A 243,793-nucleotide genomic window follows, 5' to 3' on the forward strand; every position below is an offset into this window, starting at 1 on the left:
TTAAAAATCACATCAGCAGGAGAGAGAACAAATTTCTTTAGCTGTCTTACAAACAATAACTTAGTTTACTAACACTGAAAGAACGTTTTACAAATCTATTTTACTTATTACCCATTAGCACTTTTGTTTACTGCTTACATCTTTTTAGAGAGTCCTTCACTCACTTTAAAGCAATGGAAGATGCTGAGTACCCATCAGTAGGGACAGAAGGCTGCAATCCTGCAATCTGATCTAAGTAGGTGGACCCCTGCACCTGCCTGAAGTCCCATTGACTGTAGTGTGATTCTGCACAGATGTAAGGAAATGGCTCTGCTCATTAGTTTGTAGGATAAGGCCTTCAGCTTGGACAATGAAAATAGACAACTTGGTTTTATTTTTATTTATAGTCCATTTCAGATCCTGGTTTTTATATACTAGTGCTGTGCTGCAGTATTTGGGCTGCAAATATGGCAGAGGAATTTAATATTTAAAAAAATATTGTTTAAAAATTCATGAAACCCCTCTGTCTGAATATTAAGTTTTGTAAAAATTCTTTCCCTGAATAACTATATTTTGAGTTTGCACTGGCAGTACCCTTTTAAATCTTGTCATTTAATAGATCCCTGTAAGCTTACAATTCAAAATATACAGTATGTCAGGGTTTGTTTTGGTCAGCCATTCATCTAAGATTAGTATAAATGTACATTTTCCCCTACATTTTCAGTTTACTTTGTGCATTTGATAGCATTTTGTACATAATCAGTTCCATTATGATCAGTGTCTCTTGTTGGAGGGCATACAAGCTTGCTTTCATACAACTTCGTTGAAATAAAAACATTTAAAAATGTGAAATGTGGTTAGAACACCCCCAGAAATTGTCAGGGGGACTTAAGAGGATGAATAGTATTTGAAAGTGTTTTTACGTTATTTTTTTTAAATGTCTCAATTTTAAGTACAGCGTTCCCCTTTAAAAACATTTTGTTGAGATGCTCCAATGACTAAATTTGTCAAAAGTTTAAATTATTGTAAATAAATTCATATCTAGATTTTAATACAAAATAATATGAAATAATTTGTTCTTAATGTGTTAGAGATTATCTCCATGATGTAAAATATAAATACAGAATTTACTTTATCTCCATAACCCTTAGCACCCATTTTTATTCCTTTTCCCTGAACACACATCCAAATCAAAGTGACATTGCAGGGCTATGCAGAAGTTAGGAAATCTAGAATCCAAAGCCCCAACATCTCAGGATCAAGCTTCAGAGCTGCAGTGTAGTACCTCCTATGGTACTTGATCACTACAACCTGTGCACTATAGTAGTGGCCACTGCCGTCAGTTTGGTGGCTCCAAACCACTGAATCCACATATGCATGGATCCAGCATCTCTTCCCAGTGCCCATCCTCCATATTCCCTTCCTGCCAACCTGTTTACAGGTAGGTGATGGGTGGGGATGTAAGAATATAGACAAAATGGAATGGAACCCACCTCATCAATAACTTGAGTCTTATGCATGGCCTCTGCCAGGGGGTGAATTTCACCTTACGTTAACAAAGTAGCAGCTCTGGTATTTATTAAGTATCCTATTTAACACTTCATACACAGGCCAAACTCCTATGAGGAAGGAGTGTTTCTGAAAGCGTTTTCCCTGTGTGAAAACTCCTACTTTGTATTTCTGTTCCCAAGGCCAGAAAATCTGTACATCCACTGGAAAACTAGAATTGAAATTAAAGCTGGTGTAGAATTGGCTGCTTTCCCATAGCACTCCCTTCTGTGCTATGGGTAGCTATATAACATTTATTGAGGATTTTAATCTACTATTTACTGTAGATTTCAATAAAAGCAATTGCTCTGGAAACCCTTGTGCTGGTTGATAAGTGTGTTACCAATACAATATGTACTGTAGTGCTTCTTTTAAAAAAAAAGGCCACACCAGACAGTGATGTGATGAAATATTGTATCAACAACTATTTTCGTATAATTATGCATTTTATTTAGCAAGCGAAAACCTAGTGGATCAAATTCTGCTCACAGTTACAATGGTGCAATCCTACAGACCTCCTTGGGATTGTGTAGATGTAAATCAGAGCAGAATTTGGCACAGTATCCTGTGGGGGGAGGGGAATCTCAATATTTATTGAAGAAGAAAGGAAATGATCCATGTTGTCATTCCATCACTTACCCATCAAGCAAAACACATTCTTCAAATACTAGTGATGACAACATCTTTCATAGTTAGTCCCCAGGGTCAGGAAGCACTTCAGACACCTGCTTCCTTCCCTCCTTTGTGCTGATGCCTCAAACACAGTGATCTCTCTTCTCAGTTTTTAGGAGGCTTGATAATTCTCAAGAAGAAAATTACACACCATAAACATCTCAGTGTTTGGTAATTATCTTAAGTGCCAGGCTGGGAACATGGGGAATCACCATGAAACATTAGATCAGCACTGGGAATCTAGTCCAGATGAGAGATGAAATTGCATGTCGTATATGTAAAATTATTTACCTCAGGCAGAATAGCAAACAATGCAGGAGCTAAGTGGAGAATGACTGATCTTGAAAGCAGCAAATCTGATAGCAAATATGAGCACTTTGTGTTACACTGTTGCTAAATAAATCGAAACCATTGCCAATTCGCAGATGTGTATGTTGTACATAGAGGAAAATCATACGTGTAAAAGTAGGGAGGTTCTAGGACTAGCATATTTTATTGCATCCCTTAGACTTGGTTATCGAGACTTCCCTGGAATTATTCTAGGTTCAAATTCTAGCAGGTTTGGTTCTGTCCTTCATCTTCCAAGGTAAATAACTCAAGTACCACGTAGTTTACCATGTGGGAGACAGTTTGGGAATGATTTCTCAAAAATCAAAGTGCTGTCTGTGCTACATGGACATTAGAGGTTTCCTAGCATTTCTCTTAAGAATATGGCTTCTTCTTTGAGTGGTGTCCTTGTGGATGCTCCACTCTAGTGTCAGTGCATCTCTGCACCAGAGATTGGAGATTTTTCACAGCAGTACTCGGTCAGGGGAAAGGCACACACAGGAGTCGTCTTGTGCAGCTGTTGGTGTCTCCTGTAGCGCGCACCCCCAACCACCCCCTCAGTTCCTTCTCAACCGTCCTCGGCTGCAGATGGAGCTCCACGGCAGTGCTCTCCTTGATAGTTTTCAGGGGGAGGGGGAGTTACAAGTTACATAGGAATTTCTTATTAGTCTATACATAGTTACATAGTTTCATTAGTTCCTCTTAGAGGTTTTTCTTCAACAAAAACAAAAACAAAAAAAACTTTTTTCTTTACTTAGTTCTCCATTTAGGAATAGCTCTATGGTTTACCACTTCAATTAACTCCCACTCTCATCTATTGGGGGTGGGGGGAGGCTTAACTGAAGTCATGCTGGGCTCAACAGGATTTAAAAAGTGTGACTCCTGCCGTGAACCAATGCCGCTCTCTGACGACCACATATCCTGCATCCGCTGTCTGGAAGAAATCCATATCTCCCAGAAATGCATACACCGCAGCAACTTGAAGTCAAAGTTTGAAAATGCTTCTGATGGAGAAATTCCTCCAACCTCCGCAAGAGACATCCTCTGAGGAGTCTCATAAACCAAGATCCCTAAGTGGTGATAAGGCTCTGACTTCCAAAACTGTCAGGAAGCGAGCCTCGACCTCTCCAGCAAGGGACTCTCAAAAAAAGAGAGCTTTCCCAGCGAGGTCTTTATCCTCACTGCTTCACTCATCTAGAGAGAGCATTTATGAGGCACAGGGATCCTCCGGCACCATCCCTGAGAGGACCTCTGGCGAGCCCCAATGAGTGGCACCGGAGTCGAGATGTCAAGTCTCCTCCATGGCACCGACTATCCCGGTGCAGAGCAGAACACAGGCAGCGGCACCATGATCAATGCTGCCGCCATCGGCACCAACTCCAGACTTGATGCCGGCTAACAAGCCGAATCTGGCACTGGTCAGTGCTCCAACGGACAACTGCAACCCCAAGGTGGGACTAGCACAACTCCTACATCATAGTGACATAGCAGTTTCCTCTGCACCACAGTCACCACTGCTCGGCACCGAACACTCTCCGAGCTACGTAGCATGGTACTATCCTTCATCTCCTGCACCGATCTCCATGCATTGTGGCAAGGAAGGAGACATGCAGAACAATCACTTCTCCTTCCAACGTTCATCCCCATCACAGATGAGACCTACATGGAACACTATCAAGCCTAAGCCTCATCCCTCCAAGTATTCACAGTGCTGGTATGCACAGCACTGGCCTTACACATTACCACCTTACCCCATGCAATGGCCACAATGGGGTCCTTGGGCCACATACCAGAACCCATATTCTGGCCCCACTTCCCCAGCCACAAGAGGATTCAGAGAACATCCATCCTTACCACTCAGAGAAACCTCTGACCCCCTGATACAGAGATAGAAGAGGAAGAGATACTATCACAGGCAGACCTGGATAATTCACCACCTGCCCCATACCCATCTTCTGCACCAGAGGAAGCTGTGACACCGTCTACCCTAACGGCACCGATGACCTGAAACAGTTCCAAGAACTCTTCAAAAGAGTAGCAAACAGCCAAGAAATTGCCTTACATGCGGTGCAGGAGAAACCACATAAGTTGAAAAAAATCTTACAGTTGGCATCATTGGCCAAGATTGCCCTCCGCCTGGACGAGGCTATAATGGAGCCTGTGGAGGCCATATGGCGAACACCAGCATCGGCACCACCCACCAACAAACGGGCTGACAGGAAATACTTTGTTCCAGCCAAAGGCATGGCATTTTTGTTTTCACACCCTCAAGCCTGTTCTCTAGTAGTAGAGGCTGCTAATCAGCACAGTAAACAGCCTCATTTCTGCTCCACACCACAAGATAAAGAACACAAGAGATTGGACCTCTTTGGGTGTAAAGTTTACTCATAAGCCACCCTTCTGCTTAGAGTTGCCAACTATTCTGCTCTACTAGCAAATTACAACTACTCTAACTATAGTAAAATACAAGAGCTTGTGGAAGACCTCCCCGAGCACAAACGTCCTCAACTCAATGCCATTATTAATGAGGGTCAGATAATAGCCCGCACAGTGCTGCAAGCCTCAATGGATGTAGCGGACACAGCTTCCTGAACAACTGCAACAGCTGTGGTTATGAGAAGAGCATCATGGTTGCAAGCTTTGGGGATTCCACAGCTAAAAGTGGAGAACCTTCCCTTCGATAGGGATAAACTATTCTCATCTCAAACAGACGACGTGCTCCATACCATGAAGAACTCCCGAGCAACGCTGCGTACATTAGGCATACACCCACCACCTGACAAATGTCCACGCTTTACACCATACCAGAGGTCATGACACACCTCATTTAACTGTCACCAACCATGATACCTCTCTCAGAATAGACCCAAACAATGGGCTCAGAGACGACGAGCTCCACAGTACCAGGCCTCATCCCACCATCCATCTACATGTAAGCCACAATTTTTGAAGTATAGGTCAAGGGTATGCACGACCTCCCCACACCTCTAGCGCCAACAGATACCCCATCCCACAACTTTGGTCATCACCTATGTTCATTTTACCTTGACCGGGCTGCGATAACCACAGATCAATGGGTATTAGAGATCATACAGTCTGACTACACCATCCCTTTCACAACCATCCCGCCTACCCCCCCACTTCCCCATCCCTCTTCAGGGGCCCCTCTCACGAGCACCTTCAGCAACAGGAAGTAGACCACCTCCTACTGCTGGGTTCTGTAGAACCAGTACCACACCTATACCAAGGGAAGGGTTTTTACTCCAAATATTTCCTGGCAGAGAAGAAAGGAGGGGGATGGACACCAATCTTAGATCTCCAAAACCACAACAGGTTTGTACACCAACCACACGTTCAAAATGGTCACTTTGGCCATAGTAATCCCAGCGCTAGACAAGGGGGACTGGTTTGCAGCCCTCGACCTCCAAGATGCATACTTCCATATTACAATACATCCTGCCCACAGACAGTTCCTGTGGTTCACAGTAGGATTCAACCACTACCAATACAGGGTTCTTCCTTTCTGACTCTCCACTGCTCCCCGAGTATTCTCAGAAACACTCATGGTAGTCACAGCACATTTACGATGCAAAGGAGTCATAATCTTCCCCTATTTAGACGATTGCCTACTCAAGGGTGCCAACTGACAAGAAATGGAAGGCATGCTGAAGACCAAAATAGACCTGTTTCACCAGTTAGGTCTACAGATAAATGAAAAGAAATCCACCCTGGAACCAACTCAGCACTTGGAGTTTATCAGAGCCGACCTAGACTCCATACAAGCCAAAGCAATATTACCAAACCACAGATTCACTACATTGACCAATCTTATTTCCACACTGACCGTCAGCCCAGAAACTTCAGTGAGAATATGCCTTCAGATTCTGGGACATATGGCAGCTATGACTTTCGTAGTAAGGTATGCCAGACTCCATATATGCTGTTTGCAGCATTGGTTGAGCATGCTCAATGCACCCAGCAAACACTTTCTCAACAGATGCGTGACGCTACCACCAAGGGTTATTCTCTCCCTACAATGGTGGGGACAACCAGGGAATGTATGCTCTGGGATTCCCTTTCAACAAGACCCCCTGTCAGTGACTATTACAACAGATGCCTCCCTGACAGGTTGGGGCACCCACTTGGGTCACCACAATGTACAAGGCAGTGGTCTGTGATGTAAACCCGACTACATATCAATCTCCTGGAACTCTGCGTGGTACACAATGCATGCCGCCACTTCCTCCCACTCATATGGCAGACCTCAATCTCTATTCTCACCGACAATGTGGCGTGCATGTTTTACATCAATTGCCAAGGGGGAGCTGTGCATAGAAGCCATGAACTTATGGAACTTGTGCATCTGCAACAATATAAACATCACAGTGTCATACCTACTGGGATGCCAAAACACTACAGCCAACAGCCTCAGCAGGCCCTTCTCACAGGAACACGAGTGGGAAATCCATGACAGTGTTCTCAGCACGCTATTCCAAAAATGGAGTCACCCAGTAATCGACCTGTTCGCCTCAGCAACAAACCATAAATGTCTAGTCTTTTGCTCCAGGGCAGGCCTGGCACTGGGATCATTAGGGGATGCCTTCCTTGTCCCGTGGAAAGTGTCACTCATGTACGCCTTCCCGCTGATACAACTGATCCCATGGGTCATCCGCAAGATACGACTCAACAGAGCATACATCATTCTCATTGTCCCCACATGGCCCAGACAGACTTGGTTTCTGTATTTGTCGTGCCTAGCAGCCTGTGCCTCACAGCTGCTGCCCTTACGGACGGACCTCCTGTCCCAGAGCAAAGGTCTGATGCTCCATCCAGACCCAGCGAAGCTCCATCTCAAAGCGTGGCTCCTGTGTGGTTCCAACATGGAGAATTGAACTGCTCGGAGAAAGTAAAACAGGTATTACTAAATAGCCATCACCTCACCACTAGAAATACTTACCGCCACAAGTGGAGAAGATTCTCCCTTTGGTGCCAGCAAAAACAGCTGGACGCGACCAAGGCTCCTCTATCTATGATCCTAGACAACGTACTAGAACTGAAGGAAATGGGGTGAGCCATAAGTTCTATTAAAGTACACTGGCTGCCATCACGGCCCTCCACAAGCAGATAGAAGGGGCTTAAATATTCGCTCACCCGATTACAGGGCACTTTCTCACAGGTATACAGAACGTGTACCCAGAAGTATGGCAACCTACACCACTATGGGATCTCAATCTTGTGCTCAAATGTCTTATAAGACCACCTTTCGAACCTCTAGCAATCTGCTCACTCTTACAGTATGTCAATGAAGGTCGCATTCCTAGTGGCAATCATGTCTGCAAGCGAAATAGGAGCATGGATGGCTGAACCACTGTACATGGTATTTACCAAAGACAAAATCATGTTAGGTCCTCACTCAAAATTCTTGCTCAAAGTGACTACACATTTTCATATTAGCCAAACCATACACTTACCTGCCTTCTATCCCAAGCCACATAAGGATTCTCAAGAAGCAACATTAAACATGCTAGATGTCAGACGGGCTGTTGCCTTCTACTTGGACAGAACTAAACCATTTCGCAAGTCACCAAGACTGTTCGTCTCTACAGCAGAGCACTCCAAAGGCTCTACAGTATCGACCCAGAGACTCTCCAAATGGGTCTCTTTCTGTATTCAAACTTGCTACCACCTCCATAACAAAGAACCCCCTGTGGACATCAGATCCTACTCAACACGGGCCATGGCGACATCGATTACATTCTTAAACAATGTCCCCTTAATAGACATTTGTAGAGCTGCAACCTGGACATCAGAGCACACTTTTGCAAAGCATTAGCTATCACCCAAGACCTTATCTCAGATTCTATCATTGGCCTCACAGTGCTCTCATCACACATGTATACATAACTCCAAAACCCTGCCACGCTTGGTGGGGCACTGCTCTACAAGCACCTAGAGTGGAGAACCCACAAGGACACCACTTGAAGAAGTAGTTACTCACCTTGTGCAGTAACAATGGTTCTTCGAGATGTGTGTCCCTGTGGGTGCTCCACTACCCATCCTCCTCCCCTCTACTTCAAAGTTCACACAGCGAGCTCTGCAGTGGAGAAGGAACAGAGGGGACAGTCGGGAGTGCGCACACTACAGGAGATGCAAATGGCTGCACGAGACAGCTTGGGTGCACACCCTTTCCCCGACTGAGTACTGCTGCGAAAAATCTCCGGTGCAGGGACGCACCAACACCCAGAGTGGAGCACCCACAGGGACACACATCTTGAAGAACCATCATTACTGCACAAAGTGAGTAACGTCTTCTTTACCATGGTGTCCTAGGCCAAAATTCTTTCTTCTCTAGTGTCACAAAATGTAGTGTTCACTGTTACTACTGCCACTTCCAGAGTGGAAGTATTGTGTGGAAATAGTTTGTGAAGCACTTTGGTTGAAACACACCATATTAGTACAGAGTATTAATATTACAGGAAAATAATCTTGCTCATCCTGACAGGTTTGACACAAAATGTCTGTAGTATTCTGATACCATCAGGCCTTGAACAACAGTAAAATTAATGCGCTGCAGTAATAACATTTTCAGATGCCTCTGTAATGAATATAGCAACATAATTAGAATGATAGAAGTGAAAATCCTCTTAATGTTTACTGAAATATTGTTTCATGTTTCCAAATATTTAGAAAATTAAGTGTTTTATACTGTAAATTATTCTTCTTCATGCTGTCATTTTTCTGAATTGTATACTCTCAGGGGAAATCTGCATTTGTATAAGGCTTGGTTTTCAACCAATGAACTCTGTTCTCAGTAGGGGATATACAGTACAACTGCATTTATCCAAAATATTTTGGGGACATCAAACCTATTTGGATAACAAGATACTGTATATGATTGAGAGATGTAATATTACTTGGCACTTTACCGTTTCAAGGTGATGTACAAACATTTAATTAATATATAAATTTTCTAACTGGGGCTATAACTTAGATTTGAATAGGAGAAAGTTTTGAATTAAAGGGGTTTTGCTTAAACAGGCTTATTTTGTGCATATTATGCTTTCTTAAAAAGACTTCCCTACAGAACAGAAAGGTGAACCTCTTATCAAGATTGTTCATTTCCAGAATTGGTGCATATGGTGTTTCTGGTTTTTAGCATAAGAAGCATTTCCTTCTTAGTATGAGCTGTCTGCGTGTTTAGTGCTAATGTGAACTGATTGGAACCATAGCTATTTTAAACCAACATTATCACAACATATTTACAGGAACTACAAATGCTAAAAACAACTGGCCGGTAAGATACATTGACAAATAGTTATTGACAGGCCTTATCCAGGCATGAATTTCTAAAAACTGTCAGTCCACTTTTACAACAAGCATTCTTGGGCAGGGGGAGGAGGAGGAGAGAAAAAAAACATGTAATTATGATTCATATACAGTCTAAGGAAATTATGGATCCTAAATTTGCAAAGTCTGTAGGAATTTTCACAGATAACCTTTGGAAAATGAACTCTCTCTCTCTCTCTCTATATATATATAGTTTTTTGTTAAAATGTAGAATAAAAAAATTCAAGCAAATGTATTGCACTGGTGGCTATAGTAGCTTTACAGCATTTTAAACAATTGCCCTTCTCATCTCTCACCCCATCTCCCAAACACACATGGAGAGCAGGGACCACCTGCAGATCTGTGTTCAGTAGCATGCAAAGGATGGAGTCCCCCTGAATAGTCTCTCTGAATGTTGCACCCATGTTACAATGGAACTGCATTGATTCCATTGCACTTAGGTCTGTCTGCGCAATTGGGGATGAAAAAGGGTAGGATTTGTCCTTAGAAGTTTTAGATTCTGAAAGGATCAGTTGAAGCTGAAAGGAATCAGTCGTATAAAAATTAAAAAGCTTTTTGTAAGGTTTGGATTTACATAGCACTCTGTAGAGAAAAAATGGGTCGCTAAAATCACTTATGGCCTCATACCGTGTCTATTTAAGTCAAGTGAAAGACTCAGTGGAAAGATTGCTGTTGACTGCAATGGGCATTGGATTGGGCCCTTACTTGCTGTATTGCAGAATCACTGAACATACAATTAAAATACATGAAAAAGTACAGTTGTGCTCTACACATGAAAAGGCTAAATGCTGCCTCAAATGCTTGCAGTCAAAAGCTCTATTACCTACACAAGTTCTGGTTTTTTTTTAACCTGAAGCCACACCAAAAAGAGGATTCAGACACTTGGTGCTTTTCATCAACCTAGAGACAACTTTTGAGAACAAAATGTGGTGTCATTAGTGTTTACAAAGTACTCCCATGTGTTTGTCTTTTGAATATAAAGGGATCAGATCCTCAGGTGTTGTAAATTGATGGAACTATGCTGGCTTACACCAGCTGAGGACTAGGCCCAAACTTTTTGTTGTTTAAGTTATAATCTTGTCTCAATACATAAGCATAGGCATAGTTTGACTTCTGCATTTGAGGGGGCATCTCTGGCCCTGCACGGGGGGAAGGGGGAAGAGAGGGGAGGCAAATTCCGTGTCTGCCCAAGGTTTGCAATTTGGGGGGCAATGCCCCCCCTCCCTGCCTGCCCACCCCAAACTATACCCATGTGCATAAGTATAAAGCTTTAACACTTAGCAGTAACATATATTTGTGGAACCTATGCATGCATATCTGGAGTAGAATATGTTATATACAACACACAGTTTACATTGCAGTGATATATATTAAATACACCTCTTCCTTGATATAAGGCTGTCCTCGGGAGCCAAAAAATCTTACCGTGTTATAGGTGAAACCGCATTATATCGAACTTGCTTTGATCCACTGGAGTGCGCAGTCCCGCCCCCTCCCCCACCAGAGCACTGCTTTACCACGTTATATCCGAATTTGTGTTATATCAGGTCGCATTATATCGGGGTAGAGGTGTACCTGATCACAAATCCATTCCTTACTTGGTCTTACTTGGGTGAAATTGATAGTGGCCAGTTTCCCAGGCTTTCTTCATGGAATTTCTATTCCATTTGACAAATGGTTACTTGCCACAACTTTATTGGGCAGCAGACTTCTCTACTAATGATTCCTGGTGTTGCTAAAGCTAAATATTCATCTCCAATCCAAGTACAGAATTAGGGGAAGAGCTTCTCAAGGAATATTCCTAGGGTACTTTAACACATTTTGCAATTGTTGAACATAATATTCAGAAAATACTTTTTTCCAAAGTATCCGACGAAGTGGGTATTCACCCACGAAATCTCATGCTCCAAAACGTCTGTTAGTCTATAAGGTGCCACAGGACTCTTTGCTGCTTTTACAGATCCAGACTAACATGGTTACCCCTCTGATACTTTTTTCCAATGTTTATCCATCGATAGCTGAAATTGATGGGATGTGGAATATGTCATTCAGTAAGAATAGGGACAGTGGGATCTTTGCAATCGAGCACAGATTAAAGTCATCCTGGGGTAATGTGCAGCTCTTCATAGGAGCAAAAGTTCAGTTGGAGGACTTCAGTTCAGAGCCAGATTCTGTTGTGGGAGGCTGCCTGAGATCTCTGCCTATAGCCTGTTATGGCCATTGTTCAAGAAAGTAACCACAGTAGAATGGTAACTGGAACAGGCATTTAAAACATAAAAAAATTAATGAAGTTGCAGCCATCCAGAGAAAGGCTGATTCAGAGCTCATTGAAGTTGATGAAGGGATTGTCCTCAATTTGAATGAGCTTTGGAGAAGGAGTTTAAACTGTAACCAGGTGTGGAGCTTTTATTCACTGATGGCAACACCAATGAGCTTGTACATCTGAGTGGTGGGATTTTAAAAACACCCAGCATTGGCCCAATTCTGCTCCCATTGACGTCAATAGTAAAACATCCATTGATTTCAATGAGGGCAAGCTTTGGCCCAGGGGATGAGCACTTTTGAAAATGCCCCCTGTCTTTTGTGTCATTCTGTGATGTCTCCCTTCACTCTATAACATAACGAGCTAACAATGAAGCAGTAGCCTCTTCAGTATTACTGGCTTCATTTGGTGTTTGTTAATTACATTCAATGGGCGTTGGGCAGCTATCATCCCTTTTTGCCTTTGAAAATCTTCCCGATTAGAAATGTTTAATCATATTGGACCAAATCCATCCATGGTGTCGACCTGTTGTCTCCAAAGTGCTCAGCTGTGATAGTGATGGGCACAATATAAGAACCTGGATTGAGAAGTAAGATAAAAGGGATGCATTTTGGCCCTGTCTTGTTTTTGTATTTAATAAATGTATTTTGCCCAGACTCTTAAGTGGCTATGACTAGAACAAAGTAAATCCTGAAATCATCTGTCCTTTGTGAGTTTATATTCTGACAATGTAAGAAAGAGTGTGAAACTTTCATCTGAAAAAGGAGTATCTCTACATTTTATTCTCTCATAGGCATATAGTAATTGAACCTTTATAACAACAATACAATTGGGAAATAAAGATAATTAAGAAACATAAAATATGTCACTTTTCTTGAACCCAGTTGGAATCTAAGTTGTGTGTGTATGTCTCCTAGTGAAAACATGAGCTTTAGTTTTGTCTGTATTCTCATAATTTTATGTAATTGACCATTTGCAATTCCCCCATAATCTAAAATGTCTAATAACTATGCTCAGAGAGTGAGCCCTTTCCATAATATTTATAAATATTTCATATGAGCTGGAGTTAATACAATTTATTTATCATGCACGAGAGCCTGCAATGGGTTTATAAAAAATAATGGGTGCTAACATGCAGTAGTGATTTAATAATCACAGTGATTTCAGAAAATTAATTAATAAATAATGGAGATTAGCTGGCTCAGGTGACTGATAATAGGACATAGAGGTTTGGTTCTGGAGAGATGGCTGAGGTGTACTTGGCACAGCTTAGTGGGAGGTGCAGCAGTGGCTTAAAGTCACAAATGCACATCCCCAACATCCTGCGGTCATCTGAGTGTTAGCCCAGTACTCAATGAAAATTAGAGTAACCACCACAAAAGCCATTCTGTTGACCAGGTATCACCAGGGTACAGGGTCACCCATGTATGCTTCCCTTTTCCTGACCATATTCCCTCTTCCAGAATCTGGGAGGGGAGGATGATGGCATAGGATTTGCTATGGTGCTGCTGTACCACCTGAAGGTTCCCCCTGTGCTGGGCCAAGTTCCTTCTGTCATGGAACTACTAAAGAGCTATCCTGCTATGTGTGGTTTTATATCTCTGTTGACTAATTCACAAATATGAGGGAAAGTTCTCCTTTCCAATCCATGTGTGGATCTTTCTCATGCTCCCCACTGCAGGTGGGAGAGGAGAATCTGGCCTGCAAAATCCTACAGATGGGGATATCAGATGGATTATGACTTAAGATTTGGGATCCATAAATCAATAAATGGATTCCAGTACTGCATAAATTATGACTATTTGTATTGTTATAACACAATGGGGACCCAGTTGCTAGGCACTATATAAACACACAACACAGACAGTCCTTGCCTCAAAGATCTTACTTATTATCTTCATCAGTTAGAGGCATCTTGACCCCCCTATAATATTAAGTTCAAGACCTTGTGTACATGAGAATACAAAATAGAAATGGCTTATACTGTGCAGGTATTCATTCTGGCACTATTGTTTTGGATATTAACAGTCATAATTACCATATGAGATCACACTTTCTGGTCATATATATGCTTAGATCATGCAGTTTCAGCTACATATTCTTTATTATACATTACCAGACTCTAATCACAATTTCTAAGATGGTCCAGTGATGAAATGACACTTGCATTTTCTCACAATTTCTGCACTGCTCAGCACGAATAAGCTGTGAAATGTATTGGGAAACAATGTTTTTAATGACTTTATTTTAAAACACATTTCAGGTTATTCATGCTGAGAAATGCTTATCTTCTGAACTCTCAGACTGCTGGGCAGAGCAAAATGAGGCCAGTTTTCTTTTAACTGTTTCAGATCCCAAAGCTTCAATGAGAATTTCTTATACAAAATGGGAGATGGGTAGGCAGCCATTTCATAGTATGTGGGTCAAGTTTCTCAGAAGTAAAAGGAACCTCAGATGTTGACTTGTGATATGACCTGACTCAAAAAGCTGCAATTCCCATTGCCAAAGGTCCAATTTTAAGTATCTTGTGTGTTCAATTACATTTAAATATGATTATAAAAACCACTAACATTAATTTACTGTAATAAGTTACCCACAAGCATAAGTGCTTTCAGGATCATGGCTATGATATATACTGTGCCACCCAAACAATCCCATAAGCCTATTCTGGTTATTCTTTCTCCTGCCCTCTGTTTTCTCCCCCACCCCACACACACACACTAACCTGTTATTTCCCATAGTGTCTTGACTTGGTGTGATCCCTTTAGATTCTAAACAGGTCAGGAACTGCGTATCTACTGGATGTGTAAAGCATCATTCACATCCGTGGTGCTAAATAGATACAAATGTTTAATAAAAAAATATATTTATGGTGCTATATAAATAATGCATAGAATAATGTTGTAATATATATAAGTCAACCACATGGTATTACTGTTCTGGATGCAATTTGTGGTTTGAATAATAAGGTACAGACTGTGAAAAATGGGGAACAAAATTTTAGTTAACGTTTCCACATATGTTGGCTAAGCTCTTTGGGCTCTGCAGTTTCAGCGAGCACCTGTTTGTTCCTCACATAATTTAATCACTGTTGTTATTTTTGGGGGGAGGAGGAGGAAATAACTAAGACGATCATTATGGACGGGACAACCAGAAAGATACACATGATCAACACTAAAAATTTACTGCAAACACTCGTGTGTGGAATCTGGTATGAATTGACCATTTTTGTAACGAGGGAGATATGGAAAGTAAGGGCCATATTCTCACTTGGTGTAAATGGCATTAATGTCAATGGAGTTTACACCAGGTGAAGATCTGACCCCAGATCTGCAAACAAAGCTTCAGATATCAAATAAAATGTGATAGTAGATCCACTGAAATGTGGAAGTTGAGTCTCTGTATCTTCAAAAGAGACTAATACGGGGTCTGCATGTACTGAAATTATTGGTAGTTCTGGCATTGACTGCAATGAATGCTGGATGTAGCCCTGCCCTTGGCATTTAGTTCTTTTTCTTATTTTCCAAAATTCCTGTTTCAAAACCTTTCTCTTTAAAAGTTTATGTATGATGCATGATTCTAAGTAAAATTAAATTCTGATCAGTCATTTCTCTTCTACAGGTCCTTTCACTTTTCTCTTTTATTAATTATGGCTAACCCATAAACCTCTACAGTTAATGATGCCTTTGTTATAACCTGGCCCAATATCCCACTGTACAATCAGCTGTCTGCTGCAGGTGGACCCAGTCACTGGGCCCCATATGCTTCCATTACAATTATGCCTAGATGGAACTGAGTCACATTTCTAGTTCTGGGTTTACATGGCACACTCTAGGGCTCAGCCATCCTAGACCTTGAAATCAGTATTTGAGGCCTACGAAGCCCCGTGGTTGCTTACACACACTTCCTCAGAGCTGTGGGCAATCTGAGCTTCAAGTTTAACCCTTGTGGGGACTTTGTGGCAGGAAAGCAAAGAACTCAGGCTTGGCAAAGTAATTCCTCAACCAAAGAAACTACTCTTGAAAGCACTTGAGAGTTTCTAGTCTGTCACAGTCCTAGAAAAGAAGGTAGCAATTTTAAATTGTTGTCTCTTGGGACCCAATCCAACACTCATGGTCAGTGGAAGTGAAACCAAGCCCTTAGAAAACAGAAAGTTCCCTTGGGTAATGGGAGATCAAACTGCCTTTTCAGCTATGCATTCAGGTAGTGTACCACACTGTTAATGTAATGGAAATAAATAATAATGACGTAACATAATAATAATAGATCTCTGCATCTATTAATATCTTTCCTGTGAGAGTATAAATATGAAACGTAAATACCAATCTGGACCTTCAGTTCAGTTCTATTTGTTGTATGTGTTGGTTTACTCTTTCTAGAATTTTTGACATGGTCTCTCTGTCTTGGGAATCTGAAAATATTCCCTTCACGGACCATAATCTGTCCATCAGTCGGTCAAAAAATGTTACCATTTTAATTCAATACAAGAAGTCTTGGGGAAATTCTATAGGGTCTTCTTTTAAACATTCCAAAGAACCACTATTCTCCCCCACCCCCGGATGAGTTTCATGATCTAATATGAGTTAAGAACTGAACTGTAGCTTGGAATGTAAATGAAGTTTGAACACATGATTAAAGTCAAATGATTTGTTGCAAGAGCAGCATTTACCATGGTTCACATTCAAAACTGAGCACTTTGCATTCTCTGTAACTGACTGTGGCACTAGCATGGAACTGACACCATCACTTGAAGGCCCTTCACACCATTAAAATTATGTAGTACCCTACCATTAGATGAGAGAGACTGGCAAAGAAACAACATGGAGGTCCTTCCAAGCCATCTATACCCTCTTACGAGGGTGATCACACTTACACTAAGACAGTGGTCAGGGATTCCTGTGGAGGCGTTATGTAGGGGAAACTCCTAGGCTGGAACAGAACGCAATGTGAGGCTGGATTGAAATCCCATAGTTTATCCATGCTTTTGGGGAGTTGATGCTTCCCCATTTTAATCCTCACTAAATTTACCTTTTTAATATGGCTTTATATGGAGAGGGATACATTTCACCCTTTAAAGCAAACTTCTCCTCTTCTCCATTCTGCACGGCAGATTTCTGTTGTAAATTTTGCTGGTATTCTATATAGAGAAGATGCCTGCAGACTTGAGAGGAAAGTTTCACATGAGCCACTTAGGAAAGAATTTGTTTTATACTGTGATCTGAAAATGTCTAGCATCATTCAAATGAGTGAATACTGTAATGAGGCAGTCTGCTGGTTGCACCATTTCTGCTTGAGAAAATCTAACCTCTGTCAGTGTCATTCCAGGTGTCTATCCATTTATTGCTCCACTATTGACAGATTATACATAACTCATTAAATATTTTTATTACAACATCATCTTAGCTTCTTTTTTAATAACTTTTATTCCCAGCAGTCTGTTATATTGAATTTACAAACTAAAGCAAGCTAGAAATCCTGATGTTTTTGGCTAGTAAATGCATGGCCCTGTCTATTAACAAAAAGGAAAAGGAAAAAAATAATAAAAGGCCAGTTCAACCATTCCCATGGGAAAACCCAAATCAGCACCATTCCTCTCAGTTTGTCCCATAATATTCTTCTGGGGTGCGGGGTTGGCTTCCCATATAAATTAAGGGGAGGAGGGGCCTGCCCACAGCCCTTGTGGATCTTCCCTCCCTCCCTCCCACCCCCCATGGCTTCTGGAAACCAGGGATCTGTGTAGCGTTCATGTGCCTGAGTCACTGTTTGGGACTCTTCTCATACTCCAAGACTGAGAAATGCAACTCCATTAGACCCATACTGCCAGGCATACTCCACTGGCAGCTGCCCCTACAGCCTCATGTTAAGGGTATATAACTTTAATATGGATTTTCCAGGGACTCTGATGGATTAATGTATTTCCCTCTGACCTCTGCTCCCTGGATCCGCAATTTCTTCCTGGAAATCCAGGTGCCCTTTACCTACCTGGCCAGTGGCAGATCTGTTTGTGGAGGGTCACCTTAGCTGCAGATTCAGGGGTTAAGATCTGGTTTTAGGTCTTCTTAGAAGGAAATGCCAATAAAGAATCAGAAAAAATTGCTACAGAAATACCACTGAAAATACTAAATTGGGCAAATCAGTTGAGAATTATTGCTTCAAAAAGTTGTAAGTACAAATTTACTGCATGATGTGAACTCACTTTTAATGTAAATGTTTTAGACATAAAAATAATAAAAAGCAGCTTTTATTCACCAAGTAGCAAAAATTTCTACTGACTTCAGTGGGAGAGTGGGTATGCAGTGAATGTTGCATTCCTTGTGTTCACAACAGACATAATAATAATTACTCATATATCTGTTATATGCCAGAAATTCTGAGGTTAAAGTAGAACCTTTTGGATTAATAGGCAATGGCTTGACTTGTGGTTGGGCTTTACACTAATCTTTATCATGTGTCTAAAATGCTAATCTGTGGCATGCCATCCAAAGGCTCAGTAGAAATTATTTGAGTCAGAACTGGCGGTGGGGTTGTGAGGTGCTGTATCTTTTACTCTCCATATTTGGGGACAATGCTGACTCTATGTGGTTCTACCTCAGAATGGTTGGGTTTCTTAAAGCTACAAAGGACAACATGAAAAGAGAAAGTAAGAATGAAAGTATGTGAGTGCTTAGTATACATGAACTGAACCACAACAACTTTTTGTTTTTCAGCTCTAATAACGTTTTTTTCCAGCGATAGAATAAAATATTGTTGGTTGTTAAAGAAACTGTGCTACAATGTAATATTACTGAAAGCAGTTTGAAAGTAGATAGTGGCCATAGACTTTATCACTTCTTCTTGGCCTTTTTTTCTGCCAAGTGTAATACAGTATCAATCTAATATCTGATGCATGTTTATATATGGGGACTATCCCATGTATGCACTTAGGGCTCTAACAGGACTTTTATATCTCTACATTTTACACTCATAACAAATCTTTCAAATGATATGCTTTTTATTTTTAGAATGGTGCATATTTATTATTTTTACAATTAAATAGGTGCAGCTAATTATGAAGAACCTAAAATTACAAACAAAACAAAACAAAACAGCTCTCCTTGTGTTAGAACCAAGGGCCTCTTTTCATATATTCCTGTATTAAAAGAATTTATAAAATTCACATTGAAGAAGAGCCACTTTTTGTCTCCCAAAATATATTCTTATCACAATTCTATATATTTAATTCATTATTCCCTCTCAAACACCAGGATAAAGAAAATAGCATTTTAAAAAGTTCACACCAATTCATTTAATAATTTACAACATGAATAAAATATGCAAGGTCTGATGACAATTATTTACAATGTAATTCATGTTCAAGAGTGCATGTATGTATTCTACAGAATATGCCATGTCTAGTTTGTTCAAGTCATGTTATTTCTTAAAAAAAAAAAGCTATTTGAACTTAGACTCAAAGACAATTGCACTAATCTAATTTACCAGTTTATTTCCAAATAAAGATTACCAGCAACATTTCAAACACATTTAGTCTTCAGATGTTTGAGATTATGAGTTACTGTCCTATCTAAACCATTGTACGATTTTGCTATGTAGATTTTATGGCATAATCTAATAAAGCAATTAAAGTGACCACTCTGTCATAATAAGAGAGCTTCAACTCCTCAGTAACTGAAATGCCCTTAACAAAAGTTCATTATAACTAAACTGCTCATTTGTAGCCTTAGTTTTTCTGTGTAAAGATTATAGAAGACTCTTAAAATCGATATTCAGCACTAAAATGGAAAGACACTAAATTAATTGTAAATCCAGTCAAACCATAGATGTATACGTTATTTAAAACTTGAAAACAATAATTAGTTGGTTTTTTTAGTTACTTAAAACAGTTGGTTAGTGCTGCCCTTTACTGGTTTGTAATGGTATATCACAAATCAAAAATAATGGTTAATTGACAAAATATTATGCAGACCTACAAAAGCTAAATGAGTATTATGTATTTCTGTCTAGTGCAATTCCATAACCCCTCACAGAAATTAACAAAACCTCTCTTCTTAATCTAGCCTCTCCACTACTAAATTATTTATTTATTTATTGGTTAAAACTTTTTCAAATAGTGGCTTCCACTGATTCATCTGATGTTCTTATCCCACCCCACCATTGTGTTATAACCCACTTGTGAGATTAAATTGTTTTTCTTTCATTACAGAAACTCATCACTAATAGAACAATGAAAAACATTCCCAAAGTATTTTTTTAATTCTGTGTTAAAATAAAAATCTGTTACTATCAAGTTATGTCCATGTCCTGTGCATGTGTAACATTACTAGGTCCACTTCTGCTTTTAATTCTTTCCATACGTAACATAAACGTTTTTAAAGAATTCTTAAAAAGAAATGGAAAATGCAAACCTTATTATATTCCAATATTACTGAGCTTGATTTGGTAGTTAAATTCTTGGTTTTTAGCTAGTTATCAGTATGATAAAATAAGTTTGGGACATTTTAATTGAAAAGTGCTATTTAGAATAAGGAAAGATGCTGTGCATGCCATTTACACTCAAGTGACACCAGGTGACAGAGGGACCTGTTCAATTACTATTACTTATTATGTATATTATAGTAGCACTTAGATGCTCCAAATTAGATCAGAATCTCATTGTACTAGGCAGTGTACAAACACATAATAAGAGACAATCCCCACCCTAAAGAACTTGCAGTTAGAGCTGGTTGAAAAACAATTTCACAAAATATTTCAAAAGATTGAAACTTTCTTTTGCAGGGTTCGAAATTGATCCATTTTCTGGTTCTTGAAAAAAAATCACAATATTTTTAGTCAAAATATTTATCAAAATGTTATTGAATTTTTATTAAAATCATGATTGAAAACTTGGTTAGAAAAACACATTTTCTTTCTGAAAACTGTTTTTTCAGTAAATGAAAAATTTAAATAATGGTAAAAAAAGATTTTGGTTATGTTGATAAAATGTTGAATAGGAAAGTCCATGGAAAATGTCACAAAAACAGAATTTCACTAAAGATGACAATTTTTCACAAAAAATTTTTTTATAAAGGCCATTTAAAAAAACAATTTCTGTGTGAAAAATGTGGATCATCTCTATGTACAATGTGAGGTCCCAATTTTGTACTGAACTGCCTTTGGAGTCCCATTAACTTCAGTGAGGCACCACACTGCTACAGAGGTCTGATACCGTGAAGCTCAGTGCAAAATCAGTGCCTAAATAGATAAGACAGACACAAGATTAGAGAACAGAAATACTGTCCTCTCCATTTTACAACTGGTGAACTGGGGCACAAGGAGACTAATGAGGAGTTTTTCAAAAGAGGCACTTAAGGTCTCACAATCTTCCCCCATGTGATTTGGCTGAGGTCAGACAGCAAGCCTACAACTGTAAGCAACGACTGAATCAAGATTTCTTGATGTCCAGTCCAGTGCCTTAACAACAAGACAATCCTTGCTGTCAAACCATGTTTTCTCTCAATTAACAGGGTTTGGTCCATGTGTATCCCTTAAATATAGCACGCAAAATTGGGCTGGTGCACTTTTATGATGCATAAAAAAGGCCTGGAAAGGTTTTGTTTTTAGTGGGGTTTTATCTTAGGAATGTCAAGTCTGAGCTTTCCTAGTTTTGTTGGGGAATTGTATGGGGTTCTCAGAATATTTGTTTGCACTTGTATCTTAATTGAAAGGGATAAGGAAGTTGAATCTTTAACAAAGACATCCTTTATCCAAAACATTCATTTCAGTTAAATAGATAGTAATTAAAACTGGTTTTTGCTTGATTTTTTTTAACAGTCAAAAATCCCTTCCTCTTTCAGTAGTTCAGGTTTCATGTCTCCTGTAATGTCACTATTTCACTAGTTTTCCAGTAGTCATAGGCTTGGTCTACACTAGAAAGATGATCCATTGGCAACAACAGATTTCCGTGATGTGTGCAGCTGAACATAGTTTAGCTGCAGATGTAGACAGAAAATAATTGCAGTCAGCTCTGTTTCAGAAACTGAGGTTAAACCATGGTCCAGCCATGGTTGGTAAGGAAAAGGGACATCCCAGATGCTAGGGCAAACACCGGGCCAAATGTCAAAGCATGCTCTTAAAGCATGGAAGTGCTAGAGGTTCTCAACAGTACAGTTGTAAGAATTTTTTAACTTGGGAAAACAATGTATTTCCCCCTAACCTTGTTCTAAGAAATGGCTGAACCATTTTTGCTAAAAGTAAAAAAATTATGCTGAGATGAGTGCTTCTATCAGTTTAGCTAATGTAGTTTGGGGAAGTGGTGCTACTGCACCAACAGAAAAATGCCTTCTGTTGGCATAAACTGTATCTATATTGGTGGGCACTGCTAGTATAGGTATACCAAAATAACTATACCAGTAACATATTTTTAGTGTAGATGAGGCCATAGAGTGTTTCTGTCCCATCGTGCACAAGCATGCTGAAATGGAGTTAAATCATTGGATATCTTTAGCAGGGTTTTTTTCCTTTATTTTTGTGTTGCCTTTCATATTAGGGTTAAAAATAATGTGTGTACATGTATATAATTATATAAATATTTACTAAAATAGAGCAATAAATAGTATTAGAAATGTAGACTCAGAGTAAAGCCACCTGGGTGAAAGATCAAAGTTTCACCAGCTAAGAACTTTTTTCTCTTTCAGAATAATAAGGTAGACTGTGGTTTGGCGCAAGCCCTGTATGTGAGGCAGCACAGAATTGCATTTACCTATCAGCAGACTGGGAAGCAGATTGTGTTTCAATCTGCTTCCCGATTTCTCCTAATTCCAGAGAAGGGAAGGGCAAGCCCTGAACATAGCACAATATCATTAATCCCTGGTACAGTTGGGCCTGCACATGGGAAGGATGGAGCCCCTACCTCTCCACTTCCAACCAACCTGTCCAGGAGGTGAAGTGTGGCTCTGTGGAGGCTGTTTCTTCACCACCTAGCAGATATTTGGTCCAGTAGACAAAGGATTGTCTTATATCTCTTTACTCCTCTATGCAGGTGCACAGTATGGGCTATAATCCCTAGATTTATATCCTGTTTTTCGTTACAAAGATTGTGTTCCGAGCATGTTATTTTTTAAAAATGATGGTTGACTGGTTTTTTTTTTAAAAAGATGAATTGAAGGGTAAATTCACTCTTTTAAAAGAAATACAGACATATTAATGGAATATTTGTTGAGACACCTTCTTAGTATATGTGCAACATATGTCAGGTGGCACGTGACCAGGATTCATCATCGAATTTGTTTCCACTGGTTGGATCATTAGCTTCCCCCAGCTTTGGTCGGGTACTGATGGGGAGTGTGATATGAACACTGATCCATGCTCCCCACTGAAAGTGGCATTGCTGTACTACACATGAGTTAAGCAAAGTGTTTTCTATCTGTGGTGAGATGAGACACCAAACCACCACAGACAGAAAATAGAATACATGCTACCCCTTTGCTTAAGTCAAGTATAGTACAGGAATGCCACTTTAGAAGACACATGTATGTATATCTGGGATTTGATTTTGCAATTATAGGCATGTGAGATTTTATTAATTGTTGCAATACATACAGAAATGTTAACATTCACTGGAAAACAAATTGCTAAAGCAAAATCTGAAAAATTGTCAAGTCTTTGTACATAGTGTCATGTGTTTGTTATTGGACACTTCAGGGATCCAGTGTTTATTATTAGAATAAGACACTTTTTCATTGATATTTTGGGAGTAGAAATCAAATCTTTATATGTATTTTTTGTAAAAAAAATGATACTTAATTTTAACCCTTTGTACACTGAGCTTGATTTCTCCATTTCTCTAAAAGTTTAATTTATGGAATTCCTTGGGCCTTATACTCCAGTGAACTGCATAAGAATAAAAAAACCATTCATTCCAATAGGTCTGAAATGGTTCATTTTCTATCCAAACCCTAGAAATGAATAATAATGTCCCATGCTGTCCCAATGAGAAACAATGGACTGGAATGAAAAATAAGGTTTATTAGACAGTCTTTCTTGGGGTTTCTACATGCCCAATGTAGAGATCTCACACCAAGATGTCCAGCACACAGAAACTCTCATCCCTGAAACAAGATTGGGAAAGATCTCCTTTCCCTCTCAGGGGAAAAAGTCATTATCAAACTGCATGAAAATATAGGAAGGAGTAAAATGTCAGACTCACGTACCTCTTTATGTATTGTGTGCATCAGTGCAATATCATACTCCCAGCTGGCCAGACAGATTAAGTTACACATTGGCTAGAAGGCTTTCAATAGCACTCTGCCTTTTCCATTAAAATTTCCCAGCATTGTTAACACTGGTCATCTCTGGCAATGGTAGCAAAGATGGGAGCCCTATTCTACAGAAGGTACTTGTGGCCACCAGCATTTGTCATTGTCATCTATCCCTTCTCAGAGCAAACTTTTTACAAAGCATACCTGTGTTATGGAGGTTTCCACAGGCAGATATGAGGTATATCTTTCCGTCCCCTGCCCCTGTGGTGGCATTGGGGTGATAAATGTCTTTTTGAGTGTTGTCTGTTCTGCTGTTTCACTGAACAGTTTTAGGGGGTTGTGCCCTTCTTACTGAATGCAGTAACCTCTTGATTTTGCTCACGTATCTCCAGTGCAATTTTTCAAACATTCCTCTTCCACTGGGAGCTAAAAATGAAGCAGCTGGAGGTAGTAAAGGTGCAAGGCCAGATCAACATTCAAATCATCACTGATCCATTGACTGTATTGGTGGTTAAACTACTATGGGCAAAGCAATGAGAAAGCAGACAGGCCAGCTCTGCTCTTGGGAAAATCTGCTGCTGTTTGGAGATTTGCACCCTTTGCCTCAACTATAGCTGGGTGGTTGTGGAGGGGGAGCAGGTTAGCAACCCTCCTCCTGCTCTCTCGCACACAGTCTGCCTGCTACTTTGTTCAAAAAAGTCTATTTCAGCTGCCAGTTGGAGAGTTAGCAACGTGTGCTCAATGCATTGGAATAGCATGTACTCCTTGCATAGCAGGGTGTGGAGTAGAAAAAGTTGCACTGCTCAAAGGTCTCTAGGACCTGAGCCATTCTTCCAAAACAGGGCTTGCCCCTCTAAGCTGCTCACACCTCCTATAAAGTGCTGAGTGCTCTCAGTTCTCATTGACTTCAGTGGATGTTGAGTTTGCACAGCGTGGGGGAGGGGGGAAATCAATCCCAAAATGTATACAGCAGTTGCCACTGTGCAGTGGGTCAGTCGGCATCCACCCTTCTCCAGTGTGAAGGAGGACAGCACCCAGGATACAGGTACCCTGTCACACCATGTCTAATTCTTTCATGGAGTTTTGGGCTTCAAATACTGATAGCTTTAAATGCTATTTTTCAGACAACAGAATTCCCCATGTCCCTAAATACTTATAGGCACAGTACCTGGACATGGGGAATACACAAATACCTTTACAGTTTCCTTAGAGACAAAGACACAGGATAGCTTAGGTAATGGAAGATTCATAATGGCCCATGGGATGATATTTAGAGATGTGTGCAATGGCCACAACACAGCCTGAAATCATGCAAAACTTGATTAGGGTTTTGTTACAAATTCCAAACTCAGCCTAGTTTCACTGAAAGGTTTGCAAACAAGGATAGTGCTTCTATACTCGAGGTGTGTGTTGTTGCAGTTAGGTCATTGCCGTGGATAAATACCCTAATTAAAAGTGCCATACTAGGTCAAACCAGTGTTCTAATTAGTTTAGTACAGTAGAACCTAAGAGCTATGAACACCTCGGGAATGGAAGTTGCAGCTTTGGAATGTTCGTAACTCTGAACAAAACATTATGGTTGTTCTTTCAAAAGTTTACAACTGAACAACTGAAAAGTTTAATACAGCTTTGAAACTTGACTATGCAGAAGAAAAAAATTGCTTTCTCTTTATTTTTTAGTAGTTGAGGTTAACACAGTGCTGTATTTGCTTTTTGGGGGGGGGGTGTCTCTGCTGCAGCCTGATTGTGTACTTCCAGTTCCAAATGAGGTGTGTGATTGACTGGTCAGTTTGTAACTCTGGTGTTTGTAACTCTGAGGTTCTACTGTATTCTGTCTGACAGTGGCCAGTACCAAAGGCTTCAGAGCAAGATGTAAGAAACCCTGCTGTAGGCAATTATGAGATAACTTAATCTGTAGGGAAGTTTCATCCTATCCCCCAATGATTAGAGGTCGGCTTAAGCCCTAAAGTTTGCACATTTATATAGTTCCAAAAATCTTAGGGGGTTGTTAAAACTCCAGATATTTTCTTGTTATCCATATATAAATGTCTCATCTTTTGAATCCTGCTAAACTCTGGTGTTGATGTCTTGTGGCAATGAGTTCCACAGTCTCAGTAGCTATGGTTATTGTTAGGCACTATTCACAATGGAGCTGTGTGAAACTCAGCAGTTTTGTTTCACTGATGTTTATGCAAACATTTTCTTTTTGATTGTGGGTCTTCAATCACGTATAGTTTGAGCTTCTAGTTCTAACAAATATTTTCCCTTTGAGTTTTTATGAGTCCAAAGCACTGGATTTCACCTGCTGTCCTATCACAATCACAACTTGCATGCAGTTTTGACAAAGATCTATACTTTATGCAGCCTCAGGTTTACCATCAGACGATGCTTTAAATAAGGAAAAATTCAATCATTCTAGCTGCAGTAGGGCTCTTCCTGACTCCTTCACAACAAATCTTGAAGTCCTGCTGGGTCCTTGCCAAAATAGAGAATGTTTAGCTGCTCCAGAAAAAGTCCAGTTCTTGAGACTTCCATGTTCAACAGAGCTCAAATCCAGCCAGATTCAGTTGCCAGATACCGGGAGGTCAGGATGGATGTTGATTGCAATCTGGATTATTTTGACAGATTAGGAGAAACTGTATATGACCTAAATTTAGATGGTAAAACTGGGGAGGTATGCAGACCCAGTAAAAGGTGATGGGTGCCAAATTATAGTTTTTGATTCTTTCTTGTACCAGAATGTTTTGTGGTCCTTCTATGTCTTGTTTTATGACCAAATTTTGCCAGGATCCAGATGCTGAACCTGAGTTTTGTGGTACTGTTGTACTGGGGAAGCTTCCGGGTCTGTGTTTTTAAGGTGCACTAATAAAAGCTAAACATGTTTTCTGTTCAGGCATGAAACATAGGTAGATGGGGCTAAAAACTGCCAGGATACAGCAGGACCCACTTGATGGATCCAGGGTTTGGCAATGCAACTGAGGTGGGATGTATCAGGGTATCTGGTGCAATTGGAACAGTTAGGCTCGTTCTTCATTCAGGGGGTGGAATTTGGAAGGCTGGGCTAAAAATTGGCAAGATCCAACTTGTATCCTGACCCTTTAGTACATTTCTGATTGAAGGCTGAGGCTTTAGTGTCTTTTAAGCCCAAGATCTTAAAGGCTTTTCCTAAGGAACAAAAAGGAGGTGCGAGGGGGGAATGCAGCAGGAGATATAATCGGTGTCATGAGTTAATAAAGGACTTGTGCGAGTGGCAGGCGCGGAAATGCGGGAGAGAGAGAGAGATGGAGATCTAAACGGCGTTAGGACCGCTCGGCGCGCTCAGGTCTGGAGGTGGTATAAGGTTTGCAATCCCTCTACTTGCTGGCAGTTGCAGGAGAAGATTGCTTTTAAGTGAAACGTCCCTGCTACCTCTCTGAGGTTTCATCCCCCTTAATAGTGTCCTGCCCTTAAGTTTGAGAGCTCCTTTTGCGATGCAGGGTTCGCGCGAGCGCTGAGGAGGGGGCACGGGAGATTTCCAATCCAGAAGAATCGCTGGCATGTATATTTCATCCGACGGACTTTCCATGTGTCTCATCTCCCTGCCATCAACGCTATATGCAGTGACACTTCTGACTTGAGCAGAGGAATGCGCGCAGGAAGCTCCAGCGAAACTGGTAGGAGAGGATCTCCTCGGCGCCAGTGCTAATTGTCGTGATTTATGTCCCCTCCGAGTACCTTCCACGGCTTCATCTAAAATAAAACGAAAGCTGGGGCCAGCCAGGAGCGCAGCCTTCGCAGAGTGTCTCGTCGCGGAGAGCCAGGGAACGTCCTGCAGCTTCCCGGAGCCCCAGTAAAAGTTTAATGCAAAGAAGTGGCTCGAACAGACGGGAGACCCGGCGGTGCAGCGGGGCTGGCAGGAAACCCTGAGCGGCTGCTGCTGACTTGTTCCAGGGGGAGCGTGGGTCCTGGCTCCCCTTCTCTGATCCGCCGGTCGCCGAGCTTTGCGGTGGAGCCGGAGGAGTTCCTCCCCCTTCGCCCCGGGGCGAGCTCCGCGGGGCAGCTCCAGGGCAGTCGGCAGTTCCCGGGGCAGGGGCGGAGAGCGGGGCTCCAACCCGCCGGCTGGCGGGGGCTGCTCTTCTCCAGCCCTTGAACTCTTCGGCGTTACCAGGAACTTTTGCTGGGCGTGCGGCACACGCCTGCCAGGCTCCCCGCGGCTGGGGGACGGGGCACGGCGGGCGGAGCAGCTTCCCACCCCTGCGCCGCCGGCTCCCATGCTCCCGCTGCCGGAGGGGGATGAGGCTGGCAAGGTCCCAGGCAGCGCGGTGTCCGCTCTCCTCCCCGCTCTAACGAGAGCGATCGCTCCGCATGGTGAGTACGGATCCTTCCCGGCCTCGCTAGCGAACCCCTGCTGCCTGCCCCCGCCGTGCAGCCTCTGCCGCGGGCGGGAGCGGAGCTCTGCCCAGCCCCTCGGGCGCGCCGGCTGGGGCTGGCCTGGGGCAAGAGCTGGGGCTGGCCTTTGCTGTGAGAAACTTGGCTGCCCGCAGCCCCCGGGTGCTGGCGCGGTGGCTGCACAGGCTGGGCTGTGGGGATCCCGCGCGCTGCGCCGCGCTGGGGCAGAGGGCTGGTACCGGGGAGCGGTATGTGTCCCGGGGTTTGCTCCTAGCGGAGGGGCGGTGGGAGGGTTAGGGGGAACTGCAGACAGACTCAGTGGTAATTCTGCCTCGCTGTGGGTTTAGTCTGAATACCGCTATAGGTCTCTCCCTCGGAACAGATCTACATGGCTCAGGTGGAGCTATTGCCATTTTATTGGACCCCACGTATCCAATTAAGAGATTTAGCAGGAGGGTGGGGTGGAATTTAGATACAAATAGAAACTGCGCCCTCTGCTGTTGCTGTGGGCTCCTCGCTGGGGAGCATATTTCTGTGCCTGGTTTCTAGTACATTGCCCTTGTGCTTTGCAAAGGGAGGAAAATTACTAGCGCGTATTTCAAAGGCGCTTTCGTTAAAAGAGCAGGCGATTGCTCGGTTTGTTTTTGCATCCTGAATGGGCACCTGTAGACAGAGTTATTGCTCCCGTCCCTTCCCCCACCTACAAGTCGATAATCTATTTCTGATACATTGTCATGCCATTGAAACTCCTCTGTGGATTGTTTTCCAAATGAGCTACCTTCCTACCTCAAACATCGAATTATATTTTGGTTCACATACAAACCTTCAGTCTGTTCTCATCAGTTTCCTGGCATGGAAATCAGCTGTGCACTTAAAAAAAAAGATGGAGGGCATTAACTTCAAACAGGGACCTAAAAAAAAACAACTGAAACACATCAGGATTTTACAGAACTCTGGAAATGATTGGTTATAACTTCCGATTTTTTAAAACTAAAAGAGTGTTAAATAAGCCAACAAACTGGCAAAGGAAGAAATGAAAGTTTTTTTGAATGAATTCAGAAGGATTCTGCCAAAAGGGGGTCATTTGCTACAAACAGTTTGCAGGCTATGAATAAAGATTTTTCTGCAGAAAAATATTATCAGAAATCTAATAAAAAGGGTGGAATTGATGGTGTGTAGAATAACTCCAATCTCCATGGAACTGACAGTTCACTTATTCAGCTAGGAATAATTCCCTGCTTCATATCAGAAATTACAAGCAGTTTACATAATCATTCAAAAAATAAATGAAAAATCATTCATCAAAAAACAAACAAAAAACAAATGATTTGCTACATGCTGAATAGCTAAGGCCAATAAAATGAATGGTCCTGTATTCTCTCCTAAAGTTTGTATGTTTGTTGGCTTTAATGAACACATTTATATTGCTGTGCATTAGGCTTTTAAATATTTGGTATTTTGTGCACTAAGATTCAGCCTAATTTTTGCAAAGATCTGAAAAGAGGAAGTGAATTAAATAAGTGGTACAGATGCTTTTAAAGAGGCAGCACTTTACAGTTTTGCCTCAAGCATAATGCAACTCAACATTTAGACACTGTGGCCTAGGTAAGACTTCACATTTTTTTTAATTTACATGGAAAAAAATCAAAGGTGACTGTTGGTGCTTTAAAGGATGTTTCCCAGACATTTTTCACCAATTAATGGCAGTAGCCTGATCTTTCCTGTTCCTTGTCATCTGCCTTGCAGCACGGTGGCATTGATAAGGAGTTGAACCAACTTTCTGATTAGAGGTACAGAATTTGGCAACAGCACAAAACAAAATAGTGGTCCTTTTAGGGTTTTTTTCCCCCAATGGTAAGTTCTTAACATAACTTTCTAAAGCTGCTAAATTATATTGAGTTTACACCACAATCTGAAGACTTTAATATCACTACACAATAGATGATCTATGAGTAGATTTTGACAAGAGCCTGTTACTTTTTTTGTTAGGAATCTTGTATCTGTAAACCGTTTTGATTGTTCATCGTAAGTGCATAACACTTGCAATAGAATGTAATTAGTGCTACAGAGTTGACTTAACCAATAAGAGAGAGTTAAAAAATTACAAGGTTTTATATTAAGAACTTACAGCAGTTAAAAATGAAGCCTTTTAAATGAAAGTTTCTGAAGTATTTTCATTCCACGCTGAATGTTGATGATACAGTGTAAGTGGTAATGTTCATGTGCTATTTTACAGGACAAAGAAAGATTTAGGGCAACCTAAATTTTTTGTAGGGTATTTCGAAATCCCTAGTGTTTTATTTGTAGAACTTCATATTCTGTTGTCTTCTGTTAATAGATCTTAGAAGTCTTATTACTCCTTTCTCCTAAAATAGAGAAGAAAATCTTTCCATTTTCATCAAATTTATTTAACTACTTAATAGAAAAAGAATGTGAAGTTCTTCTAGTAAAAGTACTGATTTTGAAATATCCTAAGAATTTTTCAGGTGCTACATTTAATCAAAGATAGGTAATATAATTAAACACATGAACATATTTAATTTGCATGGATGAATAACTGCATTTATGAAATACTGTTATATATTAAATCTGAGCATGTCAGTATACCACTATATGCCAAGTTTCATAAGTGGTAACAGTGAAAATATATATCAGATGCTAGCTGTATCTTGTAGTATACACCATATTTTATTCATCTTGGAAAAAAGTGATTTAGAAATTATAACCAAAGCAACCAAAAATCACCTTTACTTGTATTTTATAGGAAATATTAATGTACTCTGATTGTAGATGCAAAATTGCAATAGATTTCACTTTAAAATATTTTATATAGTCCTACTATTATCATACACAACTGCCATTGACTGAGTTTTTTATACATCTAAATGTTATTTCTTACACCAGCAGATACTGGAATATGTTATCATATAACTGACTTTTCACCTTTCCTTCTAATTCATGTGCTGCAAAAAATGTGTATTTTTATCAAATTCATGGTCTGTACAAGAAATGATCACTAGTTGCCATTTTATGAAATCTACTGCATAACTGAGTTTTTGGGAAAAAATCTATAATGTAAGTACAGCAAGTTCTCACCAAGAGACTTCTGCAACACAGCGAATGCTAAGCTGCTAGGTGACAATTTTTATAATGAGAAAATTATCATAGTGTGTGTGGGAGGAGGGAAATATTCACAGTGACCAAAACAGAAACAAGGAGCGGTGTTTACTAGCATATCCTAATAAGAATTGACAGCTTCTTTTACCATAATTAATTACTGCAGGAATATACTTTTTGGCTGGGGGGGGAGAGGGTAACTGAGCAGTCTACATAATTAAAATGCTGTGTGATGTTGGCCTGACTCAAGTTAGCCACCTGGAAACAGATTCATGTGCGTAAGGCCACTTTTACAAACGATTTTAGTCTTGGTCAACTATTGCCCTTCATGTAGAATTGCTGATACAGAGGTATACATGAATTTATATGATGTGGTATATATCCACTACTTTACATACAGAGAAATGGCTTGGAAGAAAGCAGAGACAACAGGGACTTCAGCATTGTTGCTCCACAGTTGCCCAGGGAATGCCTGCTGTTTTTCAGACGGCAGGAGTTAAGGCACATATGAAAATTCAAAAACCTAAATGTTCTACAATTAATACAGAAAGGTTAGCTCCAGTATAGCATGTGCCACAATTTTATTGAATACTGCTAGTATAATCAATTTTTCCAGTAGTTTGCAGTCGCCTTTCCTTCAGTCAGTGAAGATGTCAGTCTCTGTATGTCAGACCTTATGGATCGTTTCAGTTTAACACAGCAGAACGCATGGTCAGTTGCTGAAGAGAGGACTACAGGGTACAGATGATCTGGGCACAAGAAATGCGTCTGTTATTATGTTTGGTGCATTTTACTCCATAGGGCCAAATGTAAGTGTATTCATGAAAACAAATCTTGGTTTATATTACCCACAGTTTCCCGTGCAGTTTAGAGCTACAATTGGTATTGTTTTAAAGTTCAGAAATGTAATTTTAAAAATTTTGCAAGATAATTTTTTTTTAATTAGCTATGTTTGGGAATAGACAACCAGGAACTAGAATGCACATAATGAATGACACTGCAGGCATAAATATAATAAAGACAAATTGTGTAGCTCTATTATAAAAGCCTCAGTGACCCATAGCATATGATATTTAATGTGCTTTGGTCAATATCTTTCTCTATGTCAATGGGAGCTCATTAAAAGAAGATACTGCAGAGTAACTGAACCATGCCATATTAGTTCTTGCCAAAGCCTGACATTTTTAATACATTAATAATATATCTGTAATATAATGGAAGACTATTAATCACAACTGGTTATGTGCCAGAAATTTAAGCTATAATTGGCTGCTTCTTGTCAGGATTGTCCGTCACTCAGTCCTATATCTTTCCAATACTCAAATATCTTGCACTCCTCTGCACTTTTTCCTTGTCAGTGCACTAAATTTGATCAATGTTATAGTCTGTAATTCTGTGTAATGACCATCATTATGACGCTGACTTTCTTTAATGAGAATTGGTTATATAGTGAGAGTTGTAGCACAGTGGGTGTTGAGATAACGGCTAGCTTCACATTCATTCTCAATAGCTATATTCTCAATTCCAGTTAATACATCTGTTTACAGCCCTATCTAGTCCCACTTATTTGTAGATTGGCAGTGACAGCAGGTTATAGAGGAAAAGAAAAGAAAAACTAGCAAAGAAAACATTAAAAAAGAGTATATTTCTGACTAAATGAAAAAGGCTAAATTGAAAGGCTGTTTAAACATAGTAACTTGTTGTTTCTATACAGTAACATAACATTCACTTACTAGTTTTACCAGCTTTGCCCAAGCTCAAAATAGTTTTTCTCATCCTTCAATACTGAATATGCACTGATTTGTCATGATCGTTTAAGACACTTTGTAAGTTTTTATTTAGAAACCAAAACATTTTTTTTCTAGGTCAATTCCTTACTTATAGATGTTGACCTTTGTATTTGAGCTGTGTTTTTCCTCTCCAAAACAATAAAATAGACTGGAAAAAGTGGGGATAGAAACAGTGTAATTTGCATGCCTTTAAAAAGTTACTTTAATTAATTAATTCAAAAATAACAAGTTAAATGTTGCCAATGAAAACAGGAAGAATTGAAGGTGGTTAAAAAAGCCATGATACTTAATGGTCTGATTTAAAATGTATTTAATTTGTGTAAAGTATCTGAAGTTTCTGGTTTTGTAGCAAATTCAGATTTGTAAGTTTACATGTATTTAGACCAATAGCTAATTATTGCTACATGAAAATTCAGATATTCAACACACTTTCCAATAGAATACATCACAAATCACAGCTGTATGATAACATTTTATGAAATGAATATAATGGAAAATTGCACTTGCGTCCATAAGGCAATTATTGTAAATTACTTTGCTATGGAAACACACTTCAGCCATCTGTTGGCATTTCATAGTGTGTGTGGCTTATTTCAGTTTAAGATGGTGCAGTATTTAAATATAGTCAACCCGTTTGTGAAATTGCTTTGAAGACAACTTTTGCTCTTTCTTGAAAATGTGTATTATAAAACAAGGTGTATGTGATGGAGTGCCTTTCATATTTTTATGGCATAGGAAGATTCATCATACTAACTAGAATATTAGACTGCAGACATTAATTGAGCTATGCAACATTATGATTTATAGTTGTCTGTAAACATGAAATTTAAGAGGTTGTTTAGATTGTAAGAGTCAGCTAAAGGGTTGAAAAGTACAGTAGTAGCTGAATGCATCCTTCTTTTCATAAAGGGGCTGATCCTATTCCCATTGAAGTCAGTGGTCAAACTTCCAATATCTTCAGTTAGAACAGGATTGATTGCAAAATTAGAGAAAACTACATTGACTTATATAAATAAGTCAATGTAGTTTTGTAACATGTTGTTTTTAAGGTTTATGATTTTATGTCCTGGTATTTTACATCTTACAACAATATACAGAACTGTTTGGGGGGTATTTCTGTTACAGAAATAAACAAGAGGTAGATATGTAAAAATAATTAAAACATGGGACCCATGTTAAAAGGGAAATTGTTACTATAATAAGCTACAGGTGAGCCAGTTGTTATCTTTATCATTAAATGCAATTTAAAAAAAGAAGCAAAGCTTTTTCAATACTAATGAGAAAATCCAACCAGACAAATGTGTGCTCCTAATAACTCTCTTATTAAGCTAACAAAAGCATAGAGGCATACGAGGCATTTTGAGGTCTCCGAGGTCCTCATTCCAAGAGAAAGAAAGCACACCGGTAGTTGTCATCTTTGTCACTGTAATAAAAGATCCGCTCTGCTGTTCTCCTTGATGGTTTAGGTTTCCCCTGCCTCATTGGTTATAAAATACGAGAAATGTTTAAGTTCTGTTGTTTGCCTTTCAGGTTTTGCCAAGATGGAAATGTCATTTTTGAAGCAAAAACCTGTAGCTCACCTGAAATGTTATAAATCTGTCTTTGTTAGAGAAGAGTTAAATCTTTCATGTTGAAATACTTTTCACTGTGAATGATTTTGGTAGTTTGTTCATTCTAGCAAAGCACCCATAGTAAAGGTTATCTATATTACACCAATTTGCTTTATATTGCATCAGACCTCCAAAATGTCAACATATCATATATTTTATAATGCATTGATTCTTGGACAATAACTCTTACTTTTATTGTTTCTAAAAGGGTGTTGGTGCCAGAAGAAAAGAATGATTGATGGGAAACAGACACCAGGCTGTAGACACTCATCCTTTTGCTTCAGATGCTGATTTATCAGTGCGTCTAGGTATCCCTTGTGAGCTTTGAACACGGAGGATCACTCGGGGTTATCGACAGTACAAGTGAAGACCTACAACTTTGCTAAATTAGTATCTGCTTTCGGATATCTTTTACAGAAAGCCCTGATAGACACATGATAAGACAAAGGACAAGCTTCAGATTTCTGTGAAAAGCTGTCCTTTGAATATGTTAGGCTTCCACCAAAGTCTTCAACTTAGTAAAGCAAGTACCGTATTCTAACGCTTCACGTTCAGTTGTGGAACCTGTTTTATAAGATACCTACATAAATATACGTGTACATATATTTATAATCTATAGACTGTCCTTAAATCAATACTGGTTATAATTATCAAGGCAATTTCAAAGGATTTAGAGATGTATTTGTCAAGATTCCTGTCACTTCATGCCCTTTGGGTTACTGTATCTTCAGTGATGCAGCATTATCCTTCAGTGTGGGGACATTATGACGTGTGTAAGACTCAGATTTACACAGAAGAAGGAAAAATTTGGGATTACATGGCCTGTCAGCCGGAAGCCAGAGACATGATCAAATATGTGAAAGTGACCCTGGATCCCCCTGATATAACATGTGGCGATCCTCCCGAGACCTTCTGTGCAATGGTAAGGCAAACTTTTCAATGCTCCTTTCCTAGATAGTTTCAGGATGTGTTTCTGTAATAGGCAGAGGCAAAGCGGAAATCCCCAGTTCAGTTACGATCCAGGCAAAACTACATAATATTATGAGCTTGTAAATGTTAAAGGCTTCTGAGAAACAAAGCAATAAGAAATAAGCAATCTTCATTAAAACACATTAGGCTGTAGGATAAATGGTTCATTTAGTTAGAACCCAATGCTGTTTCACTTGAAATCAATGGCAATGCTTGCAGTGGACTTAAATGAAAGCAGCATCAAGCTTCTAGTGCACTAACCTTTCACCTGGGTGTCTTTGCATGGGTTATTTGTGAAAAAGAGTTTGGTGGCTTGATTTTAGTGTGTTCACATCATGAAACCACCATAATGTGGTGTAATTAGGCGTCCTTGCCCAATAGAAGCCTACAATTAGAATACTTAAACTTTATTGCAGGTTTAAGGGGGAGGGTGCATTGACAGCATTTTCAGGGAAGTATGCACAGCTCTAACCATTGTTACTTAATGCTTCATTATCATGAGCCATAAATGTTCACAGTTGTATTTATGGGCAGCATTAAAAGAAACACCATTAGCTAGGGTCTGATTTTTCAGAGGTGTTGAGTACCTGTATTTTCCTGCGACCTTAATTAGATTTGCGGGTGCCCAGCACTTCTAAAAATCATGCCCAAGGGTCTTAAGCCAGGCTTTCTGCATTTGGGGTCCCTAAAATTAGCAGCCAATTGTGAAAATGTTGCCCTTGGTAAATAGTTGTGCCAGCTGTGAAGAACAAGGCACTATGTATGCGTCAAAACATTACACCTGAGTAAAGCTGGATGCATAAATGTTTGCCAGGTCAGATCCTAGGAGATTTTTAATGTTGGAAGAAATTTTCAGCTTGTAGAGGACTTCTTTTTCCTTATGTTATATAGAAAATTAATATTCTTTCAGTAGAATGTTAATTTCTGTTGAAATCTATTATTCCTTGATAGGAAAATGTAGTTTTGAAGTATAAATCATATATATGATGTTATACGTGGTTCATTTTATTATGAGATTAGTAAAGCAATAGAAATGTGTACAATTTTAGCTAATTTAGCTCTGGGAAACTAATGAGTTATTTATCTTATAAATAAGTTTACTGTAAATTGAAATAACCTACTAAATATATTTGTTTGCCTGTATATTATCCGTATGGAGATCATTATTACTCTGTGACAAACAGGTCTATTCTGGGGAAAATAAACTTCTGAATAGCTTATGGCATCAGTTTCAACTCCTAGAACTCTTAAAGGTGTTCAGGTCCAATCACACGCATATTTAGGATGTTGTATGCATGCAACATGGACTCACCACATACACTGCACTGATATCGTACATGAAGCAATTACATTGGTTTTGTACTTTTTGATTGTACCACTTGCACTCTGCCTGCTAATCTATCCCAACTAACACTGTATCAAACAGACACCATTTTTAAACATAACTTGCCAGTGTAATATTTTCTTGTCTCTTCCTACTCAGGCTATCAGGTTGGGCAGCACAGCTACATACCACTGCTTCCTGAGAGGGGATTGATTTGCTAAAATCTAAACCTTATTAATATCACTTTTAATTCCATTACTAATCCCTGGTTCATAATGAAACCCCTCTCAGACTCTTACCTAAGAAACCCCTAGTGGCTGCTGCTGTAGTTTGCATACAGAACTGAGATTGTTATGAACATGCGTATAAAGCTGAAATGACAACATAAAAATATGATTTGCTCTTTGTGTTTAGACAAATTTGGCTGTCATAGCCCTATTCAACACCCCAGTGGCTTAAAAATGGTAAAATTATCTGCAATTATCTGCAGCCTGCAGCTAATTTTCTGGATAGGTTAAACAGAAGCTTTGAAAAGAAGCCTGCAGACGGAAGAGTCATCCGCGTTTGTACAATTTATGGAGCAGAAGTGCTGATGACAGTAGAAATTCAAGCCCTAGAGTGCTCCTCTGGATTTCATAGTCAATCAAAACTAAATTAAGAAACAAAGATTATTAAAAAGTCTTCTGTGCATGTAATTCTGGCATAATATTATGAGGTGGACATTAAATGTTTCCCTCTGAGACTTTCAGCATCATTAATGCAGCATGTCTTTAATTACAAGTAGGCTCATATTACTAAAAAATAGGGAAAATAAAGTACTCTGTGGTGTAGTTAGCAATGCCATTATTATGTTTACTGAAATAATTAAAAGAAGGGATATCATTCTTCTAAGTAACTTATAAGTCAAAACGTGCAATGAAAATGGAAACACTCTTATGTAGGCAGCATAACTGAGTATAACAATTTAATGCAGTGGTATAGAAGCATTATTAAGTATAATTCCACCTAGCAGAATTCCTAGCAGATATGTTATTGTGAAAAGGCATTTTCTTCTTTTTTTTTTTATGGATTGTAAATATTAAGGTACAAATTCTACTCTGTTACATCTGTGCTATTCTGTTAATAAGCATGAGATTGTATGGGTTTATTTGGCTAAAGTTGAGGCTGCAGTGGATTGCTTAATGTGAATCTTCATACATGTACATTTGAAGAGACTATATGAACGTGAAAGGTATTGCAGTCTTTTACCTACATTACCTGAATTAATCCATCTATTTTCCATACCTTTTTAATGCTTAGGTTTAATTAACAGTAATTAAAGTTAGCAGTGTTTGTAAGGGTATCTTAAGTTCAGATAAGAATGTTTTTTTGCCTTGGAATTTCCTATTATTTTAAGAAATATTTTATTATATAGCATAATAAAATTGGGAAATACACTTTGTGCACCATGCGATTGTAGAGAGCCTTTGCCAACCCCTGTCCCATCTTTCAGCCCCATGTGGAAACCAATCAAAATATCACTTCTTGCATTCACTAGAGCATGAGGACTGTGCCAGGGTGAGTCGCTAGCCATTTTGGAGTGGATGAGAAGAAGGTGACCTTACACTTGTCCAACAGGTCCTGAGTTGGCCAGCCAGTACAGGGACTACACATTGCAGCTTCATCAGGGGTGACACAGCATTGACACTCCCTCACATGCAAAGGAACTCCAAGTGGTGGTGTGCCTCTCTCTCAGCTCCCAATGTGAAAGTGAAACTTTAGTCTTATGAAAGAGAAAAAAGTAAATGTATGTAATGACAGTAGAAACAAAAGATGGCTTGGTGGAACCTACAGGATGCTTGTTTCCTTTGCAATATAAAGGCAGCTAAAAAAATATCCTCATAAGTCAAAATTTAAGACTCAGGTTATGGGGAAATCTGATTTATTTATTTCATTTATTAACTCATTTCAAGGCTTACTTGTGAATTACTGAGAAGAATCTGTCAATTTGAATTTTTAGCTCCAAATTTACATTTTGTAAAAACAAGTTTTTACAAAACCTAAGCTAAGCAGAAATGTGCCAATGAAATTTTTAATGTGTTAAACTGTCTTTCAGTGGAAACAGAATTTTCTGAATCAAACCTACCCTTGCAGTGTTTGCACTTCCCTGCAATGTTTGCAATGCAGCCACTGCAACAATGTGCCAAGTGCATAAACAAGTACTGGACAGTATCTTTTAATGTTTGTTTATGCCTATGTTTTTTGTTTTTCTTCAGTAAGTCAAATTAACTTTGAATATTAGATTGTAGCTAACAACTCCCTTCAGTGTCAGTAGATGGTTACTGCAATAACTGTAGATGTGAACAAGATAAGGAATTGTAGTGTCACCATGTAAACATTCAGAAGTAATAAGAAAAAATTAGCAGAAAATTATATTTGTGCTCTTACCACCTGGAAACAACTGTATAATGTAACAAGTTTACTAGAGAGATAGCGGTAGACACATAGATTTTCTTTGGTAGACTTATTCAGACAAGCAACTTAATTCTTACACAGATTGTCTTAAATACCCATAGGGAACTAGTTTCTATAACTAGAGTTTGGCTCTGTCCACAAACAAGCTTTCAACCATCTTTGTAACTGCTTATGAGCGTGGTTGGTTCCAAACATAGGGTACATCTACACTGAAGTCGGATGTTTGAGTGTAGCCCATGTAGACATAGCTGAGCTAGCTTTAATCGAGTTAGCATGAGTACCAATAGCCAGGAAACCATGGCAGCAGAGGCTTCAGTGTGGGCTACGGAGACCAGATAGCAAGTGTGAAAAATCGGGACAGGGTGGGGGGTAATAGGTGCCTATGTAAGAAAAAGCCCCCAAATTCAGGACTGTCCCTATAAAATCGGGACATTTAGTCACCCTAACGTGGGCTAGCTGCCCAGATAAGTACCTAGGGTCCTGGATGGGCTTGTACAACCCATGCTGCCACAGCTTCACTGCTGTTGGTACTCACACTAGCTACATTAAATCTATCTTGCATATGTCTACACATGCTGCAGTCACACCTCCAAATGCAGTGTAAACATACCCATAGTTTGCATCCACATACAATGTGGTTAGAACTCAGTTCTTAGGTGTGGCAGCTAACAGCATTTCAACCTTGTCATGTGGCACAGAGTTGTCTTCCTGTAAACAGCATACTATTTTATTTGCTGTGTGGACAGGACCCTCCCACTCCCAATATGTTGGCTGGTTTTCATTATTCCCAGTTTTCTGCACACAGGACATTCCAGAATGCATGGTCCCACATGTTGCTGGTGCAGCTCTGAATGCACTCTCTTACCTTCTGGGGCATGATATATCATGGTGACTATGGATTTGCAAACACAACATCAGTTTTAAAATAAATAAAATGTATTCCCAGTAAAATAATATTTATTTAAAAAAAACATTCCTGACAGATTCAGTTCCATTCACAGTTGAATTATAGTGGCTCACTGTCAATATAACTGTGTCAGGAATGTCCCCTGAAATCTTAAAATCACCTGTAATAAAAAAAATTGATATATAAATAAACCCATTTCTAGTAATACTCTGCAACCTGCACTGCTACTGCTAAGGTACAGTTGATCATGAGGCGATGGCTCATGGATTTCAAGCTTTAGGAAGTCCCTAAGAACAGGATTTGCTGTAATAGAGTAGTATAATCTATATAGTAGTGTCCCAAAAACGCTCACTGTCTGAGGTTATGTTGTTATGGCGTAACATCACTATATGGCGACACTGTGTCAGGATGATGCATCATTAATTTACTGTGTGTAGGTGCGCTAGAACACAGCAAACGATAGACTCTATTTTTGCAAAGGGTAGGTGAACCCGAACTGCATCCCAATACAGTACTTGCTTTATGACATTATTCCATTGCCATGCCAGCCAAGAAACGCTTGTGCTATAAAAGCCCAGACCTGGATTACAATACCTACGGAACTCATCTGGCATCTGGGGGTTCTTCAAGTCCTGTACAAAGTCAAAAGAACCGTTATTGTTACACTGTACCATAGTAGGATGTTCATATGGGTTCACTTTTAAGATGACATAAGACAGTTTCCAAATATTAACATTTATTAACACGTTGGTTTTTGATTTTTTTTTCTTTTTAGTCATAAAGTGACCAGTCCAATGCATAGACTAAGGTTCCATGCACTCACTCCTGAAAACACGTAACTGTGTACATATCTTTATTCACATGAATATCCCCATAGTGTTAAATGGGGCTATTCACATGAGAAGTTATATATGTGCATAAGTATTTCTAGGATCAGAGCCTAAGAGCCATCTCATTCCCTTTGCTTCATGGAACGGAGCCAAGAGGATGAAATGCATTGAAGCACTAGCATCCCCTGCTGGCAGTTACAGGTTGTTTGAAACCATTTAAGCAAGTTACCCTTTACTCCAGGGGTCAGCAACCTTTCAGAAGTGGTGTGCCGAGTCTTCATTTATTCACTCTAATTTAAGGTCTCGTGTGCCAGTAATACATTTTAATGTTTTTAGGAGGTCTCTTTCTAGAAGTCTATAATATATAACTAAACTCTTGTTGTATGTAAAGTAAATAAGGTTTTTTAAATGTTTAAGAAGCTACATTTAAAATTAAATTAAAATGCAGAGCCTCCCGGACTGGTGGCCAGGACCTGGGTAGTGTGAGTGCCACCGAAAATCAGCTCACGTGCCGCCTTCGGCACGCATGCCATAGGTTGCCTTCCCCTGCTTTACTCCATGTGGAGAAAAAAATTCATTACATGGCCTTGCTTAAGGGGACTAGGAAATGGTGACTGTAGGTGCTGTTAAATTTTCCTCTGAGTTAGTGCCACTCACCTTCATTGTTTCTATTGTGATTCAAGGTAGAAACTGTTTTATGGAGACTGAAATTTCCTGTATGTGAAAATAAGTGCATGTATTTCCAGATGTATTGCAAGTAGCCAAAAGCAGGCCCCAGATACTGGAATTATTAAGCCAGATGTTTCCTCTATCAGTTAAGAGGCCATAATATTCTTCTCTGAAAAATTGATAATAGCCCTTGAGGCTGTTATGTTCTTCGACTGATGAGGCAAAGGGGCCTTTGCACTTAAAAATTTAGTCTCGCTAGACTGAGAAGTGCAAACACAATCCTCTGAACTAATTTACCTGAAGATACAATGTCCACAGATCTATATTTATACACAGTTTGATTTTTGTATACATTTTTCCTTTGCAGTTTAATATATCCACAACAGTCACACGCAGTGACACCATTTGGATATGTAGGTGTGAGTATGGCTATGGATAGTAGTCTATGAGGGTATTTTAATAATATTTTTGTCCTATGAAGCCAATGATTTCATGCTTTTTGTTTATTTTTATATTGCTCCTCTCCCTCATCCAGTCCAGTTTCTTCACAGTAAACACTCTATTGTATGGATATTGGAAAGGCCTTGCATTCTACATCAATGCCGTGGTGTTTTCCATGTTCTGTTTTCCATAGAATGTTTCTGTTTCTCATTATTTAATTCTGTAGACAGTTTTTTCTGGAATTTATAAATAAAATGAGAAAGGAGCTGAAGTGAATAATAATTGTTTACTCCATGTAAAAAACAGTTCCCTAGTTGAGACATTTTGTCAAGTTCCAGACCAGAGAGAATTTTTACTGCCAAGTAGTTGTAAGGCCTTTAAAGGGGGACAGCATTATGATAAGAAGAGCATTTTCTTACGTGTAAATACAGTGTCGTTCCTGTGCTTGTTGCATTTTTATCTGTAAAACTGTCAAGAGCCATCACTGTAACTCATCAATTTGATTTTTGCCATCTATACCTGCTCATAAGGCACTTTCCTCCAGTGAAAACTAGAAACAGAGCCGATTATGGATGACATTTACAAATGACTGCAAAAAAAACCAACTAAATAGCAAACAACATTTTTTTTAAAAAAGACATCTTTTAAAAAGCACCCTATGTATAACCAAAAAGTACAGAATGTGATTCTTGTAACTACTAAAACAGTTCTTACTATATGTTCCATTTTCTACTTCTATTTTTATCTGAGCCCTCCAAAGTCTGGCAGGCCCCTCAGCTTCATTGCCCAGATGGATCTAGCAAGCAGAAACAATACTGTAGGGATAGCCTGCAGAAATATCCTGAAGAAACTCTAACAAGATGCCTCATATACAGGAGTATGTTCAAATTTCCAGTGCCATTACACAACATTTAAATTGTGCACTCCCCTTTCCCTGTCTAAAAATCTGGGAAGCTCATTATTCAGTAGAAAGCCAAGTTTTTCCTCATTTAGATGATGATGAAATAAAAGTAGCTCTTGAAAATAATAGGGGCTATGTACAAGTTTTGTGTTCACACCCATTCATTCTTCAGTTTGGACATCTCAAATTTTATATTTTCAAGCAACCAAGATGAAAATGTTGTGCTTCTGTTGATATCTATATTTGCTACCATCAGCAAGAAAACTTGTCATTTGAAGCTTGAAGAAAAGCTTGGGTTTGGGGGAAGATGATTTAGAAGCAACCATGTAAAGTGAACTTTATTGGTGATGCATTGGTTTTGATTTTTAAAAAAATGCTCTGTCTCATTTTTTCCTATGGAAAAAGATGTTTAAGGGTAAAGCATGATCTATACTTTACCTTTAAAAGTAAGTGATTGAGATTTTTTATGTGGTCCGTAGAGGACTCTGGCACACACTAGCTTAGTCTCCTAAGGGCTGTAATACTCTAGTTTAATTCATGTTACTTGGGTCAATACAGAGGTAATTAGGTTTTTAGTGGCCTGTGATGAGCAGGTCAGACTGGAAACTGGAGGTTCCCTCTGTCTTTAAACTCTATGACGCTATAATTCTAGAGGGAGATTTTCAAAACCACAAATAGCCGTTAGCATTGAAAATCTCCTCCTTTGAAACATATCCTTCATTAAAGTTAATTTGCACCATTTAAGGACTTGAACCAACATTGGTTGAAGTAAATAGAAAGACTCTCGTTGATGGCCTGATCCAAAAATCTACTTACATATGTCAGTTGTGTAATGAAGATATGTGTCTAAATCCCCTAGATTGCTTTGGAAATCTCAGTCAATCTAATCTATTTTAGGTAAAAGCACAATTAGGAATATGCTTTCTATGTATTTACATTCCATGTCATGAGTACTTTCACTAAAAAGCTCTTTTTCAGTATATTAAACCTGTTTGTTTATTGTGTAAATGTTTGTTTTCGGATATCCTCACCTACAGAACTGTTGAAAGCAAGGGTCAAAGTCTCCAGTGGCTGGACAAGATTTGATTACTGGGATACATTTTGTTCTTTGATACATTTACTGCACTTCTAGGGCAAGTAAGAATGCTCAGATAGCATATTTTAACAATTTTTAACTGGAAAGTGCCATGTCACACATCCAAGAAAGACAAGGTGGCTTAGGCCCAGACCAGAAGAAATGCTCTGTGAAGCTCAAAAGCTGGTCTCTTCCACCATTGGTCCAGTAAAAGATATAACCTCACCCACCATGTCTCTCTTTCTTATCCTGGTATCAATACCACTACAACAATACTGCAAACAAAAATGTCACACATATCACAGTCTGGATATTAAAATATATTGTTTTACTTTTATGAGTCCCACAGCTTGTTTATAAATAACTAACAAGAACAGAAGAACCTATTAATGAATAATCTCCCAATTTTTCTCCATAATTATGCCATCATTAATTGTGGCACTGTATAGTAGGTAAGTGTCTCTGAGCTCATCCTTTATAAGCCCCAATTTTCATGGGTTTAGAAATAGGTCTCAGAACAGAAGTAAATCAAAATACTTTTTTAAAATTAAAAAACAGTTGCATTTTAGCATAATTAGTTGACTATTAATAATGTAAACTGTGTCCTTTTTTACAGTAAAATAATGGCCAAGTTACTATGTGTGAAAATGCTCGGTATTTTTCATACCCAATTTTTTTTAACCATCCACACATTTCCTTTTCTCTCTTGCACTGTTGCAGGGAACTGAACAAAGTCCCCCTTTGGCAAAAGGCAGAGAATGAAAACTTCTAAGTTTGGAGTGAGATCATTCCCATATGCTTTGGTTTTGGTGCCAACAAAGGACTCAGACCTTGCTGTCTGAACTGGTACCAGTTTTGCTGAGCTGCAGCATAGGAATAGAGCCAGCTATCTCTCACATATATGCTACCTTTGGGTTGTTCTCTGTGTAGTGTTCTCAGACACTGTGGGCCAGATTCTCAGCTGGGGTAAATTGGCATAGCTCCATTGACTTGAATGGAGCTATGCTAACTTACATCAGCAGAGGGTCTGTCCCTGTACATCTGCTGCTTCTGTTGAGATTCAGGCCTGATACAATCTGTCTCTGCATTCTTCCCTGGGTACCAGCCCTTCACAAGTTCTTCCTTTGGCCTCACTAAAATAGTATCCTCTTCAAAGTGATGAAAATTGAAAAAAACTGTCCTTGCAGAGAATACAGAAGACAGAAAGCTGGAGATGCTTCAAAGAATTACCTGTGCCCCCTTGACTGTACATGGTGGATTCTGGATCTGAGAATTTTTCCTACCACACACTAGTTTGAGAAGTAGCCACAACCAAAGAATTTCTCCCTTTTTATCCTCTTCCCTCTTTCTATTGAACAACATAATCTTCCACCAGATGGAAAGGCTTCCATCTATACCAGGGGTCTCAAACTCAAATGACCCCGAGGGCCGCATGAGGACTAGTGCATTGGCCCGAGGGCCGCATCACTGACACGCCCCCTTGCTGCCCCTGGCCCCACCCCCAATCCACCCCTTCCATGAGGCCCCGCCCCTGCCCTGTCTCTTCTCCACCTCCTCCCCTAAGCGCGCGCAGTTTTAATAAATATATACACTCAGTAATGCACCTCACTCAAAGGACAAAACACGCACTTAGATTTACTGCCTAAGGCTCTGGGAGGGAGTTTGGGTGGGGGAGGGGGTCTGGATGCAGGCTCTGTGCTCGATGCAGGCTCCAGGCTGCGGCAGGGGGTGGGGGTGCAGGCTTTGGGACGGAGTTTGGGGATAGGAGGGAGTGCAGGGGTGAGGGCTGTGGGGCTGAGGATGAGGGGTACATGATGCAGGAGGGGGCTCAGGGCTAGGGAAGAGGGTTGGGCTGTGGGGTGAGGGCTGTGGATGAGGGGTTCATGATGCGAGGGGGCTCAGGGCTAGGGAAGAGGGTTGGGCTGTGGGGTGAGGGCTGTGGATGAGGGGTTCATGATGCGAGGGGGCTCAGGGCTAGGGAAGAGGGTTGGGCTGTGGGGTGAGGGCTGTGGATGAGGGGTTCATGATGCGAGGGGGCTCAGGGCTAGGGAAGAGGTTTGGAGTGTGGGGTGAGGGCTGTGGATGAGGGGTTCATGATGTGGGGGCGCTCAGGGCTGGGGCAGAGGATTAGGGTGCGGGGGGATGAGGGGTTCATGATGTGGGGGCGCTCAGGGCTGGGGCAGAGGATTAGGGTGCGGGGGGATGAGGGCTTAAGGAGGTGGGGGCGCTCAGGGCTGGGGGAGAGGCTTGGGGTGTGTTGGGGGATGTGGCCTCTGGCTGGGGCTGAGGATTAGGGTGCAGGGGGATGAGGGGTTCATGATGTGGGGGTGCTCAGGGCTGGGGCTGAGGATCCGGGGGCCGGGGGATGAGGGCTCTGGCTGGGGCTGAGGGTTTGGGGTTGGAGAGGCTCAGGGTAAGGGAAGCCTGCCTTGCCAGTACTGGCGGAGGGCAGGCACTAGGACCCTGCACCCTAATCCTCAGCCCCAGCCAGAGCCCTCATCCCCCCACACCCTAATCCTCTGCCCCAGCCCTGAGCGCCCCCACATCATGAACCCCTCATCCCCCCGCACCCTAATCCTCTGCCCCAGCCCTGAGCGCTTCCCCCCAGCCCGGCCCCGGCGGGTCCCGCTTCCCTTCCCCCGGCCCGGCCCCGGCGGATCCCGCTTCCCCCCCCCCTCCCTTACCCGAGCGCGTCTCCGGCGGTCCCGCTCAGAGCCGCGTGGGGAGGGGGCGGGGCTGTGAGCTCCCCGCCGAGCGCAGCGCTCAGCCCAGAGCTCCCAGCCCCGCCCCCTCCCCACGCGGCTCGGATCGGGGCGGGGCTCAGGCGCTCGGACGGAGACTCGGCGCTCTATGCGCCGAGGCTCCAGGAGAGGGGCGGAGGCGGGAGCCTCCGCTTTTCTCTTGGGGGCCCCTGCGGAGCTCCCCTGGGGAGCTCCGCGGGCCGCAGGGAAGAGCTCCGCGGGCCGCATGTTTGAGACCCCTGATCTATACCCTCAGAAGTCAATGTCCCTCCAGACCCAGGTTGTCAACCAGTGGCAGGTACTTAAATCTTAAGGTCAAACACTTCAGTGGCAATATGATAGAAGTGTGCACTGAAATGTGATTTGTATTATGAGGTCTCTCTCAGAATGCCATCTGTGAAGCAGCCACCTTCCCCGTACGCACACTCAGAGGAAGTAAACATGCTGTGCAGCAAAAGTACACGGAAAGGCCCTGAAAGTTTAGGGTTTTTAATAGGCAATATTTGACTCTTCTAATCAGCACTAATCTGACAAAGAATTTGGAGCAAATATCATTCTGGTAGTTTTATATTGTCAAGTGCCAAGTAATGCTAAAAGGCGAATTTGGAATGATAAAATTAGTGCATAATATCAGACATACATCAGTGAACAGCAAGACAGCACTGAGTCCAACCTCTGACATTTTTGTCCCTTTTTCTCAATCCCACTTTCAGAGTAATACAAGGTAGGTAGAGTATGCAAATACAATTTTCCAGAGTCTTGTTCTTTCCCTAGGGCACTTCCCTCTGAAACCTCATTTAAAGCAGAGGTTCTCAACCGCCATCACAGTTGTCACTAATTGGTGCCCTTGCTGGCCATCTTAGCAGAAGCCCCAAAAATTGAATGCATGTGAGGGAGTCTTCACCCCATAGGGGTTTCCCCCACAGGTTAGAATTGAAATACTGCCTGGGAAGCATTGGGAAAACTGTTGGTATTACTAATTTTACTTTGGATCAGCTCTGGGCTTAGGTTATCAATGCCATACGTATGAAACCTTTCATAAGCACTAAAACATATTTTTAGAAAAAGATAAAATAACAACCTAGGTGTTTAGCAGCATCTTATAAATCTGCAAAATACTTTGCTGTGAAGATGTTCAGGTACACAGTAAATTGCCGAGAAAGTTTAGTTGCCAGTTTTTTGCTTTGGGAGTTGAGTACTAGATAGCCTTAGAGGTCTTTGGTCTCCGTCTCCTGTCAGGAGTGGTAAAGCATTGATACAGGGGAGCTTGGTGATAAGTTAGCCTTCATGCTCAAACCTTATGATAGCAGTGCACAGATTAATGTTGATCCTTCTGCCATAGCCAGTTCCCTGCATTCTATTCCCACAGCAGGGATACAGGGCGCAAGTACAGGTAGGGGATCCAATGAGAACACAGCTCCTAAGCAAGCTGTACTGCTGGAGGGTAGGTGCCGTCAGTGTGTATGTTATAGCCTTCAGGACAGTGGGACTGAGATCTACACTTTTCACTACAGATCTCAAAGAGTTTGTAGGTGTGCTCTCTCATCTCCATGGGAAGTCAAATCCCCACTTGTCTTATGTGCAGGATACCTCAGAACTTCTGGCAGTTCTGTCTCATGGAAACTCTGTTGGAGGACACGATCCAGCTCATAAATACTTAAAAGCAAAGAAATTCCTAGTTAAGCCTGAAATACCTTCTTGCCTTATAGTATTCCCCGATGCCTAAATATCATAGTTCGTGGGTCTCCAAACAGTGGTCTTATACTGTTGTTGCTATTATTTATTCCTTTATAGAGTCTTCTGCCTGCGGTTCAGAATGCTTTTCACAGGAAAAGTAGTGCTGTAAATAAAGACACATAACACAACCCAGAATATCAGAAACCACTTTACAAATAATGTGCAGGGATTGTAAGTGAACAAAAAATTAGAGTCCTTTCCTACAGTGTGTCCTGGCTCTGGAACTTCTATGAAATCCCCTGGGTTGTGAACATGCAGCTGCAGCCATACAACAGAGCCCTTTGTCAGAATAGGGGTTTTTTTTAAATTCTCGTTAAGAAATCATTTTAAAATTTACTCTTCTAGGTTTGAGTCAGACTGCAATATTTTTTTTATAAATGTTGTGTATCCGTGTGCATGTTTGGGTGTGTATGAATGTGATATAACATGACACAACTGAAATTGTAAGGAAATCTAATTTTAACTTGCAGTTGATTTATGAAATGATGCTGAATTCTTTGAGTTTGTGAAAATAACATATGATACTAATAATCCTTTAGAACTGATTTAGCACCAAATCCTATTGGAGTGCCAGTAGGAAGCCAAGGATTTGTAACAAATCAATCACTTGTAGTGACATTTTTATTACTCTTTCAGAAATGCCATGCTTTAATTGTCTCCCCACTTCAAATCAACTGCTTAGTCTGGTTAAGCGAAAGCTTTCTTCCCAGATAGCCTGCTAGTTGTGACTGTCCTAGCTTTTGGAAACGTAAGCTCTATATACCTGCTGGCAGGAGCAGAACCAAGTACCTGTGAGGCAAGTCTCAGTGTGCATACAATTTAAGAGAGTGACAATGCCATATTGATTACTAGTCACATTTTCACTGATTTTTTTAAATTACTGGGCCAAATTCTGTGACTTATAGCCCATGGGATTGAAATAGATGTAAGTCAGCTCAGAATTTGACCTTTTTATTTTAAACTATGTGAAATTTTCTCCTGTGGTGTACAATTAAAAATGGCTTTGTTTTTATAACAACGGGAAAAATACTTCAGATGCTTTTACATCCTTTCTAGCCCAAATCCAAAAGATGAACTGTAGTGCAACTATAAATAGAAAATAAGCTTTAAGACACTGTTTCAGCAATGATGTCTTTGCCAGCTTGTAATAAAGGGGGTTCTTTTTTCCACAGACCGATTAAAGGACTCCTGATAAAATCTTTCTAGTCTCATTTTTTGTTCCTTACATAGATTAACCTTTTTATGGTTTACTGAAGCCAAAATACTGATTTGTCTCCAATTGGTTTGCAAACTTGTGAGCTGAACAAAAGTAACATGGCACCAAGGTCATGTCATGTAAGTGATAAACCTCATCAACTCTGGCACTCCGGAGGTCAGTGGTTTTGTTAACTCTGAGTTCTTGGCCTTGTGATTCTGACTTACTGGTATTATTATCTTTTCAAATGAGCAGATGGATTTTTTTTCTGTGTGTTTTTGCAGCCATTGAAATGCTGGCAATTAGCAATACTGAAAGAAAACCATTTCCTGTGTCTTCTGCCTGTGATAATATTGAAAGTCCACACAAAACCAGTACAGTAATGGTAGGTCAGGGGCATACACAGTTTGACACCAAAAACCACATCAGCAATTTGTCAGGAGCTGCATATTAAATAAAATGGGGCACATTGCAACCAACCTCATATTTAATATATCAGTGCAGACACAAAGAATCTGTGCATGCAATGTTCCATCTCTACACAAGCAGAAAGCTATTCAAATGAATATGGACCATAGCATGCAGGATCCTGTAGACTCTGCATATCCCATTTCTCTCTTTAAGATGAGGACAGCGAGCAACTGCACTGTAGACCTCCAAGGCATACATTCCACATTTGGGCTGCACTTTTTCCATCATGTACTAGATGGCTGGGTAATTATTTTGGAAGTGAATGACTCCATTATGTCAAATCTACCTTTATTGTACTTTGGTAGGACCTTCAGTTTATGCCACCTTAGAGGACACACTCAGACTAAAGTAAGATGTGCAGATTCCCAATCTTGGCATCTGATTAAAGGACAAAAAGCTGGGAAGCAAAATAATATGTGTGCCATGAAAGATGTGAATACTCCATGTAAGAAATTCTGTGTCAGGTCCAGGACTGCTTTCTGATGAGAGTAATGAAGTTTGTGCTGGATACTTCATTCAGGGAAAATAACTTATGATTGTATAAAGAGTGAGTTAGTTTTTTAGGGACTGTATGGCTGTAGGGTTGTTGACGCAAGTTTATTTTTGGAAGTTAATATTAAATGCTAAGACTAAGTTATGGCAAAGCTTGTGATAAATGGATATATAAAATGTGCTGTATGGCACTGCTGAAAAAAATGATGATGCAGTTGACTTGAATTAGAGAGGTAAAATAGCACTAGTGGATTTTTGAGAGAGGGGAGAAGAGGTTTTATAAAGTTTTTCAGTTCCATCTTGGAAGTGTTGTGGAGGAGCTAAGTAATAGCTGCACAGATAATCGCAGATTACAGTGTCATACAACTCCATTAACTAGGTGAAGAAAAAATAGCAACATTTTCATTTTAATGAGATGTCAGGTCTCTCCCTCGCTGTACCATGCATCTTAATGTACCTTGCTGTCTGTACTGACTTGAGGCTCCAAGGCTTTGTCATTACTTGGCAATTCCTTTCTCTAATTTCTTGTGACACATGGTGCTTAAATCCACAAGAAATGTGAGGTAAGGCAGGATTCCTGCAGACTGGCTCGCCTTAAGAAGAGGCTTCATTTACATTATTCATTAGATAAAGGCACTGATTTGCATCTCATTCTGGTTGTCTCAATTTCCAGGCAGAGGATGTAGGAGAATTCTCAAGATTGCTAATTTTTTATTATATTAACAGCATTCATATGGGAATAAGTCTCCATTGTTTGCTGCTCTGTATTTTGTTTTACACTTATCTTAAATGCCTCCAAAAATGATGTGCCATTGGTCCGGGGTGGGCAGACCTTTTGGGCCAAGGGCCACATCTGGGTGGGGAAATTGTATGCAGGGCCGGAGCATGGGGCTGGGTTGCAGGAAGGAGTGTGAGGTCGAGGAGGGGGGTGTGGTGTGCAGGAAGGGGCTCAGGGCAAGGGATTGGGGCAGAGGAGGGGTGTGGAGTATATGAGGGGGCTCAGGGAAAGGGGGTTGGGGTGCAGAAGGTGTGCGGACTGCAGGAAGGGGCTCAGGGCAGGAGGTTGGGGTGCACAGAGGTGCAGGGTGCAGCAGGGAGCTCAGGGGAGGGGGTTGGGGTGCAGGGTGTATGAGGGGGCTCAGGGCAGGGAATTGGGGTGTGAGGTGCAGGTAGGGGGCTTAGGGCAGGGAGTTGGGGGGCAGGGTGCAGGAGGGGTTCAAGCTCCGGCCTGGCACCGCTTACTTAAAGCAGCTCCGGGGTGGCAGCGGCGCGCACAGGGGCCAGGGCAAGCTCCCTGCATGCCTGCCCTGTCCCTGTCCCTGTCCCTGCGTCGCTCCAGGAAGCGCTGCGGCCCCTGGGGGAGAGGGAGCAGAGGGCTCTGCATGCGCCGCCCTTGCCGTACCTCCAGGTACCTCCCCCGAAGCTCCCATTGGACACGGTTCCCCATTCCCGGCCAATGGGCGCTGTGGGGGAGGTACTTGGTGCCAAGGGCAACACACGAAGCCCTCTGCCGCCCCGCCCAAGGGCCGCTTCTGAGAGCAGCACCGGACCCGCAGCACCACGGGGGGCAATCCCGCGGGCCGGATCCAAAACCCCGAAGGCCTGGATCTGTCCCTTGGGCTGTAGTTTGCCCACCCCTGCATCGGTCCTTTAATAGTAAAATATAGATCTCTACTCTTCACTGAAAGGTATTAAATTGCTATCATTACAATTTTAAACGTTTATTTATTTGAAGCATAATTCCATATGTAGTCAATACTTGTAATTAGATTGTAATTATTGTCTGGTTTCTGTTTTTATAAGGTTATAAAGTTCAGATGCAGAGGCTTGTATATGGTTGTGTATAATTTGATAGTATCTGCAGGGTTTTTTGCCATTCAGTAGTCTGAAGCAGTAGCATGTTAAGAATGTTACTCATTCTATTAAATAACACAGCTGTTAAGAAACACAGTAACCCAGATAACTTTCATCAGTGCTTTCTTCCCTCCTAAATCTAGCTAACTAATTTGCCTTATACTTAGCTTGCTCTCTCAACGTTTCATTCGGAAAGCTGGATTTCAAAAAGGAGGAGCTAACAGGTTTCACTGTTCTGTCTGCAGTATGTTGTGTGTTTTCATTAGCAGCAGCATTATATGAGCTCTGTCATCCTAAGGTCTTAAATGCAGAAAACGGTCTTTTGTTATGAATGATATGTCTCTAGTGAACCGAAGCAGGTTTAGTTATTTGGTATATATTCTTTAAAAAAAGTACAAAAAATACAATTAACCAGGAAAGGCTCTGAATATCCCTTTCCATTCCTTTTTACACTCCATCAGGAGCTAATGATTTCATCATGCATAGGTCTACCCAAGCTAGCTTTAATCAAGTGTACTAAAAGTAGCAGTGAAGCTGCTACAGCCACACATGCAATGGCACAGGCTAGTCATCTGAGTATGTACCCAGGGTCCCGGGTGGGATTGTACTCCGGTAGCTACCCTGTGCTGCCACACATGCTGCTGAAATGATGTCACTGCTATTTTAATGAGCTAGCTAGACCAAAGCTAGCCCAGGTATGTCTATGCTTGCTGCAATCACACCTCCCAATTACAGTGTAGACCAGGAGTTCTCAAACTTCACTGCACCACGACCCCCTTCTGACAACAAAAATTACTACAGGATCCCAGGAGGCCTCCCGAGCCCTGCCACCCAGGGTGGGGGAGGGGAACAAAGCCTGAAGACTTCAGCCCCAGGCAGTGGGGGGCTATAAGCTGAGCCCTATCACCCAGGGTGAAGCCCTTGGGCTTGGGTTTCAGCCCTGGGCTGTGGGGTCAGGCTTCAGCCCCAGACCCCAGCAAGTCTAACTCCAGCCCCGGTGACCCCATTAAAATGGTGTCATGACCCACTTTGGGGTCTCGACCCACATTTTAAGAACCATTGGTGTAGACATACCTTTAATAACCTACATTCATCTCCTCGGATAGTGGCTCACATGATTAAAACAAATTATTTATTAGTAGTAGTTTTAGTATTACCAACAAAGACCTCGGTTGGGTTGGGACTCCATTGTGTTAGGCTCTGTACAAAAACACAGGAAGGACAGTATCTTTGCCTCAAAGAGTTTACAGTCTAATTTGAAATGAGCTGCAGCACGAATGTAACAAGCAAAAGGAGGGAAGGGGCAGCAGGATGAGGGCAAGACTCATAAGATCTTGCAGTTACATAGACTATTTATGTGCACGATATGAGAGTTCCACATTATTTACAAGATTTTAAAAGTAAATAATATGTATTCATGACTGTCACTCAACCTCTCTATCATCAGATGGTTGATTTCTTGGAGGTGTCACTGCAGAAGTGAATCTGGAGGAAGAATTTGAAAGAGGAGAGGGTAGTACCTTTGCACATGAATTCAAGAAGGGCATTTCAAGCGTAAGAGACAGTGTCGTAGAAAGCACAGAGTGCAGATACATTGCAGTGATACAATCCCAAAAAGAGACAGGGCCTTGTCTACATTGTATCTTTTAATTGAATTTTCCTCTAGTTAGTAACTTGGCTGAATCTAAACATAGTTTATATCCACACACAGCATAGTTAATACATGGTTAGTAACCACATCAGTTCTTGTCAATGACCAAAGCTGGCACATGAGACTCTTTCTGTAACCAGGGCAAAACAGTACTCCTGTTCTTTTTGCAGATACAGACTAACATGGCTGCTACTCTGAAACAGGGCAAAACAGTTATTTTGCTGTGTAGAAGGAACTCCTATCTATCCAGGCTGGCCAGTCTGTCTTTCTCACAATTCTCTGTGCTATAGGAAATCCCTCTGTGTACTGGTGTGTGTCCTTCAGTCCATGCTTATGTCCTCTGGGCGTGCTGAGTATACTGGGGCACTATGGGACAGTTCTCCAGTTTTGTCCAGAATGTACAGATACAAACAGGGTTAGGCCTTGTGGTAGGTGTGGATATACAAATACAGTTGGCACACAGTTGCATTATATAGACCTAACTGAACAATGTTTTTGTTGTGAGTGGGTAGGATTACCAGATGTCTGGTTTTTACTGGAATGCCCAGTCGAAAAGGGACCCTGGTGGCTCCAGTCAGCACTGCTGACCGGGCCGTTAAAAGTCCGGTCAGTGGCGTAATGAGGGCCCAGGGCTAAGGCAGGCTCCCTGCGGGTCTCAGAAGTGGAGGCTAGGTCCCTACGGCCCTTAGGCGCATGGGCGGTGAGGGAGGCTCCGAGCGCTGCCCCCATCCCCAGAGCCGGATCTGCAGCTCCCATTGGTCAGGAACCGCAACCAGTGGGAGCTGCGGGGGCAGTGCCTGCGGGCACGAGGGCAGCATGTGGAGCCTCCCTGACTGCCTATGCGCCTAGGGGCCGCAGGGACCTAGTGGCCACATCCTGGGAGCCACAGTAAGTGCCGCTGCAACCCTGCACCTCAAACCCTCCCAATCCCTGCCCCAGCCCAGAGTCCCCTCCCACACCCAAACTCCCTCCCAGGTCCTGCATCCCACTCCCCCACACACCCCAAGCCCAGCCATAAGCCCCCTCCTGCACCCCAAACCCCTCATTCCCAGCCCCACCCAGACCCCACATTCCCAGCCAGAGCTCTCACCTCCCCCAACAACCCCAACCTCCTGCCGCAGCCTGGTGAAAGTGAGTGAGGGTGGGGAAGAGCAAGCAACAGGGGCTGGGGGGGGTGGAGTGAGCGGGGGGGCATCAGGAAAGGGGCAGGGGTGTTCCGTTTTGTGTGGTTAGAAAGTTGGCAACCTTATGAGTGGGTCTTCTGATGTGGGTTGTACTGGGCCTGAGAAAGAAAAAGGATGGTATAACAGGACTTCTGAATTCTAGGCTAGGGCAGTATGCTATGAGGCAGCAAATAGGTTTGATTTTGGGCCCAGTTAAGTCAATGGCAAAGTTCTCATTGATGTCATTGTTGCAAGATCAGGTCCATAGAGCACATGGCTGAGCTTGTTGAAGCCAACCAGGGAAAAGGGCGAGGGAATACCATTAATTGCAATGAGAGTGTGTTGTGAAATCTCCTAGTTTGTTTGAAAATCTCAATAGCAGTGTATGGGCTTTATTTTTTATACTGACTCTGGTAACATAGAATACCAGGTTTGGCCAAGAAGTGATCTAAACCATTTTATTATTCACTTGTGTTAACATTCTCAGAATGTTCTTCCCTAACTGCTGTTTGTACTGTCTGGATTCTGTGATTAATACTGTAATGCAAAGTAGATACTTCTCTTCTTTATAGCAGAGTCTGGCACCAGTGCTATATTTAAGGGTCTTCTGACATTTCCATTATAAACTCTGTGTTTGAGGCTGTCCTAGTTTGTATCAGGCTGAAGGTTGGCAAACAAATCCTGGAGGAGATTGGATTGTATTTTTGTAAGTAATAGCAGATTAAGCCAGGTCATCGAAAATATAGGGTTTTATCAGTTCAAGATTCTTATTTTTGTCATGTTTTTTTTTTCTTAGAAAAGTCTAAGTTTTAAATAATTAAATGTTTCAGGTACTTAGGGCTAAATGCTGCCCTTCACAAGGAAAAAAGTGCTTAAACTGAAGTTGTGGTGACCTACGTGCTACACAAAAAATAACATTTCTTCCACAATTAGAATAAACCTTTTCTTGAACACAGATCTTCCTGATCAGGCTGCCAGATAGTGCTTGCAGAGCTACACTTGTGAAGCACATAGTCAGTGTTCAGCCAATAGCTAGCTCCATGTCCATAACTAACAACTTTATAGCAGGTCCTAGTTCGGGTTTCAAAATGTAGAATGGGGTTCCAAGCAGTTTTTTTTAACTGACAGGACTCTGTAAAGACTATTTCTAACTAAGAATAGTTTTCTGAAGCATATTTTGAAATCAACATATTCTCCAAAGGCTTTTCCACAATGAATTATTCCAAATAATATTTATCAAAAACAAAATGTCCTATCACAGCTTGGCCAGTGCAGAGTGAGCAGAGCAGCTGTTCAATATTTATTTTTATCTTTGCTCTTCAATGAATGTTGGATCTCTGCCTCATCTAATGCCCATTCCTTGACCTTTACTGCATTTACTGAATAGCCCTGCCTCATTTGCTACAAACCTGTCCACTGATGGCTTATCTGTGTTCTCAGCTACACCTGTGTAAACTGGAAGTAAGTCCACTGAAGTGACTAGGTTCAGTCCATGGCCCCTGATCTGGCTGCCCTGTGCTGCCTTAGCAGCATGAAGTAGCTGGAAACAGCCTTAAAGAGGCAGCAAAGGATTTTTCCTTTTCACAGGTAGATTCCTGAGGTGGCATAGAGCTGGCAATGCCATTTCTCTACCATCTGTTCGTCTGGTTTCTCTCCACCTAGGAAGCTTGTCAGGGTAGGGGTGATGCCAGAGTGGGAAGATGTGGGGCAGAGCACATGGCATCCTGCCAGATCTGTAGTCAATGCGGCAATCCACAGGGTTGCTCCAAGTTATGCCAGAGGCTGTTTCACACCCCCTAGTCAGTCTTATCCAACCTGTACACTGAATGAGGCAGAGAGAGTTGTATGTAATCATGCAGTTAATGACTGTATTGTAAAGGTTACTGTGATGGGGTGTCTACCCCTGCTGGAGTAGCAAAGGGGCTAACATGAGTCAGAGATCTCAGCCCATCTGGTTGCACCTGGAGGGTTAGCATAATTAATGATGAAACCCAGCTGGGGAGGGGCTGGGTGTTGTTAACAGAGGAAGCTTGGAGCAGAAGGGATCTGCAGGGAGAAACTCTGCAATCATTCTCCCTATAGTAGGGCAAAGGGATCTGTTAGGAATAGGAATAGGAAGGCTCTGGCAGGGCAAGGAGAAAGCCCAGAGAAAATCTTGGCAGGAAGAAGTTCAGGAAGATGGCAGCAAGCAATCAAATTAAGCGCATCTTGACTGCCTGTACTAGAGTCCTTGGACTGGAACCCAGTGTAGGCGGTGGGCCTGGATTCCTCTACCAGCCACTTGTAAGGTGGTATGAATCCCCTCAGAAGGGGATGTGGACTATAGGAAGCCCTGAGAAAAAAGTACAAACCTCTAAGACCAGAATTGTAGGTGGAAGTGCAAGTGAAGGGGTTGGACATTCCATGGGTAGGGTTTGGAGTTGTTGTTGTTGTTTTTTGTCTAGTTAGTTTGTTGCTGTTTTTTTGTGGGGTTGCTTTTTTGTTTGTTACTAAGGAAGGGATGGGGACTAAAATGTGACCTGACTGGAGAGCTGAGTCATGCAAAGAGGCAGACCACAGCAGGACTGGGCTCAGAAGGGGGTCCTACATGGGGGAGAACTGCTATGCCACACCCAGCCACAAGAGGGTACTGTAGTGGTGAATCCTCTTCTACACACACAGAGGGGCACAGTTCAAGCTGCATAGGCAGCCTTAACTTTGCTTTTCCCTGATTCTGAAGAGTGTATATCCCTTCACTCCAGGATGAAAAATAGTCCAAGGACAGGGAAAAAAAGATACTATCCAAAATTTTCAAAAATGACTAGTGATTTTGAGTGTCTTCATTTTTTGGGTTCACAACCAAAGACACATTACAGAGGCCGTATTTTTGATAAAATAGATAGATAGATAGATAGATATGCTGAATATAATGAACCATGAAATTGTACTTTATACTAGAGTTAAAGAAAATGAGGATTGGAATAAAGGCACCATACTCTAGTAGCAGTAAGCCATTCCAGAGCATACATAGGGCACTTGTTGGCTGTCTGAAGGCACCTGACCTTCAGCCTTGTGTTCATTGAATACCCAATAGCACACCTGCCCTCTAGCGCACTTCCTCTTGTGCCTTACTAGTACAGTACATCCTTGTTATAACAAGCCCCTTGGGATCCAAGTCATTTGTTCGTTTATAGCTGTCAGCCCCTGCTGCAGCCACAGGTCTCGAGGTGGGATCCAAGGGATGGGTTCATTGTATCTGGAGGTTCATTATTATGAAGGGTGTTATAGCAAGGATGTACTGTATTATAGAAAACTGTCCCCAATGTGTTCACCCTAAAAGCTAATTCCAAATTTAATTTTCAGATATATTTTTCAGTTTATTCTGAGAGGAACTTATCTATAGAAAATTCAGAGAACTCATCTGAGAGAAACCATACGAGCAACATTGCAGGGAGAGCATATCTGTTACAGTGTTTTGGAAATCCACATAATGTACCTGAGTGCATTTGGAGCTCTGATAGGGAGAAGGAGGGAAAGAAAATTCACGTAGCCAGAGAGCTCCCTATTGTTTACACATCTAAGAAGGATCAAAAGCACAAGTCTTTCAGGCTAAGACAGGATTATCTTAAATGCAAAATATACACTCCATATGTTCCCTGTTTCAGTTTAGAGCATATAAATAAGTGTTGCGTTTGGCTCATTTCACCCACTTTACATCAAACTAAACTACTTGGGATGGCAAAACCCCTGTATATGTGGAAGACATGAGCATTTGGATGTGCACACCTTTTTGGGCCAATTGATATTTGTGTAACTGATAAATGCATATATAAAGCCAAAGGACAAAGGCAGGGAATGTGGATCTAAACGTGGCAGCTGATCACACTGTAAGTCCTTACTGTGAGCCAGAGCCTCTCATGTTTTTAAAAAAGCATAAAGCTGCTACTTTCGAAGAGCAGCTACAGTGTGCACACAATTTCTCTGTTTCCTAATGACTTTTATTACCCTTACAATTCATGTAATGGATTGTATGTGTGGTATAAAACTCCATCGCTTTCATGGGACTTTTTATAATGTGATTTACATTGTCGTAATTCCATTCACATCATATTTGTCTGATGTAAACAGACATATCTTGCAAATTCACAGTATTCGCAGTATGCAGCATATTGTGACTGAAAGGCCAATTCCTACATCCTTTCTCATGCAAAGTACCATTGAAATCACTGGCATCTTTGCCTTATTAAAGAGTTCAGAAACAGGCCTACAATATGCAAAATGCTAGTGAATGCTGTGATTAGGGTCTCCATGAAGGAAAATTAATATAAAAGGAAGATGGCAGACTGTAATTCAGCTCCCCTGCTGACTCATTGTTCACTTCCAATTCCTTTTCAAAACTAAATATATGTTAAAAAAATTAAGGAATATTCTTTAAATTCTGAAGCAACTATTGCATAGAAGCCCCTGACTCATTATGTGATTCTTCTAGCTCCCAACCCCTTCAGCAATTCTCAGAGAGTACCTTTATTTAATTGCCATATAAGGAATCAAAATTAAAATAATATTTACCACAAAAACCAGGCAATGCTCAAGCTACAGTTAAAAGGATTGATTTACAAGCTATTTATTTTTAATACCTCTTTCTTATCACTTCTTATATGTCTTCTCTGTAAACTAAACAGTCCTAGTCTTTTCATCTAGAGTCTTTCAATGCCTCTAGTGATTTTTGTCACCCATCTTTAGAAAGGAATCTGAGTTTCAGAGCAATCAGAGTAGTATTAGGAGGACTGACTACAGCGGGATGTGAAGGGTTGTGGGAGTTTGCAGGGTAGGGTAAGGGCTGAATGAAGAGTGTAAATGGCATTAAAGAGGCACCAATAGAGTGAGCTTAATGGAGGCTAGTGGTAGTCAATGCTAAACTGCTGTGCCTGACTGCGTATTCAGTGAGCAGTTCCCATGGTAGCATGGAATCCGTAAATCATCTGGCAGTTAAGATGATGCATTGCTTTCCAAATCCATCCACCTAATGTGCATAAGGATCATGGGATTCTGCTTGTTTTAATTCATTCTGTGCACCACACATTTCCTGTTCCTTTGATTGTCTTCTTCATCTGCAGCACCACCCTTTTTTCCTCAAGCTCCAACTGTAGTCTCAGTCTCTCATTCACCTTTTGCAGTCTCTGTGGTTGCTGCCTCTGTAGCCACATTCTCTGCTTTTCCAGGATCAGACAGAGCTTTCTCTACATTTTAAATGGAGGATCAAAGAAGCTCTCATCCTTCAACATTCAAGTTGTGTTTCCCTTATCCATTGGTTACATCTCTGGAGGAACAGATAGGCCACTCAGATGACATCTTCAAGACCATGTGTACTCAAGGAACCCAGTTGTGACTGCACAGACTACCAAAGAAAAGCAAAATTAATATTATATTAAGGTTTAGTACAGCAGAAAGTTGCAAATTTGTACTGCAGCTGTGCTAGTCAGAGAGAGGGCTTTCCAGAGGCCACTGCTTGGTGTGGCCCCAGAAGGATCACCAAGAAAACTCAATGTACATTTACCTGAATTCTTCCACAGTTTTAAGGCAAGACGTAATTACTGTATTTCCAAAGCTCTTATCACCATAGAACTATACTCTAATAAGATAGTATGGGGCCTTTAATCAAGTAAATCATATTTTGTTTTACTTTTGGGGGTGATGTGAGCCTTACAAAGGGGTCTGACCAACTCTTCTTTAGATAGCAGCCAAGGAAACTGAATGGAAGATAACAGGCCCTTCCCACAAACTTCAGTGAGAATTATTCCTCTGACACTCCTGTCACAGAGTTACTTTTTACAATGGTCAAAATAAATTTGGACTCAAACATATCAAATAATAGATGATCATGGCTGATTCCCTAGCACAGTGGAATGAATATGGCAATTCAACGGTGACTTAGAGAAAAGTGGCATGAGTTGGAAGTTGGCTTAGTGAATGGCTGAGAGAATCACCACTCTGACTGACAGTGGGATATTGAAGAAATCATAAATCCAGGATCACTTTTATCCATGCCAATCATCTGTCCCGATGTTGCCCATAAGCAGTAATGGGTTTATTGCACAGATTAGTAATTTGTTGCCTGTGCCATTGATGCCCCCTGTAGGCTTTACTGGAATACATAGATTTGGCTGTTTGATTGGCTTTAATACTCTTTTTGTCCATTTGATAATACTGTTTATCAAATTAGGCAGAGTTTGGTCACCGTTTGAAGACCAGTGGGAGTGGGGTATCCATGGCGTATCTGCCCCCATGGGCCACCGGTTCCTTCAGAACAGTAACAGCAGCCAGGATTCAGGTTCACAGCAGAGGTGGAAAAATAACTGCCAGCAATAGGAGCATTATGTCTAGCTGGATTAATACAGCATTTTAAGGCAAGGGGGAAAGCAGCCAGGGAGTAATTGATGTTCTCGTTGCCCATGTTTGAGAGCCAGAGAACTTAAGTTCTTACTAGCAGTAGTATCCACCATTTCAGTATGAATAATAGTGATGATCAGTGGTTCTAGCCCCAGTGACCTGATTTCACCTACCCTCATCCCTCAGATACCCACAGTAAAACACTGAGAAATAAATTGAATAACTCTTTTATACTGTGTCATGAGGGCCCCATATCTCTCAATAGCTTGGCTCTGTCTTCATTGGGTTTCTCTGCTCACCAGGTTGCAGTCTCTGACAACCCCTTCCTGTGACTTGCTCTATCCCTTGTTCCTCTTTGTCAGGCGCCTCCTATCTTGTGTTCACGTAGACAGTCACCTCACTGGATGGCCTGCCTGTGAGGATCAAGTCCAGCTCCTCATAGAAGTGGATGACCCCTTTCAGCCTCTTTAATTTATATCTGCACAGGAGGGCACTGCATTCAGTGCTACCACCTCAGTGAGTCACTGAAACAGTTGGATGTAGATCTGTGTGTTGTAGATACAAACTCTTCTTGGATCAGATCACCTCATCACTCCAGATTCCAAGCAAGGCCAGCAGGCAACCTGGTCAAAGGCATTCAGTGAAATTTGGCATTACTAGAAGCAGAGCAGTTAGCACAGGAGTTAATGACTTCACAGAAGTGGGTGCTGGTGACTAGGCACATGGCCAGGGCCGGCTCTAGGTTTTTTTGCCACCCCAAGCAAAAAAAATTTTGGCTGCCACCCCCCCCCAGTCCTAGGCCCTCCCCCATCCACACCCCCTACCGCCCCAGCCGTGGGCTCTCTCTTCCCCCCATCACCCGCACCCCCTGCCACCCCAGTGCTGGGCTCTCCCCCCCACCCCAACCCACCTGCACCCCCTGCCGCCCCAGCCCTGGGCTCCCCCCACCAGTGTTGACTCCGCCCGCTCCCCTCATGCCTCCAGCCGGTCTGGCACTGGCAGGGTTGGGGTAAGCAGCAGGGCTCCCAGGCCGCGCCTCAGTCCAGGGTCCCACCAGCCAGGGCTCCCGCCTCCAGGACCGTCCAGGAGCCGGGAGGGCAGAGCCGGGAGACCGCCCCGGCAGGGGGCTGAGGAGCCGGGAGACCGCCCCGGCAGGGGGCTGAGGAGCCGGGGCAGGGTAGTCCCAGAGGGAGCAGAGCCCTGGAGAGCGGGAACCGGGCCCCGCATGGCAGTGTCCCGCCCTGTATTGCCCCGCTGCTGCTCCTTCTGGCCACCCTACCGCAGTCCCTGGGCAGCTCGGGTCGCTTCGCTCACCCCTGGCTGCAGTGCTGGGGGGTGGTTGCCCTGTGGCACCTTCAGGCAGCTCTGTGTGCCCTGCGGGGTGGCCCTCAGCCCGAGTGTCCCCAGCTCGGAGCCTGCCCAGCCCAGCCACAAGGTGTGGGTGCTGCTCCCCCACAGCGCGAACTTCAGCGGCCCCAGGGTGCCCCCCGCGCACGACTGCTGCTGCTGCCAGAGCCAGCTCTAGGCATTTGCCGCCCAAAGCAAAAAAAATAAAAGAAAGAAAAAGATGGCCAGAATGCCGCCCCAGAAAATGTGCCGCCCCAAGCACGTGCTTGGTTTGCTGGTGCCTAGAGCTGGCCCTGCGCATGGCATAGGTAATTGCAGTGAGTGCTGAGCATTACATACAAATAAGGGGCTTCCTGAACAATTGCTCTATGAGATGTCTGGGGTATGGGGCACAGGATGTTATCTCTCCCTTGTATAGAGCAGTTGCTGAAAGGTAAGATGTTTCTTTAAGAAGTAGGGGGGGGGCTGACTAAACAGCAGTAGCTGTCATAGCTGAGCTTTCTTGCTCCCATTATTGGAAAGTGGTGTAGACTGCACAGCTTCAGCTGCACTGAAGCTAAAGACTGGCTTCCAGGTGGTACAGTGAGTTGTTGGTGGCAACACTACCTAAGATGCAGGGGTGGCTCCTGGCCCCAGCACTCCAAGCGCGGGAGGTCCACCGGAGCCGCGGGACCGGCAACTGGCAGAGAGCCCCCTGCGGCATGCCACCATGCTTGGGGCGGCGAAATGTCTAGAGCCGCCCCTGCTAAGATGGCATTTTTGTGTGGTCACAATCTCTGTTGGTACAAACAATTTCTTTTGCTAGGGTAGAAAGACCCCAGCAACCAAATCTGTTCACTGTAAATAATCTTACTGTATTTGAATGCTTGAGCCTTACCTTGATACCAGTTGATATATTTAGGACTAAGGTAAAATGGAGAAGCAATCTAAACAAAACCACCCTGAAAATGATGAAATCTTGCTGATTTTACCAAAATTCTTTGGTTTTCTGTGCCTCAGGCTATCACCAGAACGTATGAATTCCGGTAAATTGCCAAGTTACAGTATTTTCTTTCAAATATTTCGTGTGGTTACTTGTGTGGAATGTTCAGTATCTCCAGATGTTAAATCTTTGAAGCAAAAAATTGAAACAAGTGTAATGTGCTCGATTGTGCAAAATAAGACCAATTCAAATGAGTATATAAACTTGCTAAACATTAACAATCAATGAGTTTACAAGAGATTGAAGCTACGTTCAGTGCAAAATATGAGAAATGTAATGGCTGAAATGAAAGTAAAATCCTCCCTGCCTGTGAAAAGGCTTCCAGCCTGGAAGAGTTCAAATGACCTTACAAACTATGGCCATGTCCATCAACCCAAGTAGCTAAACTAACAGAAGGGAGCTCTGCAGAGGCTGATGGGGAAGCCACCACTGCCCCTACATACCCACTCTGCCCTGAGCAGGGGCAGCTCCAGGCATCAGCACGCCAAGCGCATGCTTGGGGCGGCAAGCTGCGGGGGGCGCTCTGCTGGCGCCGCAAGGGCAGCAGGCAGGCTGCCTTCGGCGGCTTGCCTGCGGAGGGTCCGCTGGTCCCCCGGCTTTGGAGGACCCTCCGCAGGCAAGCCGCCGAAGGCAGCCTGCCTGCCGTGCTTGGGGCGGCAAAATGCCTAGAGCCGCCCCTGGCCCTGAGCAGTGCCTGGGGGATACTTTGGGGGATGCGGGGAGATAGTGGTAAACCTATCAGCTTCACTTCTTCCTTGGTCTGTCTGAGCTCTGCCTCCACACTTCCTTTCTTGAAGAAACAGAGGAGGCTCTAGCGGACTTTGGCCCTGCATCATGCTGTGGGTGTGGAACCTTGTTTGGACTCCTCAAATACTTCCTCTTCTCTGCAGAGCAAAATTGTACCAGGTCTTCTGCATCTGAGGACTCTGCAGCTGAACAGGGGGCAAAATTTGGCCCTTTATGAGCAGTGTGAGTATGTATATCTACCTCGTCCTCCCACTCTTTTTCTTTCTTCACAATACCCAGTATCCAGTTCTTTCTTCTTGCCCTCCATTGCATTGTCATATATCACCTCCTGAGCACCTCCCCCTCCTTTCTCTTTGACTTTTGCACTCTCTCTCTCTCTCTCTCTCTCTCCCCCTCCCCCTAATCTTCATCCTTGGGGATTTCAGCCTCCATAGTGATGACCCCACTGCCTCCTGCTTTCTCTCATTAACTTCCTCATTATGTTTGCTTTCTGCTCCTTGCAAGGGGTAACTTCCTTCAACCTCATCTTTACCAATAAAACATGTACACAGATAAACAATCCCTGCATCTTAATTGTAGGTCTTGTCCTCCCTTCCCTCTTTTGTCTGTTGTAATGTAGTATCTAAACTCTGAATGTTCGCAGTTTTGTCTGTATTCTGTAATATAATAGTCACTTCACCAGGCACTACTGAAATGCAGCCAGTGCTGGGGTAAAATAGGACAGCTGTTTAAAAGTATACAGCAACATTGTACAGTAGTTTAGGACAGTGAAGAGCATAAATTGTAGAAAGGTCAAATGCAATGTACATTTAGTAAATGGACCCTATCCAGGTCTCCATTTTTACTTGCTTTGGGCCAGATTGTGCCTGACTCTTGCATGGGTCCACACAGGGCCGCCCAGAGGTGGGGGGCAAGTGGGGCAATTTGCCCCAGGCCCCGGGCTCCGCAGGGGCCCCCACAAGAATAGCTGAGGCTCCTGCCCTGGCCCCAGCCCGACCCACCTCCGCCCCTCTCCCGGAGCCTCAGCGCATCCAGGAGCTCCCCTGAGCTCCGCCCCACTCAGAGCCGCGTGGTAAGGGGGCGGGCCTGCAAGCTCCAGTGGGGCCTGAGTTCCCTCCGCTCAGCCTGGAGCTCGCAGCCCCGCCCCCTGTCACGTGGCTCTGAGCGGGGCAGAGCTCAGGCCCCGCCGGAGCCACGCTGCAGCTGTGGAGCGAAGCTCCTGGATGCGCTGAGGTTCCGGGTGAGGGGGGAGCCGGGGGTAAGGGGCCGGGGGTTGGCGAAGGGGCAGGGAGTCCTGGGGATAGGGAGGGAATAGAGAGGGGACAGAGGTTGGGGGGGCAGTCAGGGGACAGGGAACGGGGAAGGGTTGGATCGTGGGCGTTCCGGGGGTCTGTCAGGACTCGGCGGGGGGGTAGATGGGGTGGGAGTAGTCAGGGGACAGGGAGCAGGGGTGGGGTCTGGGGTGGTGGTGGTGGGGTCTCTGGGGGACGTTGAGGGGACAAGGAGCAGGATAGGTCGGGGATTCTGAGGGGGGCGGGCAGTCAGGGGGCAGGAAGTGGGTGGGGGGTCAGATAGGGGGCAGGGCCAGGCTGTGTGGGAGGCACAGCCTTCCCTACCCTAAAGTTCATTCAGCAGTTTGAGGCTTGCAGAAGAGCCAAGCTGTTAGCTTTTCCATTAGGGCTACCATCCCTTTCACTTCTCAAATGCCAAGTTATAGTCTATATTTAATTTCAGTCCCATAGGGAGATTTGTGTCAGGGGAGGGTAGCATCATTTAAAATTAGCCACTGGGGGAGGGATCACATGAGAAGAGCAATATCCTTCCCAACCCTGCCAAGGGAGAACCCCTCCCCTGCATTCCCTGAGACTTCAGAGGGGTTAATTCAGTGGTTCTCAAACTTTTATACTGGTGACCCCTTTCACATAGCAAACCTCTGAGTGTGCCCCCCCCTTATAAATTAAAAACACTTTTTTATATATTTAACACTATTATAAATGCTGGAGGCAAAGCGGGGTTTGAGGTGGAGGCTGACAGCTCACGACCCCCAGTAATAACCTCGTGACTCCCTGAGGGGTCCTGACCCCCAGTTTGAGAACCCCTGGGTTATTTAATTTTAGCACCCTGTGTCCATTCACATGCACGTGCTATTTTGAGCATTTCAGTTTTTACAACATAGGCTCATCCCAGATTCTGGAACAAGCTCAAATGCTCAGTTCATGGAGTATGTACATAAGCTTTACAAAAGACAAACCCACAGTAACCGTGTCCAGTTTGTGAGGGACCCCATGAAGCCAGTCTCTAGGAAACAGATAAATGCATGGAGGTTAAGTCCATTAATGGCTGTTAGCCAGGATGGGTAAGGAATGGTGTCCCTAGCCTCTGTTTGTCAGAGGGTGGAGATGCATGGCAGGCGAGAGATCATTTGATCATTACCTGTTAGGTTTACTCCCTCTGAGGGCACTTGGCATTGGCCATTATCAGTAGACAGGATACTGGGCTGGATGGACCTTTGGTTTGACCCAGCATAGCTGTTCTTATGTTCTAACCTAAACGAACGCTAAGTTATGGAGACAGATATGAGTCAAGGAAGCCAGCAGAGTATGAGAAACCTGGAAAAATCTCTAACTGGATGGGCTCAGGCGTTTGGTCACAAGCTGAGTTGGTTCAAAAGTTTTGGATTTTTTTTAAGCAGAATTTTTTATTGTTTCTTTAAACAATCAAACACAGCAAGCAGCAAATATTTGGACACACACTTCTGAAACCCCGAACCATATTCAGGTTTTGGCAGACTAATTTCAGCTTTTCAATTAAAAAAAACACAACAAATTTTGAAGGAAAGCAGACATTGTCCGTGATTTATTTCTGCTTTTTAGAAACCCCTAGTTTTCGATCCAGAAAAAGGTTTGATGGAAAATATTTGTCCAACCCTTTTAATGAGCTTTAGTGCCTTTTAGCACTAGCTGGTGCTGAGAATCAGTGATACCTTGTAAAGAAGTTTTCTCAAAACTGGGTTTGTGCTGAGATGCAGAAGGTTTATTTTTCCCAGGGCCGCCCGTGGGGGTGGGGGGAGCAAGTGGGGCAATTTGCGCTGGGCCCCACAGGGACCCCCACGAGAATATAGTATTGTATAGTATTGCACTTTTTTTATGTGCATAAGTGAGCCTGCGCATTGCACTTTTTTTATGGAAGGGGCCCCCGAAATTGCTTTGCCCCAGGCCCCCTGAATCCTCAGGGCGGCCCTGGGTCCACACAGAAATGGGAGTGGAGGGTACATGGAACCTTTTTTCACATTCCACATGATCACAGAAACTAGGCACAAGCTCAGGCCCTGCACTTAGGCAGTGCAGAAACTACTCTTTTGGACACAAGTCACCCTAGAAGAGGCAAGGATGAAAGAGGATTATGATCTCTGCCTCCTTCTTCAATGCCCAGCAGAGCTGTCCTGGGGTGATATGGAGAGCGTGCTGCACAATTATAATGGACAGTGCAGCATGCCTATCCACCCAGGTGCTCCAGGAATTATTCCTTGAGGCACACTTCTTCCAGGAGCTTCTCTGGGATGGGACGGCTCTGTATCACCCTTTACTTTGGGCAGTGTCTTAATAGCACGCTTGAGAGACCAGTTTTTGCAATCAAATTTTTGGCAGGTTTTTTTTCAATGTGATAATTTGAAGGAGCTGAGTCTCCAATTCTAGATGAGTCATGGGACTAAATGGTCAAGATATTAGTTTATGCTGTTAGTTTTAGAAAATACAAGAAAGTGATTTTTACTACAAATCTACTTGGTGTGCCTGGGAAACAAAACTGTTTTGTTAATCTTTTTAAATTGAAAACAAATGCTATGAAAAGGCAGTGTTGTGTGACTTGAGATGAGGGAGTTTGCATCATGGCTTGAGTTATAATAATTACAATTACAAGGCTGTATTTTCCCAAATACACCCTTTTTCTCTAATTAAACCCATGGAAATGCTTCATTTTCTGGTTATTGCCAAAATGAATTTGAGTCCTATAGAAGGGCTTGATTGTACTTCCATTAGGATTCGGTTTCTTCAGGCCATACAGGTGCAATGAAAGAAATAAAATTAATTAAAACTGTCGACATGTTTATCCCCTCCAGGTGTCATAAAATGTACTGGCTGAGACATTTTTCAAGTAATTAAGTAGACAGTTCTGTGTTTTCTAATGAGGTATTGCCCTTCCTTCTTCAATCTGTATAACAGATTTCATCATCTAGCTATTGTCAGATGATGGAATAATTCCTATTATTCTTTAGATCAGCCTTCCACTCTCACCGCAGTGTGTTAATTGAAATCAGAGCATTGCTGCAAAGAGGCAGTGACATGCAGGTGGCACATTTCCAAACCCAGGTTTCATATGCCAAGAATTTTCCATAATGCAGGCTAAAAAGTGGATAACACCATTTCACTTTAACCATATGTGGTTTAAATAGATTGAGCTTTTATTCAAGGCACCGTAGAGCTTCTGCATATGCAGCTCCCTCCCCTGCAATGAAAGCAGCGGATCAGCAGAATTTTACATATTGCTCTGTTTACAGGTTTTTCTATATTGTTTTTATATTAGTATTTATGCTTTCTTATTTAGTCAGAATAATCACACATTTACCGGGGACATTTTGGGTCAGATTGTGTCACATTCGTATCATGAGGGACAGTTCAAGTTACGTGTACAACCTTAATAGTGGCATTTTCTGGCTGTTGAATGTTGTGAGGGTCAGCTTGTGGCCCATTCTGTGTGTCCACCCTGGGGTTTGACCCTAAACTCCCTGGTGCCTGCTCCCCTTGCAGTAGGAGGCTGTGCAGAGTGGTGGAGAGCGTAGCTTCCATGGGAATGCTATTCTCACATCCCCAGCCCAGCAGGAGCATGGAATGAGAGGAGCCTTGGCTCAATTTTCCCCACATACCTACCTGCATACCACGAGATGTATACTGCACCAGGTATGTGGCTAATGCAGGTTAAGTCTGTATGTAGTGGGGGGTGGGGGCGGGAGGGGATGGTAAGGCAGCTTTGTGACTCTTGAGTAACAGCCTGCTTCCTATTCTGTTCCTGGGGCAGAGCAATGACACACTGCCCCTTACACAGGGCTTGTGATGAACCCACATTAAGCCCTTAATCTTCTCTTACCGTAAATTCTGATTTTCAGAGGTGCTGAACACCCTCAAGTCTGAAGTTATTGGGACATGAGGTTGTTTTGCACTTCTGAAGATCAGGCCATTTTTAGTTCGGTGGCTATACATGGCTTTAGGTAGGTGACCAGATAGCAAGTGTGAAAAATCAGGATGCTTTTTGGGGAGGGCGGGGGTATAATTGCCTATATAAGACAAAGCCCTTAATATCGGGATGTCTAGTCACCCTAGCTTTAGGTGCTCCAACGTAGGCACCTCTTTTGTATGGAATTTATTTTCCCTTTTTGCAGTTTATCTTAAAAATACTGGGCTGGATTCTCAACTGCGTTTCACCTTATATAGTGATTTACACCTGTGCAAAGTGGGTGTAAATGGTGCTGTTCTGATCTGGGAGAGTTTATACTCCTTGTGCACTCAGGTTGTATAGAAGTATGACAACTCCTGGTGCGGGGCAATGGAGAATCATTATATTTGAATAGTTAGAAGAAGTAATTAATCAAGTTTAATTTTCTTTCTCCCCTGGATACTTTGATTTTTGTAATCACTATTGATTGCATGCTTCCTAGTCGAAATCAATATGAGTAAATATAAAATTGCTCAGTCTTATATTTTATACACTATACAAAATGCAGCACTCTAATTATATTCAGCTACATAGACATGATCTGATCATGCAAAAAAATGTAGAAAGTTCATGTCTGAAACAAAATAGTTAAGGAAGTAGTTCCATTTCGAATTAGTATTCTGCTCAAATCACTTAAGAACATGTGTTTTTGCTGGTTGATATTTAATGTTCTAATTTTATTAACTTGGTATCATTTTAATTATAATATAGTAATATTCTCCTACTCTGTACAAAGTTATCTCTTGCAAGGTCATCTCTGATATGACTAAAGACTAAAATGCACAAATATAATATTATAGTCATATTAAAGCACATGGGAATGTACTGAGAGTAACAACTCTGTTTGAACTAAAATCAGTAAAACCTTGGAGATAAAAGATACACATAAACTTTCAGAGCCATATTCAACCTTGGTGTAAGTTGCACTTGCTACTCCAGGTATGATTTTGGCCCTCAGAGACTTTGTACATTGTTTTTAAAGACAGTTAGCTATTTTAAAGGGATTTTTAAAAACTATTCTAAAACTATTTTATGTTCTTAGTGCCAAATTCTACTTTCCTTTAAACTAGTGCAAATCCAGAGTACCGTCTTAAATGGAGTTACTCTCTCCTTCCTGCTACTGATTGGTTTCTGCCCAGAGCATTTTAGTAAGTTCTTGACCTCTATGAGATATTGTAGCAATGAGTTCACAGGTGGATTGTGCAGTGAGTAAAAGGTATTTCCTTTTATAATTTTTAAATTTGTTGCCTTTGAGTGAATGGGGCCTCGTTGTATTATGAAAAAGGGTAATCGGAGCACTCTATTTACCCTCTTTGTACCATTCCATCAATTTACCTTCGCCATATTCACTCTTATTTATCTCCTCTCTTAACAGAACCAGTCTTTTCAATTACTCTTCATATGGAAATCTATCCATGCCTTTAATAATTGCCATTGCCTGTCTCTGAACTTCCTTTACTTCTGTTATGTCCTTTCTTTGAGATAAAATAAGCATAAGTGTACACAGCATTCCATGGGAGGGCATTTGAGTGATTTATATAGTGGCATTACAATATTTTCAATATTATTTTCTATCCCATCTCTCTGGCATCCTAACATTGCATTTGCTTTTTTGACTTCTGCTGCACATTAAGTAAAGGTTTTCATTGTGCCTGATATTGTTCTACGTGGGGGTTTTATTAATGTCTCTGCACTTGAGTTTACCCTGGAAAGTGTTCCCAAAACTGTTTAATAATATCTAAAGTTTTAGGAGTTTAAGGGTATTTGTTAATATGTATTAAATGAAATAGTGTTCCTCCAAGCAGGCTAATTATTCTAGAAGAAAATCACTTTTATTCTAGAAAAAAATGTGCACATGGTGAGCTATTCCAAAGTAGCTGTTGTAGAATAGCCTGTCTGTTTCTCTGTATAAACTAAGAACTTTCAAAATAATTAGTAATTAGAGGTGGTAGGGAATAAAAATGTCCTGGGGAAAATTAAACTTTTTGGTGAAAAATCAAAACTGAAATATTTTGACTGTAAACAAAAATATTTAGCTTTGGAAATGCCACTTCAGTGCCTTATGTAGTTTAGGTTCCTCATGTTCCCATTCTTCTCTATAGCCCAGGCTTCCTGTTCAGACCACAGTTTTCATTGTGTCCTATGATCTTCCCTCTTGATGAGGGGAGGCGGTGCATCATGGGAGTCCCTAGCTCTGGTGTATCATGGGAGATGTTGTCTGTCCACAGAGCCCTACCCATAAAGGAGAATGTGGATATGAGGCAACCAAAGTACAACTCCTGTGATGCACCCTGACAGCATACCAAAATGGAATATTTCAAGTTTGGGGTTCTTGTTTTTTCAATGAATAATCAATATTTCCTTCAAAAAGCAGACAATTTTCACAAAAATTTTAGTTTTGTCAAAAAGCCAATTTTCAATTAAATCTGTTTTGATAGAAAAATTTTGACCAGCCCTATTAACATAATAGGAGTTGTAATTTTTCTTCAATTTTTTATGTGCATAAGTGAGCCTGCGCATTCTGTTGCAGTTCATGAGACCATTTGCACTGTGGGATATACCCACCTCCACACTGCCCCTTTTCATTATGCAATGTTAACACTACCATTTCAGGGACAGTATCACGGTACTATGCATCACAGGAGACATTCTGGGAATCACCTTGCACGCTTCTGGAACTGTACATTGCCTTCACGCATTTGGCAATGGCAGCTCCCACTCACTTCTGCCTTCTGCCAAAATGTGTGGACGACGTGGAGCAAGTCCATGAAGATGTGGTTCTGCTGCTCGTGGGACAAACATTGATGCAGTGCATTTCCAGATGCTGGGGGGAATTGGTCCAGAAATATTTGAGATGCTGAAAACAGCTGGCCAAGAGGGTGAATGAAAATCCAGTGGGGTCTCATGGAACAGATGTCTTCAATGCCAGGACTGCAATGCTATACCCGTGGATGGACTGCTGCTTCTGGTTCTGGAAAAGCAGCATGATGTGGTGGGACCACATCATCTTGGAAACTTGGAATGATGACCAGTGGCTGCGGAACTTCAGAATGAGGAAGCATACCTTCATATAGTTGCGTGAGCAGCTTGCACCAACCTTTCCAGTGCCTCACCGCTCATTTTCGGAAGCCCATACCGGTGCAGAAGCTGGTGGCTATTGTCCTTTGGAAGCTGGTAAACCTGACAGCTGCCAGTCAGTTACAAACCAGTACAGGATTGGGAAGTCTCAGTCAAGATTGTACCATGGGGGGAAGAAGGAACTTGATTGTCCAAAAACAACATGATTTTGTATCCACAGTTATTTTGGGGGACCCCACATAGCCATTCTTAACTTGCTCACAAAGTCTTATCCTGACATTACCAACTCAAGAAAAATGGAGTTCTCCAGCTGAGTAGTTGCAAATGGTGGTTGAGTGAGCTTTTGGGCAGCTGAAAGCACATTGCTGATGCCTGTGGACCCATCTCGGTGCCAGCACGGTTTGCATAATCGTGGCTTGTTGTGCCTTGCACAACATATGTGAAACAAAAGTGAACCTGGAACTTGCATTTTAAGGAATACAACAAAAAAGACTTGATATGGTAATTATACCGACCTAGGCATATGATTATCTCCCTATTGCCTGGCCCCATGCTACTGTCTCTCAGCTGATGGAATTACTTATTTACCATAAGTGGTAGGGGCTTGTGCTTCTGCTGCTGAAAACCCTGGGTTCAATCCCTGTTATGATTTTAGGATGCATATGTGCATGTAGGTACAGTTCACTATGCTAGTCTTAAATTGTGCATTTTTCTAATTGGATTGTACAACACAAACACTTTCTTCCCTCATTTCACTAGTTTTATCCACAATGGCATTTTGTAGTAAAGCTTTTCTGCTGTACAGCATTGTTGATCAAGCTATTTTATCATTGCCTTTTCACATACTTCAGAAATTATGATTTTCATTTGGGAGCATTTGTTGAAGTTTGATAGTCACTGGGCTGGGAGCCTGACCTCAGAGTTTTATATTTTCAAGTTTTCGAAAGCCATCAGCATTTGGGCAACCAAGGATTACTGTGACTGACAGTTCAAAAATACAATAATCTGTTGTGTCTAGCCTATGTCATTCTGGGGAATATTTAAATCAATAATAATGCTATCGGAACTGGAAATCAAATGCAAAATAATTCCCCTGGCTTCCTGTGTATAATGACATTTGCTCTTTTGATGAATTGCTAATGTGTTCTTGGACAGAAGAACTGGCAGAACAGCCAAGTCTAGGATATAAATGGTAGGGCTAGGATAGTGGTGCTGTTATTGCATTTACCACTATTTACTCCTCGTAAACAATAGGGCATTCTACACATGCTGCGTCTCTCTATTATGAATAATTCCACTTCTAAAAAGTCTAAATAAAATGTAAAGCTACTCCTTTAATCTTACAGAAATTGTTTTGTTAAAGTAAACATTAGCCTTTTTTTGGTTTAAATCAACTTGAAATCTAATTAATTAAAAATTAGAAAGTAGTTTGTTACATTTGTCCTCCTGACAATTTTTGTGATTTTACAATCACATTCCCCTATTTTATTACATTTGTTTCTCTTCCCTGTTGATATGTGAGGGAACCACACTAACAACAAGGGAAAACTGCCTGACTGTAGGTTGGAAACAATGAAACCTACTGTATTCAAAGCATTATCAAATGTGCTACATAACAAACTTGGGGAAAAAAATACTAATCTCTTTCATTTAGAATCATAGACTATTTGGGTTTGAAGAGACCTCAGGGGGTTATCTAGTCCAATCCCCTGGGGGGTATTTGGTAAATTGTATCATTGCTAATAATTGTGTTGTAAAACATAAATCATAGGTGTTAGCTATACTACAAAACCACAATAAGTGATGTCAGCATTTGAAACAGTAGTTCTGAGATTTTTCTAAAAGGAATACTGTAGTATGATTTCTTTTTAAACTGGAAACAATTTTAAAAAGCATAAATGATTTGTGGCTCCCCAGTGATTCCAGGTTTGCTAAACATGTTGTTAGAAGATTGTAGTGAGGGTGGTTTTTTCCCCCACAGTGTGGCATTCTAATAAATATTTGGCAGAGTGCATTCTTTGATCTTGCGGTAGGAAAGTCTTGTCATGCTGGATTCATTCTTTATACCTAATTGATTATGCATAGTTCCTTAATTAAACCAGGAAAATGGTTTACATCATATTTTATAGATTTGTTAGGACTATAATGTAGCCACATCTAATAGGTTTGGTTTAGAAGAATCGAAAACCCTCTTAACCTTTTTCCAGAGCAAATTTTACTTGATTGCAATGTTTTCTACTGTGTATATAAAGTTTTCAGTAGTGGGAAATAAATTACACTTTCCTCTTTACACACGTTTACTTCTTCATTTTCCTTGACTTTCAATTTAGACATCATTAAGTTTTTGCTATGTATTAGCGTGATGGTCACACTGCAACATCTCAGATAGAAAATTTAAAATAGATTCATTTCAAAATTAAAATAGAAGATCAGCAATATTTTGTTTTGTTTTAGTTCATTTTCAAATGAATATGTGAGAGGGAACACTTTTTCACGCTTAAGGGTTAAATGCATCTGGGATATAAATGAGTAGAAACCTTATGTGAGGGGAAATAACCTCTTACAGTGAGAGGTGATTATACATTATATACAGGCATAGCAAGATTTTGATTACCTAGAGTTAAGGTTGCCAGAGGGCTTCTGATTTAAATTTCTAAAGCTTGATCACAGCATCATGGGGATTGTTGGAAATTCCATTTCCCCTTACTCCTGCTATCTTGCAATCTCTAGTTCTGTGCTTTAGAAAAATTACACAGTATTTTCCCCCTTTCCACTTATCCATGCATGTAGGTGGATTTCTCACTGTGGCTTTACAGCTGTTTTTGCAATGCCGGCCCTTTTTAGAATATCATTTTCACTGAGTGGAGTTGTACAGTGGGGCCCTACTCAGTGGGGGGGCAGCTATGCCAATAATTAATAATAATAATTACATGAATGGAAGCCTCATCCATTTGGGAAAAAGAATTTATGATGAAATTCTGGCTCCAGTGAAGTTGATAGCAAAACTCCCCTGGACTTCATGAGCTCATGATTTCTCCCTTAGTGTGATGCTGAAAATTTAAGAATTCCCATTTACATTCAGGTCCCGATGAAAGCAATTCCTGGTGCCCGAGACATAGCACAAAGGGCGTCCTGTAACTCCACCCCTGCACCATGGCTCTGCCCCACCATTTGGAGGATGGCTTCCATCTCAAGGAGCTAGAGGTAGTGGTATGACAGGTATAGCAGCAGGGGCTTGTAGTGCTTTATCAGATGTGTGGGCTCTGGCCCCTGTGCACTTTTCTACTTTGCTAGAATGGTGTTGGTGTGAGGAGGGTGTAGAGCAATGAGTTTTGGAGCTAGCGCCGCACTGAGATGCATGGGACAGTGCACAGTTCTCAGAGCTGTTGTTTCATGCACTCTGCAGAGTTAGGCAGATACTCTGTCCCTGTGTTGGTTTCACTTGTCTGTCTTCACTAGCGCTTTAATGTGACTGTGTAGTTATGGCACCATGAGGGGAGTAGCTGTCTACACTGCCTACACTGCCACTTTGCAGCGCTGAAACTCGCAGCGCTCAGGGATGTGTTTTTTCGCACCCCTGAACGAGAAAGTTGCAGCGCTGTAAAGTGTCAGTGTAGACAAGGCCTAGTCTCAAGCTTTTCTTTGCATCTGTCAGGGCTAACAATTTAATTTTTTGTAAAGGAAAGTTGAGATTCTGATGTAATCACAGAACTTCAGCAGCTAGGGCCCTAAGCACTGCAGTGCCTATGCCATAATCCAGTCCTTATTACAGCCATTTAACTGTAGAAGTTTCCGTTAACACCTACTTAATTCCCTAAACTTGTGCCGAAACACCAACTCTTATGTACAAGACCACAAACAGCTCTGACCTACAAATTGTGGGGTCAGAACATATCAGAGAAACAAGGTTTTCTTTAATGATTGTCAGAATTGCTAACTTGACCCACAAATGTGAAAGCAACATCGTAGTCAGGGCCGGCTCCAGGCCCCAGCACACCAAGTGCGTGCTTGGGGCGGCATGCTGCGGGGAGCGCTCCGCCGGTCGCCGGGAGGGCGGCAGGCGGCTCCGGTGGACCTCCCGCAGGCATGCCTGCGGATGCTCCACCGGAGCCGTGGGACCAGCGGACCCTCCGCAGGCACGTCTGCAGGAGGTCCACCGGAGCCGCGGGACCGGCGACCGCCAGAGCACCCCCCGCGGCGTGCCGCCGTGCTTGGGGCGGCGAAATTGCTAGAGCCGCCCCTCATCGTAGTGACTCTAATATGCTCATATCAGGGATGAATTCCAGTCTGTGTGCAATAATGGTCTGATCCTGAGAGGTAGTGTCCTATGAATCCCAGCACCTCAGAATCAATCCCCAAATTCTTACATTAGAAGGCCTAGAAAACTCCATTTTTAATTCAAAGGAACCATCCTGGTGTGGGGGGGGGAGCGGGGGGGCTATTACATATATTTCACTGCAATAAAGATCTACTGGATATACCCGTCCACTAGAGGCAGCATGTACATTCCTGAAGTAGGTGTAGTTTGCATATTTGGAGAGACAGAGACATCAGTAGATGAGCAGTCAGGCAAAGCGTGAACTTGCATTCTGTACCTCTGTGCTGTTAAAGTGCTAACACTGAGCAATTAGTAAACAAGAAAAATGTTTAAGCGTAGTGCATTCATTTTACCCCCATTAATTTGTAATATAGTAGTTCCATCATTTTCTCTTTCATTTGGCAAAACAAAGGGAGTGGTGGCGGCTTGATTTATTTCTTTGCTTACATTTTTTCAATGATCTTGAATTTCTTCACACGAAGGACCAGATCCTCAGCTGGCGTAAGTTGGCATAGCTCAAAATGTCTTGAATTTTGTATCTACATCAGAGACTACAATACAAACTGGTGTTGCTTTCTTACCACAGAGAGACACCCTGTTTGTCTCCTAATACAAATGAAGACTTTACCAGTGTGATAGATTATGTAAGAGGATTTTCACTTAAAAATTCTTTTTCAGTTTTCTCCACTGATTCATTGTTTTGAAGGATCCATTCTCTAATTTTCTGTGCCATCCCACAAAAGGTCATATTATTGTTTTTTGGAACGTTTTGAGGAAGAAATCTGTGGCTTTTTTTTTTTCCAGCATCAAAAAAATATTTCCACAGCTGTTGCAGGAAAGGTTAAGCTTGTACCAGCATCTAAAACAGTTAGTACAGGATACTTTGTGTGATGGTTCCTAGAGAGCTAGTATGCAGTACTGAGATTTTAAAGGTTTCATTTTGGATTCTGGCAAAAATTATTCATACTGTGCCTAAGAAAAAGTGCTTGCTATCAAAGCAGTTTTACTAATAAAGTCCTACCTTCTTTCCCCCCCACCACCACTCCACTGATATTGATAGAGCTTTATCAAGACAAATAGAAAATAAAAGATTTATTGTGTATTGACTACATTATCTGCCATTACATATACAACGAAATACCCATCACCTCCTTGTATTTTTAATAATCAACTATTGGCCACAAGGAATTTCTTTAATTGATAAGCTTTGTAAATCTTCATTTTAGAAACATTTTGTGATCAATTTATTAGATTTAAATATATTGCTGCACATTTGAGGGTTTTAATTATCAGCTGTACCTGTAATATGCACCTGCATCTAATGCATCAAGAACCTTAAGAAAACTGTGTGCTATAGTTTGTCTAGATTAATTAAGCATACATAATTTACCATTTCAATTCACACAAAAAGCATATTTTCCTCATTCAAGCAAATATACAGCCCATCTTTGTTGGGGAAAATAAGTGATTTTTACTTTAAAATTCAGGGGATACTGTCAATGTCATATTAATATATTTTTAAAATTCTTTATGTGTCATCATAGATGATTAATGAAAGAATTGTTTTAAATCTAATTTACTTTACACTATGATTTATGTTTCCATTTTGCTTTTTATTCAATGTGGGTAATAAAAATAGACTGCTCAATTTCAAATACATTTCAGGTTAGTTTCATTTTCTAATTCTAAAGCAGTAGTAAAATGTTGATGTCCTTGTAAAATAAATCAATGCAACAATGTTAGATTCACAGAATCACACAGAAATCTTGAAATTAAACTTTTATTTTCATTGAAAGAGTTTTTTCTTCAATTTATTAAAATATATTTACTCATACTGTAATAGATTTTTAAAAGTTGGAGACCTGGCAAACATAGGGCATGGTTCTGGCTGGACTCTTGGAGGAGCTGCCCCATCCTAATAATGGTGCCTTAAAAGTGCCTACGTTCCTATGGGACTTTGGTCTGGTCTACATTACAGAGTTTGGAAAGAGCAAATAGTTAAGGACATAGAGGTGAACGGTAATTGAGATAAAATACAAGATGGTTTTATAAAGGTAGATTGTGCCAGACCAACCTGATCTTCTTTGATTGTTAGACAAAGGAAATGCAGTAGATCTAATCTGCCCAGATTTCAGTAAAACATTTGATACAGTTCCACATGGGAAATTATTAGTTACATTGGAGAAGATTGAGATTAATATGAGAATTAAAAAGTGGATAAGGAACTGGTTAAATGGGTGACTGCAGGAGGTTGTTCTGTCAGGCTGGAGAGAGGTTACTAGTGGAGTTCCTCAGGGACTGGTTTTGGCACCAATTTTATTTAACATTTTTTTATTGATCTTGGCACAAAAAGTGAGAGTGTGCTAATAAAATTCGCAAATGACACAAAGTTGAGGGGTATAGCCAATGCGGAGGAGGACCGGAATATCATACAAGAAGATCTGGATACCTTGTACACTGGAGTAATAGAAATGGAATGAAAAGGGCAAGGTCATGCATTTAGCGACTAACAACAAGATTTTTTGCTGTTAGCTGGCAATTTATCAGTTGGAAGCAACAGAGGAAGAGAAAGGCCTGGGTCACAGGATGACTATGAGCTGTCAGTGTGATGCAGCCATGAAAAAAGGCTAAAGCAGCCCTAGGATGGATCAGGCAAGGTATTATACAAGGCACTGGTGAGACCTCATCTGGAATACTCTATGCAGTTCTGATCTCCCATGTTTATGAAAGATGAATTCAAACTGGAATAAGTGCAGAGAAAGGCAACAAGGATGATTAGAGGAATGGAAAACCTATTTTATGAGAGGAGACTCAAAGAGCTTAGCTTGTTTAGCCTAACTAAAAGAAGGCTGAGGGGAGATATTATTGCTCTCTATAAATACATCAGAGGGACAAATATCCTGGCGGGAAAGGAGTTATTTAAGTTCAGCAGCAGTGTATACACAAGAATAAATGGCTATAAACTGGCCATCAATAAGCTTAGGATTGAAATTAGACAAAGGTTTCTAACCAGCAGAGGAATGAAGTTCTGGAACAGCCTTTCAAGGAGTGCAGTGGGATCAAAAAACATATCAAACTCAATCTTGAAGTCAGTTACGTTTATGGAGAGGATGGTATAACACGACTGCCTACAATGGCATGTGGCCTATCAGCAACTGCCAGTAGCAGAAATCCCCAACTGCTGGAGATGGGACATTAGATGGGCAGGGCTCAGAGTTACTACAAAGAATTATTTCCCAGGTACCTGCCTGGCAGATCTTGACCCCATGCTCAGTGTCTAACTGATCACCATATTTCGTGACAGGAAGAAATTTATCATGGGTCAAATTGGCCGAGACCCTGGGGTTTTTTTCCTCCATCCTCTACAGCATGGGCCTAGGTCACTTGCAGGTTTACACTAGTACGAATGGTGATTTCTCTGTAGTTGAAGTCTTTGATTTGAGGACTTCGGTAACTCAGCCAGAGGTTAGGGGTCTATTACAGGAGTGAGTGGGTGAGGTTCTGTGGCCTACAATGTGTAGGAGGTCAGACTAGATCGGGGTAGGCAACCTATGGCACGTGAGCTGATTTTCAGTGGCACTCACACTGCCCAGGTCCTGGCCACCGGTCTGGGGGGCTCTGCATTTTAATTTAATTTTAAAAGAAGCTTCTTAAATGTTTTTAAAACCTTATTTACTTTACATACAACAATAGTTTAGTTATATATTATAGACTTCTAGAAAGAGACCTTCTAAAAACATTAAAATGTATTACTGGCACATGAAACCTTAAATCAGAGTGAATAAATGAAGACTCGGCAGACCACTTCTGAAAGGTTGCTGACCCCTGGACTAGATGATCACAATGGTCCCTTCTGACCTCAAAGTATATGAGGTCTGCCAGTACTTTCCTCATCTCAGGAACCATGGCCCTGCCCAACTACAACCCCATTGGGGCCACTGAAACAGGTGGCACAGTCCCCAGCTCATTCAATGCTAGGCTGGACTCTTAGCCAAATTATGCAGCATTGGCATTAAACTCCCTGTGCCTTCTCTTCTCCCCTCCATTAGGTTAGCTTTAATTTGGCCCATAATGTGTAAGCAAATGAAGCAATCATCATGCACTCCTGAATAGCTCACACACAGCTCCACCCTCTAGAGCCTGCTTCAATGAGGGGGAGGGATGTTGGCCAGGATACAAGGGTTGTTGCATACTCTTCTTCATATTGTCATAGGAGCTTTTTTTCTCCTGAGCTGTCCCTTGAGTTGGACATGAGACCTCCCTGTCACATCTCAGCTGAAGGAAAGTACCTCATTTCAGCACCTCCTCCCTGACCTGTAGTGCCATTCTCCATAGCGGTGTTCTCACTGGGTGCAAACCTAAGATGATCTGGGCCAGAGATGAAGGAGCTTCCACCTATTCCATTTCAAGAGCTGTAGACATCAAGCAGGCGTATGCAGCCTCTCCAGATACATAAGCATGTGCTTATAAAATCTAAACAACCCTATTATAAACATAAATTATAGTTTCAACTTTTGTTCATACATGTTGTTAGTTGATACCTGAAATCTTTACAACACATACTTCATTAGTTCCTCACAATTGTAACTATGTTTGAAATATAGATGTTCCTTGGAACTAGAGAAATGGATTAAGGATCTGTTACAATTCTTAGTTTTATCCCTTATGACGTGAAACTGCCTTTTGGATCAGTAAGTATTATTTTCTAGTTATTCAGGTTCACATTCTGTTCTCATTTGCTCTCATAATATAAATTTAGAACACCACTAAGTAAAGCTACTCCAGATTTACACTTGTTACCATTATTATTATTATTTTTATTTACTATTTCAGTAATAATACAAGTAAAAAAACTAAGGGCCCCAGTCAAGGATCCAGGTCCCACTGTGCTAAGTTTGTGTAAACACTTAATTACAAAGATAGTCCTTGCCCCAAAGAGCTTACAGTCTGGGTCACAACAGAATTTAACAGGTGGATGAGACTAACACAAAGGGAGTGTGGGAGGGACTCTTGCTATGGCTGAGAGGTAGGAGGGAAGGAAATTAGTTTGTCATGCCATGTGGAGAAGAGGAAAACAGAATTTTTTTTGAGGCTGAGTGAAAGAGAAGGAAGGGGAGTGCTCTGAAGCTGTGGAGAAGAGTGGAGGGGGATTTGAGAGTGAGGAAAGAGAATATGAGTGTAGAAAGAAAAGAAAGAGGCTCTGAGATAGAAGAAAAAATAATTGTAATGAAAAATATCTAAGGTGATGTGTGAGCTTTATTATTTTGTTTGTGCTGGAGTGCTGTCCTCTGATCCTCCTTCAGTCTCCAGATGCTCTCTCCTCTAGTCACCATACAATTTCTGCTTTTTCTTTCTTTGTGAGTGATTGAGGTGTTATTAATAATTGATTTTCCATTGAAATGTGACTCCTCAAGGTGTACCCATCAGATTTCTTGGCCCTTGGGCCAGGTCTGCCCTATCATGTACAGTATCAAACTGGTATAATATGCTTCAGGTGAACTTGGATTTAAAACCATGGTTATAATGGACCACATGACACAAATTTTCATTGTAAGTTGAGAATACTGTCACGAAGAACATTTATCCAGATTCCTCTCGGGAGTGTTTGCCCACTGCCAACTATTACCAGCTTTCAGGAAGGAAAAGGCAAGGGATTCTTTTTTTCGTCACCTTCAAATATAGAGGCAAGCTAAAGAAACAAACGCAGTGAAGTAAATCCCATTCTTGAATGCATCCAGCATTGGAAGGCAGTGAGAGTTGCGTAAACTCATGGAAGGAGAAACTTTGCTCTGCAACATGTTGTTTGTTTTGTGTTGTTTTAAAGGTCGCTGTCAGGTTGATTTCATGGCAGTATTTAGATTTTCTGAAAACAAAAGTTTTATAAAAGTTAAGATCAATAGAAGCAACATGTTTCCATGGGTTATTGTTCCTATTTTTAATACTCATGGAAACTGTATTTTTGTTCATATTTAAGGAACCCTCTGCGTTTCAGGCAATACAAACACTCCTGTGCCTGCTAATGCAGGAGAACAAAAAAAGAAACTTGCTTTTATTGTCCAATCGTAGTGAAAAGTAAGCTAGACTTTTGAAATTGCTCACTTTTAAAAATCCAAGGTATTACTATATCATTCAGAACAGGACATTTGCAGTCTCTTTTTCAAAATCTATGCAGCTGATCCTCAGCTGGTATAAGTCCATTGAAATGAACAGAGCTAGGCAGATTTATGTCCGCTGAAGAGCTGACCTATGATTCTTAAAATGACAGGGTCCCTTTAATTAAAAAAGGAAAAAAATGTGCATCTGCCTGTGTTGAGGCTGTGGCTAAGCAAAAGCTTTCCCCACCATTAATCTCTCATTTTATGTTCACAGACCACAATGGCTTGTCTGCTGTTTTGTGGTTAGAAGTCTAGTTTCAGAGCACTTGTCCTTTTTGTTCTGCTTTGACATTGACATTGTGTTTTGCTTTAGTCTGAACACAAAGGAACAAACAACCTGCTCTGCATAAACATTTGTGTCACCTTTTCCTCCTAAAATTAGTATTCTTCAAAACGGGCCAACATATTTATGCTGCATATGACATCCTAACTATGACAACTAAGAAACAAAGTAATGTACAGTAAGCATGCCAGTTGAAGCTGATTATATTAATTGCTATTCAGGTCAGCGCTTAGATTAATTATTTTGTTTATGTAGTATGTTCGTTAAGTGGTTGCCTGATTGCTGTTCAGTAGATTGATTACTTGTTACATTTACCTTGTGGTTTCTGTGGGAAAAACATCATTTAGATTTCATCATTTCCAAACATACTGGGGGCAAAAAGGGAAAAGGGAGATGCGGGTATTCATTTCCTAACATAACCACATTAATATCAAGCAGGAAAATGGAAAACGGGCCTCATGAAGCAAACATTTTTAAACGTGCCCAAGCTTAGAGATAATAATGTACCCTATAGACTCTGCAGTACCTAGAGCAATTATTGGGAAAGAAGAGAAATTAAAAACCATGCTTAAAATACACACAACAGTGAACGGGCAGAGTCAACATTCTGTCAACTGAGGATGGGCAAAGTGGTTTGGTTCATATACGAACCACTGCCATGTCCTTTGCACAGACCAAACCCAAACCTCTGAGTAGGGGAAGTCCCAGGATATGGTGAACTTGGGTAGCAGAGGATCTGCATGGATGCCCTTTTTTGCCTTTGGAGACTCTGAAATCTGTGGCTGAAGGGGACAGAACCCACAGCAACCCCATCTCCTTGACATATTTTTTCATTTTTTCATATAACAGATATTTGATCATGACAAACCACTTACCACAGTGGAAATATGAAGAGCTCAATGGAAGGCAGGAAGGAGAAAAGGAAACAATAAATAAATACAGAAAAGGAGATTTAGACCCTACATGGTCTAAATGTCCTTGGGAACATGTTTTTTTCAAGGACTGTCTGTTGTCATTTCAGGATATAAGACTAATTTGTAAGAAACCAGGGATAACCATGAACTTTCATTTTGTATTTATGTGTTTATTTATTCCCCTTCCTGCTTTTCATTCACCTTTCTTTGTTTCCAGTGCAATTAGTGTTTGATCAAACCTCTTATAATTGAAAGAATAAAATAAATTAATTTTAAAAATGTATCCAATTGAAAGCTCTTAGCAAACAATTAGCACCCCAGAGACCCTGACATAAGCCTTGATCCTACAGACCCATCCCAGTGGAGTGAGTAGACGTTCCAGTCACAAAGCGTTTATAGAATCAGGCCCTAGTATATTATGCCACTGTTCTTATTAACAGCTTGATGAGCTGGATTGTTACATTTTATTCCTTCATAAATTAAAGATAGCAGCCTTATTTGATAGATGTCACCAGGGCCGGCTCTAGACCCCAGCGCGCCAAGCGCGTGCTTGGGGCGGCATGCCGCGGGGGGCACTCTGCCTGTCGCCGGGAGGGCGGCAGATGGCTCCAGTGGACCTCCCGCAGGCGTGCCTGCGGAGGGTCCGCTGGTCCCGCGGCTCCGGTGGACCTCCTGCAGGCATGCCTGCGGATGCTCCACCGGAGCCGCAGGACCAGCGGACCCTCCGCAGGCACATCTGCAGGAGGTCCACCGGAGCCGCGGGACCAGCGACCGCCAGAGCGCCCCCCGCAGCGTGCCGCCGTGCTTGGGGGGGCGAAATTGCTAGAGCCGCCCCTGGATGTCACCAGATTGGAGATATCCAGATGCTGTGGTGATGGGCATGCTATTGCTGCCTAAAATAGATAGATAACATTGACTCGTTTTGACCATAGATATTCAATCCCTATATACTGCAAATCAATCTCATGGAGTGACAGCCCAGCTGTTCTGAAAGTTGTAGATGCCTAGTGTTTCCCCACTGACACTTGTCCGTCTGAATGAATTGGGATTAAATGTTGATGCCTTTTTCTCTGCTGAAAATTTTATTTAACAGGAGCTCAGTTTTGCCAGTTTGTCAGACTCCTTAAGAACAGCCCTGCTGTACCCTGGAGTTGTCTCAGACGGGAAGAACATTGTGTCAGTGACTGTAACTGCCAGGCCACTGGTTCTTGTTTCAGTGGAAACACATAAATCTTCTTAACCATGTTTACTGTAGCTCTCACTCTTCTTTTTCCATGCTGTTAGTTTTGGGCATATTGTGGGGATCTTACTCTACAATGCAAGACTTCAGAAAATAATATGTGCTCAGGTTCCCTTAGGATCCTTTCCCATAGATGCTTCAGACATGCACACTACACTATATAAAGGCATATTTAGTCTTTTGAGGGCAGGGGGATGAGTGGAAGAAAGAGCGTTTGGATAAGGGCTGTGCTCGTGGCACCTGTGAGAGAAATCCTCTTCCTTACTGCTTGCTACATCCACTTAGCACAATGTCTTACAGGATGAGGAAAAGAGAAGATATTGGTGAAGGGCGTGGGAGTGAGTAACTTAATGGTAATTCTCTCGAGTAGTCTTCTTTTCCCATCCTAGTTCATCCAACCACTCCTCTAAGGTGTTTTTTTAGGTTGCGAGCCCTTTATTTTCTTAATACTTTTTTTTTTACTAGAAATTTCTTGTTTGAAGTAGAAGTGGGAAGGCTGGTGTTTTTGCTGGACTTGACTGGCAGCTCTTTTGCATCATAGTGTTATGGTGGAGGTTGGCTAAAACCTCACTGAAGCTGGTGGGCCTAACAGCTGCCCTTCATTCAGGATGAATGTAACAAATAGTTAAGCTCCTTTTTGGAGTAAGATAGCTTAAACAATAGGAATCACCATCCAAAAGACAAGTCACATGCTAGACAGGTCAGAAACTGAGCTATACAGAAGGAAGAGTTTTTTGGGATATTGTTTGATGGACATGTTTGTGTCTGAAAGCAGAAGCAGCTAGACAACAAGCAGAGAGAAAAAGCCAATCAGACAGCTAGTGGAAATGTGACCTTGAGAGAAAGTGAAGAGAGAGAGAGCTTTTTGAGCAGAGTGCTAGCTGGAAAGACGCTTCGAACTGTGAGCAAAGAAACTGCCTGCAGTTGTTTGTTTAATGCTGTCTTCTGGGGAACAGACTTTACGTACATTCTTTGTAAGTAAACCAGATTGCCACAAAGAAATACCTGACTCTGTCATCAATTTCTCCTCCTCACGGAAACATCAGACAAGATATAGAATACTTGGCTCAGGTCAAAAGGGATAACAATAGCTTCCTAGTAGATAAAACCATAATGTTGAAAGTAATGGCTTGTAAGTGTTATAGGACGAAGGAGGAAAACAAAGACAAGCAGAATTGCCATGAAGTCATTTTCCCTGTTTTTAAAACTTCTGTCCTTTTTTGCCCTTTTCTCACCCCCTCAATTCTTCACACCTTCCCTTTTCAGCGTCATACCATTATCACCTCTCTAGTTTAGTCTTAGCCAAAGTTGCCTACAATTATCACTATTATGTTCCGGAACCTCATTCTACTCTTTCTCAATAACTTTCTTTTCAGGCTAAACCTTCAAAAAAGGGCATGAGTGCAACTGTAAATATCCATGAGCACAGGTTGTTCTGGCTAAAGCCTGCATTGCAATGAGCAAATGTGAATATCAAGCTTAGACAACTGAGCCCGTACTAGATTTGTGAATACTGTCATCCCCTGTTCACGCTGGTTGCTCACAGGAGTAGCTCCATTGATTTCAATGAGGCTACTCCTGTGAGTTAATGCTCACTGTTGTGAACAGGGAACTCACAGTTTGGGCCATAGTTTTTTGGGGGTACAGGAGTTGCTTCAGCATTTTTCAATATGCACCTCCTATTTACTGTAATTGAAAATGACTCCTTTTGAGTTCTGATCCACTGCCCATGAAGTTTTACACATTGAGGAACCTATTCTATAGTCCTTCCACAAACAGAAATCCAAATGATGTTAGTAGTGTTGATGTTAGTTCACTGGTATCAGTAGAAGTTCTGAGTGCTAAAGGACAGTGTAGACCAGGGGTTCTCAAACTGGGAGTCGGGACCCCTCAGGGGGTTGTGAGGTTATTACATGGGGGGTTGTGAGCTGTCAACCTCCACCCCAACCTCCGCTTTGCCTCCAGCATTTATAATGGTGTTAAATATATAAAAAAGTGTTTTTAATTTATAAGGGGGGTGGCACTTAGAGACTTTCTATGTGAAAGGGGTCACCAGTAAAAAAGTTTGAGAGCCACCAGTGTAGACTATAGACCAAATTGTGTTCTTGTTTGCACCTGTGTCAGTGAGAAGTAGAGATGGTTGAAATTTTCTGAATTTTGAATTTTTGACTAATTTTTTCATAGGAAAAGTTATTTTTCAATGAAACCTCCCCCCAGAAATCTTCAATTATGAACATTCCTGTGAATTTTTAACTATTTTTACCAGCTCTAATGTGGAACCCATTCAGTGAAGTAAAAAAAATTGTCAGATTTACATCAATGTATCCAATAGCATTTAACTAAAAATGAATACAAGCAAAACTGTCCACTTTTAGATCTAATCTTCCCCAACACTTGGGGATGTTCAAATCCAGAGGTTTCATTCAGGTATTATATAGAGAGAAGCCAGCTGTAAACTTTCAGTCCAGATTTGGATTCAGAGCTGAACTTCCCCACAGTTTGGAGATAGTAATATTTGGTGTTTTGGTTCAGACCCATTTCTACATATAATTTCTGCTATATTCTGTCATGTGACAATGGTAGAGCATCACTTTCATTTAAAACTGAACAAGGAACTTTATCAGTATAAGGAAAACAGTATTATCCCTAAAGCTACTCAGCCTTGCTGCTTCATTTCAGAGCTGCTGTATGTAATCTTCCCCAGCCTCCTTCCCTGTATGGCCTCCTGCTTCAGTTTAAAAAAAAAAAACAGAACACATACCCTCATACATTCCTCTCCGCATTTTCTTGACTTTTACGTTTTCTCCTGTACTGGGTCCACACTCTTATTTTAAAAAGTTCTGAGCTTCAAAACAGTAGATATGAGGAAGCATTTGAAGCTATTATTAGAATACTATAAAATTTTTACAAGGACACTTTTTTCATGTTGAATGATTATTTTTCACTATTTCACAAGGTCAGAAAGTTTAATATCCAAAATATGGCTTAGATTCATCATTAGCATCTATTTTACTAACATTTGCATCCAGCAGACTAACAGAGTACTAGTTATATTTACAGAACATTTTGTCTGTTCATATTTTAATTAAACACACTTTGCTGAATTATTTTAAATTTCATCCATCATCATTTGTGGATTTTTTAAAAATGCAAATAGAACAATAAGGAATACTTAATTTTACATAAAGTCAAGTAAATTCCAAGCTATAAAAGGCAGTGGAATAGATGTCTTCATTTACAATGAATTAAGGGACACATCACTTTTTATCAGTATATCATTCTTTTAACCTTTAGGGTTATGTACCACTAAAGGATTGATATTCAGTAGATCTCTGTTCTCCTCCCACATGCACTGTATCTTCCCTCCTAGCACTAGTTACCTCCCTTATCCAAAAGATTTCCCACCTACCGAGAATCCTACCATTATGTATGCACCTTGCAGCACTGAGGCCCAATTCAACTTCATTTCAGTCAGTGTAAAGTGTCCCACTGACTTCAGTAGAAGTTGGGTAAGACCTTAAATTAGAACAAGGTTTCTCTACTACTGACTGTCCAGTAGCAGAGAAACCATACCAAATGTGTACAGGCTCAGACTCCCTCCTCCTCCTCTCTGTGCGTATGCTTTCTTGTTGCTTCTGCTGCTTGAATTTTAATTTCAGTTCCAACTCTGTTGCTGGGTCACTGCTAAACACCCTTTTGCAAGGCATGGGAAAGTGCATGCTCATGGACTCTTCAAAGAGCAGCACATGAGAGTGATGCCATCATGGTAATGTATGAGACAAGAAGACTGCTTTCTATGTAGACAGTGAAACTCTGTCTGCCTGAGTTGACAGGATAACACAGGCATTGGCAGGATAACACAGGTGAACATTCAGTATGATAATCCACTTCATATTTGACCCATGGTTTGACCAAGGCTTAAATTTCTAGGGCTTTTCCTGGATAATTTTTTTAATGAACTAAAAGATATCAATAACAGAGATTAAACAGTCTGAAAATAATTTTATTTTTTGTTTCTTTTGAGCTGAGTGTACTGTGAAAGAGAGTGTGGGGAAGAAGGTGTTTAGCATATTTCCCCAGTTAAAGATTATGGTAATCCCAAACTTCCTGTGAGTAATTATAAAGTAATAAATCATACTGAGTCAAGACCAGGGTGCACTAGGCATCTTTGTACTCTGCTTTTCTGAGGCACTCTGTGATAGGCCAGTCCCCCAGGTTCATGCTGCTCTAACTTGTGTTAGCTGCCACTGACCCCAAAGGGCCATTAAAGCAGTTGGGGATAATTAGGGCACAGGAGAGTCCTGTTTAGGACTCGTTTCTCACAACCAACCCTCCTGTACCGACTGTAGGAATGGGAACTGGCATGGGAGATGCAACAGTGACAGTGTGGCACTTGAGAATCTCTCTATGCTGGGGACACCCGCTGCTGGCAAATTCGGCAAGTCACCCTTAGGCACTAGAAGATATGGGCCCTCATAAATGATGGGACAACTCCTTAGTAGTTCAATTCTTCGTCAGTCAGAATGACCATTGATATCAATGGATTTTTGGATAAGAATGGTGTCCCTAGCCTCTGTTCGTCAGAGGATGGAGATGGATGGCAGGAGAGAGATCACTTGATCATTGCCTGTTAGGTTCACTCCCTCTGGGGCACCTGGCATTGGCCACTGTCGGTAGACAGATACTGGGCTAGATGGACCTTTGGTCTGACCCAATACGGCCGTTCTTCAGGATTTCACTCATTGTAAGAACCTTCAGATTGCTGAAATAACAAGAACATACAGACCTAATAAAAGTATTTTCTAGCATGCTACCATTTTACAATATGATAAATATTTGAATATCTCATCATATATTCACCATGGCTGCTGATTAACAATAGCTTTCTTTTGGTATGCTGGCAATGTTACAAGAAAAAGTCAACTGTTTCTTATTTTGAAGAAACCAAAATTTGGATATTGGGTCGGTTTCTAGTCCTCTCTGAACACATAGTCTTGCTGGGATTCCTAATGAATAGGGAGAAGATGGTAGTTAATACAAGAGCAGAGATGAAGCTTAATTCTGAATTTCCTGGCTTTCAAATGTTTGTCTCCAAAATACCATGCCTGATTAATCTCAGTATTTGGGATGGGAGGGGTGTGGTCTCTAGAGAACCTGCATGAGAAAGTTCAGGTAGAAAGTTGAGGGAGTGGAAGAATTGGTTTAATTATAGAACGCTAATTAACCTCAACATCTATATCTCTACAGTATATATAAATAAGAATAGATATATGTTGATGGAGACACAAATGTTTGTTTTTGAGAAGGAGGTAGGAATGAAACAGCAGATTTTTTTAAAATAGCTTTTATAACAGACACTTTTTTCAGCTTTGATTGTAAAGTTACATCGCTGAGTTATTTAAAATCATCTTAATAAGCTGATATCAGTTATAACAGTTGCAGATAATTAAAAACTTTATATCTTTTTATGTAAGTTTTTACAGTTCACAATGTTCCCATAGAGTGACTATTTATTACTTATTATTATTTATTGAAATATCACGTTTTCAGATGATAGAATAAAATTCACAGAAGGAATTTTAAATTTGTTTGAGATGACTTGGGGTTTGTGCTGATTTCAGCCATCAACTAGATTTAATGTTATATTTTTACATTGATTTCTGTGAGGCATATATAGTAGATGCCCTATCAAAAATTAGCAGCAATTAAAACCATAAATCTTTTAAAGTTTGCTGCATTAACAGATCACAGATGGCCACATTCATTAGGATTATTTTGTATGCTATGTAAAGATTCTGAGTTGTTATAAACATAAAGTAAATCTACACATCTTCTTACTTTTAAAACAGATTATTAGGGTTGCAATGTATTAGTTCTTAGAGGTTAAATACAAGTATCTCTGTATAAAGATAACTTATAAACCTTTAATGCGGCATATCTTCCAAGAAAGACACACAAGGTTTTGGTTTACAGTATAGAATAGGACTAATTTATGGGTCCAAAGACAGGCTTGCTGTCTTTCCCTACTTCTTTTATTTTTGCTCCCTTATAAATAAAACAACCCCTTTTCCAGGCAGCCAGCTTTCACTCTAATAAATACAGTGCAATACAAATTTATTTGGTGTAGCACCTTTCATGCAAACTAAAACGCTTTACAGAGATAGATGTTATATAACAGTATATTGGTTTAAATTACTGAGCAGTGGTAGAAAGACATTGGCCCAGAACTTCCAGTGTGTTATAGCAATTTCGTACCATTTTGGCATCAGAAAGCTGCCTTATCCAGCCAGAAGGGGACATTGTCCATTGACATAGCTGCCGCCTCTTGGGAAGGTGGAGTACAGATGTTGACGGGAGAACGCTCTACCATCGACTTAGTATGTCTTCACCAGACCCGCCAAATCAACACTGTTGTATCGATCGCAGCAGTGCCGATTTAGCCAGTAATGTAGACATTACTAAGGGGCATAACCATCATTGGAGGCAGCATGGAACTGACTACATGTAGTGCCCTGTTTGTCTGGTCACATCCACATCTCCTCCTGCTACTCCTACCTTATCCTTCTAGGGTGGCTAGTGCCCTAAAGCAGTGGTTCTCAAAGCCGGTCTGCCACTTGTTCAGGGAAAGCCCCTGGCAGGCTGGGCCAGTTTGTTTACCTGCCGCGTCCGCAGGTTTGGCCTATTGCGTCTCTCACTGGCCGCTGTTCACCGCTCCAGGCCAATGGGGGCTGTGGGAAGGGCGGCCAGCACATCCCTCGGCCCACGCTGCTTCCAGCAGCCCCCATTGGCCTGGAGCGGTGAATCGCGGCCAGTGGGAGCCACGATTGGCCGAACCTGCGGACGTAGCAGGCAAACAAACCGGCCTAGCCCACCAGGGGCTTTCCCTGAACAAGCGGTGGACCGGCTTTGAGAACCACTGCCCTAGAGTACAAGTAGGGACTTAGAAACACCTGGACTGCAGATATACCTGGTTTTTGCATGGAAGCATAAGAAGGGAGGTTCTTTCTCATTCTTTCTGATTCTGAAAGAGCTGAGCACCCATTCTGGCCCATGGGATTTTTCACAATTGCATGTGTTTTAAATGTTAGCCAATTATTCATAAGCATAATGGATAATATACACCAAAAAAACCAGCAACCCAGTAATATAAAATTCTATACCAGTATTCCAAAATACAACCATATCACTAGTGCAAGCTGTTTTGTTTTAGGTCCTTACTATATTATAATATAGTAACTTTTCAAGGGTGTGCAATTATTATCTTTATTACACTTCTATGTGAATGTACATGTAACTATGCCTCTCAAAGGCTCTTGGAAAGTTACTAGTGTGTTCCTGGGTGTCACAAAGTTTGGTTATCCTTGCTCCAAGGATATTGAATTGCTTTTCTTTCACTAAAATTAGTCACTTTTCTGCAGTAATCTAATATGGATTTGATGAGTGCCTTTGTTCCTTTTGAAAACTGTGTGTTCTATAATCCAAACATGTAGAGATGGCAAACTATGCTTTGTGCATGTTAATAAGAGATCATTTGTCTGGGTGATGGGATACAATTTTTAAATTTGTTTTTATGGAAATCCCAGATTATATAGGTGTTCATTGTGATTCATTAAAACAATATTTATTTTATCCTCAAGACAAACACAAATGGAGGCAAAATACTCTACCTCACCTTTTAAGAGAAGTGAAAAGGAAATTGGATTTCATTTACAGTTGTCAGTTTTATTTATGTTACCTTTCCTTTTCCCTTTAAATGGTTCATATACACCCAAGGATCCTCTGAGTATGGAAATTTTGCAACAAAAATGATCAAATACAACAGAAACAAGTGCTGAATTCTGTGGCACTAAGAAGACAGAGTTTTTTATATTAAAAAAAAAGTGTTTCTGCATAACATCAGCAATTCTAATTGTGGTGCTTGACATTCAGTGCTAATCCACTGGCTCTAAAGTTTATTAAAAATGTCAGTAGACACATTGGTAGCATAGGAGCAGGTCAGAAATTGGCAAGAACAATACTAACGTTAAGAATCCGAGATAAAATAATGGATGCTGTAGAAATATGATTTTACATATAATCCACAGGCATAGAATCAATAATACACCGGAGTAGAATGAATAGTGCCCACAGATGCAGACAGCCCCAGCAGCACAGCTGAGCGATCCCCAACAAGAAAAGAACTTCTTTTGTCTTTTTAGCATCTTTCATTTCTTGGCTGGTTCTGCAGTTTCTCTTCTCTGTGGAATTAGCAATAGAATTAACAACAAAGAATAAATACCAATTTTTGCTCGTAAAAGAAACAGCCCCATAGGGCCTTGGAATGGGAGTCTGGAGATCTGGATTCCATTCACGGCTCAGCCACTGATTATCTCTGTGCAAACTATATCACCATTCCATGCCTCAGTTTCCCCATCTCTACATCTAGGGTAATGATATTTACCTCCTTGTAAAACATTTTGAGAGCTACAGATTAAAAGTTATAGAGTGAATGTTTTAATATTCTTTCTAAAATGAATGGACTGGAAAGGGTTTCCAGTGACTTATAATGACCCAATGTTACCGCTCTTATTCACCCATACTACACAAGCAGGAGTCCTCTTGAAATCAATAGGACTCTGTGTGTACTAGGTACTACTCAGTGTGAGGAAGGGTGGCCCAATTTGGCCCAGTATATGGTCATGAGTAATCCACCTTCAATAATCCCAAAGAAAAGGAACCTTATGATTTGGGGAACTGTTTGTTTTCTTATCTTGAGTATTCAGGAATGTCTTTGTGCAGTTTAGTAAAGTGTTCATTCATTATTAATTCAGTAGTGCTCTTATGAACTGGATGTCCTCTATTGAGTACAGTCTGCTGAGGGTATTAGATTGGGTCATTTATTTTGAAGTGACACTTTTCTTTTAATATAAATAATTGAAGTAGAAGGACACTTCTAGGATTTTTTAAGTCTCTCTGTCAGTTTTGCATCAGATTTGACAAATAAGTCATCTCACTCTCTCACCACTCATGAGTCCTCCCTAGCAATCTTAAAAACCTCCCACTGAGTAAGCAGGAACCATCCCAAGAAAAATTAGTAAATTAAGGCTGACACTGGCTTGTCACAAGCAGCCATTAATGAATACCATGGAGGATTGCATGCCTTTCTGTTCGTTGTCTTTCTGTAATTTATATCTAGTATCCCACGGATTATGCAGAGTAGATGTATAATACTTGTAGCTGCACATTTAAGCAAGCAAATAGGATTTTATGAATTGGTGGAAGTAAGAAGTGAAAAATAAATTCTAGAGTCTGCTTCCTGAGGGTGAATATTTAAACAAAGTATGTATCTTTGAAAAGGCTCAGGGTTTTATCAGTGTTGGTATTGTTTGGTTTCATTGCATGCAAAGGGTTCAAGATAAACATTTAGTGCAGTATAGGTTGGTATGATGCATTATGACGCATAATTTTGGTCATGATAATTCACAAATATTTCACTAAGCAAAATATAAAACCCAGAATTACATTTATGTAAAATAACATAATGTAACTACCAGCAAAAGAAATGTACTTTCAAGCTACAGTGCATTCTGCATCTCTAGATTTCTTTCATTTTAAGAAAGAGAAAAAATTTCATAGGTAGCAAAAAGAAAAAAGCTGAACACACAATACAGAGGGAGAAAATTAGGGTATTCAGAGAAGAAAATTAGGATTCTTTACAGCTGAATTCAGTTTGCATGGATATTACTGGATTTCTTCCCCTAGCAGTGCACATATAAATTTTGTTGGTGCTTATAGGAGTTATGTTTGCATATTTAAGGAAGAATAGACCCCAATGCTGTAGAGTCAAATCCTACAGTCCTTAGTAAGGTCAAAATCCTAGTGATGCATCCAAGGGACGTTTGCGGTGAAAATGATTGTTTTGGGAGCACAGATCCATGGTTTATGGCCACAATCATTATGTCTGTCTTTGAAAATATGACGGTTTTCTAACCTATGAACTCAAATCCTGCAGATCTCACTCGGCCCTTACAAAAACACTCTTCCCATTGATGTCTGTGAGTCCATTATATAATGCATTTGTGCCCCCCAAAACAGTCTTTTACACAATAAATGGCACTTGAGCGCACAGTAACCATTTTTATGTGCAGATGTTCATATTGCAGGGAAAAAAGGATATGCCGTACACATATTTTGCATGTGTAGCCACTTTAAATATGTGCCCTCAAAATCTATTTTCAATATACATACAATTAATCATAACTTAATAGGAATATGGTAAACTCTGTGCTACTGTTCTGTATAGATATTTTGGGCTTCATTAAATATGTAAAATAATTACATTATATAAAATACTAATTGCACAGAATATTAGCTGCTGCACTGTCATGTACCTGATCTGTAAGCCAAAACAATGCACATCCAGTGCTGACACCTGTGCCAGGTACTGTAAATCAGTTTTAAAGGGGTGTCATTTAACGGGTCATTAGCACTTCAGAGGAACATTACTACATTCCAAAGCGGCACAGAAGCCAGCGGCATAAAGGTTAAATGGGTATCTTTTGAAAACCATTTTTTTCTACTTCATATTATTTGCATCTGTTAACATGGGCTTGTCTTTAGTGGGAGCAATTAAAAGTGTGTGTTTGTTTGTGTCATTCCAACTCGCCCCCACCAGCAGTGGTTGGGTCTCTTGTCAGTCTCGTACTCTGCCTCCTGTGGTCCCTCATTCCTGTGGTCTTGTTCTGCTTGTCCTGTAGCACCCTGTAACTTCCAAACTGCTGCTGAAACAGCTCGTGTTGTAACAGCACACATAACGTCAATTAATTCCTGTCCTGCCTCCCCAGTCCTTAATGCTCATTGCGCTGCACAGGGCAGGTTTGTCCCCTGAGACCCCCTGCTACTCACATGTGGAAAGGGGTCTCCTGTCTCCAGATGGGTTCATCTCCCCATCATTCCCCATGCTGCCCACAGTCCCCACCCTCAATCAACCCCACATACTTGTGGGGGGACCACTTCTTCCCTTCTCGATCAGGCCCCACCTGCTGGGAGAGGGGGATTGCTTTCCCCCCTTTCTGATCTCACCACTCGGTTACAAACAGCAAGCGTCTGGCATTGCTGGCAGGCTGCTTACACATGTAGATGCTGCTAACGCTGGAAGCCTGCAATCCATGCTACTGCTGGTACTCCGGGGCTGCACAGGCTATAAATACCTCCCCCATACACACTCTTCCAGTCAGCAGGAAGGGCAATGCAGTGACCTTGCCCTGACCTGCTCTAATTGCTTCTTGTTGATCCCGGTAAACTTTCTCCCGTTGTCCCCATCTACTAAAAGGGAGCCCTTTAAGGGGCAATCACTCTTTTCTTCCAGTTAGTTTCACAATGACCTACTCAAATAAAGGTTGTAGTGGGCACATTATATCTCTCAAGGCAGCCATACCTTTCAAATGGAAACAAATGTTTAAAGTGCCCTCGCAGATCAGAGGTAAAATATAGGCCCTGGCCACTTTCATAAAAGTTTGGCTGTTAACCATAGTGTGCCAGCCCAGTTGCTATATACATATTGCTATACATATTTATATATATTCCTCTACTTTGTATCTCTTCAGAAATACAGGTTACTCTGACCACATCAAACCTGTCCTCTGCTCATTGCACAGGCTTCCCATAGATAATGAGTGAATTTCAAGATCTAGATCCTTATTTTCAAGGTGCTCAATGGCCTGAACCCAGGACATCTAAATGACCACGTAAACCTCTGGGAGGCATGGTCCACTCTGCTCCCATGGCACAATGGAACTTTGTATCATAAGGGTAGAGCTCGTTTATTTGGAAGACAACTTTCTCAGGAGCTGGTCCAAGATTGTGGAATGAACTCTTCCAGGAACTAAGGACCATCACAAACCTAGCATGCTCTGCTCAGAAAACAAGGGGCATTTATTCAACCTGTCTTCTCCTTCTACAATAACATATAGCAGCACGTACATTAAAATAATAATAATAAACTCTACCAAACCAAAACACTCCATTCTGCATACATTTTTCCCCTAAGGAGCGGATAAGCAAAAGAATCAACCATATGACAGATATTAGTCACATTGCTAAATGCACCACTGTGAACTGCATTGGTAAAAATCTATTGGTAAAAATCTATATAAAATAGAATAGAACAGAATTGAATAATCTACACTAAGGCCATCCCTTTTTCAAGAATGATTGCTGGCAAACTAGCTCATTCATTCTCTACTCTCTATTTATGTTCTCTTCCTACTTTTTTTCTTCATTGACTATGCTATGAAGTACATTACTATTCTGAACCCTTCTGCTGTCTCCTAAGTCTAGTTATTAACTCTTCCATTTCTGTTACTTCCATCTCCTATTCATTCCCCATTCCCCAAAAGATTTCCGTTTTTTTTCTCATCCTTAGACCTTTATTGTTTATCAAATAATCTGAATCCAGTACACAGAGAACACTGTCTTTTTAGGGAAAAAAAATTGGTTTTTTTTCAGTACTTCCTCCAATGTTCCAGTTCCCTCTTCCAATACTGAGATCATCTCTCAGTAATATTGCTGCCTGCATCAGCTCTGCTTCCTGATCTCTCTGTTGCTGCTCCTGCTATGTGCTCACATTGATTCCTGCCAATTGTTCTAGATCAGGGGTGGGCAAACTTTTTGGCCCGAGGGCCACATCGGGGAATAGAAATTGTATGGCGGGCCATACATGCTCACAAAATTGGGGTTGGGGTGTGGGAGGGGGTGAGGGCTCTGTTTGGGGGTATGGGTTCTGGGGTGAGGCTGGGGATGAGGAGTTTGGGGTGTAGGAGGTGCTCTGGGCTGTTTCCTGTTAATTATCATTCTAAATCATGGATATTTGTAAAATTAACAAGACATAAGTACTGTGATTATTTGTATCCAATCAAAAAATGTAAAGCAAGGAATACCAGACATTCTTATTAGTGACAAAGGAACCAGTTTTCCACTGCAGAATTTTAAGAATTCACCAAGACCTCCTTCATCTCCTTTCCAAAATTCCCACAGAATAACAGAATGGCTGAGAAAGTTATTCAGACAAAAATATGTTAAAGAAAACTGCATAACAATAGAGATCAATATCCACTGCTCTTTGGTTTAATAAATGCACCAGTAGAAGGATTGGCTTCCCCATCACAGATGCTAATGTACAGACAAACAATAATGTTGTGTCCCGTATAAGCAAAAATAGGGATAATCTGCTCAACATCTTAGATGTCTATACACAAATGCAAGGAGTATGGAGAATAAACAGGAAGAACTGGAAGTATTAGTACATAAGATAAATTATGACTTAATTGGCATCACAGAGAGTTGGTGGGATAAGTCTCATGACAAGAATATTGGTATAGAGGGGTATAACTTATTCAGGAAGAGTAGACAGGGTAAAAAGGGAGGTGTTGCATTATATATCAAGAATATATAGACTTGTTCTGAAGTTCAGATGGAAGAGGAAGGCAGACCAATTGAGAGTCTCTGGGTAAAGATAAAAGGGGTAAAAATAGAGGTGATGTCTTGGGAGGGATCTACTATAGACCACCAAACCAGGAAGAGGAGGTGGATGAGGCATTTCTAGAATAAATATTAGAAATATTCCAAAAACAAGTTCTTGTAGTAGTGGGGGACTTTAACTATCCAGACATCTGTTGGAAAAATAACATGGCAAACCACAAAATTTCCAGTAGGTTCTTAGAACATATTGGAAACAATATTTTGATCCAAAAAGTGGAAGAAGTAATCAGGGTGACAGCCATTTTAGATTTGATTCTGCCCAATGGGGAGAAATTGGCAGAAAATCTGAAGGTGGAAGGCAATTTGGGTGAAAGTCATCATGAAATGATAGATTTCATTATTCTAAGGAAACAAAGGAGTGAGAGCAACAGAATAGGACAATGGACTTCAAAAAAGCAGACTTTAAACAAACTCAGAAAACTGGTAGGTACAGTCCCATGGAAAGAAAATCTAAGGGAAAAAGAAGTTCAGGACAGCTGGCAGTTTCTCAAGGAGACAGTATTAAAGGAACGGCAAACTATACCAATGCAAAGGGAAGATAAGAAGAATAGTAAGAGGCCAATATGGCTCCATCCTTAATGACCTGAAAATCAAAATGAAATCCTACAAAAATTGGAAACATGGACAAATTGCTACGTAGGAGTACAAAAGAATAGTACAAGCATGTAGGAACAAAATCAGAAAGGCTAAGGCAGAAAATGAGTTACACTGAGCAAGGTACATAAAAGGCAATAAGAAGAGGTTCTTTTAATACATCAAGAGCAAGAGAAAGATGAAGGAAAGTGCAGGTCCTCTACTTAGTGTGGATTCAGAGTGAGAGCTAATAACAGGTGACATGAAGAAAGCTGAAGTGTTTAATGCATATTTTACTTCAGGCTTTACTAGAAAGGTCAACACAATATCAACAACAAGGGAGAAGGAATGCAAGCCAAAATAGGGAAGGAACAGGTTAGAGAATATTTAGATGTATTTAAATCAGCGGGGCCTGATGAAATTCTTTCTAGGGTACTTAAGAAATGAGCTGAAGCAATCTTGGAACCATTAGCAATTATCTTTGAGAACTCCTGGAGGATAGGTGAGATCTCAGAAGAATGGAGAAGGGCAAACATAATACCTATCTTTATCTGGCTAGGTAGTACCACTGAAAAGAATCCGGGGGCAGGGTACAGTGGATCACAAATTGAGTATGAATCAACAATCTGATGCAGTTGAGAAAAAGCTAATATCATTGATATATATTAACAGGCTTGTCTTATGTGAGACATGAGAGGTAACTGTCCTGCTATGCTTGGCACTGGTGAGGCTTTAGCTGGAGTATTGTCCATTTTGGGGCACTACACTTTAAGAAAGATGAGGATAAATTGGAGAGAGTCCAGAGGTGATCAACAAAAATGAGGAAGGGTTAAAAAAAAACTGGGCATATTTAGGCTATGGCTACATTAGCGCTTCAAAGCGCTGCCACGGCAGCGCTCCCGCGGCAGCGCTTTGAAGCGCTAAGTGTAGTCAAAGCCCCGCTGTCCGTACTCCAGCTCCCTGTGGGGAATAATGGACAGCGCTGGGAGCCGCGCTCCCAGCGCTGGGGCTTTGACTACACTGGCGCTTTGCAGCGCCGCAATTTGCAGCGCTGCAGAGGGTGTTTTTTCACACCCTGCTGCAGCGCTGCAAATTTGCAAGTGTAGCCATACCCTCAGTCTTGAGAAAAGAAGACTGAGAGGGTACCTGATAAGTATTCAAATATGCTAAGGGCTGCTATAAATAGGACTGTGATCAATTGTTCTCTGTGTCCACTGAAGGTAGGCCAAGAAGATATGGGCTTAATCTGCATCAAGGAAGATTTGGGTTAGATATTAGGAAAAGCTTTCTGGCTATAAGGGTAATTAAGCTCTGAAATAGGCTGCTAAGGGAGCTGATGGAATCCTCATCATTGGAGGTTTTTAAAAACAGCTTGGACAAACACTTGTCAGGAATGATCCAGGTTTACTTAGTCCTGCCATAGTGCAGGAGTCGGGACTTTATTGCTTCTCATTTCCTCTTTAGCCCTACATTTCTATGATTCTGTTACTTTGGTTACTCAAACTTAAACACTAGAGCAGGAGTTGGCAACCTTTCAGAAGTGGTGTTGCCAAGTCTTCATTTATTCACTCTAATTTAAGGTTTCTCATGCCAGTAATACATTTTAACGTTTTTAGAAGGTCTCTTTATCTAACTCTATAATGTATAACTAAACTATTGTATGTAAAATAAATAAGGTTTTTAAAATGTTTAAGAAGCTTCATTTAAAATTAAATTTAAATGTGGAGCCCCTCCAGACCGGTGGTCAGGACCTGAGCAGTGTGAGTGCCACTGAAAATCAGTTTGCGTGCTGCCTTCAGCACGCGTGCCATAGGTTGCCTACCCCTGCACTAGACAGAGGTACCAGAGAAATCATAGAAGATTTTCTTGACACGGTTGAGACATATGTTTGGCAGCACCTACCAACAGGATCCCAGTCTTATTGCCCTCTAGGCATTGCCCCAATATAAACGTTAATAATAATTATCTCAGATACTTGCTGATACAAAAGGAAAAGGCAAATAATTCATTCTTCAAGGAACAGAAAAGAGCATAACAGAATCTGTATCAGTCCCAGTAGATTTGTTAAAAGGCACCGATAATTCCAAAATCACCAAGTGACAAATCATGGCTGGAATAGCATGAGCAAGGTTGCCAAGTAAAAGTTAGCACTGCTACACGCAGTACAATCCACTCGGAATGAGTAGGCTGTGTCTGAGAAAGCAGCTAGAGTTCTGGGAGTGAAATAGTCTCTTTGTCTAATCAAGTGACTTGAAAAGTGTGTCAAAATCTATTATCCATGGGTTTTTTAAAGATAGAAGTGCAATTAAAGTAGCTAAAACCAGAGAATGTACAGACAGGCATAAAGTGGCTATGCTAGTGTGATGATGTATATTAATGTGGGAGTAACACTACTAATCTGTATTAACTTTCTGAGTATGCCTGATGTGAACTAGAAATTTTCAGAAGTCTAAGCAGACTCAGACTGAGCAAGATACTCACTCAATTAACATTTGCTCTGTCTTTTCTCCTGACAAACTAGAACCCTTAGGCCTGGTCTACACTACGCGTTTAAACCGGTTTTAGGAGCGTTAAACCGATTTAACGCCACACCCGTCCACACTAAGAGGCCCTTTATATCGATATAAAGGGCTCTTTAAACCGGTTTCTGTACTCCTCCCTAACGAGAGGAGTAGCGCTAATATCGGTATTACCATATCGGTTTAGGGTTAGTGTGGTCACAAATCGATGGTATTGGCCTCCAGGCAGTATCCCACAGTGCACCACTGACCGCTCTGGACAGCAATCTGAACTCGGATGCAGTGGCCAGATAGACAGTAAAAGCCCCGCGAACTTTTGAATATCATTTCCTGTTTGCCCAGCGTGGAGCTCCGATCAGCACGGGTGGCGATGCAGTCCGAAATCAAAATCCAAAAAGAGCTCCAGCATGGACCATATGGATGTGATCGCTGTATGGGCAGGCAAATCTGTTCTATCAGAGCTCCATTACAGAAGATGAAATTCCAAAGCATTTTTAAAAAATCTCCAGACAGACGCCATAGCAGGGACTCAGTGCACTGCTGCGTGACAAGCATAACGGAAAGCCAAAGAATCAAATGGACGCTCATGGAGGGAGGGAGGGGGGACTGAGCACTCAAGCTATCCCACAGTTCCTGCAGTCTCCGAAAAGCATTTGCATTCTTGGCTGAGCTCCAAATGCCTGTAGGGTCAAACACATTGTCCGCGGTGGTTCAGGGCATAGCTCGTCAATTTACACCCCCCACCCACCCCCAGAAGTAAAAGGGAAAAAAATTGTCTCTTGACTCTTCTAAATTTCACCCTATGTCTACTGAATGCTGCTGGTACACGCGATGCTGCGGCACTCAATTGCAGTATCCTCTTTTCCCCTCACTAGTGGTAGATGGTGCAATATGACTGGTAACCGTCCTCATCATCAGCCTTGTGGCAGATGGTGCTGCACAATAGGACTGGTACCCATTCTCATCATCAGCCCGTGAGTGCTCCTGGCTGGCCTCAGGTGAGGTTGGTCGGGGGCGCCTGGGTAAAAAACTCCTTGTCATTCCCAGTAGATGGTACAGAACGGCTGGTAACCATCTTCATCGTAGCAATAGGGGGCTGAGCTCCATCAGCCCCCGCCCTTCATGTGTAAAGAAAAGATTCTGTTCTGCCTGGACTATCATAGCAGCGGGATGCTGGGCTCCTCTCCCCCACACTGCTTAATGTCCTGTCTGGACTATCATAGCAGCTGGAGGCTGCCTTCCCCTCATTTTATCTCACTAACAAGTCACTGTTTCTTCCTGCATTCTTTATTACTTCATCACACAAATGGGGGGACATTGCCACGGTAGCCCAGGAAGGCTGGGGGAGGAAGGAAGCAACAGGTGGGGTTGTTGCAGGGGCACCCCCCTGTGAATGGCATACAGTTCATCATTTCTGCGGGATCTGACACGGAGCGGCTGTGCTCTCTGGTTCTCTGATACACTGCTTCTCTAATACACTAGCCCCATATTCTAGGCAGGACTGATTCTGTTTTTAGATACCATAAAGGAGGGATTGACTCGGGAAGTCATTCCCATTTTTGTCTTTTGCGCCCCTGGCCGACCTCATCCAGGGGCACCCATGATAGCAGCAGATGGTGCAATATGACTGGTAACCGTCTCTGCTTGTCTTTTGCGCCCCCAGCCGATCTCAGCCAGGGGCACCTATGACAGCAGCAGAGGATACAGCACAAAAGGACTGGTAACCGTCATCTCATAGCCAATTTACAAGGGTATGGTAGATGGTACAGAATGGCTGATAACCATCTCTGCTATCATGCAAAAGCAAATGAATGCTGCTGTGTAGCGCTGCTGAATTGCCTCTGTCAGCGGCATCTATTACACATATGGTGACAGTGACAAGAGGCAAAACAGGCTCCATGGCTCCCATGCTATGATGTCTGCCAAGGCAATCCAGGGAAAAAGGGCGCGAAATGATTGTCTGCCGTTGCTTTCCCGGAGGAAGGAATGATTGACGACATTTACCGAGAACCACCCGCGACAATGATTTTTGCCCCATCAGGCACTGGGATCTCAACCAAGAATTCCAAGGGGCGGGGGAGACTGCGGGAACTATGGGATAGCTACAGAATAGCTACCCAAAGTGCAACGCTCCAGAAATCAACGCTAGCCTCGGACCGTGGACGCACACCACCGATTTAATGTGCTTAGTGTGGCCGCGTGCATTCGATTTTATACAATCTGTTTTACTAAACCGGTTTATGTAAATTCGGAATAATCCCGTAGTGTAGACGTACCCTTAGTTACTATTTAGCATCGCAGAATAGACACAATGAGAGGGAAATATATTTAATCTTCTTAAATGGAAACACAAACATTAAAAGGTTGTTGCTATATCTGTGGCCCATAATATTCAAAAGAGGCATGGTCTAGTGGCCAGTGGAGCCAGGAATGCTTCCAACTGAATGGCATTGGGCAAATCATTAAGATCTAATCTGGAAAGATGCAGACTTCAACCTGCAAGATGATGCGTGGTCCTTAGTTTCCATTGATTTTAATCTCTTTCTCCTTCCTATGTAAATTTGGCATAAGATGTATTTGCTTGTATCACACAATAACATTTACCTCACAGAGGTCAGGGGTGTTATGAGGATTAATTAGTTAAATATTGCAGGATGTAGGGCCCAAGGGCCAGATCTTTAGGCACCTAAATATGTTTAATATCTGCCCTCCTCCCGGACCTACCCACATGGATTCCACTGTAAGATTAGAGCCTTAGTTTGTAATACAGTTTGAAGATAAAAAGTGCATGGAGGTGATAAGTATTACTATTAATATTTAGCAAACCAGTCTTCTCTAGTTTAATCTTTTAAAATCTCTGTAGAAGCTATTGATGTAGAAACTTTCTTTTCCCCTGGTTTTGAAGAATTCATGTGACTCAGCTTGTGGCTCAAAGTTCAAAGTGTTTGTCTGACCCTCCAAATACTTCTCACTTGGGAGCTCTGTGGAACAGCATCAATCCTCCATTGAGATTCTAATACTTAAATCACTTTAACTTAAAATGCTGACAACCAGTGCAGTGTTTAAAAGGTTATTGATGCTGAAGTGTTCTTATCTATAACCATCCCTGTTCTCATAATATCAATAATAATTCTTAGCACTTAAATAGCGCTTTTCCTCGTGAAAGCTCATGACACACATTCACTAGTGTACTATCATCTAGCTAATGTTTGCAAGGTGCTTTGAAAATGTACCATGCAGCCTGAGTGAAGGTATCATAATATAGCTCTATAAAACTGAAAATATTATCTATGTTTATAGTCACTTTGAAGATGTAAAGTGCTGCATAAGTGCAATTGTTGCTATTAATTAAGTAATTAATCATCCACTAGGTACAGCGTGGTACTTAATGTCTTTCTCTTGTGATGACCTTTCGGGAAAGTAATAAATAATGACTGTCCTATTATTTATTTTAATGCAATATTTTACTACAGGATCTGACTTTAAGTCTTGCTTGATTCAGTCTATATTTATTCCTTGTCTAGTATATCCGAGCTAACTACTTGGAGACAGCAGTATAAAAACCAGCTTCTGTGACTGGCTTCTTGAGAATTTATTTTGCTCTTTCCTAAAATCTTGGCCTGCTTGACCTCTGCGGCCTTCACCAGTTTGAAAATCCAAGCCATAATCCTCTGTAGGGATTTAGCCAGGTGTCTATTATAGCATGTAATCTGTGATACAGCTTCCAATATTCACGCTGCAGAAAGGTTAAGCCCCCCGTCTTTGTTCCTGAGTAAAAAAGTCCACAAGGTGTTAGTGTGTACAGGGAGCAGATTGAAACAAGCAACAGCTTCAATCAAGTCCTAAGCCTGTGTATATGCCACAGAAGAATCTTTGTGATGAGAGGAGGGAGGCCCCTCATCTGAGAAGGAGCAATCAGATTTTAACCCTTGAGAAGCAACTGCAAAACCCCTTTTCACTGGTACCTCCATTATAGCTCAACTACTGAATTGCTGTAGATCTTTGCCTTTAGCATGAATACTTATTTCAAGGTCATTTTCCCATTTGTTGCCACATTCTCTAGTGTTACCAATGGCAAGCCGTGGAAATTTTCTAATGAGAAGAATAAAATGTCAGCTGTAGTTCAGCTCTCAATGCTTCTGTCTGTGAACTACAGTCTGTGCAGCCAAGCAGAGCAACCTGAGGGTTTTTTTTCAGCCTTGTCTACTTCACAAAATGTTATTGTGTTCAAACACCATTGTGAAGATTCAAGTTCTCTGACACAATACAGACCAAAACTAACCAGTCAGTGTAGACCAGAACAAATTGTATTCAGCTAATCATGATGAAACCCTGCTGGGACCAGTCAGACCTGGACAGCATTGTGTCAGCTAATCCAGCTCTTCTCAATCATGTGTGAACATGATCATATTTTGTAAGAGAGAAGCCTCATAGAGTGCTGCTGCAGTATAGAACAAGTCCAGTGCTCTTTTAAAACTTTTCTAATGTGTCAGAATGTTTTGGTAATATCCTGACTTCCCAAAGTGTCAGGAGGCAAAATAATAACAGCATTGCGTGACTGGCTTTCAGGTGCTAATTAATAACAACCTCAGAGAGGTACTGTAAAATAATACACTTCCTTTAGAAGGTGATAATGTAGGGAAAACCTTCATCATCCTTCTATTCTTATTATCAGGAAGTATTTAGAGGCATTATCTGTTTAATTATTTAGAAAATTCGAATAGTTTAAATATTGCTTTAAAAAGTTGTAAGTATTTTCCACCTTGTCCAGCTGAAGAGCTGTTGCATGGAGCACGTACATTACAATGTACTTAATGCTGCTTTTTGGTCACAAAATAATTACTCAATGCCATAGTGTGTTAGATGTTGGTAACAAAGAATTTTCTTAGCTTTGACAAATAAGAGAAAGTTCCTCTTTGATGTATCCATTTTATTGTTAGCGGTGTTAAGGAGGATTATCACCAAGATGAAGATATTAAACTTTGTAATTCATCTTTTTAATGGTGATTGTCTTCATACTAACTTCTTCTAAGGACCTGATTCTCATTTACACTAGGACCCCTTTATTCCATTCTAGCAGCATAAAGGGGGCTTAGAGTGAGGGAGTAGAATGGTCCCACCCCCAGTCTGACAGCCTCTGTGCTGTTGAGGAGGATGACAATCTCGGGGAAGGAGAACATTGAAGTGGAGCAGAGGGAAACAATCCCATACTTGGGACCCTCCTTCCAGATGATGATGATGTATTCTCCCTGTCCAGGGGAGGGAACTCCAGATATTAGGAAGAGACAGGTAATAGTTATGGGGGATTTGATCATTAGAAACTTAGATAGCTAGATTTGTGATGACCAGGAGAACCACATGGTGACTTGCCTGCCTGGTGCGAAGGTTGCAGATCTCTTGAGACATCTAGATAGGTTTATGCGTAGTGCTGGGCAGGAGCTGGTGGTCGTGGTACATGTACGTACCAGTGACATAGGGAAGGGTAGAAGAGAGGTCCTGGAGGCCAAATTTAGACGGCTAGATAAGAGATTGAAGTCCGTGATCTCCATGGTAGCATTCTCTGAAATGCTTCCAGTTCCATGTACAGGGCTAGTTAGACAGGAAGAACTGCAGGGTCTCAATGCATGGATGAGATAACGGTGTAGGGAGGAGGAGTTTAGATTTATTAGGAACGGGGGAAACTTTTGGGAAAGGAGGAGCCTATACAGGAAGGATGGGCTCCACCTAAACCAAAATGGAACCAGATTGCTGGCACTTAAAATTAAAAAGGTCATAGAGCAGTTTTTAAACTACGGGCCAGGGAAAAGCTGACAGGTGCAGAGTACGTGGTTCAGACAGAGATATCCCTTAGGAGAGGATCTATTAAAGGAGATTCTCTGTGTTCTAGTAAGGAGGAGAGGATGGAAGATGATAAAATATGGGTAGAATCTGATGAAAAACAGTCAAATGAAAGAGAGTCCCATTCAATTACATCATGTAATGGCAGACAGCCATTGACAGGGGGGATATGACAAGTTTTTAAAGTGCTTATATACAAATGCTACAAGTCTAAATAATAAAATGGGTGAACTAGAGTGCCTTGTATTAAATGAGGATATTGATATAATAGGCATCACAGAAACTTGGTGGAATGAGGATAATCAATGGGACACAGTAATACCAGGGTACAAAATATATCGGAAGGACAGAACAGGTTGTGCTGATGGAGGAGTGGCACTATATGTGAAAGAAAGCATAACCAAACTGTTCCATAGAATCTCTATGGATAGGAATTCCATGCTCTCATAATAGGAATATAGCAGTAGGGATATATTACTGACCACCAGGATGGTGATAGTGACTGCTCAGGGAGATTAGTGAGGCTATAAAAATAAAAACCCAATAATAATGGGGGCTTTCAACTATCCCCATATTAACTGGGTACATGTCATCTCAGGCCTGGATCCAGAGATGAAGTTTCTTGACACATCAAATGATTGCTTCTTGGAGCAGCTGGTCCTGGAACCCACAGGAGGGAGAGGCAATTCTTGATTTAGTCCTAAATGGAGCACACAATCTGGTCCAAGAGATGAACTGGACCGCTTGGTAATAGTCACCATAATATAATTAAATTTAACATCCCGGTGGTGAGGAAAACACCAGAGCGGCCCAACACTGTAGCATTTAATTTCAGAAAGGGGAACTACACAAAAATGAGGAAGTTAGTTAAACAGAAATTAAAAGGTACTGTGCCAAAAGTGAAATCCCTGCAAGCTTCATGTAAACTTTTTAAAGAAACCCTAATAGATGCTCAACTTAAATGTATACCCCAAATTAAAAAACATAGTAAGAGAACCAAAAAAGTGCCACCGTGGCCAATCAACAAAGTAAAAGAAGCAGTGAGAGACAAAAAGGCATCCTTTAAAAAGTGGAAGTTAAATACTAATGAGGAAAATAGAAAGGAGCATAAACTCTGACAAATGAAGTGAAAAAATGTAATTAAGAAGGCCAAAAAGAATTTGAAGAACAGCTAGCCAAAGACTCAAAAAGTAATAGCAAAAAAAAATTTAATTACATCATAAGCAGGAATCTTGCGAAACAACCAGTGGGGCCACTGGACAGTTGAGATGATAAAGGAGCACTCAAGGACGATAAAGCCATTGCGGAGAAACTAAATGAATTATTTGCATTAGTCTTCATGACTGAGCATGTGAGGGAGATTCCAAAACCTGAGCCATTCTTTTTAGGTGACAAATCTGAGTAACTGTCCCAGATTGAGGTGTCATTAGAGGAGGTTTTGGAACAAACTGATAAACTAAACAATAATAAGTCACCAGGACCAGATGGTGTTCACCCAAGAGTTTTGCAATCCGTAACCTATCATTTAAATGAGCTTCTGTAGCAAATGACTGGAGGATAGCTAATGTGATGCCAATTTTTAAAAAAGGCCTCCAGGGGTTATCCTAGCAATTACAGCCGGTAAGTCTGATTACAATACCAGGCAAACTGGTTGAAACTATAGTAAAGAACAAAATTGTCATACACATAGATGAACATAATTTGTTGGGGAGGAGTCAACATGGTTTTTGTAAAGGGAAATAATGCCTCACTAATCTACTAGAATTCTTTCAGGGGGTCAACAAGTATGTGAACAAGGGGAATCCAGTGGATATAGTGTACTTAGATTTTCAGAAAACCTTTGACAAGGTCCCTCACCAAAGGCTCTTATGCAAAGTAAGCTGTCATGGGATAAGAGGGAAGGTCCTCTCATGGTTTGGTAACTGGCTGAAAGATAGGAAACAAAAGGTAGGAATAAACGGTCAGTTTTCAGAATGGAGAGAGGTAAATACTGGTGTCCCACAGGGAACTGTACTGGGACCAGACCTATACAACATATTTATAAATGATCTGGAAAAAGAGAGTAAGGTGGTAAAATTTGCAGGTGGTACAAAACTACTCAAGATAGTTAAGTCCCAGGCAGACTGTGAAGAGCTACAAAAGGATCTCACAAAACTGGGTGACTGGGCAACAAAATGGCAGATGAAATTCAATGTTGATAAATGCAAAGTAATGCACATTGGAAAACATAATTCCAACTACACATATAAAATGATGGGGTCTAAATTAGCTGTTACCACTCAAGAAAAAAGATCTTGGAGTCATTGTGGATAGTTCTCTAAAAACATCCACTCAATGTGTAGCAGCAGTCAAAAAAGCGAACAGAATCTTGTGAATCCTTAAGAAAGGGATAGCTATTATGACAGAAAATATCATATTGCCTCTATATAAATCCACGGTACACCCACATCTTGAATACAGTGTGCAGATGTGGTTGCCCCGTCTCAAAAAAGATATGTTGGAATTGGAAAAGGGTTAGAAAAGGGCAACAAAAATTATTAGGGGTATGGAACTGAGGAGAGATTGATAAGACTGGGACTTTTCAGCTTGGAAAAGAAACAACTAAGGGGGGATATGATAGAGGTCTATAAAATCATGACTGGTTTGGATAAAGTAAATAAGGAAGTGTTATTTACTCCTCATAACACAAGAACTAAGGGTCACCAAATTAAATTAATAGGCAGCAGGTTTAAAACAAACAAAAGGAAGTATTCTTCACACAATGCACAGTTACCTGTGGAACTCCTTGCCAGAGGATGTTGTGAAGGCCAAGATTATAACAGCACTGAGAGTAAATTAGAAAAAGATCTATTTTATTGTAATATAATCAGACACCCTGAATTTTAACATTATCTTAAAAACATAGGGACAGGAATACAAATCACAAACAGAGGCAAGTTCCCCATTGTCTGAACAGAAGTGAGGGAAATAGGATAGTCATATTTCATGAAACTATAGCTATCCAGTCTGATTCTCATTTACACTAGTGCCCATTTAAACCGCTGCTCTGGCTGTGTAAAGGGGCCTAAAATGGGCATCAATATAACTATGGCCTACCAAATTCACTGTCCATTTTGATCAATTTCACGGTCATAGGATTTAAAAAATCATAAATTTCATGATTGCAGCTATTTAAATACATAAGAACAGCCATACTGGGTCAGACCAAAGGTCCATCTAGCCCAGTATAGTCAATGGCTATTAGCCAGGATGGGCAGTGATGGTGTCCCTAGCCTCTGTTTGCCAGAAGCTGGGAATGGGGGACAGGGGATGGATCACTTGATGATTACCTGTTCTGTTCATTCCCTCTGGGGCACCTGGCATTGGTCACTGTCGGAAGACAGGATACTGGACTAGATGGATCTTTGGTCTGACCCAGTATGGCCGTTCTTATCTTCTTAAATAGCTGCAATTATGTAGTAATTTTTGTTGTCAGAAGGGGGTCGCAGTGCAATGAAGTTTGAGAATTGCTGACCTAGATATTTTATTGTTGCTAGCTTTATGATTTTATTCCAAGTCCTATGGTATTTAGTGTTTCCTCCAAGTCCCAACTCCTGGAGTCTTGTGAAAATATGAGGCTCTTGGCCTTCATTTAAAAAAAAGTAAGCTCCTAGTCCTGATAGTTGTTGAGAAAAACTTGAAAATGTGAGCCAAGTGCACCCTAAAAATTCAAAAACCAAAATTCAAATAAAAAGAAGCCAACGGATGGATGGATGGATGGAGATTTTAAGTCAATCTTATGTTTTCTTCAGGCCATGATTTTTGAACACTTGGAGTTGGCAGTTCTGACAGTGGTAATGATTACTCTTTGTTTTCAGTGAAAAAACTCAGAGGTGGTGAAATCTGGTCCATTGGACCAGGCTTTCCTGAAAATAGGTTTTAATGAATATGAAGTAGTCCATAGGATTTGTACTGACCCTCAGCTCAGGATGAATTTCATCCCCAATGAATTGAGATCTCATTTGGACTCTTCATAGAATCAATATCTGTTTGGTATAAACCCAAAGGATCCAATATTTAATATCTAGTGGATTTTTATAAGGTCAGTAATAACTTGAATTTATACAACATCTTCTATCCCAAAGCACAATATAAACAGATAGGAATTAAAATGCAGCTCTCTCTCGTGAAGAATAGCAGCACTGGCGACACATAGAGTTCCATTAATTATGGACTATTTCATTTGCATTGTGCATGGAAGCCTGGAGAGAGCAATAATACAACAATCAGAGATCTCACAAACAGGATTAGGGTGGCTTGGCAGCAATCAGACTACGTCTACACTAGGAGCACTTTACTGATATGGAAATACCAATATACTGTACTGGCAAAGTGTTCCTAATACGCATGCAGCAATACCAGAAGCTGCACTTTGTACTAGTATAGTAAAGTACAGTTTTGCTGGTATTACTGCATCTATACTACTGGCTTCTGCCAACACAGCTGTGTTGGTTAGAGAACCACACCTCTTCACATCCCTGACAGATATAGCTCTGCTGGCAAAAGTCTGTAGCATAAACCTGGTCTCAGCAGCACATTACAGTATTTGCCAACAAACAAGATCAGCCTTAAATCTTTTGGTGGCCCAACCACATTAGACCATGCTGATCTCTAAAATGTAGAGATGGTAGAGTTTGTTCCAGTAAAGTTTGTCTGACTACCTTGAAGTTACCTGTTTTGATTGTCCCTAAGGCAAGCCCTGTCGCTGGAAGGGCATTGCATTCACTGACTACATCTGCTACATACATCATTAGCAATCATACAGTTTTGTGAAGCCTCTTCACCTGCCCAAAGATTGATCTGAAAACAACAAGCAAAGTTCAATCTTTTCCCACCCAATCATCTAGTTAATTTCATTGTACAGTTACTGTCTGCTCCAGTTACTGTAAGGTAAATAGCCTTCCTTTATCCATTCTGGTTCATGAAACATAGTCTCTGCTGGTATCCTGGGACCAGTGGATAGTTTATAACATAAAAATGACAACAGACCCACATGTGTGCTTTCCGGCTGTGCTGTAGAAGACCAAAGCCATCTTTCTGTTCTGCTTAATATAAATGTCTGTAACTTGCTATCCAGTAGCTTTGATTTTCTCTGTTTTGATAGTCCTGAACTCTAGATGAAGTAGCTTTTGCCAGAAAGGAGATTGTAGCATGCATGTTCATGGCTATACTGATAGCTTCATGTGGACAGACTGAAGTGACTATATTGTTCGAGTAAATTTCCAGTGATAATGCTGACCTCTTTCTGTAAAGTGCACATTTACATATATTTAAAATATATAAATCCTGACAGATTCCACAGTATTTATAGGCTTCCTGAAAAAAGCCCGAGCAAGGTTGCAGATCTTTGCATTTGTGTCTCTGAGTATGTTTTTAAACTACGTTTAAATAATAAAAAACTTAGTGGCTTATCCATCCTGCGTAGAATATATTGTTATTTTCCCCTCTGCTTTATTTCGTCCCTTCTAACCCTATGATTCTATGATGGAAATAGTGATCCTGAGCTTGAAAGCAGGAAAACTGTAACAAGGATCTTCTCAGTTACAGCTGCACGTTTAGAGTCTGTCAATTTAATAAGCAGTGTTCTGTTTTTCAAATAACCCATTTTCTTCTCTTGCATTATATTTGAGTCTCAATGAATTGTTGTTGGTTTTGGGATTCAGCTACATTAATGGGAAAGAATGAGAGAGAGTATTTCTCTGAGTAGGAAGGAGAAAGTTGCCTCTAGGGAGGTCAGAGTAAGTGCTTAAGACCTTTTTCTTGCATTTGACTTGAGTATGTCAGGGACTGTGGCAGTGACCAAGGTGAAACTCATTATTTGAGACCCAGCTCATTCAGTGGGTGTGATTGCAAAGCTTCAGATCCCTGTGGTCTTGAGATGGAAAGAAACATAATTGCAATGATAAGAAAAAAAAAGAAAATTAGTTACATAAGGGTCTATTCTCCCATCAATATGTGAGTCGAACTTCTGTTAATGTGAGGAAGAGGAACTTTTATGCATAGATGGAACAGTATAGACGCCCAGCCGCTGCAATTTAACTCTAAAAAATACAGAGCAGTAATTGTTTTCTGAAACAAATAATGAATGATTAAGTAGCCAGATATTAATGTATTGATGAAAGCCTCTAGATTAGGTAGACATGATCCAGGACAGCTTAAAGTAGCCAATAGCTTGCAATGGTTTATCAAGTTATCCCCAGCCTCCAGATGAAGTAGCTTTTGTGAGGAGGAGGAAGATTGTAGTGTGCAAGTTAATGCATCAAAAGGCCCAGAGAAGAATAATTCACTTTCACCTTGCTATAGAAGACAAGTACTAGTAAAAGCTACACATTATTGGTAAGTTTATGTGGTGGTGGTGTTTTTTTAAACTTGACACACAGTTCAAATCTCCAGCCACCTCAGCAGCCTTCCAGCTGGACCTGCTGACATCTCCCACCTAATCAAGTGGTGGATTATCTTGTCCTGATAAATTGGAGCCCATGTCTGGTAAAAAGTCTTTCCTGAAGTACTTTGCTAGCTAATAGGGTGGTAGGTGTCTGGATCAAACTCCAGAGCTTGTAGTGCACTGTGTTTCTAATGATGTGTAGTGAACAGTGTAAACATTTTAAGGGAAGACATTACTAAACAGGAACACAGTTAAGCATGATAAATTTGAGGCCAGGGGAAAAGGAAGCATGAAAGCTGTAGTGGGTATTGTTTCATATTGCACACATAGAGAATGTATTGCTGATTCTAAAGCACTTCTCCTAAAAGTGACTTTTTTATGAACTGTGCTCTTGAGGAATGTGCTTGTGTTAAAAAGAAATTCTCCTTGCTTCGCTGCTACATCTTTCTAAGAAGAATCAGAGTTATTGAGCCTTTAGACATTTGCTCATTGTTCTTGTGCTTTTGTGACTAGATTACTGGCCCAACAAATTCAAGATAAATAAACTGTTTTCTTTCTCTAAAACCCACTGAGAAAGCCACATAAATTACAAAGGCAAAGAATCTGTGTGGGGTGAGTGGGAGGGGGAGTAATTTAATAAATAAAGCAAACAGGAGAAATCTAGTTAAGATAAACAAAGATATTCCCTACAAACATTTATTTTCTTTCTTAGCTTTGCTCATAAACAATAGAAAGGCAATTCTAATTTGTCAAACAAAGAATGCCTTTATGTACTGTAGTCATTCATATAATGCTGCTTGTAAAACTATTTTGTTCTTCTTTCATAGGGGAATCCCTACATGTGCAATAATGAATGTGATGCAACTACCAATGAACTGGCACATCCACCTGAGCTGATGTTTGATCTTGAAGGAAGACATCCCTCCACATTTTGGCAGTCTACAACTTGGAAAGATTATCCCAACCCTCTCCAGGTTAACATTACCCTTTCTTGGAACAAAACCATTGAACTAACAGATAACATAGTTATCACCTTTGAATCTGGCCGTCCAGACCAAATGATCCTGGAGAAATCACTTGACTATGGGCGAACATGGCAACCATACCAGTATTATGCCACAGACTGCTTAGATGCTTTCCATATGGATCCCAAATCAGTGAAGGATTTATCACAGCACACAGTCCTAGAAATCATTTGCACAGAAGAATACTCCACTGGGTACATGACAAATAGTAAAATCATCCACTTCGAGATCAAAGATCGATTTGCATTTTTTGCTGGACCTCGGCTTCATAATATGGCTTCCCTGTATGGCCAGCTTGACACAACCAAGAAGCTGAGAGATTTCTTTACCATCACAGACCTGAGGCTAAGATTGCTCAGACCAGCAACTGGGGAAATATATGTAGATGAGCAACACTTGGCACGCTACTTTTATGCAATCTCAGACATAAGGGTATATGGAAGGTAAGAGAATATGAGTCTTTAAGAATGGGTAAATATGTCTGTCCTTAAAGGATGTCAACAATTTTCTATCCTCCCTCAAAATGTCAGCAATTCCTACTGAAATGTTTTCCCAGAAATGTAGCTCAGTAAAAACCAGTTTCTGAAAGCATTAGACACTTTTGATTCAGCAATTCTGTCATCAGAGTTCTACTGTCACTAAACTTGACAAATCTCTGTACATCTTAATAGTGGAATACTTTTAACAGCTTCTTACACTAGGTCAGGGATGTCCAACCTTTTATGTCTGAGGCCTGGTTTACACTAAGAAGGGGGGTCGAACTAGGGTACACAAATTCAGCTACGTGAATAGCGTAGCTGAATTTGAAGTACCCTAGTTCGACCTACTCACCCGTCCAGACGCGGCGGGGTCGAACTCCGCGGCTCCCCCATCGACTCCGCCACCGCCGTTTGCAGTGGTGGAGTACCGGAGTCGACCGCAGCGCTTCCGGAGTTCGAACTATCGCGTCTAGATCAGACGCGATAGTTCGAACTCCGAGAAGTCGAACTCACCGCGTCGACCCGGAAGGTAAGTGTAAACCTACCCTGAGGGTGAAATTCATCCCAGTTTAACAACAAGGAGTCCGGTGGCACCTTAAAGACTAACAGATCTTTTGTTTTTGTGGATACAGAGTAACATGGCTATCTCCTGATATTTAATCCCAGTTTAAGGGACACTCCACAGGGCTCTCCAGGCCAGGATACTTTTATGCCTTTATGGCCTAAAGCCATTGAAATCACTGGGCTTTAATTCAGATGTAATTGGTCTGAAGGGCCTTGGATGAGACCTCTGCAGTGGGGTGAATTTCACCTTTTCTGCAGGGTATAGTTCTGTTTGAGAGAATGAACACCATGCAGGTTAGTGTCCCTTACAGATGCTTTAGACTGTTCTAGAATGTAGTGAAGATTAAGTGTAAAAAATAAACCAATGGTTTGAATAACACAAGGCTAATTTGGATAGGGACATAGGCATTGCCACATTGCTTTAGACCAGGGGTTCTCTAACTGTGGGTCGGGACCCCAAAGTGGGCCACGACCCCGTTTTAATGGGGTTGCCAAGGCTGGTGTTAGACTTGCTGGGGTCCAGGGCCCAAGCCCAAGCCCCATTGCCCGAGGCTAAGGTTATATGCCCTCCGCTCAGAACAGAAGCTCTAGGGCTTCAGCTTTGGCCCCTCCCCCACCCACCTGGGGTGGTAGGGCTTGGGCCTTGGTCCTCTTCCACACACACACCCTCACCCCCCAGGGTGGGTCATATAGTAATTTTTGTTGTCAGAAGGGGGTCATAGTGCAATGAAGTTTGAGAACTGCTGCTTTAGACAGATGGCCATCCTGTGTCCAGCAATGGCTAGTACCAGGTATAAATGTCTCATAATAGACATTTGTACAAAAAGTGCCTATGCAGAAAGTGTCTTCCTAATACCAGGAAGTTAGATGTTAGTTTATTATCTGAAGCATGAGGACTGATATCCTCTGAAAACGTTAATCATTGCTACAGTACTGTAGTTGTTAGAGATGCTTTTTTTCCCCCATGACTGTCTAAACCCTTTTTTGAATCCCACTAAGCTCTTGACCTTATTATATTTTGTGGTAGCGAGTTTCACAGATTTATTTCCCATTGTGTAAAAAAAGTATTTCTTTTTAGCAATTTTGTGTGTGTTATCTTTAAATATGTTAGGTGTCCCCTTGTACTTGTATTATCAGATGAGATAAACCGGACCTCTTCCATATATTTTATTATTTTACTTACCTCTTTCATGCACTTTGTGCCTCTTATCCATATACTCTTTAAACTAAAGAGTCCAAAATGTCTTGTTTAAACAACTTTATTTTCAGAGTTTATTGAGGACTGATGCAATATCAATAATCTTTGATTGCATACAAACAAAAATCCACTTAACTTACTGGAAGGATAAAGAATATCATGTACATTCTGTAGTAAGCAAAAGATAATTGACATTAATGCAGTAGACAAGGAGATTATATAGCACGCTATTGACTGTGTGTTTGTTACTGCTGTTTAGTGGATTACTTAAGTGGGTATTTTTAGTCTCTTTTATATGGAAGACATTGCATGTCTCTAAGCATTTTCATACATTCAAGGAAATCAATTTTATATGTTGCCAAAAATTCCTGGCAGAATTAAATGAATACAAGTTAGTATCAATTTTTGCTTATATTTTTAATATTCAGCTAAAATATATAAGGCAGAAAATCTGTGCTATTTACATGGCTCTGGATTTATCAGTGCATTTTCTCAATGAAAATATATTTTTAATGAGCAAGAACTCTGCAAATCTAAATCAGTTTCATTGCACAGTTGATTTGCTACAGTTACAATTATTTGTGCCCCGTGTGAAATACATAGATACAAGATGACTAATTAAAAATACAAAAATATTGTATCATTGGATCATCGCTTTTGCATTAAGAATTTTAATGTAATACATGTATGTAATATTGCTCATGAATCTTGTAATAAGCTTAGTGGAACATGGGAAGCTTGTAATAGTGGTTTGGATATCTACTATAGTAATCAGAATTACAGCATATAGTTCAGTTCTCCTTTATCCTTTCTTCTGTCATTTCCTCACTCTCAAGTAGACTAGATGTAGAGATGGACCAGAATAAAACCCGGGGTTAAAAAAACACCATACTTTGAGAAGGTGCAGGTCCACATTGGAAAACCCCTGAACTTCGACAAGCAGTCTGTCTCTAATTAGACTATCAGTGTCTCATTGCATAAATAATCTGAAGGAGAAAGTGTTGTAAGAAAATCACAAACAGAAGCCTTCCAAAACACAGCTAAAGGAAACAGTCATCCCATAGCAAATTGGCTATAAAAATTAAGCGTGACTGTACAGAGAATTTATCTGATGGTGATGCTTGTTGGCTAAACTACAGTAATCAGACACCAGCTACCAGGGGTTATCAGCTATATAATCTTATCCTAGTAGATTAAATTTGTGTGAGGACCTTTATCACTTTGTTGCTGATGAAAAAAAACACCTCTTGCTGGGCAGTTTTCCCCCCAAAGTATGCTGACAAATAAATCAATACATTAAAAAATTAGGGCTTGATCCATCCCCAGGCACATGTCAGGGTGCTCTCAGCACCCTGTGAACCTCTGGCCACTCCAAGGAAGAGCAGGCTGTAGTATAGGTTTGCCAACTTTGCATGGATGTATTCCTGAAGGTTTCATCACGACATAATCTTTAATTAAAGACTCCAGGACGGCAGTGGGCAACCTGTGGCCCGCATGCGGGTAATCCGCTGGCGGGCCACAAGACAGTTTGTTTACATTGGCCGGCTGCAGGTATGGCCGCCCGCAGCTCCCAGTGGCCACAGTTAGCTGTTCCCAGCCAATGGGAGCTGTGGGCTGGCTGCCGTTTCCCACAGCTCCCATTGGCCAGGAACGGCAAACCACGGCCTGCAGACGGTCAATGTAAACAAACAGTCTCGCGGCCCGGCAGCAGATTACCTTGACGGGCCGCAGGTTGCCCACCACTGCTCCAGGACTATCTTGGAGGGTTGGCAACCCTACTGTAGTACCACTGCCATCCTCCATCAGGGAAAGACAGCTTTAAACACCAGTGCTCTGCAGAAGACCACTGACAGAGGCTGGCCTGAAGATTCTGTGAATCAGCAGTACTCCCAGTTGCTTTGTCTCTTACCTGACCGCTGGCCTCACTGGGCAACTCAGAACCCCGAGTGTTACTCCACTATATATCCAATCCAGGTGGATTTTCAACTAGTAGTACCTGAAGCCAATAAGTTAATTGGGCCTTAAAGTTTAGCCATGATGTTTGATATTCTGGGTTTAGAAATTTTTCTGGATATTGAAGAGCTAGTCTGGGCTATTCCATAAGGATAACATGCAAAGAGAGGTTACTGAGTAACTTGACATGCCGTGGATGAGTGATGCTAATAGACTCTTTTTAATGCTGTAGCTTATGCTGTAACATTCATCTGTAGGTTGAGGATGGTTAAAATAACCAATCATCTTAACAGCATATTTTTAAAGGAAGCTAAGTTTCTATGTAAGTTGTTTCCTGTTGAATTTTAGGGCTCAACGCCTGTGAAAAGTATTTGTCTTAAAGCTGCCGTGTTAAATATGCAGCTTTTTAATACCTCACAATATATTCAAGCTAGGAAATTTGCCCATTTAATATATAATTTGTTTTCTCATTCCGTTGCATTTTGTTGTGAAATGAGCTTGATGTTTATTGTATTAGAGATGAAAACCTCTTGATAAACCCTTCAGTTTTTCTATTACCAGTTGTTTATTCAGCTTTCATTGTGTGTTTGTTAAGATAATGAAAAAAGAGGAAACATGGCTGTTAGCAATTTCAGCAAACCCATTGCATGCACATTATTCAAGAAACCTAATAATCCTCATGAACTAATTCTGACTTATGGATGGTCTGCTTCACTAAATCAGGGTGATTTTCTCTGGTGAATAATGGACAAGTGTAATGTGCCAGTACCTTAATTAAAGAAAGCCTCTCTTAGTCTTGATCTCATTTTAATTTACAGGGTAATACTACAATAATATCACTAATGGAAGGTACATTAAAGGGCATCAAGTAGCATTAACTGTATTAAATTATGGCACTTGTGTTAATTAACTGCTGAAGCAAGATGGTCCTACTGGCTAGAAAGGTCGACTAATGAATAAATAAAGCCTGTCAGGATGGGAAAGTAAGAGAGGGTAGACATTTGCTCTGTTCATCTCTTTTTGAGCAGAAAGAATCAAAGGCTGGTCCATGAGACTAAACTCTAAATTTTTTCTTATTACACTGCTTGAAGAGGAGGATTTTATGGCTCTGAATATCTTTGATTAATTGAAAAGTTATGTCCTGACAGTCACTTGTGAGTGACAGTCACTTGTGCTTTCTGTAGGAAATGTTCATTAAGAGTCTAATACCAAGTCTTTAAAGCCCAGGAAAAGGCGCCTATTGACTGAAAGGGGCTTTGGATCAGGATCCAGAAGGGTAACCATATTAACAGGGCCGGCTCCAGGCACCAGCATTCGAAGCTGGTGCTTGGGGCGGCAGTCTTCAAGGGGCAGCAGTCCCTGTTGTTTTGCCCCAGCAGTGCGCCAAATTGACGTTGGAGGCAGTCCCTGTGCCCTTAGGGAGGCATGTGCGTTTCCGCGATGGCGGCAATTCGGCAGCAACTTCTATATTTAGCTGTCCGCGGCGGCTTTCAGCTAAACGTAGAAGCTGCCGCCGAATTGCCGCCGCTGCGGAAACGCGCCTGCCGCCCTAAGGGCACACAGACTGCCCCCGCCGTCCGCGGCGGCAATTCGGCAGGCTGCTTGGGGCAGCGAAAACTGTAGAGCCGGTCCTGCATGTTAATTCTTAGAGTAAAGAATAAATAACTTCAGTTTTACTGTTATACTTTTAATGGTATGTATGTTATATGCTGTATATTGACTAAAGTTCAGGTTAATAATAGTGAGAAATTATTGCCCCCATGGTTTGAAAAATGATTGGCAGGTTAAGGTGAAGGACACTTTTGCTCATTGGTGGTTAGTTTTTCAATCTAAGAGCCAATACTTTCCTCTAAAAGCTAAAATATCCAGACTCTGTACAATATGTATTGTTACGCCCTTTGAAATTTATTTTTAGACTCTTCCTCTGCTTGAGGCTTCTGTATTTGAGCTCCAGGTTATCTGACCCTGTCTCAGCTCTAGTTTCAGCAGTAATAGCAACCTCTGTCTTACATTACGTAAGTGAAAATTATCCTCACTTTAACAATTTCTGTCCCTCACATTGTCTGTGCTAAATGTAATCCACCCAAGAGTCTGAATAAATTACTCTTGGGGAAAGCATAGTTCCTGTTCTCTTTTGTTTCTTCAGTCAGTATGCCCCAAAATCTGCTATGGCTCTAAAGTGTCCATTGTTTATGAGACCTCACTGTTTTGGAAGTGGGTGACAGGGCTTAAACAGCAGCTTGAAAAGAGCAGATTCTACTATCCATGGTCTGGGACCTGATGTGCAAATTGCAGTGGATGTTCACAAGAAATGGCTCAGGTTATAATGCTTGTATTTTCTGGCTTATGCATAAGTGCGCTATGCTTCAGAATCTGTCCCCAAGTGGGTTAAATCCTCCTCTCAGTTACGTTGTAAATCTGGAAAACACTGTTTACTTTAATGGCATTACTCTGTATTTTACCCAAAAACAGACTTTGGGCTCCACAGAACTTTAAAATTTTAGAAGTACTTTAGTTAAACAGGAAATTTTCTCATTAAGCTTCAATTCAAGCCTCAAACCCTCAGAATAAAGATATGCTAACAGCAAGATTTTAAGAGGAGAATTGAATGCCATTCTTTTTTGGAGTACTGTATGTATTTACTGTACTTGAGGATTTCTTGATTTACAAAGAGAATATTTATATGAGCAACTTGTTTTCCTTTGAGGTTTTCACAAGTGATTGGAGTGAATATATCAAATAATTCCTGCAATTAAATTATGAACTTCATTAGAGGACAGGAAAAACAGCTTATGTACTTAAGAGCTTTTCAGTTTATCCTTAACTCCCAAGTGCCAATAGAAAATGATTTTTGTATATCTACTGTAAAATATATTAAAAGGAGCCTTCATTTTCTGTAAACACTGAGGTTTTTTTAAGCAAAACATCATGAATTGAAGTAATTCAATGATTTCAGTATTCATTCACCCAGATAAACAGTCTTTCCAAAGGTACATCAATTTATTGTATCCTACCACTCATGTTCTCAAATAGTTTTTGTTCTCAACTTCCATGGTGGTATTTAAGTATTATCAGTTAACTCAAAGGTTAATCAGACAGGGCCCAATCTTCCAGTGACTGCAAAGGGAACCTATGAAACTGAGGGTACAATTGGGTCCTTAATTTCTAGTGTATGGTTTAAGTGCAGGTGTATTTAAAAGTCAATCTACACTAACCACCTTTGTTATTTGATCATCTTCTTTGGCCCAATTTTGTGAGTAGTCAAGAGTTTCCATAAAAACTACTGACCTCCCTCAGCTCCCTTTTCAGGGCGCTCAGCATCCTATAGGATCAATGTTTTTGTGAGGAGTGGAACCAGTCACTTTTGTTGTATAATTCACTTTGTCATTCAACGTTAAAGAGACATAGGGGAAAATCCTAATGAAATTAAATAGAAGTATCCCTACTCTGTTACTTTGGGTAGTCAAATTCATGGTCCAAAACATTCAAAGAGCCTTTGTGAATAACTTCAGGGATTCCAACACAAATCATTTCAGGCAGGAACTTTCTTTTCTTCAAGCTTTTTATTTCAAAGAGTTTAGGCAAACACAAACAGTTAAATAACCTTACAAATCTATTGGCCCATGTGTCTGAAAGGTTAGTGTTCTTCAAAGTTGAGGTTATAGCTACAGTGGTATAGTTTATTACTGTGTTCAAAGTTTAAAATCTTTCAACTATTTTATAGGTAGCAACAGCAGTGATATCTTCTGTACTGAAGCAAAGCATAGTGTTTTTCATTCTCACACCATTATCTTTTTTCAGCACTTTAAATGCCATGGTAACCAATTCTAAACTTAACACACTGATCCAGAAATAAAGGGACTGATTCTCTGTTCCACTAAGGCCCCTTTAGACCATGCTAGTGGCACAGAGGGATCTTAAATGAGACAGGAATGGTCCCTGGAAACATACCCTGCACTGGTGTAAAGCTGCCAGAGTAGCTCTTTAACTGCTCTGCTCCCAGGCTCTGTCATAGTTGGCTTGTAAAGGGTGTGCATTGTTGGGGTACAGTGCTTCAGCTATTCCCTGCTGCCCATGGCCCATAGGAGGCCATGAGAAACAGAGTGTAAGTTAGATGAGCCAAAGTCAACCTTGTCCCTCTATTCCTACCCTTTGTTCATACATGGAGCACAGGGACAGATTATCTGAGAATCTCAGTCAAAGAGACCCACAATGAAAATCACACACAGTATTTGAGTATGTGTGTTGTCATTATACCATCACCCCTTGAGGGAGGGGCTGTCTGATAATTAGCACCCTGGTTCTCTTCCCAGCTGCTAATCTGTGATCCCAGTCACCGCTGATAGTGTGCATGCAGTTATTTTTATGCACTTCATTAGGGAGAGAATTACACATGCTCAGGAGTCAATTTTTCCAGATACCGATCAGTGCAGGAAGTGCATCAGTGGTTGAGCCCAGAATGTTCACTTGTTTTTCTTGACGCAGATGATTATTATCTCTCTTTGTTAATCTCTTTGTTACTTGTAACAAATGAGGTATCATTCTGCCACTGTGATTTATGGAAATATTTAAGGGACTTCAAAAAAAATCAATATAATGAAAAAAGTCTAATTTATCTGAGTTCATCTTCAATTGTAATCTATGTTGTTCAAATGGTTAAAAGAAAAAGTTACTCCAGTTGTTAATATTCTGGAAAAGTTAACTTTTCTTCATTTCCTGATGCCACTTTTCTTCATCTGTTACTGTGCTGTGGTAAAATGAAGTATTGAAATAAGAGAGTATGATCTCAGTTAATCTCCATGTAAATCAGAGTTAACTGCACTGAAGTTGATGCACAGCCATAAAACTATCAGAATTACGCAGGAAATTTTTAGTCAAAATGTTATAAAAATAATCCAAATGGAGCAAGCTAATGCTGTTTCTGTTTCAAATAAACAAAAACAAAGCTTCTAACCTTCCTATACTTTATGATCCCCAGATGATAGCCCAGATCCTAAGATGCTGTAAATTGGTGTCATTCCATTGATTTAAGTGGAGCTGTGCTGACTTACACTAGCTGAGGATATAATCATATAGGAGCGAATTAGAGTCATGCACTTCAGAAGGCAGTAAAATTAATCAAAAAGGGCCAAATTCTGTTTGCCTCACTCAGCAGAGTCATCACATTTGTGGCTCGTGGTAGCTCTTCCTAGCCGTCACTCCTTCTGTGTCCAGTCCAGGGATTTATGAGCCTGATCGCGGCATCACCCAACAATAATGCAGTCAAAGGGGAACTTTGAGTCAGACTCTTAATTCAACACAGTTAGCCTGGTTCAGAGGCCTGAGTGCAACAGAAGTGTCTCAGTAAGGCTTTCCTCATCTTGTTTAACTAGGCTGAATGAACAGGCTCAGTTTTCAACACAAAGTTGATCCTGCTTTCATTAACTATAAATAATGTTTATAGAAAACAAGAGCTGCAGAGGTAAAAAGACCTCTGTCAGTGCTGTGAATGTAGGTTAGATTCTGTTTTTTGCAAGTAGAGACATGCTAGGCGAATGGGGAAAGAAGGGCTACACTTCAGCCCGATTTCTTCCCCTGGTACTTCATTTAGATTTTTAGCAAACAAGAATGGTATATTGTAGAAAAGTAAAACTCCCAATGGCATTATTTGAATCTAGAAATATTGGCACACAGAAAATCACATAGGAATTGCATTACAGATGTATCTCATTGACTTATTTGCAGATGTTTTTGTGACAATCCTTACCACTGCAACACAACCCTAAAACCAAGAACATTCAAACATGAGGCTGATAATCAATAATTGCCGTCATGGGGCCTGCTGCAGATAATCCAAAACATATGGTATATAGTTACGATATGTTTGAAATAATAATGGTCAACCTTCCAAAGTTTGCTTCTGTATCTGACTCCATTCTGACTGATGCTGATTCAGTTACCCACAGCTGACTGTTCCTTCCCTGCACACTTCTAGTAAGACCTTGGTTCCCCTCTCAAAGTGTCCCACTCCTCCCGTCCACATCTCTAGACTCATTTCAGCCTTCCAAGAGGTATCCTGGACCATAGTCCCTCTCTGCTAGCCACCCCTACGCTACTCTCCAGCAGCCGCGCAGCCCATAACTTGAGCTAGGCTCTGAGATACCAGTGCTTACAACGTACTTTGAGATCCTCTGAAGCAAGGTCCTATATAAAAGTAAAACGCATTGTTATAACCTCCCCTCCCCACCCATCCCCCAAATTAGAGGCTTTTAATGGGAATGCTGGTACAGATGTAATTATAGTAGCACTATCATAGTGAGAGAGGGATGTCATGGTTCAGGTTTAATTGCTGTCAGTATTTCTGTTACACTGCACATTAAACCTGTAAACTATCAAAAAATTAAAATTTGGTTACAACAAGGATATGTACATTGAGATATGTGTCTTCACACTCAACTAATTAGTTGCCACTGACTGTTTTTTCTTTGCTCAGTGACATGTGGTACATAAATCATTACAATATGTTAAATGCAAATGGTTGGTAATAGGGTAACCATCTGCTCAGTGCTGGAAAGTTTGCAGAAGAATGTAGTAAGCCTTAATTCTAATAATGATGCAAAACTCATGTACCCAAAATACCAAATATCTAAAAACAGCTGCCTGTGGTAATGGCAACATTACTAATACATCTCTTACCCTTTTCATTTTCACAAGCAAACTATGTATTGTAAAAGATAATTTTGTACTTCAGCTTGAACTTGACTTCAAGGCCAGCTCCTTTGTTACAGCAATCTGAACCACCATCTCTCAGAGCCTGATTTTTTTCCTCAAGTTGTGTTGCGCGCTTTTAAACAGCCAATATATTATACACTCTCCTCAGGACATCATTTCTTCTACAAATATAATTGAACCCTCTTTCTCCCCTACCCCTGCTGCTTGGCCCTTTTCCACTGATGACATTATTTTGTAAGTGACAGATCATCAGTATGTTGCTGACTGATAATGTATTACACTAGACACAATCTAAGTGCACCTTCCATCTAATAATCTACCACACAGTAGTAGTATTAAACAGCACCACTGCAAGAGAGGATTGATTATTTTAAGATAGGCATATATTATTGGAGGCTGTCACTTGCCTTCCTAATGAACACCTCTGGGGACACAAGTGACAAGGTAATGCATGGGGAAATTAGTAGTGGGACAAAAGTGAGGGACTCACAAGTGCCTAGGCTAATGTTGCACCTTCAAGCTAAAGGCAAAGCTCCTTTATCCTTGCCTTTCCAATCATTTCCTGGTCAGGGTCACTGTCATGATGCTTAAGTGCAAGCTGCCACATTAGTGATCCATTGCATTAATACCTTATCAGGGGGATAGATCTGTTCAAATGATTAATACTGTACTCAAAGCATGGCCTTGACCATAAAAGAAGAAGCTCGGAAATTAATTCAATTCACATTGACGGAATAAAATCAGCAGGCACATGACTTCACTGAACTCAGATGCTAGCACTACTGCGCCTTTCTTGACCCTGGTTGTTGTTGGTTTCCGTTTGGAAGGCTGTATGTGTGTGTTACAGTATTTGAGTTAAGATTGTGCTTCTAGGGAATCACCTGCAGAAGAAGAAGCTGCAGGAGAGCTCATTAGCCCAGCAGATTCTGTGTCCCTGGATGAATTGCACAGTACAAAGCTTGCTCCTCAGGATCCCCGAGAACCTGGAGCTTTGTGTAGGTGTGAAGTCCTGCAAAGCAATACAAGCTTTTTAAAAATAACTATGTTTGCTAATAGGAGAGATTTTTGTACTAAACACGTTTTCCTTTGTTGGCTCACATGAAAAGAAAAGCTGTCTGAAGGCTGCACGCATCTGGCAACTCCATTTTGACTCAAAACGAATACTTGGTTTCAAAATGGGGTTGCTGCACTTTAAAGTTACATAGAAACATTCAGAGATAGAGCTCCTGCAATAAGTAGCACTTCAATACCTTAAAGGCATAATGCCACAGTCAGGAATTTGATAAGCTGGGGTATTGAATTGGATTCCAACAATGGTCACATGTCTTAGGAAGTTCTCATTTTAAACTGAAAGCAAGGGAAAAACCAGGCTTCCTACCCTTTTAATTACATTAGTTTTATTGAACTGTAGCACTGCTTCAGTTTCTAGAACACTGTATATATATTTTAATGCAAGTTACCAGGGATAGATCAGCAGCAGGAATATTATTTCTGACTCTTATTTTTGATAATGCTGATTTTATTTATTGCCCCTTCTAACTGTCTTGTGCATTAGGAATCTGTAGGCTTTCTGAAGTTAATACAGGCATATTAATTTAACCTCCTTGATCTAGTATTACTGCTGTAGTGTTTTCGCTTAGGCCAATCCAGAAAAGGCAGAGAGAACTGGAAACCAAACAAACAGGAATTGCAGAGAGTTGGAATAATCCATCAACATGTGTTGAGTCTTTTGTACAGCAGAGTGCATTAAAGTCCTTGCCTCTGAAAAGGATTTGTGAGAGAGTCTGCTGGTGTTCACTGACACATGCATCCTGGCAGTGTGGGCAATCAGATGCTTTCCAACTATTGTTTTCGGGGGTTACTTTTTTAACTTCTATCTGTCGTGGCTTTATTTCTGTAGCCTTGTCATGCTGTAATGGGTTCTAGATTCTCTCACTGTGTTTATGAAACTGTGGGCCAGTCCATCTCTCTTACTTAGCATCTATGATGCCTAGACGCCCCCTCCAGACCGTAGCATGCCCCTGGAACACCCCTTCTAATAGGAGGAGACTGGAGCTAGACAGCATAAAGCTGGCTATGAAAACTTTAAAACATCTTGGGATGCCCTTATGCAACTGGAACGGCCAGTTTCCCTGTGAGGACAACTCTTTCCCCTTTGCACCACAGGAAGAGAGCTCCAGGTCTAAGCTGGGGCCAGAGCTCTCTTCCTGGAACTGTTTGTTAAAATGAATAGGTAGACAAGGGAGCGTATAAGAATGTCATTTAACTTCCAACATTCTACAAGTTAAAAAGCTTGTCCTGCATCTGACCCACTCCACACCATGATTGTCAAAGCTGTGTTATTTTTCTCCCCTCTTTTGATTTTGCCTGATTGCTGTAGTGGTGAATGGTGACTAGAGGAATATAGTAAAAGAGAAACAGCTGCATGGGATGGAGAGGCAAAAATAAGATGTACTTTCTATTATAAAAGTGTTTTGTCTGAATGGAGGCACCTAAGGCTATTTAATAACCCTGTGAGGGGACGTGGAGCCATAAAGTGAAGAAATCCTCATCTAACCAATTCGAAAGTGTTCGTTATGGCAGTGTACTCCCCTTCCCTGAAAGAGAACATTGCAGATGTGAAGGTTTGTTTGCACAGGGTTAACTTCACCTCAGTTAGTAAATGAACTGCCTACAGCATTTATACTCAAGTATAGTATAAAGTCTTTCTCAGAGATTCTTTTTTCAATTAATCCCCCTATGTAAACCACATTGGATGTCCTAGTTCTCTAAATTTATAAACATTTCACGCTCTAGATTTGGTCTCCTAAAATATTTGTCTGGGTGTTTCAGTTCTCCTCTTGTTCTTTCAATTTTTACAAACCTGGGAGCCAGTAGTTTTGGAGATGGAATGGGTATTATCCATTAACTTCAGCGGCTACTATTAGAGAATACCTTATACTTAAGCCGCTGTGGACTACGTTGTTGTTTTGTTTTGTTTTTTGTTTGGTTGTTTTTTGGTTTTTTTTGTTATTGCTGTATAAAACACTCTTTAGGATTTGTATACTAGAGATGGCTTTTCTAACTAACTAAAATGTCCATGGGTTTTCAATTAACTTCTTGACCCCTCAAAAGTAGATCAGGTGTTCCAGGCCCTAAACCTAGTTTGGTATCTGGTGCAATGTGTTTGCTTTCCCCGTGTTTGGCCATGACTGGGACTTGGCTGGGAGTTGGCTGAAGCATAATCTGGGTAAGACTGAGGTGCTGCTAGTGAGCTGGGAGAAGAGCTAGAACAGCGTCTGGAGCCTTGCTGTGGTTACAGGTTGTATATAGGTCATGAAGTACTTAGAGGCTTTTTTGTTTGTTATATGCTTGTCTAAGCTTGTGTTTTGTTACAGCAATGTTTTGGGGACATCCCTTCCAGATTCCAGACCAGGTCCTTAGAACATCCAAAGAAGAGACTGTTCCCCAGTAGTCCATTCCAGGGTGTACACTGACACCAATGCATTCTTTTTTCAGTGCTGAGTGAATGAATATTCATGTAGTGTAAACTTGATCGCTAGTTAAATCCCAGTGCTTTGCATTAAGGAGCTTTCCAGTAGCCTGGGGCATAACACGTAGAAATATGTATTTTCTTTATATATTTAAAAGCAAATGGATTTCAGAGATACAACAGATATACTTATAACACATCAAGAGGACAGAGAAAGAATGGCCCTAAGAGAAATAGGTGAGGCTTGAAGCACAGAGACTTGAAGACAGCAGCCAAGGGCACTTGTCGGCCCGACAAGCCCCTTGAGCAGGTGACAGTGTCACAGTGAGAGGCATGATGACTGTTTTGTCAAGAGTGTTATCACAGTTCTCTATCCAGAGTAAGTTTTTTTCCTGGGGAATCTGTGCATCTGCTATATATTGAAAATACTTCTTTTAAAACAAGCTCTTGATCTTTAGAGATACAGTGGAACCTCAAAGTTACAAACACCAAAGTTATAAACTGACCAGTCAACCACACACCTCATTTGGAACCAGAAGTATGCAATCAGGCAGCAGCAGAGACACTCCTCCCCCCGCCCCCAAAAAGGCATATAGAGTATAGTGTTAAATGTAAACTACTAAAAAACTGAGGGGAAAGCAGCTTTTTTTTCTCCATAGTAAAGTTTCAAAGCTGTATTAAATCAATTTTCAGTTGTAGACTTTTGAAAGAACAACCATAACGTTTTGTTCAGAGTTATGAACATTTCAGAGTTATGGACAACCTCCATTCCCGAGGTATTCGTAACTCTGAGGTTCTACTGTAGTTGGGCAGGTGAAAACACAGAGACAACCATGGGGTAAAATTGGCCTGAGGCTTTGATGTAATGGGGCAAAAATAGACTAAAAGCCATGAGTATGCAGAGAAAGATGAAGAGACACAGTCAGAGTCTTCTGCTAACTGGTTGGCCAAACCATAGCACAGGGGTAGGCAACCTATGGCACGCGTGCCGAAGGCGGCACACGAGCTGATTTTCAGTGGCACTCACACTGCCCGGGTCCTGGCCACCGGTCCAGGGGGCTCTGCATTTTAATTTAATTTTAAATGAAGTTTCTTAAACATTTAAAAAACCTTATTTACTTTACATACAACAATCATTTAGTTATATGTTATAGACTTATAGAAAGAGACCTTCTAAAAACATTAAAATGTATGACTGGCACGCGAAACCTTAAATTAGAGTGAATAAATGAAGACTCGGCACACCACTTCTGAAAGGTTGCTGACCCCTGCCATAGCAGCTCATTCCCCATGTGTGATGGGATTATGTGGCCACACAAATCATCCCAACTTTCTTTTGGTCAATTTGCTTCACATAATGATAAATCTTTGTACATAGCTGCCACATGGAGCTCCTAAATCCTGTCAGAGCTGCTTGCCTGCTGTTCCATCATTCCCCTAGCCTTTGCAAGACAGAAAACTGTCTCTAAAATGTATCAGTAGCAAATGCCAACTCCCTCATCCCCTAAAATTAAGTTTATCGGAATATTTCCTAATCAATTAACGTTACTGCCTAATGTCCAGTGTGCTGCACAACTCAGATGATTTCTGGTGCATAAACATGGTCTCATAATTTAGAGCTGATGTGCTGCCTTCCTTGTATAAAGGGGCTTCACTACGGAAAATTTGCTGTAAGCCTCCCCAATCACCTCGTTTGCTCTCCATTATAAGGCAGATCTGTGACAGTCTTCAGGACAACATATCCTCTCTTCTTTTCTCTGGCTGCAGAGCTCAGCCCAAGAGTGCTTGCTTTGGGCTGCAGTCTCCTTAAATTTTGTCCCTGGCTGAAAGAATGCCATGACATAGGGACACAAGGTGGGTGAGGTAATATCTTTTACTGGACCAACTTCTGTGGGTGAGAGAGACAAGCTTTTGAGTCACATGGAGCTCTTCTTCTTGTCTCTATGACCAAAAGAAGTTGGTCCAATAAAAGTTATTACCTCGCCCACTTTGTCCTTCTATTATCCTTGAACCGACACAGCTACAATTACGCTACATATGGCATAGGGAAGTGTTTATTTCCTCCTTGACTGTGCACAGCCTCAGGGCAGTGAGTTCAGTAACAGTGGGGGTAAATCAGTTATAGGGTTCATTTTATGTTTATACCATGCATCATATTTTGAATGGTTGGAGTTTTTGGCTTTTTTCCCCTTCAGGTTAGCTCAAATGTTCTTTAAGAACAGACACAGCCTTTACATTTTTCATTGGACAGTATGATTGTGGGAAGCCTGAATGACATTTAAAAAGGGGAAAGAGGCTAAAGGATTTTAAAAGCTAAGTTAGGCAAGATGGAGATAGAAAGGTTTATTCCTTAATATAAACATATATACATTGTTTCTGTCAGCAGTATTTTACAATTTGTTTTCCCTTATGATTGGAATAAATTATTCATAACAGGCAATCTATTCCTAAAATTTTCAGTTAGCTATAGTTATGCTGGTAGGGCAATACAAAATGAAGGGAGATATTGATTTGAAACTTTTTAAATATAAATGAAGTTGTTTGATTCTTCTAGTAGTGGAATATTAAAGCAACTGGATCAGATTCAACCTCCCAGCATGTCTGTTTTCAGAGACAAGAAGAACATGCTTATAACACCTTAGTGGACAGTGCAGTTCAGCTCTAGTTGTATTCTGCTTCCAAACATTCTTTGATTTACTCATGGCTTATTAAAAATGAAACATGACCATCACTGTAACGAAATAATAAATAACAAATGTGTTTCTGGATTTTAAGACCAAAAGGGATCATTATAATCCTCTAGTCTCACCTCAGAACAGAACCCTGAACCTTCAACTCCAAATTATAGGCCTCTGTCACTTGAGCTAAAGGAATAATAGCATCCCCATTTTACAGAGAGGGTGCTGAGGCACAGAGACACTTATATGATATTGCACAGGAAGTCTGTGGCAGAAGGAGGAATTCTGTAGCCACAAAACTGTGCTTCCTCAAATGCAGAGACCACAGACCATCTATTAGCTATCATGTACAAAGCCAGATATATCCATAGTGTAATGCCATTAAATTTGACCCATAACAACTTAGGCACTAATCTTGCTAACACTCAATATTTGTAACTTTACTCCATTGACTTCAACAGGATTATTCTGATGAAAAAGATTGCATATGGGCGTAAGTGTTTGCAGGTTCAAGGCTTCCATACCTTACCGTAGGGAGCAACAAAATTATGTCTAAAATTAAGCAATAATCACATATATTTTTGGAAAAAGAAACAAAATGGGCTTTCAGCTATGGGGACAAAACTGGTCATGGAAAAAGAGTGACTGAAAGAAGGATTGGTTCCCCAAATTACAGAAAAAGACATAGTGGAAGCCTCACTTCCTGTATGCTTTAAAAGTAGACCAAACAAATAACGTGAATGTGCTGTATTTCTGCGGGGCTAGGAAACAAAACAACCTGATAAGTCTTTTCAGTATCTAACATCTATGATCCTAGGTTGATTTTAATGTACTGTGCATAGTCCAGCAAGTAAAGCCATTTTGGTTTTGTCTAATTCTAAATTTGTCAGTGGCAAATAATTCTTATCACAGTTATTGCAGAAGGAATTATACTGTGAAAAGATGCTTCAGCGCTTTGGAGTTTACAAATTAAAAAAATGCAGATGGCTACTTTAGCATGATAGGCAGTCAGAAATGTTCTTTCAATTTCTTTTTATGTTTTTGTTTGTTTATTTATTTATTTGTTTTGATTTAAAAATAAAGATGTTAAGGCCCAAATATTCAAAAGTGCCTGGATTATCAGAGGAAAGAGCACCGAGAGCTCCCATTAATTTTAAATAGAGTTAAAGGTTCTCAGCATTTCTGAAAACCAGGCCCAAGGTAACTCAAGGTAGGCACTACAAATGAGAACCCACTTTGAAATGTATCTAAACCCTCATACTGGCAACACATATATAAGGCTCTGTTGTGCCCTTTTGTTCTCGAGCATCTTCCCATTAACTATTTGAATTGATGCTAATTTGAAGAGTATTTCATTAGTCATATAAATTGTGTAACATTGATGAGAGGACTGCCCCTTACTATGTATGTTTACCATGTTTAGCACAAGTTTTATTTATGTATTTATTTATTTTAAGATTAAAAATGACATCAAGGATGCCAGTCCAAGTCTGTGGGCACCTTATGACACCATTAACCATAACATTAAAACAGTAAAATCCCAGCAGCACTAAAGTAATAATTTCAACAGGAATTCAGGTGGCTACAGTGACACTCTTCCATCCTTACAGGGTTATGGAAAGAAAATCCTCAGCCCTGTCTGACAACCTAGTCCAGGGGTCGGCAACGTCTGGCATGTGGCTCGCCAGGGTAAGCACCTTGTCGGGCTGGGCCTGTTTGTTTATCTGCCACGTCAGCAGGTTTGGCTGACCGCAGCTCCCACTGGCCGCGGTTCGCCATCCCAGGCCAATGGGGGCTGCGAGAAGCTATGCGGGCCAAGGGATGTGCTGGCCACGGCTTCCCGCCACCCCCATTGGCCTGGGACGGCGACCCGCGGCCAGTGGGAGCCGCGGTCGGCCGAACCTGCTGACGTGGCAGGTAAACAAACTGGCTCAGCCCACCAGGGTGCTTACCTTGGCGAGCCGCATGCCAGAGGTTGCCGACCCCTGACCTAGTCAAACAGGTGTCTTTTGAAAAGTGTCCAGAAAGTCACCAAATTTGGGCTATTTCAGACTGGGGGTCAGGAGGTGGAGCAAGTCTTGGAGCCCTCAGAGAATGCCCTATCAGCCACCCCCTCATTTTTGTAACTGCAACTGTGGCATTATGGCATGAGGGAGAGAAGCAAAGACGTCCCTGATCTCAGGGCCTTTTGGTGCTACTGTAACACAAATAGTGATTCCTGGAATAAAAAAACATTGGGGTGAGCAGGAAGAGGATATTTACTATTACTATTAATAATTATTACTTGTATTACTGTAGCAACTAGGAACCCTAGTCATAAACCAGTACCGCATTATGAGAGGTGCTGTACAAACACAGCTGAAACAAATGGGGGGAGGGATAGCTCAGTGGTTTGAGCATTGGCCTACTAAACTCAGGGTTGTGAGCTCAATCCTTGAGAGGGCCACCTAGGGATCTGAGGCAAAATCAGTACTTGGCCCTGCTAATGAAGGCAGGGGGCTGGACTTGATGACCTTGCAAGGTCCCTTCCAGTTCTATGAGATAGGTTTCTCTCTCTCTCTATATATATATATAAATAAATGGTCTCTACCCCAAGAGGCTTACAATCAAAATACCTTCAGCCTCTCCCTTCATTATGATTGCACCAACATTTCTTGGCTATTGATATTAGTACAAGCAAATAACCAGCAGGACTTGAAGAGGGGACTGTGAAATAAGATAGCTGTTACAGTTAGAAAAAATAAAGAGATTATTTATTTGAGTATAATTCATATAAAACTAGTTAAATACACAAATGAAAAAAAATCAACAGTCCAAGTCACTTAGGAGGCACGTGTGCCATTAGCTGTCTTGTCCGAATTAAAACTCACAAAGCCTCCACCACCCCACACTCTGCCCTAAGTATCTTGTCAGTATCTAGACCTTTCACACTGGCATTCACTGAAAATTAGAGCGTGATTTTACCATTTGAATTTTCCCAAAAGAAATTAAAAAGTCCATTTTCTTTCTGGGCGAGTTCCAATCCCAGGCTTTTCAGGAACATTGCCTGGATACAGCTCATGTATGACTATATTTACTGCAGAGCATTAATTGGTGCCAGGACTCAGCCTTGGTACATGAGTGGTATTTTGCTGCTGGCTGTGTGTTATTGGTACACCTGGAGCAGAAGGTGGCAAGCATATGTAGGGTGAGGGAAAAAATCTGATAGATTCAGTTTTTCTTTTCTCTTTTTTCTAGCTACCTTCCAGGAGAGGAAGGCATGGACGTTTCTCACCAAATGCTTGCAGCTTTGGTGCTGTCCCCCAACACCAGCTCTGCCTGCATTTTCCTGGCAGTTCCCATATTTTTCTCCACCTGTTAACATATGAGGCCTGCTCAGTTTGGCCCACCAAATATTTTCATAAGATCCACTTTGAATCCCCTTGAATGAACTGCTCAGCATTTGAATTTTTCTTTCTCTGACAGGATTAGTCAACTTGAGTAAATGGTTCTGTTTTGCATTTTCTTTTCTCGTAACCATGGCTCATTATCTCTTTAGAAACAAGTCACTTCCTAGCTGCTGTATATTTGGTTAAATGGAAGGTAGAAGTCTCCTTGTTAGGGTATAAAGTAAAAATGGGGTGAAAAGGGAAGAACACAAATGGTAGCAGTAGTGCTAGACACCCAAGGGGGCAGTGACCTTAAGGTGGAACATCCTATGCCACTCCTGGAAGGGTTCCTTCAGAGCACCAAAGGCATTGTCTCTCCTTTGCAGGCTGATCATCAGTCATTGTAACTAGCAAAGTGCCTCTCTACACACCCTTACTGCAGCAGTGGCTATTAAGGCCCAATCTAATCTTTAATATCAGTACTTAGGGGGGCTCTTACACAGAAATGCTTTAAAATCTATTGAAAAGAGCAACAGACGTACTGCTTCACTAAGCTAGTTTCCCTAGTGTGGGAACACACCACTGATATTCTCCAACACAGCTTTTTCCTTTTGTATCCTTCAGGAAATTATATAAACCAGTATGAAATTAACCTTGCTTGTTTCTCTTGTAGCAGAAATACAGTTCACGTGACAATAATTTTCATTTCTGTTCACAAATGTACTGTATTCCCTGTTGTGACACAATAGTTGCTACTCCATGGCTCTTCTCTAAACATAAGACAGATAAAGATACTGCCACTTCAGTCAGATCTGTCCAATAATTATGGTTGACACAGATATATAACAACTCACTTGGGTATCTCTGCATGTAAGAACAAAATTTTCCCCTGGCAGAGAGTTAAGTGACATTTTTGAATGGTGCTGTAACCATGTTCACTCAGATGGTAATATAATCTCCACAATTTTAGACCTCCCACACAACAAATTGTTCCTTTTTAGTGGTGCAGTGGGGGAAAGGGTACAGGATTCCAGCTGGCAGTTGATGCTGGGGAATACTACTTAAAAATAAAGATAGGAAGTTCAGTGTAATCACTTGCATCTTAGAGCAACTTTCTTGGGATTGCTACTGAGCAGATGTAAGACTGGTGTTAATAAAAAAATGTGTCACTAAATAAAATTAAAGTGGTAATTCACACTGATCTTAATCCAGAAAATTAAAATCTAATGTTCACTTTTGGTCCTTCCTTTCCAAAGCAAAAACTGTGACACTTAAGGATTTTTTAAAGCCGTGATTTAAGGGTCACTTTACTGACTTAATACAACACCTTTCATAAGAGGATCTCAAATCACATTTGCAAACAGTTTGGCCAGATTATAATACAGACTTCACTGGTACTGTAGTCCATAACTTTTAGCACACAATGATATCTGAGATACTACAGTTATGCCTTGTGCTTAAAATAGGATCTAAATACGTGATAACTAATGGCAAACACTAACTTTTGAATGGTGACCTCCATATTTTCCCTATTCTATACATGGGCAAACTGAGGCACAGACAGATTAGGTGATTTGCCTAGATTGCCTTTAGTGAGCTATGACAATTGCCACCACCTTTTGCAATCAGAAGTTTCACTGTATTATGGCAAACAACAACAAACATATCACAAATGGATAACCTCCTGATAATGGATAGAGGGCAAATCTCAATTCCCATGCAACTTTGACCTTTCTGTAGTATCAAACAGTTGATCTCAGAGTTCTGCCAACCTGTTTACATGATATAACTGTGTAAACAGCACAACATTACAGTTCCAATAGTAATTCCTCTCAAACAGGACCCACAGAACAGTAATGGGTACTCTCCAAGAGTCCTTACTTGTAAAGTTTGACAGGGTTATTTTCTGTCCCTTTCCTCTTTGATACCTATATGAAACCTCTGAGAACAGTTAGACACCAGAAGCTGTGCTGTTAGCAATATGTTGATGACATCAGCTTTTATATTTCCTTTGCAATAGATGCAGCCATTGCTGTGGATGAAGAACAGTGGCTTATACTGAGTTGGATAGGATCAAAGTGATTCTAGTGAGAAGGGAGAAATGTTTTGAGGAACTAGCTCAGAAACTGACCTACTGAGGGCATCTATCTACTGCCCTTATACTGAGGTCAAATGATTGGCAAATGATATAAAGTCTGATTTGCCCAGTTAATCATTAACCTTGAATAATGTTAATAACTAGTTAATAACTAGTTAGCTACAGTGGCAAGAAATGTTTTTATCCACTCTCAGTTTATTAGGAGACTTTGCCTCTTTTCAGAAGGAAACCTGACTACAGTGGTCCACAAATATGGTACCTCCAAACTAAATTATTGTAATTCCCTGGGGTTAAAGTTTGGAGCAACATGGAGGCTCTAAATAATGCAGAACACAGTAGCCCACCTTCTCAGTAGTCTAACTCCCAAAAGCACATCACTCTTGGATTTCGCACTGTTCACTAGCTCCCAGTTCACATCCTATATTAGTTCAAGATCTTGGTCCTGACCTTCAAAGCCATCAAAGAATAATCAGAGATCATTTTTCCATCCATGGCCCACTAAGAAAAATGTGCTCCACTGGGACAATGCAGCTACCAAAGCCCAGGATGAAAATGTATGGAATCTGCAGATACATTCATCAGACTCTCTCCTTTGAATTAGTTCCATTGAGTTCAGTAGAACCAATAAGCTGCCAGCAAAGACAGACTGATTTTTAGAGTGTGCTGCTTTTCCATCAGAACTGAAATCTTTAAGGAAAAACAAAAATTAATATCCAGTAGAGCTTCCTAGATCCTTGGAAAACCAAAGAGCAGAATTCTCTACAAGATCCACAGTGGACACTTGCATGCTGATCTATGTTACCAGCTGAGCACTTAGATACTATAATGATTGGCATTATAAAAAAGCAGAGAGGAGTCAGTAACGGAATTTGGAATCGAACCTAGGAACCATGATTCCAGTCCATTGCTTAGAGACACTTCCTCACTTGTCCAAATCCGGAAAGTACTTAAGCGCTGCAATGGGCCTACAGCCGTGGTTTTCAAACTGCGGGTCACCACCCAGTACTGGGTCATGGAATGTAAGGCATTGGGTCGCGGCAGCGGTGGTGCTGCCCAGCTAAGGCAGGCTAGTTCCTACCTGTTCTAACATCGTACTGTGCCCCGGAAGTGGCCAGCAGCGGGTCTGGCTCTTAGGTGGGGGGGCCTCTGTGCACTGACTCTGCCCCAAGCACCGGCTCCACACTAGGAGCTGGACCTGCTGCTGCTGCTGGCCGCTTCCAGGCGGCAGTGCGGTCCGCAGTGCCAGGACAGGCAGGAAACCTGCCTTAGCACCCTGGCTGAGCCACTGACCAGGAGCCGCCCAAGGTAAGCCCATGCCCCAATCCCCTGCCCCAGCCCTGAGCCCCACCCAAACCCCTCAATCCCGGCCCCACCTCAGAGTCTGCACCCCCAGCCAAGACCCCTGACCCCTCCTGTACCCCAACCCCCTGCCACAGCCCTGAGCTCCCCCAAACCCAGAGCACCCTCCTGCACTCCAAACCCCCCATCCCTGGCCCCAACCCAGAGCCTGCACCCCCAGCCCAGAGCCCTGACCCCCTTCCACACCCCAAACCCCTGCCCCACCCCAGAGCCCCCCACACACCCTGAACCTCTCATTCCCAACCCCACCCCGCAGCCCTCATCTCGCACCCCAACCCTCTGCCCCAGCCCTGAGCCTTTCCCAAACCCCTCATCCCCAGCTCTGTTGGGTCTCGGGCATCAAAAATTTTCTTCAACTGGTTCGCCAGAAAAAAAGTTTGAAAACCACAGGCCTACAGCCTAAATGGGAATTATGCATCTACTTAACTTAAGCACCCCTTTACTTTCGTTAATGAATAGGCTGAGGGAACTAATAGGAAAGAGAAACTAAAAAGAAAAGTTGAAAAGTCATTGGGTTCAACCCGCTCTGTTAAATAAGTTGGTATTTAATGTGAAAATTCATATTTTCTACATGGTAGACCAGAAATGGCTCTGAACTAGCTGTTCTGGTCTAGTGAGTACATGGACAGGTTTTTTTTTAAAATGCTCTTTACTTACCTAAGAGACTGGGATGGCTGTGAAGCTGTTCTTTTCTATTGGTAAAATGTATTTCTAATTTTTTTAATTCTTTTTATCTAGTCAATAAATCAGAGTACCTTCAAATGCTTAAGTATTTAGATACTTTGAAGAAGTTTACCTAACATGCTACTGTCTCTCCTGTGTTTTGCAGTAGTTCTACACTTGCTGGCTCTAAACACTTGCACTATCAAACATTTTCAATTGTTCCTTTAAATAAAAAAATGTCTCACTTGAATGTCACATTTTGAAACAGGAAAGCTAAAAATTCATATGAGGATTAGTAACGCTATAGGTACTGTAACAGTCTTCTAAATATGGGCCATATCATGCCACTCATATTTAAGTAGAAATTCCTATTGATCTATGGGGAGGGGTCCTTAACAATTGATGGCACAATATGAAACAAAACATGTGCAATTTATTTATTCATTCATTCATTTATTCAGGGCTTTGGAGCGGAGCCCGGAGTTGGAGCCCGGAGCAGCTCCGGAACAGAGGAGCTGCAGGTTTTTGCCTGGAGCTGGAGCGGAGCCAGAGCACAGCTCCAAAGCCCTGCATTTATTCTTTTTGTTTCACTTCTGAATAGCATGGGCTAATGCTTTGCTGCTTTGTGCCTTGTGTAGTCCTTTACATCTGTGCACCGTGTATGTACAACGCTACTGCATTAGAATTCTCTGGCCCCAATACATCTCTACCTCGATATAACGCTGTCCTTTGGAGCCAAAAAATCTTACCACGTTATAGGTAAAACCATGTTATACTGAACTTGCTTTGATCCACCGGAGTGCTCAGCCCCCCTCCCCGCCTCCCCGAAGCACTGCTTTACCGCATTATATCCAAATTCGTGTTATATCAGGTGGCGTTATATCGAGGTAGCAGTGTACCAGTGGGAGCTTTTTACATGTATATGTATATGTCTATTCAATGTGAAATGCAGGGGAGAATTAGGCCTGATGTCACCGTCCTTATACAGCCAAATATGCCATTGATTTTAAAGGGAGTCTGACCTGCATAAAGACTAAGGAATTGGGCCCTCTAAGGCTCTATTATGTATTGCTTACTTGCCAAATAGATTTTTTGGAAGAAAGCTAACATTTGAGTTCTCCAGGTGCTGAAAATCATCTTAAATGGCAGATTTCTTTTTTTCTACACTTGTGCATGGTAACTCAGATTCTTCCAAACTGAGTTCTATTGAAATGTTACAAGAAAGAAAAATATATTTCAGCCCATCGCCTTCTATGCTAAATTTTATGCTGGGTATAAACCTGTAGAAGCAAGGGATTAAAAGGAAACACTGGCACTCAACCTGTTCCTATAATAACAAAACCCTCCAGCAAATAAAACAGATTTCTTAGGCATCCTTTTCACTCAGATCCCTCTCTCTCTCACACACTGCTGTCTAAAATCTGTTCAGTTTACATATGTCTTAAATATAACACTAATTCTATAGTGAACTGGGAAATCCTCATTTTCATTTCTGGAATATATTATTCAATGACACATCAATTTGGCTTTTACTATATGTTCTTCAGTCCTGTAAATGAGCTAATAGGCCTTTACTTTTGCAACTTGTGAATTAAAAGGTAGTATTATGCAACACATCTGAAATTTAAAGTCCCGTAGAAGTAGCAATTCTAATTTTGTGTTGTTCCAAGATCACTTTGGAGACTAAAAATGAACAGTAAACTTCAAGGACTATAGCACAAGCATTTACACACATTGCTATAATAAGAATACATAGTTTTTTCATCCATAGACCTCAAAGCATTTTACAAACTAGGGTATGTATCCTTATTCCTATTTTACATATGAGGAAACTGAGGCTAGGAGAGTTGAAATGATTTGCCCAAGTCAATGGCATATAAAGAACAGGACCCTAGTCTCTTGCTGCCCTGTCCTGTGCTGTCTCCAAAGATTATGGCAGCATGAGGCAGAGCAACTCTGTTGTAGCTTGACTGCTGGGATGGGGAGAGGATGGGGAGGAAGTTAGAGGAGTTGAAGTTGTGGAGTTTCAGGACTTTGTGCCGCATCCTCAGCTGAAAAAGTCAATGGACCTATGCCAATTTACAGCAGAGGATCTGGCCCTCATTATCTGATTTCAGGGTGACTGCCAGATGTCATCATTTTGTTTAGTGAATTGAGTACTTCAAAAGGTTGGAAGTATAAGTTCAGGATGCCTACTTAGCCAAAGCTTATCTGAACCTCTTGGGTCTGCTGTAACAAGTTTTCTTTCAAGATGTAGGTAGTTCCCATTTTCAGCTGAGCCAGCAATATCATGAGAATGGCCTTTGGCATTTTGCCACTTTCAGTTCTGGTCCTAGCTAAAACCCAAAAGTGCAAAGAAGTTCACAACAAGGGAGGATAATGGACATAACATACTTGGGTCTTTACTAGGGAATGAGCGACATCAACTGTTTCAGCTGGGAACTGTAGAAATGGATTGTGCTATTCCTTAAGGTCCTTTTGGTCAGGCCAGCTTCCATTCTTGCAGAAGACTCAGTTGTATTAGGTGTAATAGGATCTGTTCTGGAAGCCCCCTATAAAGAGACTGTGAAAGGAAGCAGCCTGCAGAATCTGAGGGAGGGTGATTTGGAGACTGGTAGGCCCACATTCCAGAAACCACTGCCTGTCATATTAAAGGGATGAGGAGCAGCACCTAACTTCTGCTTTTGAACCCCAAAAGCAGAGATGTTTCTTCTTCAAGGTTTTGCATCTGGTTGGATGATTCAGAGTTCCAGTGCTGCCAATCTCTATAGTTGCTGAGGTGCAAACTAGAAATATCCTAGTTTGACTTTTAGATTCTAAGTTTACAGGGTTGTCTGACAGAAAAAGTTTTTATTTTACTTGTTCACTAAGCTAATTTGATTTTGGACCACTGAGAAAGAACAGTGGTGAACCCACTATGCCCTTTTTACAGAATAACTTCTCAGGATAAGAGTTCAGAATCTATTGCTTCTTTTTTTCCTTCTCTCTCTCTCTGCTGTATCTTCCAGTAAACACTTTTATTGCTTGATCTGAGATAAATTGACTCTCACTGTTACAGTATATAGAAGGGGAATCATTGGCTGGCATTTTAGAACAGAATATTATTTCTACCCACTTTAAGGAAGACAGGAAAGGAGGCAATCTCTCTGCTAGTCAGTTACATGAGGAATACTGCAATCTGTAATATGGAGCAGTGTCAAAGAAGGATCCGTAGGTATCATTTGATCTCAGAAAGGTAAAATAGCCTGCACACAACAGACATCACTATATACATGCAGATATAGGAGGCATGATTGTTCAGCCTGTGACAGATATGATACTATCCTGCAATATCCTGGGCAAACCTTATGGAATTAAATTAAACTTTATTGCATTACTTTTAATACCTTTGGGTCCATTGTATTGAAAATGCAAGTGTTTGTGTACTGTTGTAGGATTGCATGGAACTTCTTTACTGGGGACAAGGATTAATACACTCTCTGGAAGATAATCTGAACTGCAAAAGACTAAGTTGAACACATAGCAGATATGATTAATCTTTTGGGACAATATGTGTGAAGTGGAATTGGTAGGATGTACAGGGGAGGAGGGAATGGCACCTAGGGACTCAGCCTTGGAAGCTTTGCACAGACAAGGAACTTTTTGTCTATTGAGAACCTGTTATATGAGGACAGTTTAAAGATCCAATCTGGATTCACCAGGGACCAACAGACAAAGGACTTTTGAATAAATGGCCTGATCTTCAGCTGATTCAGGACCTTTGTTTTGATCCAGCAAACAGACAGAACCTCCGGTCCATGAAGAGCCTCAATCATTAGAGAAGGGTTGGAAGGACTGACACTAGCCAGAGCCCTTGTAGAATGGGCTGGGAGTGATCTTGAGAATGTATGTAGGTTCGTTTATTGTTTTTAATATGTTTTCTTTGTAGTGCTTTTATCGTAAGGATAAAATAGGCTTCCTTTAAAAAAGGAAGTTGTGTTGACTTATAACTGTAGCAAGTACACTGTGTACTGTCTCTGAGGACAGAGCTGGAGGCCTGAGAGTGGATGCCTTTGCTGAACTGCAAAGGGGAAACAGAGGTGCAGTTGCCCTGAGCTGTGACTACGCCCTTATTTACATTGGTAAGCACTGAACTCAGGAAAGTAACTCCGTTCCTGTAAGCAGAACTCATGTAAGTGTTCACCAATGTGACCTGCACCACAGAGAGATATTATTTGTATTTAAATTCAGTGTTGTACAGCCATGTTATTGTGCTGGTTGGATCTGAATCAGGTGCAGCAGCTCAGTCTCCATTAAGTTTTATTTCAGAATCACCTTTTTAGCTATAGGAGGCCCAGGAGTAGTTTTACTCATGAAGTACAGTGGATTGTGCTTACCCTTTGGGATTTTATTTGTAAAATTTCAAGCTCTCCAAACTAGTTAAAAGTAGGCCATCAAGAAAGGAAAGTATGCTCCCTTTGCCTGGGTTATATGTTCCCTGCTAGATTAAACTCCGCAGAGGGGGAATCAGAAAAAAGCTATTTTCCCCAATTTTCCATACTGCCTGTGGGAATCTAATTCAATTTCCACCCAAATTTAGCAGTGAAAACTAAGCAGTAAAGAATAAGGTTGAAGAAGCTTCTGTAAATCACTGGATTCTAAGGTACTGTACTAAGGTGCAGTAGGATTATTGAGCACAGGTTAAACTTCTTTTCCAGCCACAAAGCTACTTACAGATTTAAGAAGCTTAAAAAGCTGATCCAACATTAGTCCTTGCTTTGCAAATGAAAGAATAATATCTCTCTCTATATAAAGTTATTAGATAATTAGGTAAGTGTAGTTTTTAGTAGTTAAGGCCTTGGGGGGTCTGCCACTATGTAAACCCCTCCAACCTGTACGGGGTGACTAGCATGCCCAAAATCCCGGGATTCAAGAACTACATTTTCTGCCCCCAGGCTTTCCTGATCAGTGACAACCACCTAAAGTGCCTCTACTACCTTGGAGTAGCTCATGTCCCCTCAAAGTGTACTATTTGCCAATCCTTCCCAAGCGGAACCTGTCAAGCCATCAGTATAAACTTCAGAGAGACCTGATAAATCAAACAATGAGACTCCAATCTGACCATGGCCCATGAGGACCCCCATACAACAGGTAGAAGTGCTGAAAAACACCCCTTTGAGCATGGTGATCTCCAGCCCTGGGGCTGAGAAGAGCAGAGCTCAGGACCTCTCCAAACAGGGACCTGAGGAGGGTAGGAAACACTCTCACAAGAAGCAAGAGAAATCCCCTTCCAGGTCCTCCTCCAAGAAGACGGCCTCTTCTTCGATAACTTCCAAGCTGAGTGAAACTCCACACCCAAGTTATGGGAGTATCAGGAGCTCAGAAGAACATGTCAGAGTACCCTGAAACCATCATTAACCACAGGAGAAAGACCATCCCAGTACCAGTGAGAAAGAAATGGAAGTACACACCTCCTTAACTGAGGGTACCCTCACACCATGGTAAGGAGTTGAGACCACCTTTACCACTTGATGACTATAGGCAATTTCAGGACCTACTAAAGAGGATCACAGATCCTCCAAATCCCTCTGGAGGAAGTACAGGAGACTCCTCAAACTCCTGGACATTCTCTCAAGTGGCATTTTCTATTAATGGGGCCATCATAGAACTGGCCAGCACGGTCTGGCACACCCCAGCCATGTGCACCCCACTCTGAAAAGAATGGAGAAATACTTTGTACCAGCTAAACTTTAAGGAGTAAAATTTTTATTTACACACACTGCTCCAGATTCATGAGTAATTCAGTCATTGAAAGAGGCAGACAATATCACCCTATATCCACCCCTTACAATAAGGAAGCTAAATACTTAGATCTCTTCTGGATAAAGATTTTTATTTCAACGAGCTTACAGGTCTGCATAGCAAACTATCAAGCAGTAATGTCAAAGAATGCTTTTATTAATTATACTAAACTGGCAGAACTCACAGGAGGATAGCCTGCAGTTCAAAGTACTCGTCAAGGAGGGTTAATTGCTTGCTAGATCGTCCATCCAGGCCTCGGTAGATGCAGTAGATACAGCCTCCTGCTTGATGGCAACATTTATCTGCATGTGTCGGGTATCATGGTTTCAATCCTCTGGAGTTCCCAAAGAAGGCCGATCCATGATGAAGGATCTGCCCTTTGAGGGAAATAGGTTGTTCAGTGAAAAGTCAAATGAGTCAAGGGCAACCCTAAACTCAAGGGCAACACTGTGCTCAAGTGGATATCTACACTCCAATGCCACTGAGGAAATACCACAGATCTCAACCCGACAAGCGGCAACCAGCCCTTCAAACTTTTTATCATCAAAAGGGTTATGAGCCACCCAGGAAACAACAGAGGGTGCAGCATGACAAGCAGGACGTCCTCCCTTCACCCTCCTTCCAATCCCAGCTTTCCACTAGAAAACACTTTTGAGGGGACCTTCAAGAGCTGCAAATCAATCCCTCTACCACATCCCTCTGTTCAGAACTCCAGTACCTAATTTGGTGGCTGCCTAGCTCATTTATCCCAAACTTGGCATCTCATATCAACAGACAAAGAGGTTCTGGAGATCACTGATACTTGCTACACCACAGAATTTCTCTCTCTTTCCCTTCCCAACACCTCTTTCTCTTGAAAACCTCTCTGCTGAGAGGAGGTTCCATCAAGAAGTAGTCTCCCTGTTCCCTCTGGGAATCATAGAACTAGTAGTCCTCAACACAGGGGGAAAGGATTTTACTTGAAATACTTTCTCATGAGTTTTCCCATTCCATGATGACTGGTTACTGACTGGGAAATCTCATCGGGAGGCATGGACATCAACTCTATAACTGCTCAATCTTCTGTGCTCATTGGGACGCTGCCTGTACAGCGTATTGGGGAACCCTGGACTCTATCAAGGCCAAGGCATACTTTCCTTAGGACAGGTTCCAATCTATGAAGGAGCTTGCTACTCACAGCTGGGTGAGCCCACGGATGTCAGTCCACTCATGTCTGATCTTTCTGGGTCATACACATTCCCTGTACCAATGTGTGACACCGTTTGAAAGACTTTGCCTTCATTGTCTATAGGCTTAGCTATGGAGAGTATACATGCCTCGCTGACAGAGTACAGATAAACTAGTCTTGCTCCCCCAGAGAGTGCAAGATTCCCTCTTCTGGTGGGAGAACAGGGGTGTATGTTGGTGGTCCCCTTTGTTCCTTCACTAGCCAAGAAGTGACTGATCACTGACACTTCCTTGCTAAGGTGGAGCACCCATCAAGATAAGCATGTAGCAAAGCAGACATGGACTTCTCAAGATTCTTGGATCTACATAAAATTCCTGGAACTGTAAGCAGTCCATAAAGCCAGCAAACAATTCTCACCATTCATTCAAATCCTGCATGTCCAAGTCAAGTCAGACAACAGTGTTCTACATCAAAAAACTAGGGGGGAGCAAGATCCACCCCTCTTTATATAGAAGTGGTCAATCTTTGGATACATCTATCCATGCATCTGTATGCAACTCTTCTTGGACCAATTGACCCAGGACAAAGGCCCAGATCAGGCATCCCTATCTGGCATCCCTCTACTTAACAGCCTGGTATTTGAAAGGGTGATAAATCTAGAAAGGACATGCTCAGAAGCAGTTCAGTCCCTCCTTAATAATAGTAAGAAAGCGTCCACAAGAAAGTACTACACAGTAAAGTGCAAAAAGTTTTCTATCTGATGTCAACATTGTTGGATAAAACCAGAGGATTCCAACATTCCTGTCATCTTGGAAAATCTCCTCTCCTTAAAGATTTCACATTTATCTTCATTCCATATGAGTGCACTAAATGGCTGTTGGTGCCAGTCACCCTCCAGTTGACAACCATTCTATCTTCACCCATCCTGTGACAGTCCATTTTCTAAAGATTATCATTAGAACCCTTTCCCCAGTACTAAAACTTACCCTAACTTGGAACCAGTCTAGTCCTATCATCGTTAATGAAGACTCTGCTTGCACCTTAGCTACACATTCTTTAGCCAACCTATTGATGAAAATTCCCTTTCTGATGACCAGCATGGCTGGGAGTCCTTATAGCTGGTCCACCTTACATAGTCTTCCATAGAGACAAAGTCTACCTGAAATTACACCGAAAATTCACCCCCAGTGTGATCTCGGGACTCCATGTAAATCAGGCTATTCACTTATCTGTCATCTTCCCAAAACTACAGGCCTATACTGAGAATAAGAAGCTTCATTCTCTGGATGTCCTTCAAGAATTGCCATTCTACCTACAGAGAAATCTTTAGGAAATCACCTAGATTATATATATCCTTTGCAGAGCAGGGATGAAGCAATCTCATCCCAAAGACAGTCTACACGGATTTCAGGTTGCATCCTGCTCTATTACTAGTTAACAGCAACCCCTCCCCCAGAAGAGCTGAGGGTCCATTCATCTAGATCCCACTCTGCATCAGTAGCCTCCCTTTAAGAAGTCCCTCTCCTGGAAACTCTTTAACACGGGGCTCTGTTCACATTTTCATGAGACATTATGCTCTGGTGCAAGCTTCTATAGCTGATGCAGCCTTTAGCAGAGCAGTCCTCCATTCAGTGGTACAACAGGGGTCTTCGCACCCTCCTCAGGGGCAGCTCCAGGCACCAGCACGCCAAGCGCGTTCCTGGGGCAGCAAGCCACAGGGGGCGCTCTGCCGGTCACCGCAAGGGCGGCAGGCAGGTTGCCTTCGGCGGCATGCCTGTGGAGGGTCTGCTGGTCCCACGGCTTCGGCGGACCTCCCGTAGGCGTGCCGCCGAATCCGCAAGACCGGGGACCTCCCGCAGGCAAGCCGCCAAAGACAGCCTGCCTGCTGTGCTTGGGGCGGCAAAATACCTAGAGCCGACCATGACCCTCCTCCTCAATAAATACTGCTTGTGAGTCACCCACAGTGAGACTCATACGGTTACTTACCTTACAATAATTAGAGTACTTCAGGACGTGTGGTGCCTATCTGTATTCCGCTACCTGCCCTCCAACCCCTCTGCTGCATACTTAATCCTAGGTTAATTCACAGTAGAATGATACTGGAGAGGTGATTGGTCCATGTTGTCCCTTATGACCTAGCTAGTAGGAGAGAGGCGCAGGCACAGACCAACAAACGCTGCTAGCAAGAATCTTCCAGTCTCAGGTGCATGGAACATATGCATACCTACATGGAATGCAGATAGGGACCACACATCTCAAAGAACTCCAATTACTATAAGGTAAGTTACCATTCTCTTCCATTGTTGTTAGAGTGAGTTTCCCACACAACACAATAGAGGAGAGGAAAATATAAAACAAAATTTAAAAAAACTGTAATTGTAAAATACAGAAAATAGCAGGGAGTTCAGGGGCAGGTGTTTATCTGAAACTACTTTGAGCTTTTTAAAAAAAAAATTGACAGTGTTCCTTTAAAATTATGGCCCATCTTCACTCCATCTTCATCCATGACGGGGAAACTTTTTACATCATTACAACATAAATTTCCAGCCTCGTCTACATTAGAGATTGTTGTACAAGATCAAAAAGCCCAGTGTTGCTAACACTGGCAAAGTTGCCCCATTGTTTGCAATCTTGGCAGCATTCACATAAATGGCTCTCAGACTCTAGCAGACATCTTCAGCATGGTGTCGGCTCATCCTTTTCAGAGAAAGTGTAACCAACAAGGTGCTGTAAATGGCTGCTGGAGCTGGAGAGTTGCCTACATGAGGACTCACAATGCTGCTAACAACCAGTCATTTTGGTAAAAATTCTCTAATATAGACAATGCCTCCAAAGCTTTAGCATAGTAGGATACTGTTTATATCCTGTCTACACTATATAAAGGAATTGTGTGGAAACTGGGTTGAGTGTCTCTGTCATGGCTGGAGTTGCAGCATTAGAAGGGCTCTATACAGAATCCTGTTCAACTTCGAGGTTGGCTGACAGAATACATGGGGTGAAGAACTGGCCAATGCAGATCTATTTTATGCATGCTTCATTTTGCATAGCAAGTTGTTTTTAAGTTGATTTGTTAAACTTTGGCAATGACATAGAAGGATCCAAAAATGTGTTTAAGTGAGGAACATATGGCTTGTCATTAAAAATGTATCAAAGAGCCTCTCTCTCTTTTGTTGACATGAATGATCCCCTCATGTGACCTCCAGTCTGCTGGTTGGCACTCACATGCAAGTGAATCAGCATGCTGTTAGCAATTACCTCAGTGATATTTACAGCATTTTAATGTCAGTTGTCTATATGTAAATAGAATTTGTGAGAAACTCAGGATGCCAAGGCTTCTTTCTCCCACTAAAGCAGAGCTATTCCTTGAACGCACCAGAATGCTTCCTACACCTGATATAACTGCCAAAAATATCATTTGTTTGAAATTACTTTATGACAAAATAATGAGTCTGTCAAAGATGAGTGGTCAGAAAAACAAATTTGTTCTCCTACACAATTACAGTGGAGTTTATAGTGTTGGACAGTGATATCAATCTCTGGCTATTCAGAATTAAATTTGCACATTGAAAAGAATTGTATTCTTGTGTATGCCCTAAACACGACATTTAGGCAGTAAACATTCTCACAGGTTGGATTGGAAAGATGAAAATCAGCTGAGCTGTAGAAACATCAGGATGTTAAGTTTCCAAATATAGACAACCGTTGTGGAGAGTTGGTATTCACTTTCACAGGCTCAGCTCTGACAAGGTGGCTGCCATAATGACCGATAAAGAGAGAGCTTGAAAAATTGCTTTGTCATCAGATGTAACAGACAGATGAAACCACTCCCTTTGGGCAGACAGCCAGTGTGGGACCTCTCCCTCCCCCCTTTCCTTCTAATTGCTCCTGGAGCAGTCAGCAGCTTATTGAAGGGTTATGAAGATGTGGGAAAGCATTAAACCTCGCCCTAACCTCTTATTTTAAATATATGCAGTATGAGACTTATGTTTTGCCTTTAACATCTGCTTTATTCTTACATGATGTACACTGGGCATGGTGTACAGTGGGCTACTGGGTATATCCTCTTCCATTTGCAGCATTTTACCTACATTCTGATAGCTCCTCTGTTTGTTCGCTCTGCCCCTCTCCCCAACACACCCAAACACATTATTGCATGGTGTGCCAGAGGTAGCTGGATTTCTTTATATAAAAAGTTATGTGCATATACAAAAGTTTGTGAAGCACTTTGGATTTCTTTGGACTTAAAAATACTCTGGACATGAAATTTTATTATAATCATCTAACATTTGCTTTGTAAACAGGGTGGGAAAAGACTTTCCAGTTTCTATTACATGTCTTCACATAGTCTGTCTGTCAACTGTAGCTGTACCAATAATCATGAAGGAAATAGGTCCAAGAAACACTTTCACCCTTCCTTTTCTCCATCCAGCACTCAAGTCTTTCCTATTGCTCTTCTGTGAATTCCCTGCAGTTTATCAATGCACGCATCATGAAATGCCCAGAACTAACTGCAGGATTCCAAGTGCAGTCTCACTAGAGCAGGGGTCTCAAACATGCTGCCTGCGAGGTTATTTTCTGTGGCCCGCGAGCTCCTTGAGCGGCTCCGGCCTGACGCGCACCGGGGGCAGGGCAGGCTCCCTGCCTGCCTGCCCTGCCCCCGCGCCGCGCTGCGCCACTCCAGGAAGCGGACGGAACCTGGGGGAGGAGAGGCACAGGGGTGGGTGTGTTGATATTACTTCAGGCACTGCCCCCAGCAGCTCCCATTGGCCATGGTTCCCTGTCAGTGTCAGTAATGTGGCCACGGGCCAATGTACTAGTCCTCATGTGGCCCTCATGGTCATTTGAGTTTGAGATCCCTGCACTAGAGCAATATAGAAAGAGAATATAGTCCCCTTCTCCAGAATGTGATGTTTCTCTGTGTACAGCACACAACTTTACTGGCTTTATTTATTTGTAAGCATAATATATTGAAAACTCATGTCTAATGTGCCATCCACTATTATATTTTGGTCTCTTTTAGTATTATTGCTATCTAGGTTTCACCCTCTCACCGAGTAGGGGCCTGTTTCTCACATTGGTTGTTAATCAGGAGTAACTCCACTGAAATCAATGGGGTGACACTGGCATAAAGGAGAAGAGAATCAGACCTTATGTTTTTTTCAGATTATCTGACTCACACTTTATTATTTTTCTGCCAGTGTTTCTACTCTCTGGGCCAGGTTGTATGATTTCATTGATATTCACTACTCCCAAATTAGTATCCTCTTCAGATTTCATTAGCACACCACTTAGTCCCATTTCTAGATCACTAACAATGGTGTTCCAGAAGATCAGACTCAACACTGATATTATCCCTGCAGTAATACTTCATTAAAGGTCTTTCCGCAGAGCAATACAGTGCCATTAGTCTTTGGGTTTCTCTACGTGTCCCAACAGCATGGACTACAGGGGTGTGACCTGCAGGCAGCACAAAAGCGTTGTGTAGGCCTGTGTAGATACCGTTAGTGCAAACTCAAAGATACCTAATTTGTGATCATGTAGTCCAATTTCAAACAGGGCTACATTAATGCAAACAACATACCTTGTAGTTCTTGCTAGCAGAGTCTACACAGGGCAGTTATAGCGCAAAAGTTTAGCGCGGCCGCAGTTCACACCACAGTAGTTCACAATGTGGGGCTGGGTAGACAAGCCCTTTATCTTTTCTTTCTGGTACAGTTTTTCAGCTAGTTTTCCAATCATGTGAAAGTGTACCACAGAGTATTTTCTACAATCCAAATATGCTATGCTTGCTGCATCCCCTTCATATTTATGGTATCATTTGGCAGGAAAAGCAGTCAGTTTTTTCTTATATGATTTATCCTTTATAAACATATTGCTGCTTATTGCAGTCATGATTCCTTTATCCTCTAGATGAGGTGGTGATCTTTTTCATGTGATGGTTGTTCCTGTATTTCACTTGGGCTATCCTCTGAGCACTAACTCATTTCTTCTTCTCCTTTTCCTGCAAGCCTTAATTATTTCTGAGTATTCATCTTTTTTACTCTCCCTTTTATAATACCAGTTGTTATTTTTTAACTTCTGATTTTTAAGTAATCCTTCATGAAGTCACATTAGCCACTTCTTATTCCTTGCAGTCTTCTTCAAGGGAACTGTAGACAGTTCTGGCTGAATAACTGTGGTTTTCAGGATTCCTCAACATTGCCTACGCTTTATGTTTAATTATCAATGTTATCTGAATCACAGGTCTTTATGTCTGTCTCTGCTCTGCCCCCATATATTCACTCAGCCCCCTCAGCACTCTTGAGACAGTTTTCATTTCCAGTCATTCAACATTCAAATTTGTTACTGCTTCTGTAATCCAATTAGAATCACTCTTCCTATTTTCTACTCTTCCCTTTTCCTGTAATCATTTGGTGTTTGTCTGAGATTTTCTTTCATATGTAGGTGCTACATTATTATATTGTTATTTTGTGGGTGATTCTACCATGAGGGTTTTAAACACATGCACTGGACAGATTCTCAGCTGGTGTAAATCTGCATTTTTGTGTCTGGCACTTATATATGTATTATGGCAGAGATTGTAATGCCACGTATAGTTAAGGTTACCCAACACTGTCCAGGGGGAAGTTGGTCAGAGCTGGAGGCTTGTCGGAAAAGGAGGTGTTGGGCTGGAGTTGTAAGATGTGCAGTGAATGAGACAGGGAATTGCAGGAAGAGAAAAGATGGTCTGATGGTTAGTGCAGATGAATGCCGCACTATCTTTGCCTCTGCCAGAGTTCCTGTGTGTGCTGGGAAAGTCACTTAAATTAAAATGTTCAGAGTTGCTCCATACTTTTGTGTTCCTTATTGCCTGGGTACCCAGTGTGAAATACTTAAGGCCAGATTTGCAGAAGTGCTGAGCACTCACAACTATAACTAAAATCAGTTGGAGCTGTGCCATGAATATGTAAGTGCTATAAAAATGCTAAGTACTCTGAAAAATCAGTTCATAGGTAGGCTCAGATTGGCCACCCAACAATTAGTGGACACTTTTGACAATTTTGGCCTTAATATTTCTGTGCTTCAGTTCCCCGTCTGTGAAATGGGGATAATAATACTTCTTTATCTCAGAGAATGTTATGAAGGTAAATTCATTAGTGTCTGTGAAGCACTCAGATACTATGGAAAGAGCACCATAGAACTGTCCATGAGGAAATGCATAATTTAGTATTCAGCGCAGGGCTGGATGGTGTCCATTAAATAAGGCCTGGTGCCATACACTGAACGAGGTGGATAAAAAATATTTAATAACTGCTCATTCACTGAAAGAGGCAGGAATTTTGTGGAATAATAGTATGTCATTAAAGACCCTATCGTAATGCATGTACACAAAGGGGCCAAATTAAGACTACACAGCATTTCCTATCTCTTGAATGCTTGACTTTGTAACCTAAACATTCTTTTAACATAGCAGTTTTAGATGTAGTACATATATAGAGGACACCATCAAAGAAAGGTGCTAATGTTGTATGAAAAAAGGTCCCTTAAGCAAATTAGCACTACAAGTAATTCACTGCATGCAGTATGTATATGCAGGACACAGTTCATAATTAAATACAGTTTGCTTATCAGTCTCTCTTCTTATTTTTTTTCAGTCATGTTTAAAAAAAGATTTTTTTTGCAAATTTTAATTTAAAAGGTGTTGATTATATTTCCAGCTAGAGTGAGCATTGTTTAAATAACAAGCAATTCATTCTGTCTCCTTTCTAACAGTGAGTAGAATGCATATAGCATCTTCTGTATTGTAAATTCTAGTGGCTTTTCTCCAGCTGCCACTTAAGGCAACTGCAAGTTTGTTTTACCCTGGGGATATGTGTGTGTGTGTGTGGCCACTTGCTTCAGGTCATATTCCTTTTAAATGGAAGTCAGCTTGGCAGCTGTTAATTTGCACTAGCTAAAAATCTTGGCTATTCCGTGTGCTGCTTTGCTCTAATTACTGGGCACTGTATGGAACAGGTAACAAATGCCCACATGAGAACCTTTTAAATCACTGGATTTATAATCATTAGGAAAACAAAGAACCAGAGTTGCTAAATACTAGTTTCCTTTCCAGGGCCAATAACAACGAGATTTTACCCATTTCTGACATCTACTGGAAAGAAATGGATGCCTTAGTGTCTCTGAAACTAGCTTTTTCCATTCCTGAAAATACCAACTATTTTAAAAACAATGTAGTTCAAATTCTAATTCATTTAATGGTTTTGATAAGAATTGCAGTTAGTTTATTTCCCATTTTGAAAAAAAACACTTCTATCAAATTATTTTTTCTGCCCTTCAGGTGCTAGAATTTTGTCAAATTAAGGTGTCAAATTAATTGTCCTTTCTGAGCAACTGGGCAGTGCTCAGTACAATACAAAGTAATAACCTGCCTCTTCAACAAATAAGTTGGCTTCTACAATTTTACATTCAAATATGATGTGGCTAACGTATTTTTGTGGATATTGCATATCCGTTGGTATCTGCTATTTATCTCTATCTTATCCACAGCCATAAAAGCAGGATCTTAGCAAAAGTTTTCCAAATGTATGTAATGCAGTACTTCTTGTTTTGTGTAAACATTTTCTTTCAGAGTAATTGGGCTTATTTCCTGGAGACTTTCTAATTACTAATTTATCATCCACTGAATCTGTGTTTCAGAACCTAGGCAAGGAATTCACACTAGCTATCTGAGAACATTTTTTCTGGCATCTCTGGTTCCTTTAAAGCACCATTTTATTGGTTGTATGTATAAAAAATACATCTAAAAAGTGTTTGCATTTACTGTATAACCGTTCCTTATTAATAAAGAATGGGTATCGTAGAGTACATTTAATGGAAAACTTGTGCCTGGGATGTGACTCTGATCTCACTTTGGGTCAGATCCTGCAAAGATTGAAGCACATGACTAATTTTATCCATGTGACTAGTCCCACTGAACTCTTTGCAGGATGATATACCAGTGAAAATTAGAAGTAACTCCACTGATTTCAGTAGAACTACACCAGTGTAAAAATGGCTTAAATAAGAGGAGATCAGCCCCTTGGAGTTCAGGTGAAGCTATTATTGTCAAAATGCTGCCAAATAGCAGGGTACCGCAATGTGGCATTTATGCATGAAACCAATTTAAGCTAGATAGATTTCTTTGGAGACATGTTAAAACAATAACACCACAAAGTTAGAGAGAAATATATTGGTTGCCATAAGGAGTGTTTTAGTAGGATCTTAGTAGTCTGACATCAGATGTCAACTTGACATAACACCCTACCTTTTCTCTGATAGGTGCAAGTGTAACCTTCATGCCACTGGCTGTAAAGAAGAAAACAAAAAATTGTTTTGTGAATGTGAGCACAATACTACAGGCCCAGACTGCGGGAAATGCAAGAAGAATTATCAAGGTCGACCTTGGAGTCCTGGCTCATATCTGCCTATTCCTAAGGGCACAGCGAATATCTGTGAGTAGTTTTGTACAGCAAGGCACTATACGTCAATATAATTATAATTCTGGTCCATATATTGATTGTGAGGGGAGAAAAATAGTGCTAGCCAAAGTTTGTCATTTATTTGGGGCCCAAATGTGAAACAAATCTATGTCTATAATTTGATGGAAAGATAAAAATATTTAATTGCAAGTCTGGATTAAACTCTGCCCTCACATGCACATAAATAACTCTGCATGAAAATGGTGTGTTTGCATTCCAGGGCAGAACTTGGCCCCCTACAATAAAATTAAGTGTTATTGGGGTGGCGGAAGCACCCTAAAAGGAGGGGGGGCACTAGCGCCCGAACTGTGGTCCCATCCCCTGCTCATTCTTCTCCACAAGATCCTGCCCCCCCACTCACTCTTCTCCCTTACTCTCCCTTATGGCCAGTAAAAAGTGGGGGGGCTATGGCCTTCTGGTCCCTCCCTGTACCACACTGCGGATCTTTGGTGCATGTTCTCCACTCTGTTTCCGCGCATGGAAATTCCAGTAGAGATCATGTGAAGTGTAGGCGATCCACAGTGCAAACTGGAGAGAATTTTTCCCTAAATATGTAGAAAATAATTGAAATGACAGGGTTGGAGCTTTTGGATTGTTGTTGTGTTGTGAATGGGGCAGATGTTTTCATAAATAAATTTCTTCAAGAATTTTGATGCAGACATGGATACAGTAAGATAAGTATGCCATAGTATGGTGCAATTTGAAGGTCACAACTTTATTGAAAATCCTTAACCAATGAGGAACCACTCCCCAAACTACCCAGCAGGACTGTATCAGTGCAGATTCCAGTTGGGAACCAATGTCCTAGTACTACAAACCTGGAAGGCATGAGAGCAATAACACTTTACACAGATCCCTGCCCAGGGATTCGGGCTGGAAGCCAAAGCCGCAAACTGTTCTCCTCCTTCACATAGGAAGTAAGAGAGATGAGATAAGGGGAACTATACATTGTGTGAGACGTGGTGGAAGCGTAGCCACTAATGGTGCATCATTGTGCTCTTGGCCCATGGGTTATAGGGACCTCCGATTGGACCCACTTCCTCCACCCAGCAGTGGGGGGGCAGGGCTGGGTGTTCCCATTGCCTACAGACCCATAAAAATGCACCCTGGCTCATAAAGTCAGCCTTTTTTTAAGGTTAAACTTCAGACCAAGTCTTTGTGACCTTGGTGGGTGTAATAATAGGTTTTAAACATTATGAAGGAAAATTGCCGATTTTGAGCTATATTCTCTGCTTTGATCCGGATTCATTTATACGCATGCAACCTCTTTGATTCGTGTGGGATTTCCAGGAATATAGGCAGTGAAGGCAGAATGTGACCAGTTGTGTCTGTATATGTGTAGCTCAACAATGGCATAATTGCCAGTGTAAGATGCTTAATCAGCATTACGATACAACTTTATAGGCCATCTACTCCTATTTGCTTGATGTTATTGAGAGCCCCGTGCACAGATTGTAGACAGGATATGGCCCCCAGGGTGCAATGCTGAGAAAAGGGGCATGAAAACAAAAATACAGGCATCTATTCTCCTATTTATGCATGCTGAAAATATACAATAACTCAGTTTCCTCTAATTAAGATATGCACCTAAATCCCTATGAGGAAAAGAAATAAACTGAAACGAAATCATCAAACCTTTTGGACATCACTTACTAGCTGCTTTAGAAAAAAGGCTGGCATTTCGCCCTGATTAAAAGCAAAAAGCTGGTTTTAGAATATAACCATTCACTGAAAAATTATTTAGAAGAAACAGAGTTATGTACTGCAGTTGAATGAAAAGTTTAAAAACCAGCAGCAATGTGCAATGCTTCAAATGTTATCTAACACTTCAAAGCAGCAGCAGGGAGGAATCAAAAGTCAAAAATGAAAATCACAGGAAGCAGGACCTTATCAAGTTAAACCTGAGAGTAATAGACCAAGTAACAAACCATGACGTGTCAGGCATAACATTATGAAAACTTCTTACTGGTAGAAAAAATGAACCTTCAAAAAGAAAAGGGGAGGGGTACTTTGTAAGAGTATTCTCATTTTTCCATGTTGTAGAAAAAGTGACAGTCTAACTATGTCCGGCAAAATTTTGAGAGCCACTGTTTTTGATCACAAGCTCTCTACAGGCTTCATTCAGCATCCCAACTCCAAACAAAATTTGCTGTGCTTGAGTCTAGGGGTAAAATACATCAGTGTGTGAAATCAGTGTTCCCTCTACCTCCATATTTGCTGTGCCGTTTACGTAATCGTACATCAACTGAGCATGTGCCAGCAAAACAATGGCACTTGGTATAGACTATTGACTAGCGCTGGTTGGAGAAACTTTGATGAATGTGATTCCATCAGAATGTGCAGTTACATAAAAATATTTCTTGAAATTGAATCAAATCCCTCCCCCTCCCCAGTTTTATTTGGAAAAAAAAAGTCCCAAAAATTCCAACAGAAACAGGTGTCAAAAAATCCCGTGCTGACATTTTCTGAACAAAACATTTGTATATTTTGTTTTGATTTTTTTATTTTGAATTATTAGTATATAATACAAAATTTAAAAGTTAAAATTGAAATGAAATGTTTTGAAGGGCTGGAAATGAAATTTTCCTTTGAAGAGAATTTCAATTCTTTTTAATCTTTGCTCCAATTTGGAACAAATGCAAAAGTTGAAAATCTCTAAATCCATCATGAAATAAAACTTCTGTCCTTCACTTAGCTCTACTGCTGAAACTATCACAGCCAGCTTTTGTTCATGAAACTTAATAGATCAGTCTACACCACCCATAGTCTGAATTTTGGGATAATCCTGTTTTCTATGTTCTTAATCATCATCAATTGGGTTTCTTGACTGTGCAAAATATTTCCCCTCTTTGCTTTTGTTCCTTGTGAAAGGGCATTGGCTAGTCTATCACTTACTGGAATGACTGATAACTCTGTATTTGACTGCTGCTTAACGTTTCGAGTTCCATCCTGTTGACTCTTTTGAGACTCCTGATGCTGTCACATGCCATAGGCAGTTTTGTTATGTAACATGTTTTGACACTCCAAGTGATCTTACCAGATTTCCCACGTGCCTGCTACAGAATAGCTCTTCTAGTCAGCAGCCACAAATGTCTGACAGCCATTGGTCTTTTCTTTCTCCAGTTGTTTAGGTTTTCTTTCACACACAGGTGTTACCTACTTTGCTCAGTTGAATAATGGTATCTAAGACTATTTTGGGCTCCTAGCCACCAAAATGTATCCCATCAGCGAATAAACTGCACCAAACAGTCTGGACACTTCAAAATTACACATCTCCCAACTTCTGCCAGTCCTTCTCCCAGGTCAGTGTCACATGAAATGAGGGATTGATCAGGACAACATGGTCCTAGGTTCCTTCCCAGGCAACAGCCAGCCATAAGCTGTTTGCTAAATTACATCTGCATTGGGACTCTCTCTGACAATAGGACCTGGATCTCAGCAATACTGCCTTAATCCTTCTCTGCCTCATAACTCTTTTTACTTGCAGTGTGGCACAGCTGTCACAGAGAAGGGTTTTGGCAGAAGATACGACATTTGAGATGATATGCTGATTTCTCATCCAAACTCATCTGTTTGGCACCCATTCCTATTAAAATGTAATGATATAGTGCCATTTTAATGGAGTGATATGAGTGAAGGGGGCCAAGAGTTTGTATATTAGCAGGATTCCTAGTCATGTCCCTAAATAGCTACTCATCTTGTTCATGCATGCCCGCAATTAGAGAGAGATCCCATCCCTAATCCTTGTCAAAGCTGAATTAGCTTCACTAAAGTTAGTATCTGAGTTTGGCTCAAGTGACTGGAAGTAGCTTTCTAAAGAGATCCTACTTCAGTCTGTAGGTTGGAAGAAGCCTTTGTGGTATGATACTGATATGAAGTATGGGAACATGCCTGCTTGAAGAGCAGTATTGTACAATGATGATAGATCCATGATAAGCAGGAAAGGTGAGATAAGTGGGGTAAAATGTTACAAAATAGAAATGCTTCCTGTTGTTCTCACCATGTACAACTTATTGAACTTAGCTAGCTCATGAGGACTTAGAGCAGGTAGTAAGCTGCAGAGAGAAGGTGGAAGACCTGATGAAGGGAAAAGAAAATAAACTGCAGTGTATTTGAGCTGGGGCATTCAGGGAAAGAGAAATGTCAGGGTAAACTGCAGTTGATAAACTGCCTTCCCTCATATTAGAATCAACTTTAGTGGTTAATAAAAGGTTCCAGATTCACACTTGAAAAACGATACACTGTAAGTAACATTTCCTATATTTTTTAAAAGTGTGACTTGCAAAATTATTCTAATGCACTGTTCCCTCTCCACTAAGCCTTTGCAGTTGTTTTTGATAGTTATAGTGACACCTACTGCTGGGAGATGGAAGTTTCCCTGACTGACTTGAAACAAATCTGTTTACATAGGGTAAAATAAACTGCAGCACTAAACAATCACTAAATTCTAGCATAAGAAATCAAAGTAACTGTTGCACAAATTATTAAGAGTCCGAGAACGGATTGTGTTTTAGTATATAATACCAGCCCCCACCTGCTATCTGCCCCCCCCCAGACTCCTGCCCCATCCAACCTCCTCCTCCCCCCCCCCATTCCCTGATGGCCCCATCCACCACCACCCCCGCTCTCGGACTCCCACCGCCCCATCCAACCCCTCCTCTCATTCCTGACAGCACCCCCCAGGACCCCTGCCCCCATTCAACCCCCTGTTCCCCCCCGACTGCCCCGACCCCTATCCACCCCCCCTACCCCCTGACCACCACCCCGAACTCCCCTGCCCTCTATCTAACCCCCCCCTGCTCCCTTACCGCGTTGCCTGGAGCACCGATGGCTGGCGGCTGAGCAGCTGAGCCTGGAGCACCGTGCAGCACAGAGCACCGGGTCAGGCCTGGCTCTGCAGCTGTGCTGCCCCAAGAGCTCACAGCCCTGCGGCCCAGAGCATTGTGCTGGCGGGAGAGTTAGCTGAGGCTGCAGGGGAGGGAGGATGGTGGGGGAGGGGCCAGGGGCCAGCTAGTTTGCCCATCTCTGTTTTAAAACATTGATCAAATATTTTCTCATGCCTGTTCAAATGAAATAGAGCCACCTTTCTAGTGATATTGCTTGGAGGAGCATGGACACAGAATAAGTGATAATCTTAACATACACCATTTGCGTGCAGTGAATTAAAAAATTGTGACTTTCTAAAGCAAACAAATGCAATTTTTACCATAGCAGGAGTTCTGGGGCTGTTACAGAGAAACGCATAAGCCAGGTTTCCTGAGAAACGTACATTTTGCTGTGTGTAGTCCTCTGGCTCAATAGAAGTTTGAAAACACATGATCATAACTATCAGTCCCCTTGGAGGATTAGAAAAGGCAAGTTTCTTACAGTATCTCAGATTTTCAATCACTAGGAAATTTAGAGCTTCTAAAATTGATGCTGAAGTTATGATGCTGTAATCATACCTCAGCAGGGGATTTGAAAAAGGAAAAAAGACTCACTGCCTGGTCATGCTGCAGTACAGATACTCTAGCAAAGCATCAGATGTGGAACTTAACAGCCCTGAACGGACTCCTTGGTACAGGATCCAAATTTAGTTCACCTCCAGGTGTTAAAACATGCACTGTGGAATGCTCCAATAAAAGGAAAACATCCTTTTCAAGAAAGATTCAAGAAAGATTCTGGAGAAATCCAAGTTATAAGCCTTTAAAAGGAAAATTCCAGATATTTTCTATCAAATATTGTGGGTATATGTATATATATTTACAGTGAATTTGCTTCTAACACAAGTCAAATCTAAAAATATAGATATTACTAGAGAGCTATCTGTGGCAGTACATGGTTCTGAGCTTTACTTATGGAGGTTGTTAATTTCCCTGTGATCAGATTAACTGACAGAGAGAATCTCTTTCCCATTGATTTCAGAGGGGAAAGCATTCAGATATGAACATTGTATTTAGTTAAATTTAAATGTGTTTTAAAGCGGTGTGTAGGAAAATGCAGTTTTGTTATAAATTAACTTGGTTTCGTTTACTTTTTATATTTAGATGAGTGGGAGTTCTGTATCAAGATAGATAATGGGTCTGATTCTCCATCATTCCACTGGTGTAAAGGGGCCAGAATCCCAGTGAATCAGACCAACTAAACATTCTCCCAGTGACATAGAAGCTTTAGGCCAGACTCTCCGCAAAAGCCCTGCCATGAGAATGTGGTTGTCTCTCCACTCCAGCTATTCCTGGATGCCAGAATGGTCCATTAGTGCCACAGACAGTCAGGTGCATAGTAGAGCAGTCATAAGGTGCAAACTCCTACATGACCCCAGGATCAGCAAAAAAAAAAAAAAAAAAAGTACCTTAAACTTTCCTTTTGCTCATTACCTTAAGTGCTTGCACCAAGCACAGCTCAACCAGAAAATCAAGTCTAATATATGCCTCCAGAACTCCTGACAATTGATGTTACTATAAAGCAGGGGTTCTCAAACTTCACTGCACTGCAATCCTCTTCTGAAAACAAAAATTACTACAGGACCCCAGTGCACTGTGTTACTCTGGAACAGTTAATATTTTAAATTAAAAAATGCATTACAAGACCATATCTACAAAAAAGTAGCCATTAAATATTTAAATTCACAAGACAATCTTTATATCTAGCAGTAAAAAATAAATATGTACCTCATGGGACAGGTATGCTTGTACTGATGAACACAAATCCTTGAAGGGGGCTCTGTGTGGCTGAGATAAAGACGGAGGTCATCTTCAACAGTGAGACAGGCCCTGTATTTGTTTTTCAGTAAGGTCAGTGCTGAAAAGCCAGCTACACACAGGTAGTTAGACGAAAGTGGCCTGAACGCTTTCAATGCTGCAAATGACAGCGCTGGATATTCTTCTCACACAGAAATCCAGAAGTTAGCAAGAGGTTGTTCAGAAAATCTCAGTATCAATGTCTCATCACCGGAAAGATCCACTAACGTTTCTTTCACTGTAAGTGACATAACAGCACTTCTACATTAAAGGGATTTCTAATCCACACCTCTGTTTTCTGATCCTTTTCAGGGAAGTACTCCTGAAACTTCAGTTTAAGGCTTTCCAGGTGGCTGATGATAATGGGTTGCAAGTCATGCTTTGGAAAGGCATTTTCATCCAAAAAGTCATCCAGTAAAAAATCCCTTCAAAATTGCCAGTATCCACATGCACATACCATAAGGAAAGTTTCCTGCTCCAGTTTTCAATTTTGTCAGTGAGAGAAGTGAGGTATTTACCTCATATAGGTATTCAAAAATGTCTCCCAGGTAAGCTAGCAAAGCAAGCCACTTGGTATCTGCAAACTTTTCGGCCAGCAGGGAATCTTCATCTAAGCTCAAACAAACAATTGATAACCTTTCCCCGATATAGCCACCAAACTTTTCTGTGATGAAGTAACTGATGGTGCTCAGCTCCCATCTCACCAAACAAAACTCCAAATAGATGTACACTTATTGAGCTGCTCTTGATTAAGTTGACTGTGCGAACAGCTTCATCATGAACTTGTTTTAGTGACTTTTTGTTGTTGTTGCAACTAGGGCTTGCCTGTGTATAAAACAATGCATCCAAACTGCTTGCAGTGCAATAGCCCGCACTCAGGTGACTGACCCGCTGTTTTTTCCAGTTATTGCACAAATGCTGTCACTGCAAATTCCTACACAGCACTGCCGTTCCAAGCCAGAACCAGAGACAAAAGCATTGAAAAGTGCAAAAAGCTGTTCCCATGTAGCGCGCTGTAGTAATGGCCGTCAGAACAGAAATTCCTCTTGGAGTTTTTCATCGTTCTCAAATTTTACATATGTCAGCACCTGAACAGTCCCCAACACATCTGTTGTTTCATCAAGTTGAATGGGGAAAAAAAAGAACTTTGCTTGATTTTGGTGATCACTTGTTCAGTAACATCATTTGCTTTACTGTGAATACACCTGGCAATAGTGTCATTAGACAGGGGAATTGAATCAAGTTGAGTTGCTGCACCTTACCCCAATATAATCAAATCATTCCTTGTCACATGGCAGAAAACAAGCTTCTTCAATAGAGTGTGGTTTCCCAGTTTTACCTATCCAGTATGACACAGCGAAAGATGCCTCAAGGGCTCTCTCATTTGTTGTAGCTGCCAATTTCAGTACTCTCTTCTGGCCCTGTAGCTCTCTCAGCTTTTGCTGAAAAAAAATAATCAAGTGGTTTTGTTTGAATAGAACTGCACCATGTCTCCAAGTGGGTGCCACATTTTAGATGGTTTTAAGCTCTCCTTTGCCAGAACTTCACCACACACCAGACACTGTGGCCCTGGCTCCCCCTCAAAATCAGCCCAGTAAATCCCTATTCCAAATATTTCCAATTGTATTTTTGGTTTCTTGTTTTTTTACTGCTGCTTAGATCCTCATTGTGAGCTCTTCTTTTGCTGCAAGTGGCAACTGACTCCTATTCATTGCCTCCCTTTCTTCCACCTTTCTTCAGAAAACAGTCCCTTGCTAAAATTATTTCTACAGCAACTTTTCAAACTGGCTTTAACTACAACATATGCTGATTCCTTCCTAGGTGCTGAATAGAGGAAGTGGTGCACAGAGCAGGGGTTAAGAGGTGGGAAGCAGGGCAACTGCCTATGGCCCCATGCCACAGGGTACGCAAAGCTAAGTTGCTCAGGCTCAAAATCCTGCTGTGGAGGAGCTTGGGGCTGAAATTTGTGGTATTAAACTCAGGGGGACAGGTGTCCCCCACCCTCCCTAAATGGCCCCTTGTGGCTTCAGTCTAAGCCCCATGATTGCAGGACTCAGGGTGGGGCTTTCTTCCCTGGCTCCTTGCCAGTCTAACGCTGGCCCTGACAACCCCCTTAAAACAGGGGACTTTAAGAACCACTGCTATAAAGCATTTTCCTGTTATGTGCACAATTTATTTTTCTGTCTCCTTCCAGGGCCAAACATATTTTAGGAGACAGAGAGAAGTCCACTGTCACTCAGAGCTTCTCTTTCCTTATTGAGAAATCTGTATGGAAATAGCAAAAGAAGCTTCTCAAATAGGGAATGTGAAAACAAGCTAACAAGATTAATGCAAAGTCCTTCAGGCAAGCAGTTACCTTGTTTTCATTACTCCTCATTGCTAAGGAAATCTTCATTATTTTTCATTGAGATATTTGAGATAGAGTAAAGGAAGAGAAGTACAAATTAATGAGAAAACCTCTCCCTACCTTGCAACTTGCCTTGGAGAGGAAGAGAGAGAGAGAGAGAGTGTGTGTGTGTGTGTGTGCGCGCACGCGCGCACATAAAAGGGAATATTAAATACCATTTCACAGGGGAGATGTGAGAATATTACCTACCTTTTTATCTGTACAAGTCCCATCTGTGTATAAAGAAAATAAAACATCTTAATTAAAAACATGACTAAACTGCCACAGTGTTAAATAGAAAAGGAACTAAACTTTGAAAACAACGGGAAAGAGATTCTATCATTGTTAATCTGTTTCCAAGAAAAGATGGCAGTAGTGGAATGAGAGGTTTTTTTATTTCTATAAATACAATTTTAATTTTCTCTATTTAAAAATATCAGTGTTGTAGTCTTTGATACTAATTATATGATTCTGAAATTTTGAAACATTGCTGGAGTTTCCCTTTAAACATCAGTTTATTTTCAGGAGGAGTAAAATACATTATTTTATAAATAGTGTTTGCATATGGAGCCCAGTCCTGAAAATTGCTGAGAGCCTTCTATATGGTGATACTCTGCACCTTGCATGACTGAGCACACAGGGTTTCCAAACAGAATATAAGACTTTTGGGACACAATTCTCACAAGTGCCCAAAAAGCACTATCTGTAATTGAGGTGGGGAGTCACAAAGGAGCAATTTATGATTCCCTGACCCTGGAGCTAGTAGTGCTACATGGCCCCAACCATTACATAATTTGGAGCTGCCTTAATATGAACTCCTTTTCCTCCCAGCCATGCTCCTAAACCAGATTGCAGTGGGGAATGTACAGGCAGGCCTTAACTTTATGACGTTCGCCTTAAGACAAACAGCACTTACTACGTTTCTGAATTGACACCCTGATTCGACTTACAACCATTGGTTTCGACTTTACGATGCTCGGTCCTGCAATAGAGTGTATTGCAGTTACGAGTTACAATGTTTCGACTTACTACGCAATTTTCAGGAACCAATTGTGTCAAAAATCCGAGGACTGCCAGTATTTGGTTGTGTATTCTACACCCCCAGTGATGCTGCCACTCTGGCAGAAGCCCCAGCAGACTTAAGAAGCTCAAGACTCTACTGGTACAAAGAATCTGACAGAGCCTAGGATATAGCCATAATGCACTGTAGGTTACTACTTAATATATGATGAGAAAAATAATTATAATAAAATAAGCCTGATTCTGCAACCCTAGTCTACACTGAGTAATGCATACTCCTGCAAGTCATTCCCTTGAGAAAAGGTTGCAGAATCCGTCCCGTAGTTTCTCTGCATTAAGAATTTCAGGAAGGAATTTAAAAGGATAGTAGATGCTAATGGAGAAATAGAGTTCTACACTATAATACCATGCCATCAAACGTCAATAAAAAGGCAAACTATTTAACTGAGATGATGCAAGTACCAGGGATTTAAATACTGAGCTGCAGTTTGTGGCTTTAGCCTATGGGCCTGTAAATAGTCTCATAGGCATGTTTTACTTTAGCTAAGGAGAACTATATTGCAAGGAATATTGCACATCCACATTTTCTACAACGTCCAGTCACACTCTAGAGTGGTTCTCTCACATTAATTCAACTTGAGAATTGAAGTGAGAGCAGAAAAATCAATGAGGGGCATGATCAATATGAGTGACCTAATGTGTTGTATTATTTTGCTCAATTAAATTTCTATTACATAGCTTAATCCAGACAACTGACAGGTAAAAGAGGAACAAAAATGATAGCTAGATAAAGTTAATCTAATAAAGAACCAAATGATTTTCAGCAGCCAACTGAAGCAACTAATAATGCATCTAGCCCTATATTAAAATAGTTTCCTAGATATACCTGATACATCATGGCCTGTATTTATTGTCCAGAACAGAAACCCTATAACTATTTAGTATGAATACAGAACTGTTCTGAACAACTGCATGAAGTTATGAGAGCAGAAGAAAGCTGCATGTCTCAGAAATGCTCCAAATGTCATTTTTGAACACAACAAATACCTTCCAAAATTCCAATCTCATATTAAAGAACCCAAAGCCTCTTCAATTAGAAAGAGAAGGCTTGCAGTATGTATGTGCAAGTGCTTGGTTCTAGCTGTTAATTGATACAGTATTCTGAAATTTATAAAAGAGTATGAGAAAATAAGTTCCAAATATTTGATGCAATGCTATAGCCTTTTAGACACCTACAGTAAACCACTAACTATGCCTTTTTTGCTCTCTTTTTCTACAGGTATTCCCAGTATTTCCAGCATTGGTAGTAAGTAATAAAAAGCAAATCTAGACTAGCTTTGCTATGTTATTCAGCTTCTTAGCTCTATTTTCCCAACATCCATTTCTGTTGTAGATAATGTTTCACTGAAATGTGCTTTACGGTAAGAGGACTATATTATTGACTTTGCCATACTGCATTTACATGTAACTGCATTATGTGATCAAAGAAAATATGATATGTAGCTCATGACAGTACATCTGTCTGAAAACACAGCTTCTTGATCAGCAAATAAAAGCACTAGCATTACAAATTGGAACATCAGGATGGCATTGGGTAGGAAAATATTATCAAGTACATTTTCCAAAACACCAAACTCTATTAATACCCAAGAAAAATAGAGCCCTTAAAGCTGTATATACGAATAGATAAATATAAGGGGAAATGGAAGAATGCACTAAAATGTATTTATTTTTGTTTTTAATCTAGTGAATGTAGTGTATCAATCAGAGTCTTTCAATTGATTCATAGATTCCAAAGCCAGACAGGGACTATGGTGATCATTTAATGTGACCTTGTATAACACAGGCCATAGAGCTAAACTAGAGAATATCTTTTAATTGACATCAGTGGACTCTAGCTCAGGGCTTGAACAAAGTAAATAGGTTCTTTGCTGAGATTCAGTTTATTGTATAAAATTAAAACATTTAAAACAGCTAATAAAATACAAAATTGCCTTTTTAAAAAATCAGCTATTATAAATAAAAACAACGCAAAAAAATAAGAATATGGTCTTTGAGTCAAACCATCCTACAGTTGTGAAGCGAGTACAGTCATGGAGTGATAGCTAATTAGAAATAAAGCACTGAAGCAGAAAAGGTATCATTCAGTAGCTGAGTGAAAGAATGTTCCTGCACAGCCTCTGCTTTGCATAGGGTTTAGGCACAGATTTTGTGCTATGCAGGTCTATCACAATTTAAGCAGTGTCAAAAGAAGATTTGCAATACCTGATATCTGACTGAAAAGCAATATTCTAATAATTTGGATAAAACAGCTGCCTTGCTTCTTATAAATGCGTGGTCAGGTCTTTCAATTTATAAATCAGTTCAGTTTACTTAAGCGCATGAACAGGCTTAGGCACGGATTTGTTAAGCACTACACAGCATATTAAATGCCATCAAAACTAGCCTCTTTGTAAAGGGGAGTAGTGTTTCATGTCCATTTAGATGCCAGCTTAATCCTATGGCATCCAGTTTACCACCTTAAATAGCAAAACAGCATCAACGATAACTTGCCAATGAAAGTCTTCAATTTTGAGAGTCTAATTTTTCTGCTTAGTGTCTCCCTCGACATTTGCCTCACTGCAAAGGCAAAACGATGTGCTACTTTCACAACCTTGACAATTGCATTTGCACATGTATTTTGTATCCAAAAAAGGAACTAAATAAAAGGCAATAAAAAGAGATTATCAGACTATTATTATCTGGAATCCCACAGTTGTAAGTAACAGAAATGGATAAATGGCAAAATAGCTTTTTGGAGCTCAGTTGTGCTACTGTTTGTCAATACTGTGTTGCATGAACTACATCCTTGTGACTTTCACTTTATGCTCCATACAGCCTTCTTCACCACATTCACCATCTCTGAGCATCAGCAGATGTTGGCCTTTGAATACTTAATAGGGAAACTCAAATATTTTTTAATCAATGATGACCTGAAAGGATGCATTGTTGACCTCTTAATTCTGTGAACTTTTACAGTGAGGTGATTAGTGTCATTTACTTATTAAAATGGACAACATTCAGCTTAACATCCCTTAGGAAATACAGTAGTTACTGCAAGTCTGTGTATTATCTTAAATATATGTGGTATAGATGTCCTTTGAATGAGATGAGGCAGGGTTCAACAAATTTTCCTAACCATGTGGAATGCATGAAGCTTGAGCACCAATTTATGAGTACACAAAGAGATGACTACATTGTTTGTACCAACTACATTCCTCCTCCCCCACAGGGGTATTCAGTAGCTCGGGGGAAAAAGTGGCTGTTCATGGCACAATTTTGTAAAGGCCTTTCCTATATGATAGAAATAACAGAATTGTCGTTAAACAATGGAGAGCCCCTTGACTTCTTGATCCTACTCCACTAGGTAACTATGTTTTAACAGAATTACAATCAATACTTAAAAACAAACATGATTAATTACTTGAGGCTGCTTTAATGGATTCTGCATGATTTCTTCTCTTTTTGTCTTTGCTAATACAATATTTGTGTTCATAAGGGTAGATTTCTGTCCTCAGCTGGGGACAGGAAATTATTCTCAGGTGACACCGGTTTTTTGCCTGCTATGAAACAATAAACTGGTGTATTGGCTTTTGTGTGCTTCAAGCTTTTCCCAGTTTAATACAGAAAAAATGAACACAAAACTGCCAGCATACAAAGAAAATGTCACTGCAACAGATGTTCATGTAACACCCATAAGACTTTTATGATCAAAGCATGTCCAAAGAAAAATCAACAATGTATATATTTATCTTTGTGTACATATATGTATAATACTGTGTTCTCTTTGATCTCAAAGCATCTCATATTAAAGCAGCACATCATTAAAGTTTAAACACAAAGAAAGAGTGGTCATTAAGTAAACATCCTTTCTGATCATCTACCAAAAAAAAAAAAAAGAGCTTTCCCATTAAGGTCATTTGTACCTGCTGTTGTCTATCAATTGAGTAATAGGTTCTTTGATAATTTCCAGCATACTTGATTCCAGTGCTGGTCTTTACAGCATTTTTCAGCCGTGGCTGGAAAAATATTGGTGAGATTGTTAGCAATTTATGAATCCCAAAACCATTTCATAATTATGTAAGCTTTTATGATCAGTTATACCTTCCTCCAATTTGTAAATATTATCCAAAAAGTTACTCTGACTTACTTTAAACAATAATTGTATGTAGGCAAATATATCAAAATGTATTTTATTGTGACCAAATAGCAAAGTTATTAGCTTGTACCTGTATGCCTGACTTTAAAAAACTTTAATCTTCTATCAGATAATTTCTGTCCTTATTCCTGTAGAGCATAATTTCACTAATTATGCTAAACAGTTTGTTATAAAGAGTATAATTAGACATGGGATAGGATTGACATGATGTGCAAATAGCTTTGTGTGGGTGATTATCACCTCTGAAGCCTGCTGGTGGCAGATGAGTCAGAGTTTAGCGACAGACCATATATTGAAATGCAAGATGCAATCAAGATAATCAAATGACTTTTTATGTTTTGTTTTGTTTTGTTTTTTTGTTTTTCTAATTGCCAATTTCAAATAAACAGAAATCTCTCTTGGAATAATAACCAATTCAAGACACAAAAGTAAAAAGATTGTACTGACATGACTTTCATGCGTTGCTTTCTTAACCTTAAAATATCAGCGGGGTGTTTGTCAGGCTTCCAACAGTGTCAGGATGAACACTTTTTTTTAAGTGGTCTCAGATATGCTTATACAAATTTGGATGTTACCCAAGGTTTTTGCTAACAAACAGTTGAGTTCCAGTTCTCCCATTATTTACATCACTGTAAATATTATGGTCCTGATATAATGCACCACTGAAGTCAGTAAGAGGTTTTGTCATTAACTTTAGTGGTTGCATGATCGAGCCCTTTCTGTAGAGCCAGGTTCTAGTCCTGAATAGACACATGCAATTCCCATTAACTTAAGTAGGAAATTCAACGTCCATAATGAAGTGCAGAATTTCGCCTTTGTTTATTAATCTCTCTCTATTATTATTTGAATCGATCTATTAGTGCATAAAGAAAAAGTTTCCCCCAGAAATCCATCACCCTGTCAAGAGACTTCTCAGATGTTTTTCTCCTTGAAGACATTTGAAACTGGCTTGATATTATACAGACGTTGGTTTTGACACAGCAACAACATATTCTGATTTAGGTTTTGTTTGATACAAATGTGAATTGTGAATAAAATAACAAGGTTAATCATCTTCTTAGCCAAGCATTATTATTAATCATCATAGTCATAACATCAAGGAAGCTGCAGTATTTGTCCCCACACTCCCTCTGCCTTTGTTTTAATACTTCTAAATCACAAAAATAAGTTTAATTTGAATTGCTCTTTAACTAAATAGGTTTTCTAGAATATAAAAAATTCATTGTGCAAGTAGAGCATTAATCTGAACTCCAGATCTGGAGGAAAACCTTTATGTCCCATGTGAAAAGAATTTGGGAGTCTTTTATACCATTTCTTCAGTAAGTCTCATCACAAATCTATTTCGCATTTGAACAACCTACAGCACTTCCTGAAATTGAATAAGCAAGGGAACTTAACAACCACTTAACCTTGGAAGAGAAAATTCCCATGTGGGGTGACCGTAGTTTAGGAGAATGTATTTGCTGCAACATTGTGACAGGTAAACTACAAAAGTTTTCATTGGGGGCAAAAAAAAAAAAAGTATTTTCACCAGATCCACCAGCATAACACATCTGAACAGCATGGCTTTAGCCACCAGTAGACACAGCCAATGGCACTTCACTATTTTTCACATTAACCATTTTTGAAGGTGCAACCTTTATCACCTCCAGCTAATTTCAAAGTTACCATGTCAGAAAGATTCTTTTTGCAGCACTATTTTAACTGACTACACTATAGGAACTGCACTGCTGTCTTCAGTTTAATTGTTAATGAGGTAAAAGCAATCAAATGATGAGACACTGGAGAAAGTATGAGAATGTCAGCAAGCATTTAATCTGTGCCACAACAGCTGTGCAGTGCTGGCTGTTCTTATTGCAAAGCCACAGAAAAATGTATAGCTAAAATGACTAAAAGAATATGAATTTTTTCTCCACCCTTCTTTCCCCACCTCCACCTCTTCCTCCTCCTTCCTAACAATATTCAGTGAATTCCATAGAGTGTAGAAGACTGAACTTTCCAAATCATCTCTCTGACTTTTAATCAGATCCTGATTACAGAGTGAGAGAGTGAGAGAGAGAGAGAGATCTTCTGCACCACAGTCTGATACTCCAGGTCTTCAACACTTAACAGCCAATTTCACCAGTTCAGTAATAGACCAAAATAACTCTATTCCATAGGAAAAGATTCAGAGCTCTCCTCCTCTATGAAGTATTTGGATCTACTATGTATTCTTTTTACTACTTTCCTTTAGATAACTAGAAAATGCCATCAAGCCTGTTGAGTTTGAGAGACACAGACAGTCTGATGGTTAGAAACAGTGGATTTTTTCTGATTTATGAAAACTTTCCACCACAGGATCATCGGGGCCCATTGAAACCACTTCTGCAGAAGAGTGCTCTCTTTCTGTGAGTGAATAGCTGGACACCCAAGCCACTAATTCAATTCAAATTCTTCCAACACTTGTAAAAGCTGTTATGGCTGAGGAGCTTCCAGGCCAAATAAAACAACTCCATCTCCACTTTAATGCAGAATTTTCATCCGTCTAAGGAACAGGTATGAGATGTCCTACATTGCCCCCCAAAAAACAGTCCAGCTAACATTGGTTAACATTTTTTAATTTTAAATTTTTGAATTTCTAAAATGAGGGAGATTTAGACTAAATTTTGTAACAATTCTTCTTTTTTTGCTCGGTGTTATTCTATGGTATTCTATTAACCTGTGAGAAAAAGCTGATTTCATCCTAAGGTAAGCTTATTGCATGAGGTAGGCATCACCCTAATAAGAAATACAATGAGGGGGAAATACTGTTGTGCTTGTCATAGTTTACTCCCCGAGAGTGGTGTTAAAACATCACCTGATCTAATTATAGCCATTTATGCCAGCAATTCATATACAAATCTTCCACTGATTTAAATAGGAGTGACATATAGTTTCATATATTAATTATTTGTATTACAGTAGCACTCAGAGGCTCCAAGTGAGAGCAGGGCCCCTTTGTGCAAGGCACTCGACATACACACTATAAGAGACATGCCTTTAACTCAACTTACAGTCTAAGAAGACAATAGCAGGGCCAAGCCTAAATGAAGCTTTACTTCAACTTGGCATGGTTTAAATGAAATTGGATCGTGATTTTTTTAAGCCTTCATGCTTTTCTTACTTTTTAAATAAAAGTGGTTTAAAAGCTGAGACTTTAAAACAAATTTTCCCCAATCACAAAATTCTAAATTTCTCAGACATTTATGTCACTGCTATTATGTACCAATCAAATGATCACTTGGTCATTCAAGTGGCCCCTGTCAACCTTCAGAGTGAACTAAACTCAAGACTACTTTTTATTAATTATTTTTATTAATAATTGTAAGCAAATGCAATCTTTGTGTAATATTAATAGCTTAGGAGACAAATACTCTGGTTAGGCAAAGAACATGCATAGCACATGGAGAAGTAATATCCTCTTCCACACACTCCATCAACAACGTTCCTCAACGTTGCTCTGGAAGGACAGCACCTTGGATTGAGAGCACAGTTTAATCCCCAGGTCAACTCAGTGTTTGGCCACTTGAAACAGCCAATAAGGGAGATGCTTAATTTTTGCTAACTGTGGCAGTGGTTTTTGTGTTCCAGCCCATCCAGTTGGAATTGGGCTGAAACTATAAACTCATTTCACATAAACCCTCCAAATTAAGACCATACTGTGCCAGTTGGTCCAAATTCTGATTTCCAATGGCCTTTTGATACACATTCCCTCCGTTCCTTTAGCACTACAGATTGTTCTAACGTTATAAAAGAATCCCGTGAAAAGAAAAGCAATAGGTAAAGTTCCTACTGGCCTTTAAGTCCATGAGTAAATGATTATACACTTGTTAAGCATCATACAATAGTTTTCTCCTTACTACCTGAGCAAGATGTTGCAACAATGCCCTGTCTGTACCTAGATGGATTAACCAGCTGTACAGAATTTTTTTCAAGTAATGTTTAAAATGGATTGTCTGCTAAGCTACGTCTCATATTCCTCTACACTTAAATGTGCGTAAAGTACTTACATTTTTAAAAAGATATATTCAAAATGTACTTTCTGGGATCACAATTCCATAGCTTTCCTCTTAAGCTAAACTTTGCTCCTCCTGTGTTCTCAGAACTGTTACTGTTAGGTCTTGTCTATACAGGAAAATTGACACAGGGATAGCTATTGTAGAATGAACTATTCTGAAATAGCCTCTATGTGGACACACTATTCTGAAATAAAAGTCACTGTATTCTGGATAAATTATTTAACCACAAAGTAATTCTTTCGTAACAATGTGATTTTTCTTCCAGATTTAAAGTGCCACATGGAGAGCTATACTGGAATATATCTATCCCAGTCAATTGCCCCATGTAGACAAGGCCTGCCTATTAGTAACTCAGGGGAAAAAAAGATTTTCACAAAATTGCTGTAAATGAATGACTGGCTATTAAATAACCTATTAAAAGATTCTGACTGGTGGCTGTTCAGAGGCTGACTAATCTGTTCCAGTATCTAGCTTTTACAGTATGCCTGCAATGGGCTCCTTTGATGACTCATAAACTCTTCTACAACTGAGGTAAGAGAGAACCTAACTGCACAGGAAAATATGTAATTACAGGAATGTGCTCCTACTGCATAAAGCCACAGACACAATAAAATACATAATAGAAGGCTCCTGTAGGCTTAAAAGCTTAATTTCTAGCATTAACATCTATATTTTTAAACATACATAAAATAATATCACGTTCACATCATTGAATACAGCCCTAACACACTCAAGCCCAGACAACACAAACCTTTAACCTGTGGATGTTAAGGGTCTGTACCAAATAATAAGGAGGACAGTCTATATTCTTTGTGAGGTGAGTCTCACATGGAAGTTTTGATAGAGCAATAAAAATAGTACCCAGAAAATAAAACATTGGGTTTCAGAGATGAGAACAAAGGCTCTTCTTGAGAAATTGAAAATCGTGGTGATGACAAATTCCACCAATAGACAGGGAGGTAACGAAATAAACCTTCTACACATCATGGAGTAGTCAAAGGATACTTTCCTAGAAGAGAAGGAAAAATTCTAAGTAGAAAAACTAAACTGGTCAGTGCACTAGCTACATTACCAAGGTCCAGAAGGTTTATATTTACTTGTACACATAAGGTGTATCTGTCTGAATACTGAGTAACCTCCAGGCACAAAAATGTTCAAAATTACTTCAATCAGTTATAATATCAACACACATTTATCACTTTCTTGTGTGTCCCCTTGGCAAACTCATCTTACTGTAAATAAATTTGAAAGGTCAAGTTGTACTTTCTATCCTGGTTCATCCCCTATATGGGGCCCATAGCTTAAATAGGTTTTCTGAAACAAGCTTTCATAATATAATCTACAGCACTTGAGTGAAAACATCCTGTACTGCTATCAGCAATATTGCTGAGAGAACTGTAAATTGGTTGATATCACTAGTCATGTGACTAGTAGTCTCATTCAGACAAGAGACTGAAAATATAGGTCTCAAAGTAGAAATTGCTCTGATTACTGTGATAAGGCATATATTTTAGTTAGTGACAGATTCTCAGTAGGGCTGGTCTGAAATGTATTACAGAGCTTTAGGGAGACAAGGTGGGTAAAGTAATATCTTTAATTAGACCAACTTCTGTTGGGGAGAGAGGTTTTTGAGCTTAGGCAGAGCTCTTCTTCAAGTCTGGGAAAGGTACTCGTGTCACAGCTAAAAACAAGGTGGAACAGATTGTTTAGCTTTCAAGGGGCCATTTAAGGTAAAGTGGCCCTTTAACAGTCCTCCATCATAGGGAGGAAGGGAAGGGGGGAAAGCAGCTGGGAGGGGGGTCGTTAGTGGGATAGAGAGAGCATTGTAGTAACCCATAAATCCAGTGTCTCTATTCAGTCCATGATTTTTAGTATCTAGCAAAGTTATGAATTTGGGAGTTTAAGTTTGTCTTTTGAAAGTGTTGTGTATGATGTTATTGCTGATAAAGCCTAGGCCATTTCAGCTGATGGCCACCTTACTATTCTGATTTTTGGAGGGTATGTGCCCATAAGAGAGCCATTCTGCTAGACATAACTTTAGTGTGTCTCAAAGATTTTTGATGTATTATTACACAGTGGCTAGGAGAGTAAAAGGATCAGATCCTATCAGTGCAATAGGTAAGACAGCTAGGAGATTCCTATTCTCTTTATTCAGACCTCACTTTGTGTGTGTATGTGTGTGCGTGTGTTACATACAGAGGCTATATTCACAGTCCCTTAACATCTTTAGATCAATCCTCAGTTATTCAAACACAAGACCAAATAAAGTAATTTGTCGACTTACTTTTGGTGATCCTTTATCAGAGCCATAAATGTCAGTACTCTAAAAAAAAGGGAAGCTATCTCACGGGTGCATACAATTCTAGCCACTCTTTCATCAAGTGCTATGGTGATCTCTCTGCTTCTACAAATACACATTTTTGATACCTTTTATTCATGTGTGCTCTCTTTCCCATTGGCTGCTGCCATGCACTTTCTATATGTGTGAACTGGTGCATCTGATGAAGAGAAGGGGGATTCATCTTTTATTGGAAAATCTGTGGTTTGGGAACCTACCCAACTAATTCAGAAATCTTTCCCTTTATCTAATTTTTTTAAGAAAAAATTAATTTCCCTATTTATTTAAAAGAAATCAAGCTATAAAAGATATTGACGGGGAAATAGGAAAGAGATACAATACACAAAAGAAAGAACAAAATAACCCACTCCCCTAGTAAATATAACTTGCTGATAGCAGAAGCTTCTCTTTATATAAGTATTTGTAGATGTAAAGTCCTTAAAATGAGATGTTATGGTAAGAAATTATGGAATTTGTATGATATTGTCATTTTATCTCTGGACGCTAGGTTTAAAATAATAGCATGAACAGAAAGGTTCCTGGTTTGGGATTAGTGTTAGAAATATACATATCTTTCCAGTATATATTCTTAACACTGCAGTTAATATTTAAAATCCTGAAAGATAAATTGCTATATACAGTATTTAATGTCCATTCAGTGTTTTGGGAATCATCAATTGCTCGTTCTTGTTCAATGTGGGAGTAACGTATTGTTCAAGTGCATCATAGACAAGTCCAGTAGCAGATGTTTGTGGTTTATGTTTTTGTCCATACACTTCTCTGTTTAGAACAATATCACGTATGTAAATAACAAATCATGATTTTTCCTGATGCATGCAGATCCACCAAAGTTTGATAGGATATGGCCGAATATTTCTTCCCTTGAGGTTTCTAAACCAAATCAAGGTAGGATTCTGTAAAATTCCTACTGGTCGAAAGTTACTTAAATTGCTTTAATAAAATCCCACATGTTGGCACAAAATAATAATAATCCAGCTCCTTTTTCTCTTGGTACTAAGTAATGGTATTGTCAGAACCAATCTATTGAGAATTAGCGTAAATGAAATTTTACATGAAAAAGGCTTCTTCTAATATATAGATTCTGGACTAGAAACACTACTGCATAAAGTATGGAAAAGAAGCTACCAAAAGTGTAAGCAATTTCATAGATTAAATTTAAAGTGAGTCTCTGGAGAAGCCTGGAATTGTATAGACCTCACCATTTGCTTTATGAGAAAGTTTCAAGACTTTTGAGTGCCAGAGATTTCCATTGTCTACATCAAACCCATTTCTTAATGTCTCTCTTTCACTGAATGTTATTCCCATTCGTATTCAGAGCTCAGCTGCATAGTCCAATACAGCTGGACCATAGTCTCCTGGAATTTGTTTTAACAATCTTATATACAGTATTTTCAGAATTTGGGTTTTCCTCCATTTTTTTTTAAGCAGGTCAGGTCACAGAAGAGATGTTTATAAGTATTCTTCTTTGTGCTCTATAAGTTACATTTTCTCTAGCATTGACAGAAATCTCTCTGAAATCCCTAGTGCAATAATTCTGCATCTGAATTCCAATGAGACACAAAAAATTACAGTGACAGACTGTGGCATGATGATTACTGCAGAAAGGGATAGAGTGATTTTTAAGAGTAATAAAATATAAAGTAAAATGCTTTTCCATTTGAATTTGTGTTCGTACTGGCTTTTATGATACAAATTTTGACAATCAGATGTAAACCCGTTCATTATTTAACATGAAATCCCCTTGCTCTCCCCAACTTCCCCTACGCCCTCCCACCAGAATTGCAGAACTCTGCCCTGCAGCTTGCCATGGTTATGCACAGGATGTTCTTTTTAAACTCTAATGAATACAGATGGAGGAGGAGGAAATGAGCGAGAGGAAGATCCAGGAAATAGCTGTTAAGCTAAACAAAATACATTAGCAATTTGTTGGGGAGTTATATTGTAAGGACTACAGTATTAGTCCTTGATCGTGGTGATGAAACTGAGACTGCCCTAGATACACATAGGTTACTAACAAATAGAATTGTCTTAATCAGCTAGTCCATGTTATATTTTCCAAGTTTCTGCATGTGTTCCTTAAAGAAAAACAAATTGATTTCTGCTCTTCTGCTTTCTTTAAGGATTAGCAGCAAAGTTTAGTTTGTTATTTTCATATATGCATTTTCATATGCATTTTCAATCAAAACATCCTCAACAAAATGACACTTAGCATTTCTAATGGATTTCATAGTTTAACAAATTATACTGCAAGTGATTAACATCACTTCACAAGGCATCTTGAGCAGTACAAGATTATGCATTGTTCCCACACACTAAAAGTTTTTCTTTAGCTTTTACATGTTAGGAGAGAACACAAAGCACAAAAAACTTCAACTATTTTGTGGTCAGATTACTTGTTTGGAGCATATTGTTAAAAGTTTAACATTTATCAGAATTAAGATCCTTGAGTCAAGTATTGGAAGTATAATATATGCACATCCTGATTACAGAATGCTGCCTATACCTGTACATTATTTATAATGCTTTTCTTTATAGTACAATTAGAACAACATCAGTACATAAATTTGATAAAAACTATACAGACCATGAGGCATATTGTATAGTTAGTAATTATGGACTTGGGAAGAAACTCCTTAGGTCATGCATAACATCTGAGCCAAAACCAAATAAGAATGCAGATATGACTATTAAAATCGTCTCTCCTTCCTGTTTTAAAACCTTTAATCATTTCCAATACCTTAATCATTGATAGTGTTTCACCCATTTTCACCTCAATATTCACCTTCCCTTTCAGAACAGTAAACAATAATTTAAAAATACTCACTTATGTTGAATTTTTTAAAGCTAATTAAAAATGTAGTGACTAAAGTAATTCATTTTTAAGCTTTTTTATTTGTTCCTAAATGATATCTTTCTAATTTATTGTTCATGTTTTTAAACCTATCCAGTTGCTCCCAAATTAGCTTTGTCAACTGTTTCTTCTGTTCAAGTTGCAAACCACAAGAGAGGTAGGAATTCTTGGATTCATACAGTGATTTCTTAGTGTTATGTGTTGTGAGAACATTGCACTGTATGAATCTGGAATATCTGTGTAGTTTACCTATCAGTTTATTGGTGAGGCATGTTTATTGACAGCAATAAAAGCATTAAGTATCATAAACAACATAAGCCATACCCATAGCGAAGAACAGAATAAATATGCTTCATAGAATCTCTGCTTGTATATAAAATAGTGGAGCATTTGTTTTTTGAAAGAATTAAATGTGAGTAAGAATATGGCAGTCCAGGTTGTTGTTTAGAAAACTAACATGTTAGCCTAACAATTATCTTTATCACTAATTTACATAGACTGTAAATGAGGAAATGTAAACGGATTAGTTGAGGGCAGGCAATACGTAAATGATCTCTTGTTCATATCCTCTAGAATAAAACAAATACCATCTGGTGTAATGATACGATATTCAAAAAAGTCTCCTGCTGCCCTGGTAGTGTACCATACATCTCCATTGTGTGTGAATATAGTGCAAACTTCATTTATAGGCATGTATTGGATTACATCTCAACAGATACGATTTTAATATAAACATAGGAGGAATTATATTGGCATTTTGAAAGGATCGCAATATTGCCTTGATGACTTAAAGACAAGCAGTTGCAGCTAAATATCTGTCATTCACAGTCTGAAATCCATCTGAGAACTTTTTCCTCCATTGTTTTTCCTCATCATTTGATCTGTCTGGTGTACATATAAAAGGTGTTTTGTTTTTTCTCATTTATCATTGTCAACACCTCATTATTCATGAAAAATGAGTTACTAAGGCATAGGTTTATTTAACAAAAATCTGAATTAAGTTTGACCCAGTCAATGAAACTGATAATGAACCATACTGTTTGTTATGAACCTGAAGCAGCTTATTTCTAAAGTTATAATGAAAATCTAATTTGCTAGTGTGTAGTGGAGGAAGAGAGAGAGAGATCTGTCAGGAAATGAAAAAATGAGACTTTTTTTAAATTCTCTCTTCTTGAAAGAGTCTTGTATTCTGTTAATTAAAATATGGAAGCAACAGGTGTCTCACGCATCACCTAAGGAATGACTTTTTAAAAAAATTATGATTATCTTCCATATACCTCTACAACTGTTCATGTGACAGTTTCACTGGGAATGTTTCAAGCGTGAGCTGGAGCTAGCCTCCATAGCACAGGACAGTATCATTTCACACATGTGACTGCATAGCTGCATTTCCTCATAACGGAATGAGAGGTATTAAAACTAGAAGCGGAGAAGAATAAAATGATTGATGGTGGATATTTTATGCATTTCCTTTAAACTGCAATTGTATCTTGATATTACAGTATTGATGGGATTGTTTTTATAGAAAAGCACCTTTAATGGGTCTTCTCGTTCATCCCTTTGCATCTTGATAAGGGATTTGATAATTCCTGATTCATCCAGAGAGATTGTTATCAAATCTGGTCTCGACTATCTCTGCGCTCCTTTTCTTTGCATTAAATATACCCACCTATCTTAACCTTTCCTCTGAGATTTTATTTTCCAAACCATTTACCATTTATTGTTACTCAGCTTTAAACTCTCTCCAATTTGTCTGTCTTTTCTGACATGTGGTGCTCAAAACTGAAAGCAGCATATGGCAACATTGTAAGCATGTCTCTTTTTTTTTTTTTTGTTAGTGCTTCAGCACCCTAGGTTTTACCACCTTTTCCCCCTCTATATTAGTGATTGAACGGCTTTGCCTATGATGGAATTCTGCCTTGGTTTCCAGACAGACCTGTGTGTCTAAGAAACTAAAGTTGTATTTAAGCCTAAACTGATCAGAGGGTAATAATGTCATACTCTGGTCTTTCAGTGTAAGGGTTAGGGTGACTCACTTGTTCCTATGCCAGAAAGGTGAAAAAGCTGCAACAGTGGCAATATGCATTATCTTTAGCCCTGGATAGATTAATTTTTATTGCCAAATGTCAGTAAACTTCAATGACACTGTACACGCATACAAAAAAAATCCATCAACAATGGAAATATACAGATAAGCAAAGTAAGAAAAATGCTGCTTAAGAATTTATTAAAGTTTGATGTAACGATATTTATTTTGTATATTTTGACGTGATTTTGACAATTTGTGTTTTAATGCATATAAAGTTTTAACTCTTGGAATCTCAATGTCTACTACTGTTAAATAGATATTGTCTGACCCTCCCATTGTCTGACACTCATCCCCATAATTTCCAACTATGAACATTTAAATTGATAAAAAAATGAACAATGCTTTAAAATAAACATTGATATTATCCACCAAAAATATCATAAAACAAAAACTGAATTCTGCCAACCCTGTTTTATTGTCCCAGCTTGTATGATGTAGCATGCAATTCTAGGTACTATGTTCTACTGGGCTGTGATAACTGGCCTAATGTTACCAGTGGAGAAATTACCTGATCCTCATTTACATGAAGACTCCTTTACACCGTTTTCACAATGTAAGCCCATTTTAGGGCACCAGAGCAGTGTGAAAAGGAATTAGTGTAAATGAAAATCAAGCCCAATGGCTACAAGCCAAGGCAGAATGCTCATTAATGTATTAGCAATTATCTTATTAAATGATAAAGAAGCAGTGGTTATTTCTTTCTCTTTCCACCACAGCTGACCCTTAATCAGACACTAGATTGTCTCTGAGGTTAATTTATATCAAGTAACACTATCAGTCTAATGGCCAAGGTTCCCAGTTCTTCACCTAACCGTAACGTAGTAAACTATCAGGGTTTGGCTACACATACAGCACTGGAACACTTCGTGAAGATTCTATCTACACCAACAGGAGAGCTTCTTCCATTGATGTAGGTATTCTACCTCCCCGAAAGGCGGTAGCTGGGTTGACAGGAGAAGCCTTAACTCACAAAGCTATTTCTCGCATGTAATAGAAATGTCAGGGTCCATGTTAGTGTGGTTAAGTACAAGGCACAGTTTCAGTTTTTCTTTAGTACTGATGAAACAAGAACAAGTGCGTGGAGTCACCTGCTATGATATGTCTGTCTGAGAGTGTGTGAAAAAGAGGGAGAGAAAACTGAGTCAGCCATAACTACAGGATGTGCTTCTTTAGTCCAAACTATATTTTGGACCAAGTTCTTTTACAACAATTTAATGAATTTTTATGCAGCTTTGTTTTTCATAGCTTTGTAAGAGTTTATGATATTATTGTATTGAAAGGTTACATCACAGAGCCATACGGGTGAGTTTTGCAGTCATTCATAGCACATTCATTAGCTTCCTCTCTGCTCACTGATAGATGTTAGCAATTGTACCATCAGATTCCTTACTCTCATTACCTAATGATCTGCTATTATACAACGGCTCGTTGGAAGTTGGCAAAGCAAGGTAAATTATTTCTTCCAAATCCACCTACAATATGACTTCATTGATTGGCCAGCTGGCTTGATTGTAGACTCAGTATGTTTGATGTCCTCATCCCAGAAACTAATTATGCCACAATAGCAGACCACAGAGTCTCTGTCAGACCAGAGAGAAGGGTACAGGACTGCTTCAAAATCTTGTGTTGCTAGCAGGTCATTACAAAAGCTAAGGACAAACTGAACAGACATCTTAGCCTTATGTGTCATGCTTAGTTACAACAACAACAACAAAAAATTGCTAATAAAAGTTTAGGATGACTTTTTTGTGCCCAAGCCATAAATTGGTTTTATAAATAAAGACAGAATTCCAATGCCTGTTATATTTTTTCAATACAATTATAGTGGCTAAAGTGGGCACTACATGTTAGATGGCTATGGTAACCATTCTTCCTATTCTACACAAACAGAAGAATTTTCCATTATATTTTTGAAATGCTAAAAGTTTTCTCATCGGTATAAAGATAGGTTGGGTATTGACTCAAGATGGCAGTTTAACTGGCATTTAAATGGCACTCATCTCTGTTCCTTTCTGTTCTTCCAAATTAATTGTTTTGAGAATGCTGGCCAAAATTTTCAAATTTGGGCGCATTATGCATCTCAGTGAAATAGCATGATTTTCATAGGTATTCAACATCCACAACTTTTATTTACTTAAGCACGGGTTATGCTTATTCAGCATCTCTAAGAATCAGAGATGCTGATTTATTTTGGTGCTTAACTGTGGATTTAAATGCCTGACTTTGGGCACCCAAGTTTGACAATTTTGTCCTACGTATTTAACATTTTGTAATTTTTTTTAAGAGTAAGAAAGTTTTGCACGTTTTGAGTATTTCCATCTCAAATGTGCAAAAGATATGCATTTGTAAACCGAGCCTTCAAAACCCTTGAAAGGTTTACAACTGCAAATGCTTCATTTCCATCAGCTCTACTGAGGAGAAGCAATCTTCAGAGTCATGAATGTCTGATCATTTTTAACCTGCCTGAAACAGATGTCATGTTCATGCCAGTCAAACATCTGTTGTTGTCCATGTGTTACACTGACTAACATGTATGTGCTCCCATTCATCTTCTATGCATAGTTCATTTTAACCAAGCATGTAATGTGCTATTACTCTGCTACTGTATACATTTTGTATACATTTCTGTTCTTCCTTGCAAGACTGTGAATGCTTCGGCCACTCCAACCGGTGCAGTTACATCGAGCTGCTAAATACAGTCATTTGCGTGAGCTGTAAACACAACACTAGAGGGCAGCACTGTGAGTTATGCAGGCTGGGCTACTTCAGAAATGCTTCTGCAGAGCTGGACGATGAAAATGTATGCATAGGTCAGTTTCATTATAATTCTGGCTTTTGTTCTTTGCCTTTTCAGCTATTGGGAGCTACTAGTGAGTCAGGTAGCAATTTGCACCACCGCTACATATTGGCCAGCTGAACCAGAATGAGCTTTTTCAATGGATAAGAGCATCTCCTGTGTAGACATTCAATGCATTTGCCCGAGTTTAATTGTGGCCTTGGGGCTGTATTTTGAATGTCTATAAGAACAACGTAAAGCAGCAAAATCATTGCTAAAGCTTTAGGAAGCTCTTCACAGGAGCTCTGGGATAAACTGATTGTGCTGTGCATCCACACAGAAGAAATTGCCTGGGAGTTGCAAAACATAAGGACTGAGCCTTAAGTTATAAGCTCAGATCTTGCAGTTGGGCCAATGCGTGCAGACCCTTGCACCTACAGGGAGACCCATAAGAGTTAATCTGAGGGCAAGACCAGTGTCTATATTTGTAACATTTTTATGCATCCAGATTTAAAAAATAAACATACTATGCCCAATTGTCTTCTCAGATAAAAGGGTATAAATTCAGAGTTAATTCCCTTCACTTTTAATGTATGCCCTTGTAGCTGAGAACATAATTTTTCAAATCAGTTATAGCCAACAAAATAAGTCAGATGCCAAAACTCACCAAAAAAATTCTATGAGCCATATCTGAAAGTTTTGAAGAAAACTCCCAAGGGTCAATGATGCTTCAAACATGTATACATTATAATCCCATGAAAACTTCCAAACAGCTAACACCAGGAGAATGCCAGAACAGAATACCATTAATAAGAATGACATACAGAAGAGAATATAAGACATTTGTTACACTGAGGCATACTTCCATTATATCAAATACTGTTTAGTGAGAAAGAGGTTGGACTATCTGGATGAAAATTTAACATATAGTATGTTGAAAGTACAGGTTCATTCTATGGCCTTTAGTTAACAAATGGTCTTAAAAGCTTGTTCCAATTATAAACAGAGCTAGAGTGTGTTTTACAATATTGCTTATAACTATGATCCCCATTACAGTCAGTCATGGAATTCAACTATATCCATTCACCCCATCTACAAAGCAGATGCTTTCTGTCATTAATCAGAGCGTAACCAAAGAGTTAATGTAGGATTGAAAAAGTAATATTTTTGTGCAGTTCAAAAATAGACTGTGGACAAATTTTCATAGTAAGTCACATTTCATGTGACTTTTTAATTCATTGGAAAGATTCAGCCAAAACCTATTTAGATCATCATTTGTTCCAATCTGCAACTTATCAATATATTTTTTATTTAATGAAAAACAAGACACATACATACTGTATTTCATGTGTCCTTTTTCTTCAGAAAATAAAAATATACAGAGCATTTCCTGACCTTCACACCCTAACGTAAGCAAAATTCTCCTGGGCTCCTATCAGCATTGTACCCTGTGGGATGACTGCAAAAAGGGCAAAATAGTATCTATCAGACAATGTCATTTTAAATAAAAAATATAAACTGAATATAGAACAGTTCCTCAGGTTTGCAGTTTATCATACTCCATACGAAATCTACATATGCTGACTGATGCCCTGACTCAGGAAAACTTCCTTAAAGTCAGTGTGACTAATGCCAAGTCTACACTACAGACCTATAGCAGTATAACTACATTGCTCAGAGGTGTGGAATACACACCTAACCCCATACTCCCTCTTCCCCCCCAAATGTAGACAGCACTATGTCAACGGGAGAGCTTCTCCCTCTGACATAATCCACCTCCGCTAAAGAGGGTAGCTAACTACACCGACAGGAGAAGCTCTCCCACCAGTGTGTAGGAGCATCTTACTAAAGCACTACAGAAGCATCTGTACTGCTCTAGTACTGTTCAAGAAGACAAGCCCTTAGGCACACACTGCAATACTTTCCTGAAAAGGGTTGGACATAAGCATGTGCTTGAGTGCTTCCCTGTGTTGGGGCTCTAGAGACTTGATCCTGCAAGCTGCTGCGCACTCTCAACTCCCTTCAATTTCAGTGAGAGTTAAAGATACTCAACACTTCTGAGACTCAAGCCTGCAATGTGTCTCACTCTATTGGAAATGCTCATTTGATTACCCAGAGCCTGACAACCACTCAGTGTTGTGGGTTTTAATTACACATTTAGTAGATCGGTGGACAAGCTAATAAGGAGATTTGCATTGATATTTACGTATGAATATCTTATTTTTCCAGTGCAGTGGTTTTTCCCATTTCCAGACAGAGGGTTTAGGAAAATTAAAAATGTTTGGCTAAGCTAGCTTTATCAAGGGAAATATTTATTGACATTATTCAAACTAAGTAAAAAATATACATGGTAAGTGTATGGATAAAAAAATGACAGCTACATAATATACATTAGTCGAGATTAGACCAAATGGAGGAAACATATGATGTGTTGCTTTTAGAAATGACAGCGATACAAATAACTGAGATACTGAGAATGTTTTTAGCTGTGAACTCAAATAAGAACATATTATACAGTGGGCTTACATCTGATTGAACAAGCTCTTACACTGATGGAACAGTAAAAGTATTTGAAGAATTACACTTAAATATAATTTATACAAGGTCTCAAAAGCCATATAATGCTTTATTTTGCAGAGGCCATTGGCTACTTTGTACTGCATGTACATGGTGATTAGTTGTTTTGTAATTACTGATGACGCACTTGGTTTTTCTACATAAACTTCAAATACAATTACCAGGACTTTGAATTATTATGCAATTACTCCGTGGCGTGATACCATAAGTACATGAAGGTAACACATTTAGTGTCATGTGAATGAATCTTTTTAAGCAAGAAGCTGTGAGCTACATAAAACATGCAGTTCCATACATCATACCATGGAGCATACATAACCACATGAATACAGTGTAGTTACAGATGAGACACCAAGTATAGCCATTTATTTTGCCTCAGAAAGAGATACTGACCTGATGATTTTTTAAATTTTCTCAGATAGGTGCCAATCCTGCAGACATTAGGCACATGCTTAATTTTACACATGGGAGTAATCTTACAACCACCATGAGACTATGCAAATGCACATAGTTAAGCACATGCCTAAGTGTTTGCAAGATTGGGGTAATAATTTGTTGAGCTGCACTTTAATTATTTTTTTTTGTAATACCCCTTTATCGTATCTTTTTTAAAGAGGCTTGTCAGAACACATTTATAAGGAGGTTTGTCATACCAGCTTTTTTAATCCAGTATATATTGTCCCCTTTAGTCGCAAAATATAAGCCTGATAATCTTTACTTATTGATGTGATTCAAGGTAATGGGAGTTTTTCATTGACCTTCAGATCAGGCATTCCATTTTGTGGGGTAATATATTATATACACATAGTCTATTCCGTGCTTGACTCTTCTCCCACTTATACTCATTTTACATCAGTGTAATTCCACTGTGTTCAGTTGAGTTACTTTCAGTTTAGTGAGAGGAGACTCAGGCCATTTCCTTATAATATACAGTGCTGTTAGCTTTTGACTTACACTTCTTTAAATGTGACTGTCTGCATTTAGTACCTCAACCGTATGCCTATTTACATAAAGGTTTCGAATGTCTGATTAACATCAGGAGTTCCAGTTTTTTTATATGGCACCCACTGAGGCATAACTGTGCTCAATGTGCCACAATGTTTTTTTGGGGGTATGTCAGTATTCAACTTCATTAATTAATGTTGTTAGCTAATTGACTGGATTATTATTCTGGAACTGTGTTTGCCAGAGGTAACTATTCTTCTCCAGCATGCCAAATGTTTGAAATGTCCTCTTTAATTTAAAGTTAATAAGCAGTAAGGCAACAGGTGACAAATTTGTTACTGGTAGTTTTCCTTTCCCCATAAAAAAAAATTCCATTGGATTTTAAAATATTTTAATACTTTTTCCTCTTCTGTCATTTGTAATATTGCTGCAATATAATGTAGTCCTAGCGAACAATAGCAGCAGGGTAGCTTGATTAAAAGGAAAAAAATAAACAATGCACCCAGAAAGGATTTGTATCTCTTGCCTTTGATAGCAGCAGAGATCAGGTGTGTGGACAAAATGATTGTTAGAGGTAGGGTGTGGCCTCAGATACAACAGGGAAGTTACTGTAGGTTTATATTGGTGTAAACAAGATGAGAATTTGGCCCTTAGGCTTAGAGAAAATATACAGCTGATCCACAGCAGTGCCAGAAAACTCAACACTGCTGTCAACTATCTTCCTTCTTTGAAGGGCTCTCACCTGCCCTGGAGCCCAGAGCTGAGCACTGAATTTGTGATGGTGTTAAAGAGAGAGGTCTGTGGTTCAAGTAACTCCCCACTTAATGTCCTGTCACTTAACATTGTTTCGTTCTTACGTCCTTGCTCATGTTTAAATGAACATGCTCCATTTAAAGTTGTGCAATGCTTCGCTATAACATCGCTTGCCTGCTTTGTCCACAGCTGGCAACCCCGCTATCAGCTCCCCTATGCTCCAGCGCCTCTTGCCCTCTGGCAGACCCCGTGGATCAGTGCCTTCCCCCTCATCCCTCCGCCTCCTGTCCGCAGCAATCAGCTGGCTTGTGGCATTCAGGAGGGAGGGGGGAGGAGTGAGGACTCTGCACGCAGGCTCCCCCTCCCTCCTCTGCCTCCTGAACACCGCAAACCAGCTGATTGCTGCGGGCGGGAGGGGAGGAAGGGGAGAGCCTGCACGCTGAGTCCTCGCTCCTCCCTCCTGCCCCCTGAAATCAGCAAGCCAGCTGATTGCCGCGGGCAGGAAGGAGGACTGAGGATGCAGCGCACCTCCTCTCTCCCTCCCCTGCCTCCTGCCCATGGCAATCAGCTGGCTTGCAGTGTTCAGGAGGCAGGGGGAGTCTGCGCGCTGTGTCCTTGCTCCTTCCCCCTCCCTCCTCCCTCCTGAACGCTGCAAGCCAGCTGATTGCCACGGGTAGGAGGCAGGGGAGGGAGGGGTTAGGAGCGAAGACACGGCCTGCGAAGTAAAGGGGGAAGAAGAGGCGGGTTAAGGATGGGGACTTAAGTAGAAGGGGAAGCTGCCACTGCTGCTGTGCAATGTGCTTCTCCTAGCCTACAGCGCCTTCAGCCTCCTTTCCCCCTTCATTGTCACCACTGCCAGTGGGCTGTGCCTGTGTGGGGTAAGGCGGGGGCACCTCCCAACTATACTACTGTACTGTACTGTATGGCAAAAAAAAATTCCCTGGAACCTAATCCTCCCATTTACATTCATTCTTATGGGGAAATTGGATTAGCTTAACATCATTTCACTTAAAGTCGCATTTTTCAGGAACATAACTACAACATTAAGTGAGGAGTTACTGTATTTCCCTGGAATAAAGGCTGTGGAAATAAAAGGGTCAACCCAAACCACCACAATTTACTACAGTCTTTGGTCAGGTTCAGGCACATGTGAGAAAAAAAAAATCTACATTTGGGTGCTGGAGTGCATCCCCGATCTTCCATCCTCACATGCACCCTCCCCACCCCACATGGGAGTAGAAGAAGAGAGGTGGAATGAAAATGACAGCTAAAAGTCAGTACTGACCAAGTCTTGTAGTATTTTGCTCCCCACCTCAAGGTTGTTTTGGAATATGTGAAAGGTGCATTGTAAATTCTCATCACTACAATGGCAAGTACCTACATAAATTAACATACTACTCCTAAATATAAAGGGAAGATTATCTTGGAAATAAGTAAAGTGCATTTATATGGCACTTTAAAAATGTTCAGCAGAACTCAAAGGATTGAGTGATACAGCTACACCTATTTTAATAATTTAAAACAGATTTCATCCTGATGGCATATCGATTTATCCTTGCTATACAAATCTTCCCTTCTGTTCATTAAGCTATACAAAACCTCCTTACTAAAATGGAATATCCATTATGATCAGTTACCTTTTTACTCTACATCTTTTCTATTTAGTTTTCCCCCCTCACATAATCAGACAGAGGTCTGCTCTTAAAAAGACCAAACAAATGAAAAGTAGACCTATGGTAATTATTCTCTCTCCTCCAAATGTCATTAATAGACAGTCTTCCTTTACTTTTAAATACTAGAATTGCTTCCTTTATTGCTATTGTTTGAATTATGGCCAGCGTATGTGTGTTGTCTTGTTTCTGCAGACTGTAATTGTAACCCTTTTGGCTCTGTCCATGATCGCTGTAATGACACAGGATTCTGTGAGTGTAAGGAGGGAACATCAGGGACTAAATGTGATAAGTGTCTGCTGGGATATATCTGGCACAGCTTAGGCTGTCAACGTAAGTAACTGAGAGCTGCCCTTTTCCTGCACCTTTGCTGCCTGTGCTTCTGTATCCCAGCATGTGCAGCTACTTAGAGCTGAAAAAGAGCAAAACTTTTACAAGCTTTAAAAATGCCTTACTGCCTGAACCTTTATGGATACTCCCAAATGAGGGCAGTAAATTGACTGTGCAGTCCATTTATTTCATTATGCTTTTAGTGCCCTCTCCCCTTTTCTCTGCTAATGCCTGGAGGAACTTGTACTGAAATATGCAGATCTGTGTGTCTTGCCCGCTATCAATTAATTTGTGTGAGCTAAACCACAAGTGCAACTTTCCAAACTTAAAAATTCTTACTGAAAGACAAAAGGTGATATCTAAGTGTATTAACATATTTCTGTGACTGAACTTCTGCCTTTTTGAGTAGCTTAAAAATCTGAGTTCATAAATTAAATTACATCTATAATATATAGAGAACAGCGTACTAACTCATTACTTAGTATTATAGCTCCTAAACCAAAAATACAGTCTAAACCAGAGTTAATAAATCTAAAGATTTTAACAAAATAGCATTTAATATTAACTTTTAGTAGCAGATGATGATCAATATTTTGCTATACCGCTATACACAAGCAAATGCCACACCATTACATATTGGGCTAGGGTGCTGCTGCTGAAATCTTTGTATTAGGTCCTTAATATTCTAATTATAACTACTACTTTTGAGGATTTAATTCTACAAACTCTTGAACACTCTTCTTTGTTTCTTTCACCTTCTCTCCCTGATTCTCAGTATTTGTATCCCTATCTCTCTCTCTCTCACACAAACACACACACACACACACACACACACGCACGCACGACAGTTTCTGCAAGAAACACTTGCTCCTGGTTAGTAATATCTAGAAACTCATGAAAGATCAGAAGAAGAAGAATTACTGGCATAGTGTCTTAGCTATAGATTCTAAAATACTCTAAAACCAAATACAAATGATACATCCTAAGATTACTTCGCCTCCTAAAATACAACTACCTGGAATGGGTGGGGGGTGGGACCTTGGCCTTCAAACAAGCAGACAACAGTTCCAAAGCGAGGAACTTGAAAAACTATCAGGAATTGCAGTGCAAAGACTATAATTCCCGAAATAGAACGTATCAGCTACTGAAGGTTTGTCTTAGGCAGTCTATAGAGATGAATGACCTATTCATAATAAACATTTTATTCAATGAATTTGGCCTGTTTCTACATTTGTGAATTATAGACACACAGATTTGATTTTAACATGTTTGTTATTCAGTTAACTGGTTTATGCAAACATATTTGACAGCATCTTTCAAGGTTTTGAAATTTGGTTTCCTTCCACTGGAATTAAAACAAAATTTTTCAGATGCTTTTAAGGAAAACAGAATTGTGTCAAATTGTCCATTTTGAGACTGAACCCTGAGGTTTTTGATTTGGGAGTCAGTTTGTGTCCCCATGTCTTGGTTCAAGTCCCTGCTCTTCCTGATTAAGAGTGGTCCGGGATGAAAAAAAAAACTGCAGTGAATCAAGCAGAGTAGGGACTTGAGTCTCCTGTATCCTAGCCCAGTTCCCTAACTATCAGGCTGTGAACCATGTAAGAGCTCAATTTCCTCATCCCTCTAGTGCTGTTTCACATAGATTATGACAACCTACTGTTGCTTTCAATTACAATTACTCCTTTAGCTCAAGTGCCAGAGGTCTATGCAGTGAATCTAAAGGTACAAACCCTCTTGATGAATCATCTGGGTGTCAATATTGTGCCACATGATGGAATTTCTGTTTTCTCAGTTTGCTTTTTTTGAAAACCTAGGAAATTAGGCCCAATAAACTATATTAAAGGAAAATTGAGGCTGCAAAGTCAAGCACTCAAAACCTTAATTTGCCCACCCTTCTGCATACACATTATCATACAGACTTTAATTACGGGATCACGTACTATTTTTCCACGGCATCCCTGCCTTACTCAGTGCACAGGATGGACTTGCTCCGGAAACGATACAGGAGGGAAGGAAAGGAGGCTGTTCAACCCCTGCTTAATTTGTTGCAGAAGTTGGTAGCTGTATAGTGAATGAGCCAGGGGGACTACAATAAGGGAAAGAATGATCTCACGATTAAAGCAGTTGACTGCTGCCCTGGTGAAATGGATTCTCTCCCTGCCTCTGCCAGACTGCTTATGTGATTTTAGTCAAATCATTTATATCAAACTTTTCTCACATGGTCAGTAATTGTGTATATCTTATTTCCTGAGTGCTTGTACTGAGACCCTGGGGCCTGATTTGCAGAAGTGCTGAGCACTCACATCTATAGCTGAAGTCAGTGGGGAGTTGTGCTTTGAACACATAAAGAGCTATATAATGAAAAAGAAGGTTCTAGGCATCTCAAATTGGACACCCAAAATTAGTGGATACTTCTGACCTTAATCTTTCTGTGACTCAGTTTCACATCTGTAAAACAGGGATAATACAATTCCTTTATTTCACCAGAGTGCCATGAAAATAAATTCAATAATATTTGTGAAGCTTTGAGGAGAGATTAAAAAGACAGGGATTGTTCAGCTTGGAAGAGAGAATATGATAGAGGTCTATAAAATCACAAATGGTGTGGATAAAGTAAATAGGGAGGTGTTGTTCACTGCTTTAAATAACATGAGAAATCAGGGGTCACCCAATGAAATTAGTAGGCAGCAGGTCTACAATAAACATAAGAACATAAGAATGGCCATACTGTCTACTGACAGTGGCCAATGCCAGGTGCCCCAGAGGGAGTGAACCTAACAGATCAAGTGATCTCTCTCCTGACATCCATCCCCACCCTCTGACAAACAGAGGCTAGGGACAACATTCCTTACCCATCCTGGCTAATAGCCATTAATGGACTTAACCTCCATGAATTTATCCAGTTCTCTTTTAAACCCTGTTATAGTCCTAGCCTTCACAACCTCCTCAGGCAAGGAGTTCCATAAGTTGACTGAGTGCTATGTGAAGAAGAACTTCCTTTTATTTGTTTTAAACCTGCTGCCCATTCATTTCATTTGGTGGCCCCTAATTCTTATATTATGGGAACAAGTAAATAACTTTTCCTTATTCACTTTCTCCACATCACTCATGATTGTATATACCTCTATCATATCCCCCCCTTATTCTCCTCTTTTTCAAGCTGAAAAGTCCTAGCCTGTTTATTCTCTCCTCATATGGGACCCATTCCAAACCCCTAATCATTTTAGTTGCCCGTCTCTGAACTTTTTCTAATGAACCTGTTTGAAATGAGACCACATCTGTATGCAGTATTCAAGATGTGGGCGTACCATGGATTTATATAAGGGCAATAAGATATTCTCCGTCTTATTCTCTATCCCTTTTGTAATGATTCCTAACATCCTGTTTGCTTTTTTGACTGCTGCTGCACACTGTGTGGACATCTTCGGAGAACTATCCACAATGACTCCAAGATCTCTTTCCTGATTAGTTGTAGCTAAATTAGCCCCCATCATAGTGTATGCATAGCTGGATATATGTATAGTTTATGTTCTTATGCAACCCCATGCTCTTGGTGTCCCTGAGCCTCTGACTGCCAGATGCTAGGAGTGGATGGATCACTTGATAATTGCCCTATTCCGTTCATTCCCTTTGAAGCACCTGGCATTGGCTGCTATTGGAAGACAGGATACTGGCCTGGATGGACCATTAGTTTCACCCAGTAAGGCCATTCTTATGTTCTGTGTGGAATAGTGCAGCAAATAAAGCATGAGGCCCCATGCTGAACAACAAGGAGAAAACACAACTATTGAATTGCTGTTCTACTCTGGAAACTTACATTGGCATAGCTGTCTCTCTCAGGCATGTGAAAAATCCACCCCCCTGAGTGACGTAGGTATTCTGACCTAACCCTCAATGTAGACAGTATTACTGCCTCTTGGGCAACTGGATTAACTACAGCGACAGCAGAACCCCTTCCTTTGGTATAGGTAGTGTCTACACTGAAGTGCTATAGCAGTGCAGCTATGAGCCCATCCTATGGACTGAATGAAGGAGTCCTGTGGGAAAAAAATATTATGTGATCATATAATTAAAGATGTATTATAATGTTAATGCCCAAGAGGCAGCATTGGGATTAAACAGGCAACCTTAATTCTGGCATTTCCTACCGTTTGAGTGCCTGAGTTTGCAACCTCAATTTTCTTTTAACATAGTGTTGGCATTCCCTTTGATACCTTAACCTCCCAGCAACTCAGCTCGACTCTGAACTAGTCATTTAGGTTTCTTTACTGGTATACAGTAAAACTACACTGAGTTGATCAGACTCTGCTAGCACAGGGGTTGACACAAGTCCAAAGTACATAATCATTAATCTAATTATATACACATTCCCGAAAGAGAATGCTGCATGCACATTTTATTTTACATCATATCACGCACTCTGTGATTGGTTCATTAATTTCTGGGAACCCTACTCCATACAAATCATGAACTGCCACACATCTGCCATCCATTACACATTAATCACTACTCTACTATTCCCTTATCTAATAGTTACATCTTTATACGTACTGTGAACACTGCTGTCAGTTCATGCTTTGTTCACAGTCTCATGTCCTTGGTCAGAATAGACTTCTTCATAGTGATTTTTGTGTGTAATACGTAGTTAAACTACATTTTGTTTAATCAAAGTTCCCACAAAATATTTTCCAGGATATCTAGTTAAAACACTAGAAGAAGACTGATATATTCAGAAAGTTAAAATGCAGCAAGGGATATTTAATAAGTTTCTTTACTTGGCACAAAGGAAACTAATACCAATGCTCATCTATTCAAAAGTCAGAAAAAACTTGTTTCTGAATGCAATTGTCAGGGTTATAGGCAGGGGCGTCTCCAGGCATCAGTGCAGCAAGCGCGTGCCTGGGGTGGCAAGCTTCAGCAGGCGGCCTGCCGGTTTCTGTGAGGGTGGCAGGCAGGCGGCTTTCAGCGGCGTGCCTGCGGGAGGTCCGCTGGTCCCATGGCTTCGGCAGCAATTTGGCCGCGGGGACACTGATGGCACAGCATCGGCGGACCTCCCACAGGTGCGCCACTGAATCCGCATGACCAGCGGACCGCCCACAGGCACGCCGCCGAAAGCCACCTGCCTGCCATGCTTGGGGCGGCAAAAAACATAGCCGCTCCTGGTTATAGGATGGACATCAGATTGCTATACATTCAATATATCAAGCTGGGGGTACACTGATTAAAAATCCACTGTCTGATATTTCAGTGTGCAGCAGAGGAGTCCATGATCTAGTTGCTTTTGCAATTGGCCCATTTTTTTTCCAATTAATTTCTGTCTGGAAGATTTTATTTACTATCTTCTGGAAAACTACATGAAAACCAAAATCACTGCATTGCATTATCAAGACTCTGGAGGGATTATTTGCCTGAGCATGCCAACGGTGGTGTTGATCTAATTCCCTGTAACAGCTTCCTCTGAGCCATGAAGCTACAGAAATATATATATATATATATATATATATATAAAGGGACTTTTTCCTTTTTAAAAAATATGGCTTATTTACAAAATTCGGCATATTTATGTTTAGGGAGCTTTCCCAGTGTGTAGTATTGACCTACTGGAACCAGAAATTTGACCTGCTATCACAAAATCCATATTCTTTGTCATGTCAGTTCATAGTGTAGATTTAAAGTACTAAAAAGCATTGTTATATATACCCAGTGGATAACGTTCCACGGTTGTTAATCCATTTCTTAAAAAAAAAATATGCAAAGGCCTATTCTGTTTTATGGACCAAGGTTCTGCAATATTTTTTATAAATTAAGGTCCAGATTGTTCTGAGTACTGCATGGACACAAGTGGGAAGAAGGCATAGACACACCTAGCTCACCCCTTGCATCCCTGTTCATACAGGGGTCCGATATAATCTTGGTCCTTGCCTTCCAGATCATAAGTACTGTACTAACATTAGCAGCAGTAACCTCAGAGTTCAGGGATTCCACCACACAGACATAGCGTCTAGCAGAGGTGTGCTGGTTCAGGGAGAATGCTTGTACTAAATAAAAGGGTGCAGCTGATGTGACTGCTGTGTGCCAATCACCCATTTCCATCTCTCACTCTCACACACACACACACACACACACACACACACACACACACACCACCTCCCCTCTTTTTCTCACTCTCCTCCTCCAAAGTCTAGGAAATGGATGAAAAACAATCTAGCCTTTAAGCTTGTTTAGAGTTTGACAAAGTGACCCAGATTATCAGAGATCCTTTTTTTTATTTTGCAATTCTAGGAATTAAATAATCTTGAATAAAAATAAATACATACATACATACGTACAAAGCAAGAAGACCAACCACATCTTTGCACATTAGGGACCACTCCAGAGTGGGTTCTTAATGGCCTGTGATAAGAGGAGCCTGAATCAGAGTGGGGACACATCTGCATCTAGACAAAAGCACTGTCAGTTTTTAAATTAAAGTTCAGTGAATAATGAAGAGCATTTTCCACATTATATTTCTACATATATTTTCTTTTGACATATTCTCACCTCTTTTGTGTTCAATTACCATAAAATTTCAAGTTATTTTACTTGATATATTCAGGAATATTTAGAGAAACCAGTTTTTAATTTCCCCTATGCAAGGAGTTATGCTGGAGATGTTTGCAATCAGGTGACAGAAAGAATACTTTGGTAGTGATTCTTTCCACCAGTGACAAATTAGCAACACAGTTTGATCAACTCACAGAGTTACAAAAAAAGAGTTTGAAAAAGTCAGATAAAAATCAAACAATGGATACAGTTTAAAAAAAAACAAAAAAAACCCAGCAATCTGCTCCCAGATATTCTGTGAGCAGGCAAAGCAGCTACTGCACTGAGATCCTGACAAGCAGATCCTTGGCTTGTCACTGAGCCCAAGTGAGGATTTGGGGAGGTGTAGAGGTCCCCCTCTGCAGATCTGATTACATTATTGTTGTGAAGTCTTGGATCAGCTCTGTTTATCATCTGTTGATTTAACAGTACAAATCTTAAACAATTAGCAAGCATAACATTCCTTTCAGAAGTGTGGGTTTTCAGTCAGATACCTAATGTTAAACTCTTAATTCTAATTCAAGTAAATGCAGATGTGTATTCCAGGTAGGTGTGTATGCACCTCTGGATCCAGAGATTTTGCCTACCAGTACCCATAGAGGGGTGCCTTGTTTCTATAGCCCTTCCCCTGACTATATGAGGCAGGGCCACCCTGACCCCTCTCAGTTCCTTCTCAGCACCCATCAGCTGGAGTAAGAGCTCAGTGTGGTTGCTGTCTCACAAACTCGCATTCATCCTTCTTAGCCTAGTTCATTGTACATAGTTACTGTTAGTTTAAAAAAAAAAGCGAGAGTAGTGTTAGCGGTAGTGATGCCCTCACCAGGGTCCAAGCATTGCCCTTCCTCTTGTGTGGCAATTCCCAACTCCGACACAAGATGCTTGCTCTGCCTTGGTAAAGCACACCTTAAAGTGCGCTGTTTGATCTGTAGATCATTCAAAAAAGAGGGCTCAGGGGACACAGGACCTTCGCTTCAAGCAGCATCTGCTTGGATAGGCCATGTGGCCTGACTCAGTACCAAGGCTTTTCTCGGGTCCCAGATCGCCCTCAGAATGGCTCCTGAAGGAGGATTGTTTCTGCAGCATGGGAAATTCACACGATTGACCTATTTGTGACCAGGGAAAACAAGAAGTGTCACCATTCTGCTTTAATGGGGAAGCTCAGCCTGGGCTCCATCGCCAAACGCTTTCCACTGCAGGAAAAAGTTCAAGGTGGATCACCTCGATGTGGCCATGATAGCTGGTTCTGGGGCCTCCTCACCCTGTCAATTCATCCTCCCATACTGCTGCTTCACACACGATTACGACCTCCTCACACACGATTACGACCACACCCTTAATCTGATGATCAGCTCCCTGCACCTTATGGAGGAGGTACTGCATGGCTGAATGAAGAAGAGCATTGCTTGGAGGCAGACCAACTGTTCCTACTTAATAGTAGGAAGCCTTCCAATAAGATGGCCTATTTGATTAAATGGAAACGGTTCTCAGTGTGGTCCTTGGCCCATGGGGCCTATCTGGCTGGAACTTCAATCCAGAACATCTTGGAGTACCTGCTACACCTTCAAAATCGGGGTTGGTAGCAATATTGGCATTTCATCCCCCTATCCAAAGGAAATCAGTTTTTTCCAATGCCACAGTGACTAGATTTCTGAAAGGACTTCTTTGCTTCCATCCTCTGGTCCAAGAGCCAGTCCTTTTCTGATACCTGAACACGTTTTTTGAAGCTCTAATGAGGCCTCCATTCAAGCCCCTTATATCCTGTCCACTGCCCCTCCTGTCTCAAAGAACTACATTCTTCATAGCCATTGCCTCTGCTAGGAGGGTGGGTGAGTTGCAGGTGCTTGAAGGCAGGACCTCCTTACATGCAGCTCTCCAAGGACAAGGTAACATCCCAGTTACAGCCGAAGTTCTTATCCAAGATGGTCTCTCAGTTTCATTTGAACCAACCGGTGTATTTCCCTGTATTTTTCCCTAAGCTGCATTCCTCTCCAGAGAAGCAACGTTAGATGTTAGATGCTGCCTAGCCTTTTATCTGAACAGGACTGAATAGTTGCAAACAGGAAAGGCGAAGCACGAATTACATGCAGACCACATGAAGGGACAAGCGGTCTCTGCGCAGACCATCTCTAGATGGATAATGTCTTATATCAAGACAGTGTATGAGATAGTGTGGGCTATGCCTCCTCAGCAGATATTGACTCATTTCCATGAGAGCACAGGCTACATTGGTAACATTCCTCAGTGAGACATTTCCATATTGGACATTTGAAGGGTGGCCACATGGTTGTCCATACATAGGTTTACGCAATCATTGCTTCTTCCAGAACAGACACTAATGTTAGAGAAGTGGTCCTGCAATCCCTACTCACATAGACTCCAAGCCCCACTCGAACAGAGGGTGCTGCTTCTGAGTCACCTACCTGGAATACACGTCTGCATCTACTTGAAGAAGAAGAAACGATTACTTACTGTAACAGATTCCTTGAGATGTGATGCATGACCCACCCTCCATCCCCTCTGCATTGGAGCCTTACCCTGGATGTTCAATGTGAAGGAACTGGGGGGGGGGGAGGGGGAGGGGGAGGCAGTGTACCTCATATAGTCAAGGAAGAGGCGATACACACAAGATGTGAATGCTGCCTGTCTACAGATATTGCTAGGCAAAAGCCTCTGGCTCCGGTGTGCAGGGCACAAACATGCCTACCTGGAGTACATATCTGCATAACATCTTGAAGAACCAAAATTACAGTAAGTAGCCGTTTCATATATTATTTGATTTTGCCCCTTTTTCCATTCTTTAATAATTTTCATTAAGGCAGGCAGAGGATTACACTTAAATTCTCATCTCTGATGTTCAAACTATACAAACTGCATGCATCTGTCTTGTGGACTGAACTTGCATCATTCCATAGAATGCTAGATTATTGTCAGTATGCCTTCTATATATTACCTGATTATTTAAATATAAATAACCTTTTTTATTGTCTGAATTTTGCCATGAATTACAAGCGTTAGCAGCTAAAGCATTTTATGAAAATCATCATGCAGGATGAATTTCCAGAGAAAATCAAACATGAAACCATGAGCCAATGAATTATATAAACATTGCTTGTAGGAAGTTAACATTTGCAATTCAACAAAAAATCTTTTGCTACTGAGAACTTCCAAAATTGTCATTCTTAAAAGACATATTACAGCCTTCTGTTCTTTCTAAATAGTTCAAATAAATAAATGCAGTTGTCCTATAAAAATCTCGCCTGCAGGGAAACTTAACATGTTTATATATATCTGTGTAGGAAGTTACACATTGTACATCACCCTAAATACAAATACATGAATCTCATGCATATTAGGAAGTATACTGAAGAGGAAGAAGCACACAATTCAGAATCAGGAAGCCTTGATTTCTAATGCAGCTCTGACATGGTCCTGCTATGTACCTTGGGCAAGTCACTTACCCTCTCTACTTCAGTTTCTCCATCTGTTATGATGGGGATAATATTTACTAACCTACTTCACAAGCCTGTTGTGGTGGTTCATTAGGTCGTGCTTTGAATATACCAGGCCAAATTACACCAGTTTAAATTCAGAGTAACTTGACTGAAATCAATCTAGAATCACACTGATGTCCCAAGGAATACTATTATTGAAACATGTAAGGATGTGCACTCCAAGAACAAACATGGCAAAATTATAAATCCCCACAGAGTTATTGGGTCAGATTCTCAGCTGGTATAAATCGATGTACTTCAGTGGAGGTCTATCAATTTACCAGCAGAAAATATGCCTCATAATTCCATATAGCCCCCTATCACTGTGGATCTTTAAAGACAGAAAAGACAAGAGCCAAACCTTGTTCAGGCAAATATAATATATGGGATAACTATACAGGTGCAACATCATATAAAGGACAAAAGCACTCAGGTCAAAGCATGGTGTTTTAGTGTGGGATTTGATTTGACAAGGGAAAGGGAGTGTGCTTAGAATGAAGAACGTGAGAGGATGTTTCAAATATTGAGATTGCAGCACAGAATGTATTGAAATCAGTGGATATATATTGGTAGCATTGGTAGTGCTGGCACAGGCTAAGGAGCGGTGCCGAAACACCATTTTCCACTCTACAGTGATTTTGTTAGCAATCTTCTCTGACCTACAGAGAAAGTGGCATTGATGGGCACTGGAGGGAATTGTGTCTGCTCCTCTCCATGGAGGAAAGGTTTCCATAACAACGCATGACCAAGACATTGGTGGTAAACACAATGGTCAACAGCTAGTGATGTCTACGGGCATTTTGAAGAAAGTCCCAGGAAGATGACAGCCCACAAACAACTGGAGAGGGAACAGAGTAAAGAGTTAGCATCACACTGCTAGGCCATTGGGTTCTAGTGAGCAATAACTCTCCTTTTAAAAGGGCTAGTGTGACCACCTGGTGTATTCCCCCCCAAATCAGAGCACATTATACATGAACAGCATTTATAAAATCACAGCACCAATCTGGCCATTTAAGAAGGGAAAAGAGCTCCTTTACCATCATGATGCTATGTTTTTTTCTACTCCAATTGCCTTCACAAAGGTGTCAGCTTTCAGGTCTTTCCGCCTTACTAGGGTAGCAACTATTTTTTTTGGATTCTGTTATCAGTATTGTCAGCTGTCAAGCTAGCTATTGGAATTTTAACCAAACTCACTCAATCCATTTTAAGTGGTCGAGAAGCAAAATGCAAAAAATAGGGAGGCTCACAAAGACCTAACCACTGAAAAAAGAAAAAATACTAATTTAATAAAAATAGGCAGTGCTGCAGGAATTATATTGTACAGACGGGAAGTTAACAACCTTTTATTGAATACATACATAGTGGTACAGTAGAACCTCAGAACTGACCAGTCAACCACACACCTCATTTAGAACTGGAAGTACAACCAGCAGCAGCAGACACACACACAAAAAAAGGCAAATACAGTACAGCACTATGTTAAACATAAACTACTATAAAATAAAGGGAAAGCAGCATTTTTCTTCTGCATAGTAAAAGCTGTATTAAGTCTGTTAGTTGCAAACTTTTGAAAGAACAACCATAACGTTTTGTTCAGAATTATGAACAACCTCCTTTCCCAGCGTGTTCGTCACTGAGTTTCTACTGTATATGTAAAGAGACAAAATAAATTATGCTGATGGATATAATAGCAGTGCATTTCAAAGCAGCACTCTTTAAAGAGTGTGCATACAATTTTTTGGTTCATCAGTTTTTGTTGGCGGTGTATTATGGAAGTTTTCTGCATATCTAAATATTAGGAAATTCATAAAAAGTTAAAGTATCCTATTTGTTTTCTTTAGTCAGTATAATTTTAAAACGGTTAATATTTGATAGGTTAATAATAAATATTTTAATATAGTATATTGCAGTCAGGAGTAGATCAAAAGGAGATACAAAGTAAGCTCCAAAAGATAAACTTTTATTAGGCACATGAAATAGAACATAAAGCTTGTTAGCAATTACCATTTAATCTATTCATGTTTGGAAACATATTGAATAGGAAGCATATAATTCAGTTAATTGTTATGAATTATTAATTGCTCATTTCAACTGTGATGAGCAGGGTTGCTCTTATTGTGAAAACCTGTCACGCTTCTCTTTTAAACCTCCACAGTGGCCTTAACCTTTGTGTAATTTGCTTGCTACCATTTCATGAGAACAAAAAGAAAAGATCCATTCAACCAGTACTGAGGTTTTGATCACCTGGGTCTAAAGGGGACAATATAGGTTGAAATAAAACAATCATCATGTTTAATTAGAGACAAAAAAAAGATTATTGACCTGAGTTAATCAAAGGTACTTGACATTTCCTTGCCATCCCTGTCATTGATGCAGTACTGACACAAGTACACACTGACATGCACAAATATTCCCATCAGTGCCTAGTGTCGCCAGCAAGATTTCCCTGTTCATGATAACACTTGTGTGAGAACCAAAGGTTAATTTCAAGGGAGCTGATTAGGCCCCTAGATGGACTGGCTGACCTCCAGCTGATTCTGAAAGGTTCTGGACCATATTCCTTATTGAGGAAATATGACATTTTATGAATGTTAATAAATAAAATCAAGAAAACATATCACCATAACGAAACTATTAACACTCCTAAACTTAGAATTAAGGAATACAGTCATCAAGTCACAATTAAGGTAAAATCAACAAGTTAACAGTAAGATTGGATTAGAATTAAATCATCAATTTAGTCAAATCATCAAATGAATACAGCAGATAATCAATCCTTCTAAGTCCCAAAACCAAATTATAGAACTTTCCCTGTGGCACTATCATCAAAATTTAACTGGTTTTATATTTAATATTAAAACCAAATTGTAATTTAATATCTTAAGTGACAACCTCACAGCCAGTGAAAGCTTAAGTGGATTTTACTGCAATGAGATGGCTAACACTTTTCATTCCCTCCAATACTGACAATGGAAGCCTTAATAGGACCCTTTGATGAGCAGAAGTTTAACAAATCTTACTTAACAGTTTACAGCTGACAATTTAAAGGTTTTTTTGGAGGCTTGCACAGAATGAAGAACACTCGTAGAAGTATTTTTATAAGGTCTGTTTATACCTGGGAAACTTTCTTACTGGTGCCTTCCCTCTGTGGATTTTACGAGTGCTCACACACACATGCAGACAACCACCCTTCTACATCCTAAATTAATAAAAGGTTGGGATGTGTCTCCATTAGTAACAAAGGGCAAAAATAGCAAAAGGATAAATAATATACTTAAGATAATAAGGGTTATCGCTTCAGAACTTAGAGTCTATTGATTCACATGGTGTAGGAGCTGGATCTGGAGTGACAGTCAAACTATATGGTGACAGGGCTGGAACAGTGCTTCATGTTAGTGGGGCCTTTCGGGTGCTGGGAGACTTGTCAGAGACTGGCGTAACTTGTTCATTGTTGCCTTCCCGTTCCCCTCAGGAAGCTCTCCTCAGGAATCAGAAGCATCAATCTCCGCTCAAGTCCCACTTGAGGAAGCATTTTAAAAAAATATTCATTGTTGCACACCATATGCACTGTGGGCTTGTGACCCCCAACATAAAAAGGCACAAGCCTGGTTTTGAGGTAGTTGCCATAGCCCCTGCTCCTTTTAGGGTGACACTAACATCTGTCCCCAGCTTGTAGGGAAAAGAGCCGTAAACATCCTATAAAAATAACAAGTTGCAGAAGACCCTCAGAGAAACACCAACCACTCAACATGCATCCATCAGCAATACTAAAAATTAATATGGACATCTCATGACAGATGTCACCATCTTTTCTTGCAAACAAGACAATTTGGCAACCATCATCTTCTAAAACTGTGTCAGAGGTTACACAGCTTGTGTCTGGAATTCCCATCGTAGAGCAGCAAGTTACTTTAAAGCTGATCAAAATAACCCATTTAAAATAGAAATAATTAAAGTTTGTACAAGTTCTGTATTCTCATATATAATGTTTCTCTCACACTTAAGTGGTTGAGCGTGCAAAGTGCAGAGGGCCTCCTGAGATGAGCTCCCTTCAATTCTTGCTGAAGCCAGTGTTTTTACACTGTTTATTAACATTATACTTTTTACATTTCTGCAGCCTCCAAAAGACACTATCTGGACTAGTTCACCTGAAAACTGAATGGTTTGCAATTGGCTTTTTAAGTTCTTTTAAGTTCAGGAGGCATAACTAATGTTATGGTGCACTGACCACTGACCTGGACTTGAACATACTAAAAGGGTGTAGTCCTTAAGTATCCAGAAATTCCTTTCCCAGGCCAATTCTCTATATATTTATATTGGGCCCAATACTGTGGTACCTGAACATTTGATGAACCATATTACTTCCATTTGGGGCATTTTCTGAGAGACTTTGGACTTTTTCACCCATGCACAATATTTGTTATGAATACCCAAAAAAGCTTCTGAAACGGAATACCTATTTTATTAAATGTGAGCTAAAGGATTTATTGCTTGGTATCAGTAGATTAACTACTTTATATATAAATGATATCCTAAAATAAATGAAGGCCTGTCATTATTTGCTTGCTTTATGGAACACAAGAGATTAACTTTCACATATCCTTATCTGATTCCTACCTCAATGTATTTTCCCCAGAACCCCTATCTATCTAAGCCAAACTATTTTAAGGACCTGATTCTGAAAACCTTTACTCATGCAAGAAGTCTGTCTGTCTTCAAGCTCATTTGGACCCCAGTACCTGTAGCACCTTTAATGAATGCATCGGCACAACACTGCGCTGAAATAGGCACATTAGTAGTCTCATTGACTTCAAGTTTTGCTGACAGTTAAGCACGTGAGTGTTTTCAGGATCAAGGCAAAGTCACACAGAAATTCAACCACAGAGCTGGGAACCAAAGGCATCTCTCTTGAGTGCCAGAGTCCAGTGTCTTCACCAAAAGTCTTATAGATTCACAGACTTTAAGGTCAGAAGCGACTCTCCTCTCTCCCTGGTATTTATCCCTCTGATGTATTTACAGAGAGCAATCATATTTCCCCTCAGCCTTCTTTTGCTTAGGCTAACAAAGCCAAGCTCTTTGAGTCTCCTCTCATAAGGTAGGTTTTCCATTCCTCTCATCATCCTTGTAGCCCTTCTCTGCACCTGTTCCAGTTTGAATTCATCTTTCTTAAACATGGGAGACGAGAACTGCACACAATATTGCAGATGAGGTCTCACCAGTGCCTTGTATAACGGTACTAACACTTACCTATCTCTTCTGGAAATACCTCGCCTGGTGAATCCTAAGACTGCATTAGCCTTTTTCATGGCCGCATCACATTGACAGCTCATAGTCTTTTTATTGGTTGATTACAGGATGACTGTCATTCCTCCCATGATTTCAGTGGAACTCTTCATCTAAGTAAAGACTACTCACATGAATAAAGATTTGCAGGCATCCATACAGCACATACATGTTAAAATGTTCTGCAAGATATTAATAGTGTTACCACCTTTTGTTTTCTTTCATCAATATGATTTCAAGATACACATCTTTTGATTACCAGTTACTGTTTTCTTACATTGGATCAAAGTTAGTGGCAGAATAATTAAAAGAGACTTCACTGGAAGCCAGATCCACCTTCAGTACCATTATCTTCTCTTATAAAGAAAATAATTAAATCAAAAATAAAACCTTAACCTATGATCATGAGAGGAGATGGGGAAGATAAGTTACAGTACAGTACACTACATTACAGAAGTTACAGGATCTCTACAGAGAAAGGGAAGGAGATAGATTGATTGATTATGAACCTATTACTGGAAATTGGTGCTTTCTGAAGATCACTAAGGACAAGTCTTCACTACTGACTTATATTGGTATAACAGGGGTGTGGATTGAAAAATCCAAACCCCTGAGCGATGTAATTATACCCTGGTGTAGAAAGGGCTACTTCGGTGGGAAAGTTTGTCCCATCAACATATCTACCACCTCTCACAGAGGTGGATTAACTACAACGGTGGGAGAAGCTCTCCCATCAGCATAGGAGCATCTTCACTTAAGCGCTACAGAGGCTCTGCCGATGCAGCATTTTAAGTGTAGACCTGCCCTAATAGTTGAGATCAGCTTGGTAAAATACATTAAAGGAACAGTCCTCAAATATCAGGTATCTCAATTTATGTCTGGAGTCCAGTAACAGGGTTGCCGGGGGGCAAGTGGGGCAATTTGTCCCAGGCCCTGCAGGGGCCCCCACGAGAGTTTTCAGGGGCCCCCATGAGAGTTTTCGGTGGGTCTTCGGTGGCAGGTCCTTCAGCGCCACCGAACACACCCAGATCGAGTGAAGGACCCGCTGTCAAAGACCCGGAGCTTCTTCCGCTCCGGGTCTTCGGCGGCAATTCAGCGGCGGGGGCTCCTTCCGCTCCGGGTCTTCGGCGGCAGTTCGGCAGCGGGTCCTTCACTCGCTCCAGGACCCACCACCAAAGTGCCCAGGACCCCCACCGCCAAAGACCCCAGGCCCCCTGAATCCTCTGGGCGGCCCTGCCCAGTAAAGCGTCTGCAGTGTTTAAAGCATTGTGTCCAAAGCCATTTCTTGCTGTATGATTACACATTGGACAGGTACATGTTTATAGATGCTATTCTTTATTAGCTGTGCCCTCTTGGTGGACCAAACTCTGCAGATGGTATTTCAGAGCAGCATGTTAACATTCACACAAATGCCTACCAACTGAACCTAGAAACAGTGGTTAGACTTATATTTCTATTATTTTAATGATCATCCATTAGGTCATTTTGACCCTACCAGTTCTTTCCCATTTTTCAGACAAATATAAAACCCAACAGATTTTCCTTGTCTACAAAGAACAGAAGCACAAAAGCTAGATCTTAATACTCATTTATGAGTGAATAAACTAAAATATTGGTCTGCTCTGGGGTGCTTGGATGTAAACTGCAAACGTTGAGCTGGTGTTTCAAAGCTACAGAACATACACCCTGAAGCTGCAGCTAAGCTGCACTTCAGTACAGGGGACACAAAAGTGGTTTTAAGCCACATTTACTTTCCATCAGTCGGCCATCCTGTTCTTCATCTGGTCCTTGCTTAAATTAGAGCAACTTTAAGGCTTCTTTAATGGACCCACAGAGTCATTCCAGCAGCAGGGAATTGCCAGGCTATAGGGGAGACTCACCCAGCCACACCTCCCTTTACGGGGGGATCCTTCACTGACTAGTTATGCTGGCTTTAGGGCAGCTTTGGAAAGCAGTGCTGAGCAGCCCTGAGGGAAGCACTAGGCCTGTAATCTAAAGATCCACCAGGCTACCTGACGTGCTTACCATTTTCAGTTTCATTTGTATTGACAGGCAACAAATATAAACAGCATCCTCATTAAAAGGAAACAAAAAAGCGTTCACAGAAGACAGTTCAGCAGGGTGTACTGTTAACGAGATGCTGCCTCATATGTTTTCTGAATATTATACATATTTTAAGAAGAAAATGAATTTCTCTTTTAACCCAAAAGATCCTTGAAATGGGACTCTTACTTCGAAAAGTTTAGAGTTTTATTTCCCTGGGGGAGAAAGAGCTTCATCACATGTAGCTCTTTCTTTCAAGAACTAACACTGAATTTGGATAATGAGGCTATAGAAATTGAATACTACAGTGAGGACAGGTTCATATCACAGGGTCCCAAACTGCTTCCAGTGGCTAACTTCCTACTGACTTCAAGGAGAGCAGGACTGTGCTCACAATAGGATGTCAACTGGAGTCACTAGTCCAAGGAAATTCTTAGAGCAGACATAGCACACTAAAATCAGTCCCACTGCATCAGTGCTATGCAACTGGAAGTCCTGGCACAGTCAAGGAACTATGATGTGATTGGAATAAGAGAGACTTGGTGGGATAACTCACATGACTGGAGTACTGTCATGGATGGATATCAACTGTTCAGGAAAGCAGGGCAGAAAAGGTGGGGGAGTTGCATTGTATGTAAGAGAGCAGTATGACTGCTCAGAGCTCCGGTATGAAACTGCAGAAAAATCTGAGAGTCTCTGGATTAAGTTTAGAAGTGTGAGCAACAAGGGTGATGTCGTGGTGGGAGTCTGCTATAGACCACCAGACCAGGGGGATGAGGTGGACGAGACTTTCTTCAGGCAACTAACAGAAGTTACTAGATCGCAGGCCCTGGTTTTCATGGGAGACTTTAATAACCCTGATATCTGCTGGGAGAGCAATACAGCAGTGCACAGACAATCCAGGAAGTTTTTGGAAAGTGTAGGGGACAATTTCCTGGTGCAAGTGCTGGAGGAACCAACTAGGAGCAGAGCTCTTCTCGGCCTACTGCTCACAACAGGGAAGAATTAGTAGGGGAAGCAAAAGTGGATGGGAACCTGGGAGGCGGTGACTATGAGATGGTCGAGTTCAGGATCCTGACATGAGGAAGAAAGGAGAGCAGCAGAATACGGACTCTGGACTTCAGAAAAGCAGACTTTGACTCCCTCAGGGAACTGATGGGCAAGATCTCCATGGAAAATAACATGAGGGGGAAAGGAGTCCAGGAGAGCTGGCTGTATTTTAAAGAATCCTTATTGAGGTTGCAGGAAAAAACCATCCTGATGTGTAGAAAGAATAATAAATATGGCAGGCGACCAGCTTGGCTTAATAGTGAAAGCCTTGCTGATCATAAATGCAAAAAAGAAGCTTACAAGAAGTGGAAGATTGGACAAATGACCAGGGAGGAGTATAAAAATATTGCTCAGGCATGCAGGAGTGAAATCAGGAAGGCCAAATCACACTTGGAGTTGCAGCTAGCAAGAGATGTTAGGAGTAACAAGAAGGGTTTCTTCAGGTATGTTAGCAACAAGAAGAAAGTCAAGGAAAGTGTGGGCCTCTTACTGAATGAGGGAGGCAACCTAGTGACAGAGGATGTGGAAAAAGCTAATGTACTCAATGATTTTTTTGCCTCTGTCTTCACAAACAAGGTCAGCTCCCAGACTGCTGCACTGGGCAGCACAGTATGGGGAGAAGGTGACCAGCCATCTGTGGAGAAAGAAGTGGTTCAGGACTATTTAGAAAAGCTGGATGAGCACAAGTCCATGGGGCCAGATGCGCTGCATCCGAGGGTGCTAAAGGAGTTGGCGGATGTGATTGCAGAACCATTGGCCATTATCTTTGAAAACTCATGGCGATCAGGGGAGTTCCCAGATGACTGGAAAAAGGCTAATGTAGTGCCCATCTTTAAAAAAGGGAAGAAGGAGTATCCGGGGAACTACAGGCGAGTCAGCCTCACCTCAGTCCCTGGAAAAATCATGGAGCAGGTCCTCAAGGAATCAATTCTGAAGCACTTAGAGGAGAGGAAAGTGATCAGGAACAGTCAGCATGTATTCACCAAGGGCAAGTCATGTCTGACTAACCTAATTGCCTTCTATGATGAGATAACTGGCTCTGTGAATGAGAGGAAAGCAGCGGATATGTTATTCCTTGACTTTAGCAAAGCTTCTGATATGGTCTCCCACAGTATTCTTGCCAGCAAGTTAAAGAAGTATGGGCTGGATGAATGGACTATAAGGTGGATAGAAAGCTGGCTAGATCGTCAGGCTCAACGGGTAGTGATCAAAGGCTCCATGTCTAGCTGGCACAGAGGGGCCGGTATCAAGTGGAGTGCCCCAAGGGTCGGTCCTGGGGCCGGTTTTGTTCAATATCTTCATTAATGATCTGGAGGATGGCATGGACTGCACTCTCAGCAAGTTTGCAGATGACACTAAACTGGGAGGAGGGGTAGATACACTGGAGGGTAGGGATAGGATACAGAGGGACCTAGACAAATTAGAGGATTGGGCCAAAAGAAACCTGATGAGGTTTAACAAGGACAAGTTCAGAGTCCTGCACTTAGGACATAAGAATCCCATTCACTGTTACAGACTAGAGACCGAATGGCTAGGAAGCAGTTCTGCAGAAAAGGACCTAGGGGTTACAGTGGACGAGAAGCTGGATATGAGTCAACAGTGTGCCCTTGTTGCCAAGAAGGCTAATGGCATTTTGGGCTGTATAAGTAGGGGCAGTGCCAGCAGACTGAGGGATGTGATCATTCCCCTCTATTCGACATTGGTGAGGCCTCATCTGGAGTACTGTGTCCAGTTTTGGGCCCCACACTACAAAAAGGATGTGGAAAAATTTGAAAGAATCCAGCAGAGGGCAACCAAAATGATTAGGGGGCTGGAGCATATGACTTATGAGGAGAGGCTGAGGGAATTGTTTAATCTGGGATTGTTTAGTCTGCAGAAGAGAAGGAGGGGGGATTTGATAGCTGCTTTCAACTACCTGAAAGGGGGTTCCAAAGAGGATGGATCTAGACTGTTCTCAGTGGTACCTGATGACAGAACAAGGAGTAATGGTCTCAAGTTGCAGTGGGGGAGGTTTAGGTTGATGTGACGGAGCAGGAAGCAGGGCGGATTTGACCTGGGAATGTTCCAGGGGAGTTACATTGGGGATGGGGAACTTCCCTTGAAGGAAGCTACCTGAGCTGTAACCTGAGCCAGGAGGGGGATTGGGAGAAGTGACACCTTCTGCTTGGGAGACTGAACAAAGGAGAGGAGGAGCTGGGGGGAGGGGTAAGAGAGCGGCTGGAGGAGTTTTTGTTTTTCAGTCTTGGGTTGGGTGGTGCAATGCAGGGAACCCCAAGCTGGGGTCTAAGCTCCCTGAACCCCCCAGAAAGACTTGATTGAGGGGTTATGGTTGTACCTACACACTCTGCTTGGGACTGTGTTCCTGTCATCTAATAAACCTTCTGTTTTACTGGCTGGCTGAGAGTCACGGTGAATCTCAGAAAGAGGGGTACAGGGCCCTGACTTCCCCACACTCCGTGATAGTTGGATATTAGGAAAAACTTTTTCACTAGGAGGGTGGTGAATGGGTTACCTAGGGAGGTGGTGGAATCTCCTTCCTTAGAGGTTTTTAAGGTCAGGCTTGACAAAGTCCTGGCTGGGATGATTTAGTTGGAGATGGGTCCTGCTTTGAGCAGGGGATTGGACAGATGACCTCCTGAGGTCCCTTCCAACCCTGAGATTCTATGATTTTATGAACACACTGCAGTTCTGTGCCATCAAGCTTCAGTTCACAGAAACACATTCCATCCCTCAGAACTTCTTTACCAATAGATTGTAATGCTGCATCACATACAGTTGGTGCACATAATGGCTCAGATATTTCAAAATGCATCTGCCCAATTTGCACGTGCACAAACTCCCATTTGGTGCACAACCTCTCTCTGCATCCCTATATGCATATGGAAAACAAGGGCAGCATGTGTGCAGCAGAATTTGTGTATGTGCAAAGTTTGGAAAATATGGCCCGATATTTGCACCCCTCCCAGAAATAGGGCCACATATTGTATGCAGCCTGGTTACCATGTATTGGATCAGAGAAGCCACAGGGTTTCTCTAACTCATGCCCAGGGCCGGCTCTAGACCCCAGCGCGCCAAGCGTGTGCTTGGGGCGGCATTTTGCCGGCAGGGCGGCAGGCGGCTCCGGCGAACCTTCCACAGTCATGCCTGCGGATGCTCCACCGGAGCCGCGGGAGCAGCGGACCATCTGCACGCACGTCTGCAAGAGGTCCCCCGGAGCCGCGGGACCGGCGTGCTTGGGGCGGCCAAATTCCTAGAGCCGCCCCTGCTCATGCCAGACTGCAATGGGGTGAAAACACAACTAAGTTAGGGCACCTCATTCTCTCCATGCCCCTGTTCCCTTATCTGGCATCATAGGGTAGCCTACAATGCAGCTGGGAGGTGCAATTCCCAGCATGGCTAGACAAACTTGCACTAGCCCTGCTCAAGCTAGCATGCTAGAAAACAGTGTGAATGTTGCAGCTGGATGGCAGCTCAATCTCCCCACATAAATTCAAGCCTGCCCAAGCCCCTCAGAGTGCAAGTTCACAGGCTGGTCTGAACTGCTGCTCCTACTGCACATACTGCTATTTTAGAGCAGAGCTAGTGCAAGTCTGTCTACCTGTGCTGGTAGTCACACTTTTCAGCTCCAGCACTGAGATACCATGGAGACTCAGTAGTGTAAGAATGCATTGTCAACTCTACACCACTGGAGGATCTTGATTGTGTTGTAGATATGAAACTTTACCACTGAACAGTATGTATGTTCTCTCTCTCTCTCCAGCAGGTTCAGCAGCCATAGGGAGGGATAGCTCAGTGGTTTGAGCATTAGTCTGCTAAACCCAGGGTTGTGAGTTCAATCCTTGAGGGGACCATTTAGGGATCTGGGGGTTGGACTAGATGACCTTCTGACCCTGATATTCTATGATTCTTCAGAAAGCCACCATCCCAATCAAATCTGCTACACTGGATCTTGGGGTGTGATTTTGATAAGGAACAGACATTGAGGCCCAGCATGGGCATTGCTACTGAACCCACTGGAGGGAAGTCACACACTGGAGCAGTTGGTGGTGCTACTTCTTTGAGAGAGGGTAAACAGGAAGGCTGGCTGTAGGAGTGAAAAAGGAATGTGGCTGGGTGGAGCGGATAGGCTGGCTGGCTGAGGAGGAAGCATGATCCAAATATTAACAATTTTATTTCCAACTTTTATGTGTGAGAGAAAGATCTAAAAAGATGTAGCCATTTAATAAAGTAGTAAATAATAAAAAGAATAAAATTGTCAGACACATAGAAGAACATAAATTGTTGGGCAAAAGTCAACATGGTTTCTGTAAAGGGAAATCGTGTCTTACTAATCTTTTAGAGTTCTTTGAAGGGATCAACAAACGTGGACAAGGAGGATCCAGTGGACATAGTATACTTAGATTTCCAGAAAGCCTTTGACAAGGTCCCTCACCAAAGGCTCTTATGTCAATTAAGTTGTCATGGGATAAGAGGGAAGATCCTTTCATGGATTGAGAACTGGTTAAAAGACAGGAAACAAAGGGTAGGAATTAATGGTAAATGTTCAGAATGGAGAGGAGTAACTAGTGGTGTTCCCCAAGGGTCAGTCCTAGGACCAATCCTATTCAACTTATTCATAAATGATCTGAAGAAAGGGGTAAACAGTGAGGTGGTAAAGTTTGCAGACAATACTAAACTGCTCAAGATAGTTAAGATAGTTAAGAGCAAAGCAGATCGTGAAGAACTTCAAAAAGATCTCACAAAACTAAGTGATTGGGCAACAAAATGGCAAATGAAATGTAATGTGGATACATGTAAAGTAATGCACATTGGAAAAAATAACCCCAACTATACATACAATATGATGGGGGCTAATTTAGCTACAATTAATCAGGAAAGAGATCTTGGACTCATCGTGGATAGTTCTCTGAAGACATCCACGCAGTGTGCAGTGGCAGTCAAAAAAGCAAACAGGATGTTAGGAATCATTAAAAAAGGGATAGAGAATAAGATGGAGAATATCTTATTGCCCTTATATAAATCTATGGTACGCCTACATCTTGAATACTGCATACAGATGTGGTCTCCTCATCTCAAAAAAGATATACTGGCATTAGAAAAGGTTCAGAGAAGGGCAACTAAAATGATTAGGGGTTTGGAATGGGTCCCAATGAGAGATTAAAGAAACTAGGACTTTTCATCTTGGAAAAGAGGAGACTAAGGGGGGTATATGATAGAGCAAGGGTAGGCAACCTATGGCACGTGTGCCGAAGGCGGCACGTGAGCTGATTTTCAGTGGCACTCACACTGCCCGGGTCCTGGCCACTGGTCTAGGGGGCTCTGCATTTTAACTTAATTTTAAATGAAACTTCTTAAACATTTTAAAAATCTTATTTACTTTACATACAACAATAGTTCAGTTATATATTATAGACTTATAGAAAGAGACCTTCTAAAAATGTTAAAATGTATTACTGGCACATGAAACCTTAAATTAGAGTGAATAAATGAAGACTCGGCACACAGGTTGCTGACCCCTGTGATAGAGGTATATAAAATCATGAGTGGTGTGGAGAAAGTGAATAAGGAAAAGTTATTTGCTTGTTCCCATAACATAAGAACTAGGGGCCACCAAATGAAATTAATGGGCAGCAAGTTTAAAACAAATAAAAGGAAGTTCTTCTCAGACAGCACACAGTCTACCTGTGGAATTCCTTGCCTGAGGAGGTTGTGAAGGCTAGGATTATAACAGGGTTTAAAAGAGAACTAGATAAATTCATGGAGGATAAGTCCATTAATGGCTATTAGCCAGGATGAGTAAGGAATGGTGTCCCTAGCCTCTGTTTTCAGAGGGTGGAGACGGATGGCAGGAGAGAGATCACTTGATCATCAGCTGTTAGGTTCACTCCCTCTGGGGCACCTGGCATTGGTCACTGTCGGAAGACAGGATACTGGGCTGGATGGACTTTTGGTCTGACCCAGTATGGCCATTCTTATGTTCATTTCTTTTCTTTATTTATTTTTCAGAGAGTAATTCTGGGACAAGTACAACATTGTTATAGCAATGCTCAGATGTGAATCTTCCTTACCTAAGTTAAGATAAAGTAGACACAGGAGTTTGTAGTGTTACTACATGTATCCCTCCTAAAATGTTCAGAAGCTATTAACCTAATACTTTGCCACTAATACTGAAAGAAGACAAGGCATTAATGTTTTATCTATGGTATTGGGAGTAGTTTAGAGAGAAAATATTATGAGTATTTTAGTTCTCATTTAAAGCTCTTTAGTTGGAGGTATAAGAAAAAATCCTCAAAATCACACTTTCAGAAGGTAGGAGCAGGAGACATTTCCAATACAACCAGGGCCGGCTCCAGAGCCCAGCGGGGCAAGCACCCGCCTGGGGCGGCCCTTTCCCGGGGGGGCGGCAGGCTGGGCCGGCGGACCTGCCGCAGTCATGCCTGCGGGAGGTCCATCGGAGCCCCGGGAGCAGCGGACCTGCCGCAGGCATGACTGCGGAGGGGATGCTCGGCCGGCGGCTCGGCTGGACCTCCCGCAGGCATGACTGCGGACGGTTCGCTGGTCCCGCGGCTCGGCTGGACCTCCCGCAGGCACGCCTGCGGCAGCTCAACCGGAGCCGCCGGACCAGCGAACCGCCCGCAGCTGCGGGAGGTCCAGCCGAGCCGCGTGACCAGCGGACCCTCCGCAGTCATGCCCGCGGGAGGTCCGCTGCTCCCGCGGCTCGGGGGCGCCTCCCGGGCATGACTGCTTGGGGCGGCCAAATTTGTAGAGCCGCCCCTGAATACAACAATTAGTCATTTTCTTCATAACATCTAAGGTATTGGTGCAGTGTTTTAAAAATTAAATCATTGATCTTTTTTCCTTCAACATATATCTAATAGCAGTTGAAAATGTTCTTGTTTTTGTCTGTTAAACTAGATTAATGGGGATGATATAATGGTCTCACTGTTCTTCAACTCTTTGACACCCATTGACAATCGTCTAAAATTAGGAACTGTTAGGCTAGGAAAAAATAATGGAAATAAAATGTACATTTTTAACAGTGAGGGTAATTAACCATTGGAACAATTTAACAAGGGTCATGGCGGATTTTCCGTAACTGACAATTTTAAAATCAAGACTGGATGATTTTCTAAAAAGATATGCTCTAGGAATTATTTTGGGGAAGTTCTATGGTCTGTTTCTCACAAGAGGGCAGATCACAGTTATTCTTTCTGGCTTTGAAATCTATAAAAAGCACCAATCATTGGAAATATTTTAAATGGAGCTCCTCAGAGCTTTCCCAAGTTGCAGCACTGCAAAAACTGACCTGTCAGTGTTGTGTCAGCACATTTGTAAACTAAGGGCATTAGTGAAACTGACAAGAACCTGGTCAACATAGCCCTTCTGCTGTATTAGCAGGTTGTATATAGCATCCTACATAATGATATCTACCTTTTTGTATGTATGCAGCAACCTTATAAATGTAACTGTGAACCCATCTGTAACTTGCTCTGAAAATACAATAATTAGTATTTTTGAAGAAAGGGATAAAATAGACTAGATAGATATAAGTTAATAAAGTTGCAATACAAGGTCTGTGCTTTGATATAGACTTCTTTTGGATATTTATGTTGAATAATACTCAAATTATGAGAAAGTAGAAAATATTGGGCTAAAACATTGACTGTCATGATCTCATTTGGGACATCTTCACTCCATTTTGGAAAAGAGAGGTTAGTATGACCATAGACGATCATGTTAGAATGTATCCCACATATCTTTTGCATCTAGTGACTTCGCCTAGTAAGGCTAAGCACACAAATCTCCCTAGAGCAATCTTGCATGTAACAACAAATGCTGCTGCTAACAGTTATCCCAAAGTGGCTAATAGCTTTAATTATCTGATGCATTATTTTATTATTTCTCTTTTTTTTTTTTCATTGAATGTTTAACTACAGATGGTTAAGATATCCTGTCACTATTCTGGTAAAAGACACTATGGAATAATACATCCACCCAAATTGGACTCCATTTACAGTATATTGTGCCAGCATCCAGACAAAGTTGTTCACAGCAGGAGTGGTACAATTAAACTAAAAAAACCCTACAACTTTCCTTTTCCTTCAAAATCTGTTTATAGTTAAATTTAATGGGCTAGAACCTCAACTAATTTAGATCAGTGTGCATCACTCATGTACCAGCTCATGAGCTTGCCCAATAGATTTAGCAAATAAAGTGGTTTCCTTTATTTTGATGGAGAGACTACAGTATAATTAATTCTCTTTCTTAATGCTCTGTTTTACTGTAATATTACAAAAAGAAAGGTTAGGTAATATTTTAACACGGAGAAGGCTAAAATGCAGCCCCTGGGCAAAAACAGCCAGTGGAAGTTATACAGTGTCCTTCTTATGTTAAGTACGGAGATGCTGTAGCTCTGATTGCCCATGTCAAGCTAAAACATTGCATTCTAGATCCTATAGTTAACTCTTTAGCAAACGGGGGGGGGGGGAAGAGGGGGTGTCTACCTGTAACCGCTTGCAAATACTTTAAATGGGCAAGATTCGGATACTCCTCTTTTCACATTGTACTTTACACTTATATGGCATTTGTCATCTGATAATCTCAAAATTACTTTGCAAAGATTAATTAACCCTTCCAACACTCCTGTCTGTTAGGCAGTGTGAGCCAGTGAATAAGATAACAGACTGCAAGTCTCAAGACTGGGTTCTTTACCTTGTTTTCCTACTGACATTGGGAAAGTAATGTAAGTTTCCTCTGCCTCAGCTTCCCCACTGGTTAAGTGAGGATAATAATTCTTATCCACCTTTGAAAAGGATTTTCAGACCTACTGGAGACGTAGTATTATCCCTGTTCTACTAGTGGTTAAACGGAAGCATTGAGAAGAGTCTTATCCAAGATCACACCACGTATCAATGATAGAACCAGGAATAGAATGCATGAGTCCTGGTAACTTTGCTCTAACCAAGAGATTGCTCTTCATTTCATTTCAGTATATTCCTGTTTTACAGGGAACAAATACACTGTAATTACTAATGTAAAACGTGTAACTATTAATGATCTGTATGGAAATTCCCAAGAGATCTGGCAATGGGATTTTTGTCTTCTGTACTAGAACATTATCATTAAATTATCTTCACACTTCTGACACAGACAGGCAATCAACAGAAACATGTCATTAGCCATGTATCTGGTCATTATAATGTAGTAGATTATGATTCACCCCTGTAAAATATAGTGATAAATGTTTAAAATAATTGAAAACCTGTTTCCTTTCAGTAGGTTATTCGGCCCTTTCCCATTATAACAGCTTTTCTGTTCATGACCGTGTAGCTAAGGATCTGTGGATGTTTCCATTATACACCACCATTAGATGTGATTTATAATTTGACCATAAAGCCTCATTTCCAGTTCAGAATTTTTTTGCTAATAATTTTCAAAACAATTAGTTCAGTTGCTTTTAAGCTAAAGAAACATTAATAAGTGAAGAGTTGCCAACAACAGATGATTTTTTGCTCACATATAACTAAAGAATGCCAATGATTAAAATTTTAAATGGGCATGAAAAATCTATACTGGAATCAGATGTGTTTTTTATTGTGTAAAAATTTAAATACAAGGGATTTTGGCTTTAAAAACTGTCTAGTGAAATGCGAAATCATTATTTTCAAAGAAATTTCATAAGCATTTTTGCTATGCACAGCATGTATCCTCAACAAAATTTTACATAACAGACCTGACTTTTTCCTTGGGAGCCATTCTAAACACTTATTAAAATGTGGCTTTTTCATCACAAAAAATGCATACATAGTTAAGACAGAACTATTCTAACCTCTCAGGCAACAATACAGATTTAAAATGTGCATTAGTTTGATAGGCATTCTTCATGTTTATTAAATACATAAGCATGTTTAAAACTACCTGAATATGTGCTGCTCGAACCAGAAGGGGGCAGAAAAAGCCCACTGCTGTTAAATAGTATTAAGAGATGGGCCCGATCCTACAGTTCTCTCTGCACAAATCTCATTGACGTTATCTCTAGTCTATACTAGAGATCTTATAGTGGCACAGCCATAGGCGGCAGGTTTGTATAATTTTTGGTGGGGCCCAAAATGGTGGTGCCCCCCCGCTCCCGCCAGGTGCGGCTCTAGAAATTCTGCCGCCCCAGGCAGGGCAGCGCGCTGCGCCGCTTGCGCCGCCCTTCCCCGGTCCCGCGGCTGGGGCAGAAGTGCCTGCGGACGGTCCCGTGGTCCCGCGGCTCCGGTGGAGCATCCGCAGGCATGCCTGCGGGAGCTCCGTCCAAGCCGCGGGACCAGCGCACCCGCCGCAGTCATGCCTGCGGCAGGTCCGCTCCTCCCGGGGCTCCTGTGGACCTCCCGCAGGCATGACTGCGGAAGGTCCGCCGGAGCCAAATGCCGCCCTGCCAGGACAATGCCGCCCCACGCGCCTGCTTGGCGCGCTGGGGTCTGGAGCCGGCCCTGGCTCCCGCCCTGTAAGCCGATATAAAATGAAGCTACAATGCATCAGTGCCACAAGATTACAAAGGTCAATTAAAAGTGGAAAGTCAGAAGCAGCACTTGCCTACTTCAATATACTGTATTATATTTTGTTGCACCTGTTGTGATGAAGTGGGAATGTTCTTAATGTTTTCTCTGAATACTGTGTGGGTGCCTCAGTTTCCCCTGCAAGATGCCAACTGAAGGTGTTGGGGACAAAGATCAGGTGGCCTCCTTGTCCGGAAGAGACACAGAGGCCAGAGGAGGGAGTGTCAGTTTGGAGCTGGCTGGGGAAATGGGGAGAGACCCAGAACTTGGTTCTGGGCTCCCCACCCCCCAAGATGGACCTGACAGAAGGGTTCTGTTTTCTGTACTTACAAGCTCTGTTTAAACTGTGTTCCCGTCATCTAATAAACCTTCTGTTTTACTGTCTGGCTGAGAGTCACATCTGACTGCGGAGTTGGGGTGCAGGGACCTCTGGTTGCCCCAGGACCAGCCTGGGCAGACTCGCTGTGGAAAGTGCATGATGTGGAAGGGCATGCTGAATGCTCCGAGGTCAGACCCAGGAAGGTGTAAGCTTCTTGCCCTGGAGACAGTCTGCTCCGAGAGAGGAGGCTCCCCCAGAGTCCTGACTGGCTTTGTATGGAGTTGTTCCAAAGCATCCCAGCATCCCCTTCCACACCGTGCACTTCCCAGAAGTCCGCACAGGCACTGACACTCCCTCCTCCGGCCTTTGTCTCTTTTCCAGGCATTAGGAGGCCACCCGATCTCTCTGTTCTCCAACACCTTCAGTTGGCACCTTGCAGGGGAAACTGATTTGGGAGAAATGAAGTAAAAGCTGCCCAAACCGAGCTTGAGCACACCTGAATTTTGAGGTGTTCAAATCAGGAAGGCAAGTGCTGGGGGTGGGAGAGGACTGTGGGCTCCATGGGGGAGCATGGCAGCAACTGTCTGGAGATGCACGGAGCCAGATACGCTGGTCTGAGTGGCACAGTAAGCGGTTTGGGGGTTGGAGAAGAGGTAGGGGATTCCGGGGGGCAGTCAAGGGACAAGGAGCAGGGGGGGTTGGATGGGGCAGTCAGGGGACAGGCAGCAATTGGATAGGCATGGGAGTCCAGGAGGTTTATCAGGGGACAGGTAGAGGGGTTCTGGGGGGAAGTTGGGTGGGGTCTCAGGAGGGGGAAGTTGGGGACAAGGAGAAGGGAGGCTTAGATAGGGGCTGGGGTCCCAAGGGGCAATAGGGGCAGGGGTCTCGGGAGGGGGTAATCGGGGGACAAGGACCAGTGGTGCTTAGATAGGGGGTGGGGGTCCTGGGGAGCAGTTGGGGCAAGGGTCTGGGGAGGGGGCAATCACCGGCCAGGGGCTGGGATTCAAAGGGCTATGGGCTGCTGGCAGCTGCGGGGAGCCCTGAGCCCTTAAATCCCAGCCGCCTCCCCGGCTGGGATTCAAAGGGCTCTGGGCTCCCTGCCCCTGGGGCAGTGCAGAGCCCTCTGACTCCCGGCCGCGGCTGGGATTTAAAAGGCGCTGGGCTCCCCGCGGCTGCAGGCAGCCCAGAGCCCTCTGACTCCCGGCCAAGGCTGGGATTTAAAAGGCGCTGGGCTCCCCGCGGCTGCAGGCAGCCCAGAGCCCTCTGACTCCCGGCCGCGGCTGGGATTTAAAGGGCTCTCGGCTCCCCGCGCTTGCAGGCAGCCCAGAGCCCTCTGACTCCCGGCCGCGGCTGGGATTTAAAGGGCGCTGGGCTCCCCGCGGTTCCGGGCAGCCCAGAGCCCTCTAACTTCTGGCCGCGGCTGGGATTTAAAAGGCTCTGGGCTCCCCGCGCTTGCAGACAGCCCAGAGCCTCTGACTCCCGGCCGCGGCTGGGATTTAAAAGGCTCTGGGCTCCCCGCGCTTGCAGGCAGCCCAGAGCCCTCTGATTCCCGGACACGGCTGGGATTTAAAGGGCTCTGGGCTCCCCGCGCTTGCAGGCAGCCCAGAACCCTCTGACTCCCGGCCACGGCTGGGATTTAAAAGGCTCTGGGCTCCCCGCGGCTGCAGGCAGCCCAGAGCCCTCTGACTCCCGGCCGCGGCTGGGATTTAAAAGGCTCTGGGCTCCCCGCGCTTGCAGGGGGCCCAGAGCCCTCTGACTCCTGGCCGCGGCTGGGATTTAAAGGGCTCTGGGCTCCCCGCGCTTGCAGGCAGCCCAGAGCCCTCTGATTCCCGGCCGCGGCTGGGATTTAAAGGGCTCTCGGCTCCCCGCGCTTGCAGGCAGCCCAGAGCCCTCTGATTCCTGGCCGCGGCTGGGATTTAAAAGGCTCTGGGCTCCCCGCGGCTGCGGGCAGCGCAGAGCCCTCTGACTCCCGGCCGCGGCTGGGATTTAAAAGTGGCGAAACCTAGCTCCAACTATTGGTGGAGCAGAGCCCCTGACTGTAAATATTCCTGGGGCTAAAGCCCCAGGAGCCCATATAAGTCGGCGCCCATGGGCACAGCTGTACCAATGCAACTGCACCGCTGCAAGCTCTCTCATGTAGCCACTCTATGCTGATGGGAGAGAGCTCTCCTGCCAGCATAGCACTGTGTACATACCACTCATGCTGGTGAAATTTATGTTGCTCGGGAGGGAAAGGGGGTGTTTTTTTCACCCCCCTGAGCAACATACGTTTTGCCAACATAAATGGTAGTGTAGACATGACCTTAGTTGAAGTTTTATCTACAAAGCACTGTAGGTTGAGGCCCGTGAATGTTTTAAAGTAAACTAGAAGAATGCCAAGGCATGCACAAGCAGGGCCCAGATTCTACCTGCAAACTGACATTTCATAACTTTTTATTGGCAGACACACATTCTGCACCAGGGCCGTCTTTAGGCATACATGGCTGCTTAGGGCATCCAAAAATTTGGGGCACCCCTGGGTCTTAGTGTCCAGCCTTCCACCTCTTCCTATCCCTGTTCTGACCGTTTGTGCAGGCTCCCACAGCTGCCTGCTGCAGCCTGGTGAGTCTTCCTCCAGAGGGGATCTAATAACTTAAAAGTGAAAAAGCCTTCCAGCCTGCCAGACCTATTAGCACAACATTGAAACTGTTAAAGAGCCACTCAAGTGGTAATGAAGCCATTTAACAGGCATTTGCCAACCCCCAGATATATACTGTCAGTTTCTGAATTTACTGACAAGAACAGTTGTGCGTTACTGTAATATTTACTCAGAACAAGTTAGTCTATCTACAGGACCTTAGTTTAAAATTTGCTTTAAAAATATTTCATTAGTGTGATGCTGAAGATGATAAAATCACATCTTTAAAAAAATCCTTGCATAGATTTTTAGATGCACAATCTGAGCAGTCATCTTTAGCCTTAATGCTTGGATCTTCAGACAGAGTTTTTTAAATAAATCCTTCAAAGGACCACCCTTATCTAAAATACACATTTTAATTACTATAGTTCAAATAACTTGCTTCCAAAGTCTTCCTCTCCTTTCTGTCCATCCCCTTCTCCCTTCACCCCCCTCTAAAGTGACAACACCTCTTTTCTTCCAGCTAGCTAGACAAACGAGCTTCCCTTTCTTTACTTCTGACTATTTGATTAACTAGTTTTAAGATAATCCTCCAGCAAAACCAGTGCCTAAAATCTTTGGAAACATGTTTATGAAATTTCACCAACTTCAAAAAATATGTCTATTGTTTTGGAGATCACACAAAGTAAATTAGTGTTCCCTGTTTCTAAAAGCAATGGACGTTGTTATGAACACACTAAACCTCTGTGACTCATTAATTTAAAATAATGTCTTTGTTTCAGTGAGTTAAATATGTAGTAATCTGGAATGATTACTTTATGAAGGCTTAAGAGTACATTTAAAATATAAAATCAGCTTAGAAATACTGATTAAGAAAACATAAAACAGAGAAGAGCTTCATGATGTATTCCATAATATTGAATGTTGTATTAAGCAGGACAGCTGACTTTCCCTTACTACAAAGTTTTTACAAGTAAATCTCTGACAAACTTCAGAGTACATAAAAAACCCTGTGACTGACATATTTTATTCCCAAATTTAGTGCTTTTAATTAGGTACCTTCTGCATGCCCAGTCTTCACCTTCTGGCATGCAGTGGAAAACATGCTCCATTTTCTTTAGAAAGAAATTGCAGAGGAGTGTTGTTTTTCAAATGTCATTTGCTTCATTTGGGTTTAGTGATTTGGCTGGAAGGGGGTGAGCAGGGTCGGGGAGGGAAGAGAGGAGAGAGACAATGGGGAGAGGGCGGGGCCTGGGCAGAGTGGGGATGGAGCAGGGATGGAGTACGGGCAGGGCCACAGGTAGAAGGGGTGGGCTGGGGAGCTAGCCTCCCCAAGCAGCAGCTTCACCCACCGCCCATGACAGCAGGTAAGAGCGGGGGGGGGGGGGGGAGAGGAGGTCTCCTGCACACCTAGTGTGCGCTGCAGTCTCCTTAGGCATGGGCCATATTCACAGAGCTGAATGCACCGGTGCTGCGCATTCTGCGGGAGGAAGAGGGTACGGGGATCTCTGCAGGGAACTGTGACTCTCTGCTGCCGTGAGGTGGGCCAGGTGTCTTGGTATCCTTCGCTGCCTCTCTTCCCCCCCACTCCCTGGGCTGCAAGCCCAGGCTGCCTTCAGGCATAGGGGCACCAGTTTAATAATACTGTGTAGGGCCCCATAAATCCTAAGAATGGCCCTGTTCTGGACACTCCCTCTCGCTCCTAGCTACGAAATCTTTGTCAGGTGTGATATTCTTCATACTGTTTCACTAATGATGGCCAATTGGGCTGATATTTGGATTGTATTTATTTTAGGGGTCAAATTCAGGAAATAGCTGGATTTGGAAAAATAATGGAAATAAATATGGGTAGAATAGGAATTACGACATGCAGGGTAGTGAAGGCTCATTACAAGAGCAGGCAGAGAACCATTTTTAAGTGACCATTTTCGTGAATCCTGCCATGACATCCGTTGCTTCTTCCTGCTGGCCCAGTAATCCATGAATGCTATGGGGCCTGTGTCAGTATCAACAGCAGTGTTTTTGTCATCGGGTCAATCCTATGCAATCCCCTCCTGCCATTCCAGGCAAAGAGTTTGTGGAGCCATCAGTTGAAGTGATGCTAATCACTGAGACAGCCTGTGACATCTGTAAAATCTGTGACACTGGCGTCATATTAATTCTGAGAGCTAGAAGTGGCAATGCTAATGCCAACTTTTACTTTTTTAAGTATGTTTCTAGCCCTTACCTTTTGTAAATAGCCTGGCAAATATAAACCGATCACTGGACCAGGAGTGGAGTTACGATATGGCTCATGGGGTTGCAATGCCACTCACTCAGATTTGGCGTACCTGGACTCCTGCCATCATGATGGCGGGGCCCAGCCTCAGTGGTGCTGGGACCCCTGGACCAGGGAGGTGAGCCAGGTCAGCCCTGTGCAACAGGAGCCGCCACGCGACTCTTTGAAACATTTGGCAACTCAATTTTGAGTCCCAACAATGGGTTGAGAAACTCTGCTTTAGGGGAGGCTCTTCTTACCCTACATAATGGTGTTGGCATATCTTTCTCCTCCAAGAAGATGGAAATAATGACACCCCCACCACATACAACTGTAATTGCTAAGTTGCTGCTAAAAAGAGGAAAACACCACAGAATCCTGGCCTAGCAACATTACCGTGTTTCTTGGAGCTGAATATCTTTTGACTGTATTCCAGTGCTTTATTTGTAATGCAGTGGTGCCGGGGCTTACGCAGTTTCTTTACGTTCATAACTGATGTGACAAGCCCAGAGGTGCTGGGGCTATAAACTGCCAAACCTAGAGGTGCCGGGGCTCAGCCCTGGCACAAATTAAGCACTGCTGTATTCAGATATTATTTAAGGGCGGGATTCTCAAAAGCACTAAATTGTCTAATGAGCACAAGTTTCACTGACTTTCAGTAAGACTTATGCCCTAAGTCACTCGGTGCTTTTGAAAATTCCACTCAAAAAACCAGAAAGGTGATATTAAACATTTATAAACTGATATAAACTATTTACACCTTGTAATCTTTGGGGAAATAAGAGAGTCCTTCTTACAAAAGGTGGTATAGAAAGACACTGTAAGCCATGACTATTAAAGCTCAGTAATACAAGTCTTCATACATATATGTATCATAAGTAACCAGGAGCAGTACAAGTGTGACCATTTCAGTAAGGTATTTAAGCACATACATAACTTTAAACATATAAGGAGCCCCACTGATTCCCAGAGAACTATTCGTGTGCTTAAAGTTAGGCACATGCTTAAGTACTTTGCTAAATCAGAGCCCATATGAGCCCTGCCATGTGTCTATCAATGGCCTAAACCCAGTAAAGTAGTATTTTTGGAAGCATTAGCAACTAATAATGAAGAAACAGAATCTGAAGACATTTGTAATACAAACTAACCTTATTTTCCAGTACTGTTTGGCGACTGGAGACTTGTGACAGACAAAAGAGAATAAAAAATACATAGAAGATTAAAATCTAACAAAAATTAACAAGTTTTGCACATTCAAAATATATTAATTGCATACATGGGGCAAAACAAAGATCGAAACAACTTAGTTTTCATGATAGGGTCAAAAGAATAGCTGGTGTCACTCAGACTTCATGGGCTTATTCCTAAGCCCTGCTACAGCCCCTTTGTGCTCCAGTTAAACAGCCATATGGGAGTCCCAGTTTAGAGCAGAGCCATAACAAGGAATTTTTGCACCCAAGGCAAGGGCCAGCTCCAGGCTCTTCGGTGGCAACTCGGCAGCGGGTCCCTGAGTCCCTCTCGGAGAGAAGGACCCGCCGCCCAATTGCCGCTGAAGAATGAATGAAGCGGTGGCAATTTGGCAGTAGGTCCTTCCCTCCGAGAGGGACTCAGGGACCTGCTGCTGAATTGCCGCCGAAGAAGCGGCGGTGGTAGAGCTGCTGCCGAAACGCCGCCGATCGCGGTAGACTGCGCCCCTCCACTTTGCGCGCCCAAGGCAGTGCTTAGTCCCCTCCTTTCTATAATGTTACCTCCCTTCTTCTGTCTAACTTGCTGCCAAGAGTTTGCCTGAAGCCTGGTCAATGCCAGTGTGACTAGGGAGTGAATAGGATCCAGTGACATCAAAAGTTGTGAGTTAGGGAATAATTTAAAAACTGATTGCCGGAGATCAGTGGAACAACAACAAACAAACAATAAAAACAGCCTACTCTGCAGCCCACACTTTCACATACCCTGGCAATGTTCTTAAATTGGTAAATAAAACAGCTTCAACTCAATGGAGCATCCAGCAGGAATCTCTAAGACAGGTGCTATCAGTTTTCGCATGCCACTCTCATCTAATTAGTATTCATTTTCCCAGATTTGTTTCTAATGCAATGTAATTAGTCAGGACATTGTTTCATATGTGCACCGGAGACCACCTTCTACAGTTTGTCATCTTATGGCCATTATCTTGATGATGTAAGATTGTCTCCATAGGCTTCCACTTATGAACACTGATTATTTCTGTCTTGACTCTGGAATGCTGCCTTGATAGATTTGCAGAGAAATGGTTTTGTTTTCATGTTATCAAATCACCTACCTTGACTTGATTTGACATTGTCATAAGGGAGTTTTAATGATATGCCCACTGCAGCAAACGGTGAATTAGTGTCACTACAAATATATATAATTATGAATAGTTACTGTTGTGCAAGAGCAGTAGCTATTCTTCATATTTTATCTCTGCTTAAACCCCGTAAGAAAAACTAATCAACATTTTGAATTACTATTCTCAATTATATATACACGCACACACACACACCACACACACACACACACACACACACGGCATCAGAAAAATTAAAACATAAAAAACCACTTAATCCAAAACTAGACCCAAGTTATATTTTTGTTTTTTTCCTATTTTATAAAAATCCTTAAAGTCAAGAACCCTAAATCAGTTTTGTGCCCTGTATAATTTCAGATAGGTCAGATATTAAACCCTCAAAATTCCAAGTTTATCAAATTAGCTGCAGCTAAAGCAACATTAATTGCAAAGTTGTGACTAAAGACTATCATTGTAACTTCTGAAGTGATAAACGCAACAATGGTCACTCTCAAAAAGAAGGCAAGTTTACCTTAGTTATGATGGTCCGGGTTTTCAAAGTATTCCCTGTACTTTCCTATGGCCTGAATCCTGCAATTGATGCCGTTCAGGCAGAGTCTTATTTAAATCAATGGCACTCTGCATAGGCAGAGGGGTCAAACCACACACAACAGGTTATAGGACTGGGCCTATACTTGTTATACTGAACACCTAGGAAATATTACAGAAACCAAGGTAATCATACTAAGTTATCTACAATAATTTGGTACATTTTTAAATTTATGTCTTAATATGTGATTTGCTGGGGAAGAAAATAAAACCTTTTAGCTAAATCTGTGTAGGTATTTCTCATGGCCCTATTAAACTAGTATCAATTTGATCATATATGGATAAATTCTGCCCCATGCCTGCAGAGGCTCACCTGAATGAATGTGTGTGTGTGCATGTGCGTGTGAGAGAGAGAGAATGTTTATAATAGAGAGAGACAGTTTCTTTTTGGTTGATTTCTCCTTTCTCCATATTCCCACACCACCAATTTATTGACTTAAATGAACACATTTTTATAGAAGAATGCTTGTAACAGAGCCTTTACAGTACCTTTAGTTACTCACTGATCTGCATTTGGCAGTAAAGTTAAACCTCTTATATTGCGCTTTGATACAGTGACATTGTTATGCCAAAGTGAAATGAATGTCCCTAATTTTTTCACTGCATGTAAATGTGCTATCTGCAGTTCCACACAAGAGCCAACTGCTCTTTCTATATGTGGACAAACACACACACACACACACACACACACACTCTGAAGCCATCTGTGAACACCTTTACTTAAATCTGGGTTCCACTGTAACTGTTCCTCTTCCACTTGATATGGTTTAACAGAACAATCAGTCTGGACGGGTGCACACAGGTAAGTATATCAGCATACTGACAACGTATCTTAAACTAAACTATTTAGATTTCTGCAGAGATGATGTTAAATATCATTCTTAACCAGTGAACATGGGACAGATGTGCACAACCTTGCAAGTGGGACTCATATTTCCCAGCCCAGTGGATATTCATGCTGTCAAAATATGCACCAGGCATGAAATCCTAGGCCAAGTGAAGTCAGTTGCAAACTTCCAGTGGATCCAGGATTTCACACTTGGACTGTTGAGGAATGGTGTAGCTAACTCACCATTCACAGGGCCTGATCCATAGCCTACTGAAGTCAAAACCATTAAAGCTGACCAAGATAGGTCCTACAGTGTAGTCAGGGCTGTCAATCCATCCACTCTTGAAAGGTGATACTCATATATTTACTCTGTCATGCTTTTACCCTCTATAACTCACTCATCACATGCATTTAGAGGATTAACAATACCTGCACTCCAGCTCCCAAAAAAACTGTAAGGGGAGCATGAAGAAGAGAGGACTAACTTCAGAGTGGAAAAAAAATAATTTAGGGAGGTAGAAATGGAAAGGGATTGTGGAAGGAATGCTGTAATAGACAGGGGACAGAGTGAGAGAAGATACTGAAAAAAAATACAAATAGCAAGAGACAGATCAGAAAAGAAAAATATCTTGCAGGAAAGAGTGGGGGCTGTAGAGAAAATGTGAACTGAAAAATTTCAAAAGGATGAAAAATTCTAAAAAAAAATAAGGAAAACCTGCAGAGACCTAAAGATGAATCAGGATATAGAAAGAACAAAGGGAAGAGAAAGGAAAAATGAGACACTAGCTCTATTTTATCAAAAGTTTGCTTTCCATAACCTTTTTACTCTATTATTTAATGGTCCTTTTAATGTTTCTAGCACACACACACAAAATGTGAAGATTGTCCTAGTTTTGGATGAGGAGAGGCAACTCCCCTTTTTCCTGACTCAAACCTTGTTATCACCTTCATTTTCCTTTTGAAAAACTGACTGTTCTCTCTCATAGCTACGTTTCTGACCCACCTGCCTATCCTTTTTGGCATTATGATGCTATTTTAAGTAAGCTGTATATAGCAAAAGTAGAAGAAAGTGTCCCAGAAAAAGGAGGGGAACACATTTTCTTCCCTGAACTGACCTTCAGACAGGATGTAAGGGTACAAAGAGCTTATAATTGGATCCTGCAGTCCCCACTTGAAAGAAACACAGTAATTTTGTATATAATTTTCCTCTGAGTTGTAGTAACATCAACTAACAGCAGTCCTGATAAAATCTATTTTTTTTTAAATTGCAAATGCCTGAAAGTTAAGCTTTAAACAAAAGAGAAATTCCTCCATGTGAATATTTAAGAATGCAGTATGAATTCATTAAAACTTATCAATTCTTCTCTGCTGATAATTAACAATAATGCAAAATCAATATGTTTGATTAAGTGTCCAATTAAATTGTATGAAACATTATTGTTCCATCTGCCATTTGAACTGCCTGACCTGGTTGGAAGAACAGGGCTGGCTTTAAAAAAAAATGCAATTTTAAGGAGATCAGAATTATAAAACAAATGCTTTGCTGCAAGTCACAAAATATTCACAAGAAATCATCTTTTCAGTATTTATGGAGGTCTTAACCTACAAACGTTTTCAATATTTTATTAATGATCACTTTGGGAAAAATGCCTAGTTTTAACTTAGAGAATTAATTCTCTGAGTTAACTGCAGTGTCTTTTCCCTAGGTTGGCAAAGCTTGCAAACTTTGTCCAATTTTGCAGGTGGCTTTCATCCATCTAGTGCAGTGATCTGAGAATAGCATACTCAGAAGACTGTAGTCTACATACTAATTGCTGACACGAGGTGGGTGAGGTGGCATCTTTTATTGGGCCAATTTCTGTTGGTGAAAGAGACAAGCTTTTTGAGCTCCACAGAGCTTTTCTTCAGATCTCACCCACTTTGTCTGTCTAATATCTTGGGACCAACACGGATATAACACCACAGCAAAATACTAACTTCTGAGACACCAAAAGCAGCTTTAAATATGCAGGTCATTTCCTCAGGAACCTTGGAGACCCTGCTGAGAGGGAGTAATCAATACTCCTGAATGCTGCAGAGATCTCCTGCATAGATCTTCACAGCTACAATGTGAAGGGTTATTATTTATTTGTATTACAGTAGTGATTAGAGGCACCAATTGAGATTGGTGCCCCATTTTGCTAGGCACTATATATACACATCCGGTAAGAATCCCTCACCTGAAGGATGTACCATGTAAATAGACAAAGCAGACAACAACAACAAAAGAGTATTATCCCTATTGTATAGATGAGTAACTGAGATGCATAAGTGTTGAGTGACTTGTCCAAGATCTTACAGGGCATCTGTAGTAGAGTCAGAAATTGTACCCATATCTCCAAAGGGTCAGTCCAGGGCTTTAACCACAAAACTTCCCTTCTTCTCCAGTTCAGGATGGGATAGGGATTTGACAAGTGGACTTCTGTATTGTGTGGATTCACCGGGCACAAAATCCCATGTAGGATGAGCAAAAGCACACCACACATCCAATACTCCTCCCCCTAGAATCCATCCTGCTCTGCCCATCTCATTCCTTGTTACATATTAGACTAGACGCTTGTGCCTTAGGATGGATAGACTAGCAGTATACGATCCCATAAATGGTCCTGCAGAGAAAAAAGGCCCTTTTCTTCTCTTACATCTTGAGAGCATTTGCTCTGTGGTGGAAAACAAGCTTGCTTTTGGGGTGGGGGGAGAAGGGAGATGTGGGGAGACAGAGAAAAAACAAACCTATTTGCCTTTTGGAGGTTGTTTTCTGAACATGATTTTTTTTTAAAGTAATTACAGTGAGACAAAAAAACCCAAACACTATACTGTATTATGCCTGTATTGCATATTAAAGATAGGTACATCTGGACTGCCTGTCCCCACAAACACCCCCTACTCGCCATGTTCTTTTCCCCTCTCCCTTCCCCCTCTGGCTGGGAGGGGGACAAGCTTGCAAGTTCAGAGCTTGGGAAAGAAATTTCCCGAGCTGCTACTGAAACCTGGCCTGGAGTATAAACTGCTGGAGCTGGAGCCAGAGCCTGAGCTCCTGCCTGCATGCTGTACTTGGGAGGAGCAGCTCAGTTTTAAAGGGCCACAGCCTGCACCCCGCACCCACTGACACTGCGGTGCCCCAGGGTGCCTCATTCATCACCCTTGCAGACGGGGCTAGAACCAGCTGCCTGCAGGGCCCTCCAGAGGATTCAGGGGGTCTGGGGCAAAGCAGGGGAGCTGCGGCGCTTGTACTCAACCAGTGGCGGTCCAGGTCTTCGGCAGTGGGGGGCCCTTCAGTCGCTCCGCGTCTTCGGCAGCACTGAAGGGCTCCCCACAGCCGAAATGCCGCCGAAGACCCGGACCGCCACCAGGCCAGGGCTTGCAGGGCCCTTGCGGGGCCCAGGGCAAATTGCCCCACTTGCCCTCCCCTCTGGGCGGCCCTGGCTGCCTGTCCCCACCCCAACTCACCAGACAGCCACTGCAGAGCTGAGTCCCCGCTCCAAGCAGTCCGCCCTGAGGAGCATCCCATAATGGCTTGCTCAGAGTTACAAACATTTCAGAGTTACGAACAACCTCCATTGCCCAGGTGTCCATAACTTTGAGCTTCTACTGTATCAAAGCTGCCTAAAATGACTCATTTAATTTTTTTTTATTATTTTTAATTTTATTTTTTTATTTATTTACACACACACACCCCACCATGCCTCCAACACTAAAAGCAAATAGCTAATCTTTTAAGGTCAATGGAGTTGTGTCTGGTTACTCCAGCAGTGAATTTGTTCCCTGGTTTACAGTTCTGGGTACAGATATAAGTTTGGTGGGATCATCTGTGTCCTGTGTATGTGCATTAGCAAAAAATCCACCACACAGTTTGACAGAATTGGCAGCCCAGCAGATATCTGCCAGGTTATTACTGAGGGACATTTGTTTTGACACTTAGAAGAAAAAATTTAAATTAAAATGCATTGCTCAGGCACAGCTTTGGCTCTGGACTCTGAAAGCCCTACATAGTTATATTCAAGACATTACATATAGCCCTTTTCTCCAGGGGGCGGCTCTAGACATTACGCCGCCCCAAGCACGGCGTCATGCCGCGGGGGGGGCGCTCTGCCGCTCGCCAGTCCCGCGGCTCCGGTGGACCTCCCGCAGGCTCCACCGAAGCGGCGGGACCAGAGGATCCTCCGCAGGCACGCCTGTGGGAGGTCCACTGGAGCCGCCTGCCGCCCTCCCCGCGACCGGCAGAGCTTCCCCTGCAGCTTGCCACCCCAAGCACACGCTTGGCGTGCTGGGGCCTGGAGCTGCCCCTGCTTTTCTCACCACAGGAGTGACTGCAGACCTCTTACTAAGGCATGGCTTATCTGAATGGTGTCAATAAATGGAAGCAAAAGATGGTACCACAAACTCTGAAAATAACCACCACTAATTTAAAGTAGCTGGATGGGTACTTTGTGGATCTTATTCCTAGCCTAATACATACAATTGTTTCCACCTTGACATTTCTTTAATAGAAACAAGAACGAATAGAGCCTTGTTTGTTTCACAGTGTTGGAAGGGGGATGTTAAATTTTTATTGTTGTTTAACATTGGGTTTGTTTGATAGGGAGCAAGTACATAATAATACAAGTATCAGGGTAAACTCTCCTGACAAAATATTGCATTTAACATTTAAAACGTAGAAGGAAAAAAATTAAGAGATTTTCCAAGCTAACTATAACTAACGTATTGGCCCTTCTCTTGGTTTTTGCGGCAAGCTGAGTAGGCTTAGTTAAGTGAGCAACTTTGGTCACAATTCAAGTACAGATACATAGCTTTGTGCTACTTATGTGCTGGAAACATTATCTGAAGGTAATGCAGGTCCTAAGTCAATAAAATAGTAGCAACATAAATAACGGCAACTTGAATGTAGATAGGGCTTGTCATTTTCACAGCCTTTTACAAACAATGCATCTTTCCTTCCAACATCGCTGTGATGTAGGTTAGGGTATTAGAACTTATTGGAAAATTAAAACAAATATAAAATTATTAGAAACCAGAAATTTCATGAAAACTTTCACAACTGTTTGCCCCCATCCTCCAAAACAATCCTAATGTATTACAGATGAGAAAATTAAGAAAGAAATTAAATGACTTGCCAAGTTCATAAGAGAAGTCACTGACATTACAAGGATTAGAAACTCAGAATTACTAACTTCTAGTACTTTGCTCAGGCCATTAAACTATGCCTTTGTCTACTTTCATTAGCCTTTGTATGTGGTTTTTGTGAGCACACAAAAAAGCATTGACGCTGAAACTTTTTATGCAGCAGTTCTTTTTTATGACTTAAGAAAATATCAGATATAATGAAAGATATTGGGCCTAATTTTGAAAAGCATCCTGTGTGATGTTGCATCCGTTTGTAGGTGCAAATTATTGTGGGGGTATTTTATAGCAGTTAGATTTCTAAGTGCTTTATTGTGTCTGTAGATCAGGTAGAGTTAGCAGTGAATGTACTGTGGAATGCTACCACAATAATTCACACCCAGAAAACTAGGGATAAAAGATCAGAGACTATCTTAAAAATCAGTGGGCCTGTCAAAAACAAATTTTTTAAATAGAAAATGTACTAGCAAATAAACATGCTTAATTGGCTACTTGGAAAAGCCAAACTTGGGTATATATCTAATTTGGATTCAAAACCAAACATTAAGAAAAAAGATCTCATCTTCTATTTAAAAAGAGTATTTAATTAACTATTGATTTCTACTCAATTAATCAAGGTGGGGGGGAAATAGCTCACTGGTTTGAGCATTGGCCGGCTAAACCCAGGGTTGAGAGTTCAATCTTTGACGGGGGGAGGTGCCATTTGGGGGGAGGAACTGTCAGGGACAGTACTTGGCCCTGCTAGTAAAGGCAGGAGACTGGACTTAATAACCTGTCAAGGTCCCTTCCAGTTCTATGAGATAGGTGCATCTCCATTTATTTATTGATATTTCACCACCACTATTGCCCAAATCAAAGAAAACATTACAGGCTTGTTACATTAGAATAAGCAAAGCCCACCAGCTTTATCTTTAAAAAGACAGTATTTTGTATTTGATCTGTACTATTGCTATGATTAAGTTAATACTACATCAATTGTATGATTATATATAAATATTTTTGGTCTTCATTATAACAGACTTAACCAGATTTTACTTTGAATATGGAAAACTTTAGTTTACCATTCTGGATTTGGTACCATTGTATGCAGTGTAAATCTCAAATTTACTTTATTATTATTCCAATTAGTTTATATTCATCATGTAAAAATAGCCAAGTGTACTATGCTAAAGAACACTGAAATGCAGACATACAGTCTTCCTCTTCATGATATCCAGAATATACTGCATTAGTTGAACTTTGATAATCAGTTGAGACACTTATTGAACAAAAACTGTGGATGCTTTTCAATGTTATAGTGATTGGTCAAAAAGAAAGAATAATTGAGAAAGGTGTCAAACCTTGGGTAGATGTTGCCTTTTGGTTATTTTCATATTATTACATGCTGGGGAGGAAGCGCAACAACATCACTATTTGACTCATTTATATGAACTGAACTAGAAAGTGGATATATGTGAGAAAGGACATTTAAGGGTGAAAACAACTCATGGTGTTTGGGATGGTTGGACTTATTTGTTGTTTTGGTTCAAGGGGATGGTGTTAAGAGGGGGGTAGATAAAACAGAACTTTGTTTTTCACAAATCAAAGGCATTTTTAGAAATGCTTTGGGCCAGACATTCGTAAAGCTGATGTAAATCACCATACAGCCTCGGTAAAGCTATGTAGAGCTTTGGGCTTGGCTACACTTACAAATTTGCAGCGCTGCAAAGCGCCAGTGTGGTCAAAGCCCCAGCGCTGGGAGCGCAGCTCCCAGCGCTGTCCGTTATTCCCCACAGGGAGGTGGAGTACGGACAGCGCTGGGAGAGCTTTCTCCCAGCGCTGGGAGAGCTTTCTCCCAGCGCTGGGAGAGCTTTCTCCCAGCGCTGGGAGAGCTTTCTCCCAGCGCTGGCGCTTTGACTACACTTAGCGCTTCAAAGCGGCAGCGCTTTGAAGTGTAAGTGTAGCCAAAGCCTTTACCAAACAACATTTGAGAATCTGGGCCACCTGTTTGGATTTTAGCTTTCATGGTATTTATACATTAAAAAAAGTGAAGCATTTATAAATCTATGAATGTAAAGAACAATTAGCATATCTCACAGTGGAAAGACTGGGAATAATTTCTTGTTCTACTTTGGGTGTTCTCTGGATGTTACGTGCTTAAGCAATATATAATATTGTTCCAAATCCCGGAGGCCTTACACTAGATCCAATCGTGTTTTCCTTTATTCAGGGCAAATTCCTAATGATTGCATGGGAATTCTGCCCAAATTAGGAGTACAGGGTCAGTCCCTTTGTCCTCCTTCAAGTAAAACTAAAATAAACAAAGATCTGCTCTAGGAATTATTTGGAGGAAGCTCTATGGTCGGTATTATACAGGAGGTCAGACTTGTTGATCACAATGGTCCCTTCTGGCTTTTGAATCTATGAAAATAAGTCATTAAAATGGGAATATAATTTATAGCATATTCTACTCTATAGTATAATCTACAATTTACTGTGAGACAATAGCACGGTATGCCTATACACGCCCTTATAGGGGAATGTTTCAATCCAGTTTTGTTTAATGAATGGAAAGCAAAAGCCTAGTGACCTTTTCTCCCTATCTTCAGTGGCTATCTTAGGTATTTCTAAATTGTGTCTCACCCTGGTACCCAAGCACCATACACAATTAAGAAGAAATACGTAGGCCTGTGATGAAAATGGTGCCCTTTCTCTCTGTTCTCACATTGACATGGTGTGTGAATTTAAACTAACATCATTTAACACCCATAGAGCATGCTGACTTTCCCATGCCATATCCCCTACTGCTTTTTGTTTATCTTCCAGAACATTAATACATAAAAGTCACTCAGTATCAGGGACAGATTTCTCATACAGTTCTATTCATTTCACCTCATTGCATTTTTAATTGCCATTAATGTTTTTCAAGAGCTCTGTGATGCTAGCATACACATTGTCCTTTCAAATAAGGCACTCACCAAGCATTCCAGTTCAATAATAATAAAGACACTGACAAACAGTAGATATTAAGTAACTGAGTATTCAGGTGTCTGAAATGGAAGATCATATTGTCTAAAATTAAAGCAAAAAAAATGTATGGGAAAATAGCTAACTGATAAAAAATTGTAAACTGCAATTGTTGGGAAGCTGGAATCACATATCTATTTACATCTCTAAGAAGAAGAAAATGTACGTTCAAAGCTTTCTGTAACAAATGAACTTAAGCTTATTCTGCTCTTCTTCTATTTTTCCTCTTGTCCTGTAGCAAATGTATGTGACAAGGAACTACTGCAATGCCAGAATGGGGGAACATGCCTCAAAAACATGCGATGCCAGTGCCCTCCAGCCTACACTGGTATTTTGTGTGAGAAGCTGAAGTGTGAAAGGGACCCAGGAGGTTGCAGCCAAAACTCCGGCAACGTGGCAGTATCACATGGCCCTCTATTACCGCTGACTGGTCTACTAGGAGTAACTGGGCTTCTCGTATTCTAGGCTCCGTCTGATTGATGGCATCGCGTTCAGACTGCTTCAGAAGGAATGTGCCACACAAAAAAAAAAAAAACCCAAGCATTTGCTACTAAAATTTTAAGAAAAAGAATAAAACCACATATAAACTAAGAAGGCCCAACTGAACTAAGCCATATTAATCAATTGTGGACAGCACTCGGAGTCAAAAGACTGTTAATTTCTGACTCAAGACAAGTTGGCAGCTGCCAAGTCTATTACTACAAACAACGCCAGCTGCAAAGAGTACACAGGATTGAAAAGGCTTTGACAAGCCCCCAAAATGGAAAATAATAAACATTTGCCACTTCGATATGGTGCGCTACTGTACCTCTGCCCAGTGTGTGGACCAACCAAATAGAGGCATTCTTTGCTGTCAGTGCATTGTGGGTATAAGGAAATCTGTTAAAGCTGCCATATTGGCCTGCTTCAGTCCCTAAATCCCTTCCAACCTGTGCTTTAGTGAACGTTGCTCTGTAACCCTTGTTGGTTGAAAGGTTTCTTTGTCTGATGTTAGTGATGCACATGTGTAACAGCCCCCCTCAATAAAACTCAAGACAGTCATATCCTTGTATATTTTAGCAGCACCGCATCAGTAAGATGCCGTGTTCATCTACTGTACAAGAGTGGCTATAGGACAAAAAGTGTATTTATCCTTTTGTATTCAAATGAAGTTATTTTTCTTGAAATAATGTACAATGTAGATTTTTTGTATTATTGACAATTTGTGTTACCAGACAATTTATTAATGTATTTAATTCTAATCGGATAAGAAAAATATTACTTTTTATTTAATCTCTTTTTTTTTCTTTTCTCCTTTTATTTAATTGTGCAGAGATTTCTCTGTATGGGCAACGTGCTGGCATCAAAGAATATCAGTTTACATATATAACAAGTGTAATAAGATTCCACCAAAGGACATTCTAAATGTTTTCTTGTTGCTTTAACACTGGAAGATAAAAAAATAAAAATTCCTGCATAAACAATTTCAGGAATTTGTATTGCAATTTCTTAAGACAATTTTTTAAAATTATTTTCCTTCATCATTTTATCATCTGCTATATGGTTGAAATACAAATTCAACGTCAGAATTTAGTTCACAATGAAGTCTGACTAACATGTTTTCTTCTCTATCAAACCACTCTGAATAAAAAGATACCTTTTGTTTGAGGAAAAATGTTATAAAAACACTAAATCTGTATTCACTCTAGTCGTCGCCAGAATTATTCCAAGGCTAATTTACAAAAGTATTAAAGAATATTTTCTTTAAATCATGCAACTTTTGTGGATTGACAGTAATGAAGTCGATATAGCCCCTGCTTAAATGTGTCTCCTAAAGCTTCATTAAAGTGAAATGTTTATTTATATAGAAATATTAGTCTGCCTCAGAAACTGCAAAAGCAATGACAACCCCCTACACACAAAGAAGTGCAGTGATTCAACTTTTAATAAAGTCAGATTTAGTATTTAGAGGGAGTGTCAAAATATACAGCAGCAAGTAGATAAAAAGTGCTGTTCCAGCAAATAAAAGTTTGTTTTAAGTATTGCTCGAGGTGTAATAAATTCTTGTTTCTACCTTTTATTAGGCCAATTACTGAGTGTGACAGCAAGGGATAGAGAGAAAAGTACAAATAAACCAAAAACCGTGGCAATGTTTTAGACACAAGGACAATCAAAAGGCAGCAACACTGTGTGGATTCATTTCCTAGCAGATTTTCATCAGACATAATGTAAATATTTTACCATGATAGCCTAGAATGGAAAATAATTAATCAGCACAGGCAAAAATCCTAAGGGCAATAGATTCTACTTGGCTACTTACTCCCCTGTGGTGAATAGACTGTGAATTTGAAAATTACCTTATTTGATAGCCTCTACACCTCCAAGGGGGAAAACGCCCATTGCTGGCAGATACCTTGTAGGAATATTACATGAGGGAACAGCATATCTTAACAGTTTTTGTTTCTAGAAAAACTCATCTGGAGATTGACAATACAGGTAAACAGGTAGTATTTGTTCAAGCTACCACCTCAGCCCCGCCTATGGAATGTTTGCTAATCACACCAGCAGTCTCTTTTAGTTTACAAAACAAGGATGAGATAAATTAAAGGTTTGGCTGTGTGCCAGCATGGCCTATGTGAAATTGTAGATTTATATTAGATGCATACTCAAGACAACAAACAGAAAATTATATTGCAGAGTCACTGAGGAATATAAATGCAAATATAGGTGACATACAGATCTGAAGATTACTTATAATTAAATGGATTTCTAATATTAAAATGTGGAATTTAAGTTGTCTTGAAGTTTATTAGCCCAGACCAAATGCAGACCATGTAATTATTGGAAAAGATGCACTTTAACTGTCATTATACAGTCAAGGCTTTGTGAAAGTGCTCAGGAAGCATGTTATGCATGTCTGATTATACAGATCTCTGCCAAACAATACTGAAGTATAATGAATATCAGATCTTAATCAGCTCATCTGCATTTCAATTTCATGAAGGTACGATCATCTAAAACTATGTGGAATACACAGCTTTCCATATATTTATATAGCATTTTCTGCATTTCACCACATAGGTCAGCCTGCTTTTAATAAAACGCCAATTTTAGGTACATATCCAATGGAAAGTGAATTTTCTCTTCAATCATCATTTTCATCAAATCTCATTAGTTTTGCCATTGTACACATATACAGGAACTGCAGTACCTGAAGATTTTTGAACGTGAGTTCTGCTATAATATGCAGAGTATATGAATAATTATATAATGCACATACACGCAGTGAGATTTCTACATTGCTCTGTATTGCTTTAACTTAGTTTCCATTGAAGTCAGTGAGGAATTTAGGGAGGCAGAGTGTATTTCCCACATTGAAAATTGGTCAGAACAACAGACATCTTGCTGAAATTGCCATGGGATCTTTCAGTGACCACAAGTAGTCATTGTGACAGAGATGGCCACTTCCTGCAATATCTGTGAGAGATCTTGCTCTATTAAGAAGTATCATTGTGGGCCAGGGATTCTGTGTAATTCCATGGGGGAGGGAGAACCACAGCTCCTCCAGAAACTAACAACAGTGTGCGGGGGACTTTGGGGTAAAGAATCTGAGTTTACACTGACTCAGGGCCTTCTTTCTGTCTAGTACCTGGACCATACCTTCTGTCCAAAGGATACCCCAATTCTTCCTGGGAAGGATGGGAAGGCCTTTCTCCTACTAAGGCCACATAAGACTGATGGGTGACATCAGATAAGCAAGGGGTCCCCAATGCGGTGCCCGTGGACGCCATGGCACCCACTGGGGCATCTAAATGAGCCTGTGTCCTGGCCGGTGGATGAGCATCCGCCGAAATGCCGCCGACAAGGTGCGTCATCCAGAGGCGTTGCCGCTGAAATGCCACCGGTTTTCGGTGGTATTTCAGTGGCAACGCCTCTGGATGACGCAGCTTGTCGGCAGCATTTCGGCAGTGATGCCTATTGACGTTGCCACTTGTCGGCGGAATTTCGGCAGATGCTCGTCCGCCGCCACAGTCCTCCGTGGCTCGTTGTCTGGCGCCCACCAGACAAAAAAGGTTGGGGACCACTGAGATAAGCTTTTAGCATGCGTATAGGAACTTTTATTATTTTATATGTTTTCTCTGTAATGCTTTCACCATCAGAATAAATGTGCTTGCTTATAAAGGGCTGTGTGGTAACTCATAACTGTCAGCAATTACATTGTTGTAAGACTTCGCAGACAAAGCACAGCACAAATGTTGGACTGTTTAGCCAATCTGGGTTGGTGGGAATAACACACTGCAGACAGGGAACGATGCAGCCTGGAAAAACCGTGGATGCAGGTCTCTGCTCAAAAGAGGTGATGGCTAAGGAGCCAAGAGTTGACGCCCTCAAGGAACCATAAAGGGGAGAATATAGGTGCCACTGCCCTGAACTGTGACATATAGGGTGTCAGTATGTGTGGGCTCTATGACTGGGTGAATTACCGTAAGTCCCAACAGCAGTGAAAGCACGTACCATAGAAGGGAAAAGCAAAAAGAAAAGTCTCCATCTTTTAGGGAAAGGAAGAGAGAAAAGAGACAGACAGAGAGAATGAATTATGAACAGTTGAAGACAGGTCAGATGCTTGATCTATGCAAAGAAAGGCAGCTCAGCAGTAAGGATTAGACAACAGTACAGCTTGTGAACTTGCAGTATGCTGATGACCGAGGGGAGAGGGAGGGGAAAGGGGATGATGGTTTGCAGGACACATCCAGCCCACCAGGGGAAATCTTGGAGCTGACTCCCGGGAAGAAGGTCAGAGAGAAGCTGACAGAGGCAGCAACCACATTCTATCCAGCCCTAATGCATCATTTCCAGAGATGGTCCAGGTGCCTGCAGACCAGGATGAAATGTGAAATTATGAAAGGTAATGACAGAAATACCATCCACAGAAATAAACCTGTCCAGGAAATAAGTCAATGGGTTTCCCTAGGATGTCGGTGAAACACACTAGTTACATCCAGTTCTTTAAGGGGAAGATATGGCAATCTCCTGCAATATCTCTGCGAGAACTTACTGTATGAAGTTTATGTATCATTGTGGTTCAGGGATTCTACATAATTCCACGGGAGAGGGTGACCACAGCTCCTCCAGGAACTAAGAACAGTAGGGGGTGACTAGGCAAATGTATTCAGGTACACCTCCAGAGAAGTACCACCACCTGGACAGGCTCACATATACTGGTTCCAATTGGATTCTCCAGAGACCAACGGACAAAAAGAACTTTTGAATAAAGAGCCTGAGTCTAAACTGACTCAAGG

At 41.1% G+C, this 243,793-nt stretch overlaps 1 protein-coding gene across 4 annotated transcripts; it reads left to right on the forward strand.

Annotated features, from left to right (window-relative positions):
• The first annotated feature begins 27,623 nt into the window (after positions 1-27,623).
• NTNG1 (netrin G1) lies at positions 27,624-239,977 on the forward strand. Of its 4 annotated transcripts, XM_045027608.1 has the most exons (10): positions 27,624-28,716; positions 35,463-36,176; positions 116,529-117,169; positions 157,516-157,688; positions 169,120-169,146; positions 179,254-179,319; positions 181,383-181,442; positions 186,017-186,184; positions 192,291-192,428; positions 238,753-239,977. In XM_045027608.1, exons 2-10 carry the CDS (start codon positions 35,931-35,933, stop codon positions 238,977-238,979), a joined length of 1,746 nt encoding a protein of 581 aa, XP_044883543.1. In that variant the 5' UTR covers positions 27,624-28,716; positions 35,463-35,930; the 3' UTR covers positions 238,980-239,977. The 4 variants fall into 4 exon arrangements, with proteins under 4 accessions (XP_044883543.1, XP_044883544.1, XP_044883545.1 ...); XM_045027609.1 differs by lacking the exons at positions 186,017-186,184; positions 192,291-192,428 and having other exon boundaries at positions 27,626-28,716; XM_045027610.1 differs by lacking the exons at positions 181,383-181,442; positions 186,017-186,184; positions 192,291-192,428 and having other exon boundaries at positions 27,628-28,716.
• The last annotated feature ends 3,816 nt before the right edge of the window (positions 239,978-243,793 follow it).

The sequence above is a fragment of the Mauremys mutica genome, chromosome 8 (assembly GCF_020497125.1).
Source record: "Mauremys mutica isolate MM-2020 ecotype Southern chromosome 8, ASM2049712v1, whole genome shotgun sequence".
Taxonomy (NCBI): domain Eukaryota; kingdom Metazoa; phylum Chordata; order Testudines; family Geoemydidae; genus Mauremys; species Mauremys mutica.

Excerpts from the sequence above, each read along its gene's own strand:
- NTNG1 (XM_045027608.1), top strand. The coding sequence starts at position 35,931 with ATGTATTTGTCAAGATTCCTGTCACTTCATGCCCTTTGGGTTACTGTA. Across the intron at positions 117,170-157,515 it reads GACATAAGGGTATATGGAAG|GTGCAAGTGTAACCTTCATG; the intron begins GTAAGAGAATAT and ends TTTCTCTGATAG. Across the intron at positions 186,185-192,290 it reads CGATGAAAATGTATGCATAG|ACTGTAATTGTAACCCTTTT; the intron begins GTCAGTTTCATT and ends TTGTTTCTGCAG.